Source organism: Rhinopithecus roxellana, chromosome 11 (genome assembly GCF_007565055.1).
Source record: "Rhinopithecus roxellana isolate Shanxi Qingling chromosome 11, ASM756505v1, whole genome shotgun sequence".
Taxonomy (NCBI): domain Eukaryota; kingdom Metazoa; phylum Chordata; class Mammalia; order Primates; family Cercopithecidae; genus Rhinopithecus; species Rhinopithecus roxellana.
The window spans coordinates 140,503,821-140,792,178 of NC_044559.1; the positions used below are offsets into that span (position 1 = coordinate 140,503,821).

The following is a 288,358-nucleotide window of genomic DNA, read 5'->3' on the forward strand; positions in this document are numbered from 1 at the left end:
AATGATAAAACCCAGAGAGATTCCATAACATAATATTCACAATGTCCAGGATAAAATCCAATATTGTTTGACTGCAAAGATTCAGGCATATGTGACCCATTCTCTAGGGAAAGAAAATCAGCAGAGACCATTCCTGGCTGTTGAAATTATCAGGCAAACTGTATAAAGCAGCAACTATAAAAATCCTCAATGCTGTAAAAGAAAATATACTCAGAACTGACAAAGGCAGAGGAAATTTCAGCAGAAGAATAAGAACTCAGAAATATGGAAATTCTAGAACTAAAAAATCAAATAAATTAAAAATTCACTAGATAGTCTTAACAATTGAATGGAGATGACAGGAAATTATAGTTATCTTAATGATTGATTAATGGAAATTATGCAATATGAAGAACAGAGAAAAAAGATGAGGAAAAACTGAACAGAGCCCCAGAGAACTGTGGAGAAATAATGATATCCAACATATGCATAACTGGGGTCCCAGAAGTAGGGGAGAGAAGTAATAGACAGAAAACATTACTTAAAGGCAATGTGCTGGGCGTGTTTGCTCATGCCTGTAATTGCAACAATTTGGGAGGCTGAGATGGGTGGATCACTTGAGCTCAGGAGTTCAATACCAGGCCTGGGCAACATGGCAAGACCCAGTCTCTACCAAAAATAGAAAAAATTAGCTGGGCATGGCAGCGCATGTCTGTAGTCCCAGCTACTTAGGAGGCTGAGGTGGGAGAATCACCTGAGCCTGGGAGGTTGAGACTGTAGTAAGCTGTGATTCCTCTGGGCAACAGAGATTCTGTCTCAAAAAAAAAAAAAAAAAAAAAAAAGTCATAATGCTAGAAAAGTTTCCATATTTGATAAAACATACAAATTTACAGATTCAAGAGTTTCAATAAATCCCAAGTAGGATAAATTGACAGAAAAACATGCCTAAGCATATCACAGTCAAACTGATGAAAACCAAAGATGAAGGGAAAGTCTTGAAAACAGACAAAAATGATATATGGTATATGGGAAGCAATTATTCAAATGACTGATGACTTTATCAAACAATAGAGTCCAGAAGGTGGTGAAATAACATATGTAAGGTGCTGAGAGAAAACAAAAAATCTGTCAATCCAGAATTTTTTATCCAGATACAATAATAGGAGTAATAACAACACAAAAACATTTTCAGATGAAAGAAATGAAGTTTATTGCCAGCAGAACTAGCAATGCTAAATTTCAAGAAATATTTCAGTTATAAAAATGCTAAAGGAAGTTTGTCATGCTTAAAGGAAATGATACCAGATCTTTCTGAAGGAGAGAAGAACATAAGAAATAGTTAAAATAATAGATAAATTTCCAAGTCTATATTTTCCTGCTAATTACTTGAAAGTACATATTCTTATTTAAGACATAAATTATAAGAATGATTTGTGTTGGTTATAAATCCATATATATATATATCAACTATAGGATCAAAGCTGAAGATTGTCAATGTACCTATATTACTGCAAAATGTCTATATTAAAAGAGTTACAATAATAACTCTAGTCTTTTGGATTTCCTCTGAGAAATTATAGCAGCTACAAATAAAGGCAAATTTTGTCTTTTTCTTTATAATTTTCATACTTACTATTTATTTTTCCTGCCCTATTGAATTGAGTAGGGCATTCAATATAATGTTAAATACAAATTTTGGTAACTAGAAAGTTCTTGACATGAATAAAAATTTTCTAAATTTCAAACCTAAGTGCAACATTTGTGTAGACTTGTGGTGAGGTATTTTAGTTTAAGAATTTTCCTATTCCTATCTAGTTTCCAAATATATTTTAATAATAAAAATATGTTGAATTTCAACTAGTTTTTTGTTTGTTTGTTTGTTTTTGTTTGTTTGTTTTTGAGATAGAGTCTGGCTCTGTTTCCCAGGCTGGAATGCACTGGTGCAATCTCGGCTCACTGCAACCTCCCCGTCCCGTGTTCAAGTGATTCTACCTTCTTCAGCCTCCCGAGTAGCTGGGATTACAGGCGCCCACCACTACCCCAGCTAATTTTTGTATTTTTAATAGAGACAGGGTTTCACCATATTGGCGAGGCTGGTCTTGAACTCCTGACCTCAAATGATCCACTACATGGTTTGTATAGTGTATTACTTTTACAAACATATAAATTTGATTTGCTTTTTAAAAATTTTATTTTAAGGATTTTTGCATGTATGTACACACATGAGATTTATCTGTAACTTTCTTCTATGGTATTAATCCTGTCTCTTTTGGGTATCAAGGTTTTAACTAATACCCCAAAATGGTACTTTTTTCTTCTCTTCCAACTCAGAAACAGTTAGTAAAAGAGAAATTATCTATTCCACCAATGTGGTAAAACTCTCCTTTAAAATGCTCTGGGTCTGATGACTCCTAGAGATGAAGATTTGACTACTAATGTACTTTTAAAATGGATTATTGATTTATTCAGTTATAAATTTATTCTATAGTCAATATTGGTGATATGGTTTGGATCCGTGTCCCCACCAAATCTCATGTTGAAATACAATCTCCATTGTTGGAGGTGGGGCCTGGTGGGAGGTGATTGGCTCATGGGGGAAGAGTTCTCATGAATGGTTTAGTTTCAAGTGTTTATAGCAATGCAAGAACAGGCAAATACAATTGCTAATTTTATTTTCTAAAAAGTTATTTGATGAAGTTTAAAAATTTATTTTCATAAAATTGTTTATTGAACTGTTTCAATTAAAATTTTTATGCCTATAATCGTGGCTCCCTTTTATTCTTAATATTATTAATATGTGTTTTCTGATTTTTTCTTAACCAGTCTTTCAAGTGATTTATCATGATCATTTTCAAATAATTTCAAATTAGATTACCTTATGTTACATGTTTGCTATTATTTCTTATCCTTATTATTTCCTTCTCCTTCTTATGTATAGTCTTCCCACCAAGCATCTAAGTTGAATGCTTAATGCTTAACCTATGTATATTTCATCTTACATGTTTTATACATTAATACATTTAACATTATAATTTTATACTTGGCCGGGCGCGGTGGCTAGAGCCTGTAATCCCAGCACTTTGGGAGGCCGAGACGGGCGGATCACGAGGTCAGGAGATCGAGATCATCCTGGCTAACACGGTGAAACCCCGTCTCTACTAAAAAATACAAAAAACTAGCCGGGCGAGGTGGTGGGCCCCTGTAGTCCCAGCTACTCGGGAGGCTGAGGCAGGAGAATGGCGTGAACCCGGGAGGCGGAGCTCGCAGTGAGCTGAGATCCGGCCACTGCACTCCAGCCCGGGCGACAGAGCGAGACTCCGTCTCAAAAAAAAAAAAAAAAAATTTATACTTAAATACTTTTGTGGCTTCATCTCATAAAATTTTATATGTAGTTAATTCATTATTATTGTTTAGTTCTAAACAGTACTCATTTTTATTGTGAATTTCTGTTGTACTTATGAGTTAATTTGGGGCACTTAATGTTTCTAATCACACATTTTTTGGTGCCATCTTTATATATTTTTACAAAATTTGATTACATTTTGATGAGAAAATGTGGTTTATATTATACTAAATCTTTGATCTTCATTGAGATTTCCTTCGTAACCCAAAACATCACTATTAAAAAATATTTGATGTAAAAAGAGTGTATATTGCTAGTTCTTTGAGTGCAGAATTATACACAACCATTTCTTTCTATCCCCCTTCTGTCACTTCTTACTCGTTTTTTCTTAATTCATATTTTGCCTGGCATTAACATTGCTGTAATAGGTTTGTCTTTAACATATATGTTTCCCTGGCATATTATTTCTCCTTTATTTTTAATCCTGTAGGATCTTTTATTTTAGATGTTCTCATACAAGTAGCATATAGCAGGAGTTTTTATTTTATTTTATTTATTTTCAAAAACAGGGTCTTACTATTTGCCCAGGTTGGAGTGCAGTGGTGTGATCATAGCTCACAGTATCCTCTACCTACCCTGAGCTCAAGCTATCCTCCTGCCTCATCCTCCTGAACAGCTAGCACACGGCTGTGCACCACCACACCCAACTAATTTTTAATTTTTGGTAGAGAAGGAGTCTTGCTTTGTCTTCTAGTCTGGGGGATCCTCCTGCCTTGGCCTCTCAAAGTGCTGGGATTGTAAGTGTGAGCCACCACCCCTGGCCTATTTTTAAAATCATTGGATAATCTGTACCTTTGAATATGTGGATAAATCCTTTTACATTTAATGTACTTACTGATACATTCTTTACACCCTATTTTGAATTTCTTTCTTTCTTTTTTATTTATTTATTTATTTTTTTGAGACAGAGTCTTCGTTCTGTAACCCAGGTTGGAGTACACTGATGCAATCTCGACTCATTACAACCTCTGCCTCCTGGGTTCAAGTGATTTTCCTCCTTCAGCCTCCCGAGTAGCTGGAATTACAGGCGCGCACCACCACGCCCAGTTAATTTTTGTGTTTCTTTTGTGGAGAAAAGAAAAGTTTCACCATGTTGGCCAGGTTGGTCTCGAATTCCTGACATTAAGTGATCCCCCTGCCTTGGCCTCCCAAAGTGCTGGGATTACAGGCATAAGCCACCACACCAGCTTGAATTTTCTTTATATCATCTTTATCTGCCTTTTTGTTTTTACTTTTCTGCTCTCTATTGGATGGACAAAGTTTTCTAGAGTCCTCCCTTTTAATCTGTACTGATTTGGAAGCTACACATTGTGTTTCCATTTTTCTTAGCTGTACATTTTTCTGTTTCCATTATTCAGTTATTTTTAATTTTTTTTTTTTTTTTTGAGACGGAGTCTTGCTCTGCCGCCCAGGCTGGAGTGCAGTGGCCGGATCTCAGCTCACTGCAAGCTCCGCTTCCCGGGTTCACGCCATTCTCCTGTCTCAGCCTCCCGAATAGCTGGGACTACAGGCGCCCGCCTCGTCTCCCGGCTAGTTTTTTTTTTTTTTTTTTTTTTAGTAGAGACGGCGTTTCACCGTATTAGCCAGGATGGTCTCGATCTCCTGACCTTGTGATCCGCCCGTCTCGGCCTCCCAAAGTGCTGGGATTACAGGCTTGAGCCACCGCGCCCGGCCTATTTTTAAATTTTTAACCAACACCCTTGGCTGTACATTTTTCTAACATAGTGTTTCCTTCCTGCCCGTGAATGTGACATGGGCACATATCAACCATCCATGGAATATTGTATCCATCTTAGCATTGGTTTAGTTTCTGTTTTAAAAAATATTTTTTCACTTAATGGTTAAATATGTTTACTAAAACATTTTACCTTTTTTCCTAATCATCTTTACTTTTAAAATTCTATATACATATATCTCTGAGTTTACTATTTTTCCCCCTGAAATAATCCTTTAATTATTTTCTTAGTGAGGGTCTATGGGTATTTAACTCTTGCTTTTTCTAAACACAGATTTCCCCCCCATGAGTCTTGAGTTGATAGTTTATCTGTGTATAAAACTTCAGGTTGAGAGTTACAAATTTTTCTTATCAAGTTGAAGATATAATTTCATTGTCTTCCATCATTTATTGTTGCTCATGAGAAGTTCCAATGTTGTTCTAACTGTAATTCTTTTGCAGATAATCTGTCTTTTCTCTCTGGTAGCTGTAAACATTTTCTTTTTATTCCTCATGTTCTGCAGTTTTACTGTGACAATTCTGGGAATGGTTTTACCATTATTTATCCTGATGGGTAGTTGGGTTGTACTGTCCATTTGAGGATTCATGTCCTTCTTCAAATCTGGAAATGTTTAAATTCTGAATAATGCTTTTTCACTATTTTGTCTGTTACCTTGTTGGAGAATTCCTGTTGGACACTTAAATCCTCTCAGTCATTCTCTATGAATGTTAATGCATGTAATCTTTCTGCACGGTGTTCTGGGCAGATTCCTAGCAGTTCTGTGCGTCTCTCTGTGTCAGATCTGGGCATATATCATTCATTGAGGGTTTTTTGTTTCTTTTTTAACTCAATGCCTTAATTTTTGTTTTCATTTACGTCTGCTTTTATATTAATTTCTCACACTTTTAAAATGCAAGTTATTCATTTATCTCATTGGGCGACTGAACATAACTATTTTGAAGCTTTGCCAGCTGGATCCACACACTTAATTTCCTCTGGGGCATATTCATGTTTTGAAGGTTGATTTTGTTGGCTGTCTTTCTCAGCATTAGATTTCTTCCTCTGTTTTGGAATTTTGCTTTGCAGGCTTATTTTGAGTGGGAGGCTTTTGTTTTTGTTTTTCTTCTTTCTGTTTCTTTCTGTGTTCACCCCTGCTGGGCCAGGGGTTTTGTGGTCACCTTTGTGCAGCTATTCAGGCCTCCCTGCCCTAAACCTGGCGGTGCTACAGTGCTCCTGTCCCACAGTGGCTTTGGGGATACACTGTGGCTTCCTTCCTGTCTTGATCGGACACTGTGTTTCTGTCTTATTCTTCCTTCCTAGGTTTGTAGCTTATTCAAAACTCTAGCTCCCAGGGAAGGGTTAGTCACAGCTTTCAGTTTGTTTTATGGGTGGGTATTGGGAGCGGGGGTGGGAGTTGGTGGGTGATGCTAGTCTCAGATTCTTGAGTGGAGTAATTGTATCCTCTTTATCCCACTGGAATCAAACTGCAGACTGTCACAGCCTCCTTCCAGAACAGCTGTCTAGCAGGACCCCGGCTCCAGCAGAGCCCACTGACTTGGTTTCTCCTCTGTTTCTGGTTCATGGGGAGATTTATCTTGTTATTTGAATTTCATTATGCTTTCAGTGTTCTGTGTTTCTATTTAATCTATTTTTTTTTCCTCTGTATTTGGACTGGGGGAGGCATGTCCCATAAATAGGTCTTAATTAGGAAATGTGATAAATAGAATTACGTTTTAGAAAGAGCTCTCTGGGCTGGGTGCCATGGTTCATGCCTGTAATTCCAACACTTGGGAGGCTAGGTGGGAGGATTGATTGAGGTCAGGAGTTTGATTTCAGCCTGGGTAACATAGTGAGACCCTCAACTCTACAAAAATTTTTAAAGAAATAGCTGGGCATGGAGGCATGCACCTGTCCCAGCTACTCGGGAAGCTGAGGTGGGAGGATTGCTTGAGCCCAGGAGTTCGCAGCTGCAGTGAGTGATATTTGTGCTTCTGCACTCCAGCCTGGGCAACAGAGCAAGACCCTGTCTCTAAATTTAAAAAAGAAAAAAAAAAGGTGGCAGAACAGTTTCCCCTCTAATTTACTACAAAATTCCAAATCTTTACCAGCTGAGAAACAATTACTACTCCGCTGGGTAGGAATTTACATTTGCAGAGCCCCTCACATGGGGTTTCCTATGATCCCCAGAGAGACCCAGGAGGGAACAAGGGCACATACTGTCATCTCACTTTCGAAAAATGAGAAAACTTGGTTGGGTAAGACGTTCAGAGCCACAGAGCCAGTGGGTGTGCAGGACAGCAGTAAGCTCCAACCTCTGGAGGGTCTCTCCCCACAAGTCTTGCAGGTCAGTGTCTTGTTTTGGAGCAGATTAAGTGGGTAAAATTTGGGATCACTTGGTAGGATGAGGGGAGACTCAACTCTTTTTCCCATGAAATCTGGTAACTGGTTCAGTAACAGTGAAGGAAGGAGGGAAGGAGGAAGGGAGGGAAGAAGGGAAGGAGGGAAGGAGGAAGGGAAGGAGGGGGGAAGGGAGGGAGGGAGGAAGGAAGGAAGAAAGGAAGGGAGGGAGGGAGGAAGGAAGGGAGGAGGAGGAAGGAAGGGAGGGAGGGAGGAAGGAGGGAGGAAGGAGGGAAGGGAGGGAGGAAGGGAGGAAGGAGGGAAGTGAGGAAGGAGGGAAGGAAGCAAGGAAGGAAGGAAGGGAGGAAGGAGGGAAGGAAGGAAGGGAGGAAGGAGGGGAGGGAGGGAGGAAGGGAGGGAGGAAGGGAGGAAAGAGGGAAGGAAGGAAGGAGGGAAGTGAGGGCGAAGGAAGGAGGGAAGAAGAGGCAGGAAGGGAGGGAGGAAGGGAAGGGAGGAAGGAGGCGGGAAAGGAAGGAGAGGGAAGGAAGGGAGGAAGGAAGGAGGGAAGGAAGGAGGGAAGGAAGGAGGGAAGGAAGGGAGGAAGGAAGGGAGGAAGGAAGGAGGGAAGGAAGGAGGGAAGGAAGGGAGGAAGGAAGGGAGGAAGGAAGGAGGGAAGGAAGGAGGGAAGGAAGGGAGGAAGGAAGGGAGGAAGGAAGGAGGGAAGGAAGGAGGGAAGGAAGGTGGGAAGGAAGGAGGGAAGGAAGGAGGGAAGGAAGGGAGGAAGGAAGGAGGGAAGGAAGGGAGGAAGGAAGGGGGGAAGGAAGGAGGGAAGGAAGGGGAAGGAAGGAGGGAAGGAGGGAAGGAAGGGAGGAAGGAAGGAGGGAAGGGAGGGAGGAAGGAAGGGAGGAAGGAAGGAGGGAAGGAAGGAGGGAAGGAAGGAGGGAAGGAAGGAGGAAGGAGGGAGGAAGGAAGGGGGAAGGAAGGGGGAAGGAAGGGGGGAAGGAAGGGGGGAAGGAAGGGGGGAAGGAAGGGGGGAAGGAAGGAGGGAAGGAGGGAAGGAAGGGGGGAAGGAAGGAGGGAAGGAAGGGGGGAAGGAAGGGGGGAAGGAAGGAAGGAGGGAAGGAGGGAAGGAAGGAGGGAAGGAGGGAAGGAGGGAAGGAAGGGAGGAAGGAAGGAGGGAAGGAAGGGGGGAAGGAAGGGGGGAAGGAAGGAAGGAAGGAGGGAAGGAGGGAAGGAAGGAGGGAGGGAAGCAGGGAAGGAAGGAAGGGAAGAAGGAGGGAAGGAAGGAGGGAAGGAAGGAGGGGAAGAAGGAAGGAAGGAGAAAAGGAAGGAAGGAAGAAAGGGAGGAAGGAGGGAAGGAAGGAAAATTAAATGCAAAAAATCAGAGCACTTTCTGTGTCTGGTTCTCTGTGATCAATTTGTAGTGGAGTCTAGTTGGGCGTGGGTCACACCGTAGCAGGTTAGGAGACCTGTGCCCTGTGGGTGATCACAGATCTGGGAGTGAGGACTGCTCTCTAAACTATTTGTGTTTGTCGGGGCCAGCACAAAGAGGTTCATGAGAAGATCCCATGGTGCTTTCTGCTTTTTCCCCACCATTTTCATCCAGGTAAAATCAGATGCCACATGGGGAATGCAGGAGAAGGAGAATCATAAAAGGCCAAAGTGAGGGCCAGAAGACACAGGGTAAGGGAGTCTACAGACCCACACATTTGCTCATTTATTATAAAGACATCCAGGCCGGGCATGGTGGCCAACACCTGTAGTCCCAGCATTTTGGGAGGCCGAGGCAGGCAGATCACGAGTTTAGGAGACAGAGACCATCCTGGCTAACACAGTGAAACCTCAACTCTACTAAGAATACAAAAAATTAGCCAGGCATGGTGGCTAATTTTAGGGCTAATCAGTCCTAAAATTGGGGAGGCTGAGGCAGGAGAACCGGGGAGGCGGAGATTGCAGTGAGCCGAGATCATGCCACTGTACTCCAGCCTGGGAGACAGAGTGAGACTCCATCTTAAAAAATAAAAGAAAAAGAAAAAGACATCCACGACATTCCTCTGACATGCCAGGCCTTGTGCACGATCCCAGGATGCAGTGTGAGCCATGACAAAGCCCTCTGCTCCCCAGGACAGTCTTAAGTCTCACAGACAGACAAGCAGGTAGACATATCTAAGGTGGAAAATTATGAGTAACATTTCCCTCGGATGGCAAGGAGCTTTGTGGGCTAGTTCAGGGCACGGTTTCCAGGACCAGTTGGCTGGGAAGGCAGATCTCTCCCCAGTTGTCTCCCTCATCAGGGGATTCAGGGAAGGAGGCCAGTTGTGGCTCTGAGCCAAAAATGGAGTACCCGCTTTCTCAGGCAAAACTTCCCCAGTGGTGACCAAAATTACTTCCCTGGAGGCGTGTCCTTTCTGCTTTTCTGTTTCAGGTGAGAAAGGGTCAGAAAAGGGAGAGAAGGCAGAGTCAGTCATGACACACAGCCTCAGCAGAGGCTGGTCTCCAGCATCAGGCACTGATGACATTCACTGAGCCACAGCCCATGCCCAGAAGGTTTCTGATGTTCACATAGACCATAGGCCTTCCCCAGAAGTAAGCACCAACAGGGGCTACAAGATCACTGACAAAGAAATATATCAGTACCATTCTAGCAAAATGGATTCTTAAAAGTACATGCTGTGACTGAGGCAGAGTAATTGCAAGAAGGCCATTGTAGGAATAACTTTTATTGCCTCTGTACTGCTCCCTCCCAAGATCACCCCACATGACTGTGAATGTTTTTGCAACTTCTTGTATAATTCTAGTTATTCTAATATAAGTATTTAATAGACTGCACAGGTCATTGGAAACCTTCAAATCCCAGTTAATTTGGATACTCCACTAAACATGATTACTGCCTGTGTGGCTTAGGCTTCCAGGGAGAAAATTAAATAACAGGAATGTCATTTGATATGGTTTGGCTGTGTCCCCACCCACATCTCATCTTGAATCGTAGCTCCTATAATTCCCACATGTCATGGGAGGACTTGGTGGGAGGAAATTGAATCATGGGGGTGGGTCTTTCCCATGCTGTTCTTGTGATAATAAATACATCTCATGAGATCTGATGGTTTTATAAATGGGAGTTCCCCTGCACAAGCCCTCTTGCCTCCCACCATGTAAAACGTGATTTTGGTCCCTCTTTGCCTTCTGCCATGATTGTGAGGCCTGCCCAGCCATGTGGAGCTATGAGTCCATTAAATCTCTTTCCTTTATAAATTACCTAGTCTCGAGTATGTTTTTATTAGCAGCATGAGAACAGACTAATACATTGTGTATCTGTAAATAATATCAAACCTGTGATAAGAACGCATTTGATTAGATGAAGAGAGAGCTCCTGGTGTTGGCTTAGTAAGCAGTGCTGCTGACGTGCAGCCTTGGGGGGCCCAGGGAGAGAACAGGCCTTTCTGCCTCTGGGTGTCCTACAGACCACAGCACCCACCCCATGCCCAGCTTGGACCCTGTAACTCCGGACCCTGCTTATCAATCCTGAGCACTTGCTAGGTTTTCTCTTCAGTTGCATGCACCACACAGTTAATTACTGAGACGTGGAGAAAATGCCCCCTTCCATGGAAATTATGGAAATGCTAGCAGATGTTAAGGATTAATGAGTATTAGATGCAGGTGTGAGATTAGATGCAGCTGAAAAGAACGTGGCATGGTGGCTGGCTGCTTGTTAACAGTCATTGTTAAAGCTGCCAAAACAAGAAACTCTTTTGCTCAGGTGATTTTTCTTAAAAAACATTTTTTTTCTTCTTTTTCACTAAGCATTCTCGTTTTCTTGCCCTTGTAGCTAATAATCCCGTTGATGAAGGACTTTGCCTCAGAGGATCAGTTTCATCACTGGTAGCTTCGCAGAGAGCTCACACAAGGCCTCATCCTTGTCAATCTAGAGTCCACGCTAATTGGCATCCCTGAGAACAGTCCCCACCAGCTTGAAGTAATTTACAACCTCATGTTTCCAATCAGTCATGTATAAGGGAAAGCTTGCAGGAGTGGTGGACACTTTTCAGGAAAGTCTTGTCCCTTTTTACAAAACACACTAGATATGAGAATCTCAGAACTTTATTGTGCAGGTTTTTTTTTTTTTTTTTTTGGTGTTGTTGATATTCAAATCCCCCCTAGTCAGCCATGGGGTGATGTCCGATTTCAATTACATGCAGGACTCTAAAGCTACAGGGTTGACGATGCCATGAGATTGCCACCCTCCCACCAGGGGTCCATCCACAGACAACAATGATGAAATGTGGAGCGTGGGGAGAGCCTGCTTTTGTACTTGGTGTGTTTGATTAATTAATGTGAGAAAGAAATCCATGTCATGTAGAAAGTGCTAGAACTGACAGAATGCACCTTTTTATAGAGAATTCGTTTTTCCTGGAAGGAGCTTATATTCAGAGTGGGGAAATAAGACTCTGTCAGGTAATGGATCCAAAATGGATTGCATCATCTTACTGTCATAGTAAGGATAGGGGGTCCTGGTGAGATTCAGTGCTCATTGCTGGTATCCCTGAAGGCACATCCAGGGGCTGGCTGTGACCATGAGCAGGTTAAGGGCCTCTCTTGGTATTTGCTCCAGTGGGAGTTGTTGGCTTCTGGGTCTTGGGTTCAATCGACCCAAATTCACAACAAAAGGGGGATTGATGAACTTGATGCTGGACATTTATGCTGAGAAACTTAACTGTGAAGATTGGGATTCTATTTATAACAGCGCTATAGAGACACTCGCCTTATAGTTGGTCCTTTCTGGGGAAAGAATGTGCATCTCTGTGTGGCACTTCTCAAAAGGGAGCACCTCTCTTCAGGGTGCTGAGGCTTCTCCTGGGAGGCTGTGAGCTGAAACTAGCATTCAGTTGCATCATGATGGGAAGGGCGAAGTGAGGAGAGTTTGAAGTGGGGGAGGGCAAATGTTAAATTCTGGAAAATATCCTTGACCATGAAGGCAGTTTTCCACAGCTGCAATTGAGCAAGCTGTTACTTCATCTCAGGAAAGCCAGAAGGAGACGTTCTGGAGGCAGACTCCAAAACCCCCTAACCGCCCACACTTCTCCCAGCCTACTGGGTGAGGTTGGGAGCTTTTCCCAAATCAGACTGAAATTTTAAAATGCAAATCCTGGTTGAGGTGACACACTGAAATTTATGCCCACTAAATAAAATCACACTGCTGGTCAAGTATAAATGACAAATAGCAGACTTACTTTGTAAACTTTCAGATAGGAAAGAGTGGAGGGAGGGAGCCTGGGGTAGCTCTGGGAGTTGGAACTCAGGGAGAGGGAACACCAAGAGGAGAAGCAGAAGAGAAACCTCACATTTGCTGTGATGATGGCCCTGAGGCAGAAATTTAAAAATAAATATGCGTTCATTCACTCCAAGAAAGTAACAGGCAAGACAAGGCTTAAAAAGAAAAGAACAAGTTTTCCTCTGCCTAGCAAGCTCACTTGAAGGACAGTTATAACACTGTTAGAGAAGCCAAGGCCAAAGGAATGGGCTCCAGACATCCCCACCCCGCTTCCAGAGCAAGGTTGAAGGAAAAAGAAGAGAAAGACAAATTAGTTTACTGTTATTCCTTTCCCTGGCTTCTTAGGCATGATTATGTTTTACAAATGTCTGTATTTAGCCAGTTCTTATTTTTCTTTCGATGCAGCTACGAGGCCACCAGCTATGCAAGGTCACAAGTTACGTTATGCTATAGATTATGTGACCTGTCACTGTATGATTAACTGCTTTTGTTTGGCTCCTGTAAGTCCACTTATAAAAACCCGGCTCTGTCTTTGTTCAAGGCTCAGCCTTTTGGATGTGAATCCACTGAGCTGGTGCATACCTAAAATAAACAATCCTCCTGTTCGCCATATTGGTCTCTCCAGTCCTCAGTTTCCTGCAACAGCCCTATGAAGGCTTATTAGTTTACTATGTTTCAGGCACAGGCTGACTACTGAATTCCACTTAGTCCTTTCAACAATGCTATGAAGTTATTTATTCACTCCCATTTTATTGACAAGGAAGCTGAGCCTTCAGGAGGCTACACAGTGAAATTCCTCCAATCCCCAGGAAGCACCTTGCAGCATTTTGTCACATCAGCTACAGGCCTTTGCAGCACAGCTTCAACAGTTTCTACAGTTTTTTTCTAATCATTCATGTGCTTTGATACAGAGAAAGTTTCATCCCACAAGCATTATAATTGGGATTTTCATTTGAACTTAACACAGCTATGGAAGCCACTGCTAAGTGGCCCACAGAGAATTGCTGAGAAATAACACAGAACGCAGTTCAGCCCAAGGAGCTTGGGAGGCTTCCTGGAAGGGGAAAGGTGTGAGCAGGACCTTGGCAGGTGGAGGTAGGATGAGGACGTCTGCATACAGGAATGGGGAAGAGCCGTGGATGACAGAGACTTTAGGAATGAAGACACTAAAGAAATTGGTGGCTACTTTGATAGGATCAGGGATGAAGAAAAGGAAGTGAAAAACGTTCCGGTAATCGTACACTAGGAAATGGTGATACCGTCTCCTTTTCCTGACTGGAATCAGATATAGGCTCTAAATCCATCCTTTAATCATTAACACTCACCTCCCACTCTCCCTTTGTCCATTACTTGCTTTACTTTTCTCCTCAGCGTCATCATGCAATATATTTATTTGTTTTATTGCCTTTACCTCAACTAGATTGTAAGGTCCCAGGGCAGGGCTATTTGTCATTTTGGTTCATTGCTGTATCCTCAGAACCTGGAGCAAAACAGGACTAAGTGTTCTCTGTGTATGCATATATATGTATAGCATATATATGTATATACCATATGTATGTGTGTATATGTAGACAGAGCAGTTAGTCCTGTTTTATATTTCATATACCTTTTACTTTTTTTTTTGAGGCAAAGTTTCGCTGTTGTCACCCAGGCTGGAGTGCAGTGTCAGCTCGCTGCACTCTCTACCTCCCAGGTTCAAGCGATTCTCGAGCTTCAGCCTCCTGAGTAGCTGGGATTACAGGCACCCACCATCACAGCTGGCTACTTTTTGTATTTTTACTAGAGACAGGGTTTCACCATGTTGAAACTGTTGTTGACTGGAAGTCAGCAAAACTCCTGACTTCCAGTGATCTGCCCACCTTGGCCTCCCAAAGTACTGGGATTATAGGCATGAGCCATCGTACCCGGCCTTTTAAATCATTAAATAAGGAAATTTCACATAAATGGTAACTAATTTATTCTGCTAATTGTCAATATAGCAGAAACTGTTCAAGTACCCACAATACCACTTTGTTTTTTACTTTCAATACAATATTCAATAAATTACATGAGATATTCAACACTTCAGTATAAAATAGGCTCTGTGTGAGATGATTTTGCCCAGCTGCAGGCTACTGTAAGTTTTCTGAGCACATTTAAGGTAGGCTAGCGAGGCTAAGCCCTGCTGCTTGGTAGCTTAGGTGTATTAAATGCATTCTGACTTACTATATTTTCAACTTAAAATGAGTTTACTGGGGGGGTTACCCCATTGTAAGCCAAGGAGCATCTGTATTTCCAAATCAACATTTGGAGTAAGTGAGGGGAAATGAAAAGATTTAGAACCTTTAGAAAAAGGAGAATGGAAAGGCCTGAGGAGTCTCTGCAGGTCTTGCTTGTCTGGGGCTGCCTGGGAAGAAGGGAGCCAGGTGATTTCACTCAGGGTCTGACACAGATGCCTGGGGTCAAGGACCCTGCAGAGTCAGCAGTGGAAAGTTGTGGGCTGGCACTGAAATGAGCAGCTGCTGCCATGTCGCTGAGTGGATGTGGGGTGCCAGAGAAATCAGTGTATCACTGAGCCCTGATAGAATGGTGGAAAATATATATTCCCAGCAATATGATTCTGACAGTTCCTAGAAGAATATAAATGGAGATCTTCAATAAGGAGAAAGTAAGGAGGCAGCATGCCTTCTCAAATCCTCCTGCACTGAATTAAAGCTACAGAGAAAAGCTTTCAGTGCAGATAAGCTCTGCATTTAGGCACAGGCTTAGGTGATTTGTTTTTGATCTCACATGTTTTCTGATAAATATATCTGGAATTATAAATTTCCTTCTGAGTACTGCATTTGTTTTATCACATACATATTATTGTGAAGTATTTTTCCCCTTTATTTTTATTTGTCATCTAATTGTACATATTTGTGGGATACAGAATATTTCGATGTATATACATTGTGTAATGATTAAATCAGGATAACTAGCATATCTATCCCTTCAAACATTTATTCTTTCCTTTTGTTGTGAAAGTTCAAACTCCTCTCTTCTAGCCTTTTAAAAATATACCATATTGACTGGGCACAGTGGCTCACGCTTGTAATCCCAGCACTTTGGAAGGCTGAGGCAGGCAGATCACCTAAGGTCAGGAGTTTGAGACCAGCCTGGCCAATGTGGTGAAACCCCATCACTACTGAAAATATAGAAATTAGTCAGGCAAGGTGGTAGGAGCCTGTAATCTCAGCTATTCAGGAGGCTGAGGCAGGAGAATTGCTTGAACCTGGGAGGCAGAGGTTGCAGTGAGCCGAGATTGCACCATTGCACTCCAGCCTGGGTGACAAGAGCAAACTCCGTCTCAAAAAAAAAAAAAAAAAAAAAAGAAAGAAAATGAAAAAGAAAAAATATACCATATTACACTGCTGGTGAGAACATAAGCTAGTACAACCACTATGGAAAACAGTGTGGTGATTCCTTAAAGAACTAAAAGTAGAACTACCATTTGATCCAGTAATCCCACTACTGGGTATCTACCCAAAGGGAAGGAAGTCATAATATGAAAAAGATAAATGCACATGCATGTTTGTAGCAGCACAGTTCACAATTCCAAAAATATGGAACCAGCCCAAATGCCCATCAGTCAACAAGTGGATAAAGAATTTGTGGTATATATATACACCATGGAATACTACTCAGCCATGAAAAGGAATGAAATAATGGCATTCACAGCAACCTGAATGGAACCGGGGACTATTATTCCAAGTGAAGTAACTCAGGAATGAAAAACCAAGCATTGTATGTTCTCACTCATAAGTGGGAGCTAAGCTATGAGGATGCAAAGGCATAAGAATGATACAGTGAACTTTGGGGACTTGAGGGAAAGGGTGCGGGGTGTGAGATAAAAGACTACAAATTGGGTACGGTGTATACTGCTTGGGTGATGGGTGCACCAAAATCTCAGAAATCACCACTAAAGAACTTATTCATATGGCCAATCACTGCCTGTTCCCCAAAAACCTATGGAAGTTAAAAAAAAAAATACCATAAATTACATTTGACCGTATTTACCCTAAAGTTCTGACATGAAGTACTTTTTATTGATGTCCAGTTTTAATATTTTAAAATTATAATTTCTTAATCAGATAAGATGCATTTAGTGGCATGTGTTTTTGTTTCAAGACATATGGACTTTTAATTTTTTATTAGCTAACATTTTTGTTAATTTCTACTTTTATTAATAATTGTTAGTAATTTTCTACTTCTACCTCATTGTGATAAATAACACAGTTTATACAATGCTATTCCTTTTTCTAAAATTTATTGAGAATTACTATGCGATTTGTATCTGGTCAATTTTTACAAATATTATATGTATGCTTAAAAAATTATATTTTTATGATTCTACATTTATCTAATTTTTAAACTGATTAGTCATGCTATTTAGATCTTCTATGTATGCAAACTTATTGCAGCTTGATCTATCCCTTTCTGAGATGAACATGTTAAATCTCATTGGACATAAATAAAGGGTATATTATAAGATACATATATATTCATGATTATTAAAACATTTTGATCTGTTTTTTCCTTTCCTTTCCTTTCAAGCCATATCAATATCTGAAGGTCACAGAACAAGGGAGTGGGAAAGTGAGGTTTGAACCCAAGCCTAGTGATGAAGAGTCCAGCACTTAACTTGTATTCTCTACTGTTTACATTTAAAAAACGTTTTAAACCTCTGGATAAAATAATTGGGAACCAGTTGACAGAGTGACAATAACAGAAGGGAAGATATATGAGACACTTATAATCAGGTACTTAACTGATCAAACAAAGGATACTGGATTTCCTTCTTGCCTGCCTCAGTAAAGAAAGTTTTTTTCTTTAGTTTCTCAGTGTCCACAGGAAAAAGATTAAGAGATATAACAGAAGAGATTTTGGACTGTACATCCACTCACTGTTAATTCTGTTCATTCTGAAGAATCAAATTGGGAGGAAATTCTCAATTCATAACATCCTTTACTCTCTGAAGGGGATTAATATTTGTTTCCACTCTTCACAAGTATGCTAGAAAATACTATGTTTTCATAGTTACTGTAGTAAAAAATGCTATCGATTATTGGCACATATTGTAGGGCACTGAGCTGGCTAGTCCCAGGTGTATGCAGCATTGCAGACATACATCCCACAGGCTGTTTGGATTGGTGCAAGTAAGGTTTTGATATCAATAACACTTTGTTTTGTTGCATTCCGAGCAGACCAATGTGATTTTCTTCTCTTTCTTCTACTCACATCTGGCTAACAAATGCAGAAGAGGTCCCATCATTGCCTAGAAGCCAAGAAACCAGAAACAATTCCAATTCAGAACAAGCAGCAGAAACCATGGAATGCTTAGCAAAGAGAATTATGCAAAACACAGAATCCAAACATTCGACTCACATGACAGCGGTCTCATCCGCAGGTGAGAAAATGCGGAAGTGGGACAGAGAACTGCTCGCAAACCCCAAGTGATGCCGCCAGCTCCCAAATTACCTTTTTGTTTTTTCTCTGGGAGCTCTTGACCTATTCTGAGGATTGGTTAAGGCATATATTGAGTTTCCTTTCTTCACTACCAATTATCCTCTCTACTAATTAATTCTTCCAGGAAATAATATATAAAGGAACACACACACAAAAAGGGTGAAATTTCAGTTAGCCACATGGTTGGCTGATTTTTAGGAGACTGGATGCTGGCTGAAAATACTGGCCAAAAAGAGACTTCTGCATTCAGGCCGGCTCCAGAGGATATTTCAATTATGTGCGTTCCATTGCCCTGCCCTGGCAGAGTTAACTGCAGATGTCAGGAAAAAGAGAATAGCCCCTATCGGCCGCCTAAGAGAACCCCTTTTTCCTATGAAGTTTCCTTTCTTCATACCACACAGCCCCAGCAATGGGAGCCATTCGTGGTGCCAACCGAGGGGGACACAGTCGCTGACTGACCACAGATGTCTGCCTGGGAGTCAGCCCAACCCATAAACATCCTCCATCCTTCTGGCTTCAGTGTTTAGGAACACAGTGCTTTACGGCTCAATCTTTCATTCTCTGTAGTCATACCCATAGGATCTCATCCAATTTGTAGCCTTAAATGTATGCTGATAATGCCCCAAATTATATATGCAGCCTAGATGTCTCTTCTGGACTCCAGATTCTTCTACCCCATTGCCTTCTCAATGAGATACCCTAAAGGAATTTCAAATTTAAGATATTGAAACTCAGCTCAGGACGACCTCCTCTCCTCAATCCCTCTCCTGATCTATTCTTCCTATGACCTTTCCTAGCCTTCCAGTTGCTTAGACCAAAACCTCACAGTTAACCTTAACTCTCTCCCCACTCACCTAAACTGTCACCAATTCCTGTTAGATTTGCCACTGAAGCAGATCCAGTATCCGACCATTACTTGTATCACTGCTATTACCATTTGGATGAAGCCAGCATCTACTCCCACCAAGATTACTACAATAGTCCCCTATCTCTCAGCTTCTCGGCTTCCACCCTTTCCCGTTGCCCTCCAGCCTATTTTCAACACAGCAGCCAAAGAACTCCTCTGAAAAATAGGGGCTGCACACCATGGTTCATGCCTGTAATCCCAGCGCTTCAGGAGGCTGAGGCAGGAGGATCACTCAAGCCCAGGAGTTTGAGACCAGCCTGGGTAACATAGCAAGACCCCATTTCCACGCACAAAAAATGAGAAAATCAGTGGGGCACATTGGCTGATGCCTATAGTCCCAGCTACTTGGGAGGCTGAGGCAGGAGGATCACTTGAGCCTGGGAGATGGAAGCTGTAGTGAGCTGTGATTGCACCACTGCACTCCACCTTGTGTGATCACATAAGACTCTGCGTCTAAATAAGAAAGTCAGATCATGCTATGCCTTTGCTCAAAATCCTTCCATGTCTTCCCATCTGTATCAGTTTCCTTTTGCTGCTCTAACCAATGACCACAAGCGGTGGCTTAAAACAGCAGAAATCTAGTCTCTTAATGTTCTACAGTGCACAAGTCCAAGAATTGGATTTTATGGAACTAAAATCGAGGTGCCAACAGTGCTCCATTCCTTCCGGAGGCTTCAGGGTTGGGGGCAGAAATCCAGCTTCTGGAGGCTGCCTGCCTCGGCTCATGGCCCCTTCCACGAGTGACTCCAGCCTCTTGCTCCTGTCACCACGTCTTCTACTCCTATCTCTGACCCTCCTTCCTCCTTCTTATGAGGACCCTTGTGATTAAATTGGGCTCACCTGGGCAATCCAGGATAATCCCCCCATCTCAAGACTCCAGTGCCCATAATCGAAGTCTGTTTCCCTACATAAGTAACAAATTCTCATATTCTGATGATTAGGATGGCAGCAGCTATTGGGGTGTCCATTTCACAGAGTGAAAGCCTGAGTTCTGACAATGTCCTACTAGTTCCCATGTGAACCAGACCCCACTTCCTGTATAAGCTCATTGGTTACAACTCTCTCCCCTTCACTCACTCAGTTCCCGCTACACTGGCCTTGATCTTCCTCAACACAAGCCCACCTAGGACCTTTGCACTTACTGTTCTCTCTGTCAGGAGACCTCTCTCCTTCCTTTAAGCCTCTGCATAAAGGGCACCACTCTATGAGTGAGGGTTTCTCTGATTACCCCTTCCCCAGCCAGACACTCCCTTCCATGCTCAATTTTTTCCCAGAGCTCTTAATATCATGTGTCTGTCATTCATATTCTCTCTTTCTCTCTCTCTTTCTTTCTTCTGTCCTCTCCCACTAGAACATCATCAATAACGGGTGTTCTGTCTCTTATCATAATCCTTAGCAAATACCAGGGGCTCAACAAACAGTTGTTGAATAAGTGAATCTTACTTTACTGGAAGAGCAATTTCCTTGGACTCAAAGATCTGCCCTAAAGTAGGAACTTAACCTGAATAAATAAATGAATGAATGAGTACATGAGAGACTCAACTTACATCTCATTTTTGATAGGTATACAGACTAATATGAAAGCAAGTGCTTTACTACTTAGAAATCAGACATAACGCTTTAAGTAGCTTATTCAAGGACATACAATAAAGGGAAAGTAATACAATCACATATTGAAACTCCAGTCAAGCCCCTGACTTTATTTTGCTGTGTTCCTGCATGTTCTCAGACCCAACAAATCAGAACTCATCTAGATTCTCTTGCTTGGCTGAAATACCAGTACCGAAAAGATTAGAAGTTAATAAACTCTGGATTTATTACAAAAGGAAATTTCACAGAAATCTCAAAAGCATTTATCTTGTATATTCATATACGTAAAAAATATACAGGGAGAGATCATCATCCATGCTTGAAAACACCCCCAGAAGCAAACCTGCAGCATAAGCTTCATGTGCATCATCAGTGCCTGGCACTGCCCATCAGCCAGCTCAGAGCAGCATCCAGATGGTCACCTCAGGTGTTGGGGACACAAAGAAACAAAAGACGTTCCCAGTGGGGGTCATGTTTGTTGAGGGGAAAGAGACATGGGGACAATGCAACTGACTTGGAATGGGACAGCAATTTGTCTTCCAGAGGCCATCTCAGCTGCATTTTGCAAAGTGTTATGCTAGCCTTGCTCACACACTGGCAAAGTCGATTCCAACTTACCACCCAGCAACTCCGCCTGCTGTTTCAGGAGGGTGTGCCAGGGTTGTGTTTTGTTCAAACTTGAAAACTGCATTTCTAGGAATCCTCTTACCAGCATATGGGTGGGAAAGAGGACCTCACCGTGATCAGGAAGCTGGACCCAGAGGAGGGACTGCCAGGTTCAAATCTCACCTCTGTGACTCACTAGCTGTGTCCCCGACAGACATGTCACCAACCAACCCTCTCTACACCTCAATGTCCTCACCTCTAAAAAGTCTGCTTATAATTCTTATGATAATTGTAGGCGATATTGCAGGAAAAACACTTATCATAGTGCCTTGCAATTCCAGGCCTTCATACATACTACCTATTATTATAACAGCTGTTACTACATTAGTATTATATATGTTAATGTTGACGTTTTAAAAAAATCACCATTCAAAAATAAATAGTACATTGTCTTCATCTTGAGTTTAGCTTGTGACTGACTTCTAAAGGTTTATCATTTACTCACAACTAAGTATTTGCCTATAATTGGGAAAAACTGCTATCAGGTAAATGTTAAGATTAAACTTTTCTACATTTGACTGGCAAAAATCAAGTCATTTAAAGCCTTCCCCCTCAATTCTACACCTGAATAAATATATACATGATTTGTTAATGGAAAGCTTAACAGAAAAGTTGAACAAAGATGATCTCATATAGTATTTAAACAAGATAAGCAAAATGAGTAAGATTTCAAAATATATACGTAGGCATGTGTAGGTTCAACTAGACATTTTTGTGGCAAATTACCGTCTGATTAAATAGTTGTTTAATCTAATATCCTACGTTGCCTCACTGCTTGAAAAATGAAATAAGATCAAATGACACCAAAATATACATTTATTTTTCTGTTTCTACTAACCACGCTAACCAAGGCACATGTCAGAGGCATTAAGTGAGCTTTACACCAAGTTATACAAAAATTCACCTCACACATGGGGATCCTGATTTAGTAGGCTGGGGAGGAAGCAAGTAACATCTGTGGTTATTAACCACTGTGCAAGATCTCTCTCTTTTTTTTTCCCCCTTTCAACAGAGTCTTGTTCTGTCACCCAGGCTGGAGTGCAGTGGCTCAATCATGGCTCTGACCTCCCAGGCTTTGATGATCCTCTCACCTCAGCCTCCTGAGTAGCTGGGACTACAGGCATGCACCACAATGCCCAGCTAATTTTTTTGTACTTTGTAGAGATGGGGTTTTACCACGTTGCCCTGGCTTGTCTCAAACTCCTGGGCTCAAGCTATCCACCCGCTTTGGCCTCCCAAAGTGCTGGAATTACAAGTGTGAGCCACCATGTCCAGTCCAAGATCTCTCCTTTGAAAAGAAGTTTTTTGCCTTGAAATTGTTTGCAAAAAGCATTTCTTGATTCTGCAACCCTGCTCCCTAAACAAAACTTGACTGCTTGCAACTCAATAAAGAGAAATGTTGAGTGGCTCCTCAGCCCTTAAAAATCATTAAATAATCCTCTGGTCTTTTAACACTAACAAGAGAGTTAAGGGAAATGGGAAGAGAGGAGGCAGGACTTTCCAGCTGTTCCAGGAAATCACATGACTGCCTTCCCTTTATACTACTGATAAGGCTGCCAACAGAACTCTCAGTGCTGATGGGCGTGCTTTGTGTCTCAGTCTTCATGTGTAACCATTAGTGCCATCAGCCTGCTCATAACCTTCCTAACCTCCTGCCATCCAAGGTCCTTGCTTCTTTCATTCATTCAGTCAATGTTTGCTGAACACATACTGCACCCCAGGGAACAAATGTGAAAATGTCCCTGCCCTCCTGGTACTTGCATTCTAATTTCTAACAAATGGCCTCTTGAAACCGCCAGACTTGTTTAAAGAACTGCTTCCTCAATGTGTTTCTTAAAAATGATGGTATTTTGGGGCAGAAAGCAAATAATTGCAGTTTGAGAAAACAATGTGGTTCAAAGGATTAAAGAAATTAGAGACTATCGAGGGTCTGCACGAGAAAAGATAAGGGAACTTGTGAACCTTTTGCAGTGGAATGAAGCAGTAACAGAATGACTGGCTTGGAAGTTATTTCTGGCAGGGGACATAAACCCAGTCTGGAAATAGGAACAACCTGGCAGAGGATTAGGATTCAGTGGCCAGAAGTAGGACCTGTTCCCAGCAAGAACAGATTTAACAATTCCTACTAGAAATGGGATCAGGAGAGAGGCAAATTCACAACCAGCAGAGGTATCAACATTTTCAAGTAGCCATAACAACTACTTTAATTCTTTGGTAAAAGTTTTTCCAGTCAATAAAAAATTAAGGGGTTAAAAAGAGTGAAACTTAAATAAAGTTAATAACAACCAAGACCCAGAAAGTTTACCCGGCTAGTCAATGAGGAGCCACGGATAAGGCTCCTCACCTTGGTTAGTAAGGTTAACTTACCTTAGTTAATAAGGCTTAGTTAGTAAGGCTACTAACCCCATGCTTTTTCCACTGCATCACGCAGGGAGCTGAGCAGGGTCATCCTTCATCAGCAGTTTCTAAGACACAGGACACTACGGCTGCAGAACACAGCATCGGGGAAGGTCAAACCTGTAACAGCTGAACTCTGATCAACGACAAATGGTTCTCAAATGATCAGAACTGGGTGTCTAGGTGGGGAGTAGTTGCCAAGAAGAGGAGAGAGGTTGTTAAGAATTGCTACATTAGGATAATGGTTATTCATGAAACCAAGAAATAAGTTAACTCATCAGCAACCTTACCTACTTCTGGGGGCAGAACAGCGAGGCAGTTCCCCTGAATGTGGAGCTCTTTAAGCTGGGTAAGCTCTCTGATTTCCTTAGGCAGTGAGATCAGGTCGTTATCCCTATTGTTGAGCTAAACAGAAGAAAACAAGGAGTTGTCAACACATTTTCACATTAAAAGGTGCTCCACAGAAACTCTCATCCTTCTCCATGTCCTCTCTCTTACTAAAGCTCAGTCCTTCCCATTTGTTTACAAGTGCCGGTGGATAATCAAGAAACACTACCAGGAGTAGTGGTTTATTCCTGCAAAACAAACCTTACTCCTGCTCAAATTGACTTGATTCTACCCCTACAAGACTGCAGCAGTGATTTGATTTTCTTAGAATTTAGATAACCTACTATCTGCAACTTTGTGAACTTCCCGATATCTTGCGGCAGGATTTCAAAATCATTATCACTTAGATAGAGTGCACACAGGGTGGCCGCAAATTAAACAGCAATGTATAAACATGTTGTCATGGAACCCAACCATTTGAGGTCTGATCAATACAAGGGAGTCAGCTTTGATTAATAACGCTGGCTTGGTGAAAAGCCTTTGACATACTTAGGGCTCCCAATGATAGCAAGCAGGTCAAACCAAGATTTAATGGCTTATCATGCATCCGATGTGTCCAGGAAAACATCTATATCCAAGAGGACTGATGCAATTAACAATGTGGGCACCAGCATTTTGGGGCGCAGAGTTTTAACACATTTTGAAAGCAGATTGCTATTTTTCTCATAGATTACTTTTGATTCACATTTATTTCTCCATTTGCATCCAACATAAAACAAAGAAAACTACTGTGCCACTTTTATGGATACCTAGGGCAAAAAGGTTCTTTCAAGTGAATACAACTATGTTAAAATAGACCTTTTCCTATGTAAATAGCACGGTGTTAAAAATTAATGAAAGGCTTTCTGGTGATGGAGGCTATAACCATAGCTCATCAGTTCCATAATCTGACTAATTATTACTGCTTGTTTCTACAGCCTTAAGGACAAAAGTAAATGAAGACAAAGGGGTTAAAATAATGGCATGAAGTTAACAGAGTAAATCCTAACTTAAGCAGAATATCACTAGTCAGAAATTTGTTCACAATTATTACACAATGATAATACGATTCCAAACTACTGAAGGCTAGAATTCTAAAGCATCTGTTTATCCTCAACCAAAAAAGCTGAGTATAATTAGGTGTATGTTTTGTTTATCAGTATTTATTTCTTAGAGATAAGAGTCTTGCTCTGTCATCCAGACTGGAGTGCAGTGGGTCACTGCAGCCTCAAATTCCTGGCCTCAAGCCATCTTCCTACCTTGGCCTCCCAATTAGCTAAGATTACAGGCACATGCTACTAATTTAATTTACATGGTTAATTTTTAAATTTTTATTTCTAGAGACAGGGTCTTTCTATGTTGCCTAGGCTGGTCTTACACTCCCAGCCTCAAGTGATCTTTGGAGCTCAGACTCCAGAACTGTACATTAATATAACATCATAAAAGCAGGTGCTCCACCACCCAAGAAAATATTTTACAGTTGGTTTCATGTGCTTGAGAAAGTCATAGAGGGATAATGTACATAAGGTAAAAAGTGAAATTTTAGAGACCAGCTCAGAAAATTCAGATTTTCTGAATGCCATATAAGTTACTAATTGAAGAAATAGAACACTCATTTAAAAGAAGCAAATCTTGTCTGAAATAGTGCATGAGTTCCCAGAAGAAATCATTTTTTTAATTTTCAAAAGCATCTTCAGCAAGAAATTTGTTGGCATACAAAAGAATAAAGTGTGGCCAGTAATTTCTTAATGCCTGTGTACTGGATAAATAGGTCAATAAGAGTACTTTTTAAAAGGCTGAAGATAAGAATCCTGGCTGGAAATTTTAAAAATTCTGTTGGTTATTTATTAATAAATATTTTTATAAATAATTGATTGGGACATCCTGGGCAAATATCACACAAAGAATTCATACCAACATGGGAGGATACCTTTTTTTGGCATGCTATTTAAAAAGAAAGTCAAGTCTCTTAGCTAAATGTGAGGCTTGATCTCATTTCGGTACATAATCTCTCTCAGAATGTTAATATGACACTACTAAGTCCACTTCAGCCCAATGGTGTCACATAATGACATATCAAATGTACATACTGCTGAGCTACAAAGAAATATTCAAAATGAGTCTCTAAAGTAAAAAATATCTCTGTCCAATAATTTCTCTTGGAGTTTATTTAGGTCCTGGCAAATACATTTCACTCTTAGAATGCAAAGTATAGTGTTCAGGAAATTTATAAAACTGAAAGTTTCTTACTCAGGTAGAAGAAGTTTCCAGGAAGGCAATTTTCGTTCAAGTTGTTGTAAGTCAAGTCCAGAACCTCAAGAGCTGGCAGGGAGCTGAAGCCTCGTGGCAGTGTTCAGCCTGTTCATGCTGTTGCAGGGGGACAAAAATCTGTCAGGACACCAAAGACACATTTATACAGATTATCAAGGGCACCTCTGCTTCACAGGCTGAAAGCATAAGAGAGTGCCATGATCCTAGAGTCACTTTATACTTTATTTTTATTTTTATTTTTTTTGAGATAGGGCCTTGCTCTGTTGCCCAGGCTGGAGTGCAGTGGTGAGATCTCCACTCACTGCAACCTCCGCCTCCCCAGTTCAAGCAATTCTCCCACCTCAGCCTCCTGAGTAGCTGGGACTACAGGCGCGTGCCACCAAGCCCAGCTAATTTTTGCATTTTTAGTAGAGAAAGGTTTCACCATGTTGGCCAGGATGGTCTTGATCTCTTGACCTCGTGATCGACCTGCCTTGGCCTCCCAAAGTACTGGGATTAGAGGAGTGAGCCACTGCATCCGGCCAGACAGTATATTTTGCGTGTATTTTATCATAATTTAAACATTTTTTAAATCATACAATTGACCCTTGAGCAGCATGGGTTTGAACTGAGTGGGTCCAATGACACATGGATATTTTTCTTCTGCCTCTGCTACTCCTGAGACAGCAAGATCAATCCTCCTCTTCCTTTTCAGCCCACTCAGCATGAAGAAGAGGATGAAGACCTTTAAGATGATCCACTTCCACTTAAAGAACAGTAAATGCACTTTGTTTTCCTTATGACTTTCCTAATAACATTTTCTTTTCTCTAGCTTACTTTATTGTAAGAATGCAGAATAGAAGCGGCCGGGCGTGGTGGCTCACACATGTAATCCCAGCACTTTGGGAGGCCAAGGTGGATGGATCCTGAGGTCAGGAGATCGAGACCATCCTGGCTAACACAGTGAAACCCCGTCTCTACTAAAAATACAAAAAATTAGCCGGGTGTGGTGGCGGGTGCCTGTAGTCCCAGCTACTCTGGAGGCTGAGGCAGGAGAATGGCGTGAACCCAGGAGGTGGAGCTTGCAGTGAGCCGAGATCGCACCACTGCAGTCCAGCCTCGGCGACGGAGCGAGACTGCCTCAAAAAAAAAAAAAAAAAAAGAAATGCAGAATAGAATAATAGAATACGTATAACACACAAAATATGTGTTAATCGACATTTATGTTTTGGTAAGGCTTCCGGTCAACTGTAGGTTATTAGTAATTAAGTTTATTCAGGGTCAAAAGTTATGTGTGGATTTTTGACTACATGGGGGTTCAGCGTGTTGCTTCCTCAAGCCATGTGTTGCTCAAGGGTCAATTGTGTGTGGGGGGGTGTGGGGGTGTGTGTGGGTGTGTGTAGTGTGTGTGGGTGTATGTAGTGTTGTGTGTAGTGTTATGTGTGTATGTACGGGGGTGTTACGTGTGGTGTGTGGGAGCTGTGCTATGTGTGTGGTGTGTGGAGGGGATGTGGTGTGTGTGTGGTGTGTGTGGGTGGGTGTGGGGTGTGTGTGTGTTGTGGTGTGTGTGTGTGGTGTGGTGTGTGTGTGGAGGGTGTGGTGGTGTGTGTGGTATGTGTGTGGTGTGTGTGTGGAGGGTGTGGTGGTATGTGTGGTATGTGTGTGGTGTGTGTGTGGGGGGTAAGGATGTGGTATGGTGTGGTATGTGTATGGGGTGTGTGTAGGGGTGTAGTGGTATGTGTGTTTATGCAGTATGTGTGTGTGGTGTGTGTGAGGGTGCGTGTGTGTGTTTGTGTCTGCATGTTTCCAGTGAAGTCTAAGGAAATTTTTTTCTTTTTTTAAATCATACTTTAAGTCCTAGGGTACATGTGCACAACATGCAGGTTTGTTACATAGGTATACATGTGCCATGTTGGTTTGCTGCACCCATCAACTCATCATTTACATTAGATATTTCTCCTAATGCTATCCCTCCCCCAGCCCTCCACCCCCCGACAGGCCCCAGTGTGTGATGTTAAGGGATTTTTTTCTACACTATCTTTTATCCTTTTCTTTAAGCCCCTTATTTTTCTCAATGCAGTTCCCTTTGAGCATACTTAAAAGCCAATTAAAAAAAAACTTTAATAAAAGTTGACAGATATTGAAAGGTGGAAGGGACTGTGACAATAAAAATCATTCCAGTCATCAATGCTTCTCATAACAGATCAAGCTCAGTCCAGTCCTACCAAGCGGGCCTCACCAGAAACAGCAGACAGCAGAGCGGGAAACCAAAATGGAAATGTGGGTTCCCCATCTCAGGCAGAAAACGTCCCAGACAGACTACACCCAACAAAACTACCTTCACGACTATCTACTGCCATGACAGCAACAATGAACATTCTCCATGAAGTCACAATTTGTGAAGCACATTATGGCAAGTACTTCGCTTGTTCACTAAAACTACCTTGTAATACAGGCAAGATGGAGCTTGTAATTAATGCCATCTTGAGATGAAAAAACAGCCTAAGAGAGAGTAAGGAGCAAAGACTTCAGAAGTGGGTGACGTGTGTCTGGAAGCACCCTGTACCTCATGGAGGCCAAAGCCACTCCAGACCCGTGGGCTCCTATGCAAGGATTCTGAGAAGAAGTGCAAGTCAGAGACAGAAAGGAAGGTAGAGAAGCATACTCTAGGTGCTTCTGTCTTTAAACACTGCTTTAAGTTATCCGTTTTTGAAAACTGCTGATTCCTTAACATTTTTCTCTGCAAATAAAGAAATACACTTTTGCAATATTAGGTACAGGAAATCCACAGTTAAACAGGCTTAGAGGGAAGAGGTATCTCACTTGAGAGAGAGCTCCCATTCAATCTCCAGCCCACAGGAAGCCTGGAGCCCCTCCACCTCTTGGTGGCAAGAATCTACTTAACCGAAGGTTCCTTTTTCCTTTGAGTGACAAAACAATACCTACAACGTGTAAGGAACACAGCAGAGTCCCATGTGCAGCTGACAGCAGTATGTAACAGTAGTAGGCACACCACCCTGGGAGGCAGAAAGGAAGCCCTTAAACAAATGCTGAAACTTCAGAAGAACTGCTAGCAACAGTCCCAGCTACAAACGGGGCAAGGAACTGCAGAGACTTCTGGCCACCTCTTCAGAGCCCAGACCATGTGCATGGTGACCTGTTGGCATCTTTCTGCAGAGTGAAGGCTGGAACATGCTGGCTGTCCCCCTTCCCCCCAGAAGGTGCTAACATCCATCTCCATCCATCCATATTTCCACGTGTAGGAATTCCATGTTCAGGGCCCCACTCTGACACTGCTAGCAATCAAGGTTTCCATGAGAGGTTACAGGGGGAGTAGGAACAGAATGGAGCTTTAAGGTAGGAGACAGCTAGGTGAGGAGTCTGGCTCCAGCACTTGCTAACTGTGTGACCTTGACCAAGTTACTCAGCTTCTCTGAGACCGAATTTCCTCAAGTATAAAATAAGGCTGATAACATCTTCAGGGCAGGATCACTGGGAGGATGAGAGAGAAAATATGTGAAGCACCCAACACCCGATCCATGGTTCACATGTGGCTTCTCAGGAAAGGAGAGCCGTTGCTAGAATTATTTTTCAAAAGATTTGAGAGAAAATTTTGAATCAGCCCTAAGTGAGCAAGCTCACCTCATGACAAGCCACTTCGGATGGTCTGAATATCAAGTGTGGTTTTACTATTTGTGCCACGGTTGCTTAATCTCAGGTGACTTCAGGTGTTGAAACATAAAGCTTTGTAGGGCTCAGCTATGCCAATTGGTATCAATTCTTTGTTTGCATGGGAAGATTTTTCAAATGTGTGTTGGAAGTGGGCAAATGTCTGCATATGATGGAGAAATTTATAAAACCAGGGTGTCTAAGGCTATTCAGCATCTGTTTTCCTTTTCTTCTAAAGCCCCAGAAAGGTCTGTACAGGCTCCTTTTCAGAGCAGTTTCTTCTCTGCAGGTTGTCTTGAGCACCTCCAGCTTCAATAAAACCTTCTTGGCTAAAGGCACTAATTTTTCTCAACTCCACAGTGACCTACTCACAGTTATCAAAAATAAATATTAAAAAAATCTAGGCTGAGCCCGGTGGCTCACGTCTGTAATTCCAGCACTTTGGGAGGCCAGCATAGGCAGATTGCTTGAGCTCAGGAGCTCGAGACCAGCCTGGGCAACATGGCAAAACCCCGTCTCTACAAAAAAGACTACAAAAATTAGCCAGGTGTGGTGGCACCTACCTGTGGTCCTAGCTACTCAGGAGGCTGAGGTGGGAGGATCACTTGAGCCCAGGAAGCATAGGTAGCAGTGAGCGGAGATCACGCCACTGCACTCCAGCCTGGGAGACAGAGCGAGACCCTGTCTCAATAAATAAATAAATAAATAAATAAATAAATAATCCAAATCCATAAGTACCCCACACGGTACTTAATAAAAACGTCTATGTGTTCATGAGACAAGCTCTAGCAACAAACGAGGTCAAACGTTATTTCTGAATAGTTGGGCACAGTGGTCCTGCTGTGAAGTTATCCTAGAAATAGGATAATGGGAACATGTGTGGTTTCACATTTTTTGGAAAATAACTCTAGGAAATAAACTGCATTTAAGGAATTAAGAACAGAAATAAACTTTCTTTTATTTATTCAGGTGGCCTAAAATTATCTCATGTCTTACAACCAACAGAATAAACCGCAAATACTATATAAAACTTTGAAAGCAAATTCTTATTGAGGGTGCCTTTTGGATCACGCATGCAAGTGGCTTCCCTGCTCCGTTTTGTGATCTCCTGTGTGTATGCTTTCTTTCACCCTGGCTCCTTAGAATAAGGAGTCCTCGCTATAACTTGCCTTACTGTGTGAACATAATTCTTTATGCCATTTGAGGACAGAGGCATCCTTTAGTGAAACCCATCTTAGCTCCTTTCCCTAAGAACTGGGAGGTTTTCTTCAAACTTTGACAACTCCATCCATGCAGCTACGTAATTAAATACAAAAAGCTTTACACAATCAATAAAGCAACGACAGCCAAAAGTGCAAACAACTCCAAAGAGAACAAGAAGGCAACTAAGATGCATTCATTGAAAAAGAAAAGTTTAGGGCTGGGCACAGTGGCTCATGCCTGTAATCCCAGCACTTTGGGAGGCCAAGGTGAGCGGATCACCTGAGATCAGGATTTCGAGACCAGCCTGACCAACATGATAAAATGGCATCTCTACTAAAAATACAAAAGTAGCTGGGTGTGGTGGTGCGTGCCTGTAATCCCAGCTACTCGGGAGGCTGAGGCAGGAGAATCACTTGAACCCAGGAGGTAGAGGTTGCAGTGAGCTGAGATCGTACCATTGCACTGGAGCCTGGGCAAGAAGAGCAAAACTCTGTCCCAAAATTAAAAAAAAAAAAAAAACACACACACAACAAAACAAAACAAAAAAAATGGAAAAGAAAAGGAAAAGTTTGAAAAGTTTACAGCTCTGCCCTATGGTGCCTCAAACCAAACAGAACAAAACCTGAGCATATTATTTTCTTCACAGACCTGTCTCCATCTGTTCTATTTTTCAGTTAACACAGAAACATAGGTATCATTCCACCCCATCAGTTACTGTCTGTCAATGTTACCACCTGTATAGTTTTCATATAAAATCTCTCCCTGCCTCCACTGTCACTGTCCTAGTTCACATGGGACATGAAGCTCATGTTCTTACTGGTCTCCTAACCTCTAGTTTCCCTACCTCCACCCTCTTCTCCACACTGATCTTTTGTAGGAAAATCTGACCATATCTCATATCCACTACTCGGCTATGCAAATTTCTCAATAGTCAGCATGATAAAATTGGAGCTCATTTATTTATTTATGTGTTTATTTTTGAGATGTAGTATCACTCTGTCACATAAGCTGGAGTGCAGTGGTATGATCTCAGCTCACTGAAACCTCTGCCTCCTGGGTTCAAACAGTTCTCCTGCCTCAACCTCCTGGATAGAATAGCTGGGATCATAGGTGCACACCACCACACTTAGTTAATTTTTGTGTTTTTAGTACAGATGAGGTTTCACCATCTTGACGAGGCTGTTCTTGAATTCCTGGCCTCCGCTGACCTGCCAGCCTCAGCCTCCCAAAGCGCTGGGACTACAGGCGTGAGCCACCACGCCCTGGAGGAACTTGTTTATTTAGCACAGAGGCCTTTCATTACCACTTTTGACTCCCTGTCATTATTATAAACATTTATTTGTTTATAGTTGGTTTCCTCAACTGTAATGGAAGCTCCATCAGGGCTGGATGGCCAGTAGCTAGAACCATGCCTGGTATGCGATTGGGAACTTAGTAAATCCTCATTCACTGAACAGCAGATATCCAGGATTCCCTGTCTAGCCTGACCTCTGACCTTACAGCTGCCTGTCTCACACATTATACTGAACAGTGCCAAAAAACCGACAATTCCTAGGCCCCAGGCAGGCAGTGCTGTGAGTGTTAAAATATGTCATTTGTGACTGGGCGTGGTAGCTCACGTCTGTAATCCCAGCACTTTGGGATGTCATGTGGGTGGATCACGAGGTCAAGAGATCGATCGAGACCATCCTCGCCAACATGGTAAAACCCCACCTATACTAAAAATACAAAAATTAGCTGGGCATGGTGGCGTGCGCCTGTAGTCCCAGCTATGTGAGAGGCTGAGGCAGGACAATCGCTTGAACCTGGGAGGCAGAGGTTGCAGCGAGCCAAGATCACATTACTGCACTCCAGCCTGGCGACAAAGCAAGACTCCATCTCATAAAATACATAAGTAAATTTTAAAAAAGGCAAATATCTGACCAGCATCTATTGCCACTCCACATCAATCACTAACTTAACCAAAGCATTTAGTGGCTAAAATTTAATGAATATACGACTTTGCACAGAGACTGGAGCATGAATGGGCAGTTTCATCTAACAGCTGTGCCAATGAAGATGGGATTCTGATTCTGCAGTTCCGATTTGGGTGTATGGACATGTTGGTCTGTTCTCCCATTGCTATAAAGGAATGCCTGAGGCTGGGTAACTTACAAGAAAAGAGGTTTAACTGACTCATGGTTCTACCAGCTGTGTAAGAAGCATGACAGCCGCTGCTTGTGGGGAAGCCTCAGGGAGCTTTTACTCATGGTGGAAGGCAATGCAGGAGCCTGTGTATTACATGGCAGGAGAAGGATAGCACGAGGGGTCTTGCAACAATTCACTCACTATCATAAGGACACTACCAAGAGGGGATGGTGCTAAACCATTCATGAGAGCTCCGCCCCCATGATCTAATCACCTCCCACCAGGCCCCACCTCCAACACTAGGGATTACAATTCCACATGAGATTTGGTGGGGACACAGATCCAAACCCTGTCAATGGAGTCTGATGGAGCCTTTAGACCCATAACCTATGGGGTTCTCTTCCCAGTTTGGCCACTAACCTCAGGGGTGACCAGAACCCAGTCCCTTAGCCCCTTTGAAAAGGCTTGGCTTCTTCTGTATAAAATGAAAGCACTAAAACCTGCCCTCCCTACCTCACAAATGTTGAGAGGATCAAGTGCTGCAAAACAATACATGAAGACAGGTTATCATTATTATTATTTACTGCTACCTAGTTCTGCAACCTCAGTTGAATCAAAACTCCTCTCTTCACCTTTGCATAAAGAAAGACAGAGAATTGTCACCTCTCAACTACAGAGAAGAATTGCAAAAATGAATGAAGCAACATTAGGGAATATATTCTTCCCTCCATGACATGAAGGTGCTTTGTAAATCATTCCTATTTAACACAGAGAGGAAAAAAATCAACCGTATTACAACTTGTCTGCCAGTTCATGCTATGCAAATAAGTCCCTTCTTGGTCAACAGAACTGAGATAAAATTTTACTGGACACAAAATACAGTAAAAATTTAACTTCCTTATTATGCCAACTATTAGCTTCTCAATTAGCTCTCAAATATTCACTAATGTAGGCCACCGAAAGGATACATTAAAACAATAAAACTTTTTTTAAAGCCCAAAACACAAAAAGAAATTAGAAATCCACTTCTGTGCAATGATATAAATGGAATTCCTCCCTGGGCCCTACCCAGCATGCCCCTTCCACTCTCTTCCTCTCCATCCTTTCCCCTCCACTGATACTCACCCAAGGTTCAGGTGTTTGAGTTTTTGAAGGCTGCTGATCTGTGTGGGCAGCTCCTTGATCTGGTTATTTAAAAAGCTGAGCACTTCCAAATTCTTCAGTTCTGCTATGTTTGGTGGTACTGCCATGGAAGCATAAATGCTGAGTGTGAATCTGGGAATGGAACTCCTAGCAAAGGATGGCAGCAGCACATTTTGTTTTTCTTCAAAGCAAAGAAAGACATAACTCCAAAAGGACCATTGAATTCACCTATCAGTCTTACTTATTTTTTACAGGTTTTTCATAAGCAGTCGCTCACTTCTGAGTGGCCGCTGAAATGCTTCTTCGTATATCATTAGCTAAGTGCTTGGCATAGTTTGTTTCAGATGGACAATGAAGAGGGAAACAGAGCAAAAATGCACAAAAGAGAATTTGTGTACCATAGCAGCCTATAAAATTGAATATTATGAAGCATCCATACTTATAGTTGTCATATAGGATCTTTTAAGTGCAATTGTTTTTTTTCTTTTGGTTTTCTTGCATTGCCACCAGAAGAAAGACAGCAACCTCCAAATCCCTTCCTGGGTGATGTACATTGAAGCTGTTTAAATAACCCAGTATCTGAAGAGCTGTCCTCTTAACATTGCATTGTATTAGCTCAATTTTAAATAATGAAATATTCGACCTCCCTAGTTTCTGATTTTGGCCTCTGGAGTAATGTATCTTGATCAACACCACACACACATATAGACACACACACATACATACACATACACACACACAAAGATTATATCAGATTAGCAACAGATCGATATGCTGTTATTATACAGAAATAAAAAAGTCAACTCAGTAGCATGCTATGAATACTAGTATGCAGATCAAAGGTGAAAATCAACCACTGGGGACCTGAAAGGTTCCTCCTTCCCTAGTGTGTGTATGTATGTGTGTGTCACACACACACACACACATATATATACTTGAAAACACAAATGTAAAAGCCAAAGACATCTTTATCTCAAAAGCACAAACTATAAATTGGCAGCAGAAGGACTTTCCATAGGCTGTAATTCATCTATCTCATTTGCTATTCAATCATTCTACAAACATTTGTATGGGCGATAAGCTTGGCCATGGTTCATGTAAACTCTGATACCAAGACTATCCAGGTAACTAAAAACATGAACAGGGGCCTGGAGCCCAGCCCGAAAAAGTGTGATATCTCATATCAGTCAGGTTTACTTCCCATCCCATCTGCTTCCTCCAGGGGTGCCCCAGGAAGCTGGAAAACCAACCTGCTTGCCTGCAGTCAGACCAAAGTGCCTGCAGGGCTCATTAACTTCTCTTTGGCTGGAAGCACCTCCACTTTGCTGGACAGGCTGGAGAAACCAGAGTCCATCTGGTTTCTGGACTGACACAGCCCCTTCCTGAGCAACAGCTTTACTCCTAAAAGGACATGTATCTACGACCATTGGTTACATCTGCAACAAGCATGAGCCACCTGGCACTGCAGTTGATGCACATTCACAAAAGCAACAATCAATCAGCTCAAGAACAGGCTTCCCTCAACTGGGCAGCAGCCCGCAAACTATCTCCCCTCCACATGAAGAATCAAAATCAACTACTTAAGTTATAACAATTGCATTTCAATTCTGTTGAATTGAGTAAGGAAGATTCTGTCCCATGATCTAAAATTAATAATTCCACAACCAACAGCTTAAGCATTTTAGGAGTTACACAATAATAATTAGCAGGGTGTGTTCTGGGGCTGGGCTATCTGATGGACAGCCACTAGCTATATGCAGCTATTTGAATTTAAACCCAGATTAATTAAAATTAAATAAAATGATGAATGCTATTGTTTGGTCACAGCAGCCACATTTCAAGAGCTCAACAGCCACATGTGGGGTATAGTGGTTCCACTACTGCATGGCAGGGATACCGACCATTTCCATCACCACAGAACGTTCTATTAGACAGCCCTGCTCTACGGCAGTGGGTCTCAAACCACAGAGACATCAGAATCACCAGAGGGCTTGCTAAAACACAGATGGAGGGATATCCCTGAGTTTCTGATTTAGTAAGTTTGGGGTAAAGCCTGAGAATCTGAATTTCCAGCAACTTCTCAGGGGATGCTGATGTTGCTGCTTTGGGAACCATATTTTGGTTCAGAAAACTTAATTCATTGGCAGCATCAGGATTATCAATCCAACACATATGTCCCTTACCCTATGCAATAATGCGATGAGTATAATAATCAATCTTATCCAAATGAAGATGCCTATTGAGCCGGGGTATTGACAAAAATGAAACACATGATACTCTAGATAGCTAACATGTTCAATGTGGGTGCCACAAGCAAACCCTTTCCAGTCAACTTCTGCTTCCCCACACAGGATTTTATGCTAATATCAGTATTGCTTAAGATGGACAACTCCAGATTTCATGCCTGTGCTGTGGATGGAAAGCACCATGTGTTCAGAGCAGCTTCTGGCTTCCTGGCAGCCGGGGGTGTGCGTTAGCATGGTGCAGGGTCTAGTGCTGCCCTTCTGGAGCTGAAGAGAACCCGGTTGTCGCTGGTAACCATATGACTCTAAAGACCAAAGTGTGACCCGCTGACCCTCCCATGGGCTGCACCCAAGCAGAGCTCCCGTCCTTATGTTTTTGTGTGGTGCCTGCTGCTCCCAGAGTCGGTCACTCCTTAGAGCTTTGTGTCTTTGCCTCAAGGGCCACAAGATGCTTTTGCTCAAAAAGCACCCCAATCAGCTGCACCCAAGCCAGTCTGTCTGTGCCATCACTACCACCCAGCATCCTGCCATTAGGGCTCAGTGTTTTGAAGCCGAGCGGTATAGCAGGTGACATTTCTTTGCATGACCACCCTTGGTCATTATGAATTTGCCACTGAGTGACTTAATCCAGTGTGCTAGGGAATTCAAGTCTTTTCTCCTCTGAAAAGCACTTTATATGCAAAAAAAAAAAAGAAAAAAAAAAGTCATTTGTAGTTATAGTGATTAATTACCTTTGTTTTTTGGCCAAAAACACAAGGTGGATAATGAACTTATTACATATTACCATAAGAGTTTGAAGTTCAAAAGTATACTAATGATAACTGGCTTCACAGATTTTATGGGATTTCACCCAAAGCAGCTATTAAAGGAGTGAATTACAGTAGTTCTAGGTTATTTAAACATAAAGTTTATGAAACAGTGAAATTCTCATTTAGAAGGTTCTACATGTTCCTCAAGGTAAACATAAAATATCAAAATATCTAAGCATCTACCCCAAAAAGGCCAACAAATATTAGCTTTATAAATAACACAGTTCTCCAAATATTATTAGCTTTATAAATAACAAAGGTAATGCTACTTTCAGTTAATAAACAACAAGTATTTACTGAGAACCTGTGGCCCGAAAGCACATGCTCACTCTATCCTAGTATGAGCTGCCTCAGGATTCTATAGCCTAAGTCACTTTAGTAAACAAAAAAAACCCTGGCTTAACTCACTGCAACACAATGGTCCTACTCTTTCAGCAGCAATGTGAAAAATCAATTACATGAAAATTAGAGGAAAAAGTATAAGCAAGTAATAAGGTAGATTTTAGAGTATAAAGCCAAACATGCAAAAATGTATGTTCCTGAGCTATAAAAGGTGTGTATGCATAACCAAACAAATCTCCTAAAAAACTGACAAGCATAGATTTCTTCTCCTCCGAGGATATAAAAATTAATTTCTGAATCTTGTGTTAACTTCCAAAGCATCTTCAGGAGGACATATGAACTCTGAATTCTTGCAGGGATACCGCTTCTAAATTGACTCCAGTTCTGATGCGCTACCCCTCCAGCAAAGTCATACATGAAAAAAGAGCTTTAACTGGGGAGCTGGGAGGGAGAAGCAGCACCGAGAGGAAAGGAAATGGCATTCAATGGGATTCAGTGGCCTGGGGAGGAAGTGACACCCAGTGAAGGGCAAGAAAAGGAAGGGTAGGAAAAATGCCCAGGAAATTCCAAAACACTGGGAAGACAGAGAAAGAGAATATGAAAAAAAACTTCAACCCATCAATGGAGACAAACAAGCTCAGTGTTATAAAAGGAGTGATCTAGGCTCTTTTATGTGAGTACATGTCTTTATTATGTATAATATATATGAATGTATATCTACATGTAAGCCTCGATTATTAGTATTACGAGGTAGACAGTAAGCAAGTCACATTCTATCTTGCACTCTTACACACACACATAAAAAGCATGTTTTGTCATTAGTTTCTATCTTCTTTTACAATTAAGAATTAATCTAGCCGGGTGCACTAGCTCATACTTGTAATCCCAGCACTTTGGGAAGAAGCTGAGGTGGGTGGGTTGCTTGAGCCCAGGAGTTTCAGAACAGCCTTGCAAATGGGGCAAAACCCCACCTCTACAAAAAATTAGCTTGGCATGGTGGTGTATGCCTGTAGTCCCAGCTACTCAGGAGTCTAGGGTGGAAAGAGCACTTGAACGTGGAGGTTAAGGCTGCAGTGAGCCGAGATTGCACCACTGCACCAGCCTGGGCAACAAAGAAAGACCCTGTCTCAAAAAAAAAAAAAAAAAAAAAAAGGGAATTAATCCAGCAAGAGGCCAAAACTGGACTGCTTCTCTTCCTACTGGACCTTATCGTTAGGGTCACTGCATGAGGAGGGCAGGAAGGGGAGGGAAAGGACAAGGCCCAGGGCTAGGAAAATCACCAAATCCACATAGGAGCTTTGACCTTTCCCTCTGAACTAACACAAATATGGCTTTGAACCTTAGGAACTGTGCCTGTTCTTCTGTTGGAATGAGTAAGGATCCAGAGCCACAGGGACACTTCGTCCATGGTGCTCCTAGATTGACCTGATGGGGCATCTCAAGTGCACACACACATCACTTGCAGAGACAGCAGGGGACATGGTGGAGCAGCCACTTGGAAGCCGTGCAGAAAGCTCTGTCTTTCCCTCCTTCTGGTCATTTAACCACTTTACACCTGTTTCCCTCCACGTGATACAGAGTGCGGGTTCAACAAATTTGCTCTTTCCCTTTCATCTCCTGCTGAAGTTATTACATAGGTGTTGTTCTTGATGGTCCCGCAGGCTGTGGGGTGCCTTGCATTTCTTTCCACACAGGGCTGGTTCAGTTGGATGAAAAGGAGGGCTTCACAGAGAAAGATGAGCATTCATCTCAACTTTCTGAAGGATGAGCAAAATTCAGAGAGAGGGGTAGGAACTTCAGATTTTAGAAAAAATCAGGAAACTAGAACAAAGACTATTTAGGCAGGGGGAAAAAAAGCTAAAGAAATAGCAGAAAAATTAGACAAAAGAGGGTTCAGACCGAAACAGCAAAATGCAAGGTCAATGAGTTGGTTAACTAGTTATCAATTGTATTCAAGTGGTTTTGGCCTACGAAGCTAAAGAACAAAACGAAAAATGGAAATGGGAAGGGTATTCCCTTTAAAAAAATCTGCATGTGCCCACACCATGTTCCATTCAAGCCTGGGAGCTACAGGTTTACAAATTCTTATTTAACCAAATGTAAATTTAAGCAGATTAATAAGGAGGCACTTAGCAACATTTTAAAAGAAGCCATCAAGAATGAGTTCTGTGATGCATTAAAAATCATCTAAAGTTTCATACAAATTTCCAAGAAGCATCTCCTTTAAGAAATAGCATCACTAGACCAAGGCAGACAGATCGCTTGAGTCCAGGAGTTCAAGACCAGCCTGGCCAACATGGTGAAAGCCATCTCTACCAAAAACAAAAACTAGCTGGGCATGGTGATGCATGCCTGTAGTCCCAGCTACTAGGGAGGCTGAGGCAGAAGAATCGCTTGAACCTGGGAGATGGAGATTGCAGTGAGCCGAAATTGTGCCACTGCATTCCAACCTGGGTGACAGAGTAAGACCCTGTCTCAAAAAAAAAAAAAAAAAAAAAAAAAAAAAAAAAAAAAAAAATTGCATCACTATGTCCACACTGCCTGCAAACATGTTAGTGTTATCTTCACCCAACTCTGGAATTTCTAAATCTGAGCTACATGGACCTCTAAAGAATTCATGGATGAACACAATGGGATCCATAAGCCTGCTGAAATTAGAACCATCACATGCCCTTCTCTATGGATCAGGGTTGTAGTTTTCACTCTATTATTTTAAAAAGTCAGTGACTTAAGAAAAGTTAAGAAGGCCAAGCATAGTGGCTCACAGTGGCCTGTAACTCCAATACTTTGGGAGGCCAAGGAACGAGGATCACTTGAGCCCAGGAGATCGAGTCCAGCCTGGGGAAATTAGCCAGGCATGGTGGTGCACATCCATCTGGCAAGCTTGCTTGAGCCCAGGAGTTTCTGGTTACAGAGAGCTAGGATCATGCCACTGTACTCCAGCCTGGGTGACAAAGACACTATCTCTAAAAAATAAAAAAGCATAAAACAAGAGAAGAGATGCTCTAGAAGAATGTACGTACCTAAGTATCGCACTTCTTAGTGTATCTTCTCTAACATCCTGCACACATACTCACATGTACACACACACCAAGTTATTTAGGAGAGAGTGCATCAACTGAAAATCTATGTATAATATTTTGCTATTACATCAGTTCTGTTTGATAGACATTCTATCATCAATAGCAAAAGAAACCTTTTTCAGGATCAGCCGTGAACATGGGCTAATTAGGAGTTGGAAAGTGACAGACTTACACTCCCCCATCTTATTTTCTCCACAGCCTACCACCATTCTGAAGTTCTCACGCTTGCAGTGGTTCCATTTAAAAATATACTGTGGAAGAATTAGCGTGTTAGCTAGCTTCCACTTAGCACAGAACAGGACCTCAAGAAAAAGGATTCTGGAACAGGTACATTTTGGTTGGTGGGGCTGAGAACAAAGAGAATGGGGGCAGGGGGGTGGCCACAGTCTACAAGCTGAGGATAGATAAGATGCCATTGGGCGGACACTTCTTCGACTTCACCCACTGGTCTTGGGTTGCACTGGTTCTGGGTCCCTGGGTCAACAGATCCTCCCATGGGAAGATCTCAGGAGGTCACTCACTAAAGCCAAAAATAGCAACATATGCCCAATTGCCAGAGATTTCTGCTCCTCTCCCTTCTGCCACCCTCCACCCTATCAAATGAAGAGAACATTCCATGCTCACAGATAGGAAAAATCAATATTGCTAAAATGGCCATACTTCTCCTCCAAATTTACAGATTAAATGCTATTCAATGCATTGACTGTTATAACCCAGATACTAACCCTGTGCAATGTGTAAGTGGCCAGTGTGGAAGAACTCAGATGTGCTCCTTAAAAAATACTGAGGTCGAAATAATACCACACATCTACAGCCATCTGATCTTTGACAAACCTGACAAAAACAAGAAATGGGGAAAGGATTCCCTATTTAATAAATGGTGCTGGGAAAATTGGCTAGCCATAAGTAGAAAGCTGAAACTGGATCCTTTCCTTACTCCTTATACGATTATTAATTCAAGATGGATTAGAGACTTAAATGTTAGACCTAAAACCATAAAAACCCTAGAAGAAAACCTAGGTAATACCATTCAAGACATAAGCATGGGCAAGGACTTCATGTCTAAAACACCAAAAGCAAAGGCACAAAAGCCAAAATTGACAAATGGGATCTAATTAAACTAAAGAGCTTCTGCACAGCAAAAGAAACTACCATCAGAGTGAGCAGGCAACCTACAGAATGGGAGAAAATTTTTGCAATCTACTCATCTGACAAAGGGCTAATATCCAGAATCTACAAAGAACTCAAACAAATTTACCAGAAAAAAACAACCCCATCAAAAAGTGGGCAAAGGATATGAACAGACACTTCTCAAAACAAGATTTATACAGCCAACAGACACATGAAAAAATGCTCATCATCACTCGCCATCAGAGAAATGCAAATCAAAACCACAGTGAGATACCATCTCACACAAGTTAGAATGGCAATCATTAAAAAGTCAGGAAACAGGTGCTGCAGAGGATGTGGAGATATAGGAACACTTTTACACTATTGGTGGGACTGTAAACTAGTTCAATAATTGTGGAAAACAGTGTGGTGATTCCTCAAGGATCTAGAACTAGAAATATCATTTGACCCAGCCATCCCATTACTGGGGATATACCCAAATGATTATAAATCATACTGTTATAAAGACACATGCACACGTATGTTTATTGCGGCACTATTCACAATAGCAAAGACTCGGAACCAACCCAAATGTCCATCAGTGACAGACTAGATTAAGAAAATGTGGCACATATACACCATGGAATACTATGCAGCCATAAAAAGGATGAGTTTTAGTCCTTTGTAGGGACGTGGATGCAGCTGGAAACCATCATTCTCAGCAAACTGTCGCAAGAACAGAAAACCAAACACCACATGTTCTCACTCATAGGTGAGAATTGAACAATGAGATCACTTGGACACAGGAAGGGGAACGTCACACACTGGGGCCTATCGTGGGGAGGGGGTAGGGGGAGGGATAGCATTAGGAGATATACCTAATGTAAATGATGAGTTGATGGGTGCAGCACACCAACATGGCACATGTATACATATGTAACAAACCTGCACATTGTGCTCATGTACCCTAGAACATAAAGTATTAAAAAAAAATACTGAGGTCTCAGGACAGGTATAGTGGCTCATGTCTGGAATCCAAGTGCGTCCGCAGTTGGTGTGTTCTTAGTCTCACTGACTTAAAGAATGAAGCCGAGGACCCTCGCCATGAGCGTTACAGTTCTTAAAAGTAGTGTGTCTGGAGTTTGTTCTTTCAGATGTTCAGACGTGTCCAGAGTTTCTTCCTTCTGGTGGGTTCGTGGTCTCGCTGAGTTCAGGAGTGAAACCGAAGACCTTCACGGTGAGTGTTACAGTTCATAAAGGTTGCGCCTGGGGAGTTGTTTGTTCCTCCCCTCTGGAGTTGTTCCTTCCTGCTAATGGGTTCGTTGTCTTGCCGGCTTCAGGAGTGAACCTGCAGACCTTCACAGTGAGTGTTACAGTTCTCAAAGGGGGCGCGGACTCAGAGTCAGCAACAGCAAGGTTCACTGTGAAGAGCAAAAGAACAAAGCCACCACTGCTTAGAAGAGGACCTCATCAGGTTGCCACAGCTGGCTCAGGTGGCCTTCTTTTAGTCCTTTATCTGGCCCCACCCACATCCTACTGATTGGTCCATTTTGCAGAGAGCTGATTGGTCCGTTTTGACAGAGTGCTGATTGGTGTGTTTACAAACCTTTAGCTAGACACAGAGTGCTGATTGGTGCGTTTACAATCCTTTAGCTAGACACAAAAGTTCTCCAAGTCTCCACCTGTCCGAGAAGCCCAGCTGTCTTCACCTCTCACTGGCACTTGCTTGGGGACCTTGCAGTACCTAGCCCCATCCGCCCAGAGGGAGCTCATCCCAGACAATCAAGAGGAAAACAAGGAAAGCGCGGAAGAGAAGGAGACCTGGTATGTATCGTGGCCAAGGATCCCGCGCAGAGGGAACGGCGGTCCACGCATGGGATTCAGCCTTCGATCAAGTCCAGCAGGTGCTGGCTGGCCGCACTGAGTGTGGGTCTTGCGGAGCCGGCGCCCACCGGGGAACCCGCGCTGGGCTGCGAGAGCCGTGCGCAGCCCGAACTCCCGCCCGCGCCTCTCCCTCCACACGTCCCCGAGAGCAGAGGGAGCCGGCTCTGGCCTCTGCCAGCCCCAGAGAGGGGCCCCCACAGCGCAGCGGCGGGCTGAAGGGCTCCTAGAGCGGGGCCAGAGGGGACGCCGAGACGGAGGAGGCTCCGAGAGTGAGCGAGGGTTGCTAGCACTTTGTCACCTCTCGCTAGCACTTTGGGAGGCCGAGGTGGGTTCTCTGGAGTTCGAGACCAGCCTGGGCAAGCTGGGCAACAGAGGGAGACTCCATCTCAAGAAAAAAAAAAAAAAGAAGAAGAAGAAGAAGAAGAAGAAGGCAGGGTGTAAGAAAAGGGCAGGCAGCACCATTGCAAGCTGGAGCCAGAATGATATCACCCCTGAGAGGTCCTTCTTTTTGAAAATCCCATTGTTTCCTATGAATCCTGATGTTCTGAAAAAAATATGTGAGCTACTTTGGCTAAGTTGCAAATGATGGTAGAGTAGATTCTCAAGACTTATTTTCATGCTTTTTCCTCTCTTTCAATGTAGAAGACAATGACTTGGCCCAGCAGCTAGCAGTTCTCTGGCAGAGAAATCCCTGGGCCCATCCAGTCTACGAGAGAGTACATGTTCATCCGCTTCACCTCAGACTCCAGTGTAACCAGGGCAGGCTTCAGTGAATCCTTTCACAAGAGTAATGAGTTTAAATATTTTTTTAATCCCATGTTATCCCATCTCGTCTGATTTCCTCTCTCTTTCTCTCTTCCTAATATTTTTGGGCACCAGGACGCAATGCAAGTCAGAGGACATGGGTCTCTGCCCAGGCTCTGGATGGCTGCCTCCCCTTCTGTCAATGCTGAGTCCTGAATCAAAGCACTGTAGCCAAGTCGTACAAAAGTGTCCTGCTTCTGGTCTCTGGGTGGGGCATCGTCACTCCAGAGGAGGTATGTCCATGGAATGCATGAGACAGAGCTTTAAAGCATCTTTTCAGCCTAGCTGAGGGCTGGAACTAGAGCACCGCTCATATCCATAACTCATCGAAGGAGCAAAACATCATCATTGATCCTATAAATCACTTGGTTAAAGTCATCCATTTGAGGGTTGGCAGAAAGAGTTTGTTGCTCTTGAAATATGAACTTGATGAGTGAAAAACAGGCACCATATATGGGATGCCATCTTGAGCAGTATGATTGAGACTTTTCAAACTTGACATGTGAAGTCCAGTAATAGCCTTAAATCCAAACTAAATGAAAGATAATAAAGTGGTCCATGGAGGAGTGAAAGACTCCCATGTTTTTAACTGAAAAACATAATTTTAAAGTAGATTCTCAATCTAACATTAAAAATTAATCTAATATTTCCTGCATGCTTATATATACCTTTTATAAAGTAGGGAGCAACTGACGATAAATTGTGTTCCTCACGCTCAAGAGAGGCAGGCTGCATAGTGGCGTAAGAGCATGGGCTTTGCAATTAGACCTAAGATAAATTTTCACCTCTGCAATTTAACTAGCTGTGTGAGCTGTCTACCCTTCCTTGCTGATGAGCTTCTAGTCCCTGACGACTGGAGAATTAATCATGTATATATTAATATGTATGGCAGCTCATTATACATACATACATACATGTATACGTATGTATGTATATAGTGAGGGTAGAACCATTGTAATTGATTTATATGTATACATATATATGTGTGTGTGTATATACGTATATAATATACATAAATATGTATGTGTATCTATGAGTGTGTGTGTGTGTGTATATGTATATGTGTGTGTGTGTGTGTGTGTGTGTATTTGGCAGCTCGTTGTCTAGAATGTATTTCAAATTAAACCTGCGATATAATGGACTTTAGAGACTCATAAGCAGAGAGGATGGGTGGGGTATGAGGGATAAAAAACTACATATTGGGTGTAATGTATACTAGTCAGGTAACAAGTGCACTAAAATCTCAGACTTCACCAGTATGCAATTCATCCATGCAACCAAAAACCACTTGTACCCCAATTAGATAGGTAGATAACTGATAACAAAAAAATTTAACCTTTGAAGACTGAACACTTTATTCCCACCCTTTTCCATGTCACCCCCGCCTCCAATTCTATACTCCTCACAATGTTAGCAAATGGAAAGTGCATTTTTCTTATTATTTAAGTCAAAAATCTTGATGTTATTTTTGACTTTTCTGTTTGTCTCACACTTAACCATCAACAAATCACTCTGGCTGTACCCTCACAATGTATCTAGATTGCAACCACGCCTCTCCATTTCTGTTGCTACCAGCCTAGCCCTTGTGCCTATCATCTCTCCTTGGCCTCAGGCAGTACCCTTTTTATTGGACACTCTGCTGCTGCCCTTCCCTGCCCTCCACTCCTTACAGTCTAAGGACTACACATAGAGTGATATTTTCAAACATAAGTGAGATCATGCCATTCTGATGCCCAAAACCCTTTGTCTTCTTCTTCTTATTCAGAATTCTAAGTCTTTTCAGTTTCCTGCATGACCTAGACATGCTACCTTTGGAATCTCTCATTCTCCCTCGTCCATTCTGACTTCCATGATGTACCTCTACCACATCAAGCCTTTACACTAACTGTTTTCGGAACTGGAATGTTTTCTCCCACATAACCATCTGGATTGATTCTTTATTTCATTAATGTCTCTGCTAAGATGTTACTCCAATGATGTGGCTTTTCTAACTTAGCTTTCTCAATAAAGTACCCTTCTCCCTCCTCCCATCCATTTTTCTTTATAGAATTTATCACCATCTCACATATTATGTATTTGTTTATTGTATGTCTTCCCCATCTATAAAGAAATCTTTATGAAACAGGTAATTTGTCTTTATTACCTACCTCTATATCCCATATCTCAACAACCACCTCAAACTGAGTAGCCAACAGCACGTGCTCAATACATACTTGTTATACTGATCTTTTCCTACGCTCTGGCTATATTTTCAAGCATTTTTATTGCCTACACTTTTAAAACCCCCCAAGAAAACTAAGAAAGCATTAAAATCCAGTTGCCAATCCTATTTAAGTAACCTACCTTTGTTTCTTTGTGGGAAGGCTTGCGGTGAATATTTGCATGCAGACAAGGGATCATCACATCCCCCAAGTATCCGGAGACCTATCCATCCAACCTCAACTGTTCTTGGCACGTCCTGGTCCAAAGTGGCCTGACCATTGCTGTTCATTTTGAACAGCCTTTCCAGATTCCAAATGGAGATTCTTCTGGCCACCAGGGTGATTACTTCGTGGTAGGTCTTGCTTGCTACCTTTTCTAATTACGTTTTCCATAGACTTTACTCAGAAAACAAAGTGATAGTTTTTCTCTCCTGGACATAAATGGATAAGAATTACGTACTCCTTTTTTTGCAATGTAAAGGAGTTGATGTGATTTTAATTTGTCTTTCTTGCTAAGAAATGGTCCTGATATTCTCTACTCTTTGGAGCCTGTGGAGGGATTGGTCATTTTTGTGGCAGCCGTGCTTCACCGACTCTCTTCACCACGGATAATCAAATGTTTGTTCAGTTAATTTCTGATTATAGTAATGAAGGGCAAGGATTTAAGATCAAATATGAGGTAAAGAGTTTAGGTAAGTATTTTCACTGAGAATTATATCTACTTTTCCTGCAATTGCTTGGTCATCTTTGATTAAATAGATTTGAGAAAAAACATATAAAGTTTTCTTTTCTGAACTAACAGTAATAGAATTAATAAGAATGCCTACTCTTAAGTACTTATTATGTTTGATACATTCAATATCTCATTGTGACTTTTCAAGTAAAGTATCATTGTTTCCATTTTAAAGATAAGTAAAATGAGGCTTGGACTTTTTCAAGGCCACATATCTAATTAGTGACCAAAGTGAAATTTTCCATGAGTATAAGATAAACTATTCTTCTTGATCCCTGAAATTCCTTAGACCTTTCCATTATAAGATGTCTAATTGTAAGTTAAATCTAGTTATAGAAACATTATAAGAATTACATTTGCCTTGTTTTGTAATAATGTGTATGTTGTTTTTAAAAGAGCACATAATCGTTTGATTGTTATTACTGATTGAATTATATGTTATCTAAGATCTTTACTTAATTGATTGTACTTAATTACACTTGATTATAATTGCATTTAGTTCTACTGTAATGATTTGACTTTGGTGACATTTACTTTTTGGTAATGTTTAATTGAATAAATAAATAAATAAATAAAATACGATAAATTTTTGCTTTTGTCCCACCAGAAGTTAGATAATACAGATTTCAAAATGATCCTACGACTTGTATCCCAGGTTCCTAAAAAAATATATATATATATCTCAATTAAATCATATGTTTTATTGCACATTGTATGAGATTTAAAGTCAACATTATTTCTTCATTTTGGTAAAATAAACGAGTAAGAGTGTTTACGAACTGACGCACAGAAATAATAAAATAGCTGGAGTAAGGTCCAAAACACCAGGGAAGGGGCTTTGGTCACTTTCCAGTGCACAGAGCTCTGGCACAAGGAGGGAGCTTTAATGCAACTCTCTGGGCACCTGCACTATGGGTTTCTAGGCTGGGACTTTCTCATCCCTCTCTCTCTCCATGCTGAGCTCTGCAGCTGAGTCACAAATGGGAAGGTTTTCACCTGGTACCAAAGCATTTCTAGAGTAGCAGTGTCTTGAGTCTAGTGAGTAGACATCAGACCATCCTACAGAACTCTACTTTTCTATTTTTATTTATGGCAGACTCAGTCTTTTTTTCTTTCTTGAGACAGGTCTTGCTCTGTCACCCAGGCTAGAGTGCAGTGGTGGGATCTCAGCTCACTGCAACCTCCGCCTCCCAGGCTCAAGTGATTCTCCTTACTCAGCCTCCCTAGAAGCTGGGATTACCGGTATGTATCATCACACCCAGCTAATTTTTGTATTTTTGGTAGAGATGGGGTTTCACCATGTTGCCCAGGCTAGTCTTGAACTCCTGAGCTCAGGTGAGCCACATGCCTCTGCCTCCCAAAGTGCTGGGATTACTGGAGTGAGCCACTGTGCCCAGCCAATAGACTCAGTCTTGATTTAAATTTTTAAAGTCAACATTTAATGGTAATTCAGATACACTGAGAGATACACTAAGGGTATATTTGACATTGCACCTCTTCTGTTTCTTTATGGACTCACTGTTCATGCAAGTATGGTTATGGCCATTGCTTTCTCCCTGTCTTTCTTGAAGGTTATTATGACTGTAGTTGACATCAGACTTAAACAAAAGTCTTTTGACTTCACAACCTATTGTTGGCAACCTGAAGCAACAGCATCACTCTTATTTCTCTCTACTTACCAATTCAACTATATTCCATAACTATAGCCAACCTTCTACTTCCCACATCTATCTGGCTCTCTTCCCACCTTATCTACTTCCATGCCACTCCTATTTCTCAGCCTTTAATATAGGTCCTTTTGTGAACGTCTTTCGATATTGAATCACCTAGTTTTGTACCATTTTTCTCCAGAGACACTCTTTTGCTGTGGTTGATTGAGATTTCTAGGATCCTGTGGTAGGTGCCTTTTATTCTCACTTGATTAATCTCATCTATCAATTAATTAATCAAACATTTACAAAGTGTTTCACATCACGAAAACTACCAAGTTCTGGCAAGGAGTTCACAGCGTTGTACAGGAGACAGACAAGCAAGAGTGCCATTAGAACGATGTAGGGCTGGGCACAGTGGTTCATGCCTGTAATCCCAGCACTTTGGGAAGCCAAGGCAGGAGGATCACTTAAGCTTAGGAGTTTGAGACCAACCTGTGCAGCACAGAAAGACCTCGTCTCTACCAAAAAAATTTTAAAGTAGCTGGGCATGGTGGCGCACTTCTGTGGTCCCAGCTACTCAGTAAGCTAAGTTGCGTAGGTTGGGAGGATCACTTGAGCCCAGGCAGTTGAGGCGGCAGTGAGCCATGATCATACCATTGCACTCCACCCTGGGTGACAGAGCAAGACCTTGTCTCAAAAAAAAAAAAAAAAAAAAAAAAAAAAAAAAAAAAAAAAAAGAACATGATATATGGGTATACTCAGTGCTAGAAAGAGAAATGTACAGAACAGAAACACCTACTTCAGCCCAGGACATCAGAGAGGGCTCCAGAGGAAGTAGATGAAGAGATTTGCCAATCAGTGATAAAAAGGTGTGAGTGCATAGAAAGTCTCAGTGCTATAAGTCATATTCAATAATTTGAAAGAATTCACTACTGCTTTAGAATAGAGTCCAAAAGAAGTAAACATAATAGTGATGAAGCAGGCAGGAATCACTGTGCTCAGGGCCATGGATGCCACCATAAGTTAGTTACGTGTTCATCAAAAGGTAGTGGGAGGCATTGGAAGATTTTACACCAAAGCCTGAACAGTGTGATCAGATTAAAAACACTAATGTGGCTGCAACACTGAAAACATTGGAAGCAGGGAAGACTAAAGAGAGAGAGACCAGATGAAAGAATAATTTAGGAAAAAATATTACTCCCTGCACTAAGGCAATGCCAGTAAGAAAGTAGGAGAGAGGGCATATCAAAGATATTATCAGTATGGGATGGAGTGAATTTGGAGGTCAGCTGGATGTGAGGCAGGAGGGAAGGGATGGGAGAAGCCTTAGAAGCAGTTGTTGGGATTTTGGCTGAGTGGATCCATTCATCCCACAGACATTTATTAAGAACTGTATTAGGTCCCAGGGATATAGCAGTAAACAAACAAAATCCATGTCCTCATGGAGCCTAATTCTAGTGTTAAGACTCAGACAATAAATAAGTAAAATATGTAACACGTCATATGGTGAAAGGTATCAAGGAGAAAAATAAGGCAGTAAGGTGGATACGGAGTGTCTATAGAAAGAGGGGCTGACGCTGTCGTCAGCAGACTCGGGTATGGAACTCTGGATGATGAGCAAATGAGAGTGCTCATTTGAGACATGTTCAGTTTGAAACTTCTGAATTACCTCCACTGGAGATGCCCACTAAGTGGTCGGAACAGGAGTCTGTAGGGCAGAACAGAGGTCTAAACTGAATCTGTAAATATGGGAATTGTTAAGAGACTGCTTATAGTTGAAGTCATCAGGATGTATAACAGCAATTGGGGAATTATTTAGAGTGAGATGAAAGGCCTACAGGAAGATTCCTGAGGGCCTTCAGCAATGTCAGGGAAGCCCTGGAGAGAGGCGCCCAAGAACCAGAGGAAGAATGATGCAAGGAGTAAAAGGAGGAGAAGAGCTTGGTGTCACAGAAGTCAATGGACAAAAATGTAAAGAAGGACAATGTGATCAGTGTTAAAAGCTGTGGATATAAAATAAGAATTTAAAAAGTTATTTGGGCATATAACTGTGAGGTGACTTGGGAGAACATGAGTGCTTTCATAGAATTGAAGAAAGAAGGGTGAAAAGAGAGAAAGAGAGAGATGGACAAAGAGAGAGAGAGATTAAATAGGGTAAGATCCCAGAGGAGAAACTAGGATGGGAACTTGATCCAGAGATACAGGAAGATAATATACAGAGGGTAAAATAGAGCGTAAAGATGTGGATGAATTTATTAAGGATAGTAACAAATGAAGGGTAACAAATGGAAGGGATTATCATGTAATTGTTTCACTTTTCTTTGTAAAATGGAACCTAATGTAGTGTGCTGAGAACCAAGAGGACGTGGGGAAAGTCAAGGGTTTAGGGAATAAAGTTCCAAATGGCTGTTGCAGTTTATATGAAAAGAAATGGGTGAATTGCTTGGCGGTGTTGAGATGGAAGAACATATATTTGCAGGGGCATCAGTTTCCATGAATGAATGGCTTGAATCGAACACAACTACGGAGTTGGTATTTTGCAAGGGAAGTCTGAAGGAAAGACATGAAGCAAGGGAGTTGGAGGTCATCAAAGGGATTTGCAATTTAGAGTTTCAGAGATGGGGGAGTTAGAGGTATTGACAAAATTCAGGATGTGACTATAACTGGATGAGTGACAGTGGACATAAATGTTGCTAGAGTTGAGCAGATCAAATATCTGTGTGGCTAAGTGATTGGACAGGTTAATTTCATTGGCATTGTAAGTACATTTACTCCTGTCTGGTTTGTTTGTTGAAAATGCCAAAGAATATTTATTGAAAATAGAAAAGTATTTTTTGATAATACTTTGTTTTTCTAGAAAAGAAGTATTAAAAAGCTCCTTTATCATCTGGCAAAACATGGCTAATAAATTGTCTCATGCCATTGATCTTGTTTCTCAAATGCATCTAAATCCTGAAGAGATGTAATGAATGAATGCCTCCAGAGTTGTGCAAAGATACATCTGCTTAGTCTTTTGAATACACCAGGATCGTAGCTCTGCATCATCCTGCTGCACTGAACACTCAGTGGGAAGCTGTAACTGCTAGCATACTTACATGCTTATTGAAGTGGTGGATATTTATTCACGCTTCTGTGATGTTCTGCCCCATGCACCATGTGCCATAATCATTTGGTTGGCTTTAAGAAAGAATGAAATTTCCAATGAGAACAGATAGATGGTCTGGCAAATTAAAAAATGTCACTCCTGGTAGCTCCCTCGATAGCAAATTGAGAATTCGTTTGCTGGAAAAGAAAATGAGGATCATAACAGATGAAAGGAAATTGAGACAAATTACAGAGAAGTTGACTTTAAAAGATGATTTGTGTCCATTGAGTGCATCTCCTTAACCAGAGCGTAGATTGATTTAACTGTGTTTGCTGACAGCCTGTGGGGCTGTCTACATCCATGAAGCTGATTATGCTAGGTATGTGACCTCTCCCAACCACCCTGATAATTAACTCCTGCACGCTGATTGCATTTGGATCTCAGCGACTCCACTGGAAACATGCATACGGCTGCAATTTGAAGATCAATTTGATATTGAAGTAACACCTAAGTATGTCACTTACATTTTCATTTTTTTTCCTACCCAAAGTCAGTATTTTTTAGCTGTCATGTCTCAGAGCAATTCATTTCTTTCAGTAGCACATACTGCAAGGAAATCTAGGGGAAAAGGGAAATGCTTAATAACTCAGGCCTGAAAACACAGTCTACCAGCCACTCTCCCATCAGCAGAGCGGGTTATGTACATGGATACTGTCCCTTGCTAGAAATAAGTAAGGAGTGCAAATGTTTAAAACCACAGTCATCAACTTTAATTTCTCTTTAAATTTTTATTTTAAAATATAATCTTAGTAAACTTGAATATTTTATATTTTTTCTAACTTATTTGTGAAGAAATATGTGTAGTTGAATCAAACTCCTGTTTCTTCTGCGTACTATGAAATTCAGTAGTTCTCTCTCATCCATGGTTTCATGTTCCATGGTTTCAATGCCCTTGGTAAACAGAGGCCCCCAAAAATAGATGAGTACAGTACACCAAGATATTTTGAGAGACCACATTTTCATAACTTTTCTTACAGTATACTGTTATGATTGTTCTATTTTATTATTAGCTATTGTTGTTAATCTCTTACTATGTTTAATACATAAAGTAAACTTTATCATAGGTACATATATATAGAAAAAAATTGTCTATATGTCTTTATAGGGTTTGGTACTATCCGAGGTTTTAGGCACTCACTGTGGGGACTTGGAATGTATCGGCTAAGGAAAAGGAAGAACTACAGTATGTTTATTACTTTAAGTAATAAAACTGTTTAAGAACCAGATAACTATACTTAGAACATGTCTTTAAATTCCTCATCATATATAAAATAATTAGGCTTTTCTTTTTCTCTGAGTCTCTAGTGCCAAATCAGTCACTGGATATGTCTTTTCAGGATTTTGATTTCCTTATTTAAAAATTGAGCAGTAATTTTGCTTGTTGAAGATGCACTATAGTATGGTCATGATAGCATATAACTTAGTATCTAATAGGTCTAGACACAAACCAAATAAATATTTAATATAGCAAAAGTTCAGAAAGCCTAGTTGTAACAATATTTAACTATACCATAGATCATGTTATATCCCAAGTCAAGCTGCATGTAATTCAATTAGCTATCACATCCAGCTAATAAGACATAATTGAACAGTAATTTTCAAGGCCCTGAGATATCAGTTACTGTAGTGAACAGTTTAGTTGATAGTAAAACTAGAAATGGCAGGCGTCCCCACAGTACCCCTTCCAGCTGAGCTTGGGTTCAGTCTTTAGAATCAACACAGGGTTCTAGGCAGGTCAGATGAGTCTACCAGTTTGTTCTTGAGATAAAACTTGCTTGCGACTAATAACTCTTACACAGTGTACCAAAAGAATTAATGTGACATTACAGAATATGCCATTTAGTGGTCATCTTGTTTCCCATTATTGGATTGGACTTGTGGTATCACTTCTGTTTACATCAACCCTAGAATTCAAATAATGAGGAAAGCACTAACCATTTTCAGAATTTTTAAAACTTCAATTCATAGTCACTTGGCACCTAAAAGTTTTCACATGTGCTGGCGAAATGAAAAAAACAAAATTTGACATAGAATCTTTCAAATCTATCTTTCTTTCCTTCCTTCCTTCCTTCCTTCCTTCCTTCCTTCCTTCCTTCCTTCCTTCCTTCCTTCCCTCCTTCCTTCCTTCCTTCCTCTTTCTTTCTTTCTTTCTTTCTTTCTTTCTTTCTTTCTTTCTTTCTTTCTTTCTTTCTTTCTTTCTTTCTTTCTTTCTTTCTTTCTTTCTTTCTCTCAATGTGGGGGAAGAGTAGCAGGGCAAAATGGTATTGTTGAAAGCATTGGCCATCTAACGCTTCCATATAGAGACAACTTATTCTGTGAGTGGCATCTCCAGGGGCTCTCTGGATACTATCTCACCATCTCTTTTGAAGATTTTAACCTTCAGAATTCCTCTAGCTGTGAAAAAGATTTCATGGAGATCTGGGACTATCGTACTTCCGGTTAGTGAAATGTATCTGCTCTCTTTGGGGTGTTGATTTTCACCTGTACTTATTCAGCCTCTGAAGTTTCTTCACTTCCAAGAAAGGCACAAGCATGTCTATACTCTGCAAAGAAGTGCAGATTAATGAGCTTTGGGCAGTACCAGCTATTCTCTCCTTCAATTCTACCATTAACAATGGATGCCCAGAGCCCAGGTGTCATATAGCCTATCCTGGAGGTCACTTGGGGATAGCAATGGTAGTGTGAAGGCAACCTGTTGCTGCTGAGACATCCCATTGCCACATGCCATTATTTGAGAGGTGTTCTATAGTTTGAGGCAGAGAGAGGGTCATGCATGTCTTCTGGCAGTAGCATAAGGCAGATATTTGTCACTCTGTTATCTCAGAGAACTTTTTCAACCAATTGAGCAAGCCTTCCTCATTGTCCCGAGATATCCTTCCCCTAACTGGTTGCATTTTTTTTCACTTCTTCATATATTTGCATATGTTAATTTTCATTCATGGTTTCCTGTTTTCTTGACAGAGATCAACGTTTCTTCATGGGCAAGGTCTTGTTTTTTATTATTTTCTTTGTACACACAAGACACTTCGAATAGATGTTAAAAGAAATCAATCACCTGGACATATATATTTAATTATTTGTCTCTCACAGAAGACATCTTGGGCAGATGCTGTGCAAACACCATTCCTGACAGCATAGACACTTGTAGCAATACTGCCGTGGTCAGGTTTATCACAGATGACTCTTTGACTGTCTCAGGATTCAGACTGTGATTTGAATCCAGCATGGAAGGTGATTTCATTGATTCATTCAAAACAACATTGAGCACCTGCATTGAACAGACACTGTGCTAGGCACTGGTGTTACAACAGTTTGAAAAACAAAGCAAAACATGATCCCTATCTTCTTGGACCTTAATCAAAAAGTCACAGTGATAAATGAAAAATTACAGCTGTGATCAATGCTATAAGGGAAAATAACTAGTATCATGAGAGATATAAAAAGAGGATGAGAGTTATACTGCAGTGCTTGCCTTAAGAAAGTCCTGTAGTTACTCAGAATTTGCATTACTGCAAATCCAACAAACTCAGATGAAATAAAGATCTTGTTTGGAAAAACTGGATACTTACATTAACCTTCTGATTTTCTTGATTTTTTTTGTAAAGATGGGGTCTTGCCTTGGCCTCCCAAAGTGTTGGGGTTACAGGCATGAGCCACCGCTCCTAGCTTATTTCTCTGATTCTTTTTTATTGAGATGGAGTCTCGCTCTGTCACCCAGGCTGAAGTGCAATGGTGCGAGGTTGGCTCACTGCAACCTCCTCCTCCCGGGTTCAAGCGATTCTCCTGCCTCAGCCTCCTGAGTAGCTGGGATTACAGGTGTCCACCACTACACCCGGCTAATTTTTGTATTTTTAGTGGAGACGGGGTTTAACCATGTTGGTAAGGCTGGTTTCGAACTCCTGACCTCATGATCTGCCCGTTTTGGGCTCCCAAAATGCTGGGATTACAGGCGTGAGCCACTGCACCCGACCTGCTTTTCCTGATTCTTAAGTTCATTGTATTCATTGGTCTCTCATATTTCTTTGGCCGTGATGATAATTAAATTGCTGTCTGTGGACTATCATCCATGGAATCCAGGGTTAAATATTAATAGAGATAGGAAATAAATGTATATGTTCACTAAAATCCTCACCCACATAAATACGGAGAATAATTTTGTCCAGAAGGATAATTTTTAAATACCTGAATTTTGAGAGCTTCCCTGATGGAAGGAGACATTTCGATTTGATTGGAAGTTTTCTTAGCTTTTTTCCCCCACATCAGAGTGTGGTGGGGGTCTTCAGGGCTCTGCTGGAGCATCTACTTCTCCCAACTACCAGAACCCAAATCCTCATGCCTGGATCTACGAGTGGAGAATCACCACCCCAGAGGGAAGGCAGATCACCTTAACGTTTAACAACCTGAGGCTGGCCACGCACCCATCCTGCAACGATGAGCATGTGATAGTAAGTGTTCCCTGCAGCCTGAGATGTTATATTCCATCATTCAAGGAGTTTACTGACCCATAAATCATAGTCAGAAAACTAGGTCAGGAAAATTGCCATCTATGCAACTATAACTCAGACAAATTCTAAGTATTGTTGGGAGACCAAAACACGGGAAACTGTCAAAATAATTGTAAAAGTTGTTTTAAGAGGCTAACAGCTATCACTCCATGCATTGGGGTCATAGAATAAATTTTAAGAGTGAGTGATAATGACAAATGGCAAAACTGTGGAGGCTGTGGAAAGCTAAGCCTACAGCAGCACATAGGTGAATGGGACCAGAGTCACAGCACAAGCCACCACCGAAAGTTCTGAGCAGATGGGTCATCCTGCATAATGGCTGCTCTCTCCGGGGGTGCAGAGGGACTCCTGGTGGGAGAGCACTGCTACCTGACCTCTATGTCGCCAACCTCCAGTGGTTTCAGATGTGCCTTCAGCACTCTCAGCTTCCTGCAGTGAAAGAAAGCAAATGAGATCCCTGAGTGTGAATAACAGATAGATTGTTAACTGTGAAGTGCTATACATACATATATGTCTGTAGATAGGTAGACTGAATTAATATTAGTACATTTCTCCGCCCAACTTGCCCCTTCTGCAGTATATACTATCTCAGGAAATAATTCCAAACTTCTGGTTGCTAAGGTCAAAAATCTTGATGTCTATTTTGGAAAACTTCCTCTCACACCCTATATGGCATCTATAAGCAAGTCCCATTGGGTGTATCTTTAAATATGTCCACAATCAAACTACTTATTATCCCTACTACTACTGCCCCCACTGTTCACTTGGATTATTTTAGCAAGTTCCACCTGGTCCCCCTGCCTCCATTCTCATCTCCCTACATTCTCAACACAGCAGCGTGTGATGGTTTTAAACCTCAATCAGATCATGTTGCTCCCTTTGAAAATCCTCTAATGGCTTCTCATCTCACTCAGAGGAAAATCCCAAATTGCACCTGTGGCCCACCTGCCTGACATTACCTGCTGCCCCTCCATCTTCTACCTGTCTGCCTTATCTCAAACTCCCCTCTTCTCTGCTTGCTGGGGTCCAGCCACCTGGCCTCTGTTCCGTTCCTTGAATGTGCTGAGATTCTCCCTGTCCAGCTGTTGCCTTCATCTGGAATGCCCCTGCTCAGCTGGCGGCCTGCTCCACACCCGCACTTCGTTCAGGTCTCTGCTTGAATGCCTTTTAATCCATATGGTGTAAGTACCTTATATTACAGACCCCACCCTGGCCTGACCCTTCTTTGCCATGTTGTTTTACAGCACTTCACACCTGCTGCCATATATCACTTTGATTTGTTCATCAGTTTATTGTCTGCTTCCCCCACTAGAATGTAAGCTCCTTGAGGTCAAGCTATAGTTTCATTCACTGCTGGGGATTCACTGAATCCCCAGTGCCTGTACATAATAGAGATAAATACTTGTTGAATGAATGGATAGTAGAGGTACTATCATTATCCCTTTAATAAGAAGCCACTTTTGCTTTCAGTTTAATTGTCTCCTGTTGGGTAGTGAATTTCAAAAATATGAAATATATTTGTATCTTAAGACCACTTTGTATTGCCCTAAAATGATCTCATTCAACCTTCAGATTTTATTTCCAAGTTCTAATATCTGAAGGACTGAACTGTTGACTTTCAGATCTTGAAAATAAGAAACCAAGTATGTTTTCTTTTGTTTGAGAGCCAGGAAATTTCGGACTAAGGTTGTTTATTATAAAGAAACTTTGTTTCCTATTATTGATTGAATACATATAAACAAAGATGAAGTAGAAAAAATACTAACCACTCCCACTATACCATATTTTGATGCATTTTCTCACCTCTTCTTGGCAAAGCATATTTTATATACTTGTAATCATGTGATATAAATCCACTTGAATTCTAATTTTAGTCTGTTTTTCTGGTTATAAATATAATGGATGCTTATTGAGTAATATTTGGAGAGTTCAAAAAATAAATAACAGTTGTTTTCTACCTTTGAAATTATTTTCATAGTTTAAATCATACTGAATATAATGGTTATTAGGAATTTTACAGGCAGAGTCCTTTAGGAAAGAGAGTCCTTTAGGAAAGAGAATATGAACAGTCATAGTTTTATGAACATAGTCATAGTTTTATGAGCAGTCATAGTTTTATGAACATAGTTTTATGAAGAGAATATGAACAGGCATAGTTTTAGAACTCAAATAAAGATAACAGTTGTAGCCACAACCACAAATTCCAAAGCGGATCTTACTTGTCATCTCCCTATCCCTTAATTATCAACTTATAACTCTTGCAGCTACTGCTGGTGGATTTTATGTCATTATTTCTAAATAATATTCCTATTCTACTACTCTTTGCTTTTTTTGGACATTATCTATCCACATCCTACTCTGGAAGATGAGCATTAGCCCTCTGCCACCACAAATGCACATGAGGTATGTACAGTTTATATACTCTCCCAAACGTCTCCCAAAATACATATGTCACAGCTTTTGCTTAAATTGTCATTCAGTTGACATTACCATGATCATGTAAATACCATTCATGACTGAGCCAAGGAGTGTACTATGGCAACACTTGCTTTTGTTTTCCCAAGGAATAATAATAATTGTGTCCTCTTTACATTTTCTTGGGTTTTACACATTGATCACTAATTCTTCCACACCCTTTCCACCCTGGGTGTGCATCTTCACCTTCTGTAGTAAAACGTATCAGTTCCATTTCTTTTCCTCAGTAATATCCTTCCTTCAGCCTTTGTCCATCAGCTGCAAACCTGATGCTAGCTGTCATTTCAGAATTTCCCTTTGTCTTCAGATTTGCAAGTTCCTTCATTCTGCTCCTGGGCTGGAAAGCTGGCTTTGTGATGCTATGCAAGTCCCTTTCTTGATTAATTTCCTCTTTTGGTGAGGCATACCCTCCTGTAGCTTCCCAAGGACAAGGGCAAGGGCAATACATTTTTTCAGAAATGATATACCTGAAATTATCTTTATTTTACCGTTGTTCTTTGAAAAATATGTATTTAAATATTTTATATGTTCACTATATTAATATGTACATGAATATATTAATAGTAATTTTGAAGTTTTGTGTTGCTTATGTGGGGTCAGTTTTCTTCATGTTCCTATCTCCTGTTTACTCATATTGGTCTCTACCTTTTACATTAGTCAATTCCCTAAATGTCTGCTGATCCTTGGCTGTTCATTCATATTTAAGAATGAATTACCGAAAGGATGACTGGCATCTCTGTATGCATGAGGGTGCCCTGACTCTTTAAGCAGGGAAACCTACAAATGTCATATCCACAGGTCTTTTCTCTTGGGGAGGTTAAAACTCCAGCAAGGAATCACTTTCAGAATTAATTTTTTTTTCTGAATCTTTAGTATAATGTCCACATTCCTTTTTCTATAATATATTTTATCTGTTCAATGTTTATTTTGGTTCCTCTTTACTCTGCTCCAAACAAGGGCATGTGGGTTGGCCTTTGCCCCCACTCTATTTGATTGAGAACTTGCCAAAAAGAGGGAGAAGAAAGATGAAAGGGGGAGAAGAAGGAGAAGGAGGACGAGAAGGAGGAGGAGAAGGGGGAGAAGAACAAGAAGGAGAAGGAGAGGGAGAAGGAGACAGAGGGAGAAGGGGAATGAGAAAAAAAGAAGAAGGAGAAGGAGAAAAGGAAGAAAAGGAGAAGAAGGAGAAAGAGAAGGAGGAGGAGATTGAGAAGGAGAGGGAGAAAGAGAAAAGAAGAAGGAGAAGAAAAAAAAAAGAGAAAAGAGTGAAGAAGAAAGAAGATCTGCCGGTGCAGAGGAGGCAGTTTTAACTTTTATTGCACTGCTTCCTGGCTAATGACTTATCCAGCTGGTCTGAGACTAAAATTTCTCCAAACTAACCTGCCTATCTGACTCTGTTACAGACAGAGAAAATGAAAAGCTTTGCCACCTGGTGCGTCCTACAACATGACCTATATCTGATTTTGTCCCTGCTTATAGCAAATTTTATAGCCTGTCCTAAATCTCACATGCCTACTTCCTATTCATTTGTATTCTGAGAATTGTAGTTTCTCAGTACAAAAGGGATTAGAGGAGAATGATGAGAATTGCATTCTGGTTGCTTCTAACAGCAGAACTCTGTGATAAATGGATGACTATAACATGTTCAGTCATTGTGATTCTATGCCAAAGGCAGACTCAGAGGCAGGATAACAGCCATTGATCATGGTTTCCAACATGTCCCGTTAACCTTATAGTTGGTTCTAATCCCTTTTGATTTTAGCAATGTGATGCCCATTCCTGTATTCAGCATTATAGAAATATTTGTCCTCATCTGTTTCTTTATACACAACTTCATGGTTTGGAATCAGAGGGATGGTTTGAATCCCAGTTCTATTATTGCTAGTTATTTGAACTTCAGCAAATTACATCATCTTTCTGAATTCTGGTATCTTAATCTGGAAAACAGGGATACTATTATCTGCCCGGGAGGGTGTTGTGCTGATTGGATAAGACAGGCTGAGTAGATGATGAGCAAAGACTGGCATTTTTGTCTGCTCAGTAAATGATAGCGAACTCTTCTTCTGGTCCAGTGAGCCGGAAGACACTTTAGACCAGAAGCCCCAGAGAGCGAAATTTAATTAATTATAGTAAATTTGAAAAGCTGACATCTTTTGTTGTGGAGTGCATTCTCCTACTGCATAACTTTTAGTGCCATAGTCTGAGTCATTATTTCTAATCTCGAGTCATTCAAATCCTTTTAAACACTGGAATATTAATCACTTAATGAATTATTGTTTAGTTATTTCATCTGAAATTTTTTTATTTTGTACAGCATTGGAACAATAGTTTGCCAATTATTGTAACTATGTGAATGACTACAGTTATTATTTAATATTTTGGAGTCAATAATAATTCATTCTTAAAAATTCAAATAAGAAAATTGAAGCTTTGAATCTATAACTAACGAGGAAAGAACTATTAGGTTTAATTGCATATGGAGATGGATTTTTCAAATTACTTTTCAAGGTATTAAAAAAAATCTGCTTGCCGGGCATGGTGGCTCACACCTGTAATCCAAGCAGTTTGGGAGGCCGAGGCAGGTGGATCACCTGAGGTCAGGAGTTCGAGACCAGCCTGACCAACATGGTGAAACCCCATCTCTACTAAAAATACAAAATTAGCTGGGCACAGTAGTGCATGTCTGTAATCCCAGCTACTTGGGAGGGTGAGGCAGGAGAATTGCTTGAACCTGGGAGGCAGAGGTTGCAGTGAGCTGAGCCTAGATCATGCCATTGCACTCCAGCCTGGGCAACAAGAGCAAAACTGCATCTCAAAAAATAAACAAATAAAAATTAAAATATATAAAAATATCTGCTTCATTATATACATCAAATCATCAGAAACTAGCATTTAAGCTTCCTTTCCAAATAACAAAAGTCCTGATGCATTGTTAAGAAAAACCGCCCATCAGTGAGCTCTGCACACCACATTGTAAGCATGATGGCTTATCTCCTTTACATTGGGAGCTCAGCTTCTAGTTCCAAAGTGTATAGCAGCTTTTAATCTATCACCCCATGGCAGGAAGGCATTACTGCAATACTTTCACTCTAGTGAAATGATCCTGAGGTCACAAAATGTGTTCAGGGTAACATAGTGGCTTGTGGCACTGGGATAGAAACCTGCATTGTTAGATCATTCATTTTAGGGCAGGGTTCCCATAGAAGGAAGTGGGTCTGGGCTGGGAATATCACCTCCTAGGAAATATGCAGTAAGATGGATTGTGTGTCTAAAGGTTAAACTCTTTCCAAAAGGTATTCAATGGCATTAGAAGTAATTCACCCCAGCTAGAGAAACTGTGTAGTAGTGTGAATGTAAGCAGTGAGATTAAAGCTTCAGGAAACACAATGAAAGTCATTTTTTTTCACATGGATGGATCCAGGCCATATGGAGGCTTCACTGCTTCTTATACCTCCAGTGAAGATGCAGATAATGTGGGATGTTGTAAATGTACCCCATTTTGATCAGGTGCATTGCAGATGCCCCCCAGCTACTTCCAATGGCAGCAGAGCCATCCATTTTCCCTTTAGTGATCAAAGTTCACTTGAAATATTTGACATAAGACAAACACATATAAGCAGATCAAAAACTTACTGCAGACAGAAAAAAGCTTTCTGATTTCAGGAAGAAACTGCTGTGGTGAATTTAAAACTTTTAATGCCATTAGATGAACTTCTAGCACAGTTTCAGTCTTGTTACCATGAGGATTGGTGACCTGTCCCGTAGTCCTTGGTCAATTATTTGGTGCAGGAAAGAGAGCATCTACCTCCTAGAAGGTAGCTTAGTCTCGGAGAGAAATTAATTTTGCTGGGGATAGAACAGGCTTTATTGTTTCTGGTCATCTATTCACACATGTATTTCCAGTGAAAATAAATGGGAGGTTTGATTTGATATAGAATATTTCAAAATTAAGCAAGATATGGTCTCTAATTATAAATATCCTCCTATTTCCTGGATTGGTGCTATTACCTAAGGGTTTTAAAATTTAGAAGTGGAAGTGAATATTAAAAAAAAACCCACTAAGTTATTTCATTGGTACAAGAAGCATCTGTTCCTTTATTAAAAGGGGGCAAATTCATTGGTAGGTCAATGTCCTATTATCTGTTTGATTTAAATTAAATTATTAGATCAAGTGGAGAATTGCTAATCAAGCCATTAGGACCTGCCATCATTATATTTGGGTATTCCTCTAAATTAAATATTAATGAACAGTAGGCCTCAATATTTTAACATATTGATACAGAGCCAAACCCCAGCCACCTAATCTACACCAACAGGAAGATAGAGAACTGATTTTTGCACCTTTTTCCTTTATAAACTTGCAGAAACTTCCATAATTTGCATGCCTTTTACCCATAATCCTGACTGCATCTAGAAAAACAAATCAAAGCAGTAATGTTGATGTTTTAGTTACTATTCCTGTATTGTTTATCTCTTCTGTTGTGGCCTGAATCTTACTACTACTTTCTTTGTTGCCTTCTGTTTTATTAGTGTATGGTGGGTCTCTTCCAAACACTCTTGAAGGAAACTTTACTTCTCCTGGCCATGATGGAGTCAGGAATTACTCGACAAACCTGAACTGCGAATGGACTCTCGGCAATCCAAATCAGGAAAATTCATCTATTTATAATCATTTTGAAGATTTTTACCTAGAAAGTCACCAAGACTGTCAATTTGATGTCCTCGAGTTTCGAGTGGGTGAGTTCTAAGAACACATTCTCCCATTTATCTACAATATTCTTTTTACGTTTTTGTTGTTGTGGCTGTTGTTGTTGTTGTTGTTGTTTTGAGATAGGAGCTCACTGTCTTGCCCAGACTGGAGTGCAGTGGTGTGATCATAGCTCACTGCAGCCTCAACCTCCCAGGCTCAGGCGATCCTCCTGCCCCGGTCTCCCAAGTAGCTCGGACTACATGCATGCACCACCATGTACAACTAGTTTTTAAAAATTTTTGTAGAGATGAGGTCTCCCTATGTTGTCCAGGCTGGTCTCAAACTCGTGGCCTCAAGTGATCCTTCCTCCTTGGCCTCCCAAAGAGCTGGGGTTGCAGGCGTGAGCCACCATGCCTGACCTACAATATTCTTCTTATGCTTGGAGACCACCAACAATGAAGGGAGTCAAATGGCTCTAACATAGGTACATATGATACAAAAGAACTCTGTTCAAAGAAAGCCATAATTCTGTGTTTGCCCAGCTGAGGAAAATGAACCCCAGGGACAGTGAGCGAGGCAGATCACCGTACAACTAGACCCTGTGTTACAGTCGCTTGGTTTCCTGCCATGTGAGACTTCCTCAAGGGAGAGTCCACTACTATCAAGACTCCTTTCCAAGGAGACTGGGACTTAGCATGGTCAGCATGTGTTGGCAGTTTCCTGAACTTCCAGAATTTACAAAGGGGCTGTGAAATTCTCCTGAGGGCTTAGGAGTTAAAAGAAGTTTTGCAATGTACCAGATGGAGAAACAAATGGAAGCTATTTGGGGGAAATAACCCCAAAGCAGTCATTTGTCTTTGTTTTTGTAACAGAAAAGTATTGTGATGTACTCAATAAGCCATAGTTCTCTTAAGAATTTTTAAAACTCTGTATTCAAGAAGGATGAATCAATTTTCATTCTTTCTTATAATCAAGGTGTAGTTTATTCATTAGGTTGCTTCTGTGATTACGCTGACATTTTTTTCTCAGTAAATAAACAAGTAGATAGAGAAGACAATAAGTTTTGCTGAGTTCTGTGTTATCCCAAAATTTAAAGAAAAGGAGGCTGGGCTTGGCGTGGTGGCTCATGCCTGTAATCCCAGCACTTTGCGAGGCCGAGGCGGGTGGATCACGAGGTCAGGAGATTGAGACCATCCTGGCTAACACAGTGAAACCCGTCTCTACTAAAAATACAAAAAATTAGCCGGGTGTGGTGGCAGGCCCCTGTAGTCCCAGCTACTCAGGAGGCTGAGGCAGGAGAATGGCATGAACCTGGGAGGTGGAGCTTGCAGTGAGCCTAGATCACGCCACTGCACTCCAGTCTGGGTGACAGAACAAGACTCTGTCTCAAAAAAAAAAAAAAAAAAAAAAAGGAAGTGTGCTCTTAAGATAGATAACTTGATTTTCTCTAACCTCTATAGTCTGGAATATTGTCTCTTTGGCCTTTCTGTAAATGCTATATAGACCAATAATATTCTTAACTTTAATTTTGAATTTCTTCACTCATGAGTTCTAATTCCATATACCCAACCTAGCTAGTCCTCTCGCCTGATACCCCAGATGATAAATTTAATTAATTAATTAATTAATTAATGAGATGGGAGTCTCCCTCTGTCTCCCAGGCTGGAGTGCAGTGGCTCATTCTCTGCTTACTGCAACCTCCACCTACCGGGTTCAAGTGATTCTCCTGCCTCAGCCTCCTGAGTAGCTGGGAATACAGGCACGCGCCACCACTCCTGGCTAATTTTTTTTTGGTTTTTAGTAGAGATGGGGTTTCAGCATGTTGGTAAGGCTGGTCTTGAACTCCTGACCTCATTATCTGCCTGCCTTGGCTTCCCAAAGTGCTGGGATTACAGGCGTGAGCCACTGCACCTGGCCTCCCAGATGATAAATCTTATTGCTTGGTGTATAAAGAAAATGTGGCACATATACACCATGGACTACTATGCAGCCATAAAAAAGAATGAGTTCATGTCCTTTGCAGGGACATGGATGAAGCTGGAAATCATCCAGATCCTGCTGCTCCTGCCATGCTGCATCACTGCCACTCACTGCTACAGCCTCCAGCATGCAGCAGGTGGCTCGCTCTTTCCCCCTTCCTTTTTTTTTCTTCTCCAAGATGGATTCTTGCTCTGTTACCTGGGCTACAGTGCAGTGGCGCGATCTTGGCTCACTGCAACCTCCGCCTCCTGGGTTTAAGTGATTCTCCTGCTTCAGCCTCCCAAGTAGCTGGGACTACAGGAGCACCACTCCCGGCTAATTTTTGTATGTTTAGCAGAGACGGGGTTTCACCATCTTGGCCAGGCTGGTCTCAAACTTGACCTCGTGATCCACCGACCTTGGCCTTCCAAAGTGCTGGGATTACAGGCATGAGTCACCATGCCCAGCCCCTTCCCCACTTGTAAGACGGGCACACACCTGCAGAACAGACAGAAACAAAAGAGCCTGGAACTGCCCGACTCCCGCTTAGCATGCTTTATATACCAAGGTTCCTGGACTACATGTTCTGATTGGATGAGAGCAAGCCCTAGGCTAACCAATCAGAACATGATAGTAAAGTCCAATCAGAATAAGCCTAGAGGTTTTCTTTCATCCAATCAGAACACCGGCGGCGACAACAGAGACTTAAGTGCGGCCGGAGCGGTAAGATGGCGGACGAGCAGCTGGCTCCGTGCTGTGCTACAGCGGGAGGAGAAGGTGGTTTCCTCTGACACAAGCTGGAGGCCGGAGCCTGTGGCACAGCGGCTCGCCTCGCTGCGGCTGGTGGCTGCAACAGAGACAGCACAGCTGCCAGAGTGGTAGAAAGGCGGCCACGGTAGGTGAGTATCCTCAACTGCACTGCCCACGGCCTGGCGGCGCTATTCCGGGCATCACTGCCTGCAGCTGGGAGCGAGTTGGGGTGCTATCCAGGGCTGCGGTGCCCGGGGACGGAGGGCAGGTTGGGGTGCTGTTCCAGGCGTCATTTCTTCCGGTGGGGGGGCGGGTTGGGGTCGCTATTGGGTGCTCGAGGACGGGTTGGGGGCGTTATCGGTGGTTACACTTCCTGGGAGTGTGGGGGTGTTTGGGACACTATCGAGGGCTACACTGCCAGCGGCGGGTTAGGGGGCGTGATCAGGGGCTGCACTGCTGGTGGTGGCAAAGGTGGCCGCCACAGCTGTGGCCTCCAAGGAAGGAGCCAGGCTCTAGAATCTGGAGGGAGACCTCCTACTGCTCGTGATTTAGCCCGGTGGGAGCACAGCGTTTCCATGGGAATCATGAGCATGGCGGGGCCTCGACAACCGTCATGGTTCCCGGGTCTGCGTCCTATTGCTCTGTGTTGAGACAACCTGGGATCCCTGGGCACGGAATAGCAGGCGTCATGGGGGGACAGGGCCCTCTGGGTGGAGGCGTTAGGAACGGAAACTGGCACTCGGATTGGGGGTGGGGCGCGGGGAGGGGGGACAGGGCAGGCGGGGTGGTGGTCGCTGGGTCTGAGTTCTGCTGTTCTTGCTCGCCCAGGAGCCGCAGCGCCGGTTGGCCCAACGGCTCCCGTGGATGGGGAGCAGGCCACTGTGGAGTCTCCAGTTAACTGAAACTTGTAACTGCCACCCAGTGGCCGCTATGACGAGGTTAGATTCTAACGTTACCACTCGCTGCATCATGTTCTAGGCTTTTCTGACTTTGTTGGCTCAGCTGCTCCGTGCCAGAAGGAGGAACAACTTGCCACAAGCTGGAAAGTGGAGGCTGGAGCCTGGAGCCTGGGATGTGGCGGCTGGCTTCGCTGCGGTGGGTGGTGCTTTGGAGCAGTAGGTAGGAGGGCCGCCGTCTGTGGCCAGGTTGGGGGGCAGGCCTGTGGCTGTGGCTGTAGCCAGGTGGTAGGAGCCTTGTAGGGAGCGCCGGTGCGTCGAGGGTGACAGCAGCGGTGGTTGTATTGGCATTGGCCCTAGTGGTGGCAGCAGCCGCAAGTCTGGGTCCTGGGAAGTGGGAGTAGGAGCGCTGCGGGGCCACCTGGCCTGGCATGGGTAGGAAGCTGTGGATGCTGTGCCGTGGGCCTCGGTGGCAGCAGTGGAGGTGCCGTCAGGGCGAGGAGGAGTCCTCCTCCTTCTTCTGTAGAATCTGGAGGGTCCCTTCCTTCTGCTGGCACCTGAGCCAGGCGTGAATGGAGCATTATCTCAGTCTTAACAAAATTTAGGGGGTGATTGTGTATCTTTTTGCTTGATTTTTTTTGTTGTTGTAAAAAAGTCTTGAACTTTTTCAGTTTTCATGAATCAAGGAAGGGAAAAAAGGTATCATAAAAGGCCTTCTGGTTCCCTCACCTGTTCTTTTTCCTTTCTTCCAGTCTGTTTTATTCTCATCATCATCATCATCTCGTTCCTCTTTACTTGCTTATGCTGCTGCTTCTATTTCTTGTTCCTATTGTTGTTTCTCCTTCACCTGCTCCTGCTTTTTCTTTGCTTTTTCCCAAGCAATGGCATTAACAACAAACCAAAACTGAGTTAAAAACAAACTACTTGTCAGTGTGTTGTACTTAAATTGGTCCATTACTGTGTCTTAGAGATTTGCATAATTATTTAGTTACTTGAATAGCTATGCTTTCCTGTTCCTGTTAACGCATTGTAGGTATTCAAGGAATAAAAAAAAAATTAAGCGTCAAATAAAATACTGGTAGCAAACAGCCATTTCATATCTCTTATATATTAGTCTGGAGATATGCAAGAGGCATGGGGTGATAAGTTCCAATTTAGGAGGTCATTAAGTAAACTATATTCCCTTCATGTTATTTCTCTGCCACTATTTTCAAGATTATTATCTGCATGAGCAAACCTGGTTTGTCACCACATCTTTACAATAGGAAAAGGAAGGGGAGATCATGTGAATAATGTTTTAAGGCCAGGATTCACAACCAAAAGCAAGGCTTTATTAACTTTTGCCTTTAAGAACCTGCAGTATTGAGCCCTCTTTCCTAGTATTACAACCTTTAGTATGAACTCTTTTTTCAGTGATTGCTCTAGAAGTTTATGCATTTTTATTGAATACTTTAAAGAAACAAATATATATTGTATCATTTTTCACGCCCACAGAAATGGATTAAGGCTTATAATTTTAACACTTTTAGAATTATTTTTAAGGTTATGGCATGTAAAATACTGTTGATATATGTAAGAATATGCATAAGTACCACCAGATAGCTTATTTTGAAGAGACAGTGTCTAAATTTTTGTCCAGAGTAGATTGGTTGCAGTTTCTTAGGTGTGTTTCTCAGTACATTGCCTCAGTGTTTTAAAGCATGTAGAAATTTGTGTTGTTTACTCTCATATGGTCGTTTGTTTATAGGTTGTTTAATATTTCTAGGGACTAAAGACATCACAGCCTCCTTTAAGATTCAGTACTATTAATAAGATTTGTTATATATAGGGTTAGAATCCAACAAACTCAAGAGGAAAATTGTTAAATTATATAGCTGTAGAGCAGGACATGAAACCTAGGTTCTAAGCTCTAAGGGAGCTACCAAACAAGTGCATCAGTGACTGGGCATAGCATAGAGTGGGCAGAATTACAGGATGATTAAGAAAGTGAGCTGTGCAGCTTAACTCTATGTGAACATGACTTTAAAAAAAAAAAAAAAAAAAAACAGATTCTCACTCTGTCGCCCAAGCTGGAGTGCAGTGGTGCAATCTGGGCTTACTGCAACCTCCGCCTTTCAGGTTGAAGGGATTCTCTTGCCTCAGCCTCCCGAGTAGCTGAGACTACATAAGTGCATGCCGCTACATCTAGCTAGTTTTTGTATTTTTTGGTAGAGATGGGGTATCACTCTGTTGGCCAGGTCTGTGTCGAACTCCAGACCTCAAGTGATCTGCCTGTCTTGGCCTCCCAAAGTGCTGGAATTTCAGGCATAAGTCACTGCCTGTGTTTTAGTATTTATAACTATAGTATTGTGTATTACTTTTCTACATTGAAAAGGAAAAATTGTATTGACCTTTTCTTAACATGTAAATGAACTTGACAAGCAAAAATTTTTCAAATCAGTTTTCCCTTTCGCCAATCTTGAAGTGGGTACATGACACACTTTCCCATTTAAGATAAAGGTACACATTTATACCTTATCTCAGAATAGTCAGAAGTCAGGTTCTTATTGTGTGGTTGGTAATGCAAATATTAGTAAGTTTATGTACTTAGTATTTAGAAGAATTCTGAAATAGCACTTGTTAATCTGTAACTTTTATGCATTTATTACTTTTTTGTAATTTTTTATAGTGTTCCCAAACTTGACACTCGTAGGCTATTAGTAGTAGGTTTTACTTCTATCTCTTCTGGCCTCGAGTACATAAGATGTATTTTCCTTATGTTTAGCATATAATATAAATTTAATTGTTCAGATTTTAAACAAAAAGGACCTATAGAATTATTGCTTACATTGACACCGGCCCAGTTGTCCCATGGATAGGGTTTTGTTTGGATCAACATAAGAGTTGACCCTGCTGTTAAACCTTGAAACTTGTATCTGTTTTATTTGAGTTCTCTCCTCAAAAAAAGACCTTCAGTAAGTATCAAATAACTGAAAAATACCAGATCTCAGCACCAGATGCCTCCTGCCCCTCTCTAATTTCTGTTCTCTTACACATTATTACATTTCTTTCCTGACCCTAGTTTTAGTCAGTCAGGGAGATAAATTTGAGACTGAGCCCCCATCTCCTGGGCTGCAGCACCAGGTTAAAGCTTTCTTGCTAGGTAATACTTGTCACCTCAATGACTAGTTACTGTCTGGTGAGCAGCAGGACCTGGACCAAACCCTTGGTGTTCAGGTAGTAACATGAACAACGATCTTAACTGTCATTCTTTACTGAAATTTTACTTTTTAATTACTGACCTCTTCTTTATTATCTATCATTCCTTTGACCTCACATCTCTTTTTTTTTTTTTTGTGCTGACCTCACAGTACCAGCAGCAATTGAAGGACCAGCAGAAGGTTAAAAGAAAAAGAGATTTTATGTGTTACTGTATTTGTTGTATTTTTATTTTTTATTTTTTTCCTTGAAATGGAGTCTTGCTCTGTCACCAGGCTGGAGTGCAGTGGCATGATCTCAGCTCACTGCAACCTCCGACTCCCTGGTTCAAGGGATTCTTCTGCCTAAGCCTCCTGAGTAGCTGGGATTACAGGCACGCACCACCACACCCAGATAATTTTTGTGTTTTTAGTAGAGACAGGGTTTCACCATGTTGGCCAGGATGGTCTCGATCTCCTGACCTTGTGATTTCGCCCGCCTTGGCCTCACAAAGTGCTGGGATTACAGGTGTGAGCCACCATGCCTGGCCTGTTGTATGTCTATTCTGTTTTATAGGTTATATTATTCTTAAAACACCTCTCTTGGAAATAAAAGATGATTCTTTTTGGTATGCTTTCCTAGGCAACAAGTTGTTTTAAGAGTTAATATACCTCTTTACCATATTGATCAATAAAGCCCATGAGGATGAAAACTAAGTGGTAACTGAAGGTCTTCATAATGCAAAATACTATTTTTCTGATCATGGTTTTTATTGTAAATTGTAAGTTCATAAGTATGTATGCTTTATTACTTGTTGATGTCTAAATCTGGCCTAGTAGTCAGTGCACATAGTAACAGATGGTAATGCTAGGTGACAACCTTTAATAATAGAAAAATAGAACATTCTCTTTAATGAAGATTTATTGACATTTTTAGGTATAACAGTTTCCTGCTGACAGCTTTTCAAGTGCTTTTCCGTCTTCTCTGTAATACTGGGTCTTTAGTTAAGGGATACTCGAGTGTTGTCAGTAAATTAGTTTATGTACATAGATATATTTTTACAGTTCCTCTTCCTGCATTCAGTGTTTAGTTTTTTCAGTTATGCTTCCAATTAAGTTTACTTAATTATTTAATCTCTGAAAGTATAATTAATTCAACTAAATTAAAGGGGCAAATTTTTAATAAGCATTTAATTCATATGCTGTTTACAGAAAAACTATCTGGGTTTTAAAAAGTTGCTTTAGATTTTGCCATCTTAGTACGTCCTTATGTGGTGTACTGTTTTGGTGTTTTATTTTTATTTTTTTGGTAAAATATACATAATACAAAATAACACTTTTAACCATTTTTAAGGGCACACAGGTCCCTGGTGTTTTAAGCACATCCGCATTGTTAGCCATCACCACTCTCCATCTCCAGAGCTTTGTCATCATTCTAAACTGCAGCTCTGTACCCCATAAGCAATAGCTCCCCATTGAACCCTCCTCCTGGCCCCTGGCAATTACTATTCTATTTTCTGTTTATGAATTTGTTTATTCTAGATACCTTATATAAGTGGACTTGTACAATATTTATCCTTTTGTGTCTGGCTTATTTCACTTAGCATAATGCTGTCAAGGCTCATAACACTATCAGAATTTCCTTTTTTTTAAAAAAATTTTACTTGTACAAGTGAGGTGTTGCCGTGTTGCCCAGGCTGGTCTCAAAATTCTGTGCTTAAGCGACCAGCCCGCCTTGACCTCCCAAAGTGCTGGGATTACAGGTGTAAGCTGTTGAACCTGGCGAGTTTTTTTTTTTTTTTTTTTTAATGCCTGAATAATATTCTGTGTATGTGTATATTACATTATCTATTCACCTACCGATGGGCATAGCGCTGGTTCTACCTTTTGGTCACTGTGAATAATGCTGCTATTAAACGAGTGTACAAATACCTGTTTGAGTCCCTGCTCTTAGTTCTTTTGGGTATAGAGCTTAAAGGGTGTTGTTGGCTCATATAATTCTATGCTTAATATGTTGAAGAACTACCAAACCATTTTCCACAGTGGGCTGTAACAGTTTACATTCCAAAAAGCAATCCATAAAGGTTCCAATTTATCTATATTATTGTTGACAGTTAATATTTTCTGTTTATGTATTGTATTTTTATAGTGTTTGAAATTCATCTGAGGGTTTTCCTGATACCAAAATATTAGAAAATGTTTTTTAAAAAAATGCCTTGTTATAAAGACTTTTACATGTTACTTGATGCCCTGTGATCTGTTTTCTCAGTAAGAGGAACTTCTCTTCACTCAGCCTCATTCCACTGCACCCACTCTTTTCTGTGTTGGATTATGCCGGGGAGAAAGGGAGCTTTGTACCACTGTCCCGTGTTGTTGTGGTAGCCCATTACTGAGTTGTAAAGCACCTTGCCTCCTCTTTTACTTGGGAGAAATGCGTCGATGCTAGGTGCCATATGCATTTATTTTTGGAGTGATATTTTTCTAACTTTATGGAATTAATACCAGATAGAAAGTTGGCAGATGGATTCTGTATCTGGTGAGAGTTTTGGGTAAATTGAATACCTAGTTTCTGAGCCTTATTTTTCCTCTGATGCAAGACAACTGTAAATTAGCCAGCTGGTGAAAAACTCTCACCGCTCTGGATATGGGTTTAGGATGCTGGATTTCTACTACTCACTTTTTTACTACTTTTCTTGTGCAGGGATCATGGCCCAAGTTGCAGTGTCCCCAGTGCCTGTTGAAGATGAGTTCTCAGAGAGCAGGATGGTTGTGAACATTCCTGATGTCAGCTCTCGAGTCCATGGTGAGACCTTTTGTTCTAACATTCCATATTTGAGTAGGACTGGGCTGTAGATAAGGTTGATTTGTTTTTTTTAGGACATAGAATTTTATGTTTTTTTTTTTTTTTTTTTTTTTTTTTTTTTTTTTAAATAATGAGTAGTTCTTTCTCTTGAATAGTAGCTGTGGTCAAACACTTCCAACCAAATGTGCATGTGGAGATTCTACACCAGTTTTCGGACAATCTGGATACCAACTGGGTATCCTCCAGTTGCATTCTGACACTACCTGGAGTTAGTGCCGACCCTTCAGGATAGAGGCTCAGTCCCACAAGACTACCTTCACTTCACATGCCAATTGCAAGTCCTAGGTTGTTAAATGTACTTTTGACCAATCAGTTAGAAACCAGGGTCTCATGACCCCCTTCTTCGGTTGAATCATTTGCTAGAACAGCTTGCAGAACTCAGAAAAACAGGTTATTTTCCTTTTTTTCTGAGATACAGAGTCTCACTCTGTTGCCAGGCTGCAATTTAGCCATGTGATCAAAGCTCACTGTAGCCTTGAACTCCTGGACTCGTGATCCTCCTGCCCCAGCCTCCCAATGAGAGTACAGGCCTGCAGCACCGTATGTGGCTATGTTCTTTTATGTTTTGTAGAGATGGCATCTTGTTATGTTGCCCAGGCTGGTCCCAAATTTCTGGGCTCACATGATCCTTCCATCTCAACCTCCCAAAGTGCTGGGATTATGGGCGTGAGCCACTGGATCTCACCAATTTACTTTCTATTACTGGTTCATTGTAAAGGATGTATTTCAGAAACAGCCAATGAAAGAGATGTACACATGCTGGGCTCATGCCTGTATTCTCAGCACTTTGGGAGACTGAAGCAGGAGCATCGCTTAAGCTCAAGAGTTTAAGACCAGGCTGGGCAACACCGTGAAACCCCATCTCTACAATTTTTTTTTTCCTAAAATTAGCCTGGTGCGGTGACATGTGCCTACACTTCTAGTTACTCGGGAGGTTGAGGTGAAAGGATGGCTTGAACTAGGGAGACATACTGGTTGCAGTGATCCACGATTGTGCCACTCTAACCTGGGAGACAGAGCCAGACCCTGTCTCAAAAAAAAAAAAAAAGAAAAAGAAAGAAAGAAAAAAGGGAAATAGATGAATAGATGCACAGGGCAGGGTATGTGGGAAGGGGCACAGAGCTTTCATGCCCTCTATTGGGCATGTTACCTCTTAGTATCCCCTTTGTGTCCAGCAACCCAGACACTCTCCAAACCCTGTTGTTTAGGGTGTTTATGAAGGCTTCATTATGCAGGCATGATTGATGAAATCAGTTGACCGTTGGTGATTAAGTCAATCTTCAGCCACTGCTTCTTCCTGGAGCTCAGTAGGTGAGGCTGACAGTTCCAAGCCTCTAATCACATGGTTTGCTCTTATGGCAACCAGCCCTCTTCCTGAAGCTGTCTAGGAGCTTTCAGTCACCCAGTCATCTCAGTAACATCAAATGCGTTCTTACTATGGTGGAGATCCCAAAGGTCTTAGAGGCTCTTGTGTTAGAAACCTGGAACTAAGACCAAATATTGGTTTAAGATGCTCCTATCACCTTTATCACCGAGAACTTTATGAGAACTTTAGAAGCTCTGTGCCAGGATCAGGGAAGAAACCAAATGTGTATTTCTTTTCTTTTTCTTTTGGACAGAATCTCTCTCTTTCACCCATACTGGAGTGTAAGGATGCAGTCATATCTATCTGCAGCCTCAACTACCTGGGCTCAAACAATTCTCCCGCCTCAGCCTTTGAAGTAGCCGGGACTACAGGTGCACACCATCCTTGCTCAGCTAATTTTTGTATTTTTTTGTAGAGATGGGATCTTGTTACATTGCCAAGGCTGGTCTTGAACTCCTGGGCTAAAGCGACCCTTTCACCTCAGCCTCTCAAGTAGCTGAAAATACAGATGCTTACCACCATGCCCAGCTAATTTTTTCTTTTCTTATTTCTTTTTGTTTTTGTTGTTTAGTTGGGGATCTCACTATGTTTCCCAGGTTGGTCTCGAACTCCTGGCCTCAAGCCTTTCCCAGCTTTGACCTCCTAAATGGTTGGAATTATGGGTGTGAGCCATGGCTCCTGTGTCTAGCAGTCACAAGGGTTTTTATAAGAGAAAGAGGGAGAGAAGAGAGTCAGAATTGGAGGAAATGTGATGATGGAAGCAGAGGTCAGAGAAGGAGATTTGAATATGCTTCACTTCTGGGTTTGAAGATGCAGTTAGGGGCCATGAGCCAATTGAATGGGGGGGTGGCTTTAGAAGCTGGGAAAGGCAAGGGAACACATCCTCTCTGGAGCCTCCAGAAGGAATGCAGTCCTGCTGACACCTTGACTTTAGCCTTAATTGACCTATTTTAGACTTCTGGCTCCCAGAACTGTTAGGTGGTAGATTTGTGGTGTATTAAGGCACTCAATGTAGGGCAGTTTGTAACAGCTGCAAGAAGAAATGAACATGAACCCAGGGGTGGTGGCCCACACCTATAATTCCAGGTATTTAGGAGGCTGAGGCAGGAGGATTGCTTTGGCCCAGGAGTTCAAGACAAGCCTGGGTAGCATAGTGATGCCCTATATATTTTTTTTAAAAATTAGCAGGTGTGGTGGCATGCACCTGTAGTCTTAGCTATTAGAGAGGCTGAGGCAGGACGATTGCTTCACCTATGAGTTCGAGGTCTCAGTTGTGATCGTGCCATGGCACCCTAGCCTGAGTGACACAGCGAGATTTTGTGAAAAAAAAAAAAAAGAAATTAGTGCACATGGCAGGAATGGGTACAGATGGCAATATTAAATAGAGTGGCCAGGGTTGCCCTAAGTGAAAATTGAGCACAGACTTGAAGTGGGGGAAGCAGCTGGCCAGGGTTCTGAGGTGAGAGCATTGTAGGCAGAAACAACAGGATAACGATGATAGGCGGGAACTCTGTGATGTGTCTGAAGCTCAGGAAAGAGACCAGTGGGGCGGCGGGGGGAGGGGGGAGGCGGGGAGGGGAAGAGAAGTAGGGGAGGAGGCCAGGGAGTTGTTGGGCTGAGATCAGTAAAGATTGTGTAAGCCCTGGGAGGCTATTGCTGGGGCTTTGACTTTTACTCTGACTGGGATGGGAACTGCGGGAGGTTCTGAGCGGAGAGGCAATGTGATCTCCTGATTTAAAAACATCCCTTGGCTGCTGAGTTGAGAAAGATTGTGGGGAGATTTGGGTAGAAACAGGAGTCCTGAATGTGGCAACATCCAGGCAGGAGATAACGTGTTTCTGACCAGGGTCATGGCAATGGTGAGAGACGGTTGATTCTTTTTTTTTTTTTTTTTGAGACGGAGTCTCTTTCTGTTGCCCAGGCTGGAGTGCAGTGGCAAGATCTCAGCTTACTGCAACCTATGCCTCCCAGGTTCAAGCGATTCTCCCGCCTCAGCCTCCCAAGTAGCCGGGAGTACAGGCGCCTGCTAGCCCACCTGGCTAATTTTTGCATTTTTAGTAGAGACGGGGTTTCACCATATTGATCAGGCTGGTCTTGAATTCCTGACCTTGTGATCCGCCCACCTCAGCCTCCCAAAGTGCTGGGATTACAGGTGTGAGCCACCACGCCCGGTCCTGAGAGATGGTTGATTCTTGTTGGAATACTAAGTAATAATAATAATAAACAGTACTGGCTTTCCCAATTATATGAAGTATGGGATGCTAGATTAAAGAAACCTCAAGTCAGGCCGGTGCAGTGGCTTATGCCTGTAGTGCCAGCACTTTGGGAGGCAGAGATGGGAGAATTGTTTAAAGTCCAGGAGTTTGAGACCACCCTTGGCAACATAGCAAGATTTCTCTACACAAATAAAAATTAATAACATGTAATTATCCAGGCATGGTGGTATGTGTCTGTAGAATCAGTTACTCCAGTTGTCGAGGTGGGCAGGTCTCTTGAGGGTGGGAGTTTTGAAACCAGCTTGGGCAACATAGCAAGGCCTCTCTCTCCACCAAAAAAAAAAAAAAATAGCTGGGAGTTGTGGTGCTCACTTGTAGTCCTAGCTATGGTGAGGTTGAGGCAGGAGGATCCCCTGAGACTAGATCAAGGCTACAGTTAGCTATGAGTGCACGACTGCATTCCAGCCAGAGTGACAGAGTGAAACCCTGTCTCAAAATGTAAAGTAAAAAATCTCAAGTCAGACCAGTTCCTTTTTGACTATGCAGCCTTTTCAACCCCATAGCTGCGTGACTGGGTTTGTGTTGCTGGAGATGAGGAGACCTGTGCCCAGTTGTTGCCCGTCTAATCAGTTTATTTTTAAATATATTAGTGAAATTAATTTCATACTTTATGTCCTCATTGTGTGGTTTTTTGAATTCTCCTTTGAATAGCTTGTAACTAACTATGCAAACATCTTATTGGTTCCATAATTTTCTAATTAGCTTCTTAAAAATCAGAATTGATATTAGACTACCTACTCAGTTTTTATTAATGAGGAGATGAAGTGGAGTTGTTTGCACGTTTTACCTAAGATTAGTGTCATATTGGCTAAATCAAATCAATACTTGAGCAAATGCAAAATTAGAGCTTCTTCAGCATGGAACTCTCTCGTGATTCTTGAAGATGCCATTTCCTTTTTAGTCTTTAGTAAAGAGCTGCTATCATTTCAGACCCCTTACTATTTAGGCACTTAGGAATTTTTCACTGGAATTCATGTAAAGAAAGACCATGGGCGTTTCTAATGAATTTAACATTTATCATTTAACTTCATGACTCATCCCTAGGGCTATAATTTTACTAATGAATTTTTCAGATACTACTCAGCTAGCAACTGAGCCTAACCAGGAACACACCCTCAACTATTTAGTGGTCTTTTTTTTTTCTTTCTTTATTCCTCCTGAAAGTCGATTACTCTCAGAAGGTGATGAAAACTTGCATTTCTTCTGTTTTTCTTCCTAGAGACAAGCTCTTGCTCTCTCACCCAGGCTGCAGTGCAGTGGCTTGATCATGCCTCACTGTAGCTTGAAACCCCTGGGCTCAAACAATCCCCCAACCTCAGCCTCCCAAATAGCTGGGACTACAGACGTTTGCCCCTATGCCCAGCTAATTTCTTTGTTTTTTATTGTTGAGATGGTATCTTGCTGTGCTGCCGAGGATGGTATCAAACTCCTGGCCTCAAGTGATCTCTCTGCCTCAGCTTCCCAAAGTGCTGGAATTGTACACAGGCCTGAGCCACCTGTGTTCAACTCCCATTTTCTTTTTTGTTTTTTTTTTGAGACTGAGTCTAGCTCAGTTGCCCAGGCTGGAGTGCAGTGGTGCCATCTTGGCTCACTGCAACCTCCACCTTCCTGTTTTAAGGAATTCCCCTGCCTGTTAATATGAAGGCCGCCCATGGCTGATGCCAGCCAGTTCTGTCCCTCTATATCCAAGCACCAGACTTCCTTACTGACCCTTTGCAATTTCAGACCCTCCATCAGCCTCCTGTATCCTGCTGGAGATTTTGGAGTGTCTCGGCATCTCTGGGACAGCTCGCATGCATCAGGGAGGGGCAGGCAACAAAGCCCACATAGACCCTTGCAAGCATCTCAGGATCTCCCAGTGGGATCCTCTTTTCCCCAGCTCATTCCTTAAAATTCCGCTGACTCCCCTACTTCTTCTTCCAGCTCAGCACTTAGCTAGAGTTGCCCCAAAAGTGACCACAGGGGAATTTTCACAAGGGACTTCCCCAAACTGTTCTGAGATGAAGGGGGTTAGGATTACAAAGAAGTAAACTAAACCCTGGTATCATGATCCCAAAGCATTTCTTAAGGGATGTACCCACAGTGGGTGTTGCAGCTCATCTTATTGGGAGAAAAGGAGACCAAGGATGCTTTTTCTAGGTGTGTCTGCAGTGAGGGGTCTGGTTATGCAGTTTATAGTAGAGTTTAATCCTTAAATGGATTAAGGCTTATAATTTTGACACTTTTGAAATTATTAAGGTTATGGCATGTAAAATCTTGGGCAGACACTGTGCAAACACCATTCCTGACAGGATAGACACTTCTAGCAGTACTGCCGTGGTCAGGTTTGTCACAAACGGCTCTCTGACTGCCTCAGGATTCAGACTGTGATTTGAATCCAGCATGGAAGGTGATGTCTTTGATTCATTCAAAATAACATTGAGCACCTGCATTGGACAGACACTGTGCTAGGCACTGGTGTTACAATAGTTTGAAAAACAAAACAAAACATGACCCCTGTCTTCTTGGACCTTAATCAAAAAGTCACAGTGATAAACGAAAAATTACAGCTGTGATCAATGCTATAAGGGAAAATAACTAATTTCACGAGAGATATAATACGAGGATGAGAGTCACACTGCAATGCCCGCCTTAAGAAAGTCCTGTAGTTACTCAGAATTTGCCTTACTGCAAATCCGACAAACTCAGATGTAATAAAGATCTTGTTTGGAAAACTGGATACTTATATTAACCTTCTGATTTTCCTGATTTTTTTTGTAAAGATGGGGTCTTGCCTTGGCCTCCCAAAGTGTTGGGGTTACAGGCATGAACCACTACTCCTGGTTGCTTTTCCTGATTCCCTTTTTTTTTGAGATGGAGTCTCGCTCTGTCACCCAGGCTGAAGTGCAATGGTGCGATGTTGGCTCACTGCAACCTCCCTGTCCCAGGTTCAAGCGATTCTCCTGCCTCAGCCTCCTGAGTAGCTGGGATTACCGGTGCCTGCCACCACACCAGCTAATTTTTGTATTTTTAGTAGAGACGGGGTTTTACCATGTTGGTCAGGCTGGTCTCAAACTCCTGACCTCGTAATCTGCCTGCCTTGGGCTCTCAAAGTGCTGGGATTACAGGCGTGAGCCGCCACACCCGACCTGATTTTCCTGATTCTTAACTTCATTGTATTCATTGGTTTCTCATATTTCTTGGGCCGTGATGATAATTAAATTGCTGTCTGTGGACTAACATCCATGGAAGCCAGGGTTAAATATTAATAGAGATAGGAAATGCATGTATATATTCACTAAAATCCTCACCCACATAAATATGGAGAATAATTTTGTCCAGAAGGATAATTTTTAAATACCTGAATTTTGAGAGCTTCCCTGATGGAAGGAGACATTTCGATTTGATTGGAAGTTTTCTTAGCTTTTTCCCCCCACATTGGAGTGTGGTGGGGGTCTTCAGGGCTCTGCTGGAACATCTACTTCTCCCAGCTACCAGAACCCAAATCCTCATGCCTGGATCTACGAGTGGAGAATCACCACCCCAGAGGGAAGGCGGATCACCCTAACGTTTAACAACCTGAGATTGGCCATGCACCCATCCTGCAACAATGAGCATGTGATAGTAAGTGTTCCCTGCAGCCTGAGATGTTATATTCCATCATTCAAGGAGTTTACTGACCCATAAATCATAGTCAGAAAACTAGGTCAGGAAAATTGCCGTCTATGCAACTATAACTCAGACAAATTCTAAGTATTGTTGGGAGACCAAAACACGGGAAACTGTCAAAATAATTGTAAAAGTTGTTTTAAGAGGCTAACAGCTATCACTCCATACATCGGGGTCATAGAATAAATTTTAAGAGTGAGTGATAATGACAAATGGCAAAACTGGGGAGGCTGTGGGAAGCTAAGCCTACAGCAGCACATAGGTGAATGGGACCAGAGTCACAGCACAAGCCACCACCGAAAGTTCTGAGCAGATGGGTCGTCCTGCATAATGGCTGCTCTCTCCGGGGGTGCAGAGGGACTCCTGGTGGGAGAGCACTGCTACCTGACCTCTATGTCGCCAACCTCCAGTGGTTTCACGTAAAGGGGAGGGTCCACCACAAAAGTTTGAGAACCAGTAGTTTAGAAATATTCAGAGTCAACCACCTACAATTTGCTACTCAATCAATTTTCTTTTTTCTTTCTTTTTTTTTTTTGTTGTTGTTTCAGGAGATGGGTCTCATTCTGTCACCCAGGCTGGAGTGCAGTAGTGCTAACACAGCTCACTGCAGCCTTGAACTCTTGTGCTCAGGATCCTCTCCCATCAGCCTCCTGAGTAGCTGGGCCTGCAGCTATACACCACTGTGCCTGGTTAATTTTTTTTTTTGGTAGACATGAATGAGGTCTCACTTTGGTGCCTAGCCTGGTCTCAAACTTCAGACTTCAAGCGATCCTTCCACCTCTGCCTCCCAAAATTCAAGGATTACAGGTACGTATGAACCACCATGCCTAACACTTGCTCAATTTTCTGAAATAAGACTGTGGGATGATAGCAGGAAGGTAAAGGTAGAAAAACAGGAGTGAGTTCTAGTATGACTATGCATGCCTACTGATTCTTTTATAGCAAGAACTTTCAGTGGATACATTCCTTACAAACAAAGGCAACTGAACAATATTGTACAGGAACTGCATGAACATGGCCAGTGTCATCCTTTCAAACACGTAGAATGCTTCCCTAATTTCTTCTTTACTCTCTTTCTCTGTGTCTTGCATTTTTTTGCCATCATTGTCATAAACCACAGAAGGGTAATTGTTCTATTTTATCACCATTTGCTTCATTAATCTGTACTTTGCTTGTATGGAATTTTGCCCAACACACCTCATTACAATTACAGTTTCTAACCTTTTTTTTTCTTTTTTTTTTTTTGAGATGGAGTTTCACTCTTGTTGCCCAGGCTGGAGTGCGATGGTGCAATCTTGGCTCACTGCAACCTCCGCCTCCCAGGTTCAAGCGATTCTCCTGCCTCAGCTTCCTGAGTAGCTGGGATTACAGGCATGCGCCACCATGCTTGGCTAATTTTGTATTTTTAGTAGAGACAGGGGTTTCTCCATATTGGCGCGGCTGGTCTCAAACTCCTGACCACAGATTATCCGCCAGTCTTGGCCTCCCAAAGTGCTGGGATTACAGGCATGAGCCACTGTGCCCGGCCAAAACTTTTTTGTTTATGAGACAAGGTCTCACTGTGTTTTCCAGGCTGGAGTGCAGTGGTGCTATCACAGCTCACTGCAGCCACGAACTCCCAGGCTCAAGCAATTCCTTCACCTCAGTCCCCCAAGTAGCTGGAAGTACAGGTGCTTGCCACTATGCCCAACTAATTTTTTTTTTTTACTTTCCTACATGTGAGTTCCAGAGGGCTTACTGGAAAATGTGAGTATATGTAGATTTTTGTATACACAGAGATGGTAAGGAGTGGGGGCTGGAAACAGTCTTCTTTGTATACTGAGGGACAACTGTATATGTTTATATTAATACAGTTATATGGTAGGACACATACTCTTCTATAGACTTGACTGATATTATTAATGATAAATAATTTTAAATTGAGTGGAATGATTATAATAACAGTATTAATAATAATGTAGCAGCTGGCTGGGTGTAGTGGCTCAAAACATAATCCCAGAACTTTGAGAGGCCAAGGCAGGAGGATTGCTTGAGGACAAGAGTTGGAGAGCAGCCTGGGCAACACAGTGAGACCCTGTTTCTACAAAAAAAAAAAAAATACAAGAACTCGCCTAGAGTAGTTGCATCTGCCTGTAGTTTCAGCTACTTGGGAGGTTGAGGGGAGAGGATCACCTGAGCCCAGGAAGGCAAAGACTGCAGTGACTCATAATCAGGCCACTGCACTCCAGCCTGGGCAACAGAGTGAGACCTTGTCTCAAAAAAAAAAAATAAAATAAAAATTTAACTTACTTCTTACCAGGAGCCTGTAAATACTAGGGATTATTTAGTTCCCCATAACTCTTCCTTATTTCACTTAACCACTCTATCTTAAATTGCTCCCAGATTTCACTGTGCTTATGCATATGACTTTTTGTTGAGGTTGAATTTTCTCCAAAGATATCTCCAGAAATGAGATGACTGTGAGTCAGCAGGGTATGAACATTCTTACTACTTTGATGTAAATTGCCAAGCTTTTGGGCATCTCACAGTTATAATCCCAGCACTTTGGGAGGCCAAGATGGGAGGACTGCTTGAGACTGGGAGTTGGAGAAGGCAGTATGGTGAGATAGTTCTCTGTTATTTAAAAAAAAGAAAATTGCCAAGCTTTAGCCTAGAAGGCTTATATAAAATTCAAATGCCAGTAATAGTATAATAAAGTGCCCATTTCATTGCACCTTTTCCAACACAGGGTATTAAATTTAACCAGCTAGTTTTTGTTTATTTTTAGTAGATAAAAGACCTCACATTACTTTATTTTTATTTATCTGTCACATTTCAGCAACTTTTCTTATGTTAGCTTATTAGCTCTATTTTTTGTCTGTTTATGGTTTTTGTTTTGTTTTTTGAGTCAGGGTCTCACCCTGTCACTTGGGCTGGAGTATCGTGGCACGATTATGACCCACTGCAGCCTTGACCTCCCAGGCTTAAGTAACCCTCCCACTTAAGCTTCTCAAGTAGCTGAGACCACAGACGTTTGCCACCATGCCCAGCTATTTTTTGTTGTTGTTGTGGAGATGTTTATGTTATATTGTCATATTTCCCAGAATGGTGTCAAACTCCTGGCCTCAAGTGATCTTTCTGCCTCAGTTTCCCAATGTGCTGGGATTATAGGCAGCCATGAGCAACCTGTGCCCAGTCCCTATTTTCATTTTTTAGTAACAATTTTATTGCAGTATAATTCACATACCATACAATTTATCTATCAAAATAGACAATTCAGGCAGGACACAGTGGCTACCGCCTGTAATGCTAGTACTTTGGGAGGCTGATTGCTTGAGCTCAGGAGTTGGAGACTAGTCTGGGCAAAATGGCAAAACCCCATCTTTAGAAACATACAAAAATTAGCCAGGTATGGGGGCTCATGTCTGTAGTCCCAGCTATTTGGGGTCCTGAAGCCAGAGGATTGCCTGAGCCTAGGATGCATAGATTGCAGTGAGCTGAGATGGCGCCACTGCACTTCAACCTAGGTAACAGAAGAAGACCTTGTCTCAAAAGACAGAGAGAGAGAGAGAGAGAAATCCAGTGGTTTTTGGAATACTTACAGAGCTACGCATCCATCACTACAATCACATTTAGAACGTTTCATTACGCTGTAGAGAAATCCTCAGCTCTTAGCCACTACCTTCTACTTTCCCCACGTCCCTGTGTCTTCATAGGCAATTACTGATTTATTTTCTGTCACTGTAGATTTGCCTAATCTAGATCTTTTAAAAATGTGATGCTTTGTGACTGGCTTTTTTTTTTTTTTTTTTCCTCCTAGGGTAATATTTTCAAAGTTTCTTCTTGTCAGCCTGTATCAGTATGTGTTTCCTTTTATAGCTGAATAATAGTCTATGTTTATCCGTTCATCAGTTCAGAGGCATTTGAATTGTTTCTACTTATTGGTCATCATGAATAATGCTGCTATCAAAATTCATGCACAAGTTTTTGTGTGAACATATATTTTTGTTTCTCTTAGATTTATATCCAGGAGTGAAATTGTTGCATTATGTGATTACTGTACATTTGTTTTTCCAAACTGGTTACACCAGTCAGGTGTGGTGGCTCATGCCTGTAATCTCAGTTATTCAGGACTCTGAGGTGGGAGGATTATTTTAGTCCAGGAGTTCAGGACCAGCCTGGGCAACAGAGAGAGAGACTATCTTGATTTTTTTATAACTCAAATGACAAGAAAAGAAACACCCAAAATGATTACACCATTTTATGTTCCCACCAGTAATTTATGGGGGTTCCAATTCTTCCACATTTCACCAACTTTTTTTTTTGAGACAGAATCTTGCTGTCATCCAGGCTGAAGTGCGTCAGCATGAACATGTGTCAGTACAGCCCTGACATCCCAGGCACAAGTGACCCTCTCACCTCAGCCTCCCGAGTAGCTGGGAGTTATAGGAGCACGCCATCATGCCTGGCTAATTTTTGCATTTTTTTTTTGGTAGAGATGAGGTTTTGCCATGTAGGCCAGGATGGTGTCAAACTCCTGAACTCAAGTGACCTGCTTTGGCCTTTCAAAGGTCTGGGATTACAGGTGTGGGCCAACCATGCCTGACTGGTATAACTGCTTTGGAAAACAGCCGCCATGCCTGGCCTTCACCAACATTTGTTATATCTTTTTTTTTTTTTTTTTTTTTTTTTTTTTACTTTCTATTGTTTCATTAAAAAGTTATTTTATCTGTCTCTTTGATTATAATAAACAACAAATAAATTTGCAGTAGAGTTGTGTTCCCCTGAAAGTATTTGTTGTTTAACTGAAATACAGGTTTTTTAACCTAGATATTTTGGTTTTATTTTCATTTTATTTTTAATTCTTTTAAAAATTATTTGTTCATTTATTTTTATTTTAATAGGTTTTTGGGAAACATGTAGTGTTTGATTCCATCAATCAGTTATTTAGTGTTGATTTCTAAGATTTCCTAGCGCCCATCAACCACGCAGTGTACATTGTACCCAGTGTGTAGTCTTTCATTCTTCACCCCCTCCCACCCTTTTCCCAGAGTTCCCAGAGTCCACTGGGTTATTCTTATGCCTCTGCATCTTCATAGCTTAGCGTCTACTTATGAGTGTGAACATACAGTGTTTGATTTTCCATTCTTGAGTTAATTCACTTGTTACTTCACTTAGAATAATAGTCTTCAGTTTCATCCAGGTTGCTGAAAATGCCATTATTTCATTCCTTTTTATGGCTCAGTAGTATTCCATCACATATATGTGAGATATATATATATATATGTATGTATGTATGTGTGTATATATATGTATATAATTACAGTTTCTTGTTGATTGATGGGCGTTTGGCCTGGTTCCATGTTTTTGCAATTGCAAATGGTGCTGCTATAAATATACGTGTGCAAGTATCTTTTTTTTTTTTTTTTTTTTTAATAATAATTTACTTTCCTCTGGGTAGATACCCACTAGTGAGATTGCTGGATCAAATGGTAGTTCTACTTTTAGTTCTTTAAGGAATCTCCACACTGTTTTCCATAGTGGTTTTAATAGTTTACATCCTCACCAGCAGTGTAAAACTGTTGTTTTTTCATCATATCAATGCCAAATCTTGATTTTTTGATTATGGTCATTCTTGCAGGAGTAGGTGGTATTGCATTGTGGTTTTGATTTTCATTTTCCTTGATCATTAGTGATGTTGAGCATTTTTTTCATATGTTTGTTGACCATTTGTATATCTTCTTTTGAGAATTGTCTGTTCATCTCTTTAATCCACTTTTTGATGGGTTGGTTTGTTTGTTTTCTTGATGATTTGTTTGACTTCCTTGTAGATTCCAGATATTAGTCCTGTGTCAGATACATAGATTGTGAAGGCTTTCTCCCAGTCTGGGTTGTCTGTTTACTCTGCTGATTATTTATTTTGCTGTGCAGAAGCTTTTTAGTGTAATTATTTCAATTTTTGTCTACATTATTATATAATCACGATTATTTTGCTTATTCAGCTGGTGATAAATATTTGGGTGGTTTACATTTCTTGGCAATCATAAAGAAAGCTGCTATGAATATTTGGGGGCAAGTCTTTATCAGGACATATGTTTTCTTTTCTTCTGGGTAATGCCTCTAATTGGTAGGGCTGGATCCTCTAGTAGTTTTAGGTTTAACTTTTTGAGAAACCAACAAACCAGTTTTCAAAGCAATCCTTCCGTTTTACATTACTGCCAGCAGGGGGTGAAAGTTCTAGTTATTCTACATCTTCATCAACATTTGGTAGAGAGGGTGGTCTGTCTTTCAGTGTTTTATAGTTTCTTTCTTTATTTCTTTCTTTCTTTCTTTCTTTCTTTCTTTCTTTCTTTCTTTCTTTCTTTCTTTCTTTCTTTCTTTGAGTTTTAAAATTGGGGTAGAATTCACATAACATGAAATTTACCATTTTATTTATTTATTTATTTTTTAAATTTTTTAATTTTTTTTTTTATTATTATACTTTAAGTTCTAGGGTACATGTGCATAACGTGCAGGTTCGTTACATATGTATATTTGTGCCATGTTGGTGTGCTGCACCCATCAACTCGTCAGCACCCATCAATTCATCATTTATATCATGTATAACTCCCCAATGCAATCCCTCCCCCCTCCCCCTCCCCATGATAGGCCCCAGTGTGTGATGTTCCCCTTCCCGGAGTCCAAGTTTCCTCATTGTTCAGTTTCCCACCTATGAGTGAGAACATGCAGTGTTTGGTTTTCTCTTCTTTGTGATAGTTTGCTAAGAATGATGGTTTCAGCTGCTCCTTTGTCCCTACAAAGGATGCAACTCATCCTTTTTTATGGCTTGCATACGTATTACATGGTGTATATGTGCACCCATCAATTCATCATTTATATCATGTATAACTCCCCAATGCAATCCCTCCCCCCTCCCCCCTCCCCATGATAGGCCCCAGTGTGTGATGTTCCCCTTCCCGAGTCCAAGTGATCTCATTGTTCAGTTCCCACCTATGAGTGAGAACATGCGGTGTTTGGTTTTCTTCTTGTGATAGTTTGCTAAGAATGATGGTTTCCAGCTGCATCCATGTCCCTACAAAGGACGCAAACTCATCCTTTTTTATGGCTGCATAGTATTCCATGGTGTATATGTGCCACATTTTCTTAATCCAGTCTGTCACAGATGGACATTTGGGTTGATTCCAAGTCTTTGCTATTGTGAATAGTGCCGCAATAAACATACGTGTGCATGTGTCTTTGTAGTAGAATAATTTATAATCCTTTGGGTATATACCCAGTAGTGGGATGGCTGGGTCATATGGTACATCTAGTTCTAGATCCTTGAGGAATTGCCATACTGTTTTCCATAATGGTTGAACTAGTTTACAATCCCACCAACAGTGTAAAAGTGTTCCTATTTCTCCACATCCTCTCCAACACCTGTTGTTTCCTGACTTCTTAATGATTGCCATTCTAACTGGTGTGAGATGGTATCTCATTGTGGTTTTGATTTGCATTTCTCTGATGGCGAGTGACGATGAGCATTTTTTCATGTGTCTGTTGGCTGTATGAATATCTTCTTTTGAGAAATGTCTGTTCATATCCTTTCCCCACTTTTTGATGGGGTTGTTTGTTTTTTTCTCGTATATTTGTTTGAGTTCTTTGTAGATTCTGGATATTAGCCCTTTGTCAGATGAGTAGGTTGCAAAAATTTTCTCCCATTCTGTAGGTTGCCTATTCACTCTGATGGTAGTTTCTTTTGCTGTGCAAAAGCTCTTTAGTTTAATTAGATCCCATTTGTCAATTTTTGCTTTTGCTGCCGTTGCTTTTGGTGTTTTAGACATGAAGTCCTTGCCCATGCCTATGTCCTGAATGGTACTACCTAGATTTTCTTCTAGGGTTTTTATGGTATTAGGTCTAACATTTAAGTCTCTAATCCATCTTGAATTAATCTTCGTATAAGGGGTAAGGAAAGGATCCAGTTTCAGCTTTCTACTTATGGCTAGCCAATTTTCCCAGCACCATTTATTAAATAGGGAATCCTTTCCCCATTTCTTGTTTCTCTCAGGTTTGTCAAAGATCAGATGGCTGTAGATGTGCGGTATTATTTCTGAGGACTCTGTTCTGTTCCATTGGTCTATAGCTCTGTTTTGGTACCAGTACCATGCTGTTTTGGTTACTGTAGCCTTGTAGTATAGTTTGAAGTCAGGTAGCGTGACGCCTCCAGCTTTGTCCTTTTGACTTAGGATTGTCTTGGCAATGCGGGCTCTTTTTTGGTTCCATATGAACTTTAAAGCAGTTTTTTCCAATTCTGTGAAGAAACTCATTGGTAGCTTGATGGGGATGGCATTGAATCTATAAATAACCTTGGGCAGTATGGCCATTTTCACGATATTGATTCTTCCCATCCATGAGCATGGTATGTTCTTCCATTTGTTTGTGTCCTCTTTTATTTCACTGAGCAGTGGTTTGTAGTTCTCCTTGAAAAGGTCCTTTACATCCCTTGTAAGCTGGATTCCTAGGTATTTTATTCTCTTTGAAGCAATTGTGAATGGAAGTTCATTCCTGATTTGGCTCTCTGCTTGTCTGTTACTGGTGTATAAGAATGCTTGTGATTTTTGCACATTAATTTTGTATCCTGAGACTTTGCTGAAGTTGCTTATCAGCTTAAGGAGATTTTGGGCTGAGACGATGGGGTTTTCTAAATATACAATCATGTCATCTGCAAACAGGGACAATTTGACTTCTTCTTTTCCTAACTGGATACCCTTGATTTCTTTCTCTTGCCTGATTGCCCTAGCCAGAACTTCCAACACTATGTTGAATAGGAGTGGTGAGAGAGGGCATCCCTGTCTTGTGCCAGTTTTCAAAGGGAATTTTTCCAGTTTTTGCCCATTCAGTATGATATTAGCTGTGGGTTTGTCATAAATGGCTCTTATTATTTTGAGATACGTTCCATCAATACCGAATTTATTGAGCGTTTTTAGCATGAAGGGCTGTTGAATTTTGTCAAAAGCCTTTTCTGCATCTATTGAGACAATCGTGGTTCTTGTCTTTGGTTCTGTTTATATGCTGGATTACGTTTATTGATTTGCGAATGTTGAACCAGCCTTGCATCCCAGGGATGAAGCCCACTTGATCATGGTGGATAAGCTTTTTGATGTGCTGCTGAATCCGGTTTGCCAGTATTTTATTGAGAATTTTTGCATCAATGTTCATCAGGGATATTGGTCTAAAATTCTCTTTTTTTGTTGTGTCTCTGCCAGGCTTTGGTATCAGGATGATGTTGGCCTCATAAAATGAGTTAGGGAGGATTCCCTCTTTTTCTATTGATTGGAATAGTTTCAGAAGGAATGGTACCAGCTCCTCCTTGTACCTCTGGTAGAATTCAGCTGTGAATCCATCTGGTCCTGGACTTTTTTTGGTGGGTAGGCTATTAATTGTTGCCTCAATTTCAGAGCCTGCTATTGGTCTATTCAGGGATTCAACTTCTTCCTGGTTTAGCCTTGGGAGAGTGTAAGTGTCCAGGAAATTATCCATTTCTTCTAGATTTTCTAGTTGATTTGCGTAGAGGCGTTTATAGTATTCTCTGATGGTAGTTTGTATTTCTGTGGGGTCAGTGGTGATATCCCCTTTATCATTTTTTATTGCATCTATTTGATTCCTCTCTCTTTTCTTCTTTATTAGCCTTGCTAGCGGTCTGTCAATTTTGTTGATCTTTTCAAAAAACCAACTCCTGGATTCATTGATTTTTTGGAGGGTTTTTTGTGTCTCTATCTCCTTCAGTTCGGCTCTGATCTTAGTCATTTCTTGCCTTCTGCTAGCTTTTGAATGTGTTTGCTCTTGCCTCTCTAGTTCTTTTAATTGTGATGTTAGAGTGTCAGTTTTAGATCTTTCCTGCTTTCTCTTGTGGGCATTTAGTGCTATAAATTTCCCTCTACACACTGCTTTAAATGTGTCCCAGAGATTCTGGTATGTTGTATCTTTGTTCTCATTGGTTTCAAAGAACATCTTTATTTCCGCTTTCATTTCGTCATGTACCCAGTAGTCATTCAGGAGCAGGTTGTTCAGTTTCCATGTAGTTGAGCGGTTTTGATTGATTTTCTTAGTCCTGAGTTCTAGTTTGATTGCACTGTGGTCTGAGAGACAGTTTGTTATAATTTCTGTTCTTTTACATTTGCTGATGAGTGCTTTACTTCCAATTATGTGGTCAATTTTGGAATAAGTGCGATGTGGTGCTGAGAAGAATGTATATTCTGTTGATTTGGGGTGGAGAGTTCTATAGATGTCTATTAGGTCCGCTTGGTGCAGAGATGAGTTCAATTCCTGGATATCCTTGTTAACTTTCTGTCTCGTTGATCTGTCTAATGTTGACAGCGGAGTGTTGAAGTCTCCCATTATTATTGTATGGGAGTCTAAGTCTCTTTGTAAGTCCCTAAGGACTTGCTTTATGAATCTGGGTGCTCCTGTATTGGGTGCATATATATTTAGGAGAGTTAGCTCTTCCTGTTGAATTGATCCCTTTACCATTATGTAATGGCCTTCTTTGTCTCTTTTGATCTTTGATGGTTTAAAGTCTGTTTTATCAGAGACAAGGATTGCAACCCCTGCTTTTTTTTGTTCTCCATTTGCTTGGTAGATCTTCCTCCATCCCTTTATTTTGAGCCTATGTATGTCTCTGCATGTGAGATGGGTCTCCTGAATACAGCAGACTGATGGGTCTTGACTCTTTATCCAGTTTGCCAGTCTGTGTCTTTTAATTGGAGCATTTAGTCCATTAACATTTAAGGTTAATATTGTTATGTGTGAACTTGATCCTGCCATTATGATATTAACTGGTTATTTTGCTCATTAGTTGATGCAGTTTCTTCCTAGCCTCGATGGTCTTTACATTTTGGCATGTTTTTGCAATGGCTGGTACCGGTTGTTCCTTTCCATGTTTAGTGCTTCCTTCAGGGTCTCTTGTAAGGCAGGCCTGGTGGTGACAAAATCTCTAAGCATTTGCTTATCTGTAAAGGATTTTATTTCTCCTTCACTGATGAAACTTAGTTTGGCTGGATATGAAATTCTGGGTTTAAAATTCTTTTCTTTAAGAACGTTGAATATTGGCCCCCACTCTCTTCTGGCTTGTAGAGTTTCTGCCGAGAGATCTGCTGTTAGTCTGATGGGCTTCCCTTTGTGGGTAACCCGACCTTTCTCTCTGGCTGCCCTTAAGATTTTTTCCTTCATTTCAACTTTGGTGAATCTGGCAATTATGTGTCTTGGAGTTGCTCTTCTGGAGGAGTATCTTTGGTGCCACATTTTCTTAATCCAGTCTGTCACAGATGGACATTTGGGTTGATTCCAAGTCTTTGCTATTGTGAATAGTGCTGCAATAAACATATGTGTGCATGTGTCTTTGTAGCAGAATAATTTATAATCCTTTGGGTATATACCCAGTAGTGGGATGGCTGGGTCATATGGTACATCTATTTCTAGATCCTTGAGGAATTGCCATACTGTTTTCCATAATGGTTGAACTAGTTTACAATCCCACCAACAGTGTAAAAGTGTTCCTATTTCTCCACATCCTCTCCAACAACTGTTGTTTCCTGATTTTTTTTTTTTTTTTTTTTTTTTTTGAGGCGGAGTCTCGCTGAGTCGCCCGGACTGGAGTGCAGTGGCCGGATCTCAGCTCACTGCAAGCTCCGCCTCCCGGGTTTGCGCCATTCTCCCGCCTCAGCCTCCCGAGTAGCTGGGACTACAGGCGCCCGCCACCTTGCCGGGCTAGTTTTTGTATTTTTAGTAGAGACGGGGTTTCACTGTGTTAGCCAGGATGGTCTCGATCTCCTGACCTCGTGATCCGCCCGTCTCGGCCTCCCAAAGTGCTGGGATTACAGGCTTGAGCCACCGTGCCCAGCCTGTTTCCTGATTTTTTAATGATTGCCATTCTAACTGGTGTGAGATGGTATCTCATTGTGGTTTTGATTTGCATTTCTCTGATGGCCAGTGATGATGAGCATTTTTTCATGTGTCTGTTGGCTGTATGAATGTCTTCTTTTGAGAAATGTCTGTTCATATCCTTTGCCTCACTTTTTGATGGGGTTGTTTGTTTTTTTCTTGTATATTTGTTTGAGTTCTTTGTAGATTCTGGATATTAGCCCTTTGTCAGATGAGTAGATTGCAAAAATTTTCTCCCATTCTGTAGGTTGCCTGTTCACTGTGATGGTAGTTTCTTTTGGAAATTTACCATTTTAAAGTGTACAGATCACTTAGTGTTTAGTATATTTGCAAGCTGTGCAACTGTCACCACTAATTCCAGAACATATTTCTCACCACATAAACCTTGTTTCTGTTAGCAGCCACTCCTTTCAGTTTTTCTAAGCCGGACAAATTCTTTGTAGCACTCCAGGGTTGGGCACAATGGCTCATGGCTGTAATCCTAGCATTTTGGGAGGCCAAAGTGGGAGTCTTCCTTGAAGCTAGGAGTTCAAGAGCAGCCTCGGCAACATGGAAAGATCCCATCTCTACAAAAAAATAGAAAAGAAATTAGCTGAGTGTGGTGACGTGCACATGTAGTCCCAGCCAGCGGGGAGGCTGAGGTGGGAGGATAGCTTCATCTTGGGAGAAGTTGAGGCTGCAGTAAGCTGTGATCATGTCCCGGCACACTAGTCTTGGCAACAGAGTGAAAGACCCTGTCTCAAAAAAAAAACAAAAAACTATATTGTCATTTATACATCAGCAGAGTATTATCTGTGTATTGTATATTAACTGGAGAAATGGTATGCTTCTGTATTTCTCTCACTGACAAAAATAAGAGCTTTTTCATTAAAGGAAGGTACAGGTGGGAGACAGGATGAAAAGCTGTGAGATTATTATCACTCATATTTCTCTTTCTTACAGGAGAAAACAAAGTACACTCTGATAACTAACACAGTGCCTATTCTCATATGACTCAGAGCTGCAAAACCTTGTTCAATCCCCAGTTATCCTATATGTAAAGACTTTGGAAATATTAGTTATATTTGAAAGGTTGAAAAAATTTATTCCATTTTTTGTACATAAGTGGTCGTGTAATGGTAACAGATGCTGGCATGTCAATAATATCTTTAGGTGGAAGGTAAAAATCTAATTTCATCACTACTGTTTAACTTCCTTGCTTCAAAATGTTTTGGTTTTTAGAGTATTGAGAGTTAAGAATGTTTAAAAGGGCTTATGTCACACATTTCAAAGTTTAATAGGCAAGAAAATCATTTGGAGATGTTACGAACATGCCCTCTTTGACTTGGTATTTCTGAATAAGAGTGTTCTTAGGTAAACCCCGGGGGATTGGTGACACTGTGAATTGGAAAGCCTTAGAGCGGGTTTGTAAGTTAATATACAACTCTAGTATTTTGTTGTACTTTTGTCCACAAAAGATAGATTGGAATTAAAGTACCAAATCCAGCTGACACGTGTTATTCCTGTAAGAAATAAACATTTCAGTTTTCAGTTGAGTCAGTTTTGCAATCACCTTGGTCAAGTGAGTGATGTTACACTTTGAGGTCCAGAGTATTCGAATGCTGTGGGAGTGGCTGTCACCAGCTCAGGGCTTGTTCAGGGCTTACGTCTAATTGTAATTGTGTCCCCAGCAGAGTAAAATCTGAACCCACAAAAGATCCTGGTACGTACTAGTGCTTTTAGAACTGATTGTGAATTTAAGGAAAACTTTTTCTTAGAGTGTTATATTTTGACTCAATTATTGTTTTAATGAAAAACATGCAGTCGCTATAAATGTATTGCAACTGTGACACTGTTTTCAGGATTTTCTTGGAATCTGTCCTGAAAAATGATTTCTTTGTTTCATACTGAATAGGAGCCGGGAAAGGCAGCTCCAGTGAGAGGTTTGGTAATGGATTTTAGTTCGTGAGGAAATGAAATGTTTGGTTTTGGAGAGAGAGAATGAAGTGAGTGCTGTCTATGAGTACCCGCTGTGGGGTGGGGGAATTGACAGAAAGAAGGGGAAGACAGGTAGGGGTGTCCAGAGAGTCTCTTTAGGGAAAGCCTATTTTGGTAGATGGGGGGCTTCACTGGCATCAAGGAGTAAGGGAGGAAGGAGATGTAATTATAGCGGTAATAGACGGGGTTCCAGAGAAACAGATAGGCTTGGTCAGATGTTGGATGAGACAATCTCATGATGGATTTGAACAAACATTCAAATATTGAGAAAGCTGAAAATCGAGGACATGTTAGCAGTGGGGTTTTGAGAGGGCCCTGAGAAAGGTACTTTAAGAAGGGTTTGTAAAAGAGCAGTTGAGGCAAAGAAAGGCAAGAGTGGCCAAATTGGTTTGAGTAGACATAGGACCCCAAATAGAGAGCCTGACAGATTTTGCCTGACAGATTTTGCTTGGTCCTGGAGTAGTTGGAGTCCGGAAGCTATAAGTCTGAGATAAGCTATGACCCTTTGTGGGACAGTATGGGCAGATCTAATGGATTGAGGAGGAAAGGATCACTGGAAGCAGATCTCCTGAGTACATAAGGTGTAAATTCTTACTGGAACTGGTCCAAGTGGTTAGAAGAGTTGGAACAGCAGTGGAACCTTGGGTTTGGGCCAACATACGAATCCAGCAATTGGAGCACAAGGAGAATTTTGTTTGCCTTAATAGTTGGTGAGTGACACTGACAAGAAGCACCCACCTATCAGGTTGAAGAGGTTCCTGCAAAAAGAATAAACAAAAGGAGAAGAAAGATTTGGGTTGGGGTGAAATCCTGAAATGTGCTTTGGAGCCAAAGTTCTTGTATTAGGTTGAGAAGTAAGCTGGGGTGTTCATAGGGGCTGGAGGTGGGTACCAGTTCAGGTCCTGGACAAGATGGGAAAGAAAGGATTAGAAGTTAAAATATGACAATGTCATATGCAGGCAGTTTTCAGAGGAGATTCTGGGACTCTGGTTAGGCAGAGTGATGTTGTGCCTGTGAGGGATGAAAGATACTTAGGTAGAAATGTGGGGGATGTGGAAAGATGGGGATGAGATTGCCTTTTAAGATTAGGAGTGCCATATCTCATGTGTTAGTCTCTTAACTTTGGCTGCTATGGGTGTGGTTAGTATCATCTGATAAGGCCCCTTCCATTTAGGGTAATGGGGTGGAGATTCATCCACTCATACCCAGTCTCTGAGTTGGAGGGTAAGGAAGGTTGTGAGCTGGGTGTCAGGGTTTGGTTGGGGTAGAAATGCATCAGCGTATTCTCTGAGGAGAATGCCCCTGAGATGTAGGGTGGGCCAGACTTCATCAGTGAGGGAAGTTGTGGTTTGTGGGAAACTATGTAGGGTGAAAGGTCGCCCATACATGAGTTCGAAGGGGCTTAGGTTTATTGACTGACAGGGAAGGGCTTTCAGTCTTATGAGCTCACTGGGTAGGAGCATGGGCCAGGGATCTTAACCTTCAGGGCAAGTTTAGTTAGTTGTTTTAGAAGACCGTTGGCCCCCTGTACCTTGTCCAAAGATTGGGAGCAATAAGGGAGTGGAGGATCCATTTGATATTTAAGGCCTTGGAGACCTGTCCAGTGACCTTTGAGATAAAGGCAGGGCCATGATCAGACTGTATGGTTGTGGGCAGTTCAAACGTTGGGATAATTTGTTGTAGGAAGATTGAGGTAACCACTTTTGCCCTCTTGGTGGTGGTGGAAGAGACCTCAATCTGCCTGTTGAATGTGGTCAACAGGGGTGAGGATATAGTCATGTTTCTTGCAATAGGGCATATGAATGAAATCAATTTTCCAGGTTTGTAGTGGCCTCCGAACACTGGAGGGTGCCCTTTAGCTTGATTTCTGGGCTAAGTGGGTGGTCTGAGAGCTCCCTGGAAAGAACTTGGTTGTAGATGGTATGGACCTGAGTGAGTTAAGGGTGGTGGTCATGGCAGGAGACTGCAGGTGAAGTTATAAAAGCTGAAGGAAAGGATGATAGCTGGTGTGAAAGAGGCTGTGAATGTGAGTGAGTATGGAGTTTTTCTGGGACATGGGCAAGAGAAGCTTATTGTCTAAAAAGAACTAGCCCTCCTTGTTTGTGGCCCCAACCACAGAAAGATTGAGGCTTTCTTCTTGTGAGTGTGAGGGCTTTTGAGCTGCAGAACAGGTAGAAGGGGTTGGGGCTTAAGGGCTGCTTGTTTAGCTGCAGAACCAGCTATTGCGTTTCCTTCTGATAATAGGTATGTTGACAGCCTGGAAAGAGGTGCAAGATTGACAAACGGAAGGTCAGGAGTGGAGGTAAATGAAAGCTTGAATATAAGAAACCTCAGACCTTTTGCCATTGAAGTGGATAAAATGTTCAAGATTTTGTTCAATTTGAAAGTCAAAGATTCCATTTTAAGGCCATTGAGTACCATTGTGCAGTCGCTATTGGGCCCAGGCCATGTTACAAAAGAAAATTTAATGTTTGGGCTTAATGCGAGGGCTAGTAATACTAGCTTCCTATTGCTGCTGCCAGAATTTATTTATTTATTTATTTATTTATTTATTTATTTATTTATTTATTTATTTTTGAGATGGAGTCTCGCTCTGTCACCCAGGCTGGAGTGCAGTGGTGCGATGTCAGCTCACTGCCAGCTCCACCTCATGGGATCACGCCATTCTCCTGCCTCAGCCTCCAGAGTAGTTGGGACTCCAGGCACCCGCCACCACACCTGGCTAATGATTTGTATTTTTAGTAGAGTCGGGGTTTTATCATGTTAGCCAGGATGGTCTCAATCTCCTGACCTAGTAATCCGCCCGTCTTGGCCTCCCAAAGTGCTGGGATTACAGGTGTGAGCCACATATTTAGTGTCTTTAAACAACATATATGTATTCTCTCACAGTTCTGGAGGCCAGAATTCTAAATTCCCTCCCACTGAGTTGAGGTGGGAGCAGGGCAAGTGCCTTTGGAGACTCTGGGAGAATCCATTTCCTGGCTCTGGAAGCAGCCTCCACTCCTTGACTTTTGATGCCCTCCTTGAATGACTCCCAATTTCTTGCTTCCATTACTACACCTCCCACTACTCTCCCATCACCTGCTCTGCTCTTACAAGGATCCGAGTGAGGACATCAACTTGCCACCTAAACAAGCTGGGATAATCTTTCCTGCCAAAGGTCCTTAACTTCATTACATCTGCAAAGCTTCTTTTACCATATAAGGTAATGTTTACAGGTTCCTGGATCAGAATATGGACATCTCGAGGGGCTACTTACAAGCCTAGTACCGCTAGGCTGCAAAATACTACAAGTAGACTGAAAAACCATTACACCCTTCTGGCGTTTTAATGATTGGGAGAAAAGCAGTTGGGACGTTTTGCTTTGGGGTCCTTCTCAACTTTGCATTTTTAAGATCTAGGGTCCCCCTTAAACTTGTATTTTTAAGGTCTAACCCTCATCAGTCCTCTCCTCCAACCAGAGACACCCACTGCAGTGTTTCCTTGAAAGTCTGGTGACATATCTATAGCTAAGTTCTGATGAGAGGCACAGGGCCAGCCAGCAGCCCCCATGGCAGCCCCCTTGGCCAGAGGGTGCCCACCTAGGCCACACCTGGTGACTGAAACATGTTTTCTTCATCATGAGTAATACAACCTACTCCTCAATGAAAATCTAGAGTTAGAGTAAATTTGCTAATGAATTCAGTAACTTTTCCATAATATTTTTAGTTATTTCGTTAAGGTTCTCTTGGTGTTTCTTTCACTTTTTAATAACTTACGCCTTTTTTGCCTGTGTTTTTTACAGGTTTATTTAAAGCAAAAACCTCCTAACATGTGCTACCTGGAAGCACTGTAACCTAGTGGTAAGATCATAGGCTCTGGGGACACACTGCCTGGCCACGTCTCTTCTCCTGTCTGAACCTTAGTATCCTCTTCTGTGGTCATGAGAACTGAAGATCTATCCTGAAGACTGGATAAGATAGTAAAGTGCTTCACATTAATTCCTGGCATATAAATACATAATAAATGCTTCCACTTTATCTTGACTCACTGCAACCTCCTCCTCCCGGGTTCAAGCAGTTCTCCTGCCTCAGCCTCCTGTGAGATCAGAGGCACCATTAGATTTTGATAAGAATGTGAACCCTATTGTGAACTACTCATACCAGGAAACTAGGTTGTGTTGTCCTTATGAGAATCTATTGTCTGATAATCTGTCACTGTCTCCCATCATCCTCAGTTGAGGCTGTATAGTTGCAGGAAAACAAGCTCGGGCTTCCCACTGATTTTTCATTATGGAAAGTTGTATAATTATTTCATTATATATTAGAAAGTAATAATAATAGAAATAAAGTGCACAATAAATATAATGCACTTGAAACATACTGAATTTATCCTCCCCATCCATAGTCTGTGGAAAAATTGTCTTCCATGACTTCATCCTCTTCTTCTTTTTGGTAGAGACAGGGTCTTACTATGCTGCCCAGACTGATCTCCAACTCCCAGCCTTGAGTAATCCACCCTTCAAAGCCTCCCCAAATGCTGGGATTAGAGGTACAAGTCACCACTGCCAGATCAAGACCACGTTTGTTAAACAAAATAAAAACTTGGTGGGAAGATTGCTTGAGCTCAGAAGGTTGAGGCTGCAGTGAGTACTTATCACACTACTGCACTCCAGCATAGGTGACAGAGAAAGATGCTATCTCAAGAAATAAAATAAAATTATCCCACTTGCCCACATCTTAAAAAAAGATATTGTCCATATCTTCATGACTCTCATTCCTGGCCCTTAAAATTCTCTTCACACTGGACCTTTGTATTCATCCACTTGTTTGACCCCTTCTGGGGCCTGACCTGTCCTAGGAAGAGTCCCCATTTTCCTCCAGTGCACTTGTCTTCGAGTCTACCTGGCCAGACACCCAGGAGTTACCTTGAGATGTTACTTTCCTCCCTTCCCACATCCAGCCTAGCAAGGCCTGCTGATTCCGCCCTGAATACAAATCCCCCATCTTCCTTCACTGCCTTCCAGCCCTCAGTCAAAGCCATGCCACAGAGCAGCCAGGTCAGTTTCATTGGAAGTAGGAGGTCTGTCATTCTCTGGTCTGTCATCTGTAGTGGCTTCCCACTGTACCTGGAATAACCTCACAGCCCCGATCGGGCCTGCAGGGGCGTGGGTGAGCTGCGCCCTGCTGTTCCTCTGCCATACCATCATCCCCTCTGATTGCTTGCTCTGTGCCAGCCAATGTGGTGGTCTGCATACCTTTCTTCCTCTCAAGTTGCAGCCTCCTGGCACTGTCATGCTGAGAGGTGGTGTTTATGGAATGCTCTTTCTTTAGAGTTTTCTGTGCCTCTCCTTTCTATTTGTGTCACAGTTTAAACATGACCATATTGGAGAGGTCTCACTGAGCACCATCACACCTCAGCCTTGAGGCTCGCTGACTCATCATCCTTTTATTTTCCACGAAGCAGTGCTGACTGACGTTTTTCCTCCTGCTGCAGCACAGTAGCTCTGACAGCCTGGATGGTGCCTGTCTTGTTTACTTCTCAAGCAGGTGCTCAACAAACATTCATAGAATGAATCTGTAGCATTAAAGCATTCTCTAAGCCAGCAGAAATGCCTGAGGCTGTTGGTCACGTAGCATGCATTGTGACACTTCGGGGCACAGGAAGGACTGCAGGCACCACATCTGGAAGTGCCACAAGTTGCAGTGGGGATCCACGTTCCCATGACCCTGGGGCTTTCATCTTCTCCTGAAACAGACCCTTTGAGTTTCAGTGCACAGAAGTCAAGTCTCCTGGGTGAGGAGCCCTGCCCTCCCTATGGATTTGAAGTGGGGTGCATAGGACTCACTGAGTCTTCAAAGACCAGCTTTTAGGTGCAACTCAGTTGGCAAAGACAAATGTAGGTCACTGTTTGTATGTTATTTGCAGGATTCATGTACTTACTTTTTAACTATTTCTACTACTTTAAGTCTAAAAATTCGTATATTGAAAAAATTGAAAATTTTAAGTTTCTCCTCCTCATGAATACTTTTTGTGATATTTGATCTCCCCTAATACATGACTATAAATCAGCCAGTAACCAGTAAAGAATCTCTCCCACTTTTCAAGTCATTATATTTTTAAGTCATGCAATAAAATAGGTCAGGTGGTAAACATTGTCTATCATTGGAGATACCACTGTGATGTCACTAGGATTCATGAGGAGATGACATCTGAGAAGAAGGATCTGCATGAGAGGCCTTACCTCTGCCCTCCTGGTTTGTTTTTTTTTTTTTTTTAAATTGAGCATGGTAAAAAATAATCTGCTAAACTTGGCTGGACATAGTGACTCAAGCCTGGAATCCTAGCACTTTGAGAGGCTGAGGAAAGAGGATGGCTTTAGGCCAGGAGTTTGAGACCAGCCTAGGCAACAGAGACCCCATCTCTGCAAAAGCAGTAACAATTAGCCAAGTGTTGTGGCATATACTTGTGGTCCCAGCTGCTCTGAAGGCTGAGATGGGAGGATTGCCTGAGCCCAGGAGTTTGAGGCCACTGCACTCCAGCCTGGGCAACTGAGAAAGACCCTGTCTCTAACAAAAAAAGATAAAGAATCAGCTAAACCTAATAGAATCATTGGCCCTTGCCACCAAGCAAGCTTACTTCTTTCTCATAGGAGGAGGACACTGTCAAGGAGTTATTTTGCCATTGGAAAATATTTTGGCTTTCTATTATAGCTAAAACAATAGTTTATTAATAAACAACAGTTTATTAATCATTTACTTGTAAACAATAAAAGCTTGGTTCTCTTTGTACTGCTCATGGCTTTAGGTGGATCTTGGAATATAACCACTTGTGAGAAGCCAGCAGTATTTGCTGCTTCCTTTAAGGTTCCTGAAAGGGAGAGAGGCAGTCTTAGATTTTTCGTTGTTATGAGCCACTGCAAGTATTGAGGAAATACTCACTACTTCCAGCGTCATAATCCTGCAGCCATTTGGCACCTGTGAGTCAGGTGCCAGGAACTGGGCAGTGCAGAAGGCACTGCGCTGCCCCATGTATTCTGGAGCATTCAATCTTGTAGGAAAACATGCATAGTAAGTAGGAGATACGTAATATATAACAAGTGTGTTAGTGGTCTGGAAAACAATTAAGTAGAATAAGAGGGATGGGGAGACGGGGTTGATTGGGATATCTTTAGTGATATGTGATGAGCATGTTCCACAGTTGGCCTCACTTTTTTCTAGAACTTTTGCTTTTCATTCTCAACTCCCAAGAGTTTTTTTTTTTTTAATGTAAAATTTGTTAGAAGTAGGTTTATATATTTTCTTTCAGAATTAACAGGGGAATTATAATTAATACCACTTCCTGGTGTGACTGAAAGCCTCTATTCCTTTACTGTTATTTATTTATGAGCACATTTCTTTTAACAGCTGTGATAATTACTATATTTTGTGTGGTTTCTCAAAAATACATTTGTTTCTTGTCTCAAAGAGTTTTTGTAATGGAGCCCTTCAGATTTGATGCTAATAACATGAAGAATTTAAGAAAGATCTTTTATTTATATTTATATTTATATTTTTTGAGATGGAGTCTTGCTCTTGTCACCCTGGCTGGAGTGCAGTGGTGCCATCTCGGCTCACTGCAGACTTCTCCTCCCAGGCTCAAGCAATTCTCCTGCAGGGTTTCACCATGTTGACCAGGCTGGTCTTGAACTCCTGACCTAAGGTGATCCACCTGCCTCCGCCTTCCAGAGTGCTGGGATTATAGGCGTGAGCCATCGTGCCTGGCCAGTTGCAAAATATTTAAATGTTACATACAGAGGTGCGAGGGAGATCCATATAGTACCACGTAAATTGCTTGAATCTTTTCAGAGTACTGTTCGTATTTGGTTTCAAAGCAGGGATTAGTATAACTTTTTTTATCTTTTAATTACAATTTGTATACCTATTCAAAAGTAGAGAAAATAGTAAAAGCAACACTAAAATACCCATTATTCAATTTCTGTAATCAAGATTGTCTCACATTTTGTCCATCTATCCATTTATCTTTACAGGAATATTATAAAGCAAATCACAAGCATCACACCATTTTTTTCTGTTCAGTGTGCATCCCTGGACAGCACTAAAGGTTCTTTATTTTTTCTTCAGCTTTTAAGTTCTGGGGTCCATGTACAGGATGTGCAGGTTTATTACATAGGTAATTGTGTGCCATAGTGGTTTGCTGCACAGAGCAACCCATCACTCAGATATTAAGCCCAGTATCAATTAGCTGTTCTTCCTGATGCTCTCCTCCTGCCCCCACAACAAGTCCCATTGTATGTTGTTACCCCTCATAGATCTGTATGTTCTTATCATTTAGCTCCTACGTGTAAGTGAGAATACGTGTTGTTTGATTTTCTGTTCCGGCATTAGTTTTCTGAGGATAATGGCTTCCAGCTCCATCCATGTCTCGGCAGAGGACATGATCTTGTTTCTTTTTAGGCCTGCATGATAGTTCATGGTGGATATGTACATTTTCTTTATCCAGTCTAACATTGATGGGCATTTTGGTAGATTTCATGTCTTTACTGTTGTAAATAGTGCTGCAGTGAACATACATGTGCATGTCTCTTTATAATACAATGATTTATATTCTTTTGGGTATATACCTAGCAACGGGATTGCTGGGTCAATGGTATTTTTGCTTCTAGATCTTTGAGGAGTCAACACACTGCCTTCCTCAACGGTTGAACTAATTCTTGCCAAGCCTCCCAGCAAGCCTCTGTGTCGACCTCCTAGCCAGCCAGCCTGAAGACCAGCCTCCCATGCAGCCAGCATTTGGATCAGCATTCCCGCAAGCCTCTTCCCCTGCCAAAAGGCTCGTGATTTGATCAGCCTACCATGCAGCCAGGCTCTAGGCCGGCCTCCAAAAAACCAGCCTGCCACCAGGCCTTCAAGTCACATTCATCTTGCTGGACTCTTCAGCAAGCGATTTAGGAATCATTTAAGGCATCCTCTCCCACAGGCTCTCAGCCAGGCTCCCAGACAACCAGTCTCTGATCCAAACTTTCAGAAAGCCTCTAAGCCAATCTCCCAGACAGTCAGCTTCCAGACCAACCTCCTCTGCAGCCAGTGTTTTTAACAGCCATCCAGCAAGCCTCTTGCACAGCCAATCTGCCACTCTGCCGTTTCCTCGCCAGCCTCTTGGTTAGCCTCTGGTGCAGCCAGTCTCTAGGCTGGCCTCCTCACAAGCCAGCCTTGCATTCAGACTCTTAGTCAGATTCAGCCTGCCAGGATCTCAGCAGGCCTTTTAGCAAGCGTTTATGGCAGCTTCTCAGACAGAAAGCCTCTCCCACAGGCTCTCCGCCAGTCTGCCAGCCAGCCAGCCTCTCAGCAAGCCTCTAGACCATTTTCCAAGAGTCCTTCACTAGACCAGCCTCCCATGCAACCCGCTCCTTGAGCAGTCTTCCAGCCAGCCTCTTAGTCTGTTAGCCAACTAGCTTCAGAACCAGCCTCTTACACCACCAATGTTGTGACCAGCCTGCCAGTAAGCCTCTCAGAGAGCCTCTTAGGCGGCCTCCTGACTAGCCAGCCTCAAATCCAGCCTCCCTTGCAGCCAGCGTTTCCAGCCACCTCAGTTGGGAGTGAAGGAGAAAGCAGCCAAAATTTAGGGTTGATTTTAAGGTGGCCCAGTCCCTCCGCCCTGCAGGGCGCCCCCATCCCAGGCCTGGAGGGCTTGCCCAGGAAGAAGTCCCAGACGCCGGGGCCCAAGATTTCCGCTTGGCCGCTGACCCACTCTTCCACCTGCTCCCTTTGTCCCCGGGCTCCCCCGACACCCCACGCTGAAGGGGCGATCCTCCCACAGCTGTCACCTCCTCCTGCAGCCCCAGCTCAGGCAGGGCATGGCACCTCTTCTTCGCATCTCTTATGTTCAGGTCGATGGTTGTCGTCTTCATTATCATCCCCTACAAGCTTCCAGGTGTGGCCCTGGGAGGCAGCTCTGTGCATCTTTCTGATGTCTCCATAGTGGATGACTTAGGAGCCTTTGCTCTAGACGAGCTGAGTGGGCGCTCCAGGCTCCTCACGCCCTTGACAGCAGTGGCAGAGAGCCTCTGCATGGCTGCAGCCACCTTTTAAGAGAGAGGCCGCACCTCCCACTCGCCCTTCCCAAGCCCCAGCCCCTGCCGCTTGCCCTCGCCCTTAATCACCACCACATCCGGCCCAACACCAGTAAAAAGTGCGGTCTGGAGAAGCCCTTGGACACTCCGGCCTCTTTCTGGAGAAATTTTTTGTTGAGTAGAGTCGTGAAGGTTTCACAGGATCTTGTAGCCAGTCTCCTAACAAGACAACCAGGCTCTTAGCCGGACTCAGTCTACCAGGCCCTCAGCAAGCAAAATTAGCAAGAATTTGAGGCAGCCTCTCAGATAGCCTCTCACACGGACTCTCCGCCAGCCTCCTAGTTGGCCGCCTCTCACCTGGGTTCTTGGCAAGTTTCCCAGCAAGCCTCTGTGTTGGCCTCCTAGCCAGCCAGCCTGAAGACCAGCTTCCCATGCAGCCAGCATTTGGATCAGCATTCCCGCAAGCCTCTTCCCCTGCCAAAAGGCTCGTGATTTGATCAGCCTACCATGCAGCCAGGCTCTAGGCCGGCCTCCAGAAAACCAGCCTGCCACCAGGCCTTCAAGTCACATTCATCTTGCTGGACTCTTCAGCAAGCGATTTAGGAATCATTTAAGGCATCCTCTCCCACAGCCTCTCCCACAGGCTCTCAGCCAGGCTCCCAGACAACCAGTCTCTGATCCAAACTTTCAGAAAGCCTCTAAGCCAATCTCCCAGACAGTCAGCTTCCAGACCAACCTCCTCTGCAGCCAGTGTTTTTAACAGCCATCCAGCAAGCCTCTTGCACAGCCAATCTGCCACTCTGCCAGTTTCCTCGCCAGCCTCTTGGTTAGCCTCTGGTGCAGCCAGTCTCTAGGCTGGCCTCCTCACAAGCCAGCCTTGCATTCAGACTCTTAGATTCAGCCTGCCAGGATCTCAGCAGGCTTTTTAGCAAGCGAACTTTAAGCTGCCCACTATATGAGATTGCCTTTTTGTGAATGTTTCCTCTTTCAGTTTTAGGGTCATTTGAAGTTCAGCATTCTTTTCTCTTAAAATCTTAATGCCTGCTGATACAGGCATTCCCATTTATCTGCTTCATCGTGGTCATAAAATGTGGCCACAAAGAATGTTAATCTATTAAAAACCTTTGACTTAAATTCTTAAAATTTCATGAGTGATACAATGTCTTTACTTAAAGTAAAATATCTCTCAGCTTTAACTTGCATTTGGTGGAAATAAGCCATGTTTCTAAGCTGACAGCAAATACATTTATCATCTATATTCAACTAGATTCAGCATTTATCTAAGGCCAAATATGACTTCACATTTTCTTTCAGGAGGGTTGAAAAATATTTATTTTTTTTTTAGTACTTCTCTTTCAGCTTTCTGTTTTTCATATTGGTATATACATTCTTTTAAATGGTTACAGTCATTAAATGTCTCCTCATTTTTCTCTTTTAGGAGGTGATACTTGCTTTTTCCTTTCAAAACAATGAATATTGTTATCTTGCTTTGGCTGTCAGCTTTCTTATGCACCTGAACGAATTGCTGTGGAAGCCACATATATTTGCTTTGTAGTTGAAATACTTTATGCTCCAGAGACTTCTGCTGTTCAGTGTGTTTCTTCACATTATCTTGTTTTGATACATGTGTTCAGCTTTCTTCATTTGACACTGTGTTTCACGTCAGTCTCCTTGTGCATGTTCTAAAACCTATGTATTTTCTCTTAGAGCATCTCCTGCATAATTGAGATTAATTTTTAGGCTTTTGGATTCCCTTTGAGCTTCAGAAAGTAGTTAATGAAGCTTCTCATTATTATATATTATATTATTCACGTCAGCATTCATTTTTCCTTGCAAATGAGCACTGTGGAAAGTAAGTTCTCGGTTTTTTCTGGATGTCACACTTTGCTCTTGACCTTGTATAGCAGAAGCCAGTCTAGAATGGTATGATTCAGTTTCTCTCTCCAGTATTTCTTTGTCTTGTTTTTCCTTCAATCTAGAAGTGAGCATTGTGTTCTCAGTCATGAGAACTTTAAGCTGCCCACTATATGAGATTCCCTTTTTGTGAATGTTGCCTCTTTCAGTTTTAGGGTCATTTGAAGTTCAGCATTCTTTTCTCTTAAAATCTTAATGTCCTCAAAGTAGTTATTTTCCTTCTCCTGGTGCTGATGTTTTAGTATGTCCATTTGCAGTTTTAGCATGGCAGTTTCCTTTTTCAACATACCATTTTCATGTAAGAGATCATTTTCATAAGCATGAGAAACCTAAATAAAACAAAATAAATTTTTAGCTAGCACTCAATAAAATGGCATAATCATGGTTCCTCTTAAAGAATAATTTGTACATTTATACACTGAAAGGGTTTCTGTAAGTAGGTATCAGTTGAAGAACCATTGAATCAAAACTTCAAATGCTATAGAGCATAAATTCCCCAAAGTTCAAACATTTATTTGAAGACAATGAATTCATGAAAGTAAGAAAGAAATGACTAGAGAATTTTTAAGAGTTTCAGAATTGAAACAAACTTTCCTTGGATTACAAGACACTCAAAAGCATAAAATAAAAGAGTAATCACTTTGACTACGTACAAAAATTTGATTTACACCCTGATGTCTAACCTGTACAAGAGGCTCCCATACTAGGAGCCTTAGTGTGTAGGGAGACCCCCTGAAACTATTGCTGTGGAACAAAAGATGAAATACTCCTGGTTATTGTAAATACAAAATTGCATGTCGAATTGTGTAAAGACAATGCCAGGCTGGGCTGCCAGAATAAGCCAACAGCGCGTGATGTGATCCCCCCTTCAAAAAGTGTATGAATGGATGCACAGGCAGGGAGGTTTCACATCCCTAAGATTCCTATCCCAGAAAAGCAGATGTTCATTGCTCTGGGAATCGAATGTGACTCTTGTGGAGAGCCTCTAAATGGATGCATGAGGGGCAACTGTTCATATGGATAAGTTAGGGCTATAAATGCCCTTATCTTGCCATGGCTCTTCTAGGCCTGTTTAGGGTTAAGGCATACTCCTTTCTGAGAATTTGTGGTCTAACCAGTTGTCTGGCTTCACGTCCTACTTCTATGGATTGTTTGCAACCAGCTTTTGCTGCAACTGTTACTGCTGATCTTGCTAATCCTAGGTTATGGAAAGACTGTGTTTCTGTTTTAAGGCTCTGTTAGAAATTGCTGATGCACACACTATATTGTAAATTCTTATCTCTGTATACTGTACTTCTGCATACTGATGTTATGTTAAAGAATTACTTCATCCCCATGTGACCATCTCACCTCATAATCAAATGACCCTAAATCCCTCACTAACCTACCCCTGCCCTTACTAAACTTAATAATAAATGCTGGTTTATCCAGTGCATTGGTGGCACCATGGGACCAGAAAGTGGTGAACCCCCTGGACCCAGCTTTTACCATCTTGTGTGTGTCTTTTATTTCTCGGCCTGCCGATCTGCTTAGGAACAAAGAAAGAGCCCCATTGCATTGCGGGCTGCTGGCCAGTTCCCGCAATATTAGTGCTGCATATATTTAGACAGATACAATTTCCCAAAGCCCTTTTATTTCCCTTTTCCTGAGAATATTCTATAGATATTCTATTTTAAAAAATATGGTTAATTTTAAGAATTATATTTATAAATGTTTGATAAGTTGAGACATTGTAACAAGCACTTTTAGTTATCGCAATTCTGAAAGGAAAAGATTAAAAATATAAACAAGTATTTTCTTTGTATTCCATGCACATTAAGGTTAAAAGTGTATAATTAAAGGAAATTGATTCTTGAGGAGAGAGGAATGGCCGTTTTACACTCTTTGTTGAACTGTAAATGAATATAAATTTTCTTGAGAACAATTTAGAAGTAATGAACAAAGAACTCTTTAAAACTTCCTATAATTTAACCAAATATTTTTATATTGAAGAATTTATTCCAAGTCAATAATTAGAAAGGTAGAAAAATATTTACCTGCAGTTATGCCTTGCAGCACTTATAATACAAAAAATTAAAAATCAAAAAAATTAATTTGTTAAGTAAATAATGGGATTTCCAAATAATAGCCTTCTATAAAGCCAGTAAAATTGTGATTTAAATAAATATGCATTTAATTATCAGTAGAAGTATTCAATGCTAAGAACTTGTATTATTTAAAAGAATTTGACACTCTACAAGACAGAGATTTTTTTCTGCAGTTAAACCTCAGAAGGTAAGTCAGCTATTACAAAAAGTATCCTACATAATTTTAGTATAAATAGTTGAAATATTTATTTTAAACTAGGGTATCATACCTCACATTGCAGAGCTCTTGTTCCCATTTAACCTTTTGGTTCACTTACTGCAATTTTATTTATTTTGCTTCTGATAGTTCCTTTTGTAGTACACAAAATTTATTTTTATTTGTTTCATTTTTGCTGTGAGTTGTTCACAGTGATATTTTTTAAGTTCCCTTGCTCTTTCATGAGAAGGAACTGCACCCAAGAATTTTGATAGGCTAGTTGAATCTGTCTTGTGGAGGAGATAGAAATAAAATATATTAGTACTTTTGGGACATAAAGGACAGCATATTTTAACAATCACTAATTCACACGCTGAACAAATATATATTGATTGCCTACCACACCTGGCTAAATTTTTTGTATTTTTAATAGAGACAAGGTTTTACCATGTTGGCCAGGTGGGTCTCAAACTCCTGACCTCAACTGATCCGCCCACCTTTCCCTCCCAAAATACTGGGATTACAAGCATGAGCCACCACGGCCTGCCTCAATAAATAATTTCAATTTAAAAACAATGACAAGCATCAATATTTTTATTTCAAATCTTTTTTAAAGCACATTTTCTTACTTTAAAGGCAATTAGATTTCAGGCTGTTCACATATTGAAAACCAAAACATTTCAAGAGAAAACCTCGCATACGCTCTGTAGATCACACTTATCTTCATGTGGCTATTGACTGAGTTGCTGAGCATGGAAAATCAATCATATTCACAAAAAATTCACTTGTGTGCATACTGTAGTCCTCACCAAAAATAATGGGGCATTTCAAACAAAATACAATATGATTAAACATTTGACATATGCATAATTACAGAATTTTTGTTAAAAACTGCATAGCATTAAGAGAATTTTCAGAGTATGTCATGCAGAGTAGGAATAGAACTCCATAAAAGCTGTTTCATTTAGGAAAACAAGGGCTTAATAAGAATAATTTTGATACATTTTTTGCTGATAAAGAACTGCTTGAATAAAATGAAAGATTCATAAAGAAAATATATATTTATGTTATTTTTAAATGAAAGCAATCATTAAAGTATGCAATTCATTCTTAAGACGTAACTTCAGAAAAGTAGAGCAAGCCTTCATAAAAAGAGAAAAATAAAAACATGTATTCGTGAAACATCTAATATGTGCCAGACACATGTTTGCAGATTTTTATTCACCTTAGAATAATGATGATAATGATGTTGGTGGTTACCCCACTTTCTGCTTCCTAGTCATTCTAGGTTGTTAAGAACAAAATGATGAACAAATATGGTCCACTGTTGTCTCTGTTCAGAATGTCTTCCTCCTAGACTTTCGTATGGCATACTCCTCATCTTTGAGATGACAAACTGAATGTCAGTCTCAGAAAGATGTACTCTGACCATAGAATTCCACTTCCATTCCCATACCCATGCTAATTATAAAGTTCTTCAATTTTCTCTAACCGAATATTCTCTGTTTTGTTTTTAAGAAAAAGTTAGAGTGATTTATAAGTGTTTTTCATTTGTTACTGTCTTCCTACTACTACAGCATAATCCCTCATCTTGGATATTCAGAGACTCACTGTCTAGCACACAGTTGGTACTCAGAAAGAAATTACTCCAGGTCAAAACATTGAAAATCTCGACAGGAAAGTCTAATTTTCCAAACTGCTATATTTCTACGGAAAATCTGCAGTAGTAGCCTGCTGAAAGTTACCAACCCCTTACCCAAAATTAGAAATCCACATGCCTGCTCTTACTCCCCATTCTTGTGCTAACAATACTGCTTTCACATAAATGCCACTTTGATCATTTTGTCTTACATTTGGATACAGACTTTCCAGTTTACAAAATGTTTTCACATTTGTTACAACATTATTTCATCACATGCACCTAAGAGGTAGATATGAGCACTGTTTTTATAAACAAGGTTACTGGTACTTGATTAGGTTAAAGGATTTTTTGCAAGTTCCCATAGATAGTAAGTGACAGAATCAAAACACAGACTTATCTTTTGACATCCACTCATTGCTGTTACCACTATGCAGCTGCTGCTTCTATCTTAAGTGGCGAGGTTTCCTATCTCTTCCACATCCACAGTTGTGACCTTGGGATACATCATTGTCATTGGATACTTATGTGGCTGCAAACATGGCTGCCACAAAGGGACTCAAAGAGTTCTATTTGTGAAAAGAATGTCTACTTATTAAAATACTACTCAACCAAATTGTTGTTGTTACAGTTTTACAGGTGTCCTATTTCTCATGTTTATCCAACTCCTGAAATGTTCCTTCAGATCTATGCTGGATAATCAAAATACACCAACACTTTCAAGTCCCAGGCATTATCTTTTCAAGCTCCAAGTTGAGCAAGACTAAGACTACAGTTTAAACTCTTTCTCCCTGAATCCAGGTAAAGCTTTCATACATCTAGATATACACAGAATCATTTATTTGCCCATAAATGAATGCAGAGAAATTATTTTGTTTTTAGACAAACTTAACTTCAGAACTCAAATAGATTCCTAGTGCCTTCCATGCCTTATTTTCTTTTGCTCTATTCTACACTGGCTTCGTAAATTAATCCTGCAAATTAGTAGGCTTGCACTATGCAGCTGTTATCTAGTTGGCACATGATTATAAAGTATGTTCTGATAAATGTCAGAAAATAATTTCTTATGGACACATGCAGAGGTGAGAGAATAAAGTCACCTTTTTATGTTTTAAGATTACTCATTACTTAAGTTTTAAAATAACAACAACAATACACAGTACCTCAGAAACTGAAGGTGATGTTGTATCTTCTTTTTGTGCTGACTCTGATGTGGGCATCTTATCTACAAAATGTTATTCACAGACACATATATGAGAACATTTATTACTGTAAATTGTAAAAATATATACAAATCTATTTCCATTTATGTATATTTCAAAAATAAAAGTAATAGCAAATACAGAATTTTAGAATCAAAGCAGGTTCAGAAAATGGATAGTATGAAGAAAGATAGCAGAAAGTAACTTTTAAGGTAGACATTGTATTTCGGTCTATAAAATTGTTTTCTAAATAATAGCATTTAAGCATAGAAAAATTTTCAGAGATACTAACTTACCACTTCTATTATTTTGGCATAAAAAATAAAATTGTCATTACTTGTCAGATCTTGTGGAGCTCGTACAATAATGCCAATATCATTTTCTTGTTGTCCAGTTGCTTCCTTCTATTACAAACAAAAACCAAAAAGCACCAAAAAAGAACTTCAGAAAAAATTGTGTTTATTCACTGATTCACTCAATTTGTCAGTAAGACAAAACACAAACAAACAAACAAAAAACCCCATACATTGTATCTATCAAATCACACTATCCTGGGAGAAGCAGGAAATATACACAGAAGATAGATTCTGGCCTATGTTCAAGAAATGGTAAAGAGATGTGAAAACAAATAACAGAAAAGTATAATTCACCAGGTCTACAATTTAAGTCAATATACTACATAAGGGCACAAAGGAGAGAACAATCAGTTTTACCTGAAAAGCATAGAAAAAGGTGCCATAATGGGGCCATATTTGGCAGGACAAAGTGCAGAGTCGGGATACAAAGACTCTAGATGCAATAGCATGTGCAGAATAATAAGGCATGAAACAACATGGCAACTGAGGGATGCCAAAGTGATGTGGTAAAACTGGAACACAGTCAGAGGAAATGAGTTGAAGAGATAAAATGGGGCCAAACCATTTAAGATATATGTCACGCTAGAATGTGAACTTACCCCTTTGTGTAATGGGTATTCACTCAATATGCAGATGAGTTACATCATTACAAATGTGTTTTAGAAAGGTGACCCTTCCAGCGGTGTAAAGATAGATGAACGTGGGGAGATGGGGCAAAACTAGAAAGGAGTACTTGAAAATTATAGGTAGAGGGTTAATTATGGTAATAAGATATGGAAAATTATAAGAAGGTAGAAAATACAAAATTAGGTGACATGGAGGAGGGTTGAAGTTTAGGATGTGCAGGTTGAAGTGCTTGAGCGTTTCACGGCTACTTCCTAGGTGTTATTTCCTAGGATGGGGAAGCCAGATGACAGAGTAGATTACAAAGAGTCAGAAAACAGTCAGGAATAGAATAAAAATGATGCTTTCAGTTTGAGACCTGTAAGATTTGGGGCACCCAAGGGGCTTGGAATATCTAGACAAATACATTTGGAGTATGAGTAGATGACCTACATGAGGAAAATTACATAGTGATAAAGAAGATAAATATTTACAAGACAGGCTAAATGGGTAGAATTAACTAACACAAACCTATGCAGACTGTTGAATTTTGAATTTTTGAAAATGAAATCAGGCTGGGCGCGGTTACTCACGCCTGTAATTCCAGCACTTTGGAAGGCCGAGGCGGGTGGATCACAAAGTCAGGAGTTCCAGCCCAGCCTGGGCAACATGGTGAAACTCCATCTCTACTAAAAATACAAAAATTAGCTGGGTGTGGAGGCTCATGCCTATAATCCCAGATACTCAGGAGGCTGAGGCAGGACAATCGCTTGAACCTGGGAGGCAGAGGTTGCAGTGAGCTGAGATCAAGCCATTGCACTCCAGCCTGGGTGACAGGGCGAGACTCCATCTCGAAAAAAAAAAGAAAATCAAAGGAGAGACAAAAACATGGGATTAAGTTTCTCAGTTATATATTTCCAAATGTGTTTCAAGAAAATAAATTTTATTTATATAGGTAAATATTTGTGAAATATTATTGCAATATGCATCTTTGAATTGAATGAAAAGAGTTAATTCTAAAACACCAAGATTCTGCAAAAGGACCTCTGTAAAAATTAACTTTGAAATTTTTAATTATACAAGAGAATTGCTTACCTAATTATAGAATTATGAGGCATTTTTAAGTACTACTATAAAGTGAGCTAGAAATGTGAAACCCTGTTTTATAATTCACATGCTTTTCTTATGTTCCTGTAAACAATATAATATTAGCTCAAATTGCCTATTTACACCATATAGGATGGTAGTTTAAAATTGGAGAAAAGATCTCCAATTTTAAAAGAAAATTAACCAATAATTGTTCAAGTTGACGACTTAATAGTTTTTACATCTATGATTGTCAAGCAGGATCCAGTATTCACAGGAGAAGTGAAGAAAGAAACTATAAAATTCAAGTCGACAGGATTCCTGAGTTTTAGAAATAAACAAGTATGTGTGCAAGGTTTAATAATTATGAAGACTAAAGTTAAGGCTTCCTGGAAATAATATAAAACATCCTGATTGCAAGAGATATATTTAAGAGTAAAAAAATATTCTTCCAATGGTAAGTTTGTTTACTCTGTTAACAATCTTCCCTTACATATGATGCTATAATAATATACTTTACTTTAAAAAAATCACAAAGATTAATTACACTCATTTGATGTGTCATATAACACCATTACATACAGATATTATGAACAAAATATGTCAGAATATTTCTAAAGATTAATAATTTCTACATTTATTTCTTTGAGAATGTTGTAGCTTAAAAGTGATTTTTCTCTTTTAAGAGATACAGGTTAAGAACCTTGCTCATATGATCAGAAAATTTAATTTTAATAACAACATTAAATAAAATGCTTATTTATTTATTTATACTCTATTAACAAAAATATTCAAAACAGCTACCAAGATTATACCAAGATAAATTAAATAACCTAAGAATATGTCAAACATTGAGTTAGAAATCTTAAACCAGAAACCAAAGAGTCAAAAATTAATAATTCACAATAAACTTGACAAGGCCTAAAACCAATTTCACGTTGCATTCTACATTAATATAAGTATGACTAGATTAAATATAAAACATAAAGTTACTAAAAGAAGTGAGAATTAAATTTTCTTTCCTTGTTTATAATTTTTTTGTTCACGCAATATAAATGTGCATGTTTTGGGGGTATATATTATAACTTAATACATTCACATAATGAAATCAGAATAATTGAGATATTAATCACCTTAAGTATTTATCTTTCCTTTGTGCTAGAAATATTCAAATTATTCTCTACTAGGTATTTTAAATAGTACAACAAATTGCTGTTACCTATACTCGTCCTTATATTTTCTTTCAGCTTTTTGTTAAAATCAGCTATAAGCCACTTGAAAACACCTGAGCAGTATTTTATTACCTGGCTATGTTTTCTTAATTTTTATTTTCAATAATTTTTATTATATCTTTTATTCTAGAGAGTTTCTGCTCTCATTTAAACCACTATTTTTGCTGTGTTTTTATAATAGTCTGTCTCATTTTGACTTTCTCATGTAGTCTCTATGTTTATCTTACCCTTCTTCAATGAATAATTTCCTTTCATCTCCTTCATCGAATTTATTATTATACAAATATGGTGGTATCCATTAGATTTTTTTTTTAACCAAAATAACCTAGGACAAAAATTTACCATTACATAGATTATAGAATTGTAGAAATTATTAAAATTTAAAAAGTTAAATTACATGTTATATTTTGAAATATCGCTTCACAATTTACAGTTGTATTAATTACCTTCTTTGTTTTTCAGCATAAAAACCACTTAAGAAGAGGTAATTACAAGAGATAATTACAAGAGGTAATTAATACAAAGTATTTACCAAAATGTGAGAGTTTAGTTTTTAATAGTATCTTATCTAACTGGTTTTGCATTGAAATAGTATAGGTTGTTTCTATTCTGTGTGGCAAAGCGAAGTATAAATTATTGTATAAATTCTGCTTCTTCCAAGAAATAGAGAAAAAAAGAATAAATCATGGGGGCCGGCAATGATTGATTAACGAAAATAATACATAGCAACTAAACAGAAACCTGTAAATAAATATGCTAACAATTGAGACATGAACATGACACTGAAGAAATGTATTGTGTGAGAAAAAAGTCTGGGGTAAATCATTTTTAAAAAGGTGAAGGAGGAGGGAGAAACAAACAAGAGACATAACCAGTCAATCAAGTATGAGCTTCAGTCATGAAAGAAAAGAAAAACAACTACTATATAAGACGTGATGAAATACACAAAATACAGACTTCTGTTCATAATATATTCCTATAATCCTGGTCAGTATTTACATTACAATTAGTTATTTTAATACCTGTGTAATAAAGATTTTAATTTCATTATTATAAATTAAGACACTCAATTAATTAAACATGGTCTTCAGTCAATACCTAAAAGCTAGAACATTTTTACTACAGAGAAAAAATTTAAAAAGGAATGTTTCATAAACTTTTCACCTGAAGAAAGTATTGGTAATAGGAATTCTAAAGAGTAATGTATTCCTTGAAATGATATGCTTAATAGAACTTGAGTTTCAGCCAGGTGCGGTGGCTCATGCCTGTAATCCCAGCACTTTGGGAGGCCGAGGCTGGCAGATCATGAGGTCAAGAAATTGAGACCATCCTAGCCAACATAGTGAAACCCTGTTTACACTAAAAATACAAAAATTAGCTGGGTGTGATGGCACGCGCCTGTAGTCCCAGCTACGCAGGAGGATGAGGCAGGAGAATTGCTTGAACCCAGAAGGCGGAGGTTGCAGTGAGCCGAGATCATGCCACTGCACCCCAGCCTGGGCAACAGAGTGAGACTCTGTCTCAAAAAAAGAAAAAGAAAAAAGAAAAAAAAGAACATGAATTGAGACTACAATATATTAACATTTTTTAAATCTAAACTCCACTTGGAGGATACTAGAAAATACAGTGTAACCTTCTTTCCTATTTACTACCTATCTCTGATTTATTGCCTTCTTATTTAAGACATTTTCTTAAGATAACTCACATGAATTTATGCATTCTAAATATTAAAAGAAAATACAAATTTAAGCCATATTTTGAAAATGCATTAGATTTGATTATACAATATGCATATTATCTTACTTGTAGTATTTCATTACATACAAATTAATTTATCTGCTTATTTATTCACATTGAAAACCTCTTAAAATGCTTTTTATAGGCAAGACTGTATTCTGGGTACACTAGGATGCAGACAAGTGTTTTCTAACCTGCAGTATCTCGTAGTGATGCAAGAGCTTCAAAACGATTATTTAAACAACTCAATACAAAATCTTCTGAAATTTAAAATTTTCAAATGTGATAGAAAATCTTTGAACAATATGTTTAAAAATTCCAATTTAAAAATTCTGAAATTAAAATCCTACCATATGCTTAGTAAGAATCTCTGGTTCCATAACTGGTTGTTTATTGGGGTAAAACCTGCATTCTTCATTTAGATGAAGAGTTTAAAATATACTTTTGATGAAATAATTTGGAAAACACACTGGCATGCCTTGATAATACAGACTCTTGGAAAGAGAATTTACATTTCTAAATTTCTACCATTATTTTTAAAAATTAGAGATAGACCGGGCGCAGCGGCTCGCGCCTGTAATCCCAGCACTTTGGGAGGCCAAGGTGGGCGGATCACGAGGTCAGGAGATTGAGACCATCCTGGCTAACACGGTGAAACCCCGTCTCTACTAAAAATACAAAATAAATAAATAAATAAATAAATAAATAAATAAGTAAGTAAGTAAGTAAGTAAGTAAGTAAGTAAAATTAGCCTGGCATGGTGGCGGGCGCCTGTAGTCCCAGATACTCGGGAGGCTGAGGCAGGAGAATGGCATGAACCGGGGAGGCGGAGGTTGCAGTGAGCCGTGACCGCGACACTGCACTCCAGCCTGGGCGACAGAGCAAGACTCCATCTCAAAAATAAATAATAAAATTAGAGATAAGGTCTCGCTATGTTGCCCACACTGATCTCAAACTCTTTGCTTCAAGCAATCCTCCTGCATCAGCCTCTTTGGTAGCTGGAACTACAGGTATGCACCACCATGACCAAATAAATTTTCACAATTTCTAAAATTATTTTGGTGTAATTAAAGAAGCAAGAAGAGAAACTGAGAAAAAGCTCTCTCCTAAAAACTACATTATATCAAAATAATACATGCGGAAAAAAAAAAAAACCTAGATGCTATGTGGCACAGTTTTGGAACTGAACAGTATCACAGAGATTCCTTGATTAGTAAGTAACTGGATCCATTAAAGACAAATTTAAGCGTGAGTTTTTTTAAGTGACAATGGAATAATTTTAAAAGTCACAGTAAGTACACTTACCCAAATAAGCCTTTACCAGATTTTATATATTCTCTATTGTGGAAAAGTTTTTTCTAATATAATGTTCCTCTCACTATGTATTCTCCAGCCCATTCCTTTTATTGGCACTCACACCCTCAAAGTATTTACCAATCATTTGTTATTTACTAAAGTAAAAAAGTAACTGTTTAAATCAACTACTCATATTTCTATAAAATGTTTTTATCTGGCCAACTTTGTGTTACCAACATGAAATAATGGTACTTACACCACTGCTAAAGATGAAAAGTAAATACTATACAGAACTAGATTCCAACAGAGAAAATCAACTTCACAAGAGACCGTTTTACATTGGTAGCAAGATTAAAGTCTTCCTTAACTTTTGTAGACTGTGAATTTTCAATAGTTTGCTGAAAAGACTTTAGAGAAACAAGATACAACAAAATAAGCAAATTCATATATTTAAAAAGAAAATCTGCTAGTTCATATCTTGGTGTTCACTCCAAAAAAAATGAGAACAAAAAACAAAATCTGGGGAAAAATCAGTCTTCTGTATATTAAATCATGTTTCTTGGTATAATTAAAATACGCCTCTGTTTTTAAAAAAGATTTTAGTTACCTATTTTTGACTCTACCTCCTCTTATAACATCCAATGAAGATTCACTCTTAGTTCCATAACAAGTAGTGACAGCCTAAGTAACTGGCATACCCTGAGTATAATTCATCCTCACAAACTGTCCTCAATGATGAACTGAAAATCTACTTAATGGCTGACATAACTTTTGATATCTAAACTGGAACAAATTTGATAACCTAAAATAAGGGAGAAAGATACATTTACCTTGCTTCTTATCGATTATCTTTCACTGATTCAAAGATTAATCTGTGTCATTGGAAAATGACACTCTTTGTTTTTCAGCATAAAAACCACTTAAGAAGGCCCTATTGCTTCCCTTCACCCTAAAACACTACAGAGAGTCCCCTGAAATATTTGAAATGTTGAAAAACTGAACCTACAAATGTCAAAACACAAATGTATATTTGTTATTGGGAATATTTTTCTCAACAAAAATTGAAACATTAAAAATAATAAAATCTAATTACTTATTTTGTACTTGTCTTTCCTTGTTCAGGTCTACATAAACTAGCAAAGCCTTAAGAATCTCGTAGGTACTTATATCCAAGGAGAGAGACTGCTAGAAAAACTGAGTCCTGATAGTTGGATTTCTCTAAGTACTATATATACAAAGAAAGATCTAGAAGTGGGAGCCACTATATATAGTGAAAGTTTCTCCCACTTCCAGATCTTTCTTCTGTAGAGCTTCATGGCAGTCTCCAAACTTTAAATATTCTCCCCATCAAAGCACAGACTACTGAAAAGATAAACTCCATGACCAACCTAGAAGCTCTGTATTTACCTGTTCCTGGAAAACAACTAAATGGAGTCTCAGTCAGTCATTCATCTCCAGCATAAGCATGTTATCAAAAACCCAACTGAACCATGACTTATTTGACAGCCAATCTTACCCCTGCTTTACATGTACATTGGTAGGACATCAGAGGCTTGGAAAAAGAGGCAAAGGGGAGGGGACACCTGCCCTGGGCCACAAGATCTATGTAATTCAGCAACCTTCAATCCCCTGGCACTCAAGGGGCTCTAAGCCACTCCTGTGAGATTTGGGGTGAAAGAACACAGTAGGACATTTTTATCTGATTGTAGAGACTTTTCGAAGGGGCTTATTATTTTTTTTTAATCTTTCAATAGAAAGCACGAAGTGTGTTCATTTCTCCAATTAAACAAGCAAAAAAGCTCCGATAGCAGTGAAACTTGCTGTCTGGCGAAGCTCTTGGACACTCGTCTTCTCCTGGGAGAAATTGAGCAGCGCCGTTAGGCAGCAGCGAATGCGCCGCTCAGCAGTCTGAGAAGACCCGAGCCCTGGCAGCACTCCCCCGGGCCCCGCGTGTAGGTGGCACCTGCCGCTGAGGCACTGCCGGGCTGGCGGGCCTCCCTGGAGCAGAACGTGGGAGACGCCCTGCCACACGACCCGCTTGACATAGCCGCCCCTGGCCCCTTCTCGGCCCGCGATCCAGGATCTGGGCCCTGGTCCTGGGCACCGTGCAGCCTCCTGGATGGCGCTGAGCGTGGGTTCCCGCCCTCCTGCAGCTGGGGACCCACCCCTGTCTTAGGCTCCCTGGACGTTTCTTATCCCAGAATCCGCGCTGCTGGTGGCGCTGACAGAGTCCGGGTTGGAGCCCCTGCTGCCGCGTGCCTTGTTCAGATGGGAGCTGCAACTGAGTCCACGGTGGAGGCTGCAGGGCTGGGCCCAGACCGCTGAGGGTCGTCAAGTGAACCCGCCCTTCCACCAGGGACTCTACTCTTCCTTGGCCGGCGCTGGTAGCTCAGGCTCGCGACCTCTAAGCCCCGTACAGCTGCTGGGATGAGGCATTGAGGCAGATTACCGCCCTCCTGCGGGTGAGGTCCCACCGCCTGACAGGCCCAGTGGCGGCGTCCGACCCTGGGGTGTGCCGCCGCTGGTGGCGAGGTCAGATTCTGGGGTTGTCACCACTGCTGCCACGTTCAAATGCCAGCTGCAGCTGAGCCCATGGCGGAGGCTGCAGGGCTGGGCCCAGAGGGTCTGAGTGTCGCCATGCGGCACACGCCCTCCCTCTCTAGGCGGTGCACTTCTTGACTCGCGCCCGGAGCGCTGGGTTGCGGGCTTTGGGCATTGTGCAGCCTCCAGGATGGGGCTGAGCGGCGGGTTCCTGCCCTGGTGCAGATATGGGGCGGACCGACTGACGCCAACGCTGTAGCAGCATCTGGTCCGCGCTGACTGGGCCCAAGGGGAAGAAGGGAGTTTAGGGTTGCTCGGCCATGTTTGCCTGTTTGCCAAGTGCAGGTAGAGGCTAAAACTCAGACAGGGGCACGGATAGCTGGTCCCGTTTGATGGCTTCAGGTTGCTGAGTGTGCCCGGTGCTCAGCCCCAGGGTCCCTTCCTCGTTCACCCGCATCTGGAGTATGGCGGTGACACTGGGTAATCTGCAGTCATCCTGGATGGGGCTGAGCTGTGGTTCTCTCCCTTGGCCTGAAAGGGAGACTCAGCTGAGTAGAGCGGATGGAGAAACAGTTAAATTGAACTCATCCTGTTTAAAGACTTCCAGGCTGGGTGCAATGCCTCATGTCTGTATTTCCTGCACTTTGGGAGACCGAGATAGGAGGATCACTTGATCCCAGGAGTTTCAGACCAGCTTAGACAACACAGGAAGACTTCGTCTCTACAAAAATAAAACAAATCAGCCAGGCATGGTGGTGCATGCTAGCTATTTGGGAGATTGATTTTGGGAGGATCACTTGGTTCCGGGGGTTTGTGGGTACAGTGACCTGTGATTGTCACAAACAAGGAATGAGAGGCCTTGTTGCTCTACATCCTAGAAAGCATTTGACATTGCGGTCTTCTGGATTTCCGTTATTATTTGGTTATTTCTGCCCCTGTATTTTAAGCCTGGGCAACACAGACTCTCTAAATAAATAAATAAATAAATTCTAGTCAGTATATCATATCTATGTTGAATTCTTTACACACCAAGCTTGCAGAGTTGAAACTCCCAGCACCCTCTAATTATGTGATAGGGACCATGTGATTAAAGTGGGTGACCATGTTCTTGCTTTTGATCATTCCAATAGATGTGCAGTGATAGCTCATTACTGCATTTCCATAAGGAAATATTATATGGACCATCATTACATATGATTATTTGTATTTGCATATTTTATTTGGTGAGATGCCTGTTACAGTCTTTAGTTCACTTTTTAATTGGGTTGTTTGTTTCTTATTATTCAATTTTAAGAATATTGGTATATTGTGGAGAAAATTCATTATTCAGATATGTTTTGCAAATATTTTCTTCCAGTCTGTGGCTTGTCTTCTCTTTCAGTGGCTTTAACAGAAAAAAAAATGTGACATTTTAATCAAGTCCAGCTTATATTATTTCTTTTAGGTGCTGTAACTTTGGCATTTTTTCTAGAGATCATCAAACCGGAGAGAGTCTAGATTTTCTCCTGGTTTTTTTCCCAGAAGTTTTATAGTTTTGTGTTTGACATTTATGTCTGTGATTCATTTTGAGTTAATTTTGGTGAAGGGGTAAGATCTGATTCATTTTTTTTTCACTTGTGGATATTCAGTTGTTTCAGCACCAGTTTCAGAGGAAACCAATCTTTGTTTCATCATATTGCCTTTACTTTTTCATCAAATATTAAATATATTGATTTTTCTCTATTTCTAAACTGTCTTATTTCATTAATCTGTCTATTCTTTCATCAACATGATACAGCCTTGGTTACTGTAGCTTTACAGTAAGTCTTGAAGTTGGGTAGTGCCTGTCTTTCCTCCGACTTTCTTCTCTCCTTCAATATTGTGTTAGCTATTCAAGGTCTTTTTCTTCTCCATATAAGCTTTAGAATTAGCTTTTCTATATCCATAAAATAATTTGCTTCCATGTTGATTAGAAGTGCATTGAATCTGTACATTGGGAAGAGCTGACATCCTGACAATATTGAGTTTTTTCTATTCATTAACATAATGTATCTTCTCTATCTGTTCAGTTCTTTTTTGATTTCTGTCATCAGATATGGACATTTTATGAAATTACATAACTCCCTCTAACTTGACCACAGGACAGTGATGAATTCCTTATTCTGCAGCCAACAAGTCACCTGTGAGGGCCATGTGTCTAAACATACACAGAAGGGTAAGAAAATGATAAAGATATCCTGGAAAATATAGGAAATTCATGAATCAGCAACTCTGTCTAAGTAACTCCTTTCCATTTCCCCAGGGCACCTGTGGCTTCAGCCAATACCTGCTGGCTTGTGCCAAGGATGCTGGTGCTCCTGGCTTTCCCAGCCCAGCCCTCAAGGCTGCCTTCCGGTGTGTGCCTCTTGATCTTAGTGAGAATGTACTTCTTCATCCCTACCATGGGTGAAATTTTTTTACAAGTAAACACTTTTGAAAATAATATCAAATTTATATGAAACACAGGTGCTGCATGTGCAGGTTTGAATGTGTCTTTTTGGTAGAGTGTTGTATTTTCTTTGGGTATGCACCCAGTAATGAGATTGCTGGTTCAATTAGTAGCTCTATATTACATTTTTTGAGAAATCTCCAAACTGCTTTCCATAGTGGCTGACCTAATTTACATTCCTAGTGACAGTGAATAGGAGTTTTCTATTATCTGCAGCCTCGCCAGCATTTGTTAACAAATAACCACTTTTATTCCAGGCATAGATCATCTGTTAGTTTTTATTTCAGCACGTCCTCTGAAGAAGATAGTCTTTTTAACAACCAAAGATGATTAAATGTTTCAAACATTTTTTTTATTTTTCTGTTTCTGACGCCATGTGGAGCTTTCTGTTTGCCTCAGTTTAAAGTATAGGTTAAGAGCATTGTACCTTGAAGTGACCCAGCTCAGTGGCCCCATGCAGTGTTCTGTCCTAGAACTCTTCATAAGCTTTTGCCCTGTGTGATCAGTGTAGAGAGGAGCGCCCCCCCCCAATAGTGTTTCACCAGGCAAGTGACCAACTAAAGAATTACCACAATCATGTGTGACTGTTCTCAAGGTTCCCAAACATACAAAGGGGGACAGTTACAGGTAATAAAACTTTATTAAAGGCAGTAACATCTCAATCCAGCAGAAAACATACTGTGGGCTATGAGAATAGGTTACAATAAATATTGAGGAAGAAAAATTCACCTTATTCAGATATTCACCCCAAAATCCTCTTGCTCAAATATTAAATGTCCTTCCTGCACATGTGGCAATCCCAGACTTGCAGAAAGCACACGTGGTGAGAGACAAAGCCTGCTGCCTGTTAGCTTCAGTGTCCAATGAGACGCAGCAAGCTGTCATCTCTTCTTTCTACACTCCTGCTTTTATTGCACAGTACATTTTCATATATGTTTTATTCTGTTTTTGAATGTTGTATTCCATTGGTCTCTCAGACTCATGATGAAACAATACAACACAATTTTAATTTCCAAGTCTCTACAATATTTTACAGGGGAAGTCACTCTGTTTCAATTTTCAGATCATGGATATTTTAATTTGTTTGCTCTTCTATGCAATAAAATTTCTATATTCAGGACACAGATGGTATCTACATTGGAGTTAAACTCATCTTATTTTCGTTCTTTATTTAAATTTTATTTTAACCTTAGGGGTACATGTGCAGGATGTGCAGGTTTGTTACACAGGTTTCCGCCCTCCCGCAGCTGGGGACCCATCCCGTGACTTGGGCGCCCTGGAAGCTTCTGGCCAAGGATGCGCGCTGCCGGTGATATTGGCAGGGTCAGGGATGCAGCCCCTGCTGCCGCGTGCCATGTTCAGGCGGCAGCTGCGGATGAGTTCACGCTGGAGGCTGCAGGGTTGGGCCCAGACAGCTAAGGGTCGTCGAGTCCACCAGCCTTTCACCCTGGTCTCTGCTCTACCTTTGCCAACGCTGGCAGCTCAGGCTCGCTACCTCTGGGTCCTGTACAGCTGCGGGGATGAGGCTTTGCTGCAGGTTCCCGCCCTCCTGCAGCCCAGGGCCCAACGCCTGACTTAGGCGCAGTGGTGGCGTTCGACCCTAGGGTTCGTCGCAGCTGGTGGCGCGAACAGAATCTAGGGTTGGCAACGCTGCTGCCACCTTCAAATTCCGGCTGCAGTTGAGCCCACGGTGGAGGCTGCAGGGCTGGGCCCAGAAGGCCAGAGGGTCGCCATGTGGAATACGCCCTCCCTCTCTAGGCCTTGCTACGCCTTGGCTTGCGCTCACGGCGCTGGGTTGAGGAGTCTGGGCACTGTGCAGCCGCCAGGATGGGGCCGAGCAGCCGGTTCCTGCCCTGGTGCAGATATGGGGCGGATCGATAGATTTCAGTGCAGCAGCGGCATCTGTCCCTAGTCCGCGCTGCCTGGGCCCAGAGGGGAAGAGGGGAGTTTGAGGTTGCTTGGCCATTTTGCCTGTGCGCCAAATGCAGGTAGCCCCTACAACTCAGACAGGCACGGACGGCAGGTCCCGTTTGGACGGCTTCAAGGTTTCTGACTGCACCCGCTGCCAGGCCTCAGGGTCCCTTCCTCGTTGACCTGCATCTGGAGCATGACGGTGGCGCTGGGTAATCTGTTCCCATCCTGGATGGGTCTGAGCTGCGGTTCTCTCCCTTGGGCTGAGAGGGAGACTTAGCTGAGTAGAGCAGAGGGAGAAAAAGTTAGACTGAACTCATCCTGTTTAAAGACTTCCAGGCTGGGTGCAGGACCTCATGCCTGTACTTCCAGCGCTTTGGGAGACCGAGATTAGAGGATCACTTGATCCCAGGAGTTTCAGACCAGATTAGACAACACAGGGAGACTTCATCTCTACAAAAATAAAACAAATCAGCCAGGCATGGTGGTGCATGCCTGTGGCCCCAGCTACTTGGGAGATTGATTGTGGGAGGATCACTTGGGCCTGGGAGTTCGTGGGTACAGTAAACTGTGCCACAAACAGGGAATGAGAGGAACTGTTGCTCCACATCCTTGACAGCATTTGACGTTTTCAGTCTTCCGGATTTTGCTTATTGTTTGGTTACTTGTGCCCCTGCGCTCCAAGCCTGGGCAACAGAGAATCTCTTTCAAAACACATACATACATACATACATACATACATACATACATACAAGATTTCTAGTCACTATATCATATCTAAGTCGAATTCTTTACACATCAACTTGCAGAGTTAAAGCCCCCAGCGCCCCCTAATTGTGTGATAGGGACCGCATGATTAAAGTGGGCGATCATGTTCTTGCCTTCGGTCATTCCCATAGATGTTCAGTAGTAGCTCATGACTGTATTTCTCTAAGAAAATATTATGTGGAACGTCATTACATATGCTTATATTTTATTTGTACATTTTATTTGGTGAGATGCCTGTTACAGTGTTTAGTTCATTTTTTAATTGGGTTATTTGTTTCTTATTATTTAGTTTTAATAATATTGGTATAATTCGGATAAAATTCATTAATCAAATATATTTTTCAAATATTTTCTTCCAGTCTGTGGCTTGTCTTCTCTTTCAATGGCTTTAACAGAACAAAAATGTGACACTTAAATCAAGTCTAGCTTATCATATTATTTCTTTTATGTACTGTAACTTTGGCGTTTTCTCTAGAGATCATCAAACCCAAGAGAGTCTAGATTTGCTCCTGTTACTTTCCAGAAGTTTTACAGTTTTATGTTTGACATTTATGTCTGCGATTCAATTTGCGTTAATTTTGGTGAGGGGGTAAGATCTGATTCATCTTTTTTTCACATGTGGATATTCAGTTGTTCCAGCACCAATTTCAGAAGAAAGCAATCTTTGTTTCATCATGTTGCCTTTACTTTTTCATCAAAGATTAAATATATTGATATGTCTCTATTTCTACACTCTGTCTTGTTTTATTAATCTGTCTATTCTTTCATCAACATGATACTACCTTGATTACCGTAGCTTTACAGTAATTCTTGAAGTTGAGTAGTGCCCGTCTTTCCTCCAACTTTGTACTCCTTCAATATTGTGTTAGCTATTCAAGGTCTTTTTCTTCTCCATATAAGCTTTAGAATTAACTTTTCTATATTTGTAAAACAATTTGCTTCCATTTTTATTAGAAGTGCATTGAATCTGTACATTGGGGAGAACTGGCATCCTGATAATACTGAGTTTTTCTATTCATGTATATAATGTATCTCCTCCATCTGTTCAGTTCTGTTTTGATTTCTGTCATCAGATATGGACAGTTTGTGAAATACATAACTCCCTCTTCCTTGACCAAAAACAGAGATGAATTCCTCATTTTGCAGACAACAAGTCACCTCTGAGGGCCATGTGACTAAATATAGACAGGACGGTAAGAAAATAATAAAGACATCCTAGGAAAAATAGGAAATTCAAGAAATAACAACTGTGTCTAAGTAACCCCTTCGCATTTTGCCAGGGCACCTGTTGCTTCAGCCAACACCTGCTGGCTTGTGCCGAGGATGCTGGTGCTCCTGGCTTTCCCAGCCCTGCCGCCAAGGCTGCCTTCCGGTGTGTGCCTCTTGACCTTAGCGAGAATGTACTTCTTCATCCCTACCATGGGTGAAAATTTTTCTCAAATGAACACTTTTGAAAATAATGTTAAATTTATATGAGACAGAGGTGCTGTGTGTGCAGGTTTGCATGTGTCTTTTTGGTAGAGTGTTGTATTTTCTTTGGGTATATACCCAGCAATGAGATTTCTGGTTCAATTAATAGCTCTCTTTTACATTTTTTTGTGAAATCTCCAAACTGCTTTCCATAGAGGCTGACCTCATTTACATTGCCAGTGACAGTGAATAGGAGTTTCCTATTGTCTGCAGCCTCGCCAGCATCTGTTAACAAATATTTATATTTCAGGCATAGATTGTCTGTTAATTTTGATTTGAGCACATCCTGTGAAGAAGATATGTTTTCCACAACCAAAGATGATTCCACTTTTCAAACATATTTTGTTTCTGTTTTTGTTTTTCTGATGCCGTGTGGAACTTTCTGTCTTTCTCAGTTTAAGGTATAGGTTAAGAGCATTGTACCTTGAAGTGACCCATCTCAGTGGCCCCATGTAGTGTTCTGTCCCAGAACTCTTCACAAGCTCTCTTCCCCTGTGGTCCCAGTGTGGAGAGGAGCCCCCTGATAGTGTTACACTATTAGTGACCAACTAAAGTATTACCACAATCATGTGTGGCTGTTCTCAAGGTTCCCAAACATACAAACGGGGACAGTTGCAGGTAACAAAGCTTTATTAAAGGCAGTAACATCTCATTCATGAGAACTCTGCCCCCATGATCCAATCACCTCCCACTAAGCCACACCTCCAACACTGGGGATTACAATTCCACATGAGATTTGATGGGGACACACATCCAAATCATATCAGCATCTTTGGCAGGGATATCGCAGAAACACTATGTTCTTGTCATGGCACCCTACCTAGGACACACGACTTCCATTTATCCCATTGATAAGGATCTTCACTTTGATCGCTGAAGTCTGCCTGACTTCTCCATTGCCAATGTATTGTTTCCCCCTCTTGTCATTAGTAAATTTGGGAAAAGGAGGAAGGTACTTTGATACAATGCCAATATCCTTGTTCCCCACCTAAACTTATTATCCTTGTTCCCCACCTAAACTCTAAACTTATTCTTGTCTTTTGGTCCCCAATCAAGGCAATTTTGTGCACTGCCCCCCACCCCACCCCACAAAGGGATATCTGGCAATGTCTGGAGACATTTTGGATTGTAACACCTCTGGCCACTAGAAAATCTAAAATGTAATTGGTGACTGGCATCCTGTCTGCTGGATGACACTAGTCTAAAGCACTGGTACAGCAGGTGTAAGCCAGGGATTATGACACACATCCTACATCACACAAGGCAGCCCAACCTGTGACAAAGAATTGTCTAATCCAAAAGGTCAACAGCATTGGCATTGGGAGATCACGGTTTATTTAGTTATACTTGTGTGGCTTGCGGCTTCCTATTTTAGCTGATGGGTCATAATCTATCATCATTATTTACAGTGATACTCAAATTGTCCCTGATTTGGCCAGTATGAGTCCATCCAAGCTGGCTTCTTAGACCTTTCCACATGCCCCCTCATTCTTGCAGCACTTTCTTGCTTTCTGGCACAAGATATTCAAGTTCATTTTGTATTTTTCTGCCACAGCCCTGGAATCAGGCATTTCTTCCATGATCTCTGGTTCCTTTTTGTGGGAAATATTTATAAGCCAAAATCCAGGCACTAGATGTACTCATTGTTATGGGGGGGTTAGGTACTCTTGGCCCCTCTGAGTGGTCAGAGCTAAGGAATACACACACTCCTAACACCTATATTGATTTCACCGTCTATTTCTCTTTTTAAACACCCTATCTTCACTCCAATCTACCCAATTCCAATACATCTCAGGGCTCATTCTAGTTTTCTCCCTTCCCATATTTGTAATTCTCTCCTCTAACAGTGAGAACTCTGCTTCCATGATCTTTAAACTGTTTACTCATTTAATAAATATCCCTCTAAATAGCTGCGTAAAACAGTTATCTTACAGTGAAACCGGGACAGCTCTACGCTCATTTGCAAGGAAACCTTGGTGCCCACTCTTACTCAAGATAAGGAGAAGCGGGCCAGTTTAAAGTTAAAAACGCCCCTGGTGGTCCCCAGGGCCAGCTTGATTACACCATTCAGGGAGGTGCGGATTGATGCCTTACACCTGGTCACAGGGCCTGGGTTAACTTTGTGACCAAACACAGAAGATAGCACTCGATGTTTTTGCCCAGTCTTTCCTGACACCAAGATTCCTTGGACACGTCTTGATAGTTCATAATCTAGAGACAAAATGTGTCCTGTGCAGCTAACGAGTGGCCCTGGGTTGCCACACCAGTGTGTCTCTTCAGTCACCGATGCTGGCTTGTGCTTTCTTCCTCCAGCTGAATCACCTCCTGTGCTTTTATTAAGTTCTCATTTGAGTAGTCACTGTGGAATCTTGTGAGCCCTTTCAATTATCTAACACGTGCTCCACTGCAGCAACCAATCTCCCCACCACCCCTTCCTCCTCACTCTGCCCCGAACTCCATGCCACTAAACTCCATGCCAGGCCACCTCCACCAGGACACCCTCCTCGCTCTGCCCAGGCCCTGACTTGCCCAACTGGCATGGCTGTTCTTCTCACCCACTAAGGTGCCAATGTTCCCCCACAAGCCACCCTCTGAATGCCTTTTTTCCTGTCCCATTGATATGGTTAGGCTGTGTCCCCACCTAAATCTCACCTTGAATTGTAATCCCCACGTGTCAAAGGTGGGGCCAAATGGAGATAATTGAATCATGGGAGCGGTTCCCCCACACTGTTCACGTGACAGCAAATAAGTCTCACGAGATCTGATAATTATATAAATGGGAGTTCCCCTGCACATGCTCTCTTACCTGCTGCCATGTAAGATGTCCCTTTGCTCTTCCTTCATCTCCCGCCATTGATCTACCAACACCATCAAGCATCTCAACATGAAGAAATTTCAGTTTCCTACTGAGTTTGCCTAGTTTTATCAATCATTACAGCACTTTTCCTAGCTATACACTATACCTCAGACAGAATAACTGCATTTTCCTCTATCACACACATCTGCTGAGATGTAAGCTATGGCTGAATCATTTAATATCTGCATGCTAGTGGATATCTATATTCTTTTCCTGTTTATTCATGTAGGCTGAGGTCTATACCTTTCTAGAAACCTGAAACATGGGAATTATTCTTTTATTCACAGTAATAGCTATAGCATTCATAGGTTATGTCTTACCATGAAGAGAAACAACAATCACAAATTTACTATCAGCTATTCCATACATTGGCACCAACCTGTTAGAATGAATCAGAGGTGGATTTTCTCTTGACAAAGGCACCTTCACACAATTCTTCACCTTTCATTTTATTCTGCCATTCATTGTTTCAGCTCTAGTTATTGTGTACCTTCTATTTCCACATGAAACAGGATCAAATAACCCAAGGAATCTCAACCAACACAAATAAAATCCCATTCCATCACTACCACACAATTAAAGGCATTTTAGGATTTGTTTTTCTACTATCACTTCTACTCAAACTTGTTTTATTCTCCCATGACTTTTTAGGAAACCTAGATTATATTCCAGTAAATCCCCCCAATATACCACCTCATATCAAACCAGAGTGATATCTTCTATTTGTCAGTGAAATTTAGGATCTATCCCCAATAAACTAGGAGGTGTTGTAGCCCTTGTGCTTTTAATCTTAATTCTAGCAATCATCCCAATCCTTCAGTTATCTAAACAACAAAGCATGATATTCCAGCTACTAAGCCAATGCCTATTCTGGGTTCTAGTATATAATAACCTCATATTCACACAAATTAAAGGTCAATCAGAACACCCTTTCATTATTATTGAACAAGTATATCCATTGTATATTTTCCCCTTGTTCTTATATTAATGCCACTTGCTAGCCTAATCAAGAATAAACTTCAATGAAGAGTTCTTGTAGTTTATTAAATTTGGTTTTGTAAACCAAAAATGGAGAGCACCTCTCCCCAGTGCAGTCAAAGGAAAAGCTTTTCACTCCACTATCAGCACGCAAAGTTGAAATTCTATTCCCTGATTCTTATACTGAATGCAAAGAAACTGCTCTTGAGTTCTATGTCAGTATGGAAAAAATAAGCATAAAATCTAATCACCCTGTGTACACCATGCATTATGTAATTTACCCCATTAATTATGTACTAGTACTATATACACTTCATCATACATTATACATTTATATCTTATAGTGCTTTAAAATCCATTCCCCATGCATGCAAACATGCACATCAAACTAATCACAGCGCATAGTACATTAAAAGTCCACATAAATGTATTTAAAAATGTGTGTTGTTCCGTACAATAAGTTCTTCATTTTACATAGGACATAATATTATTGACCATACATAGCACAGGAAGTCAAATCCTTTTTTGACAACATGCATATCACCTCTAACAGGATTTCTTATCTACCAAGTTTTGATAAATTAGCAGTCTACTCAGGAAGTGTCCATCTTCTCACTCTGGACTCAGAAAAATTGGGGGTTTCTAGACTGAAACTATACCAGACATGTGGTTCTTACTTAAGGGCCATGAGCTTATAACCATCAACTCATTCCTCTTAAATAAGACATCTCAATGGACTAAGGACTAATCAGCCCATGATCACTCATCACTGTGGTGTCATGCATTTGGTATTTTTTAATTTGGGGGGATGATGTGATCTGACATGGCTGTCAAGGCCTTGACACAAATTGATTGTAGCTGAACTTAAATTGAATGTTATTTTCCCACATAAAAACCATAAGGTGTTAATTAATCCATGCTCAATGGACATAATAAAAACAAGATACAGTCACAGATGCATAATTATTCCCACTATATATGATTAACTCTGCAAATTCCCTCTAATCCCTTACTTTGAGCTGTTATAGTATTTATGTAAATATAAATCTTTTATTCTTGCTAAACTCCCCAAACAAAAAATCTTTTATCTGCTGATTATTACCTAAGGCTCTAATATGTACCCACATATTATTAAATTCAATTATAAACTTATCTAGAACATTATTTCAGCCTAACTCCTAATTAAAGCATTTTCTAAAACAAAAAAATCCATTAAAATTTTGATTTTCTAGGCTAAAACTTTTGTTTCTTAATAAGATTATCAAAAATCTCTCAATACTAGAATAACACTTAAATTTAGCAATTTCCCCTTGAGAGAGTATTTTCTAGATACAAGTTGTTGTATCTTAATTCACTAAAGCAAGCCACTGAAAATGCCTGGATGAATTCATGTAACTTTATCAACATACAGGTTTGGTCCTGGCCTTTTTATTAATTCTTAGTGAGATTACATATGCAAGTGTCTGAATTCCATTGAGAATGCCCTCCAGATCAGCAAAAGATCAAAAGGAGCAGATACCAAGCACATTAATTAGTATCTCATAATGCCTTGCTCAACCATACACCCATGAGAAACAGCAGTGATAGAAATTAAGCAATAAACGAAAGTTTGAGCAAGCTACAGTAATTCCCCCCAGGGTTGGTAAATTTCGTGTCAGCCACTGAGGTCATATGATTAACTCAAATCAATAAAACCCAGCACGTTTGTGATTATGTCTAACTAAAGCTGTAAGCCATAAAAGGCAATAGCTAAAATGAAAATAAGCTATGAAAGTGACTTTATTATGTTCTGAATTCATAATAGCTAAGGCCCAAACTGGGATTAGATACCCCACTATGCTTAGCCATAAACTTAAATAACTGAATAAACAAAGTTATTTGCCAGAGTACTACTACCAGCAACAGCTTAAATCTCAGAGGATTTGGCAGTGCTTTATATTCCTGTAGAGGAGGCTGTCCTATAATTGATAAACTCTGACAAACCTCACCATCTCTTGCCAATTCAGCCTGTATACTGCTATCTTCAGCTAACTCTAAAATGTCTCAAAAGTAATCACAAATATTTACATAAAAGCATTAGGTCAAGGTGTAATCTATGAGATGGGAAGAAACGGGCTACAGCTTCTAATTAAAGAACACTCCACCTATAATAACCCCTATGAAACTAAAGGTCAAAGGAGGATTTAGTAGTAAATTAGGAATAGGGAGCTTAGTTGAATGAACATGAACACACCACCTATCAGCCTCCTGAAATACTTTAACAAACCCACATTTTACAATTAACACAAATTTATGTGTAAGAGAAGGTAAGTCACAACAAAATAATCATACTGGAAAGTGTGCTTAGGTAAACCAAAATGTATCTGAATTGAAAACACCTGGCTTACGCGCAGAATATTTCATATTAAACTGACCACTTTGAACCAAAACTAACAAAACTCAATAATTACATATATTTAAATGAAAACATTCATTCATAACAAGCATAGAAGAAATTTATTGAGGTGCTATAGAAATAGTACTGTAAGGGAACAATGCCAAGAATAATTTTAAACTCCAGAAAAGCAAAGCCACGAGGTAGTGATGCCTTGCAGTTTTCATTTACATTTCCCTAATGATTAATGATGTTTGAATATCTTTTCATGTGCTTGACAGTTGTTTATCTTCTATAGATGATTGTCTATTCAACTCTTTTGCCTATTTATTTATTGGAGTGTTTGTTATTTAATTTTGTGGTATTTTTCTCTATTTTGGATACAAGTACTTTATCAGATACAATTTTCAAACATCTTCTTCCAATCAGGGGCTAGTCTTTTCGTTCTCTTAATAGTGTCTTTGTAAGACCCAGAGTTTTGAGCTTTGATGCATTCCTAATCATTGATTTATTCATCTAAGAAATCTTTACCTAACTTAAGGTCACAATTTTGCTCTCCCGTGTTTTCTTCTACAAGTTTTACAGCTTTAGGTTTTATATTTACATCTATGATCCATTTTGAATTGCCTTTTTTGTCTTTTGTACATGGTACAATATATAGATCACAGTTTACAATTGTATACATGAATATCCACTTGTTTCAGCACAATATATTGATAATACCATCCTTTAGACATTGAATTGCTTCTGCACCTTTGTCAAAAGTCCGTTGTCTAATATATGTAGGTTAATTTTTAGGTGGTTTATTTTGTTCTTTTGATCTACTTTTCTGCCTTGATGCCAGTAGCACACTGTCTTGATTACTATGGGTTTGTAAGAAGTCTTAAAATCAGGTAGTGTTTGTTATGCATTTTGTTCTTTCTCAAAGTTGTTTTCATAGTCTAGAGCCTTTGTATTTTTACATGTATTTTAGAAACAGCATAGTTTCTTTTAAAACTATATCAGGATTTTTACTGGGATTGTTGTGAATTAATAGATCAGTTTAAACAGAACAGGCATCTTAACAATACCGAGTCTTGCAACTCATGAAGACAGTATATTTCTCTATTTATTTAGGTCTTAATTTCTCTTAGCAACGTTATGTGGTGTTCACTATACAGACTTGTCACATGTTTGGATAGATTATTCCTAATTATTTCATATTTATTGGTGCTCTTACAAATACCACTATTTTGAATTACATTTCTGCATATTCTATTTCTGCATTTCTATTTTCACTGAGCTGTCAGTGGCCAAATGTTTAACTGTAGCTGTTAGCTAACTTTCTAGGTTGAGATCTCAGACTATAAAATGGAGAAGGTACCTGATACTTAACAAGCATTTGCCTGTGTTTCCATGTCAGCTTTCAGAAGTTATTGAAAATGTACTGTAACTACAGGAAAAAATGTCCCAGAGACAAATCAACAGGTCATCTCCAGAAAAATCCATCGTAAAGTAGTTGAGTAGATTTCAACTTTATATGTGGTCAGAATTTATCTATTGAATTGTGGCGTTTGTAACCTACTCCCCACCACCAGCAATCCACCTCAATGAATTCCTGGGATCTTGGGTGGCGAGAGAGAGAGAGAACATGTATGTAAGTATGTGGGTATGTATGTGTGCATGAATGTGTATATTGCTGAAGCTGTCAGGAAGATTTATTGTGAGGAATACTTCAGGTTAATTACTGCAGTCATATCAGACCAGTTCAGTTCCTAGGATATACTACAAAACAAATCTAAGTGATGCTTATTTTTCTTTTCTGAGCTATCTTGGCCCACATTGTTACCATGGTGACTCAGTGACTGCCGTGAGATTTGGTGAAGAATGAACATTCATTTATGTTTTTTGCCTGAATCATGTATTATTATGATAGTTGTTAAGTGGCTATTTTCCAATTTTGATATTCCTTCTGGAATTTTTAGTTTGCATTTGAGAAAAAGAGCTTTTTCTTCTCCCTTATTTATCAATGTATTTATTAATATTTATTTATATCAATATGACTCAGAGATTCCCATGTTCCTCAAAGGGTTGCCCTCTGTAATTATTAGTGTATAGTTTTTGTATTAGGCCATTCTTGCATTGTTATACAAAAATACTTGAGATGGTATGAAGAAAAAGGTTTAATTGGCCCACGATTCTACAGGCTGGATAGGAAGCATGGCCCCAGGATCTGCTCAGCTTCTAGGGAAGCCTGAGAGAGCTTTGAATTGTGACAGAAGGCAAAGCAGTAGCAGGCATGTCACATGGCAAGAGTGGAAACAAGAGAGACAGACAAGGGGAAGGTTTCAGACTTTTAAAAAACCAGATCTTGCATGAACTAACTGAGGGAGAACCCTCTTATCACCAATGGGATGGCACTAAACCATTCATGAGAAATCCACCCCCATGATCCAGTCACACCCCATCAGGCTTCACCTTCAACAATGGGAATTACAATTCTACATGAGATTCAGAGGGGACAATATCCAAACCGTATCAATTCTGGTGCTGAAGTGTTCTCAAAATTGGCCAGTGGGAGCCCCTTGAAGTAGGTCTCATGTCCATTTGAAGCTTCCATAAAATTCTTTGAATATGTACTTGATCCTCTAAGCCTCTTATCCATCATCTGTAGAAAGGAAGCTCTGATGTCAGCCTCAGAACATCACTTTGAGGGCTTGAAGAGAAAAAGCCTGAAAATAACCTACAGTGTGTGGTACCTAGTAGACCATCAGCAAATGGTAATTCCCCATTCCAACTTGCCTCCTCCATTCTGTCAATGGAATGCCTCTGGCATTAACATAATGGCCTAACTACTACAGCGAATACTTGGAAATGTAACATCAAGCAGGAATAAGCCCACATTTCCATTATGTGTGAGCTTCAGTGTCACTGCTGTGTGTGGGAGGGGTTCTGGGATGGAAGAGGAAGAGGAAAAGCATCATTGCATAGCTTCCAGTTAACTGAGTGGGGATAGGCCAGACATCATCACCCCATCCCCTGCATTTCATGTGTTTTCTCATCCTTTTACTTTCTTCTCTATTCCATGTGCTTTCTTATCCCCTTACTCTCTCTTCTAGTTTAGCATCAGAGACTCTGAAAGCCTCTTAGGTTACTGGAGCAAGAGGAAAGAGACCCAAGTCACATTATGGGGAAACTTTAGGCAAGTCATACCTTTCTGCCAACTTTGTCTATCCAACAGGATGATAATCCTCACACCTCTAGACCACCCAGGAATACCCTGAAATTTAAGTGTGATCCCATGTGGCAATCTGCTTTCTTATGTGGTGGGGAAGAACCAGTGCACTTTCAGCTAATATACTAACAGAGCAACTGCAGATATCCCAGAACTTTGTATGGTGGGCATAAACTTATGGTACCCAATTCCAAGCTGTTTAGGTCAGGAGTTTTACAAGTGTGATCTATGGACCATTTCATCAGATTTGTCCACGGTTGCTTGCTAAACTTGCAGATACTTGGGCCCATCCTAGATCTGCAGAATCAAAACCAGGGAGGTGAGGTGAGAGGTGTCTACATTTTGAGTAATTTCTTTTGTTGTTTCTGTTACTCATCCATGCTTGAAAAGCACTGCTGTGGATGGCAACAAGGTCTATGAAAAGTTTGAATCCTTTGATGTTTAATTTCATTGTTAGTTGCTCCTGCCACTCAGCTTTAAATTTCTGTGTCTTCTCTTCCGTGTCCAGTAGGTAACATTTTTTTCAATTCAGTAATTTTTATTCAGTGATTATGTGTGAGACACTGAAGAAACATTACAGAGAATAAAACAAGAAGAATCCCTGGAGCTATCATTCTAGTTTGGGGAAACTGGCAATAAGCAGGTACACAAATCAATGAGTGGGGCAATTTCATATGGGGATTTGTGTTTTGAAAAAAATTAACAGGTAGAGTAGAAAATGACTGAGACAGGGATTATTATACATGGGTTGTCAGTGAAGTTCTTTCCCAGGAAGTGACACTTGAGATGAGTCCTGAACAACAGGAAGAAGCCAGGCATGGAGAGGCCATTTTGTCAGTGTCCCTGTGCTGTGTGTGGGCATCACTGATCTAGGAGCAGAGGACAAGTTGGACTGGCTGAAGCTTGGTACATAAGTGCAGACAGGTGGGAGCTGAGGTTGAAAGGGCAGACAAGAGCCACATGGTTTGGATCCTGTAAGGAGTTTGGGTTTTATTCTGAGTAAGGAAGTTTAGAGTATGGGAGTGACATGATCTGATTCTTGTCAGAAAGTGACTCTGGCCACTGTCTGGAGAATGGACTGGAGAGGGACAAAATAAGGAGTGGGGATAACCATTAGAAGAATATTGCCGAAATTCAGGGAAGAGGCACAGGTGAATGACGCCAGGACTGCAGCTGTGTGCAGAGGAAGGGTTAGACCTGGACAAGTCATGTTTGGAGGTAGGGCAGGGGGGACCTGCAGTGACTATGTGTGTCGGGTGTGTGGGGATAAGGCATAGTCAAGGAGGACCCCTCGGCTGTTTGGCCTTGCAGAGAAATGGTGGGCTGTTTTCTGAGATCGGTCCTTCCAAGTGCTTTTGAGGCATTCTTAAGGTAATTAGTCAAGCAACGGTGGTTGTAGTGAAAAAAAGTGATTCTAAAAATGCATCAGTTGATGACTAATATTCATCACTGAGGGTAGAGGGAGAGAGGAGAGTAAGGATTGAAAACTACCTATTGAGTACTATGCGTATTTCCTGAGTGGCAAAATAATCTGCACACCAAACCCCTGTGACACGCAATTTGCCTGTATAACAAACCTTCACATGTACTCCTGAACCTGAAATCAGTTAAACAAAAACAAAAATTTTTAAAAATAAGTAAAATCAAAAGCCATATAAGGCAAAGATAGGTAAATTTGACAGCAAAATTAAAAACTATTATTTAACAAAAGATACCTCAAACAAAGGTGGACTCCAACAGATTGGAGGAAAATATGCCATTTTTATAATAAAGTATGAGTATCTGGATCATAAATAAATAAATAAGAAAAAGGAAAAAGAAGACTCATTTGTAAGACTATTAAGCTTTATTGAATTTATTGAATTGGCTTGATTTAATCTTTCCACAATGTAAACATCTATCAAAACATTACAGTGTACCCCATAGTATATGCAATTATTTGTCAGTTAAAGTTAAAATTTTAAAAATACCCGAGTTGATAAATAGGATTCAGTTGGAAGACTATTAAGCTTTCTTTCCCCAATATCTCTGCCTTAGAATTTTCAAATTAATGTGATCCCTGGCCATTTATATTTTTAAAAACCAGAACACAGAGACTTTTTTAAAATTTAAGTTCCGTGGTACATATAAAACATGTTTTGTCCTCTATTGTAAGTACTATATAATCCTGATTTTACTGATAAGCCTTTGAGTGATTTTATGGTGAAATAAATGTATTCAAAGTCACAAGGTTTTTACATGGCAGAACTAGGGTTTGTCTCTAGTCTGTATCCAGAGCCCACACTCCTAACCAGTACATTTGGGAAGAAGAAACAGACATTTGTTGAACTATGTCAGCCCATGGTGGCTGTTGTAACACTGAGACCATAGCTCTTTTATCTATGTTTCTGTAGTCATTCTACATTGTACCAGATGGTATTTACTTAAGAAAAAGTAATACTTTTAAAAATAAAAACATTAATAAACATCATAGTTAATTGTACTAGACAACTTGGCTGTTGATGTAGATAATTCCTTGGACTCCCCCATAATGAATGAATTATTTTCTCTTTTAGGAACTCAGAGTGTTTTCCAGATGGGAATCACATTGTTCTCTGTCCCTGAGATCTTGCAGGAGGCAGGGATACTCAATCCCTCTTTGCCAGGTGAGCATAGATGCAGTGTGGTGACTTACTTAAGGGCACCTAGTGTTAGTGGGATAGGTCTGGCACTGTGGCCGAGTATGTCTCCTGTCTCATATCCAGCCGCATGTCCATTATACATAGGTGTATTCGTTTGTTTTAACGCTCCTGATAAAGACATACCCAAAACTAGGAACAAAAAAAAAAAAAGGTTTAACTGGACTTACAGTTCCACATGGATGGGGAGGCCTCAGAATCATGGTGGGAAGTGAAAGGCTCTTCTTACATGGCAGTGGCAAGAGAAAATGTGGAAGAAGCCAAAGCGGAAACCCCTGATAATCTCATCAGATCTCATGAGTCTCATTAACTGTCACGAGAATAGCGTGAGAAAGACTGGCCCCCATGTTTCAGTGACCTCCCTCTGGGTCCCTCCCACAACCTGTGGGAATTCCAGGAGATACAATTCAAGTTGAGATTTTGATGGGAACAATGGGGACACAGCCAAACCTTATCATTCCACCCCTGGCCCCTCCAAATCTCATGTCCTCACATTTCCAAACTAATCATGCCTTCCCAACAGTCCCCCAAAGTCTTAACTCATTTCAGCATTAACCCAAAAGTCCACAGTCCAAAGTCTCATCTGAGACAAGGCAAGTCCCTTCCACCTATGAGCCTGTAAAATCAAAAGTAAGTTAGTTACTTCCTAGATAGAATGGGGATAGAGGTATTGGGTAAATATAGCCTTTCCAAATGGGAGAAACTAGCCAAAACAAAGGGGTTATAGGGCCCGTGGAAGTCCAAAATCCAGTGGGGCAGTCAAATTTTAAGGCTCCAAAATGATCTCCTTTGGCTCCAGGTCTCGCATCCAGGTCACACTGATGCAAGAGCTGGGTTCCCATGGTCCACCCCTGTGGCTTTGCAGGGTATAGCCTCCTTCCTGGCTGTTTTCATGGGCTGGTGTTGAGTGTCTGTGACTTTTCCAGGCATATGGTGCAAACTGTCAGTGGATCCACCATTCTGGGGTCTGGAGGATGGTGGTTCTCTTCTCACAGCTCCACTAGGCAGTGCCCCAGTGGAGGCTCCAACCCCACGTTTTCCTTCCACACTGCCCTAGCAGAGGTTCTCCATGAGCACCCCGCCCCTGTAGCAAACTTTTGCCTGGGCATCCAGGAGTTTCTGTACATCTTCTCAAATTTAGATGGAGGTTCCCAAATCTCAATTCTTGACTGCTGTGCACCTGCAAGCTCAACACCACATGGACGCTGCCGAGGCTTGGGGCTTCCACCCTCTGAAGCCATAGCCTGAGCTGTATTTTGGCTCCTTTCAGCCACAGCTGGGACACAGGGCACCAAGTCCCTAGGCTGTACAAAGCATGGGGACTCTAGGCCCAGTCCATGAAACCCCTTTTTCCTCCTGGGCCTCCAGGCCTGTGATGGGAGGGGCTCCTGTGAAGGTCTCTGACATGGCCTGAAGACATTTTCCCCACGGTCTTGGGGATTAACGTTAGGCTCCTTGCTACTTATGCAAATATCTGCAGCCAGCTTGAATTTCTCCCCAGAAAATGGGTTTTTCTTCTCTATCACATAATCAGGCTGCAAATTTTCCAAACTTTTATGCTGTGCTTCCCTTATAAAATGGAATGTCTTTAATAGAACCCAAGTCACTTCTTGAATGTTTTGCTGCTTAAAAATTTCTTCTGGCAGATACCCCAAATCATCTTTCTCAAGTTCCAAGTTCCACAAATCTCTAGGGCAGGTGCAAAATGCTGCCAGTCTCTTTGCTAAAACATAACAAGAGTCACCTTTACTCCAGCTCATAAGAAGTTCCTCAACTCCATCTGAGACCACCTCAGCCTGGATCTTATTGTCCATATCACTATCAGCATTTTGGGCAAAGCCATTCAACAAGTCTCTAGGAGGTTCCAAACTTTCCTACAGTTTCCTGTTTTATTCTGAGCCTTCCAAACTGTTCCAACCTCTGGCTGTTACCCAGTTCCAAAGTTGCTTCCACATTTTCAGATATCTTTTCAGCAACGCCCCACTCTACTGGTACCAATTTACTATATTAGTTTGTTTTCACATTACCGATAAAGATATACCTGAAACTGGGAACAAAAAAGGGTTTAATTGGGCTTAAGTTCCACATGGCTAGGGAGGCCTCAGAATCACGGTGGGAGGCAAAAGGCCCTTCTTACCTGGCGGTGGCAAGGAAGAAGCAAAAGCAGAAACCCATGATAAACCCATCAGATATCATGAGACTCATTAACTAGCACAAGAATAGCATGGGAAGTCTGGCCCCCATGATTCAATTACCTCCCCCTGGGTCCCTCCCACAACACGTGGGAATTCCAGGAGATACAATTCAAGTTGAGATTTAGATGGGGACACAGTCAAACCATATCAACAGCATTAGCTGTATTCCTATCTGTAGTGCTTCACTTTTCAAGGGCTCAGAGCATATGTGATTCTCTGAGGTTAACCCATGGATAATAAAAGATAACACTAACTACCTTCAAATAAGAAAAAATGGGGTGTTGAATTTTTTATGTACCCCAAATTGTAATGGGAAATTAGAAGAAAAATTCCTAGAATCACACATCGTATTCTCTTTTCTAATTTTTTCATTCAGTTAACATACTCTATGTGAGATTTTCATTTATTGTTGTCTAGAGTAGATCATTAATCATCATTGCTGGATATTGTTACATTGAGTGGATATTTCACAATAAGCATATCTGCTATGTGGATTTTTTTCTAGTTTTTGCCATTATGAATAATAGCATTATGAATGTCTTGTACATATCTTTGGATAAATATTTATTTTTCTTTCTTTTGGGTGCATACCTTTCACAGACCTAAGAATGAAATTTCTGAGTTGTAGGGTGTATGTATGATCAGCTCAGCCAATACTGCCAAGCACTTTTTCAAAGTGGTTGTCGAATTTATATTTTCACCAGTGCTGTGAGAATTACACAGCTTCCATATCCTCACCAACACTTGGTGTTTCCCATTTTTTTCTTTTTCTGGTGTCCATATGGTGATATCTCATTATGGTTTTAATTTTACTTTTTTAAAATTTCTCATTAATTTAAATCTCTGGAGTTTTAAATCTCTTTTAATCTAAAGACAGTCCTTTCTCACTTTGCTTTTGTTTTTCAATTTACATACTGAGTATCCCTAATCTACAAATCCAAAAGCCTCCAAAATCTGAACATTTTTTATCATTGGCATGATGCTCAAAGGAAATGCTCATTGGAGCATTTCAGATTTTGGATTTTCAGTTAGGGATACTAAATCTGTATTTGCTTATTACACTAGATCTTTGGTTTGTGGAGTTTACATTCTCGATTTTGCTGATGTGTCCCCATTGTGCTGGTACTTACATTGCTCTGGCCCCTCCTATTTTCTGTAAATTAGTAGAGTTAGAGGCTTCATCCAGTTCAAGAGTTTTTGGCAAGAGTACCTCAGATGTGTTACATACTTCCTACATCCTTACACCAAGTCTTAGTTCAGGCTGCTTTACCAAATTACCATAGACTAGGTGGCTTAAATAACAAACATTCATTTCTCATGAGTCTAGAAGCTAGAAGTCTAATCAGGGTGGCAGTATGGTTGGGTTCCTGGTAAGGATCCTCTTCCTGGTTATGTCCTCACATGGCCTTTCCTTGGTGTGTGCATGCAGAGAGTAAGCAAGCTCTCCTGTCTCTTCTTATAAGGACACTAATCTCATAATGAGGGCTCCACTTTGATGACCTAATTATTTCCCAAAGGTCCTATTTGCAAATACTGTCACACTGGAGAACAGGGTTTCCACATATGAGTTTTGGGAGAACACAAGCATTCAATTCATAGGCATACCAGGAGCTTCATTGTGTCTGCTTGTCACTCCTACCTTGACATTAAGATTGAGCATTAGGCTCAGGTGTCATTAGACTGATTCATCCATTATGAAATTTCCCATCTGCTTTTTACCTCATGATTTTTTACGATCTCTTAAGATCTTTACCAAGATCTGCATTTCATTAAAAATTATAAAATGATGATGTTTAGATTCTACAATTTCTTCTGCATTTATTAGCTGGACATTTTCTGTAAGAGAAGCTCCCCCCACCACCCCCGCCAACTATTAGGCTTAACTGAGGTATGGCACACACAGGGACAGTAGGACAAATATTGATTCATTTTGAATTATTTCCAGTTTCAAAAATAAGTACTGTTTCTGTAGGATCCTCCACAGATGAGCAGTGAGTTGGTTTTGTGTTTTTTCGTTTAGAGTGTCATCATGACTCAGAGATGTTTCTGTATGTGATGTGTTTTAACTCACTGCAGGCACTAATGTTTTTGATGTTCAAATTGTTCTTTTTTGGTCTGTGGAAGTCCTATCAGATTGGCTTCTGAGTCTTTTTGACATGTTTGCTGGTACAATCATTCAGTCCAGACTCATCTGGTACACCTCGACCATGGACTTGGATTCAGCCATTTTTCCTTGCGCCATTTAGTGGGTAATATTTTTAGAGGACTCAATCTGGGTACTAGAGTTGCTCATTGCCACTGGGTTGGCCACTGTTTCTTTTTAGTGCATCAGACCAGTAAATACATTTTTAAGAGAATATACATGATCAGCTTCCATCCTGGGTTGCTACTCTGTTCCCTTATAAGTAATTATTTTTATCAGTTTTTGTCTTAACCTACAAGTTTAAAGAATAGATTATATGGATATTAGTTTTCTCTTCTCCTCAGAGGTAAAAAGAGGCATATTCAACCTCAGTCAAATTTCTAGAAGCTCAGAGGTGTGGCACATGTTGAGATATCCCTTCTGAGGTGAATGATAAATAGTTGCACCTGGCCTCTCCTACAACCGAAAAAGAAGTACACCATCTGGTGGGCTTCTTTGAATTTTGGAGGCAACATACTCCTCATATGGGTGTGTAACTCTGATCCATTTACTGAGTGACCTGAAAAGCTTCTAGTGTTGAGTAGGGCCTAGAACAAGAGAAGGCCCTGAAACAGGTCCAGGCTGCTATGCAAGCTGCTATGCCACTTGGGCCATATGATCAAGCAGATCCAATGGTGCTTGAGGTGTCAGTGACAGATAGGGATGCCACTGGGAACCCTTGGCAGGCCCCCACAGGTGAATGGCAACACAAGCCCTGCCATCTTTCCCAGATAACTACTCTTTTGAGAAACAGCTCTTGGCCTGCTATTGGGCCTTAGTAGAGACTGGAAACCAAGTTTTCATGTGACCTGAGCTACCCACCATGACCTGTGTGTTATCCAACCCACATAGCCCTAAAGTGGGGTATGTACAGCAGCACTCCATCATCAAAGGTAAGTAGTATATATGAAATCGAACTCAAGCAGTCACTGAAAGCATAAGTTACAAGAGGAAGCAGCTCAAATGCCCATGGTCCTCATTTTTGCCACACTCCTTTCTTTCTCTGAGCCTGCACCTATAATCGAAGTTCCCTATGATCAGTTGACAGAGAAAGAGTAGTTTGGTTGACAGATAATTCTGCATGATATGCAGGCACTACTCAAAAGTGGACAACTGTAGCACCCTGAAGGACAATGGTGAATGGAAACTCTCCCAGTGGGCAGAATTTTGAACAGTGTACCTGGTTGATCACTTTACTTGGACAAATGGCTGGACCTGCCATTTCTATATATACTGATTTACAGACTGTGGACAATAGTTTGGCTGCATGATCAGGAACTTGGAAAGAACATGATGGGAAACTGGTGACAAAGAAATTTTGGGAAGAAGTACTCAGACCAACACTTACACATTGGGAATCAAGTTTTCAATACATAAACTTTAGGGGACACATTCATACTGCAGCATTCTGCCCCCAGCTCATAAAATTCATGTCCTTCTCACATGCAAAATATTCTGACTCCACCCCAGTAGCCCCAATGTCTTTACTTGTTCAGGCGCCAGTTCAAAAGTCCAAAGTCTCATCCAAATCAAATATGGATGAGACTCAAGGCATGATTTATTCTGAGGCAAATTACCTCAAGCTGTGAGCCTATAAAATCAAAATAAGTCATCTACTTCCAAAATGCAACAGTGAGACAGGCATAAGATATTCTAATTCCAAAAGGGAAAAATAGGCAAGCAAAGAGGAGTAACTGGTCCCAAGTAAGTGCAAAACTGAACAGGGCAAAGAACATTAAATCTCAAAGCTGGAGAATAATCTTTCTTGACTCCATGTCCCACCTTCTGAGCACACTGGGGTATGGGTTAAACCCCCAGGGACTCAGAAAGCCCCACCCCTATTGCTTTGCTGGGCTTGGCCCTTGCAGCAGCTCTCATGTGTTGGAGTCTCCTGCCTGCAGCTCTTCCAGGCGGGGGCTGCACACTGATGGGTTTACAGGTTCGTGGTCTCAGTGGCAACCCTATGCCTGTGGTTCAACTAGGCATTACCCTAGTGAGAACTCTGTAGTGTCTCTGCCCCTGCAGCAGGTTTCTGCCTGGGTCACAAGGATGTCTGATACACCCTTTAAAATCTAGGTGGATGAAGCAGTGCCCCCACAGCTCTTGCATTCTGCTCACCTGCAGAATTAGCACCATGTGGGAACCACCAAAGCTTACATTTTGCCCCCTTCACAGGAGCAGCTCGAGCACACGTAGGTCCACTTGAGCTACAGCTGGGACTGCCAAGCTGCACTGTACTAGAATGCAGGAATCAGAGTCCCAAGACGGCTCTGAGCAGTGAACCCATGAGGGACACCCCAGACCTGTCCATTGAAACCACTCTGCCCTCCTAGATCTCTGGACTTGTAGGAAAGGGGCAACTTTGAATATCTCTGAAATGCCTTCAGAGTCTTTCTCCAACGCATTGTCCTGATGAACAGCACCTGGCTTCCTTCTATCCATGCTAATCCCAATATCAAAGAGTCACTTGGCTGCACCCTTGCATGCTTTTTCATTATTTATATGACGTGAATGTGAATTTTCCAAATATTTATGTTCTGATTCCTTTTTTTTTTTTTTTTTTTTTTGAGACAGTTTCATTCTTGTTGCCCAGGTTGGAGCACAATGGCGTGATCTTGGCTCACGGCAACCTCTACATCCTGGGTTCAAGTGACTCTCCTGCCTCAGCCTCCCAAGTAGCTGGGATTACAGGCACCCACAACCATGCCTGGCTAATTTGTGTATATTTAGTAGAGATGGGGTTTCACCATGTTGACCAGGCTGGTCTTGAACTTCTGACCTCAGGTGATCTGCCCTCCTTGGCCTCCCAAAGTGCTGGGATTACAGGTATGAGCCACCATGCCTGACCTTCTGATTCCCTTTTTAATTATAAATTATGAATTCTGTCTAAATCATTTCTCTTTTCTTATATCTTACTGTATGCAGTTATAAGATGCCACATAGTTCCTCTAATACTTTGCTTAGAAATTTCTTCTGCCAGATACTTTAGTTCATCACTCTTAAACTCTGCCTTCCATAAAGCCCTTGGGCATCAAAACAATTCATTCAAGTTCTTTGCCAATTTGTAACAAGAATTGCCTCTATGCCAGTTTCCAATAATATATTCCTAATTTTTATCCAAGACTTCATGAGAATGGTCTTTACTGTCCATATTTCTACCAACATTCTGATCACAATCACTGAGGTAATCTCTAAGAAAATTCAGAATTTTCTCACAGCCATACTCTTCTTCTGAGCCCTCACCAGAATTGCTCTTAATGCTGTATTCATGGCAATGGAGGTTTTTGCTAGCTGGCTCCTCCAAACTCTTCAAAGCCTCTAATACCCAGTTCCAAAGCCACTTTCACATTTTCAGTTATTTGTTTTTTCAAAACCCCACTTCTTTGGTACACATTTTCCTAATCCATTTTTTGTGCTGCTAGAACAATGTCACAGACTGTGTAATTTGTAATGAACAGAAATTTATTGGCTCACAGTTCTGGAGGTTGGGAAGTCCAAGATCAAAGGGCTGGCATCTGGTGAGGGCTTCTTATTGTATCATCCCACGGCAGAAGGGCAAAGAGAGGAGGAGAGACAGCAAGAGGGGGAACAAACTTGTCCTTTTATGAAGAACCTACTCCCACAATAACAGCATTAATCTGTTTCTGGGTGCAGAATCACCATGACCCTAGACATCTTTCAGGTCCTAACTTCCAATACCTTTATATTGGGAATCAGGCTTCCAACGAATGAACTTTGGAGGATACATTCAAACTATACCATCGTGGATACCAATTAGAAACAAGTCACTACCTCCAGCTCACACACAATGAGACAGATTATACAAAGGAGTAAATAACAAGAAACAATAATAATTGGGGGCATACTTAGATTCTACTTATCACAACATCATTAGGCCATTTCTCTTTACTGATTACTGGGAATGCTTCATATGTCATGATAATTAGACTCTTATAATTTAATATTATAAATTAAAATTACATTTAAATACTATAAATATTTAATAATTTGATATTATGTATTATAAAATTTAGTATTATAGTTTTAAAGTATTATAGTTCATTATATAAATAAATTAAGTAATACCCTGGGCAGTATTGCATGTGAGCACAGAGAAATTAGAGCATTCAGATTCCTGGTGGCTTCAGGACACAATGCCTTAATGAAATTCCATTTACTACTGAGCAGGCATTACGAAGCAATTTGTCTGATTTACTTAACAGTTCCTAAATTCCCATAATTTAATCTAAATTATACATTAAATAATGAGCTACTTGAATAAATGTTAAGATGAAAATAGATGCAAATTAGAGCATTTCTTGCTCATACTAGTTTTGTCAACATTAATTTTCTACCCTCCATGTCATCTGTTCCAGAGGAAACATTTGTTGTTCTGTCTGAGGCCCTGCCTGTCATCTTAAAAGCCAGTCAATTCATATGGTCTCCATATCAAGGTCTTGTGTGCCCAGAGAGAGGATTTCATTTCAACCATCACCATCACCACCATCATCATCATCACCAAGAGGGGTTGCTGAGTGAGCATCCGGGGAGGAGGGTAAAATGATCAGTTCCAAAGTCCTAGTGGCCCATCATCTACATAAGAGGTCACTGGGCAGAGGCAGTGTTTCTCTCACCTTCTTTCATTCTTGTCCCTGTTTTGGAAGACTTTTAGACATGTTCTTCCTCACACATCCTTTCTGCCAAGAATGTAAAAATTTAATACCACGGGTAAAGTGGTAACTGTTTATGTATTGTGGTACTTTGCAGGACCACACACTATCGTAATGTCTACCATACTCCTTACCATCAAAAGCCAATTTTCAGCCCCTTGGGCATAATGTCACCTCTGTTGACAATGCATGAAATACTGTGATGACAGCAAAGGTTGGACCACATTCCTGCCCCTTACTTGATGTGTGACGCTGAAATCCTTTCTTAGCCTCTGTCAGCTTGCCCTTAGTCATCTGTAAAAGGAGACTCACTATGCCTTCCTTACATAACTAGTCTGTGGTGTAAATAAGAAATCCTGTACACCATAGATGTCACCTAGTAGGACATCAACAAACGTTCATACTGAGCCACTTTTCTCCTCCCTCCTAAAGAAGTGATGACTGTTACCTAAGCCAAACAGCACAACTGCCATAGAGTCCACCTGGAAACACAGCAAGCAGTAAGAAGTTAAACCTACTCACACTTGCATTATGAATGAAGCTTTGGGAACTATTCCTGTGTTGCAGGAGGACTTTGCTGAGGGACTGGGGGAAAGGGAAGGAGATAATTAAAACATTTCCTTTAATCCCCTGTCATTTTCTGCCCCCTTGTTTGATCTTCTAGATTGATATTGGAAAAGTAGTTTCTATCGAGCACCCAAATGAAGAGAGAGCGCAGAACAAGAGGCAGGACTCACAAGTCCTTGACCTTCTCATTAGACTCATTAGCACCTACAGGACCCTGCATCAGGATTTCATCTGCATTATCAGCTTCTTCAAAGAGAGAGAGGTTGTTGAGTGAGTACCCACAAGGGCACAGTACTAAAAACATGTAAAATTACAAGTGTGTACGTCCTAAAAGGTTATGATCTATAAAAAAAGATAGCTAGGTGTCCTTGGGGAGGCTAAGAGTTAGAATGCCATTCCTGCTCTTTACTAGATGAGTCTGCAAAATCGATTTTACATCAGCAAGTTTAATATAGTAAACTTCAAAATGGGAATGATTTATCCACAGTTATGAGAGAATAATGCAAAATATATGACTACTTATTTTAGCTATAAATATACAAACGACATAATAGAGTAAGTAGCTCTTTTGAAAATTTTTATGCTCTGAAAATACTATTACTTTGATATATCTAATAAAGTGATTTGATACTCCTTTAGATATGACTAGCCATGCTATCTTGACCATCTTACATATATGCTATACAGACGTAAGAGTACAGTGGGTGACAGGTGCCTTGCTTTCTTCTCTCATAGATGTTGCCAAATGTCTCTGTAGAGAGTTTGTACCAATTTGTCCTCCCTAGGCCATGTGTGGAGTTTTCATGGCCCCACATTTTCCATTTAAAGAGGATGCAGCATAAACACCAACTCACTGGCTGAGTTTTCTCTTCAAACACTATAATTATTCCAGGGAATATTTGGGGCATAAAGTGGGATCATTATCTTTGCATTTCATAATTTAAATGTGAAATATTTATAGGAAAATAGGAAAATGAAAAATAATCTAACATTCCAACAAAAGCATATCACATTTGCAAATACTAATAATATAGTGAAATCCATTATTTGTACAGATCTTGAAAATGAGTGTTCATATCTTGTATTTCACTGTGATAAATTAGTAAAGAGATTTTAAGGTGAATTAGACAAATGTTTAATATTCATGCTCTTTGAGGAAGCAGTGCCATTTGTGGGAACTTATACTCTATAGTTAACAGCCTGAGTGGCCCCTGCCATCATCAATCATGTGTCCCTCCGGCTCAGTGCTGATCTGACCATTTGCCTAATTGGCCTAGTGCCTTAAGGACTCCCTGACCCTGTTCCATCCATCCTTTTATCCAAAAAGAAAAATAGGTTTTATGGCTGGATGCCCAATTTCAATGGACCATATACTGATCAAACCCAAGGGTTGACATGGAGCAGTGCTCAGATCCTTACTTCTGGAAGGACAAGTAGATCTCTGGCCTCATCCCTATCTGGGATAAATCTCTCTTTCTCTCCTTTCTCTGTGTCCTCAGAGGCCCTCCCTTTCCTACCAGATAACAAGCAGCCCAATCTTTCCCTTAAGTTTTCCTAAAGAATGGAAGAAACTGGAGTCAGACATCTTTGGCTCCCAACCCTGCCATAAACCTCCTCTAAGGCAAGGGGAAGGAACATCAAGCCTGGTTCCTTGCTGGAAATGCAAGGAGGGTCAACACAAGGAGGACAGACATTAAATTCCTCAACAGTATGTGTTCAGATACATTTGCTAAAGATCTGCCACCAGCACTTAAGGTGCCCAGGCTGCCAGTTACTATCCCTGGCTCTGTCAGTTTCTGTGGTGATCAAATCCTTTGCCATTCTAATTTGCCCTTGCTCATCTGTAGAAGGGGTTTCACAACGCCTTTCCTTAGACAAGCTTTCTGTGGAGTAAATGAGAAATCCCATACAAAGTAGATGGCACCTAGTAGAACTTCAATGAATGGTCATCCAGGCCCACCTTTTTCCTCCCTCCCAGAGAAGAGATGACTGTTATCGAAACCAAGCAGCATAACTGCCACAGAGACCACCACCTGGAGGGGGAGCAGGAAGATGGAGCATGTGCTCACACTTACATTATCCATGAACCTTTGGGGCCATTTCTGTCTTGCAGGATGGTTTGCTGAGATATTGGGGTGAGGTGAGAAGATTGCCAAACCAATCCCCTGTCATTTTCTGACCCTTCATTTGATCTTCTACATTGATTTGGAAAAGCAATTTCTATTAAGCCTCAAATGAAGAGAGGGTGCAGATGAAGAGGAGGCAGGAGTCACAAGCCCTTGACCCTCATACCAGACCCATTACCACCTATAGGACCTTGCAGTGGGATTTCATCTGCACCATCAGTTCTTTCAAAGACAGAGAGGTTGTTGAGTGAGTACACATAAGGGCACAATCTTGGCAACATAAAAAACTATAAGTGTTTAAGTCCTAGATGGTCATCCTCTATAAAAGGAGACAATGTGTTGTCCTTTGAGGAGAGTAAGAGTTACATTCCCACTCCTGATCATTACTAGATGCCTCCACAAAATTGATTTTCCATCAGTGAGTCTTAGTTGGTCATCTGTAAACTAGAAATAATGGTGCCTTCCTCAGAGACTTGTGAGAGAATTATGCAAAATATATAACTGTACATTTTTGGCTACAAATATTTGTGCTATCATAGAGTAAGAGCCCCTTTGTACCTTTTTCCCCTCTGAAAACAGGTTTCTGAGATTCCTCTAATAATGTGATTTGGGGGCTGTTTAAATATTATGAACCCTGACCATTTTTGTACCATTGCCCAGGCTGCTTGATTCTATCCCAGGCTCCATCAGTTTCTGTGGTGAGCAAACTCTTTGCCATCCAGCTCTGTGCTTAGGAGCAAGTGTGTTGTAGTCATATACGTCCATGAAGAGAGCATAATCGTACCTCACTAGTAGGGTTGTCATGAGAATTAAATTAAGTCATTAAAGTGAAGAACATGGAGCTGGACCTTCTAAACAATGTGCTCCATCAGTATTAGTTGCCTTTCCTCTCTAGATCAGAAAACTAATGTGGCTCCTAACCTGACCCCTCAAGTAGTAGGACTCCTTCACTTGCATGTACATCAGAATTAGCTTAGAGATCCTTTTTTAAACCTTCAGCAGAAACTCACTTGTTGTTGGAAGTAGGACTTCTGTATCAAAGTCCATTCAAGTGATTAAGCCATAGTAATAGGGACCTCAGAAAGCAGATATTTCATTTGACAACTGAGGTGTTATATGAAATCTCATTTCCCCTTCATTCCACCAGTACCAAATATGACCAGCTTTTGCCTTTACCACCACTCTGATCGCTCATTTCCTTAGACCCGCCCATTGAAAGAGCTCTCTCAGATAATTGTTAGAGATTCACAACTCTTGTTCCTCTGTGATATCTCCTGTTTCAAGAACTCAACAGGAAAATATGGCATGCTTCTATAACGTTAACCTGCTGATAAAATGAGAGGACACAAAATAGATTATTATCTGGAAATAGGATGCTGATTTTTAACTCTGACCCTGAACGTCATGAATGAGATGATGAGATGGCAAGTGACTAATGATGCTCTGTTCTTCACAAGATGCCATCAGTTGGAGATGGAAGCCCCAGTGTGGGCTCCTGGGACTGCCTGTACTTCCCTCACTCCCTGAATTATTTTCTGTAGACTAAGATTTGTGCTCTGTTTGTGGCTCTGATGGTGTTGGTGTATGCTTTCTGGGAAGTAGGAACGGGGAGGAACGCTAGGGAGGTGTCAGCTGTTAGGGAAGCCCTGAGAGGAGGGGATCCTGATGTAAGAAAGGAGTGAAAACCATGGCCTTAAGTCAGTAGTCCGGCATGCACGTGATGTCTAATAATAAGGTTGGCACACTTCCCCTCCTAAGAGGCACCTGAATTTCCTGTCGGAGGATGTCCCTGCCATGTTTGCATGCCTTGGATTTCTGACACTGTAAGGACAGCATTAGTGTTGTCCTCAGAAGGCTGGGTGGTGGGGTGAGGGTGGGGGAAGATTGAATCCTCAGAGCAACTTTAAAGACCCTACTGACAGAGACAGAACAGCCTGCTCCAGATGAGAGGAGGGCAAGAGAGACAACTAGGTGGGCAACAGGTGTCTCTTAAAGCAGGAACCTTACAGTGGTACATGAGGACCTGGACCATCAACTCTAAGTGAGATGTGAGATGCTGGCCTGAGATGTTAGAGCACTTTCACACGCTTTCATGAGCTGGAGGTAGAACACAGGTGCTGATTGTCAGCTCTGTGCTCTCATGAATAACTGCAAGCTGCCTTTTCAAAGGAAAGGCGGACTTGGTTCTCACTATCTTGGGGACACAGTTTCCTCATCTCAAAAAAGGGAACTGACACCACTCCTTTTATAGGGCAGTCCTGAAGATGGACTGCTATTCTGTGTGTGCAGAAAACAAATTCCAAATATAACCCTATTGACATTAATGAGACAGACCCTGGGGTCATTGGAAAATGGAAGGCTCAGCCAATGGTGCCGTTTGCTCAGAGCACCGAGTGCTTGGCACACAGGGCTAGAAAGTGTAGGCTGGGTCCATGGTAGGAGGTGCCTCTGGCAGGGAGAGAAGGTGGGTTGCTTTTCAGGATATTTCGAAGGTATGATTATCTTTATCCACTTTCTTAATAGTGCCAGCATTATCTGGGAGTGCTCTTCCTTCCAGAGACTGTATTTGTCTCTGAGCCTCTGTTGCTATATAACAGCCACCTCTGAGCTCAGAGCATGATTCAGCAATACTGGTCTGGGCTGCTGTATCCAGAGTCCTGGGGATGAGATGACAGAGAGGGAGTGGGAGAAGGTCTGGGAAGTCTGTACAGGAGTGGAGTCTTGGGGTCTGGAATGGCCTGCTGTCTGGGAGGGGCCATCTCTAGAGTGAAGACATGTCAACCAACACTGATGAGAGACAGAGCGAGTAAAGGAGACGGATCAATGAACAAAATATATGGAGTAGACACAAAATGAAGCTTATGCTTAGCTTTTAATATACATAGGAATTTTCCAAAAAGAATTGGCAACACATTCGCCAAACCATTTCAGGAATGACTCTAAAGAATAACATCTCTTTGGTCATCTAAAAAATTAGGAGCTTAAATTTTTAAGAAAGGAAAACCAAAATGGTGACAGATGCCCTTTGCCCATAATTGCAGCTCTAGAATTCTCAGATGGGGACTCAGCAAGAGTGGTAGGAGGGAGTAGGGACCTACACTTGATGGTTATCAGCCAGAGCTTCTGGAATTTTCCACACATTATCAGTAATCTTCTGTATTCATCACTATCTGGGATCTCTAAGCCACAAGACAGATAGGAAGCCCAGTCCCTCTCTGAGATGGAGAGAAAGCTGTATCTGGGAGTGTGTATTTGGCATGATAGAGTTTGAGCCCTGAATACACAAACACACACAATGTTGTTGTGTTTCAGCAATAGACACACACACACATACAAGTACACACACACCTACTATGTCTAGGCAATTATTTCAAACTGCTGCTTCTCCCACGAGCAATATGTTTTGTACATATTCCAAAAATGGTAGGTGTATGAGTTTTTGTCACCATGTACAATTTAATCTTAAAATTATTACCTCAGTGGTTTTCTTGATTATAACATTTCAAAAAGTAAAAATACATATTTATAAAATGAAATTTACGTATATGGAGAGAGGGGAAAGAGAAAGTGATAGAAATTATTACTACAGTGAAGCACAGTAACATATCCATCTTTTCTGTATCTATTCACATAGCTATAATTTTTTTGTGAATGCACTTGAAACCTACTCTTTTACCAAATTTACAATGTACATTATATAACTATAGTCATCATGCTGTACATTAGCTCTCTAGGCTTATTTATCCTTCATAGCTTCCATTTTATACCTTTGAACAACAGCTCCCTTCTTCCCCAACTCCCCACTCTGGTAATGACAGCTCTATGCTTCTATGAGCTTGGCTATTTTAGATTCTACATGTAAGTGAAATCATGCATAATTCTTCTATGTCTAGCTTATTTTACTTGGCATAATGTCCCCCAGGTTCATTCATGCTATCACAAATAGTAGGGTCTCCTTTTTAAAGGGCAAAATAATATTCCATCATGTTTGTGTGTGTGTGTGTGTGTGTGTATATACACATACATACATATACATATATATTTACAATACAATATTCCATTTTATATATAAAGTCCTTGATATAAAACAGGGTGGTATTTCCATATAACCTATGCATATCCTCCCATATACTTTAAGTCATCTCTAGATTACTTATGATACCTAATACAATGTAAGTGCTACGTAAATAGTTGTTATACTAAATTGGTTTCAAAATTTGTATTTTATAGTTGTATTGTTTATATTTTCTTTTCAGAATATTTTCAGACCTAGGTTGGTTGCATTCATGTTTGCAGAATCCACAGATACAAAAGGCTAACTGTACTTATTTCTCACCACAACCTATGAAAAGGATCTATTGTTGCCTGACTTTAGACATAAGGAAACTGAGGTACAGTGAAGACAGAGTTAGCAAGTGGCAAGGCTTAGATTTGAAAACAGGTTGTGTGGCTCCCGAGTAAATTTATCTATCCAGCATGTGCTGCTGCCTCTCAAATGATAAGGAAAATCTTTTTCAGGGCGGGCGCAGTGGCTCCCGCCTGTAATCCCAGCTACTGGGATCACCTGGTGATCTCAGTGTTCGATAACACCAGTTAAGCAAAGTGTGGAGTTTGCCTAATGGCTGCTCCTGGACTGTTTGCAGTGTTACTGTATTATAGGAAAGCAGGGCGCGGTGGCTCACCTTGGGAGGCTGAATCAGGTGGTCAGGAATTCGAGATCAGTCTGGTGAACATGGCAAAACCCCGTCTCTACTAAAAATACAAAAGTAGCCATGCATGATGACGCATGTCTGTAATCTTAGCTGCTACTCAGGATGCTGAGGCAGTAGAATTGCTTGAACCGGGGAGGCAGACGTTGTAGTGAGCCAAGATTGTGCCACTGCACTCCAGCCTGGGCAACAGAGCGAGACTCCATCTCAAAAAAATAAAAAATATCTTACTTTTTCATCAGGGCACAGCACAAGAAAACAGTGGGTTAGATTGTGTCCCATCTGATTGGAAATGTGTATATTAAAGCACTTTCTTTTGCTCTTGACCCCAAATCTACCTCGCATTTATAGATTTATCTCTTACCTCATCAGTGTAGGTTAGGTTGGGGTGTTCACAGGGTAGAGGAGTCCCTTCCAGAGAACAGGATGTCTATCCTTCATTACCCCAACCTGTACAGGCTTTCCAGACCTTTGCCCACCCTTCTTAGTCTCCAGGACACTGTGAACATAGTAGCCCAGACCCCACCCCACTGCCCCTCTCCTCTGTCAGTCACCTCCTGCTGGCCCTGCCCCACCTTATGCCTTCCAGCCAGCAACTATCAAGGGGCAGTAGAGCTACCTGGTGCTCCATCATATGGATGCCCCGGAGTATTTTTTTTTAGTCTTCTTTTGCACCTTTATGTTTTTTCAGGCAGAATTTGAATCATTCGAATGATTCCATACAGGTTCATAAGCTGGGTTTTTAGGGAGGTATTGTATTTTTTGGTTTTTGCATACAATTCTTTGCAAAGAAGTTTGATAATGGAGGTACACTGATGCCACCTTGTAACAGAAGCCTGAACTGCAGCCTGAACTAGTGTAAGCTGGAAGGTGAAATAGAGGGACTGTGGCCCAAACTTACAAGATAAAACTTTCTGGAAGTCTGGATGTAAAAGGTGGCATACACAGGCAAAAAAGATATTGGGGGTCTCTAAGTGGGAAGTGGAGATTTTTAGTATGTTAAAGATAAAGATGTTTGTGAGAGGAAATAAAAGATCATTTTAATGTTTATGCTTTGAGACTTGTGGTTAAATAGCTAGAAGCCTATATAAGCAAAAATGGGATCAGACCATTTATGATTTTTGTAACCCACTTTTACTGTTATTGTGATCACCTTTCTGTGTAAATATATTGTAAGGATAACATTTGAAATAACTACAACAAACTTTAGTTTCATTTTGTTAATGGCCTGGCTATCATCTCATCACGTGGATGCCCTAAAATTTATTTAATTGGTATCCTAATTATAAAAATTTAGTTCCCTATTTTTTTATATTACAAACAATAGTATACTTAACACTATGCTCATATGGATGCAAATATCTTTGTGAGCATTTAAAGTTCCTGAAAATGTCATTTCAAACCCTTTGAACTATATTCTTCAAAATACTATTACTAATCTATATTCTTTATATCACAGTATGAAAATACCTGTTTTTCCACACATGTGAATCATTAATCTCATATGCAAGAAATCATTTTTTCATCACTATTTTTATTATAATTTGTTTTTGCTACCTTCTAGGATTCCATCCTATGGCTGTGATATCATCAGTTTTACAACTTTACGTTATTCAGAGTGTTCTGATAGTACCTATTGCTGATATTCTGTGGATATAATATGTTCAGAGTCTGTGCACTACAGAAGAGCACAGTTCTGGGCACAGTTCCTGTAGCTGTTTGTACCGGTGAGCAGAATGTGTCCTCCTAGAATTCTGGTATTGTGATAACAGAACATGATTGTTGTATGAAAGAGTCTGTGTGTGCTGACAACTATGTTTCCCTCTTCCTTCTGCCCCTTTATGGCCTTACGTCCCATTTGGTCTCTAAATTCAGGCTCTGCAGTGAAGGAAGGGAATTATCAGGATGAGAGGCCTTATCACTAGATCCTCATCAATATCTTCCACTATGTCCTGAAGATAAACTTCTAAAAGAGAATTGTTGGTGCAAAGGGTGTACATCTATGTAACCCTTTGCTAGGTATTGCCATACTGACACCCATAATGGTAGTTCCATTTAGGCTCCCCAAGTGGAGTCATGTGGCCACAGAAGAATGAAGAAACTAGTAATATTGACACCTAGTCACACAGGGCAGGCTCTGGACTTTGTCACGGATCAACTCTCAAGGCACTGACATAATTGGAGGATGCGGAAGTGATCAGAAGTTATCAAATTTTGCACACAAACAAAACCCAAGGTAGCACGAGGGGAAAGGGTACACTCATTGCTTGGAGGAACACAGGAAAGAGTTAGCAGATTGGGATATAGCAACAGTTGTGTACATTCATGTTTATATGAAGCAAGTACATCATATCAATATCAGAAGGCCAGATCAATATATTTTTAACAGCTTTCTTGCAGCTAAACTTACAGACAATACAATTTATGCATTTAAAGGGTATAATTTGATGAATTTCATTAAATGTATAGAGTTGCTCAACCATACCATAATTTTTAGACATTTCCGTCACTCCAAAAAGTCTCATCATGCTTGAATGCAATTAATCCTTGCTCCCACCCCGAGCCTCAAACCACAGATACGCTTGGTGTCTCTGTGGATTTCTTTACTGCAGAAATTTCACGTAAATGCAATTATATAATATTTGGTCTTTTGCATATATCTTCTTTCACTTCACATATGTTTTGATGGTTCATCTATATTATGGCATATCCATACTTCATTCCTTTTATTGGCAAAGAATAATCATAATATATCATATTTTAAACACATTCATCAGTTAGTGGACAGCTGGGTTGTTTCCAGTGTTGGGCTATTGCAAATAAGGTTGCTACATACATTTGTATACAAGCTTTTATGAAGATATATGTGTTGATCTTGGGTGTGTACCTAGGAATGGAATTGCTGGGTCATATAACTCTATCCGTGTGAGGAACTGCCAGACAATTTTCATAACTGATAGTCTTGAGGATTACAGACTTAGTTTCTCTTGTGATTAGACCAGTGTTACGGGTTTTGAGAAGGAATACCACAGAGTTGAAGTGCTCTTCTTGTCACAACATATATCGGTTTACATAATGCCCACATGAAGTCACTGGGATAACATTTCATCACTTGGTTAAAGTGGCATCTGCCACGTTTCTAATAACTGTTTTTCATTCCCTACTCTGTTCTTTAGAAGAAAGTCACTAAATCAGTCCGTGCCCTCAGCAAGTGGGGGTACAGAACTAAGCTTGACCTCAGGGAGAGCAGATAGTTACATATTTCACTTAGAATTATTTGAAAAAGACAGTTTTCCTCCTCTCACCCATTTCTTTATTAACTCACACTTTTATTTATATTGGGATGGATTCATGCATACCTATGTTAAATGCTGGGATATTTTATTGAACAAATGCATTGCAATAGAAACTCTAACATTTTGGTATCTGTGGTGCAGATTGGAACATGAGTGCTAGGGAGATTAGAGCACTCAGATTCCTGGCAGCCTCAGGGCACAAAGCTTTAATGAAATTCCGGGTTCTATTACTGAGCAGGCATTAATAACATAGTTCCCCTGATTTACTTAACCTCTCCCAACTTCCTATAACCTGACCTAAACTATGAATTTCACAACAAGTTACTTGGATGAAGGTTAAGGTTAAAGGATATACAACTTAAGAGTATGATATGATCACATTAGTTTTAAAAACATTAATATTGTCTCTCCCAGAAGAAATACCTGTGGTCTGACTGAGACCCTGTCTGCCATCTTAGAAGACAGTTCACACGGTTCCCATACACAGGTTTCTTGGCCCTAGGGGCAGGATTTCACTTCCATCATCATTATCCTCATCATCACCAAGAGGGGTTGTTTAGTGAGCATCCATGAGGGAGTGTAAAATGACTAGTCCCTAAGTCTTGGTGGCTCATCATCCACAGAAGTCTCCGAGTAAATGCAATGTTTCTTAATTTTCTTTCATTATTATGATCCAAAGGAGGCTTTTTAGACATTCATTTTTCCCTCATTAGCTCCTTCCTGTCTGGAACATGAAATTTTAATAGCACAGATACAGTGTTAACTGTTTATGTGCTGTGTGGTTCACTGTAGTGCCACAAACCATTGTAACATCTACCATTCCCCTACCCTCCAGAATCAATTTTCAGTTCCTTGGGGACAGTATCTCCTCTGTTGAGAATTCATGGATATTGTGATGAGGGCAAAAGCTGTAACTTCATTCCTGTCCCTTACTTGATGTATGACACCGGAATCCTTTCTTAGCCCCTGTCAGCCTGTTCTTGCTCATCTGTAAAACAAACTCACAGTGCCTTCCTCACAGAACTGTTCTGTGGGGTAAGTTGGAAATCCTGTACAGAGTACATGGCACCTAGTAGGATTTCAACAAATGTTTTTCCTGGCCCACCTTTTCCTTCCCTCTCAGAGAAATGATCATTGTCACCTAATCCAAACAGCATAACTGCCACAAAGGGTACCGAGAAATGGAGCAGGAAGAAGTAGAACATTATGAATGAAGCATTGGTGCCATTTCTCGGTTGCAGGAGAACTTTGCTGAAGGATGGAGGGAGGCTGAATAAGCTCAATGAACCATTTTCTTTAATTCCTTGTCATTTTCTGCTCCCTTGTTTGATCTTCTAGATTGATATTGGAAAAGCAGTTTCCCATTGAGTCTCAAATTAAGAGAGAGTGCAAATGAAGAGGAGGTAGGTGTCACAAGCCCTTGACCCTCATACTAGACCCATTACCATCTATAGAACCTTGCAGTGGGATTTCATCAGTACCATCAGCTTCTTCGAAGAGAGAGAGATTGCTGAGTGAGTACACATAAGGGCACAATCCTAGCAACATAAAAAACTATAAGTGTTTAAGTCCTAGACAGTCATCATCTATAAAAGGAGACCATGTGCTGTCCTTAGAGGAGAGTAAGAGTTACATCCCCACTCCTGACCATTACTAGATGCCTCTGCAAAACTGATTTTCCATCAGTCTGAGTTGGTCATCTGTAAACTGGAAATGATACCTTCCTCACAAACTTGTTGTGAGAGAATTACACAAGGCATACAATTGTTTCCATACTTTTAGCTAAGTTAGTGCTATTATCCAGCTTTTCATTCTCTGAAGATAGTGTTTCTGAGATTTCTCTAATAAGATGATTTTGGGATTGTTTTGATGTGACTAGCCCTGTTGTCGTGACCATGCTTGTATACCTTTTCTGGTGCAACACGCGTGATTCTCTCTATAGTCCATAATTAAGAGAGTAGCAGCTGGTGGGGGCCTCATTTTGTTTTCTCATAGATGGTGCCAAATGTCTCTGCAAAGAGGTTGTACCAATTTGTTCTTCCCCATTAGTGTATGAAGTTCTTTTCACCTGTGTTTTCCATTTACATGAGATGTGGTATAAACACACACTATCAGTCATCAGGGTTTATTTCTAAACACAAAAATTATTCTATGATATATCTGAGGCATAAATGTAAACTATGTCATTTATTTGAAAACATGATAGAAAAAATGAAAAGGAATCTAACATTATAACACCAGGATTATCAGATCAGCAAATACTTAAAACGTCTTGTGAAACTTACTTGTTCAGATCTGTAAAAGCAGGTGCTCTCTTCTCATAATTAGTTGGGATACATATTAATAAAAAGATTTTACAGTTCAATTAGACTACACATTAGCCTCCTGATATAGCAGGAAGAGCCCTGGCAGTCATCACTCATCTGTCCACATGACTCAAGGGAGAGCTGCCCATTTTCCTAGCTGACTCAGAGACTTCAAGTCCCCTCTTTCTGAAGCCTTGTTTTACAATGTAGGTTTTATTATTATTTAGGATAGTGAGGCCAAGGGATCAGGAGACAACTGCCATTAAGGAGATAGTTTATTACTCAAAGTTCCCAAGAGGAGGCACTCTCCATTCCACATAAGTCCACTCAGTCCACCGATTTAGGCAGGAGGCAGAGGGAGCAGGAGGTAAACAGGGAAACTCTAAGACAAAAGGGGAGGAAAAAACAAGGAAGACACAAGAGAAAATTTTACCCTCTGACACCCACAGCTACAAAAATGTGAGAACTCACACTAAAAGCCTATTTACCTCAGTTCCTTTTACCCAATACATCATGCCCATCTTAGAACAAAATTACAAGGTACTCTGAAAACAAAAAAATACTGGCTGAGGAAAGAAAGCAAAAGAAGCACACTCAGATATAGCAGATATTTTAAAGTTATCTGACTAGGTCTTTAAAATTACTATGATTGATATGCTAAGAGCTCTAATAGAAAAAGTAGACAACATGCAAGAAAAGATGGGTAATGTCAGCAGAGACAAAAGCCCTAAGAGCGAATTGAAAGGAAATACTAGAGATCACAAACACTGTAACAGAAATAAAGAGAGCCTCTGACTGGCTCATTAGTAGAATGGATACAGCCAAGAAAAGAAGCAGTGACCTTGAAGACATGTCAACAGAAACTTCCTGAACTGAAAAGCAAAGAGAAAGAAGAGGGGAAAAGTTAAACAGAATATCAAAGAAAATGTGAAAATTACAAAAGGCATAACATGCACCTAAAGAGAATATGAGAAGAGAGAAAGGAACAGAAAAAAATGTTTGAATAACTCAGAATTTTCCAAAATTAATGGCAGAGACCCAACCACATATCCAAGAAGCTCAGGGAACACAAAAAAAGGATAATTACCAAAAAATCTACACCTACATGTATCACATTCAAACTATAGAAAGTCAAAGACAAAGACAAAATATTGAAGGAAGTCAGAGGAAAAAAAAAAAACACTTTACTTATAAAGAAACCAGAATAAAAATCACATTGAACTTCTCTTAAGAAACCATGCAAGCAAGAAGAGAGTGTGGTAAAATATAAAGTGCTGAAGGGAAAAACACCCTCCAATCTAGGATCCCGTATTCAATGAGAATATCTATCAAATATAAAGAAGAAATACTTTCTTACCAAAATAAGAATTGAAGAGACATAAAATGTGTTAAAAACAAGCTTGTCACAGAGAATAAAAATGATACAGCAGAAAATAGCATCTACATAAAGGAAGAGTGTTAAAGAATGAATAAAGTAATATAAAATTGTTTATTTTTCTTATTCTTAATCTAACAGATCACGGATTGTTCAAAATAGTAACAGCAGCAATGTGTTGATTATAGTTTATGGATAAATGAAATGAGTGATAGCAATTCTATAAAGGACAGCAGGAAGGAACAGGAAATGTTTGATTTGAAGGCATCTGCACTGGCTCTGAAGTGGCACAGTGTTATTTAAAAGTGAGTCAACATTAATTGTAAATATATATTGCAAACTCGAGGGCTATCATTAAGAATTTTTTATTCCTTGCCTTATCCTCCTTCTAAAAAAAAGAAATGTTTACATGTAAGTTTGCTGAGAGGAGAGAAAATGGAATATGTTGTGAGGCGAGAAAATGAAATCATAAACATGCTCAAAACCATGGAAAGCAGAAAAAGAGTGGAAGACAAAAAAAAAAAAAAAAAAAAAAAACAAGAATAGAAAATACTTATTATGTAGGTATTAATCTAAGTAATATCAATGATCACATTAAATGTTGATAACCCAACATACAAATTAAAAGACCATTAGGGTGGATTTTCCTTAAAAAAAAAAAAAAAACCGGATCTAACGATGTATTATCTATGAGATATCCACTTTAAATAGAAAATATATAGAGAAATAAATTAAAAGTAAAGGAATGGAGAAAGATAAATGACAATAAACACTAAGCAAAAGAAAGCTGGAGTAGTCATGTTAATTTCAGACAAAGCTGACTTCAAAGCAAGGAAGATTATCAGAAATAAAAGGCGGTATTATATAATGATTAAAAAGTAAATTTTCCAAGAAGACACAGTAATCCTTAATGTGTATGCATCTAACAACAGTGTCAAAATAACAAGACAAAAACTTACAGAAATACAAAGAGAAAGAAACAAACCCGCTATTATACTTGGAGACTTCAACACTCCATTCTATTAGTAATTGACAGATCCAGCAAGCAGAAAATCAGTAAGGACAGCGTTAAAAACACACCACCACCATCAATCAACTGGATATAATTGGCATCTATAGACTACTCCATCCAACAGAAAAATATACATTCTTCTGAAGCTTGCACAGAACATTCATCAACATAGACCACATTCTGGGCCATACAATGCCCCTTAAAGAGAATAGAAATTATATAATATATGCTCTCAGTCCACACTGAAATTAAACTAGAAATCAAACAGAAAGATAGCTGAAAAATTCCAAAACATCTGGACATTAACAATATATTTCTAAATAACACATGTCAAAGAAATCTCAAAAAATTTTTAAAAATATTTTAATTAAATGAATATACTACTTATCAGAATTTGTGAAGTGCAGGGGCTGGGCATGGTGGCTCATGCCCGTAATCCCAGCACTTTGGGAGACCGAGTAGGACAGATCATGAGGTCGAGAGATCAAGACCATCCTGGCTAACATGGTGAAACCCCGTCTCTACTAAAAATACAAAAAATTAGCCAGGCGTGGTGGTGGGTGCCTGTAGTCCCAGCTACTTGGGAGGCTGAGGCAGGAGAATGGTGTAAACCCAGGAGGCAGAGCTTGCAGTGAGCAGAGATCACGCCACTGCACTCCAGCCTAGGTGACAGAGCGAGACTCCGACTCAAAAAAAAAAAAAAAAAAAAAAAAGTGAAGTGCAGCAAAATCAATGCTAAAGGAAATTTATAGCATTAAATTAATGTATTACAAAACAAGAAAGTTCTGTTAGGTTGGTGCAAAAGTAATGGCTAAACGGCAATTACTTTTGCATCAACCTTATAAAATCAATAATCCAAACTTCTATCCTAGGAAACAAGAAAAATGAGAATGAATTGAACTACAAGTAAACAGAAAAAAAAAAAGTAATAAATATTAGGGCAGAAATCAGTGATACTTAAAAGGGGAAATCAATAGAGAAAATCTCTGAGTCTAAAAGCTGATTTTTGGAAAAGATCAATAAAACTGGTAATCCTCTAGGGAGACTAGCTAAAAAAAAAAAAAAAAAAAAAAAAAGAATTACTAACAACAGAAACGAAAGAAGGGCCATTACTACTGATTTCATGGATATTAAACAGATAATAAAGTAACATTATGAACAACTCTATGTCCAAAAATGTTATAACTTAGATAAAATGGACCAACTGTTGGAAAGGCATAATCTACCAAAATTCACACAGGGAGAAATAGATCATTTTAGTAGGCCTATGTCTATTAAAGAAATTGAATCAAAAATGTTAATAATCTTCTAAAATAGAAAGCACCATACCCAGATAGGTTTACTCAGGAATTCTATCAAACATTTAAGGAAAAATTATACCAATTCTCTACAATGCCTTTCAGAAAACAGAAGCAGACAGAGCAATTCCTAACTCATTCTATGAGGTCAGCATTAAGCCAAAGACATTACAAAAAGGAGATACTACAGAGGAACATCTCTCATGAACATAGATACAAAAATCCTCAACAAAGCACTTGAAATTCAAAAATGTGTCCCGACCTGCAGGACAGTCGAACGGGCCCTGGAAGGGGGAGTGGGAATGGAGGAGACAAGAAAACACAAGAAATGGAGACAAGACAAACAGCCTGATCAAGTCTCGTTTATTGAGTGTAGGGTCATGCCTTATATAGGCTGGCAGGGGAAGAGGTTGGGCCAGGGCGGTGATAGGGGGCCGGGTCTTCTCAAATTACAATCGCGCATGCGCCGTGGGTTTGTACTTTTCCCAGGCGCGGGATGCGCCTGCGCCCTGGGCTGCATATCTTCCTGGGCAGGAAAATGTTTGCGCCCACGCAGGAAAGGTTGGCGCGCGTGGGAAAGGTTGGCGTGCGCGGGAACAGTTTTGGCGCACGCGGGAGAAACTTAGGCGCGCGCGGGAAAAGCTTTGGGCGTGCGCGGGAAGGGTTTGTAAATAAAGAACCCAGGAATGTGCCCTCTTGTCTCCGCTTTGCGGAGATCAAGCAATAGAGGTCGGCTAATTCCGGGCCTCATGGCTCCGGACAGGTCCCCCTTTTTTATATATAATTATGGCTAGAAGATTGTCCCTCGGGAACTGCGCCTGTCTTAGGTTGGAGTAATGCATCTCATCACTGGTACCCGTCATGGGATTAGGCAGTAGCTTATGACGGCCCTCCTGTCTTAGGTTAGTGAGAGATGATACTCTCTTACCCGTCATTGGCTGTCCAGTTCAGCGCATAGGGAAGGTGGTCATAAAGGGTGTGAGTATGAACCACCGCGATCTTCTTGTTCTAGGCGATGATAATGGACCTGTATAGGCTTCGCTTGGATAGCCTCGACCTGTTGCTTAATGAATGTCATGAGCTTATTGAAGACCAAAGGTCCTATAGAGAGTAAGAGCAATAGGCAAAGCAGGGGGCCCAGGAATGGCATAAGATAGGGAAGGAGTCCATGGAACCCAGTCCAAAACGGGTTATCGGTTATTTCTTTTCGTCGTTTTTCTAGGTCTTCTTGTAGATGCCTGATTTTGTCCCTGACGATCCCGGATTTGTTGGCATAGAAACAGCACTTCTCCTGTAAAGCCAAACAGATGCCTCCCTGTTCTGCAGTTAGTAAATCTAGGCCTCTTCTATTTTGGAGCACTACTTCTGCCAGAGAATCCACCTGATCTTGTAAATCTTGTATAGTACTCGAAATGGCCTGCATATCTGAGATCAGTTGGCGAGACAATTTGGTGTATTGAGTAACAGAAACCCCTAGGCCTGTAGCCCCAGTTGCTACGGCAGTAGTTATGCCTAATCCTGCAAGTGAGGGGATACATTGTATTGCCCTTTTGTTTCTTCCTAAAAAGTGATCTATAGCTGGGATAGGCACAGGTTCATCTCCAGGGATAATGTCTATGTCTGGCAAAAGTGTGGCTAAGACACAGCGTCCTGTCCAGTTAGTAGGTAAATAGGTATAAGCCCTATTATTGCCACATATAAAAACCGAGCTGTTTGGGGCACACAGCGATTGGAAAATATTTACTATGGTGGAACAATTATTGAATTGATTGAATCCTACATCGAGGTCGTAAGTGTTATTAAGGGGAGGGGAGTAGATGCAAGAGGAACTAGGAAATTCTAAAGGCTGTACTTTAAGGGGAGGAATTATGGTGCAAGGGGTATTGGATGTATAATTTAAGTTATTACTGGGTATGGCAAGAGGAACGGGATCTCCTGACTGCAGACACAGCCAGCAGTCATCAGCCAGACTAGAGTTGGAATTGTTAAGCAGGTTATGAGTAGCCGTGAGGAGGGCAAAGGTCTGGGCATCAATTTTCTCTTTCCCTCGGGCTTTGGGCAAGGCCAAGGGGTGGTAGTGAATTTCCGGGTACAGGGACCTTTGCAACTCTTCAAGTTTTTTGTATACCCTAATTTCTCGGACCTTGTCTTGTGGTCCTCCTCCATCAGAGGTATGAAGAGGGGGCTGAATATTCCAGCAGACAGGCTGTCCTACAATTCCAGTACAGCCAGCTGATATAAGGTTATTGGTACTTCCTACAACTGTAGGGACACTATTGGCCCCTATAGTAGGGGTTCTAGATCTTGTTAGGATAGCAGTATAGTATGTTTTACCGCCAGAGGTACATTCTAAATAAGTAGTGTAGTAGGAACTATGCATAGCAGTCTCAAATGTGTCACAAGGGCAGGTTGTGGTATCCCCTCTGCTAAATATCCTTGGGGTTGACACACACCTCCACTTAAGAGAGTCACTAGACAGGTATGCTGTGTAAGCGGAGCAGGACACAGCTGAGATGTATGTATTTGGAAGGGAGGTCACATATCTCCCCAAACAATCACAGGGCTTACCGTATCGTTGTCGTATATATTTACGGGCCTCATGGGGATTACCAAAGCCGGCTTATACCTGGAGTGCTTGGCAAATCAGCACCATGGTCCAGAGGGGCTTGTAGTTGAAGCTCATCTCTGCAATAGAGGAAAAGAGTACTCTCAGGGAGAAAATTACTCCCTGGATTGGTTATTGTTAGGTACCTGTCTTACCAGTCGCTCTGGTAGCCATCTGGCTGCATCATGAGTTTGAGAAAAAACACAAACTGAGCCTCTTCCCCAGATTAACACTGGGTCTGGACCATGCCATGTGTTGTCTAAGGGGTCTTTCCATTTAACCGTGGCAAATTGTTTTTTGGACTCGGAATGCCAAAATCGATCGGCTGCTGATCTGTTCAGGTTGTCCAAATTTAAAAAATTTAAAATAAAAAGTGTGTGATTAAGGATATTTCTAGGGGTGCCCTTAGTAGGGTACCATTCTCCCTTTTTTATTTTGTCAATGGTGGTTTTTAAGGATAGGTGTGCTCTTTCAACTATTCCTTGTCCTTGAGGGTTATAGGGAATTCCAGTAATGTGTTTTATTTGTAATTTAAGACAAAAGTCTTGAAAGACTTTGGATGTATAGCCAGGACCATTGTCTGTTTTTAGTTGTTTAGGCTTTCCAACTATGGAAAAACAGTGTAGTAAATGAGCTATGACATGTTTGGTAGCTTCGCCTGTTTGCAAAGTGGCTAGTATAAATCCACTAAATGTATCTATACATACATGGATGTATTTTAAGTTACCGAATTCTGAATAATGAGTGACATCCATTTGCCAAATCATGTTGGGAACTAGTCCTCTTGGGTTAATTCCTAAGTGAGGGACTGGCAGGTATGTTATACAGGTCTGACATTGTTTAACTATTTGTCTTGCTTGTTCTCTAGTTATTTTAAACATCAGTCTCAAAGTTTGAGCATTAAGATGGTGTAAGACATGAATAACCTGTGCTTGGGCTAGGTTTGTATTTGTAGCTATGGCTACCGTCTTGGTTGCCATATCAGCCAGTTGGTTGCCCTGGGATAGAGGTCCTGGTAATCCTGAATGAGCTCTAATATGTCCAAGAAAGAAAGGTGTTGATCTGTCATGTATTAATTGTTGGCATTGTAAAAATAACTTGGCTGTGTCTGACACATGTTTGATTTGCGCTACGGTCTCAAGTAAAGGTATTGAGTGAGCTAAATATGCACTGTCAGTATAAATATTAAGGGCCTGATTAGGGAAGGCTGACAGCACTGCGATTAGGGCCTGCAATTCTACTATCTGAGCTGAAGTATGGCTGGTTTTGAATTTAACAGTGGTGTCTGCAAAGGTATATGCAGCAGTTCCTGTGGATGACCCATCAGTGAATACTAATAAGGCATTGTCTAAAGGTGTTTTACTGATGACATGAGGGAAGTCAAAAGCATGTAGCTTACAAAATTGAATAAGCCTGTTTGGTGGGTAATGGTTATCTAAGTTGCCGGCATAAGAGGCACAAGCAATCGGCCACGTTTCAGTATTTTGCATCAACCAATGGATTTGTGGCTTAGAATAAGGTTGTATGATCATAGAGGGTTCAATTCCAAAATATTTTTTGCTATTGTCTCTCCCTAGAATAATTAAATCTGCTATGGCATCATAATAGGGGAGTAATACCTTTTTGGGAGATGAAGGCAAGTGGACCCACATAATAGGGTTATTTTGCCAGAATAAACCAGTAGGTGTTAGTGTTGTGTTAAATATTAAAAGGGTTAATGGCTGTGAATAGTCTATGTTAGTAACAAATTGCTCAGCAATGGCCGCCTCTACTTTATTAAGTGATAAAAGAGCTTCTTTTGATAACGACCTAAGGGACTTAGGGTTGGGGTCACCTCTCAGTTTGTCGAATAAAGGTTTTAAGTCTCCTGTGGTGAGTTTTAAGTAGGGCCGAAGCCAATTTATGTCTCCAAGGAGCTTTTGGAAATCATTGAGGGTTTGTAACTTATCTTTACGGATAACGGCCTTTTGATTTGTATTTTAGGTCCATTTATTTGAAAACCTAAATATGTATAAGGGTCTTGTAGTTGTATTTTTTCTGGAGCTATTTGTAAACCCGCTGTGGTTAGTTCTTGCTTGAGTTGAGCAAAACACTGTAAAACTTGTTCTCCCATTTTTCCTGCTATAAGAATGTCATCCATATAGTGTATAATATACATTTGTTTCCATGTCTCTCTAACTGAGTGTATGGCTGTGGCCACATATTTTTGACACAAGGTGGGACTGTTGGCCATACCTTGAGGTAACACTTTCCATTGGTATCGTTTCATTGGTTCTTTGAAATTTACAGATGGTAAGCTAAAGGTGAATCGTTTTTGGTCAGTAGGATGAAGGGGAATTGTAAAAAAGCAATCTTTAAGGTCTATGATAATTTTAAAATATCCTTGAGGGATTGCTACTGGAGAGGGTAGCCCTGGCTGTAAGGCACCCATAAGGACCATAGTAGCATTTACTGCTCTTAGATCTTGTAAGAGTCTCCAGTTTCCAGATTTCTTTTTTATGACGAATATGGGGGTGTTCCAAGGAGAGTTGCTTTCTGTAATGTGTCCTGCCTCTAATTGTTCCTGCACTAACTGTTGGGCAGCGGCAAGCTTCTCATTGTTTAGTGGCCATTGATCAACCCAAACGGGTTCATCTGATTTCCAGGTGATTGGATCAGCAAATTTTTGGGGTGCAGGCATGTCAATGGCCACGGTTAAAAATTTCCAAGCCCCATTTTATCCAATTTTCCTATGGCTGGGATTGGCTGTAAAATGCCATCTTCTCTTTTTCCTAACCCTTTTCCAGGGTGGTAGCCCTGAGCCAACATTTGTGCAGTGACTATATCATTTGGGCTACCCATCATGACCCTCATTTGGGAGAGAAGATCTCTACCCCAAAGGTTAACAGGCAAATCAGGGATAACAAATGGCTTAATGAGACCGGAATTACTTTCTTGATCTCTCCAGGTGAGATATTTGGAACTTTGTCTAGGGTTATTACTTTGCCCGATTCCTCGTAAATTTGTTAAGGTCTCTGAAGTGGGCCAACTGGAGGGCCAATCTTGCTGTTTAATAATTGTTACATCGGCCCCTGTGTCTATCAGTCCTGTAAATAACTTTCCGTCTAGCCACAAGGTGAGAGAGGGTTTTTGATTAGTAATGGGCTGTACCCAGTAGATGTCTGAGGATCCGAATCCTCCCTTTCCCTTTAGGGGCGGTTGGACTTTATTAGCTGTTTTTAGCAATGGTAACAGGAGTAACTGCGCTATTCTATCCCCTTGAGGAATGATAATGATGTTGTCAATAGCCTTGGCCATGATTTTGATTTCTCCTATATAATCACTATCCACTATTCCTGGAAAGACCTGTAGGCCTTTCATGGTGACGCTGCTTTTCCCCAGGATTAATCCAAACATGTGTGAGGGTAGGGGCCCATATATACCCGTACTTAGGGCCTGAGGTCCCATTTCAGGGGTTAATACTGTGTGGGAGGTGGAACAGAGGTCCAATCCTGCGCTTCCTGGGGTTGCTCTACTAAGCTGTGAAATGGATTGTTGTTGGTTGGTACAAAACTGACCGCCCCATAAGCTTGTTTCGGGGCCTGGGGCCAGCCCCTCAATCCGTTTCCCTGTTGAGGTGTTAGGGGATTTCCTTGATTGTCAATTTTAGATTTACATTTGTTGGACCAATGTTTTCCTCTTTTACACCTAGGGCAGAGGCCTGGAGCTTTTGCCTCTAAGGTCTTAGCTAGCTCTCCCTTACAATCCCTAGCGAAGTGTCCCATTTTTCCGCACTTGAAGCACCCCTTGCTATTTTTATTCTTACTAGCGAGGAAGTCTTTTACGGTTTGTCCACTAAAGGCAGCAGCCATAGCCAAACCCTGTTGATATGAGGGCCCTATGTCTGAACAGAGGCGGATGTAACCTGTTAAGTCTGTTTTCTTTCTATAAGGTCTGATTGCTGCCTGACAAGCCGGGTTAGCGTTTTCGTAAGCTAGCTGTTTTACATAATCCACCCCTGCCTCGGCATTTCCAAACATTCTGCTGGCTGTGGTTAAAAGTCTATGTACAAAGTCTGCAAAAGGCTCATCAGGTCCTTGTTTGACCCCCGTGAGTGAGGCTCCTGGATCCCCCTTAACAGGAAGTTTTCTCCAGGCTTTGGTAGCCGCTGCTTGGATTTGAGAAAACAGTCCAGGATCATACTGCATCTGAGCATCGGTTTCTGTGTAATTACCCAAGCCAGTTAGCATATCAAAATCCCAACCATTTCTGGCTTGTTGGTTTCTCTTGGCTGTATCTCTACAATTTTCATAAAATTCTGACTTCCAAATCAGATGGTCGCCTCCGGAAAGAACTGCTCTAACTAAGGTATTCCAATCTATGGGAGTGAGCCAATTTTCGGCCACAGATTCGACTATGGCCAGGGTGTACGGGGCAGTAGCTCCGTATTGCGAGACAGCAGTTTTTAGTTCTTTTATTACAGTAAATTCAAACCCATTGTGGTGTCTCCAGGCTCGACCCTGTGCATCTGTAGTTTCCATTACTGGAAAAACATCTCGAAGAGAGGAATCCTCCCTATCCCTACTACCAAGCGCCCTTCCTTTTGGGACATGCTGTCCGGGTCTCTGAGGGTGAGAGGGTTTCTCTATTCCTTTAGGGTATTGAATGCTCTCACTTCCTGTCCTTAATTTCTGCAATCTAGTGATTAAAGACTGATGTAGTTCTTCGAGCTTTATTTGTTCTTCAAGCTGTGCAATTTTTTCTCTAAGCTCCTCTTTTGGGTCTATTACTGCCATAACTGCGGGGGCAGAAGCCTTATTATAGGGAGGGGGATAAGTAAGAGTTTGTGGCCAGTCAGAATTATAATATTTTGCTGCCCCTTCCTCCAAATTATCCCAGTTTACTTCTGAAGGGTTAAGGTTATTTTTACTTTTGCTTTCATTAGTTGTAGGTAAAACTGGGTATTTTTTGAACTTTTCCTTATTTGATGTTTCTATATTTGTCATTGAGGGGACCCCAGCCTCTTCCTCATCGTTTTGTAGCGATATAAGGTCTATTTCTTTATTAGGTATGGATTTTTCGAGGTCGGTCTGGGAGCTGCCTCTTAATATTTCCTCAGTCTGAGTAACCACCGCCATTACCTCAGGATCTTTTTCTTTTTCCTTTTTATCTATTATATCTCTGATTAGATTCCAATAAGAAAAAGCTGTCACCGGAACCTTTTCTGGTCCAAAAGTACTACAGTAATCTTGAAAACAGTCTCCCACTCTACGCCACCTCTTTATGTCAATGGTCCCCTCTTGTGGAAACCAAGGGCAGGTTTCTTTTACAAAATCAAAAAACTTAAACAAATCATTACTTTTAACCTTTACTCCTCGTGTTTTTAAAGCCTCTTTTAATTGCCCTACATAAATTTGATGCTGGCTTAATTCTTGTCCCATAATCAGACACTATTACTCACCTCTGGTTCCAACGCAGCAGGCTCCCACGACGTCCGGAGGAATTTCTTTCCACTTTCACTTTCGGCCGACTTTAGTGCCTTCTTCCTCACTTTTTCCCCCGTGTCCAGGTCCCTGTTCGGGCGCCAGGTGTCCCGACCTGCAGGACAGTCGAACGGGCCCTGGAAGGGGGAGTGGGAATGGAGGAGACAAGAAAACACAAGAAATGGAGACAAGACAAACAGCCTGATCAAGTCTCGTTTATTGAGTGTAGGGTCATGCCTTATATAGGCTGGCAGGGGAAGAGGTTGGGCCAGGGCGGTGATAGGGGGCCGGGTCTTCTCAAATTACAATTGCGCATGCGCCGTGGGTTTGTACTTTTCCCGGGCGCGGGATCGCGCCTGCGCCCTGGGCTGCATATCTTCCTGGGCGGGAAAATGTTTGCGCGCGCGCGGGAAAGGTTGGCGTGGGCGGGAACAGTTTTGGCGCGCGCGGGAGAAACTTAGGCACGTGCGGGAAAAGCTTTGGGCGTGGGCTGGAAGGGTTTGTAAATAAAGAACCCAGGAATGTGCTCTCTTGTCTCCGCTTTGCAGAGATCAAGCAACAGAGGTCGGCTAATTCCGGGCCTCATGGCTCCGGACAAAAATGTATTAAGAGTATATGCAATGACCAAATGGAACTTACTCCAGGTATGCAAAGGTGGTTCAAATTCACAAATAAAAGCAATCCATCACTTCAAACAGGCGAAAGAAGAAAATCCATATGATTATATCCATAGATGCAGAAAAAGCACTGGACAACATCCAACACCCATAAAAACTCTTAGCCAACTAGGAATAGAGGAAAATTTTCTCAACTTAATAAAAAATATCTACGAAAAACTTACAATTAACATGATACTTAATGGTAAGGAACTAGTTGCTTTCCTACTATGGTTGGGAACAAGGCAAGGATGTCCCCTCTCAGCACTTCTAGCCAAAATCATATGGGAAGTCCTAGTGAATTCAGTAAGAAAAAGCAGAAAAATGTATGCAGATTGGGAAGGATTAATTAAAACTGTCTTTATCCACAAATAATATGATGTCTATGGAGAAAATCCCAAATCATCAACAAAAAAGAACTGAAACTAATAAACAACTACAGCAAGGTTGCAGGATACAAGGTTATATACAAAGGCAATTGCTTTTCTATATAAATAATTAGAATTTTAAATTAAAAACACATCATTTACATTAACACCAAACAAATAAAATAGTTAGATATAAAGCTAACAAAATATGTACAAGATCTATATGAGAAAAGCTTCAAAACTAGTATGAAACAAATCAAAGACCTAAATAAACAGTGAGCTATCCCATGCTCATGAATAGGAAGACCCAACATTGTTACGATGTCAGTTCTTTCCAAGTTGATCTACATATCAATTCCAGTCAAGATACCAGAAAGTTTATGGATATCAATAAACTGATCCTAAAATTTACACGGAAAGGCAGAACAGCCAATACAATATTGAAGAAAATACCATTGGAGCATTGACACTGCCCAACTTCAAAACTTAGAGTGTGGTATTGGTGAAACAGCAGACAAATAGATTACTGGAATAAAATAGAAATCCCAGAAATAGACCACACAAATATAATCAACTAATCTTTGGCAGAAGTGCAAAGGCAATTCGGTGGGCAAAGGAGAGTCTTTTCAACAAATGGTAATGAAACAGATGGACATCAACACACACAAAAATCAATCAAGACAAAGACCTAACACCTTTCACAAAAATAAACTCGAATCACAGACCTAATATAAAACACAAAGCTATCAAAATTTCTAGATATAACAAAGAAGAAAATCTAGTTGACGTGAGATTTGGCAATCACTTCTTAGATACAATACCAAAGGCACAACTTACGAAGGAAAAACTTGATAAGTGAGACTTCATTATATTTAAAAATTTCTGCTCTGTGAAAGACATCATTAGGGAAATGAAAGACCAATTCAAACAAGGAGAAAACATTTGCAACACACATATCTGATAAAGAACTGGTATCCAAAACATATAAAGATGACTTAAAACTCAACAACAAAGAACCCAAATAAAAAGTACATAAAAGATCTGAATGGACATCTCCCCAAAGAAGATATACATATGGCAAATAACATATGAAAAGATGCTCAGCATCATATAGTCATTAGGGAACTACAAATGGAAACAATGAGATACCACTGCATACCCACTAGAATGGCTAAAATCCAAAACACCAACACCACCAAATGCCGGTAAGGATGTGGAACAGAAAATCTCATTCTTTATTGGTAGAATGCAAAATGGTACAGCCACTTGAGAAGACAGTTTGATAGTTTCTTACAAAGCTAAACATAGTCTTATCACATGATCCAGTAATCACATTCCTAGGTATTCACCCAAATGTGTTGAAATCTTCTGTCTACCCCAAAATCTGCACAAGAATGTTTACACCAGCTTTATTCATAATTGTCCAAATTTAAAAGCTGCCAAAATGTCATCCAACAGGTGAATGGATAAGCAAACTGTGGTATATCCAGACAATGGAGTATTATTTACTGCTAAAAAGAAATAAGCTATCAAACCACAAAAAGACATGGAGGAATCTTAAATGCATATGGCTACGCAAAAGTAGCCAAGCTGTAAAGACTATATACTGTATGATTCCAACTATATGACATTCTGGAAAGGGTAAAATTATAGAGACAAAGGCAAACTGTAACATTTCAGTGGTTGTCTGAGATTCAGGAGGTAGATAATGAGGGAGAGGGGATTGAAGAGGTAGAGCGCAGAGGATTTTTAGGGCAGTGAAACTATTCCATATGATACTGTAATGGTGAATACATGATGTTAATTTGTCATAACCCATAAAACTATACTATACAGAGTGAATCTTGATGTTAGCTATAAAATTTAGTTAATAATAATGCATCAACAGCCTGGCCAACATGGTGAAACCCCATCTCTACCAAAAATTAAAAAAAATTGGCTGGGCATGATGGCACATGTGTGCAATGCAGCATTAAAACAAGTCATTTCTAGTGTTTTATCTGTAACAATGGATCTCCTGTATCTAGATTATGTTTTCTTTCAACCAGGTTCATGTGAATTTATGAACAAATAATAGAGCGTATGGTTTTCAATTATTATCCATACCAATTGTAGCACTGGTTATAATGGCAAAGCAGTGGGTGTTATGGTTTCTTAGGGTGAAAATATAACTACTTCACATCTAATAAACACCTTATAGTCATCGTAACATAGCAAATAATACTTTGTCACTAGATAATTTTAAAATTCAATATAAGGCTGGGTGCAATGGCTCATGCCTGTAATCCCAGCACTTCAGGAGGTCGAGGCGGACAGATGACTTGAGGTCAGGAGTTCGAGACCAGCCTGGTCAACATGGGAAAACCTCGTCTCTACTAAAAATACAAAAATTAGCTGGGCATAGTGGCGGCGTCTGTAATCCCAACTACTTGGGAGGCCGAGGCAGGAGAATCACTTGAACCAGGGAGGCAGAGGTTGTAGTGAGCCAAGATCGCACCACTATACTCCAGCCTGGGCGACAGAGACTGTATCATTAAAAAAAAAAGAAGAAAAAGAAAAAAATAGAAATAATAAAATTCAATATAAACTCCCAAACGGACTCTACTTACAATAATGCCTATCATAAAAAATACATTCAATAACTTGTTATTGCAATACATAAAATACACAGAGTATTTTAATTATTAGTTGAAAAATCACCAGTTTCTAAAGCATGTCTTTCATTCTCAACAGAAACTTGGCCACAAGCACATCCCAACAAAAGTCCTGCTGCTGTTGCCCCAGCCACCCCCTGGGCTATCCACAGCTCTGAACTTGCCAGTGTGTGGCCATAACTGTTCTTTTTGATCCCAGCACACTGGGCCCAGCCACACTTCTGGGAATTCTGAATCAGATGAGGAATGAGGCAGTGGGTGTGCTGGTATGATGAGACCATGAGACAGGTGGGCAAAGACCACTGAGAAGTACCATCACCAAGATTTCCAAGAAATAAAGAGATACTGTTTGGCATTAGTTATACCATCACAGATAAAACGGTTTTTAAAATAGTCATGCACTGCTTAATCATGTTTCACTCAACAATGGACCATCTGGGAGGCCAGGGCAGGCAGATCGCTTGAGTCCAGGAGTTCAAGACCAGCTTGGGAGACATAGCGAAATCCAGTCTCCACAAAAATTATCCGGGAGTGGTGGCATGTGCCTGTAGTCTAAGTTACTTGGGAGGTTGAGGTGGGAGGATCAGTTGAGCCTAGGAAGCTGAGGCTATGGTGAGGCGAGATCACGCCACTGTAGTCCAGCCTGGGCAATAGAGTGAGACCTTGTCTCAAAAAAATAAACAAACAAACAAATGGTAGACCACAAATATGACAGTGTCCAATGAGAGTACAATAATGTACTGTATTTTTGCTGTATCTTTTCTATAAAGACACAAATACCACTATGTTACAATTCCTTATGGTATTCAGTACACTCACATGCTGTGCAGATTTGTAGCCTAAAAGCAAAAGCCTTAGTCACAAGCATACCATCTATACCAGGTGTGTAGTTGGCTATACCATCTAGGTGTGTGTAGGGACACTCTATGATGATCGCACAATGACAAAATCACATTAAGCATTTCTCATAACATATCCCCATCATTAAGTGATGTGTGACTGTACTAATAATAGCGAGTATTATTAAGACCAATAGGTACCAGGTGGTACACTAGGCCCTTATAGATATTAACTCACAACGACCCTATGAGGTGCTCTTATTATTCTCAAGTTATAGATGAGGCATCTGAGGCACAGAGAAGTTAAGCAACTTGCCCAAGGTTACACAGCTAGTAACAAACAAAAAAGATGCTTACAAAAAAGCCACTGTGGCTACTGGGGCCGGAATGTCAGAGGGCTGAAAAACAGTCAAACGTCATTACTGGCTCAGTTATACCAAAGAGGCTACAATTTTTGTTTCAATGAAACATTTCCCGTTTAACCCTATCCTACAATCAAAAATAGAAGTTATCAGTTCCATCTTGTTCCTGATAGCTGGAAACTACTTCACTCTGGAAACTGGGGAGAAACCTGCAGGAAGGAGACAGAGTACATGCTCTTTCTCAAGAGCTATGCTTCCTCCCTTAACTAACCTGCATCTCTTAACTAAAAGCAGTAACATTCTTACTTCAATAAATTTTTCCCAAGCATTACGCCAAGTAGAGAGACATTTCAGCTAGGTTAGATGGGATGGTGGGTCAGAACTGAGTATACTCGAGGAGCTTCCTGGAGGAGGTGACATGAAATGGAGTCATGTGAATAAATAAGTCCTTTCTTCTTTCAAAAAGCACTGACAAGGGGGCAAGGGCTAGCTGGAGACAGAAAAGGGAAAAGAGCTTCTCAGGCCAAGATGTGACATGTTTAAAAACACAAAGGTGGGCACATACACACAACTTAGAGGAGTGAAAACAAATGATTTTAAAGCCAGGCACAGTGGCTCATGCCTGTAATCCCAGCACTTTGGGAGGGCGAGATGGGTGGATCACTTGAGGTCAGGAGTTCAAGACCGAGGCAGGTGGATCACCTGAGGTCAGGAGTTTGAGACCAGCCTAGCCAATATGGTGAAACCCCGTCTCTACTAAAAATACAAAAAAATTAGCTGGCCATGGTAGCACACACCTGTAATCCCAGCTACTCGGGAATCTGAGTCAGGAGAATTGCTTGAACCCACGAGGTGGATGGAGGCTGCAGTGAGCCAAGATCATGCCATTGCACTCCAGCCTGGGCAACAGAGTGAGACTCTGTCTCAAAAAACTAAATAAAAAATAAATGATTTTAATAAAGATTACAGCTAAAATTACAGGTTCTCCCCACCTCTTTTATCTTTCCCCCAAAGAAGGTCTACATGGATGGCATGTGTTACAGGCTTAACAAGACTTTTGAGACAGCTCTTCCAGATAACCCATGATCATATTTGTTTGTTATTTTGCCTGGTTCTTTAGAAAGACCACTCACTCCCTTGAAAGCAGGTTGGTTTTCAAGATTTATGTGAAAAATATGTCAGTCTAACCCGGAAAAAAAATAATAAAGGCTTGACGACCCAAAGAGGGCAATAAACTTGAAGAGATTAAAAAGTCAGGAAACAAGAGACATGAAAGAAAGTTCCTCTGGCTGCAGCTGGGATTCTGTCTCTATGGAAATGGAAGCTGATTACAGAGCCCTTCAAAAAACCAACTTCATTTAACAGTTGAAGATAGTTGCTGCTTGGGAAAGAGTTTCTGCAGTGAAATCTTTTCATAAATAAAATCAGCAGCATTACAATTATGCTTGGACTTTTTTTTTTTTTTTTTAAAGAGACAAGGTCTTGTCGCCTAGTAACACGATCATAGCTCACTACAAACTCAAACTCTTAGGCTCAAGCAATCCTCCCACCACAGCCTTCTGACAGCTGGGACTGCAGACTGGCACACCACCCTCAGCTCGTTTTTTAGTTTTTTGTAGAGATGGGGTCTCACTCTATTGCCCACACTGGTCTTCTTGGAAGCTTTAAGGAGAATGTATGTGCAAATTACATGTCACGTTAAAACAAAATGAGTTCTCTCGCCAGGCGTCCTCGTGTGACATCGTCTTTAAACCCTGCGTGGCAATCCCTGACGCACCGCCGTGATGCCCAGGGAAGACAGGGCGACCTGGAAGTCCAACTACTTCCTTAAGATCATCCAACTATTGGATGATTATCCAAAATGTTTCATCGTGGGAGCAGACAATGTGGGCTCCAAGCAGATGCAGCAGATCCGCATGTCCCTTCGAGGGAAGGCCGTGGTGCTGATGGGCAAGAACACCATGATGCGCAAGGCCATCCGAGGGCACCTGGAAAACAACCCAGCTCTGGAGAAACTGCTGCCTCATATCCGGGGGAATGTGGGCTTTGTGTTCACTAAGGAGGACCTCACTGAGATCAGGGACATGCTGCTGGCCAATAAGGTGCCAGCTGCTGCCCGTGCTGGTGCCATTGCTCCATGTGAAGTCACTGTGCCAGCCCAGAACACTGGACTCGGGCCCGAAAAGACCTCCTTTTTCCAGGCTTTAGGTATCACCACTAAAATCTCCAGGGGCACCATTGAAATCCTGAGTGATGTGCAGCTGATCAAGACTGGAGACAAAGTGGGAGCCAGCGAAGCCACGCTGCTGAACATGCTCAACATCTCCCCCTTCTCCTTTGGGCTGGTCATCCAGCAGGTGTTCGACAATGGCAGCATCTACAATCCTGAAGTGCTTGACATCACAGAGGAAACTCTGCATTCTCGCTTCCTGGAGGGTGTCCGCAATGTTGCCAGTGTCTGTCTGCAGATTGGCTACCCAACTGTTGCATCAGTACCCCATTCTATTATCAACGGGTACAAACGAGTCCTGGCCTTGTCTGTGGAGACGGATTACACCTTCCCACTTGCTGAAAAGGTCAAGGCCTTCTTGGCTGATCCATCTGCCTTTGTGGCTGCTGCCCCTGTGGCCGCTGCCACCACAGCTGCTCCTGCTGCTGCTGCTGCAGCCCCAGCTAAGGTTGAAGCCAAGGAAGAGTCGGAGGAGTCGGACGAGGATATGGGATTTGGTCTCTTTGACTAATCACCAAAAAGCAACCAACTTAGCCAGCTTTATTTGCAAAACAAGGAAATAAAGGCTTACTTCTTTAAAAAAAAAAAAAAAAAAAAAAAAAAAAAAATGAAGGAAAAGAAATAAATTAGGACAAATTTTAAATAAATAGCTATCTAAATCAGTTAGAACCCTAGGCAAAAGTACCAAACACGACAGGTTCTAATAAGCCACAAAAAATTCCAACACTGTTACAAATGCCTTACCCAGTCTAATTAATGAAGCAAAATTTTTGGTTCAGGCCATTGACTATGTTGGAACTGGGTATGTCTGAGGCATTTGGGCCTATAGCTGGATATTCACATTAATAGTTAACATTTTATGTACATTATTGCATCTAACACTAACTAGTTAATAACTAACCTTTAATGTGCATTATTGCAGTTAACGTGCACCATTTAACCAGTCTTATGAAATGGTTACTTAGGTTACCATTTGTTAAGGAACTTGAGGATCAGGGAGGTTAAGTAGCTTCTCTAAGGTTACACAGTACAAAGTAGCAGAATTTGAACCCACATCTATCCAAATCCAAGTTCCCCTCATATACTCTCTGTACTCCTCTGCCTGTTAATGGTAGGAACTGAGCATTTCTAGAATCTGGCTGTACTACAAGAAAACTGTAGAACCTGTCTGATATCTGCCTCCAGCCTAAGAAGCTTTACCCAGCAGAAAGCTCTTGGTACCTAAACTCCTCAAAACATCTTTCAAAGGTAATTTGCTGTCTCCAAGGAAGTGCTGCGTTAGAAGATACAACTCTCCCAAGAAGAAAGATGGGCATCTCATACGCTTAGCAATACAAAACCTTACTGTTATCTTCAAAGCTTAATTCTTACCTTTTGAGAAATTAAACAAAGTAAAATAATGAAGAGAAAGCTTGAGATGCAAGAACTATTCTCTGTACATGCAAGTTAACTGTTCCCTGTCTTTAATCTGGATACTAATATATAAAACTTCCTGGTTACAGCTAAAATTTTATCGGTAAAGAATTATGGAGGAAGGGTGTGGTGGCTCAAGTCTGTAATGCCAGCACTTTGGAAGGCCAAGATGGGAGGACTCCTTGAGCTCAGGAGTTTGAGGCCAGCCTAGGCAGCATAGCAAGACCCCATCTCTACAAAAAAATAAAACCATTAGCCAGGCGTGCTGGTGTGTACCTACAGTCCCAGCTACTTGGGAGGCTGAGGTGGGAGGATCACTTGAGCCTGGGAGGTTGAGGCCACAGTGAGCTGTGATTACACCACTGCATTCCAGCCTGGGTGACAGAGCGAGACCCTGTTTTCAGGGGGAAAAAAAAAAAAATTCTTACACTTATAATTAATGTAGCCAAGTGAAATATTTTAATACTTCTATATATGAAGCACTGTGTCACTGTGTGTGCACTGCTGAGGACTGAGCCCTAGTGGAGGCTCCAAAGAGCATCCTGGAAACCCCTAGGCTCTGAGGAGTTCCAAGGTCAGGGAGTTTGCAGAGAGCAGCCTTGGGTCAATGCTACAGAAGCCAGAGGAGGTGGACTCTTGAAATCCCCAAATTCACTTTCACCCATCTTCCCAAAAAGCACTATTATTCTTCGTTAGTTACTTCTTTAGGAAAATTTAAGAATGATCTTGCTTTTCAGTACCCAATGTTATACCGGAAATATATTTCAGGAAGCAAGTGGCTATCTTTTCTGCTTAATAAAAACAAAGGCTTCAAAGAGATAACAGAGTTGACCGAAATAGCTAAGCCATTCTCCCCTTTTATAAATATTACATAAAGTCTCCTCTTCAAAAGCTGAAGTGTATAAAGCTCCTCTGCTGAAAGCAGCCTCTCTCTTCTACTCAGTGAGAATGAGTGCTGGAGGGAGGAAAGCTGTGGGGCCAAGGGTCCCACTATGCCAGGCATCATCTTCCCGATCCCCTTCTCCTTTTCCTCTGCCCCCAATAATGACCATGATCATGGCAGAGCCAGACAGGAGCAGCAAGGGGCACACACAGATCTTCAGTTCCAGAGGCATCTGCTCTGTTGCTGACAGCAAGGACCCTTATGGAATGCAAGAGACCAACACACACCAAGGCTGAGAGGCTAACTAGTACACAACCTAAGTTTAATGGCACACATTTTCATAAAGGCTATGAAACACAGATCAACTACGTTTCCTCCCTTTTCCTTCTGCCAAGACATATCAACAGCATCAACTCCAACTTCTGTCCCAGGCAGGTTTTCAAACCGGGAAAAGCATGGCTTCACAGTAAACCTGACTCTGCCGTTCTTTCCATGCCTAAATGGCTTCCCATCACCTTTCAGGCTCCCTTCTTCTCTCGTCAGATCCTGGACCTGATCTCACACACTTATGGGCCTAATCCTTCATTCTTTCATTTTTTTTTTTTTTCATTCCTCGACTATTTCTGAGCATCTACTGTGCTCCAGGCACTATTATAAAAAAAAAAAAAAATGCAAGCATGAACATTGCACAGCTTCTGTCTTCCCAATGTCCCACAAGAGAAGGGAGACTTCTAGATTAAAAAAAATCATTACAATCCTATGTGACAGGAGTCACAAAGCAAGGCACATGTCCAACTTCACAGGGGAGAGAGTAGCTATGTTAGCTTGGTGCAGACAGAGAAAGTTTTACACAGGTGGTGATGTCTAAGCTGACTCTTAGAAGTAAAAGGGTTTCAGGTGAAAAAGACTGAGGAGGAGGGAAAACAGAATTCGTAAAGGCACCAAGATCTGAACAAGTAGGCACTGGTCCAGAAAGGACAATAGGTTGAGAATGGCTGAAATGCCAACTGCATGTAAGGGTAAGGTTGTGTTCAGATTCGGAAAGGCCTTGTGCATCACGCCAAGAAACCTGGAGCATTACAGTCGGTAATGGACAACCTGGAGAAGTGTGGAGAGGGTTTAAACCAAAACCACATCAGCCTGAGGAAGTGCTTTATTTCACTTATCATGGGTTTTTCAAATATTGGAATTAGTGGCCAACATCTAAAAATTAGCAAATTTCATATAAAATATAGAATCTTGGCTCCTTTAATTATCTGGTACACTGGGCCAACATTCCTACGGTGACATGTGTCTGAGTAGCAGGTGCAGCAGCTGGCCCCTTCAGGTGGAATACATATCACCTAGTTCATGACTGCCCTCACTTGGAGGCACGTGAATTTGCAATCCCTGATTTTAAGGGAGAGGGCAACACCATAGACCGGGGTTACAGGAAAATAACACTGAAAGTGATCCACTGATTAAACGGGGCAGTGAAACTGAAGGCAAGAGGGCAAGTTAGGAGGATTTCACCACAGCATGAGGAGGTAACAAAAGCCTGAACCAAGTTAGGAGAATAAATACTCAGAAGAAAGTAAAGATTAAAGAAATGCTTTAAATGTTCCAGGCACAAGGATACCTATTAATCCTGAAACTTTTGTGTGTCATTTGTTCATGGACAAAGACTGTATTAGGAGATAGTAAAGACTCAAAATTAATTCTCTATTAAAAAATAAAGTCGCTATTAAGTAAACTATGTGGAAAATCCACCCCAATGCCATACAGCAGAGACAACCGATGAGGCACAGCTGTCTGTGTGATTCTCATCGTGGACTCTCAGGATCGTTTTCCAGGTGGAACAGAACAAATCCTACTGCAAACACTTGGCGCGAAGCCCCTGACAAGTGATGTTTATAAGCAGGGATTGGGGTCTAAACCATTACAATCCCTCACAGCAGGACTAGCAGTGACTTGGCAAACTTAGAAACCCTTCCAGCTATCCACGGGAGGGTCCTGCCCGAGAACTCACACAGAACTCACACAGCATTGACTTGTAGCATATTGGCGATGCCCCAGTCACTCATGTCCACTTCGGGCTGGTTCTCCTACCGGCTTTCCTCCACCAACTTCTCCAGAGACTTGGACATGGTCTGCACCAAACAACATCAAAGCACGTGGGCGATGGCACCAAGAGAAGGGGCGGAAAGGAAAGAGGCCTTCGCTGCCACCCTGGGGCTTCCCCAGGGTTGGAGACGGTGGGCGTCTGAGGGCGTCCCCGGGGCTGGTCCGGGTGCGGGGAGGGGATGGGGCAGGGCAGGGGAGTGGGAAGGGTCCAGCCCCGCTCCGGCCACGCAGAGAAAATCAACCCCAAGTGCAACGCCGCACACACCTACCGCAGAGCAGAGCCCCTAAGAGGGTGGGCGTGCAACCACAGGCTTCGGCAAGACGCACTCCGGCGGCGAGAGATGCTCTGGTTCCCTGCTACACCTGCACCAAACAACTGACACGCTCTATCTCGGCGCCCAGCGCGGGCTCACACCTCGCCGCTGCCAGCTCTACGCCCGAACCTACCCATGTTCACAGAACAGCTCACTAGACGTGGCTCCAGGGCCAGGCTCCACCCTTAAAAGTCTGTGGAAGAGGCTGGCTAATCACGTTCGTTATTCGGCTTCGAGACCCCGCCCCACGCTGCGGTTAATTTATCCCCGTGGCGTCCACCCCCGCGGTTTGGGACTCTTATTGGGCCGAACTTGGGGCGTGTGCGCTAGGTTTGGGGCGTGTGCGCTAGGTTTGGCGCGTGTTCAGTTGATGGGTCGAAGCCCAGAGGGCTGTGGGGGAAAGTGGGGAGGTTTATGGCGCGACTGCGTAAGGGAGGGTAGTGGCTGAGGGTGGATGTTGCGAAAGCTGGAAGTAAATTGCCTCCTAATGTTCCGCTTCTGTAATTGCGGCTCCACTTGCCAGAAGTTGCTACCCTGAGTCCTGTCTCCACAATGTGCTTCTGAAGGACCTTGTGTGGCACGCAGCCTCCTGCCCTATTAAGAGCTCCCCTGGGCAGGGATTCCAGCGCGCTCTGCGTTTCCCCAGCGCCCCGCTGGAAATCTTTTTTGACAGGTTTCTAAGGCTGGCTTTTACCCCTGACCCTTTTGCTCTTGAGCAACAAGAACTACCCTCAGGGCTGGAAGCTACAAGTAAAACCCTACCATTTTAAAAGTCATTGGAAAACACCACTAAAGCGATGTGTCTTTCCCGACTATGACTTTTACATCTGTGAAACATGACGTTCTGGTTTCCAGGAACTTCCTGCTTTCTCTTTCAAAAGCAACCAAATTTTAAATTCTAGCAAAACTGCTGCCCTCTGCCTCCCTGTTTCCTGACCCAGTCTCAGTTACCGAGCAATATCATGTGCTTCTGTCACCAGAAGCCCTGTCTTGAGAGACAATTTCATACTATGGAATAAAGATTGGCACCAGACACTTTTCTCCTATTGTCACCTAAATTGATGATAGATGGATACCACACATATGCATTTATATACTGTAGATTGTAGCGGGGATCAAAGTCTTAAGGAGATGTGGGAAAATAATGTAATTCTAGCCCTGAACCAGTTGGATTAAAAAAGGATCTGCACTCTTAAATTCGAAAGCAGAAATTTCCTGCTTAAAAAACATTCCACATGAAAGTGTTATTCCTGCATTAGTCTTCTTTGATCTGGAACCGTTCCTTGGCTTTTATATTTATTGAAATAAATGCTATTTAAGAGTACAGACCAGATATTGTGTGGAATATCCTTTAAAGTGAGTTTGTCTTATGTTCCCTTTCAGGTTATGAATTTTTGGAGAAACTCCGCTAAAGTGGTGTGTCTTTTCCAGTGCATGATATCAAGGTAGAGATGACATCGGTTTCTCCCAGTATTGCTAATGTTCACTTGGATAAGGTGGTGTCTGCAAGGTTTCTTCAACATAAAGTTACTATTTTTTCTTTATGATTAAAAATAATGCTGGGGGAGGTACTACTTGATTACGTCCCATTCCTCATCTAATTTTTACCCACTCGTTTTAGCATCCACTGATGATTTTCTAACTTCATAATTTCATCTGTATGTATTAGTTGATAACCTCCTAATACATTTATTTATTGAATCATTAACTCTTTTAAAGCAAAAACTTTCTTGAAAAAATCAGAATTGTTCTTGTTCCATCAATTTCTAATAGTGAATCTTGACTATGTAGGCTGAAGACATTAGTACCTGTGTTAGTCAGCTAGTCCTGTCATAATAATATACCACAGACTGGATGGCTTAAACGACAGAAATTTCTCACAGTTCTGGAAGTTCAAGATCAAGGTGCCAGCAGATTTGATTTATCCTGTGGACTCTCCCATTGGCTTGTGGCTGACTGTCTTCTCTTGGTGTCCTTCCAGTGTATTTTTCTCTGTGCAATCACACCCTTAGTGTCTCTTCCTCTTCTTAAAAGGACACCAGTCCTATTGGACAGCCCCCACTCTTGTTTCTCTATAACAATATCCTGTATTTGTTTCATAAATGTACTCTCTTCTCAAGTATCACTGAGGATGTTTTTAAACCTCTCTTCTGTTCACTAAATTATCGTTCTTCAAGACTCCATTCTTATGTGTGTTTATCTAGTCTTTCCCCTAGAAAAGAAAGATTCTTTCCTTCTCTGGTGTTTATTCTTTGTTGTCCTTTTGAGTTCAAGTGTGAAGATCTGAGATGGTTTTTCTAGATAACTGGAGCAGTTTGTTTTCTCTCTTGTTTGTGTGTATTGTTTTCCTCCTAGATCCCTGGGCTGATGGTTGAATTTCTTTGAGGCAAGAACCCAATGTTATGCCTGCAGGTCATCACCAGGCTACCTTTGCTGGTGGAGGGAAATGATGGATTGTGAGTGCCAGTTAAGGCAACTCCATGACTTTGGTTTTAGCTCCTCACACTGCACCTGCCAGCCCCACATCCAGATAGCACCTGGAACAGAGAGTCCCAAACCTCCTGCATTTCTCTCTCGAAGTTATTTTGGGCTGCAAGGCTCCATTCACTCCTGTTTCACAGGAATTTGTTTTCACTCCTTTTTGAGATAGTAAAAACCAAACTGTTTTTGCTACTCTTACATGCTCAACACTTCTGACACCAGAGATTCCCCCACACATGAAACAGTCCTCCAGCAGACACCAGCTGGGTGTCCTACAGTTTAACTTAATTCTGATACTACCTCAACTTACAGGCAAATCCCATAAGTTAAGGGTGCATTTCCACAAGACTGTCCCCTACTTTAGGGTGACTGTCACTTATACTTCTGATCAGCTATAAATCAGTGTTCCCACACCCCCTTCTCAGGTTTGATTCATTTGCTAGGATGATGGTTAGCCTGTCCAGGGTCCTGATTGCTAGCAGTGAAACTTCATGGTGACACAATTTGGAATCCGGAAACTTATCCCTTGGCCACTAGATCTGGGAAGCTGGCTCAATGTATGTTTCACCAGATAAGAATATTAAGGTTTTTGCCTCGGGACTGGCTCAGGAAATCAAGCAAGACGGAGCTGGGAAGTGTGCTTTGTGAAGTCGGGAGACATCGGTCTTGTGTGGCTGGCTGTTCTCTGCTTTATCCTCAGTGCTCTTGGTATATGTCACATAGCTGATGCTCAATAAATATTTGGAAATGAGTGAATTAAATGTAAAGCAGAGCCAGAGGATATACGATGGGTCTTACTAATGAGAGTAGAGTCAAGACTCTTTTTTCCTTCTTCAAGCTGAATTACTCAAAAACTGAATTACTCAATAGCTACTTCCCTTTGCTATACATGAAAATGTCATTCTCCCAAGCCTGACAATCTCCTAACCCACTAAAAAAATCACTGCTTATTTCCTAGATGGTTAGCCTGGAAGATTTTGTAAAGCTTCATTTTGTCTCTTTTTTCTGTATTTTTAATTTTAAAATTACATAATAATATTGACTATGCTTTTCTCAATTTCATGTACACACCTCCCGGATATTCCAATATGCCTCCTAGAAAAGCATGCCCTTCTGAGTGCAAAGGATAGCATTACTTACTCTAATGATGCAATCCATGATCCAAGCATCATTTTTTTTGACAGCAACATCATATTAATCTTGCTTTCAGAAAAGTACTATGTCATTTCATGTTATCATTAAACTTTCCCTGTATTCTGTACCTTTGCATTTCATTTTTTAGATAACAGAGGAAGATCTTATATTTGTCACATTTCATCTGTTACAACTGGCCCATTTTTCTAGCTTATCAAGACCCTTTGGACTTGATGGTGTTATTCATTGTATTCACCATCCTTTCCAATAGAAATGTCACCCATAAAGTTGATATATCTATCCATAATACAAAAAGGGAGCAGGAATTTTTTGTTGTTGTTTGTTTTTACGAGATGGAGTCTCACTCTGTCGCTCAGGCTGGAGTGCAGTGGCGCGATGTTGGCTCACTGAAACCTCCGCCTCCCTGAGTTCAAGCGATTCTCTTGCCTCAGCCTCCCAAGTAGCTGAAGTTTTAAGGTGAGAGTATTTTCTTTATGTGGCTCCATACTCTGTCCAGGAATAATTTCTCTGACATTTGAGTATTAGAGTAAGATGAAGTAATATATTCCACAGCTCGTTTCATTCACTTGGTCTCATGTTCTTAATAACCCTTGATTTTGCATAATTAACATAAAGCAAATTTCCTCTACTAGGGCAGTGTAGCAGGGAAATGTGGGGTTGGAGGCCCCACACATAGTTCCCACTGGGGCACTGCCTAGTGGAGCTGTATGAAGAGGACCACTATTTTATAAGAGAGTGGAGAATACTCAGAGAGATTAAATAACCAGGAGAGCACAGGGTCCTGGGGATAAATGGAGAAAAGGTTCAGCATGGCCAGGAGAAACAGAAGTTTGAGACAAATGGGAGGGAAATAGAGAATCAGAGGTTACAACAAATTTCTCTGTAGTCACGGCAAGGTCTTTGGAGAAGCTCAGATTGACTTAGGGGCATGGCAAAAGGTAAACATAAGTGAGACTTGGGCCTAGCTTTGGAGGAGTATGGGAAAAGCAGATGCATCGGTATGTTAGGGAGGTGAGTCATACTACTACTAATTGACATAGAAGCTAGCATTTACTGATTGATTACTTAATATTTTCCAGGTATTGTTCTGAGTCTTTACACATATATACATAATTATTGCAACCCTGTGGGACAGGTACAATAATCCCCTCATACAAACGAAGAAGCTGAGCACAGAGAGATTAAGTAAGCACTTAACTAGTAAAATTAAAATTCAAACTCAGACAGCTTGGCTCCAGAATTGATTCTCTGGAAGATTCATATGTATATTAAATTCTTTTCCAAAATGTAAAAATTAAACTTGAAATTTTATATATGCCCCATAGTGAAAGATAGAGTTTTAAGTCAAAAATTAATGCAGCATAATTGTGTACAATTCAGTAATATTTATTATCCCTAATTGAACATTCACGTGAAATGTATACTTCTATATTATCATTAACTTTTGTTCTTGTTGTTGTTGTTGTTTTTGAGACAGGGTCTCAGTCTGTCGCCCGGGCTGGAATACAGTGGTTCACAGGGTTTCACTGCAGCCTTAACCTACTGGGCTCCAGTGATCCTCCTGCTTCAGCCTCCTGTGGAGCTGGAACCACAGGTCCATGACATCATACCTGGCTAATTTTTGTATTTTTTGTAGAAATGAGGTCTCACTTTGGGTTGCCCAGGCTGGTCTTAAACTCCTAGGTTCAAGGATTCCTCTCATCATGGCTTCCCAAAGTGCTGGGATTACGGGTATGAGCCACTGCCCCTGGCTATTATCATTAACTTTGAAAAATGTACATCACATATGCCATAATCATTTCCAAGTCTTTCCAAGATTTTTTTTTTAAATTTCAGCTCAAAATATTAGAATGAAATGCACACTCAAGACTAAAGAAGGTATATTCTATGCTCAAGATAATGTACTAATATTGATTCTTTTTTCTTTTTGAGATGGAGTCTTGCTCTGTCGCCCAGGCTGGAGTACAGTGGTGTGATCTTGGCTCACTGCAACCTCCACCTCCCAGGTTCAAGTTCTCCTGGTTCATCCTCTCAAGTAGCTGGGATTACAGGCCCCCACCACCACACCCGGCTAATTTTTGTATTTTTAGTAGAGACGGGGTTTTGCCATGTTGGCCAGGATGGTCTCAAACTCCTGACTTCAGATGATCCATCCACCTCAGCCTCTCAGAGTGCTGAGATTACAGGCATGAGCCACGGTGCCTGGCCTACAATATTGATTCTATCCATGGTTTGGTGAAAACCATAAAAGTTCAGCTTATTCTCCATGGCATTGGCAGGGGTCGTGTATAAAAATGACGAAGTCCTGTCCAGCATGCTGCAGAAGGAAAGTGCTGAGTGAACGTGCTGAGTTACCCACTTAGCTGTCCCAAGTTAATTGGAATGTGGATGGATGCCGTGCACAATCAGCATGACATTTTACGAAGACCTGATTTGAAGAAGCCACAAAGGGAGCTATGCTGGTGTCCTAAAATTGAAAAAAAAAAAAAGTACCAAATTATATACTTCACATATTTGGACCTTTTTCTAGAAATGTTAGCCTAGTAACAAAGTACCACATAAAGAAATTTTATAGAATTTACAGTGAACCTGCATATATTTCTTGAAGTAACCTTGCAAAGAATGAATGCCAATGCTTTACAAAGAAGTATTTCTGGGCATGAGAAGTTGAGGGGAAAGGGGGAAGGACTGCTAATTGGTACAGGGTTTCTTTTGGGGGTAATGAAAGTGTCCCAAAATTGGCTGTGCTGATAATAGCCACACAACTCTGTGAATCTACTAAAAACCATTGAATTGTATACTTTAAGGAGGTGAATTGTATGGTATGTAAATTGTATGTATATAAATGTATAGTATGTAAATTATATCTCAATAAAACTGTTATCGAAGAATTTGAACTTCTTTTCAAGTTCTTACTGCAAATTTAATTTTTCTTAAAGAAACATATGTAAGTGAAATGATCACACTAAGTAAAGTATACTATTTTCATCCTCAATGTTTACAGTTTCCTCTTGGGATTTATTTTCATATACTTCTGTGGAACAGTGTGTATTTGTGTATGTGTTGGGGGGAATAGATAGGTCTCCGTTTTCTCTCACTTTCTGTTCATTCATTTGGCAAATATTGATCAAGGCACTGCCTTGCAGGTATTGTTTTTAGTACTAGGGATATTAAAAAATGAGCAAAACAAGCAAAAAGTCCTGCTCTCATGATGCTTACATTACTGGGTTTTCCTGCCTCAGCTCCACCCCAAGTCATCAAAACACAGACTTATTTCCAAGATACTCACTTTTTCAAATGAGTGTAGATTTTTCTCTGTAAGAGATATATCAAGGTATATACAATATTTTTATTCCTATGTGCATCTACATTTTGCTTCCATTGTAATCTGCTTCCAAATTTCAACAACTTCTTTTCTATTGACAAACTAGTATAGACAGTTAACAGAAGTTTTAGAATGTCCTTTGATTCTCCATGTTGTTCCCATTATTCTTTCATTTGTTTGATGTTCATATTCTGTAGTTGCAAGGGATAGAGGATTTCCCTGTGAACAATGGTATTTACCATAACATAAAATATCTCCCAAACCAGGGGATGGTTTGTATTTATATTAGCAAAATAAGGAGCTACCGCTGTATGTAAATTGTATGTATATAAATGTGTGTTTACATTTTACATAAATATTTACATACATATTTACATACATACAACAGTTGAATTGTACACTTAAGGAGTATACATTAAAAAAGTATACGACTTTTGTATGTGAATATGCATGTAAATATGTATATAAATATGTATGCATATAAATATGTATGTATGTAAAATGTAAAAGTTTTATGTATGTAAATATTAGCAAAATATTACAACTTACAAAAAGTTTTATACTTATAAAAAGTTTTAAGTATGTAAATATTAGCAAAATAAGAGCTACCTCTATGTAAATTGACTTTATGTTTTATACTTATGTTTTACATTTTTTAATTTATGTTTAACATTTAGAAAGTGTTAAAGAAATCAGTGTACCTTTAAGGAAAAAAACAATTAGACATGAAATTATATCCACGTTTATAAAAGAAAATGTAAAACTGGGAAAATACTGTGATACTTTTAAAATACCAACGGTTTAAAAAATTGATGTATCTCGCTATGTATTACAACTTAATGTGGCCTTGGATTAAATGGCAATCACTTCTCTCAGTGACTCAGTTTTCTTTTATCTGCAAAGTCCAGGATATACTTGTTCTTTCCACCTTATGGGATTGTCATTGTGGGGATCAAATGGGGTTGTATGTTTGCAAGCCACTGAAAACCATACCCACAATAAAAAAAGAAAACCTATCGATATAAAGTCATGATATTGTTAAAATCATCTCTTTTCCTCCCTTTTGAAATGTTCGGAAATTTCAATTCAATGTCTAAGAGCTGGTTAATTTCTAAATCTGACATGCGGCACATTTACTGGGGTCTCTGTGGGTCTTCTATGCATCCCGGTGATACAGTATCTGCTGGTCCTGCGATCACCATTTCTCACCAAGTAATGTAACTCTGTGTATAAAGATATCACTACCAAAAAGTTTATTAAGTGTCGTCTGTAGTTGCGAAAAGTTAGAGAGACCTAAATGTCCACTTAGAGGGGCTTCGTTAAATAAATTAGACTGTACTTATGCAATGAAATACTCTCCAAAAATTAAATATGATGCACCAATGTTTTTATTAATATAAGATATTAATGATATGTTGGTAAGTGGAAAAAACACACCATCAAAGAGTAAAAAATATGCATGTAAAATATATGCAAATATATTCAAAGAAAGGTGTTAAGAATATATGAGAATGCTGGGGTGTTAGAAAAATTAATCTATTTTCTGATACTTCTGAAAATAGCATTTATCAATTTTATAAATAGTATATTTTAAAAAACCATCTAGATTTTCAGCTGATATAATTCTCTGCCTAGTTTGATTACAAAGCCTAAGTGATTAAAGAGCAGAAAAATTAGAAACAGATACCCACTTGCCAACAGCCACTTTTCCCTTACTTACTCTCTTACTCCCTTGTTTTTTGAGACAGAGTCTGGCTCTGTCACCCAGGCTGGAGTGCAGGGTCGCAATCTCGGGTCACTGCAACCTCCACCTTCCAGGCTCAAGCGATTCTCCTGCCTCAACCTCTCAAGTGGCTGGGATTATAGGCGTGTGCCACTATGCTGGCTAATTTTTGTACTTTTGGTAGAGACGGGGTTTCCCTGTGTTGGCCAGGCTTATCTCGAATTCCTGACCTCAAGTGATCCAACTACCTGGGCCTCCCCAAGTGCTGGGATTACAGGTGGGATTACATAAAATGAGAGGACCATAAGCACAGATGCCTGCAATATTGAATCAACATCAGATTCTGAGTTGTTGAGCGAAGATATCAGAACTTTACAAAAACAAACTATCAGTCATCATTTCTTCAAAGAATTCCTGCAATTTTCAGCAAGAAGTAGATAAAATAGAGTCACTTGTCCAAATTTTCTATGCTTTTATTTATGCAGAAATAAACATGGGTATTCAACCCGAGGCAGTGCACTGATGTCACAGAGGGAGCTTTTAAAATACAGCATCCTGTGGCTCCTCCCTGGGAAATCTTGATTCAATAGGTTTCCGTGGGAACTGGAAGTCTAATGGCAGTAACTCCACAGGTGATTCTGATGCAGAGCTGATTTTGGTAACTATTAATAGTAATTTAATGCAATGCCCACCAGATGGCACTCATGCGCCAAGAATAGAAAGGCAAGTCGGAAAACTGCTCAATCTGTTAAAGGCTGTGATTTGTACTCTGCATGTGTCTGCCTTTAAAAGCCTACACTAGGTCGGACGCGGTGGTTCACGCCTGTAATCCCAACACTTTGGGAAGCTGAGGTGGGAGGATCACCTGAGGTCAGGAGTTCAAGGCCAGCCTGGCCAACATAGCGAAACCCCGTCTCTACCAAAAGTACAAAAATTAGCCGGGCATGGTGGCAGGCGCCTATAATCCCAGCTACTCACGAGGCTGAGGCAGGATAATTGCTTGAACCTGGGAGGCGGAGGTTGCAGTGAGCTGAGATTGCACCCCTGCACTCCAGCCTGAGTGACAAGAGCGAGACTCTGTCTCAAAAAAAAAAAAAAAGGTCTACATTAAGTGACTCTCATTGTCTAAAAATAACAAATGGGAATATAAAATGTTTGTTCTACCCACGCCTCTGCAGTATGGTCCATAGGATGGAGAGCTGACTTTGGGCCCATGGTAGCGTGAGATAGTTCTGGACATGGTCTCCTGGATCGTCAGTGTTAATGAAATAAAAGTTGAGGGTGAGAAGCCTTCCAGCAGGAGCTAACAGGGCTCACTCGCAGTGCTTGTTTGGATACGTGCTGGATAGCCGGGGCTCGTGAATGAGCCTCTGTCTCCATAAAGAGACACATTTCCTTGCACATCCTGCAAGGAAAACAGGACAGGAAGTTTGATTCAACAATGTATAAGCCCCCATTCAGTCTGGCTTGTTAGATAATAAGACTATTTTCTTAAGGTGCTGAGACTCTTTGCAAGAATAATGAAGGCAGAAACCCCTTTTCCTGTTCCTCTTCATTGGGCTACACCCTTTCTCCTCCCTTCCCCTCTCTTCCCATCGCCCTCCACCTCTTCCATCCTCAACACACATGCCTTTGACTGCATATCATGACCCAAGGACAAGTTCCTCCAGGACTGTACTTTGAAAATTGGGGGTTGAGAGCAGAATGGGAAAAAAAAAAAAAAAAAAAAAAAAAACTTGATAAAGTAACTGTGGGAGAAAATCAAGTTGTTGTCTCTGTGCTTTTGATGGTGCAGAGATGTTTGCATGGCCTGAGTTGACGCTAATAATGTGAGTGAAGTAAAATTAGAGGTAAAATTCAGCGCTAAACCAAGAGGGAGTGTGTTACTGTAGGTGGTGGCAGGAATGACTTCATTATAAAAGTGACTTTACCAGCCTAATAACTGACATACTTAAGGTCGACTACTTCCAGTTTTGGTGTTAATTTGTTCAATTTGTTAATCTGTATATGAAGGCTGTCATGATTTAGACTACATATAGATTACATATCTGTGGAGATCCAGATCGCCTCCAGGACAGGAAGAAGCTGGCATAGTTACAGAGCACCTGGCTGGGCCTCTGACCACCGAGGTCTAGTCCCACCTCCACCTCTGTCTAGCGGAGCATTCTGGGCAACTCATTAATCTTGGTGGGTTTTTTTTTTTTTTTTTAGATGGAGTCTTGCTCTGTTGCCCAGGCTGGAGTGCAGTGGTGTGCAGGCTTATTATAGCCTCTGTCTCCCAGGTTCAAGTGATTCTCCAGTCTCAGCCTCCCGAGTAGCTGGGATTACAGGCATGCGCCACCATGCCTAGTTAATTTTTGTATTTTTAGTGGAGACAGGATTTCACCCTGTGGGCCAAGCTGGTCTGGAACTCCTGACCTCAGGTGATCCACCCACCTTGGCCTCCCAGGGATTACAAGTGTGCAACACTACGCCCAGCCTAATGTTGGTGTTTTATTTCCTGAGCTGATAAAATTTCAGCATTGGAAGTCATCTTTATCTTCCTTTGGTTGCCAAGATTCCATTACTCATGATTATCTTAATAGAACCATTTTCTTAAGATATTTAAAGTGATTTCTGTTTATCTTTTTTATTTTGAAGGTATTTTGGTATTTCAGGACATTTCATAAAGGTGTTCCTCCTCTCTTGCATTAAATGTATTGACATGACTTAAATTTTCTTTAGCTGTTTGATAAGTGGCCAACCAAAAATGTGAGAAGATACTTACTACCCTAAAAAAGCAATTTCTCTCCAGGACTGCCAACAAATGTCAGGGCCTGTGAGAAGCACAACCATTCATATATATGCCAGAATGTCTTCATAAGTTGGATTTTTGGTAAATATTGTTCCTTAAATTCTCAAAGAACTTCCTTGATGGTGAAACCAAAAGCCAAAAAGTCTAACAAAATTGAATTTACAAAAGAATTTTTAAATCTTCATACCTTATATATGCTTCATATATGAATATATATTCTTTTATAAACAGAAATAATGAATAAATGTAGAATTTAATTAATCTGGCCAGGTGCGGTGGCTCATGCCTGTAATCCCAGCACTTTGGGAGGCCAACATGGGTGGATCACCTGAGGTCAGGAGCTCAAGACCAGCCTGGTGAACATGGCAGAACCCCATCTCTACTAAAAATACGAAAATCAGCTGGGCATGGTGGCGTGCGCCTGTAATCTCAGCTACTCGGGAGGCTGAGGTGGGAGAATCACTTGAACCCAGGAGGTGGAGTTTGCAGTGAGCTAAGATCATGCCACTGCACTCCAGCCTGGGCAACAGAGCCAAACTCCATCTCAACAAAACAACAACAACAACAAAGTAACGTGTACCTTCATTGTTAAAAATCTCTATTCTTAACATGAATTAATCAAGTACACAGGTAGCTAAAAATATAAGGTTACTTTGCCTTTTTCTATTAGACACCTTATGTTTTTCTCACCTACATTGCTTTCCCATACAAAATGCAAATGTCTTACCAGTGGGTGATGAGGTCCAGATGATTTCATATCCACGATTGAAAATTACACTATCACTCTTAAATTGTAGGTATAGTTCATTATTTTGAGAGAAGACGGGGTTTGGCAGCAGAGTTCCACAGCACTTGCCCAGTAATGGTGAATTGCTGTTACTTCCATTTCTCACCCTTAGGAAGGAGTCATTCATTATTAAACTTACACTTTCTTCTCTAATGTATATACATTACAATGTGAGACAGTTTGAATGATGACACTTTCAGAAAAGCTTTGTCTTCTTATATACCTAAGAATGAAGGGTTTTCTGAAAATACATGCAGAAGTCACCTTCACTTGCAAAGGGGAAAAATGTTCCATGTGTAGATCAAAAAACATTTGTATTTGGATTCAGAAATATCTGTTAACCTACAGCAATTAAAACATCAGACTGCTTTTTTATACAATAGTTTGTGCTATGATCCTGCAACCCTTGCTTTTGGGGAAACATTTGGAAGAATGTAGGTAAAGTGAATTTTTAAAGGGTGGGGATGGGTGGAGGCAATGTTGCCTGCCCTGTTTCCAGTCAACTGTTATACATTTTTCATAGTGTGTGTGTGTGTGTGTGTGTGTGTGTGTGTGCACGCGCGCACGCACACGCAGGTTTCCCATTGATAATTACTTGGCTGTAAAGGGGCTATGAAAAAAATACAATGCAAAGTATAATAAAGTTCAGAACAAAAGGAATTTCTGCACGGGTGAAGGACAGAATTATAAATCTGCACAACTTTTGACTGTTGTTAAATGTGTTTTAAAAACACATTCCCAGGCCCTGTTGCTTTTTTGTTTCAACTCCTCATTTTTGAGCAGACACATATAAAAACAGGAAATGAGTTGGTGTTTTGGGAGGAGAGAGAACCACACTGTGAATTCAACCACTTTCTGTCTCCCAGCCTGGCTTCTACCCTGCATTCACAACCAGCCCTGCTTCCAGGAGGGCTCTCAACGCTTCTTAAGGAAACGTTACACAGGCAATGTATGTTGGAACCAGCCTGACACGTAGAAATGCTGATTTTACTGATCTATGTATTCTTTTTTTGGAAGTTCCCATCTTCCATTTGTAATTCCATGGTTTAAAATTTGGTTAATTGCTGGTATCTTAAGTCACAGAATTAAGACGGTCTAATCTTGCTGGGCTGTGTTGATCAGGGCAGATTCCTTTTAGGTCTATGTAGTAGCCCATGGGAGAGAATAATGTCTTTCTAGTGCTTCAGGGATTATTCTGCTAGTGTTTAAACAAAGTAGAGTTGCCATGACAGAGTAGCCAGTTATCCACTAGTAGATGGAAGGGCTGCCATATTTAAGACCTGCCAGCACTATACTCTTGAGTTTGGGTGTTTTCACCTAGGGGTCCTCTTTTAAAATGGCGTTGCTCTGAGAGGAGCAGCGAGATACTAATTTCCACTGACACTGCCGATAACTTGTCTTATTCACTTTCCTCTCCTAGAAGGAATGGGGCCACCGAGAGCGGCAGGCATCCCTGGGACACCAGAGGATCCTGAAAGGGGCGGTGAAGGCATAAAAACAATCGCAGATTCCAGGCATGGTCTAGAGCTCGGCCCTCACTCGGTAGTAACACAGAATCCTCAGTCAGACATTTCCGTTCCCACTGCAGTTCACAAGAATGGAATGCTGAGGCTTCCTGGTCCAACTGCCAAGAAACTATGCCCACAGTCTTCCCACTGAGAGCCAGACAGAGCTACATTTTACAGGCCTAAGCTGTGGTTTCCTTTCTTTGCTTATGGGACAGGAAGTTTCAGATCCATTCTACGGAGTAATGAAGGACAGCGAGGAGGAAGAGTTCTCACTCTCCATCGCTGGAAAGCAAAGCTTTACTTCCCAGCGTCTATCAAGCAAACGGCAAATGTTGACTCTGATCAATAATGGTCCATTCAAGCTGCAGTGAGTTAAGAGTTCGTTGCACTGTGACTCCAACCTAACGGGATTATTCCATCTTTCCTCCAGATCCCACTCCCCTCATTCTTTCTGCTTTATGCTTCATATAAATATATGAGTCTCCATAGTGACAAAGGTACATAGGTCCAAGTTGAATAACTTGACTGGCACAAAGAATACTGTGTTTGTCTTTTCATTTCCTCCCTGCTACATACATCTTTTGGTTTCCTATCATGCAAATATTCTTTTAGAAAAGGCATGAGCTTACTCTGAGTATTATTTATGGTGCTACATGTTAAGGCTATTGATTAATAAAGGATTTAGATTAATTCCAAAGGGGAGAGCTTTCCAGGATGATAAAACTCTGCATCAGGAATCATGCTGAAGCTAAACCCATAGGCAAAGACCATGTGCTGGAACACCCTTCCTCACCAGGCTGGACAGAAGGTGACAGCAGCTCTAGAAGTCAAATCAGGTGAGGTGGGTTGAAGGCGAAAAAAGATGTTTTGCTGGGAACAAAAGCTGCAGCTACCAAGAAACTAGCAGCTGAACAGAAGCCCACTGGAAAGAATCCTCCCACAGAAGGAAAGGCGCCTGCTGCATACACTGGTACAATTACATATGCTACGAAGATCAAATCATCTTGGGCAGCTTATTTTGAATGAAGACCTGATCAAAGAGGCAGTGAGAAAAATAAAAAATAAAAAATACAACTCCAGATCAGGTATAGTGGAACAAGCAAACTTTTTGGAAACCTTACTGAAGTCTCTTGTATGGTGAAACAAAGCCAATTTAGAGAGCATCAGGATGAGGTTTAGATTTAAATTCCGCTCTCAGAGAAACTCAGCATCCTTATCCTTTTGGGTCTTAGGTTCTACCTGAGTTTATTTCCTAAGGATGAATGCATTTTCAACAGGGCTTGCAAAGGTCACAACCCCATGGGCTCTGGGGTTTTTCTGGCAAAACGCAGGTGCTGAGTTCCACACACTGGGTCTGCATCAGGTGAGGCTTATTCAGACCATCTCCTGCCTATGAGCGATGATATTCACGTTCCATCTCACATTCCCAATGCAGGTGATGGGGCAGAAAGAGCACAGAGGGAGCTCATCGGGGGCTCTGGAGGACTCCAAAGGTTCAGGCGCACAAGGGGCATGGCTCTGCCTGATCCAGGCTCAAGGGGGGCTTGTCTCTCACTGTGTCCTGGGGTGGGAGTGAAGGGTGGATGGGTGGAGGGTGGGCAAACAGCAAAGTCACTTCTGTGTCCAAATTAGAGCTCTGGAGTTGTAGTGGAGAAAGGACAGACCACACCTCCTGCAACCAGGGAGCACTTATTCAAGGAAACACTTGTCTTTAGAGGATGTTGATGATGCCCCAAACTTACTGTAGGTGTCAGGGAAATTAGGTGAGCTATTTAGTATCATTCAGTTTCATTTTACAGAATCAGCATATTGTTCTTAGACTTTCTTCTGATCCTTTTAGGTCTCAACTTACATATTGCCCTCTTAAAGAAGCCTTCTAGTTCCCAGACTGAGTTAGGAACCCCTACCCCTGCTGGACTCAGTTAGTCCTTTCCACATTGTGCTGTAAGTGGCTATACCCCATCTGTCCTTCCCACCAGATCAGGATTCTTCCGAGGGCTCTGAGGTTCCCAATTTCCAGTGTTTGGACTGGTGCTCTGTAAATGTTTAGGGAATTAAAAGGTAATGAACAAATTAATGAAACAAATAAGAATCATAGAGTATTAGCAGCACTAGAGAAAAGGTGTAAAATCTTAAGTGATCCATCATCTTTTAAATAATTCATTTAAATGATATTCAAATGTATATTACCTCCAAGAAATCGTTTCTGCATTCAATTGAGTTCTTAATGCCAAACAAATGAAAAAAGAGGGAACTGGTGTGGTTCTGGGGGGGGGGGGCTGTGAGAGTAATGGTGCAATCCATGTCATTGTCATAGTTATCTGGTCATCTAGGACTCCTCAGGTTGCCAAAAGCCTTGTGATAGTCTCTGTTGCAATCTTAGAGGAAAAATATGCATAATTAATGTATGCATTCCCATATTCAGTGCTCTTTCAGCTTCACAGGAATAATTCAAAAAGATCATTGCATATGAACAAACTTTAGAAAAAAGTAATCCAGCTTCTTTGTTTACCTTTGAGAGGATTGAGATCCTGAGCAGTGAAGTGAATTTCAAGCAGCACACACAGATGCAGTGCAGCGGCTGTTCACACAAACACCCCTATGGGAAGCATGACACAGGAGCCTTCTCCTTTAAAGAGGAATACTCGAGGATCCTTTGAGCTCTTCTGATCACATTGAGGTGGAAGTGGCTAGCATTCAGACTCTCTTTTAGGACAAGAACGCTACCTCCAAGACAGAATTTTGCACAAGGATTTTAAATCCATTGGTGAGTTATTTGTGGGAAATCGTTCTTTACCTTTTTTTTTTTTTGGTAAAAAAAATATCAAAAGTACTTTTGTTTGTTTAACCAAAGGCAGCTTTCATTTGAATTAATTCAAAATAAATATTAAATAAAGTGTTCTGTGAAAATAAACTTCTCAGTGATAATAATCAGGTAACTCTTTCAAGGCTTTTTGATTTTTTTTTAAATTAAAAAGTAAACTTTAATGTCAAAAATGCAAACTTGGGGAAGACAGAAAAGATCACACATAAGGCTGTCACTTCACACTTGGAAGGTTGCACAGCGGCCGGGCAGAGGCGCTCCTCGCTTCCCAGATAGGGAGGCGACTGGGCAAGGCTTTTTGATTTTTACAAAAATAATTTTCTAAGATTTTCAATTTTGTGAAAATATTAAAAGCCTCTGAAACATAAACTTCAAATGGGTAAATTGTATGATATGAGAATTATATTTTGATAAAGCTCTTGTAAATATACATATATTTCTTGTAAATAAGTATGTATATTCAGTGTGGTTAAGTGGATAAATTAACAAAATAACTGGTATATTTTTAAAATCAACTACATAGACATTGAAGAAAATGCTAGCATTCTAAGCATCTTGGTTAGTGTTGTATTCTCTTTACCTCTTTAAAAACCAACTTTAGTAATTTGCTAAATTGGGCCTGGGTTCTAGTTAAGAGATGGGTGTCGTTTTTGTTAACGAATCCTAATTTACTCATAGGAGTCAATTCTAGAAATAATTGCAATTATTCTAGGAATAATTGTAATGATGGCAGCTTTTCTGAATAAAAGATGAAGTTCCAGGACTCACCTGCTATCTGATAGGTGAAACTCATTCTAGAATTTCTGTTTAAAACTCCAGATTTAAAATGACAATTTCAGTACTCATAGAAGAATAGAACACTGGCACAGCTGAAGCATTTCTGCCACACAACTGAATTCTTGAATTTCCATGACCCTGAAATGAAATGGAAGCCAAATCATGTTAGATTTATTTTAGAAGAGAACAGCATAACAGAAATTAAACTGCATATAAAAGTATGGCTTAAATATTTAACCATGGAAATCAGCTCTGTTGTTGGAAGTGGTCTGCAAGAAGACTCACGTTGGCCTTGGAACTGACACAAGCGCACCTTCCCAGAGGAGAGTGTGGAGGGGAGGCAAAGTTTCTGCTGAAAGCACAGACACTTCCCTGCTGAAAACAAGACCCCTCCCCTCTCATGCGACTTCCTAGCTGAGGCCTGTGCCATTGCTCCGAGCACCACCAGGCTGTTTGACAGCTCACTGGATTTCTCCTCCTGGGGCTTTTGCCATTCCTAAGCTCCATGAGACTAACAACCATCATTGCCCTGATCCAGCCCTTGCTACCCCTTAGCAAATCTAATCAGAGCCTTTGGTTCCACTGTTACATCCCCAAGCCAGCCAGGGCCTGTAATGAGGTCCCAGTTCCCCTTTGTAACACTTGGGCAGCCCTCATGACCTCTCAAAAGCCTGGAGTAAATGCAGTTGAATGCCCATCAGTTCTTGCATAAAAACAAGTTGTACCAAAGTCAGGGTATTTGCAGCTTCCCTGTCTCAAGCATGTCTCTAATATCTGCAGTCCTTCAGAACCTACTGAAAGACCCCACCCACCTCTGCTTGCAAACTCCTCTTAGTGCTTGGGACTTCCACTCCTCCTCCCCACCGTCTCCTGCTCTTGGTCCTTGTCTAACTTTACTGTATCCTGTGAACTTCAACTGCACTGTCAATCATTCTCTGTATACATCCCTCACCTTTCCACTTTGTAGCCTTAGCAAAACCTGGTTCTCCACTAGCCTCCTGGTAGAGGCCATTCTTTTCTCATGCTCCACAGTTCATTGAGTAGGAAGGGTAGGGGGCCAGCCTAGGGGGAAGGGAGGGATGCTCCACGTTCCTCACTGCAGCTTCCATCCTCGCCTCAAAGCTGGTTCGCCTTTGAGGGTCTCTACGTCTGGCCAAATATATTCTCGCCATTGTCATCACTCTCACTTACTTTTCTCCCGGTTACTTCCCTGCATTTATGAAAGACTTGAGGTGCCTCAGCTCATAGTAATCTCCTGCCCCTGATTTCCTTTCTGGACCCTTAGACGTTTCAGTGTTTTTACAGACAAGCTATTAAACACCCTCACTTTGTATTTCTTAACACCAGTGACTTCCATCTCTGCATCTCTGTTCATCTCCAATGCCAGTTAGCTACTGTACATCCTCTATAACAGCCCTACACATCATTCTTTCATGATCTTCCAATTAAACCTGCTCTGTCTATTCTTGGATACTCTGAGAATGCCAGTTTCTCCTAGCTCATCCGTCAATGTTTGTCTTTCCTCCCTACCTACCCAGTCTGAAATCCTTGATTGTTTCCTGTATTCATTCAGTTGAAAACATTATTCAGTCATGACAAACACTGGGTCTTACTCGAGGCCACTCCAGCTGCTGTTAAGTTCCAGCTGGTGCCCAGTGCTCTGTAAGTGGCACTCAGTGCCCTGTGGAGTGATCCACCGTGATCCCCATTGTCTTAGCTTCATGAAGCAGTGGCAAACTGAAAGAGCTTTCACCCAAAGGGCCTTGTTCCACTTGGCTCTAAGTCCTTCCAGTAAGGGTACCACTGGGTAATAGGGATTTTGTCCTGAAAACCATTACCAACAGAATGATGATAATCTAGCATCTTGTCCACCTTGAGAGCTTGGGAGCTCATCTCAGTGTCTATGCTTTGCACAAAAATGAGCAAGTCCAGGGCCTATTCAGCTGCCAGCACATCTCATACCTCTCCACATTGGAGTCAGACAAACGGGACTTTTCTCTCCCCAGCAAGACCACATGAGAAGCAGGGGACCCTAGATTTATAATGAAGACGACCCTGAAAACTCAGAAGACAACAAATGGGACTCCACTATTCCACAACATGGGGCTTGAACATGACATTCTTGGAATGAACTGGTGAGAGTTGCTTCCCCAACTACAGAAAGACAATCCAGGTATTCTCAGATGTTCTCCCTGGTATCCATCCACAGCTCATGGCCTCTCTCTTTACATATTTTCCCTGGATAATCTCATTCTTCTCATTATTTCAATTACCTATATCATGATAATGATGATGCACAAAAATCTTTGGGCCTTTGGTCAACATCCCACTTTGTGTCCAACTATCTCCTCAACGTCTTATTCCAGAGGAAATTCAGACTCAGCATTTTTTAAAGCTCAAAATGACTTTCTTCCTTCTTCTTTGTTGGGATCTGTCTTAGGCGGGTCTTTCTATGATGTTCTTTCTTTTTGTTCTGTCTGGTTGTGGCTTTCTTCTTACTTTATTTCTCTTGTCTCTCTCTTTCTTCTTTCGTGGCTTTTGGAAGGGCATCTGCCTTCCGTTAGTGTACTCCTCGTTAATTCAGGAGTGCATTCGTCCTTCATTCTTCCTTCTTTTCTTCTCTCTCTCTCCCTCCCTCCCGCCCTTCCTTCCTTCCTTCCTTCCTTCCTTCCTTCCTTCCTTCCTTCCTTCCTTCCTTCCTTCCTTCTTTCCTTCCTTCCTTCCTTCCTTTCGTTCATTCTTCTTTTCTTTCTTGTTGCTGTCATTGTTGAGACAAAGTCTTGGTCTGTCGCCCAGGCTGGAGTGCAGTGGCACAATCTCGGCTCACTGCAACCTCTGCATCCCGGGTTCAAGCAATTCTCCTGCCTCAGCCTCCCGAGGAGCGGGGCTTATAGGCACACACCACTGAACCCGGCTAATTTTTTGTATTTTTAGTAGAGACAGGATTTCATCACATTGGCCAGGCTGGTCTTGAACTCCTGACCTCAGGTAATCCACCCGCCTCGGCCTCCCAAAGTGCTAGGATTACAGGCATGAGCCATCGTGCCCGGCCCTTTTCTTTTTATCTCTCTTATATTACCATGAATATAGACCTCTGAAACCGGTGCCAAATGGCCTCTTCACTGATTCTCTTGTGTTCTGTATTGACGCTTTCAACTCAGCCTATAAATAAATCCTACTAACTATATGTATTTCTGCAAGCATGGTCCATGGAGCTCTGGTATTGGCACCAAAACACCAGAGATGTTTGTCAAAAATTCAGATAAATGGGTGTTATAACTCAGTCTCTGAGGGTGGGCCAGGGAGGACGCACTTTTAAGATGCATCTTAATGCATTCTTAGGCACATGAAGCTTCGAGAGCTCTGGACCTACAGGACCAAGTTCAAGTTTCTTGACACACCTGATTGGAGGGCTTTGTGTACAGATGAAAAGCACATTAAGCTGGAAGTAACTAAGAAAATTATTTAATCATGGCCTCATTATTTCAAGTGTTTTGCAAATGCTGGTGAAAAGGTCACTAGATGCAACTGTCATTCATCCTATAATTGTTACCTGTGGCGAGTCCTGAAGCTCTAAGTAATTCTGCATGAAGTGTTACAAACTCAGCTGTAACACCCACACAGTTAGCTTGACCTGCTGATGTGGAGGAGTGTGAAAGACCCAAGTACAGATGGAAAATGGGACCTCTGGGTCTGATGAATTGAGTGATGAAATATTTTATGGGGTCCAAGTTGCACTGTTCCACCACAAGGCACTGGGAAGAAAAAGCAACACAGGAGACATTTTATTCATGTCTCATCTCAGGCAATCTTTAAAATTCTGTCTTCTCTGTCTCCCACCCCAGGGGAGCTATATTTTCATCATTCCATTAAGAATTGGGGGTTTATATCATTGACTAAAAATTGTATCAGATTTGTACTACAGATTAAACATAGAGTAATTAATATGGTGTTTAGTAATTAACATTGAGTTAGATAGTAATTGACATTGAGTTTAGTAATTAACATTGAAATTTCAATATAATAAGCAGGGCATTCTTTTCAGTGCATAAATACATGTGTTATTTCATAACATATAAAAATGCTTCTATTTACTCACTGTCCATGATGGTGTATGTAGCATTAAATCCTTCCCTTTCTAATGTTAAGTCACTGACGAATTGAACCATAAGGAAGTTACCAGAAGAGATAAAAAGAGCAGGTACGGTGGAACCACAAAACGTTCCAGCCAAGTTGGCATTTTCATTAACCCCATAATATAACTGAAAAGAAAAACAATTCATTACTTCTCCATTATTTACAAAAAAGTTGCCTCTTTCACACTAAATTGGATGCGAAGTTGCAATAGGTCACTATTAAACATTTTTACATTGATGTTCTTCGAGGTGGTCTTAGTTTAGGAAGAGAATTATAATTGGATTGATTATATTAAGACTTTCAGTGAAGATCTGGTATGATGCCTAACATTTTTTTTCCTGTTTGGGAAAGTAACCTATGGTTTTAAAAAGAATGTGTCATGAGAGTCCGTTCACCCACTGCTACCTTAACCACTGTACCTACTAACACTCTGGCCCCAGCTGCTCTGATCTCTTGCCTAGACGATCCCTGAGCCTCCCACGAAGTCCCTGATTCTGCTCTTGTTCCTCTTTAGTCTATTCTCAAAATGTCTTTAAGAGGATACTATTAAAATATAAGTCAGACCAGGTCCACTGCTCTACTGAAACCCTCCTAACTGCCTCCCATCCACTCAATAGAACAGCCAAAGCCATCACAATGGCCGTCTCTCCTCCTCTGCCACCCCTGTCCTTTCTGATCTAATTTCTTATTGTCTCCCTTTGTTCATTTTGCTTCTTGAGTCAAACCAGGCATGCTTCTGCTTCTTGGGTATGGCATTTGCTGTTCCCTTTGCCTGGAATGCTCTTCCCTGTGTATCCACATCTTTTGTCTTCCTACATTCCTTCAGGTCTCAGATATCCCCAACTTGGCCAGCGTGGTGGTACACACCTGTAATCCCAGCTACTCAGGAGACTGAGGCAGGATAATCGCTTAAATCTAGGAGGTAGAGGTTACAGTGAGCTGAGTCTGTGCCACTGCACTCCAGCCTGAGTGACGAAGCAAGACTCTCTCCAAAAAAAAAAAAAGATAGCCCCAACTCAATAAGGCCTTCCTTGTGTAAACTCTCCCAACATTCCCATTCCCATCTCCTTTCCTGCTTGACTTTTCTCCACAGCAAGTATTACCTTCTACTATATACTACATATTTAACTTTTTTTTTTTTTTTTTTTGAGACAAGGTCTCACTCTGTTGTCCAGGCTGGAGTGCAGTGCTGCACTCATAGCTCACTGCAGCCTTGAACTTCTGGGCTCAAGTGATCCTCCCACCTCAGCCTCCTAAGTACCTGGGACTACAGGTGCATGCCACTATGCATAGCTAATAAAAGAAAAATTTTAGAGATGTGGTCTTGTCATGTTGCCCAGGCTTACTTGTTTATTTCATTATCTTTCCCGCTGAAGAGAATACAAGTTCCATGAATGCACAGATTTCTGTTCTGCTCACTGCCATGTTCCCAGTTTTTAGGTGTCTGCACATGAGAAGCACTCAATCAATATCTAATAAATAAATAAACAAGTGCTTTGATTCCTCTCTTCCACAAGCCCTCCCAAAACTGTTCTCTCTGAGGCTTCTTTAGCTCAATGTTTCAAGCCTACAACTTCAGTCATCTCTGATTCGTCTCTCTCTCTTCACTCCACATCTACTCCATTCTACCTTCAAAATATATCTCAGAGGGCTCCATCTCCAGGTGACCACCATTGTCCTTCACCTGTTCCCACTGAAACATCTTCTTAATAGACCTAATTCCGGAGCAGCCATAGTGTTCTCCACTGAACTGCCTGCCTGTCTGCAAATTCCAATGAGATGATGCTCCTGCTCTGACTAAAATGCTCCAGCAGGTCCCCGTTGCACCTAAAGTAAAATTCCAGCTCCTTCCCACAGTCTCCAAGCCCCAGCTGCTCTGACCTGTGCCTCCTTCCCAGGTCGCCCGCACCTCACTGCTGGTTACACTTCCTTCATCCCAGGAGGACTCCTGCCCACGGCCCTGCTCTTGCAGCTCTTCCTGCCGGGAGACGTCTTTCCTCAGCTGAAGCTGAACCCGCACAGCTAAGGACTCCCTGTCATGGGCCCTCACCTCACATGTCACCTTCTCAGAGAAGCCCGTGCTAGCGAATGTTGCCCTCTCCCAACATCATCCTGTTTTATTTTCCTATTATAATCAAAACTGATCTTATTTATTGTTTATTTGCTTTGTCCGGTCTCTTTCACAACAAGCATGTAAGTCCCACGGGTGGGGAGAGGGAGACTCTGTCTAACTTCTTCACTGTGGTGTCGCCAGCACCCAGAACAATTCCCAGCCATGGCAGCCTTCTAGAAACATCCTTTGAAATAGTGGGTGCTTGGATTTCTCTCAAACACATAACTAGAAAACATTCGTCTTCTTCTGAGTAATCTTCATTGTATTTCTAAATGAGTATCTGTGTGTATCTAACTCCAAATATTAAATTCATAACAGAACTATGATGTGCTCAAGGCTGCAGAACAGCCATGACCATGACCACTGACATTATTCTAAAGTGCGAGGATTATGTAAGACAGGAATGGCTAAAACCAGTCATTTTGAAAGAAAAAGAAATGCACCACTAGATGGCACTGTCTTTCCAACTTAAACATGATTTTAGTTAATTCAGAATCCGAAGAAACTCGAGTTTTCTAATCTTCACCCCCTTGTTTCACGGAAGAGCACATTTGCCAAGTTTTAGATCATGCACTTTTTCTGGTAAGCAAGTTAAAATTTCATGATAATCATTGCTGTCTTTATGATCACGTTTATATTAGCAAGTTTTTTTTTTTTTTTTTTTTTTTTTTTTGACACAGAGTCTTGCCCTGTTGCCCAGGCTGGAGTACAATGGTGTGATCTTGGCTCACTGCAACCTCCGCCTCCTGGGTTCAAATGATTCTCCAGCCCCAGCCTCCCAAGTAGCTGGGATTACAGGCGCCCACCACCACACCCAGGTAAGTTTTGTATTTTTAGTAGAGATGGGGTTTCACCATGTTGGCCAGGCTGGTCTCCAACTCCTCACCTCGTGATGCACTCACCTCGGCCTCCCAAAGTGCTGGGATTACAGGCATGAGCCACCGCTCCCGGCCACAAGCATTTTTATTCTGGGACCTGTGTGCCAGGCCTCCGTGCTGGGTCCTGTGCATACAAGGATGTATAAAGCCCTATCTAGACCTTCAAGACATAGACCTCCTCATGAACAAAAGGGAGTAAAGGTCTATAAATTAAATATACATACACTTGTGTGTATATGCACATACACTGTATATGTATACATATAAATATATGTGTGTATATAAATTATATACAAAATAGAGAAAAATAAGTGCTACAATAAAAAGAATGGAAGTGTATCATGAGAACCCACATGATGGAGACAGACATTTGGATTGGCCCTTAAATGTAAGTAGAGACCTTCCAGACCTACAAAAGAGGAAGGGTATCCCAGCCAGCCAGACATGAGTGCCAGGCCATGGAAGTGTAAAACACATGGCATGTGTCAACAACTTCTGACCCCCTTCATTGGGCCTGGAGGCTAGGGTGAGAGAACACGAGAAATGACAAAGTCCAACAAACAAAGCTGTGAAGTTCCATACATTTCACGCTAAGGAGTTTGGATCTGATCCTACATGAGGTAAGCTCGGATTTGGGCTTTAAATGGATAACTGGTAAATGTGAAAGAAGGTATGAGGAAGAAGCCAGGGCTAGATGGAAAGAAATGACATATGTGCCTGGCCCCAAGCTGGTGTTGGATTAGTTCATTCACTACCACAGTAAGATTTCTCCTAAGTGAGCTGAAATAGCTTGTAGCCTCGGGAGGCATGACATAGGAGGCTCTAGACTCCTGTGCGTCAAACCCAAGATCTCTATCTGCTCTCTTGTTCTCTGATAACACTAAGTCTCCACCACAGACTTTTGCCAGGTTGCCCTACAATGCATTGCAGGGGGTGCCCTATACAATGATGAGGAGAGGGAATCATACATAAACCGGGATATAAATGGTGTCTTTAGATCTACACCATCATACGCAGCTACGGGCTGCATTCTGGGAGCATACATATCCTAGCACAACCGCATTGGACCTGGAGCTTGAATTATGTTCCAAGTCTTGTGGATGTGGGTAAGTGCTGAGAAGAATGTTATATTTTCTCAACTTTTAGAACTCTGATAGTTTTAGAATCTGCTAAAGGTCCTGAAGGCATTGTACAAATAATTTAGTGGCAGGCAGGCGCTGCCACAACCACGGCAAGATCCCATACTTCACCCAGCTATTGACTTGAGCAGTCAGAGAAACTGGGAAAGAAAAGTTTTGGATTTTAATTCCTATGAACTTTTAATGCACAAGGGCAATAGGCTTTGATATTGGACTGTAATTCTTTTCAAATTTAATAATTTTATACATTAATATCCTTAGGACTTTATCTTTTAATATTTCCCTGGGAATCTGGTCACAGGAGGATTTTGATATTCTTACTTGGAGCATCTTAGAGTATCTTCATGAATTCTTTGATCTTACTGCAGAACGTCTGATGGGGTCTGCCGGGCAACATGCCAGGGCATAATTTAGTATGGGAAGAAGAATAGAGAGTGACTTTTCAGGTTTGGGGCTAAACTCTGACTCATTTCAGAATCTTCTGGGGAAAAAAAGTTATATTAGTCCCAATTGCCTCAGAAAAAAACCACAAAGAAGCAATGATTAGAATCAGCTCTACAAGTGCAGGAGTTTTCTTAGTATTGTTTTCTAAAATCTCAATGTTCTTTTCTAGTTGTTGGAGCAATGTCTAGAATATAGTAGGTATGCTAATTAACATTGATTGAATGAAAGAATAAATGAATAGTAGGTGCGACCTCATATGGATAGGAACATGATGCCTTCCATAGACTGCTGATCTCTCCCCAGAGATGGACAGCCCCTCCTCAGCTCCAGTGTCTGACACAGACTGAATGGCTAAGCCCGGTGCGTTAAGTCAGACCTTCTCAATGAGGTCAATACCACCCCGTAGGGAGTGTTTTGCACAAGTGTGGTGGTTTTTGGGTCATCACTATAATTTGGGGCTATAACTGGCATTTAGTAATTCACAATACAGTTTTGCAAAGTGAAAACTTATGTCCCACATAACTTTTGGATGTCCTGTCTGACATTTGTGTAAAGAAACCTTTTTGTAATTATTTGATCCCAGAACCTAAATCCATTTTATATATAAACACAAAAATATTTTTGCACAGTTTCATTTTGCACCAAATTTCCAGAAATGTAATTATTGTGTAAGCTGAGGGAAGACTGCACTTTTTTGGTTTAGAAATGTTTGTTTTGAGTCTTTCCACCAGTTTGGAAATTCATGCTGCAGATGGCGATGCTGCTACTGGCATTTGGGTTGCAAAAGCAACCCACTCATATTTGTTTAAATTTATACTTGTTATTCAGCACCATTCCACATATAAAAAGTATCTATTTTATTACATGACTTTGTGTAGCAGTGTTACAGTATTTACATATGCGAACATACACTATTTTATGTACTTTCCTTTTCCTTTTCATTGCCTTCAGGATATCATAGTGATTTTTTGAAATCACATTATGGGTATGTTATAGCATAGATGATGTTCACTTCAGGTGGGAAAGGACGCATTACAAAATATTGGCTATGAAAAGGGGCACAGACATCTGTAATCCTCTTACTTTGGGAGTCTGAGGTAGGTGGATCAGGAGTTTGAGACCAGGAGGTCAGGAGTTTGAGACCAGCCTGGCAAACATGGTGAAACCCCATCTCTACTAAAAATACAAAAATTACACTTTATTGACAGCTCCTCAAGGAGCTGGAACTCCTCAAGATATGTCTTTAGCTCTCTACACCTCCAGTGATGCGGGTACAGGGCCTGGCACATACCCTTGCCAACTAACTCCTTTTGTAATGGATGTGACGTGGATTTCAATAGAGACCACTCAGTGAAATGCACAATTCACTAGGTGATTCAGTTACTGTAATTACTCTCCAAGTCAACCCTTTCACAATCATGAATTAGTATGATTTTACTTGTGTATGATTTTACTTGTGTATCTACCACAGCACAGAGTTCAGTTAAATTAGCTTTTCTAAAAAGTGATTTATAATCTCTAAAAAGAATCTAAAAGGAATCAAACGTCCCATTTATCACAGAAAAATCTCTTTAACAAAGAAACTTCCAAGTTCCACATTCCAAGGGCTGTTCTTTGATCTGCCAGTTTACTGGTAGTTGGAAACGTTGCCAATAGAAGGAAATTGCTTTTCCAAGGGGGAAAACAAGAATAGTTCTGAACAGAATTTATTTGAAAAAAAAGGTATTTATTTTGAAGCAAGAAAATAACTCCTTGTTTTTGATATTGCAGTTTCTGGCCTGAACGAATTGCAAAAATTCAGACAATGACAAGCTGTTTTAATGACATTATCAAATCACACTCCATAAAAATGGATCTTGAGAGTAAATCCAATCAACTCTCCTAGCAAAGCCATCCTCAAAACATTCTTGAAATTGTAATTTTATATGTAAATCCATTGTTTTTAATTTTTAAGGAAAAGGAATTCTGTAGTGCCCATGCCTATTTGGAATTACTCCAAGGGGGGAAGAAAAAGGGAGGTAAATTTGTTTACAATTTATGTTAGGCACAGTGCTAAACACTCTAGTACACATAATTTTAATCCTCAAAGCTGCCTTTCATGGGAGGTACTATTATGTGATTTAAAGAAAAATAGATGAAGTGATGAGGAATTGGGGAGATCAGGAAACTAGTCTGACAGCAAAATTGGGTTTGAGTCCCCATACTGTCTGTATCTAAACCTCATTACCTTTCTGTTAGACAAGGGGAGCTCTTGAACAGCTCTGAATTCAGCTTTAGGCCTGCTCTAGTCATTTCAGTCTCTCCCCACCATTTATTTTTTTTTAAAAGTGTCTCACTCTGTTGCCCAGGCTGGAGTGTAATGGCACAATTACAGCTCACTGCAGCCTCTACCTCCTGGGTTCAGGGGATCCTCCCACCTCAGTCTCTTGAGAAACTGGGACCATAGGTGCTAACCACCACACCCAGATACTTTTTTTGTATTTTTCACAGAGACGGAGTCTCACTATGTTGCCAGGGCTGGTCTCAAACTTCTGAGCTCAAGCAATCTGCCTACCTCTGCCTCCCAAAGTGCTGGGATTACAGGTGGTAGTCACAGCACCCAGCAGGCCAGATCTCATTTTAAGAAAGGAGAATTTAGCCTGAATTGATATTCCTTGTTATCTTTAGTGGTTCATGAACTCCTCTGATCCAGCTTCTGTGCCAATACTTTCTTAAAATGGTTGTCATCCAAAGGAATGAGGCTGTTCTTCATCTTTACCTTTCTTGGCCTCTACTTTACAATTTAATAGCATTGACCACCCTTGCTTTGTAAAAGAATCCCCCTGCCTCTTGACTTCAGGGATACTACGCTATTCCTGGTCTTCACATTTGTTTTTTCATGATGCATCTGTTTCTTTTTCTGCCCCTTTTGCCCTCTCCAACTGCCTCCCTGGGTACCTTTCCTGGAGCTGAGAGCCTGACTCTCCGGAATCCATGCTGACTTCCTCTAAGAAAGCATCCTTTCTCCTGCTGGAAGGAAGGCTCTTTACTGCGTCCTCTCTATTCATGGAGCTGTCTTCCCACTGGAGCTCCATTCTATTCTCTGCCCACTGCAGTCTCATTTGTCTGTCTTGCTCTCACCAAAACCACACTGCTATTTTTCTGGTCTCCCAGCCTTAGCCCTTTTCATAGTAAAAGCATAAGCATATCATTAAGTACTCAAATGGGTATTCCCTCCACAAATTTTCCTTCCTTTTCTTTTAAAACAAGTTTCTCTAAAGTTTATGACAGTCCTAGAACTTAAGTTTCTCTTGCACCTCTCTTGCCATCTCCACCATGGCTGCACCCCTGATTGGGGTCTAAGAGTGGCCTCCTCACCTAGGAGTGACCTCTCCCTGGAGCCCTCCCAGCCTCCTCTCCTTCTAGTTCCCACACTGCTGATTTCAGATTAGTCTTCCCTAGCTACTGCTCTCATCACATCACTCATTGGAAAACCTTCAACCACTCCTTATTTTCAGCCGCACAGAGTCTACAGTCGTTAGTTTGACTTTTAGGATCCTTTGTAATCTCAGTATTTCTCTACTTATGCCACCTTATTTCTTGCTACTCTTTAGCACTATTCTGCTTCAATTCAGCCAGCCTCTTTACTCTTTCGAGAACATGCACATATCAAGTTCAGTGCCTTTTTGAAAATGTTCACCTTGTCTGAATTCTCTCCTGACTTGAGTAAGCTTTCCCTCACTCTATCATGTCTTTCTTGATCATGCCAGAGTTTCATGAACTTTCTTTCCTTTTAAGCTTGCACATTGCTTCAAGCCTACATCAAATGCATTCCTTAGCGATTAAGCGCTTACTATCCTGAACTGCACATTCTTAATTTGCATGTGTCATCCCATAATTTTCCAGTCAGACTTAAGCTCCTATAAATGGAAATCTTGTCAGACTTTTTCCCCTGAGAGTGCAGTAGTAAATGTTGATTGATGCTACTTAACTTATAATCTGAACCCATATAACCTGAAGGTATAATAATTTAATATTAAAGAGTCTTAACAATTGAACAGAAGTTTCTTGATTTACTTTTTTAATTTTATTTTTATTTTTTGAGACAGAGTCTTGCTCTGTCACCCAGGCTGGAGTGCAGTGGCGAGCTATCAGCTCACTGCAACCTCAGCCTCCTGAGCTCAAGGGATTCTCCTGGCTTAGCCTCCCTAGTAGCTAGGATTACAGGCGCCCACCACCAGGCCCAGCTAATTTTTTTGTATTTTTAGTAGAGACGGGGTTTCACCATATTGGCCAGGCTGGTCTTGAACTCCTGGCCTCAAGTGACTCGCCCACCTCAGCCTCCCAAAATGTGGGGATTACAGGCACGAGCCATCGTGCCCAGTCTTAATTTACTTTTAATGTGATTTCAGAACCATTTTACTATCTAAACATAATATGATAAGCAAATCTATAAGCCTAAGAAATAGACAAATTAAGAGGTGATTATTTGTGTCACTGACATTGTTTATTTTAGGATTTGCCAAAGCTCCTTTGAGTATCTCTCTCCAGAAAATCGACCTTCCCATAGATCGTCTCTTGCAAGACATTGATGAATAGGAGATTTTAATGCTAATGTTAGAAACCAGTCGCACAAAATATTTGAGTCACCCATATTAAAGATTAATTTGATATGAAGGTAGAGCATCTATAATATTAAATGTTGCATCATTGAAGAATAGGTCATTTAAAAAAGCGGTAGTACCTGTACTCACAATTTTCAGAACTTCCTGTAATGATATAAACTGGAATACACTGTATTAGAGTCTTGGATGAGTAGACTCTGTTAAAAAATAAAACAGCCTTACCTTTACATGATCATAAAGGCATCTTTGCCGAGTACTTGCTGCCTCCAGAGCAAACGTATTGAAGGTGAGGTGAATTAGTTTGTTTACAGGTGAAATTATGATCCATACACAGTTTAAATTCTTGTCATATATTCCATTCGAATCAGAGTCAGGAAAGGCAAAGATATTATTCGAACCTGTCAGATAACCACCACATCCTTGCTGAGGCCCTGAGTTAAAACAAAGACACGTCACTATACAGACCAAACAGAACAGACCTTACATTGTACATGGAGGGTTTTTAAAAGAACATAGTTTCCATTTTCTGTCACACTCTGAGAACATGATCAGATCATTCTCTCCTGGGCTGCCTCCTTTCCTCCCTCTCTCTCTCCCTTCTTTTTGTCCTTCCTTCCCCCAACCCCACCATCTGTCCCTCCCTCCCTCTATCCCTCCCTCCCTCGATCTTTGCTTTAATAGCAGAGCCTTCAGTTCTCCTTCTTACTCATAGAGTTGCTGAGTGAGAAAACACACGGGGTTCTATATATGTTTTTGGAACTGCTGATGTGATTTATTGAAGATTTTCCTAGCCTTGAAAAATCCAATTTTATACAAAATCAAGTATTTTGCATAATAAAACTGGTGGAAAATGTTCATATGTTTTACTTTTATATTCCGCTTTTATGAACACTGTCAGGCTGAAAACTGAATTTATGAAGAATTTACCCAACACACCAAGAAAATTGCTGCCAACAAATCTTTTATTTACATAGTGTGATTGAAAGAGGCTGAGTGGCATTTAACACTGCAGTCCTATTTATATTCAGTTGCATTCTACATTTAACTTTTTCTTTTCCAAAACATGAGAAGTTAAAAAATAAAATCTTTATGGAAGAAAAGGCCTTCTTTGAGATCAAAATTTTATAATTCCAGGATAAAAATACAAAGGAGAGATAAATAATTATCTCAAGATAATTAAATGGTCTACCATAAAAACATACAAAAAACAATTCTCAGAATATAGGATTTAGTTTTGTCTACTCCATGACCTAAGCAGATAGCTCAGAAATGATTTGAGAAGAGCTTAAAGGGATGAACAATTTATTGACAATTTTATAAGAAATGGTGAGGATAAAATAAGCTCAAAATAGCCCTAGTAGGAATAAGAATTAAATAGATACTGAAAGTAATGTCTGTAAAGCTTGCATTCTACACAAATACAGGTCATTGCTAGTTCCAAAGTTAAACTTCACTGGGATTGGCCTTCAGTCTATTTTTCTTGTTCCAGTTTTTGCTCACAGTGAAAGGACTGCTTTCAACATCAGGGAGTACTAAGGTTTTGTACCTGGACCTTGGCAGGAAACATAAACAATGGTGGCTCTCCCCAACTCTGACTGTAAATCCAATGGATAGCAAATGGCCAGGGTGATTGTTGTTACAGGTACATTATTTAGTAGGTCAGGCTTGCCCTGTCCATAGCTTCTAAGTCAGGCGAAACCATAGAGTATTTGCACAGTCAGACATTTCCCAAAGTTGAAATGCTTCCAAAGGCCCAGTCCGTGATAGATTTATTCACAGATGGCATCTAGGACAAAATTATTCTGAAATGTAAGCAATACACAGTGATGAACCATATGTTGCTAATGATTCTGCTCATCTGAAATAGGCCTGCAAACTAAAGAGAGAGTTGGAGTTTGTGAAGTTTGAATAGCTTTGATTTCAGTGTGAACTGATTGTTACTTAAGGAAACCACTTAAACTTATTGGCATTCATAGTACAGAAGAACAATGACTGAGGGTATGAATGGATTGGTAAATTTATTTATTACATATTGTTTTAATATTCAAGGAAGTATATTTAGTATTTAAGTAGAAAAAGATCAATGATAGTCCATCAGTAGTGACAAGGCATAGATAAACAATGATGACACAATTTAGAAAATGATAGGTTCAGGAAAAGAGGCAGAAAAGTCTTACAGCTTTAGAAAAAGATGAAGATTACTTTGGGCTACGAGGATCTCGACTGTTCCAAGGAGGAGGTGACTTGGATCTGGGTCTTGAAGCATAAATAGAATAAAAGCATGTAAAAATGGAACTGGTATTGGCAATTCCAGCCTGAAGGAATCTCATGATCCAAGTTTAAATGGGCAAGAATTTACATTGTATGCATGGGCAAGCGTAACTCTGAAAAACAATAGGGCACATGAAGGAGGATAATGAGAACTAAGTTTGGGAAAACAGGATGAGGTCTTCTATAGAGGGCCTCAAATGCCAGATTATATCGAGTTTGGCTGTTAGACTATATTGTGTGGCTAATGGGATCCATTTGAAAGATTTTTAATCAGAGAAGTGGTAGAATCAGGATGTACTTGCTAATCAAGTCTGATCTAAAAATTTATCCAGAACCGGCATTTTACATGTAAGGGAATGGGACTGAAGGAGATGAGAACAGGTAAAAGGACATTGCTGTGGCGAGGGCTGCAAGTAGGAGCACTGAAGAGTTGGAGGTAGGTAGACAGGAAAATGGTGTTACTGCGCATTATTCTAATAATACATCAGCTTCAAAAACTAAATGTTATTTTATCACTACTGAAAGAGATCAAATGAAAAAAACTAAAAGGCAGAAATGAAGTCCACAGGCAAGCAGCCCGGGCGGCGCCCTGACAGCCCGGGCGGCACCCTGAGCCTAGTTAAAGATCGACCCCGGACCTAACCAATTAGGTTAATTAGGTTATCTATATACTCCGGACATTGTAAGGACAAACATTGTGAAAGTCTCTGTCCTGCTCTAATTACTGGTATCTGCCACATATCTTAGTCCTGGGCCCAGTACAAACACAATCCTCTATTTTGTCCCAACTTCCTGAGCCCAACACAAACACATCCCCCCCCCACACATCTCAGAAACACCACCTAGAGAGCCCCTGATAAGATCACAACCGTTTGTAGTTTTACTAAAAGCGCGGGAACAAATGGAAAACTGTTAATTGTATTAACCAATTACCAGTTGTAATGCTGCAACCAAAAGGATTCCTTTGTACCTCTGTAACCTTACATATCCTGTATGCATCGGGCTATAAAAAGTGGCCACATGCATCATTCAGGGCCCTCTTGTATGTTGTAGAACGGAGGGACCAAGTTCGAACTTGCATTAAAGATCCTTGCCACTTGGCTTTGACTCTGGATTCTGGTGGTCTTCTTCGGGGAACATACGGTCTGGGCATAACATTTGGGGGCTCTCCCGGGATTCCCCCAAGCCCACCAGACCCCCGGTCAACGGATCTACTAGGATCGATCTGCTAATAGGTGAGCCGGCTAGTCTTTGTTTGTCTGTCTGTGTCCGTTCTGAACCTGCGGCTCTCTAAGTCCGCCTGAGGCTGTTAGCCTGTCTGAATTCGCGGCTAAGTCCACTCTGAATCTGTGACTCGCGAGGTCTGAAGCTGAAAGCTGGCATAAGTCCTGGCTGACGCGCTATAGGACAGCCAGCGGAGACTGGTGGGAGACGTCCCCCGGCTCTCATCTGATTCTTGTTTGCACTTATTCTGACCCAGATTTCTGGAGCGCGCTTGCGACTGACGTAAACTTGTTGTTGATATTCCACAACTCACTTTTCCCTTGCAGGACCTGTTCCGCAACTCACTTTTCCCTTGCAGGACCTGTTCCAGCAACTCACTTTTCCCTTGCAGGACCTGTTCCAGGCGCCACTCCGGGCGCTACTGTTCAAGATGGGTAATACCGAGAGCACTCCCCTATCTTTCCTTACAAGTAATTTCAAGGATGTTAGGGCAAGGGGCCATGATCTTGGTATGGACATCAGGAAGGGAAAGCTAATTACTCTGTGCCGCTCCGAGTGGCCCGCCCTTAACGTAGGGTGGCCACCCGAAGGGACATTCTGTATTCCTGTCATCACTAGAGTAAAGTCCAAGGTTTTCCAGCCTGGGCATGCTAGTCACCCGGATCATATCCCATATATCCTCGTATGGCAGGATCTAGCTGGGAACCCGCCCCCTTGGCTGTCCCCTTTCCAATTAGCCTCTGAACCCTGTAAGGCACTGGTTGCTCGGCCGCTAAAATCCAAGCAACCGACTGCCCTCCCCCATCCTGTTCTACCTGATAGCGAGGACCCACTGTCCACAGAACCCCCTCCGTACCTCTCCGGGCCGCAGGTCTCAGCACCCCCCCCAGGCTGCGCCGCGGGAGGGAGCAGGCGGACGGGAGGCAGCCAGCACACCCGGACCCACTGAAAGGGAAAGTAACTCTGAAGGGCCGGCGTGGGTCCTCTGTAAGCTGAGCGCTGGTGACTTTGTCTCTGGGTCTTACTTCTTTTCTAAAGTTTCTCGTTCCACCTAACGAGAAACACCCACAGGTGTGGAAGGGCAGACCACCCCTTCATCTGGCGTCCAACGTGGAAGCTTTTCTCTAAGGTAAAGGTACGCCGGACAAGTCGACAAGAGACTCCTGAGTACGTCTACAGTCAGCCTTGTGGTAAGCTTGTGCGCTCGGAAGAACCTAGGGTAACAATGGGGCAAACTAAGAGTAAATATGCCTCTTATCGCAGCTTTATAAAAATTCTCTTAAAAAGAGGGAGAGCCTCCCGTAGCTGAAGCCAGATATCAGTCCTTTTCTATAAAAATGCTAAAAGAAATGAAAGAAGGAGTAAAACAGTATGGACCCAACTCTCCTTACATGAGAACATTATTAGATTCCATTGCTCATGGACATAGACTCATTCCTTATGATTGGGAGATTCTGGCAAAATCATCACTCTCACCCTCTCAATTTTTACAATTTAAGACTTGGTGGATTGATGGGGCACAAGTACAGGTCCGAAAAAATAGGACTGCCAATCCTCCAATTAACATAGACGCAGATCAACTATTAGGAATAGGTCAAAATTGGAGCACTGTTGACCAACAAGCAATAATGCCAAATGAGGCCATTGAGCAAATCAGGGCTATCTGCCTTAGGGCCTGGGAGAAAAATCCAAGACCCAGGAACCGCCTGCCCCTCCTTTCACTGTCAGGAAACGAGAGGAGGGGCCAGCCTCAGGCCCCGCAACAAATTGGGGCATTCCAAATTCAACCCTTTGTTCCTCAGGATTTTCAGGAATAACAACCCCCACTGTCGCAAATGTCTCAGGGAATAAGCCAGTTATCACAATACAGCAATTATCCCCTGCCACAAGTGGCAGTGCAGCAGTAGATTTGTGTACTTTACAAGCAGTCTCTTTGCTTCCAGGGGAAGCTCCACACAAAAAAAAAAAAAAAAAAAAAAAAAATCCCCACAGGGGTATACGGCCCATTGCCTGAGGGGACTGTAGGACTAATCTTAAGAAGATCAAGTTTAAATCTAAAAGGAGTTCAAATTCATACGGGTGTGTTTGATTCAGACTATGAAGGCGACATTCAATTGGTTATTAGTTCCTCAATTCCTTGGAGTGCCAGTCCAGGAGACAGGATTGCTCAATTATTACTCCTACCTTATATTAAAGTTGGGAACAGTAAAATAAAAAGAACAGGAGGGTTCGGAAGCACTGATCTGGCAGAAAAAGCTGCATATTGGGCAAGTCTGGTCTCTGAGAGCAGACTTGTGTGTAAGGCCATTATTCAAGGAAAACAGTTTGAAGGGTTGGTAGACACAGGAGCAGATATCTCTGTCATTGCTTTAAATCAGTGGCAAAAAAAATTGGCCTAAACAAAAGGCTGTTACAAGACTTGTCGGCGTAGGCACAGCTTCAGAAGGATATGAAAGTACAATGATTTTACATTGTTTAGGGCCGGATAATCAAGAAAGAGAGATCAGCCTGTTACTGTGTCTATACAGAAGGAAGTAGACATAAGAGACTCCATTTGGTTCTGTATTTGAGATGCTGTTAATCTGTGACCCTACCCCCAACCTTGTCCTTGCCAGAGACATGTGCTGTGGTGACTCAAGGCTTAATGGATATTGGGCTGTGCAGGATGTGTCTTTGTTAAACAAGTGCTTGAAGGCAAGTACTTGCTGGTTAAAAATCCTGCCCATCCCTGGGCAATGAACCATCTCGGTGTAAAACCCATTGTGTGATTTGTTTACTGAGCAAGGAAAAAACCGCCTTTAGGAATAAGGTGGGACTTGCCGGAGCAATGCTGCTACAAGGTTTATGGAGATGTTTGCATATGCATCTCAAGGCGCAGCATTTTCCTTTAAACTTATTCATGTTACAGGGATTTTTGTTTATACGTCTTACTGCTGATTTCCTCCCTACAATGATCCTATTGTCCAGCCACTCCCTTATGTTTAAGGGGGTGCAGAAGTCATTATGCCCGCTCTATTATACAGCCCCATGAGTCAAAAAAATCATGACTAAGATGGGATATATACCAGGAAAGGGATTAGGAAAAAATGAACATGGCATTAAAGTCCCAATTGAGACTGAGAAAAAAATCAAGAAAGGAAAGGAATAGGATATCCTTTTTAGGGGCGGCCACTGTAGAGCCTCCTAAACCCATTCCATTAACTTGGAAAACAGAAAAACTGGTATGGGTAAATCAGTGGCCGCTACCAAACCAAAAACTGGAGGCTTTACACTTATTAGCAAAGGAACAATTAGCAAAGGGACACATTGAGCCTTCATTCTCACCCTGGAATTCTCCCGTATTTGTAATTCAAAAAAAAAAATCAGGCAAATGGCGTATGTTAATGGACTTAAGAGCTGTAAACGCTGTAATTCAACCCATGGGGCCTCTCCAACCTGGATTGCCCTCTCCAGCCATGATCCCAAAAGACTGGCCTTTAATTATAATTGATCTTAAGGATTGCTTTTTTACCATTCCTCTGGCAGAGCAAGATTGTGAAAAATTTGCCTTTACTTTTCCAGCCATAAATAATAAAGAACCAGCCACCAGGTTTCAGTGGAAAGTATTACCTCAGGGAACGAACAAGTTAAACGAGCCTTTATCAATTCTGGTGCATGGCAAATTGGCCTTGCTGATTTTGTAAGAATTATTGATAATCATTACCCAAAAACAAAAATCTACCAGTTTCTAAAATTGACTACTTGGATTTTACCTAAAATTACCAGACATAAACCTTTAGAAAATGCTCTGACAGTATTCACTGATGGTTCCAGCAATGAAAAAGCAGCTTACACAGGGCCAAAGGAGCTGAGTAGTCAAAACTCAATATCAATCAGCTCAAAGGGCAGAGTTGGTTGCAGTCATTACAGTGTTAAAAGATTTTAATCAACCTGCTGATATTATATCAGATTCTGTATATGTAGTACAGGCTACAAAGGATGTTAAGACAGCTCTGATTAAATATAGCATAGATAATCAGTTAAACCAGCTGTTCACTTTCTTACAGCAAAAATAGGACATGAGAAATAGAGGAAGGTAATAACCTGGGGAAGAAGTTTTTGCTTGTGTTTCACTGGGAGAAAATCAGCTTCCTATTTGGATACCCACTGAACATTTGAAGTTCTACAATGAACCCATCAGAGATAATCTCACTTTAGACATTTCTAAATTAGAACAACAAATTTTGAAGCCTCTCAAAGTCATTTAAATATTGTGCCTGGAACTGAGGCATTAGATCAAGTGAAAAAAAAAAAAAAATTCTTTATGGATTAAACCCCATGACTTGGATTAGGTCTATTGAGAACTCTACTGCAGTAAATTTTGGAATTATGTGTCTCTGTTTAATCGGTTCGTTTTTAGTGTGCTGGACCAGTCAAAAAAAAAATCCTATGCCACAATCGAGAGAACGAACTAGCCTTCATCGCCATGGCACATTTGTATAGAGAAAAAGGGAGAAAGAATGTTGCGGGAAGTCAGAGACCTTGAATGGAGGGACTGGCTGAAGCCACGGCAGAAAAACATAAAATATGAAGATTTCATGGACATTTTATTAGTTCTCCGAAATTAATACTTTTGTAATTTCTTATGTCTGTCTTTACTTTAATACTTTTGTAATTTCCTGTGTCTTTAATCTCTTAGTCCCATCATCTTCTTTGTAAACTGAGGAGGATATATGTCACCTCAGGACCCTGTGATGATTGAGTTAACTGCACAAATGGTTTGTAGAGCATGTGTGTTTAAACAATATGAAATCTGGGCATCTTGAAAAAAGAACAGGATAACAGTGATGTTCAGGGAACAAGGGAGGTGACCTTGAACTGGCCGCCGGTGAGCCAGACGGAACAGAGCCATATTTCTTCTCTTTTTGAATGCAAATAGGAGAAATATCGCTGAATTCTTTTTCTCAGCAAGGAATATCCCTGAGAAAGAGAATGCGCTCTAAGGGTAGGCCTATAAACGACCCCCTTGGAGACGTGCCGCCTTTTACAGTTGAAGCCGAAGGGATGAAATAAGCCCCGGCCTCCTGTAGTGCTCTCAGGCTTATTAGGATGAGGAAATTCCCACCTAATAAATTTTGGTCAGTCAGGTTGTCTGCTCTCAAACCCTATTTCCTGATAAAATGTTATCAATGACTATGCGTGCCCAAAATTTCATTAGCAATTTTAATGTTAACACCATCCTGTGCTCTCATCCTGCCTCCACTTACTTTGTAATATTGTATTACTTTGTAAAGTTTGTAATCTCAGTGTCATGATGACAATGATAAAATTCCTCTATGTTTCCCCTGTTAGCCCCCTTCCTTGGACCCCTGCTAAGTCTACTATTTCTGCTTACCATAGGACCTTGTGTTATTAACAGAATTTTGCGGTTTGTCAGGGAAAGGTTTGACACCATACAGCTCATGGTCCTCAGAGCCCAATACCAACCTGTAAGCGCTGAAACAGAATCAGACTTACAAGACCCAAGATTGGCTCCAGATGTACCTGAGAAAGGGGGGAATGAAAGAGATCAAATGAAAAAAACTAAAAGGCAGAAATGAAGTCCACAGGCAAGCAGCCCAGGCGGCGCCCTGACAGCCCGGGCGGCACCCTGAGCCTAGTTAAAGATCGACCCCGGACCTAACCAATTAGGTTAATTAGGTTATCTATATACTCCGGACATTGTAAGGACAAACATTGTGAAAGTCTCTGTCCTGCTCTAATTACTGGTATCTGCCACATATCTTAGTCCTGGGCTCAGTACAAACACAATCCTCTATTTTGTCCCAACTTCCTGAGCCCAACACAAACACATCCCCCCACCACACATCTCAGAAACACCACCTAGAGAGCCCCTGATAAGATCACAACCGTTTGTAGTTTTACTAAAAGCACGGGAACAAATGGAAAACTGTTAATTGTATTAACCAATTACCAGTTGTAATGCTGCAACCAAAAGAATTCCTTTGTACCTCTGTAACCTCGCATATCCTGTATGCATCGGGCTATAAAAAGCGGCCACATGCACCATTCAGGGCCCTCTTGTATGTTGTAAAACAGAGGGACCAAGTTCGAACTTGCATTAAAGATCCTTGCCGCTTGGCTTTGACTCTGGATTCTGGTGGACTTTTTCGGGGAATAAAGGGTCTGGACATAACAATACCAAGATGACTTATTTTAAATTCAATGAAATTAATACATCTTTTATTATTTTTAAATGTCAATTTCTATATGTCATATATATGCCATATACAGTTGTTGACATATAAACAATTTGAAAATACGTCAATAGCTGAGACAATGGCAATATGATAGAAATGAATTACCAATATAAAAATTGCCAAAATATGGGTTAGCTAATTTAGTACTTACAAATGGAATATATGACCTCAATATAGGTTTGCAAAGATCTAGTGTTCAAGTGATTGCATATATTTTTGAAGTGCAAAAAATTAAAATAAGCAACTTAATCATGAAAAAAGTATATATAGATATAGGTGTACATATATGCACATATGTACATATGTATATGGATATTATATACATAACATTGCTGGTTAAAAAGAGCCAGCTCATTAAAAAAGTGAATAGGATGTTTAAATTAAGAAGGCAGAATACACAGACACCCTTTCCTTTGGATGAGTATATACATATTATATATAATATATTTAATATTTGGTTTTTGACTAGTGAACTTGACTAATTTAAGACTAATAAGTATTGATTTATTTTTTTAATTTTGCCTAGCTATCATAAAGAAAGTGCTGACAAATTTGCCTTAGTGCCATAAACAATTAGCAAACTGGACAAGATATATGAAGAAAAACTTACTAGAAATCAGGTGGAGCTGAACACTGATTCCTGAGATAATAGAAAGAAATACAATTAGCTCAGTGGTTTGTTGGTGAAACAACTGGTTTACATACACACACACAAACACACTCTAAAACAAAAACCAAACAAACACCAAAGATGCCCTGGTCTTTAGCATTTGCATTTTTTTTTTGTGTTACAAATACTCACATCATGATTGAATATGTTTCCAATTCATGTTTCTGAAAAGAATGTAGTGCATACAATCAAATCTTGAGAAAGTTATGAGTAGTCTCCAGTGCATAACTGAGTGAGCTCTATAGTTATTCCAGTTTTTGACCTGGAGACATTTTTTCAGACCACAATGTAGGGTTGCCCAAAGCATAGGACAAAATCCTGACAGAGCCAAGAAAAAAAATAATGTATTTTGTGGAGGCCAAGTTGGCTGAATTTTGCAGGACAGAGTCCCAGAAAGAAGTAAGTTGTCTAGAGAAATAGCTCTAGAAGTTTGTATAAGGGTCTCCTCAAGTCTTTAACTGAGTAACTGAGCTATATACCTTAGGGTAAAACACCGTAAAGTGACCATTGGGATCTATAAGCTGAAAAATTGCCAGACAGGTCTAGGAGCCGTTCGGATTTTGATGAGAATAAACAGCTCATGTCAAACATAATAGTAACCCTAGGAAAATTATTTCTTGAGACTAGAGACAACATAAATGTAGAGTAAAGGATAGTCTAGACTATTCCTTGGAAGGGTTATCAGCAAGTTTCAGGAGGATCAAATTGGTACATATATAGCTTAGAACCTGCCAAAACAAAATCTCCCATCCTCTGCAGGAATATAACACAGCCTAGATATTCAATAATCTAATGTTTGTAATATGACATCGATATAAAATTGCTAGATAAGTGGAAAACCACAACTATGTTACCTCCTATCAGAAAATAAAATCAAGTAGGCCACACAAACAGACCAAAAAATGTATATAATTATGAACAAGGATTTAAACCACCATTATATATATAATTAGGCATGTAAAGCAGATGTTGCCTATAATGGGAAGATAAATGTCAATTATTTTAACAAAAGAAATTTCTACAGTATCTGTAAGTACAAAATACTAATGTAATATTTGAAATTTAAAAATAATTACATGAGCTTAATGGTAGTATATTACTGACAAATGGTCTGTAAATCTGGAGACATAGTAAAAAAAAAAAAAAAATCTAAAGCCCACTGAGGGAAAATAAAAACACGGAAAAAAATCAACAGTCCCAGTGACTGGTAGGACAATATCAAGCAGAGTTTCATAGTATAATTAAGATTCTTTTTTTTTTTTTTTTTTTTTTTTGAGACGGAGTCTCACTCTGTCGCCGGGGCTGGAGCGCAGTGGCCGGATCTCAGCTCACTGCAAGCTCCGCCTCCCGGGTTCACGCCATTCTCCTGCCTCAGCCTCCCGAGTAGCTGGGACTACAGGCGCCCGCCACCTCGCCCGGCTAGTTTTTTTGGATTTTTAGTAGAGACGGGGTTTCACCGTGTTAGCCAGGATGGTCTCGATCTCCTGACCTCGTGATCCGCCCGTCTCGGCCTCCCAAAGTGCTGGGATTACAGGCTTGAGCCACCGCGCCCGGCCTCATAGTATAATTAAAGGTCCAAAGAGTATAAGAAGTATTTAAAAAATATTTTCTAACTTACTTGGAATAGGTTAAAATGCAGTATTTTCATAGAAATGTTTCATCACTATTGTCACACTTGCTTGAGAAACTAAACATTTATTATTTATGGACATAAAGATGAGAGTAATAGACACTGGAAACTACTAGTGGAGGTGGGTGCAAGGGTTGAAAAAATGACCTATTGGGTACTGTGCTCACTATTTGGGTGACAAGGTTATTCATTAACCTGAACCTCAGCATCACCCAATATACTCGTGTTACAAACCTGAACATATAACTCCTATATCTAAAATAAAAATTAAAATTATCATAAAATTAAAAGTACAAGAATTAGGGTTTCTTAATTTTATGCCTGCTTATTTTTCTTTTTAACTAACACATATTTTATACATTAGAAATTATATTTGGTTATTTTTTCAGGAAGTGTATTTTTTACATTATTTATTCCTCAGTTAATTAATTTTCACATTTGGCTCTTTCCTGACACATACAAGAAGAAATATATATATATTCCTCATAGTAAATCTTAGGCCTTATATTTCTAAAGTCTTACTGTGAATTTTACTTTGAATAATTACTGAAATTTCTTCATGGCTTAATTTTTGTGTATTTCTGTGAATAACAGCCTTGGTTTTGGATGCCATGAAAGGTTCATTATATTGCACCTACTTTAGATTTTTAATCATTTACATCAATTTGGAATCTGTGTTTGTTAGTTGTGGAAATGAGTTTTCAAAAAGTTTATGGAAATATGCATTATGAAAAAAACTGTGCATAAATTTCAACTTTTTGCACAAAAATAAATGTGTACTAACTTGTTATGACATGTCTAAACAGGATCTAGTTGAAGGCACTGAGAAGAATGAGACATCAGTTTGAAAAGGACCTCTATTAGAGCAACCTGAATTATGCTAAAATTGAAGTAAGAACAAACATCAAATTTATCGTGAAGCTTGGGTAGAAGAACGGTATAATTGCTGATGCGCTACAAAAAGTTTATGGGGATAATGTCACAAATAAATTAGCAGTTTACAAATGATTAACGCATTTTAAGGGATCAGACAACACTGAAGATGAACCTTGCAGTGGCAGACCAGCTACATCGATTTTCAAGGAAAAAAATAATCATCTTTGGCCCTACTTGAAAAGCACATTATGATGATTAAGAGCAGGACCAACAGCCAACATCATAGTCATCTCAATTGGTTCGGCTTACATCTTTCTGACTAAAAAATTAAAGTTGAGCAAATGTTTCACTTGATAAGTTCCAAAATTGTTGCATCCAGATCAGCTAAAAATAAGAGCAGAGTTTTCCATTTCTTTGAAGAATTTTAGCAGAAGATGAAACATGGCTTTACCAATATGATCCTATAGACAAAGCACCAACAAAAAGATGGCTGTAAAGAGGTAAAAGTGGTCCAATCATAAGCAAAAGTAGACTGGTCATGAGCAAAGGCCATGACAACAGTTTCTGGGATGCTCAAGGAATTTTGCTTGTTGACTTTCTAGAGGGCCAAAGAACAGTAACATCTGCTCAGAAGAGGAGTATTTTGAGAATGCTAAAGTTTTAGCAGAAAAACACCTGCAAATGCTTCACTAGAGAGTCCTTCTCCATCACAACAATCCTGCTGCTCATTCCTCTTATCAAACAAAAATAGTTTTGAGAAAGTTTCAATGGTAAATCAATAGGCATCCACCTTACAGCTTGATTTGGCTTCTTATGGCTTCTTCTTGCTTTTTAATGATAGAAACCCTAAAGGGCACTCGTATTTGTTTAGTTAATGATGTAGAAAAGACTACATTAACATGGTTAGATCCCCCAGTAGTATGAGTTCTTTAAAGATGGACTGAATGGCTGGTATCATTGCTTACAAAAGTGCCTTGAACTTGATGGAACTTATATTAAGAAATAAAGTTTTTATTTGAATTTTTTATCTTTGAATTCAAATTTCCCAAACAATCTTTGAGTCCCCTCAAAGAGTAAGCATGTTTACTTTTAAATAGTTGCATTAAAATTTTTAAATAGCTATCACTTACCCTTTTAAAAATCGAAATCACATTTCTTTGGATGAAGAAAAACTGTTAAGAACTGGTTTACCTTTTCTACAAGAAAAAAAATCATAGTGATTTTAATTTTAATTTTTTATTTTAATCCAGAAATATGGCTATGAAGTGTGACCTGTGTTGTTTCTTAATATGTAACAGAAAGTGCTAATAACAGAAAGTGCTAATAAAGTGGAAAGAACTGAAGTCCCTTGGGCACTATAGAATTCCCTTTTCTTAAAAAAAATGCAGGAATGCCAGTTGACTATTGGTAAGTCAACTCCTAGCTATTTAGCTTGAAGTCATTCTGTGTTTTTCCTATCATCATGGTCTTTTCAAAACTACCTGAGTTAGCTAGAAATTATTTGTTTGCTTGATTGGTTTTTGAAAGATTTTAGGACCTCCTTGTTGTTTTGTGTGTTGTGAAATTTCACCATAGCACAAACTAATGTAAGTTAATACTGAAGTGAACTTTTTAATAGGAAGATTCATACTATTCTACATTTCTGAACAATTTTATTCTATCTACCTATCCGTCTAATCTCTTATCTCTTTCTACCTTACATTTTCCCCACTTCAATCATTGTCTCTCTTATTATTTAATTTCTGTCACACACATATTAGAAGTACAAGATCAACTTCATGTCTCAACATTTTCTCATTCTTTAAAACTCCTTAAAACTTAGATCTGTATTTTGGAAATATTTATTCATCCACATACTCTAACTTGCTTTTATAGTTTGTTTGTTTTTTTTCATTAATCCCACTTACTGTGTTTTAATTTTTATGTTTCAGTCTTAAATTTTTAGGTATCATAGATGTATTTTATGTAATATCTTTCAGTTTTGAACATCATTATTAACATAATATTAGTAATTTTCTACTTGCTTTGTTAGCATTTAACCTAAGGGGTTAGTTCTTATTTTGAGTTTGTTATCTTTCATTATTGATCTCAGTTTTCCTAAGGAGTTTGGCGATTTATGGTTAGTTTAACTATTAGTTCTTTCAACTAATAGTGAGGAGAAGATCAAACATGATGCCAGGTGTGATGGCTCACACCTGTAATCCCAGCACTTTGGGAGTCCGAGGCGGGTGGATCATGACCAGCCTGACCAAAATGGAGAAACCCCATCTCTATTAAAAGTACAAAAATTAACCAGGCGTGGTGGCAAATGCCTGTAATCCCAGCTACTCAGGAGGCTGAGGAAGGAGAATCGCTTGAACCTGGGAGGCGGAGGTTGCAGTGAGCCAAGATCGCGCCACTGTGCTCCAGCCTGGGCAACAAGATTGAAACTGTCTCAAAAAAAAAAAAAAAGTTTGTTAGGGTGAAAAAAAAAATAATAATAATAATGGGCCTAAAGAGTAGACTAGGAAGAACAAGCAGAATGTGAGAGAAAATATATAGAGAAAGGATGTGTTAGAGAATCCAACTGAATTGACAGAGTTTTTTAATTGGAGCAATTAATAGTGTCAAGTGTTGCTAAAGCATCAAATATGATAAGTTAAAAATAGATTTAGAAAAATAACATTATTTCCTTCAAAAAATGTTAAATGATAAGACCATTGTCCAGGATTAAATGGGTTGAGACATACGGGAAAACAAAAATGTTTGAAGTAGAGTGTGGTGGAAAGGAGAGAGTTTGAGACTTTATATAGAGTTATTTGAAGAGTTGAGTGAGACAGATTCTGGCCTTTGTTTTAATGGAATTTTTTTTTTAACTTATCAATACATATTTACCTGAGAAGGAGTGTCTGAATATCCAAATGAAGAAAGGAAATGGTGTAAATTGTAGTTAGTTATTTTTTTTTTTTTTTTTTTTTTTTTTTGAGGCAGAGTCTCACTCTGTCGCCGGGGCTGGAGTGCAGTGGCAGGCTCTCAGCTCACTGCAAGCTCCGCCTCCCGGGTTTACGCCATTCTCCTGCCTCAGCCTCCCGAGTAGCTGGGACTACAGGCGCCCGCCACTTCGCCCTGCTAGTTTTTGTATTTTTAGTAGAGACGGGGTTTCACCGTGTTAGCCAGGATGGTCTCGATCTCCCGACCTCGTGATCCGCCCGTCTCGGCCTCCCAAAGTGCTGGGATTACAGGCTTGAGCCACCGCGCCCGGCCTGTAGTTAGTTCTTAATAAGACAGGAAGAAAAAACATAAAACACTGGTGGAAAAATTGAGATTATTTAAGAGTGAAAGAGCTTCTATGTTGTAATGGGAAGACAAGGTTGTAGGTTGATTTAATATGTGGATGAGTGATCAGAAGATGAAGCATTTTTAAGTGAAGTTTATGTTTTCTAAATGAAAGTAGTAGGACTGGCCAGAAAATGAGATCAAAGAATTTGGGGTTTGGAGACATGGTGCCTAATTATGCATCCAACTGAGCTGAAACAAGAGTGTATATATCAGAAAAGCACATTTCTGTTTAGGTGTTTCTACTAGAAGTATCACACCACAAGATGTATGTGTGCTAAACCACAGCTATTGTTGATTAGGGATTATTTTGGTCATTCGGAGAATTCTCACAGATATTTCACGCTGTTACTGATTCTGAGTGTTTGTTTTATTCCCACTTCCTTTGAGAAGCAAGGAGAGGCTCCTGAGATGCCATGTATCTAAGATGATTTGAAGAACACCCTAGTTCTATCAGCTCTACCATTTTTGCTTTAGAGAAAACTGTAACCCTGAGAATCTTTTGCTTAAAATTTCCTGAGTTTACAGCAAAAGAAAGAATGAGGAAAATAAGGACTACATTATGTTTCCTATTTTAACCATAGTTTTCTTATTTATGAGCCCCAATTTGAAAGCTTGAAAATTTAAATGTGCACCAAAAAGCCAATTCTACATATACTGGGAAACTTACAAGCTATAATTCTTCATGCAGCAATTCAAACGATGCCAGAAGCCATTCTAGAAAGGAAACCACATTTTAAATTCTTTTATTTGAATTTTCTCTGTTTGTATATAGATGCAGCCCTGATTGAACAAGACTTATTTTTGAATGAGAGTATACTCTAAGTTACTATTTTTCCCTTTGTTCTGTTCCAATGATATGGAGGCACTGACTAATTTGGCAATTGCTGGTACAGAAAAATCTACTCCAAAATTCTATCATTTAAAGTAAAAAAAAAAATGTACCCTTGCTCTTATTATTCTGTTTCAAGACTGCTATTTTAGAAAAACAGTAATTTCCTGTTTTGTCCCCATTTATAAATTGTGTGAATGGATATGAAATCACACGCTCCTTTTGATTAGTTTCAATTTTTGACTCTGAATAATCTATTACTTTTTTGATATAAATTATTATGAATGTACAAATAAAGTTATCTTATTTTTCTGTAAATTATTGAGTTGAAAATAACGTACACATATATAGTTTTAGGTAAATTTCTAGTAGTGACCATTTAGGTTTATTCAAAATGTAAGAATATTTAATAATAACTTATCTACAATTATCCCAGTAGGCTGAATTACAGAATATATCTTTCTTTGAGATTTCATTAGGGCATTTGCAATATTTCTGTTCCCAAGCTATCTGCTATAGTGACATGAGAAACATTTGGTCACATGAGATTTGCCGAGGGGGTCATTGCCAAAAACCAGTCATGACTGTCCATGTTAAATGAATGTATTCCCCAATAGTGTAGTTTTGTACCATGGTAATATTAGTTTATTTTTGAAAGGTTGATATAACTTCCTTTCTATATTAATAATTATTTATATTATTCTATATTAATAATTTTTATTTAAAATTAAATAAAAATAATTTTATTACAATTTATTTACGATTTTTATTTAAAATTAAATAAAATTATTTACCACAAATTCATCCATTTTAAGTGTATAATTTATCTTTATAAATTCATAAAATATATATATTATTTTGTAAATTTATTGAATTCTCCAGTCATCCCCACAATCCAGTTTTAGAACATTTCCATAAGCACAAAAGGTTCCATCATCGCTGTTTGCAGTTACTCCCTGCTCTAAGGCAACTATTAATCTACTTTCTTTCTGTAAAAATTTGCTTTTTCTGAACATTTCATATAAGTAATTTATATAACATGTGGTCTTTTGTGTCTGTTTTCGTCCATTGTGCATAACATTTTTGAAGTTCTTCCATATTATGGCATGCACTTTGTTCATTTTTAATTTTGACTGATACAGTATTCTGTTATAGGAATATGAGAATATTTTGTTTATGAAATTACAAGCTGTTGGATGCAAGGATTATTTCCAGTTTGGGGCTATTATAAATAATACTGTTATAAACATTTGCATACATATCTTTTGGTGAATGCATGTTTTTGTTTCTCATCTGTAGAATTCTAGAAGTAGAATTATTGGTATAGAAGTAGAATTATTGGTTTATGTTTAATTTTTAAAGACATAGTAATTTCCCAGATTCGTTGTATCATTTTTCATACCCATCAGTGATATTTGGTGAAAATATAAAGAAACTGAAATACTCAAATACTACTCATGAATATTAAAAAAATGACTTTATTTTGGCTGGGCGTGGTGGCTCACGCCTGTAATCCCAGCACTTTGGGAGGTCAAGGTGGGTGAATCAAGAGGTCAGGACATTGAGACCATCCTGGCTAACACGGTGAAACCCCGTCTCTACTAAAAATATAAAAAATTAGCCGGGCGTGGTGGCGGGCGCCTGCAGTCCCAGCTACTCGGGAGGCTGAGGCAGGAGAATGACGTGAACCTGGTAGGCTGAGCTTGCAGTGAGCAGAGATGGCGCCACTACATTCCGGCCTGGGAGACAGAGCGAGACTGCGTCTTAAAAAAAAAAGAAAGAAAGAAAAAGAAAAAAGTTTATTTCACCTTCCTTTTTGAAGAAAAAATTATCTCAGTATTTATTATTGATTAACAGATTATTTTGAGTATGTTATTTATGCCACTACACTGCCTCCGGTCATGCTGTTTCACATAAAAAGTCAGCTGTTCAACATGGTGCTCCCTTCCCCCAGCCTCCTCCCCCAGCATGTAATGAGCTGTTATTCTCTTTCTGATTTCAATGCTTTCGCTTTGACTTTGAGTCTCAATAACTTGACTATAATGGGTTTAGTTATGAATCTCTTTCTATTTTTCCTCCTTGAGGTTTCAGTTGTTTTTTTTTTTTTTTTTTTTTTTTTTTAAATGTGTAGATCAGTAGTTTTCATCAAATTTGGCAAAGCTTTGATGGTTACTTATTCCAGTAACTTTTCTTACCTTTCTCTCTCTCCTTTCTCTTGGGATCGTTAAACATACGTAGGTATGCTCGAAATGGTCTCACAGATCTGTGAGACTCAGTTAATTTTTCACTAAGTTTTTTGTCTTTGTTCTTCAGATTGAATAACTTGTTTCCATCTGTCTGTAAATTGGACAATTCTTCAGTCTGGTACCTTAAATCTCCTAATGTGCCTGTATAGCAAACTTTCAATTTTAATTTTTTTTCCAACTCTGGAATTTATATTTAGTTCTTTTCATAGCTTTTCTCTCCCTATTGAGAATTCCTCTGTGTAAATTTATTGTTGTCAAACTTTAATTATTTAAGCATGGCTTCTCTGGCTTTTTAATATATTTATAATTGTGTCCACACAGTCTTTATCTGCTAAATCCAACACTTGTAGAAACTCAGAGACAATCTTATTTAATGTGATATTTTCCTGAATAGGTTCATACTTTATTTTTCCTTGTACATTTCAAAATCTGTAGTTGAACACTGGACATTTCTAATATTTTGTTGTAGAAGTTCTGGATTCTGATATTTTTTTTCTCCCTGAAAATTGTTGTTTTTCTCTTTGTTTAATAACTTGCCTTGGCTAAATCTGTGAAACCTATTTCCCTTGTAGTATGTGGTCAGTGCTACATACTGGCTGAGTTATTTGGTTATATTTGCCTTTATTTTCTTATACATGACTGTTGGGCTTACTCTTATATCTTTGTAGTGTATCTTATATCACTCAGCCAGTGAGGGAATACAGTGGACCCAAATGTTTTCAAATTTTTAGAAGTTTAATATATTAGTACTCACCTAATTGTTGTTTAGATTAATACAGGAAATTCCTAATAAAATTGTTCTTATTGTTGTTATAGCATGCATTTACAGTAACATAAAATGAAAAGTAAACATTTTCTCCATACACCCTGTAGGTTAAACAATGGGTTTTTTTTTAGGTTTCCATTTTCTGAATGACTGCAAAATATTTCCATGTCTTCTAGTCATTTTTATCACTTTATATCAAACTCCATGAACTTGAATATGTAGATGAATAGAAAAGATCAAATTTATGTCAAATACAAATAGTACATGCCAATAACTTCCCAGTAAGTGCATTTCTGTAGTAGTAATTTTCAAATATCTGTAACTAAAAATTAAAATCTTTAAGAAAGGGGAAATATCACTAATTGTTAATGATATATTTCAGAGTAGTTTCTCACAAAGGGAAAATGATTAGAGACCTCATATAGAGAGAAAGAGAGAGGGAGGGACAACTGGCAGTTAGAACCAACATTCTTGACATGTGATTGATATTTTAGACTGGCTAGTCTCAGAAGAGTCCCAGTCAAATAAATACAGGGCCATGAATGAGCCCAGGCCGGTCCAGCTTTAGAACAACCACACTAAACAGCTTAAATTGCAAGCTGAGAGAGCCAAATCCATTTTTATGAATAACAAATATATCAATTACAACTACAGTTGATTGAGTTGTCTCCATTCAACCTTTAAAGAAGAATTACATAATACATATACTCATGACTATCTTGAAGTATTTGGAAATTCATAGGAGAGCAGACACTGAATATTTCATAAAAATCCTGCTAGTATAATTAAAGTTACTTAATTGTAGTATATGGCCATGAAAGTCATCTGTTTACTTCCATGTACAAGAACATGTATGAAAGTGAAGGAGATCTTATCAGTCAGAGTTCCAGCAGAAGTATGAACACTCAAGATGGGTAATTTGTGGTGAGTTAATAAATTGGCTGTGTACAGGTGCATGGGTAGGCTTTTAGAAAATTGAGAAGTGATGACGTAGTACCCTTACTTCAGCAAGAATGGGAAGCCTTAGCTACTTCTAGATAACATGAGGAAGTTGTATTCAAAAAACTGTTTAAGTGACCTGGCAGGAAGTGATACAGGTTATTTAATTCCCTTGAATTATTCCTCCATTCTCTTATCTTTTGTCAATGCTGCCTGATGTGATTTGGCTGTGTTCCTACCCAAAATCCCATCTTGAATTGCAATCCTTGCAATCCCCATAATCCGCATGTGTCAAGGGAGAGATCAGGTGGTGGTAATTGAATCAGGGGGGCGGTTCCCTCATATTGTTCTCATGATAGTGAGTGAGTTCTCACAAGATCTGATGGTTTTATAAAGGGCTCTTTATAAAGGGCTCTTCTCCCTTTGTTCAGCACTTCTTCCTGCTGTCTTGCAAAGAAAGTGTCTTGCTTCACCTTCACCTTCCACCACGATTTTAAGTTTCCTGAGGCCTCCCAAGCCATGCTGAACTGTGAGTCAATTACATTTCAAGGAAATAATTTTTTTTAAATAAATTACACAGTCTTGAGCATTTCTTTACAGCAGTACGTAAACGAACTAATACAATACAGCCTAGTGGAGCTGTGAGAAGAGGGCCACCGTCCTTCAGACCCCAGAATGGTAAATCTATCAACAGCTTATACCGTGTGCCTGGAAAAACCAGAGACACTCAATGCCAGCCTGTAAAAGCAACCAGGGGTGGGCCTGTACCCTGCAAAGCCATAGGGGTGGAGCTGCCCAAGACCATGAAAACCCACCTCTTGCATCAGTGTGATCGGATTGAGACATGGAGTCAAAGGAGATCATTTCAGAGTTTTAAGATTTGACTGCCTTGCTGGGTTTTGGACTTGCATGGGGCCTGTAGTACCTTCATTTTGGCCAATTTCTCTCATTTGGAATGGATATATTTACCTAATGCCTGTACCCCCATGGAATCTAGGAAGTAACTAACTTGCTTTTGATTTTACAGGCTCATAAGCAGAAGGGACTTGCCGTGTCACAGATGAGACTTTAAACTTTTACTTTTGGGTTAATGCTGAAATGAATTAAGACTTTGGGGCACTGTTGAGAAGGCATGATTGGTTTTGAAATATGAAAGGGACATGAGAATTGGGAGGGGCCCAGGATAGAATGATATGGTTTGACTATGTCCCCACCCAAATTTTATCTTGAATTGTACTTCCCATAATCCCCAGTGTCAAGGGAGAGACCAGGTGAAGGTAATTGAATCATGGGGATGGTTTCCCCCATGCTGTTCTCATGATAATGAGTGAGCTCTCATGAGATCCGATGGTTTTATAAGGGACTCTTCCCCCTTTCCTCAGCACTTCTTCCTGCTGCCTTGTGAAGAAGGTGTCTTGCTTCCCCTTGGCCTGTTGCCATGATTATATGTTCCCTGAGTCCTCCCTAGCCTTCCTGAACTGTGAGTCAATTAAACCTCTTTCCTTTATGAATTAGGTTCTTATACTCAAATACCTGTTTAGATGTTTTGCTTTCATAATGTGTCCAAGAATTGTTACATGTGAAATATAGTTGACTAACATTTCAAACTTCATCTCTCTTTGTATGCTTTTATTCAATATTTCATTTGCTCATTTATTCATTTACTCATGAATATTTTTCTACAAATATTTATCAAGTGCCTTCTGTGTGTCAAGGAATTTTCAGGTGCTTATAAAATCAAAGCCTCTACCTTCAGGGAATTAATTTCTTTTCAAGTTTTTCAAAGGCAACTGAGTTTCTGACTATCAATTTTGGAAAGCTTTCTGTCATATTGTTATACATTTTATTGTATCAATGATAGCACATGTTAAACTTTCATCGTGTTTTTGTATTTCTTTGTTTGGTTCTAACATGTGGGTTGCAGGGCTCCAGAAAATGGTTCATTGGGGATTTCTTCTAAAATGTTACAGTTGTCAAGAGACTGTTTATTGTGTGTGTGTGTGTGTGTGTCAGAGACAGAGAAAGAGAGAGAGAGAAAAAAACAGAGTAGACAGATATGTTAGGGTGGTGTATCTGATTATTTTCATAAAGGTTTCTGGCAATTTTATCAATATATAGTTTGAAATATTGATTTGTAAGTACTTAAATTATGTTATCTTTATTGACTGTAGAGCCCTTTCCTTTCTTGTCATCTGTGTAGCCCTAGAAACATCTTTTAAAATTAATTTATATTCACTTAACAGATTACTTTTAGGGATTTCTGATAAAAATGACTGAAGTTTTCAGTATGAAATGTTGTATCCAAAGATCTGTCATAAAAAATTAGAAAATCATTCTCTAAAAGTGATTTAATTTATAATTTATCAAAGATGGCAAACTCCTTAGTTGTTTCTAACAAAATTTGATCACTACTTCTTTTAGCGTACCAATACTCTTCCAATATTTGTAAACATGTGGTTAACTTATACATAAATGAGTGATTTAAAATAAAATATTAAGGTAATTTCATTATAAACTATAAAGTCATGACTTATAAAATTAAAACATGCTTTTAGAACCTTCTAATCATTTAAAGCCGTAGAAATTTGATGCTGATTCTAGGTAGCACACTCCTTACTGATGCATTTCCTCAGCTCTCTGATGGAACATCTCTACCTGTGATGTTGCATCTGTTCACAAAGTAAAGTTGGAAGAGTGTGAGGATTAGGTGACATTAGAAAATGACCAGAAGGAAAAAGAACAAACGAGTCTTAGAAAGTTTGTCTAAAATCAATGCTTATGCTAACTTTCTCCATAAATTTCTCTTTGATTCTTGTTAACAGTATTTTGTCAACTCAATAGCCCATTCCAATTTAAAATAAAAAGCAATATAACTTTGGAGTACATTTCTACCTCAGTACACTGCAGAAGATGATAGTAAAATTTAATACAACAGTAAAATTCACATGTAATAATTCTTGCACACATTATGAAAGCAAAACATTGAAACAGGTATTTGGGTATAAGAACCTAAGATACGTGTAATATTTTCCAATAATTACTTTATTGTATTAAATTTTACTATGTTATGCAAAGAAGATATCCTAAGCAGATATATTCTTTCTCTCTGTGCTTTGAGAATGAGATTTGAAATTTGAAATAGCGGCTATTTTTTTCTAACCACACAAGTCTACAGGCAAGATATAAATAATTGTATAAAAATTATATTCCCAAAAGGGATCATCATGCATAGAGTATGGATTATCTATCATAGAGGAACATATCTTGAAACCAATATATTATATAAATATGTATGGAGGCTTTAAATAAGTTTCAGTTTGTGTTTGCTTTATTTTGATTTTGTTCGTGTCTTCCAGGACTCCAGTACCATTTTCCCCTTCCAATTCCTTCCTCATGTAGTCCATCACTGAAGAAAAGAAGTACTGGATATCAAACTAACTTGGCACCAATTATTAGGAAGAATATGCCATCTTTATTGTGTTTCAGTATATGACTTTACAGCATTGTTTTCTTTGTGTACTCTATTCTGTGCCATTGGTGAATATATAATTGCACCATCATACTGTAATAGTAATCTAGCTTTACAATAGGTGAATTAGTATTATAAGTCCTCCAGATTTATGTTTGAATCATCTTGAGTATATTTGGGTCTTTGCACTTATAATAATTACAGAATAAAATTGTTAACTCTCAATGAAATTTTGCTTGATATATCAAGTTTATAGATGAACTCATTTAAAATTGAAATGTTTGCAATAGTCCATTCATGAATAAGGTATATTCCTCCATCTATTTTAGTCTTTATCTTCTTCATCAACATAATTTCATTTTATTTTATTTTTTCATTTTAAAGGTAGAGTTCTAATTATTCTTGTATGAAGTGTCTTCTTAATGCTATTGTAAATACATGCTTTTACATTTCATTTCTATTTGTTTTCTGCTGGCAGATAATAATAAAACTGATTTTATCTATTTACCTTGAATACAGAGACCTTGCTAAAACAGATTAATCCAGATGGAATGGTAGGTACATTATTTTTTTATTTGCAGATGATCCTTATACCTTTTTAGTTTCACACTTGCCTTGTGTCCAATTATAGACTGAAACTGCCAATAGTTCAGCTTAGAGAATGACGTTTGTGATAGTTGCATTTATTTATTTATTTCCTTCTTTACTCATTCATTCATTCATTCATTTAATGTGTGTAGGAGATGTATTTTGCTAAATATATTTTTTTAATTTTACGTTGTTTTTTTTTTTTTTTTTTTTTTCAATGCTCTGGGGCAGGGCACGGTGGCTCACGCCTGTAATCCCAGAATTTTGGGAGGCTGAGGTGGGCGGATCATGAGGTCAGGAGATCAAGACCATCCAGGTTAACATGGTGAAACCCCACCTCTACTAAAAATTAAAAAATTAGCTGGTGTGGTGGTGGGCGCCTGTAGTCCCAGCTGCTCTGGAGGCTGAGATAGGAGAATGGCATGAACCTAGGAGGTGGAGCTTGCAGTAAGCAGAGATCACACCATCTCTTCAGCCTGTACGACAGAGCAAGACTCTTGTCTAAAAAAAAAAAAAAAAAAAAAAGTTCAATGCTGTTTTCCAACACATATTAAAGTGATCATATAAGTTTGTTCTGTACATATTTAGATTAAGATGCATTCAGGATAAAAATCCTTTGTATAATATTTGTATTTTGAATATCTACTCCCATCATATGACCTGCTTAAATTTATGGTGACCTCACTATTACTAAATGTAGTAATTGTTTTAATTGCTTTTTAAACACTAATGGAATAAAACTTTAAAAAATAACGACATAAATACCACTTGGCTATGATATATAGGCCTTTTCATATATATCAAAGTCCCATTTATTTAGATTTTGCATACGTTTTAATCTTGCTTCTTGAGAAAGATTGGTCTAAAATTTTGCTCTCTTGAAAGTGCTTATAAGGTTTTTGAATTAAGGCTATTATGGCTTCAAAAAGAAGTTAATGGCATTTTTTTTTTCTTTACTGAACATGTCATCTGTGCCTTGATTATTTTTTCTAGAAGTTTTCTAGTATTGAATTTAGTAGGTACTAGATAGATACTATTCTTCTATCAACTGGATACATTATAATTTTTTGAGACATGTGCTTCTTTTGTTATTTTAGTAGCACATTTTATTGTTTCCCTTTCCTCAGCCTTGGAGAGCTGTGCCAGGGTTCCTCTCCAAAGGCTTTTCTTAGCATTGCCTCACTGCCCTCAGCCCTCTTCATGCCTGTGTACCTGTGCCGCAGTGTGGCTCTCCTTCAGATCCACTTCTGCTCCAGCCTTTGGTACTCTCTCCAGGTTTCTCCTGGTTTTGCAGTCCTGACTTAGTCCTCAGCAGGATATGCGGGCCCACACTTCAGCAGCTTTTTATCAGTTTGTGGTCTCAGTTTGGCCACAAACTTCCATTAGACTAGGCAGTGAAGGCCAAGAGTTGGCAAGTTCTGCACATTTTATTTGTGTCTATGTATCCTTGGGATTCTACAGCTTCATGTCAGAACACAGTTGGTCGTTAAAAATGCGTAGAGAGTTCAGCTGGTTCCTTAACTCCTTTGACTTCTGCGTTCTCCATGAGCTGCTCAACCAAGGATGAAAGCAAAGATATGCCTTTTCTTTTCGTTTCTTTCCTTACTCTTAAATTTTACATTATTTAGTATTCTATGCATCCTCAGGCCCATTATGGGGTTTTAAATGGTATGTTTTATAGGTTATTCTCATTATTCAGAGCCAAAGTTTCTTATTTCTTCCTACATCCTAAGTTGAAACAAAAGTTCTCAGCCTACTTCTAAGCTTTTCTTTCTCCCTTTTTCCTTTGGTAGTCAGCAGGTTTGCTTGATTTGGTTTGGTTTCCTGTGCACAGGTATGGCTCTATTTGTTTGTCTTGGCTGGTGTTTCTCTGCTGTATTTGCATACTAAATATCTTGCATTTGTGGATTGTTGTCTTTCCTTAGTTATGTGGAATTCTCAGCCATTATTCTTTTAAATTTTATTTTTTACACCATACAATCTCTTATTTCTGGAATTGCATGTATATGTATGCTAGAACTTCCTAACTCATTTTGCATACTTCTTACTCTATTCTTTTCCTTCTTCTCTTTTCTTTTTCTTTGTGCTTCCCTTTGGGTATTTTCTATTACCCTATCTTTAAGTTCCAATGTTCTGTGTTCTGAAGCATCTGAAATGTTGTTGAACTCACCCATCTTTTTCATAATTTCAAATATCTTATATTTCAGTTCTGGATTCATTTTTCGAGATTGCAATTCTCTGTTGAAACTCTTAGTCATTTTTTTCTGTAAAGTCCATTTTTAATATTTTCTGGAGCACAATAAACAATTTTTATTTAATTTCTTGGCTAATAATTCTAATATCTGTATTTTCTATTAACTATTATCTAGCTTTTCTCTTCATGTTGGTCATATATTTTTTCCTCTTTGTACATATAATGTTTTAATGTATGCCAGATACTATGTCTAAAAGAATAACAAATGCCTCCTGATGATGTTATATTCTACCAGAAGTGTTTCTCATTGTTTCGTCAAGTAAATAGAAGGAAGGACTGATTATTTCTTTCGAACCAGACATTGATCTTTAATAGTTGTCCTGAACGTGTTCTAAAGTGTATTTCTTATGTTCTAGTGAAGAGCCGTTGCTTCTCTATCATTTTAGTCCTTTAAACACTGCCAATTTAACTGGCACATTAAAGTTTCCAGCCAAACATTTTTGGCCCAATTTTTCAGATGGCTTCCAAATTTTGTAGCCATGTCACCGAGGAGAATGGAAGCATGCTTATAGTAGTAGTTGTTTACTAAGCACTCTGAGACTGTAAGGGATTTTGCCTAATTTTAGACCAAGCTTTCACTCTAGTTCCCCAGGCTCATGTGCAGTACTAGAATGAAACAAATATTCTATCCATAAGACCAGCAGTGCGTTGAGTTCCGTTTACATTTAAGTTTTGCCATGTCAAATTTTGAGAACGTTGACAACTTTGTCTAGTCATGATGTTACCGGAAAGACACCCAATCCAGACCCCAAGCAAGGGTTCTTGCATCTTGTGCAAGAAAAAATTCAGGACAAGTCTGTAGAGTAAGTGAAAGCAAGTTTATTAGGAAAGTAAAGGAATAAAGAATGGCTAATCCACAGGCAGAGCAGCCCTGAGGGCTGCTGGTTGCCCACTTTTATGGTTATTTCTTGATTATATGCTAATCAAGGGGTAGATCATTCATGTTTCCCCTTTTTAGATTGTATATGGTAACTTCCAGATGTTGCCAATGGCATTTGTAAACTGTCATGGTACTGGTGGGAGTGGAGCAATGAGGTTGACCAGAGGTCACTCTTGTCACTATCTTGGTTTTGGTGGGTTTTAGCCTGCTTCTTTACTGCAACCTGTTTTATTGGCAAGGTCTTTATGACCTGTATCTTGTGCCAACCTTCTGTTTCATCCTGTGACTTAGAATGCCTTAACCCTCGGGAATTGCAGCCCAGTAGATCTCAGTCTCATTTTAGCCAGCCTCTATTCAAGATGGGGTTACTTTGGTTCACATCCCTCTGACAATGACAGGTTATCAGCCATGCCTAGAAGAAGCAGCAGAACACAGAGAGGTGGAACAAATTTTATTTTGAAATTATTTAATATTTTTTGGAATTTTAGTGTAAGATAATTACATACATATCTTTCAGGTGGGAATTTTTCCATAAATAGTATCAACTATTGATTTATAGTACATTTAAAATTTCAAATTTATATCATACATTAAGTAGTTAAATGTCCTGACAATTTTCTAATATCCTAGAGAGTTATAAACATTAAGTAGTTAAATGTCCTAACAATTTTGCAGTATCCTGGAAAGTTATAAACATAGCAAACATTTAAAAGGTTATATTTCGGAAAAACAAAATTATCATTTTGTGTTTTATGAAAAAACAATGTCTGCCCATAGGGGAAAACCTTAAGTTAATGATAAAGATGAGAGAAAGATCCAGCATAAAACAAAGAAACAAACATCCTCAAGTTTTAGCCATGCTGTAGGCAAATCACAATGTCCGTATTTTATAGATCTCTTGTTTTTAATAAGAGAAAAATTTGAGAACAGAGAGAAGCCCTGCTGGGAAATAATAGCTTTCAATTCAGAATGTATAAAAACAATTAATTCCTGGGACTCGAGGATCAAAGGTTACTCTTTGTAGTGAAACAAGAAGTGAAATAAAGTTATTCAGTCTCATGTCTACTGGTTTCCAAAATGTTTTCTCCAATTGAATTTATTTCTTTTTATTTTTTTTCCAAGCGAATTCCCTAGAGCATATCCAGTTGATGTTTCCCTGATGTCGTTTTTAAATTTATTTTCTCAAAGAATAAATTTCTTTCAGTTTATTACCTTTTCTTTTTTAGAGATACTGAAATTTTTACACTTACTGAGATCTTTCTCTCCTCAGTTATTCTTATTTGCAAGGACATTTGTCTTTCTCTAATTTCTCTTGGGAGCTCTCTTTACCAGTAGGAATAGAAAATTTTTTGAAGGAATAGAATTCTCTGGTTGTTCAATATCGCAAAGTTGAAAGGGATATTCCAAATGTACTTATGAAGTCCTCAAATTTTAGATGAAACAGAGAATCAAATCCAAGGTAGTCTTATCTCTTGGCTCTCTCAGGTAGGACATTTATTGTTCTATTATTCAGTGAAAATCGAAATGCAGTTATGAGTGTCAGGTTCAGATATGTGGCTAAATATTCTATTTTTTGCTTTTATTCAAATATAATTAATATTTCCTGTGAAAATAACCATTAAGAAGTGAATCCTGTATTTTTTCACTAATTTTTTCTGTACCTGTTAAACAATACAAGTAGAGTTAGTAAACAAATGTTTTGCACATACAGTAAATGAATTATGAAAATATTGTTTGAATAGATCAGTCTTTCATATTTCATACTCAGATTTGGAGTACAATTGTATTAAGCTGCCTGAACATTTACAATAGAGACACATTTAATAAAAAGTTATGACACCATAAATCAGTAATGGTTCTTGTAAACTGTTATATTTCTTGCACATCATAATGCTATTGGTTTTAAATACATAGACACATGTACCATTATAACAGGTAAGATCCTCTCATCCACTTACATATTAGTTTGCCAACAATTATGTTTTGCTCATTGTGTTAGTCTTGGCTGTCATTTTATATTTCCTTTTCTTTGTGAGCTCTGAAGTTTTTTTTTTTTTTAATTTAAAATATTTATTTATCTATTTTTCTTGTGATCCACTAGCAATATGTGAGCTGTAAAGTTTGTTAATAAAAAAGTTGAAAGTTCAAACAACATAAGTATAAACATGTATCCTTTCCACAACTTTTAATCGTTTATATTCTAAAGGCATTCTGTAATATTATTTTTTTCTAGAGAGCATCTCAACAAATCAAATATTTCAACTGAGTGCAGAAAGAAATATTAGAGTACACCAGGATCTCATTTTTCTTAAGATAGAGTTTCACTCTGTCCCCAGGTTGGAGTGCAATGGCCTGATGTCCTCTCACTGCAACCTCCACCTTCCGGGTTCAAGTGATTCTCCTTCCTCAGCCTCCCGAGTAGCTGGGACTACAGGTGCCCACCACCACGCCTGGCTAATTTTTTGCAGTTTTTACTAGAGACGGGGTTTCACCATGTTGGCCAGGATGGTCTCAATCTCCTGACCTCGTGATCCACCCGCCTCTCTGCCTCCCAAAGTGCTGGGATTACAGGCGTGAGCCACTGCGCCCGGCCCAGGATCTCATTTTTATCATCAAGAATCTCCTACTTACGGCCAGGCGCAGTGACTCATGCCTGTAATCCCAGCACTTTGGGAGGCTGAGGCAGGCGGATCACGAGGTTAGGAGATCGAGACCATCCTGGCTAACACGGTGAAACCCCGTCTCTACTAACAATACAAAAAATTAGCCAGGCGTGGTGGCAGGCGCCTGTAGTCACAGCTACTCGGGAGGCTGAGGCAGGAGAATGGCGTGAACCCGGTAGGCGGAGCTTGCAGTGAGCCGAGATCACGCCACTGCACTCCAGCCTGGGCGACAGAGCAAGACTTCAACTCAAAAAGAAAAACAAAGTCTACTATTTGTGACCAATATATATTTGTAAAAATATATCTCATAGGCTAATATAAATGACGAGCTAATGGGTGCAGCAAAGCAACATGGTACATGTATATATATGTAACAAACCTGAACGTTGTGCACATGTACCCTAGAAATTAAAGTATAATTTAAAATATATTATATATTTCATAATATTTTTAAGAACTGAAAGAAGAGGCATCTAAATTCAAAAAGGGTGATGAGCTAGAAAAATCTTGCCTTTTTTCCTCAATATGAGAAGATGCAAATCTTCAGTTTTGCTTCCAGTAAACTTGTTATTGCTTCCAAACAAAATGTTTCTCAAATAAGATTTAAACCTTGATAGGGCAAAATAAAAATTAAATGACGTGAAACAAATACTTTGATTTTATATATATTTATGTAATACATATAATATTGTAAAAGTGATGATAATGACAGTGCCTGTGAAATGCAGACAGAACATGTACTCTTTCTTATTTCTGACCCATATTTTCTATGAAAAGCTTAAATGTAATTTTAAGTATGCTTATTTATTTTCAAATTATGACAAATTAATCACAGTCTTCTGAACTATTCACCTATAAAATCAAAAATATTTATACAGTATGATATCTCATTTTGATACTTGATATATATTTTCTCATACCTTTCTATAGATATTAAGTCTCTGAAGATATGAGCTGTATATTAATACTCATTTATATTTGTTGTTCACCATTATTATTTCAGAACAAGACATTACCCAGGGTAGGTAGTTAGTAAAAAGTATTGGCATTTATAAATCTTATGTAAAGTATATTATAACCGATCAAACTCTTCCATGATTATTTTAATTACTCTAAATACATTTTCCAAATAAGAGTCATTTATGTTTTTATAGCTGATTTAGTAAATAAAAATAATTTAATGGCTAAATGAGGATCAGAAAAAACATCACAATACATTTCTGAAAAGGTTTCATAATCTACATTCCATTTTAATGTTTTGATCTTTAGATTATTTTGTTTAACACAAGATAGGAGAATATAGAAAACACCTTGATCCCTCCTAGATTGCTTTTGATAGCCTCCTGTATGAAATCTTAAGATCTTTAGATGGCAGCTAGATGCTACCTATTGATTATAAATGCAAGTACCTTTCTAAAGCATGCTACTACCTTTACCATTTCCTATTATGTTTTTACTATTTAATATATAATTGAACTACATAGAAATTTTAGTTTGTTGCTGCCCCTTAAGTTTGAATTGCCTCACTAAGCAATTTCTTTATTCTAGTACATTATTCTATATTATGATGCCATAAAATCACAACAATCATATTTTCAACCCTAGAGATACAGTTTAACTGACATATTTTGTTGTTACTAGGAAAAGTCAAAACACTGAAATGAAAGTGAGAAAACCTTAGTTTGAATTTCTATATGACCAACATCTAATCATGGAAACGTAGGCAACAGCTGACCTTTATTTACTATATTCATCACTTGATGATAGTAACGCCTAAGACAAATAATATCATGTATAGGAATGCTATGTTAAGTATAAACTGTTTATTATATGCAGTTAATTTTAAATTTCTCTTTATAACCACAGGTTCTTTTCTTTTTTTTTTTTTTAAACTTCCCCTCATCTCATTCAGATTTTGTTTCAAAATCCTTAAGCAACCCTTCAGAAACAAGGTCTGGCAATGAGGACTGCCCAAGTTATATTTGTAAATATATTGAATCATCTCAGTATTCTCAAAATGGAATCCATTTAAAAAATAAGCAAAGAAATCAGTGGATACTCATTGTGCAGCATGTTGGGATCATATTGTGTTTATGTATTGGTCTTCCACAGTTCATTCACTTGGCCTACCATGAAGCACCTGTGAGAACACTGTGACTGAGCAGAAAAATTTGAAAGTCACAATTAGAACACACTTGGATTCATTAGATAAGTGCTGGGCACATGACAATATGCCAATGAGGTAGCAATTTTATTTGAAAGAGTATCTGGTGATTTGATAACCAGAATGATACAACCTCATTATAAGTACATGAAAACCCAAAGGAAAAAAATCTAAGTATGTAGTGTTGAGTGTGCAAATTACAGTGCAGAAAAGCATCGTTATGATTTGACACAAAATAATATATACTATAGGATTCCATTTGTATAAAACTCAACAACTAGCAAGACAAACTTATGGTATCAGATAAATGATAGTTATTACTCTGATGATGGGAGAATGGAAGGGCCTCTTCACTGCTGTTATTCTTACATTTATTCAAGTTCTTGTTACATGGAGGTGTACAGTTGGTGAAAAATATTTATCTTTATTCTAGTTTTTAAGCTTTTTTATTATTATACTTTAAGTTCTGGGCTACATGTGCAGAACGTGCAGGTTTGTTACGTGCCATGGTGGATTGCTGCACCCATCAACCTGTCATCTACATTAGGTATTTCTCCTAATGCTGTCCCTCCTATGTCCCCATCCCCCAACAGGCCCCGGTGTGTGATGTTCCCCTCCCTGTGTTCATGTGTTCTCATTGTTCAACTCCCACTTATGAGTGAAAACATGTGGTGTTGGTTTTCTCTTCCTGTGTTAGTTCGCTGAGATTGATGGTTTCCAGCTTCATCCATGTCCCTGCAAAGGAGATGAACCCATCCTTTTTTATGGCTGCATAATATTCCATGGTGTATATGTGCCACATTTTCTTTACCCAGTCTATCATTGATGGGCATTTGTGTTGGTTCCAAGTCTTTTCTATTGTGAACAGTGCTGCAATAAACATATGTGTGCATGTGTTTTTATAATAGAATGATTTATAATCCTTTGGGTATATACCGAGTAATGGGATTGCTGGGTCAAATAGTATTTCTAGCTCTAGATCCTTGAGGAATCGCCACACTATCTTCTACAATGGTTGAACTAATTTACACTCCCACTAACAGCGTAAAAACGTTCCTATTTCTCTATATCCTCTCTAGCATCTGTTGTGTCCTGACTTTTTAATGATTGGCGTTCTATCTGGCATGAGATGGCATCTCATGGTAGTTTTGATTTGCATTACTCTAATGACTAGTGATGATGAACTTTTTTTCATATGTTTGTTGGCCGCATAAATGTCTTGTTTTCAGAAATGTCTGTTCATATCCTTTGCCTACTTTTTGATGTGGTCGTTTAATATTTTCCTTGTAAATTTGTTTATGCCCCTTGTAGATTCTACATATTAGCCCTTTGTCAGATGGACAGATTGCAAAAAATTTCTCCCATTCTGTAGGTTGCCTATTCACTCTGATGATAGCTTCTTTTGCTGTGCAGAAGCTCTTTAGTTTAATCGGATCCCATTTTCAATTTTGGTTTTTGTTGCCACTGTTTTTTGTGTTTTAGTCATGAAGTATTTGCCTGTGCCTATGTCTGGAATGGTATTGCCTAGGTTTTCTTCTAGGGTTTTTATGGTTTTAGGTCTTATGTTTAAGTCTTTAATCCATCTTGAGTTAATTTATATGTGAGGTGTAAGTGAGGGGTCCAGTTTCACTTTTCTGCATATGGCTAGCCAGTTTTCCCAACACAATTTATTAAATAGGGAATCCTTTCCCCATTGTTGGTTTTTGTCAGGTTTGTCAAAGATCAGATGGTTGTAGATGTGTGGCATTATTTCTGAGGCCTCTGTTCTTTAACCATATATTATGATTTATGAAAATTAATTTAAACATTAAGCAAACCATTTTATTTATAGAGTAGAGAACACTTTCTTAATGAGACAAAAATAAGATGAAAGTGGAGGAAAGAATTGGTTACTAATTATATCGAAATTCAACATTCCAGTATAAAAATATACAGTAAAGAAGGAAAATTAAAAAAAAAAAAAACCCTACAAGCTTATATTACTATCTGGAAAATATACTTTCAGAATATATAAAATAGAATCAATGGCTATAATATAAACATATTATAAAACCAATAAAGTAAAAGAAATGTTTACAGGTAAATATGCAACTTCTATGAACAGGCAATTTACAGACGTGAACACGTGAATGCAAAAGAAGTATTTAAAAAATAGAAAAATCTAAGTAATAGCCAAAAAACAAATCTCCAAAATGGTAAGTTATGGAATTCCTTTTGGTGATGACATGGGTATAACTAAAATAACTATATATTTTTTCTTTTTTACATTTGATATATTTTACAACAAATTATTAAAATAGATGTGGCTCAAATAATTTCATATGCATTTGAGTATATCCTAGATGAAAGTGATGATGCAAAAGGAATTTCATTTCTCTCATGATTTTCTTTTAAATTTGAATCTTTCTGACACTTCAAAGTCCTTTTTAGCCAAGAGAAGATTTGACCCTTTCAATAGTTTTTCTGATTAGATCAGTCCCATCAAGGATTATCTGTGTATCTTTTGATCAACTGATTTGGAACCTTGATTGTATATTCAAAAGCTTCTTCATAGCTATACCTGGATTAATTTTTGAAAGCATAAGTATGTATGTATAAATCAGGGACAGGAAACTTGATCATCTTAAAATTCTATATACCACAAAGTTCCTTTAAGCTAACTCCAATAACTGAAGCATCCACAGATCTTTCTATAATCTAGATTTTTATGCCCCTTTTCTTCATCTTTGTGCATATTGTACATTTTCAGACCTGTGTAGTAGTCTTTGATTGAATACTGGTCAATGTAGACATCTATTTGAAAAAATAATAGTATAGGGGCAACAGATCATGATGTTATATCACACAGTGCTAATATTTTCTCTGTTGATCATTTTGCGTAATCAGCTATATGGATTGAATTGTGTTCCCATCTCCCTTATGTATATGGTTAAGTCCTAACCCCACAATGCCATGGTACTTGGAGATGGGGAATTTAAGAGAAAACTAGGTTTCGATAAGGTTATGATGGTGGAGTCCTCAGTATGTGGTTTTAAGAATAGACATAAGAGAGCTTTTTCTATCTCTCTTCCTAAACTAGGTAAGGACATAGAGAAGGCTGTCATCCTCAAGCAGGGAAAAAATATCTCAACAGAAACCAGCTATGCTGGTGTGGTGATCTTGGATGTCCAGCTCCAGAAATGTGTCCCGGTATATGGTATTTAGTTATGGCAGCCAGACTCAAGAGCTAAGAGCTACAGTAGCTCGTATGTAGTTAACTTTAGATATAATCACATTACCCAGGTTCTCAAGACACACTCAGAGATTCAATGGAGGTGAAACATGAACATTACTTTGTTTTCATAATGGGTCTGCTAATCTTTTAGATCAGTTAGTAATGCAACAAATATATGTGATTATAAAGTTTTGTACAAAAAGCTTGGTTTTACATTCACTTTTAGGTTTCATATAGGCCCTGTTGTTGCAATGAGCATAGATTTATCATTGTCTTTTGATTTTATCATATAATTCATTGATCTGTGTCCTTTTATTCAACTGTGGAGGTCCTGGCTTTTACCTTAGGTGATTCTTCTTGAGTATGAGACAATACTGAACTTTCAGGCCCTAGCTTAATTTGACCACATTTTAAGAATCTAAATGATTCTATTCTACTTTTGCATTGTTACTAGATTTTTTACTGATGCATTTTGAATATCAAAGATATAGATTTTCATGGCCTAATAGAATCTACATAGTAGAAGTAGATTCTCCGTAATTTCTGCCTGAAGTAAAATTGGCTATATAGCTCATATCTTGTCATTAATTGAGGATATCAGTCCCTAATAGTACTTTTTAGATAATTTTTAAATATTTCAGCTCAATAATTTTTTTTTTTTTTTTTTTTTTTTTTTTTTTTTGATATGGAGTCTCGCTCTGTTGCCCGTCTGGAGTGCAGTGGTGTAATATCGGCTCACTGTAACCTCTGCCTCCCAGGTTCAAGAGATTCTTCTGCCTCAACCTCCCAAGTAGCTGGGACGACAGGCGCACGAGACCACACTCAGCTAATTTTTATATTTTTAGTAGAGACGGGGTTTCACAGTGTTGGCCAGGATGGTCTCGATCTCTTGACCTCATGAACCGCCAGCCTTGGCCTCCCAAAGTGCTGGGATTACAGGCGTGAGCCACCACACCCGGCCTCAGCTCAGTAATATTTAAGACAATATTATTTGGGTATATAATTAAAAGAAACCTGTTCGCAATCAGTGTGAATTAAACATAAAATTATTCAATAGAAAAGCAGAGGAAACTATTCATTGAGATTCCAATAACAATATAAGTGTAATGGACACTAATGCTTGGTGTAAATTTTTTTTACCAAAAGTAGTTTTAAGAAATGAATAAGAAATATTACTACAGAAAAAGGAAAAATGTGCTTGCAACAAAGAAATGAATACATATTTTAAAAATGAATTACCAGAGTTTTCTTAGTGCAAATTTCTTTTTTTTAATATTAGATTTCCATCTTTTCTTCATTGGTAAAAAATAAAAGTTAACTTGTGTGCCACATCGTGTGAAATTGCATGAATATGTTGTGAGTCAACAAAACTGATGCTGAGGCATTCATATTAACAGAAAGATACAGTGAATACCAGATTTTCAATGACAAATAATTTTAATACTTTGTGTTTCCTCACTGTGGTCTTAACAACTTTATTGAAAAATTGAGGCCGGGCGCGGTGGCTCAAGCCTGTAATCCCAGCACTTTGGGAGGCCGAGACGGGCGGATCACGAGGTCAGGAGATCGAAACCATCCTAGGCTAACACAGTGAAACCCCGTCTCTACTAAAAATACAAAAAACTAGCCGGGCGAGGTGGCGGCGCCTGTAGTCCCAGCTACTCGGGAGGCTGAGGCAGGGCAATGGCGTGAACCTGGGAGGCGGAGCTTGCAGTGAACTGAGATCTGGCCACTGCACTGCAGCCTGGGTGACAGAGCGAGACTCCGTCTCAAAAAAAAAAAAAAAAAAAAAAAAAGAAAAATTGATATTGTTCTTTACATAACATTTTTTCTTTAAAAAAGATCTTTGTTTTTTGCATTGGTAAATCAATTTTTTAATTATTTAATGAAAGCAGTGAATTGACACATTTATCCTGTACTATGTGATTTATGGAAGAATTAACTTTGCAACCAAATAAATTAGGTAAGAATCTGATTTTATCTTTACAATAAGATACTTTGAACAGAGAAGACCCTAATGCTTACCTTATACTACACCTTATAGGCTCAAGTATAGTAGAAAACGAATGAAAAGAGCAGTATAACTTGACTATTGACATTCATTAGTATGGAGGTAATTAGAAAGTCTCACAAAGTTGTGAGACAATAAGAAAATTTTTTAAAATTTTTCTTAAACGGATTGCATGGATGTCTTTTATGTTTATATCATTTCTTTTATAAATGTTCCAAAGATGAAAACAAATATTTTTAAAATGCATATCTTTACACAATGCATAGCTTGTTAGATTTCACAGATTGTGCTTCAGTTCTTCATTTCATGTAGTAAAAATCAAATGATTTGTCATTTATAAATATGTTCTATTCTTTGATTGCCTTAGGATATCCTAACATGTCTAGAATCCTAGGCCATGGGGTTGAAGGAAGTTGCTAAAAGAAAGGGTGAGAGGGGGGAAAAGTCACTTAAGGGATTTCATGTGGTTAATAACCATCCAAATCTGCTTAAAGTCATTTCATTTCAGCTGCTACAGCCCACTAGGATTACTATTACATAGCGGCTTTGTTCTGCTCCTATAACATTGCAATTTAGATACTTTATACAGGTGATTTGTTAGTATTAATCTTGAGGTAATCATTTACAAAATTGAAATAATTTCAGGTCTGTCTATCTCCTACCAGACATCCAGACATTTGGTGTATTTTTAAATGATTTATAAAACTATGTTAAAAATAGATGAAATATACAATAGTGTATTATTTGGCAATTGTACTCAATGTTTACTATAGTCTTCATAGGTTTCATGTTCCACACTACAAGAATTTATTTTTCTCACTCTACAAAATTCTAGGAAAACATTTATGACCATTAAAACATCTGAAAATAATGGTCATTTGGTGTTATCTTTGTCTGGAATGATTAAATCCTCGAAAGTAGCCGTAAGAGGGACTACTTGTTCTTCAAAGGTATATTATTCTATGCCTCCTTTCTATACAATCCTATTCCTTCTTCATGGAATACATTCTTTAATCTCCATCTCTAGGTAATTCATTTCAAATAATTCTCAAATATTGCTAAAATATTGCCTCCTTTATGAAGACTTCAAATTGTCATTTCATTATATTATTTTACAATTATATTTGCCAGCTTATTGTTGTGATTTTTTAAAATAGCAATATATTTAACCACAGCCTAGAACAATGTTTAACCCCTTTTGGATATTTAGGAAAGTTGTTGAACTAACCTGAACTCAAGTAAACTATAGCACTTCTTCGTTAACATAGTGTAGTAGTCTGCTCTCCTGCTGCTGATAAAGACATACCCAAGACTGGGTGATTAATAAAGAAAAAGAGATTTAATGGATTCATAGTTCCACATGGCTGGGGAGGCCTCACAATCATAGTGGAAAGCAAAAGACATGTTTTACATTGTGGCAGACAAGAGAGAATGACAACAAATCAGAAGGAGTTTCCACTTATAAAATCATCAGGTCTTGTAAGACTTATTCATTACCAGGAGAACAATATGGGGGAACTTGCCCCCATGATACAATTATCTGCCACCAGGTCCCTCCCACAACACGTGGAAATTATGGGTGCTACAATTCAAGATGAGATTTGGGTGGGGACACAGCCAAATCATATCATGTAGCCAAAGTACAGCATTTCAAGGTCAATAGGATACAGGATATATGACATCTTAACAATGCTGACTTTTTTTATTCAACATTCCTACCTTGAATGGTGTGTGTGTATGTGTAAGTGTGTGTGTGTGTGTGTAGACTTGAGTAGAAAGAAGTATTTCTGAGGTATTTTGAAGACATACTTAAAGTTTGAATTAGAGGTTTTATTACTGAAATTTTTACCACCTTCTCATTCTCATTTTCCAGCAGTTGAGTTTTGTGTAAATAGGTCACTTAGGGTTTAGAATCTCATTAAAAATCTTCCACACTGGGAGAAAAAGGATCATTGATGTGCTTTATGTTTTTAAATATAACTTTTAAATTTCAAAGGATTTTTTAAAACTTTGTCTACAGAGAAAGGTATAGCTCTGATAATTAACTTATCTGTTTTTTTCACAGATTATCAGAAGAATGTAAAATGTATTTACTGACATTTAAAAAGTTACTCTTTCGGCATAATTATTTGCTAATGAGCTTGTTTTGGAATGTTTGTACACTTATGTGACAGAATGGCATTTTATTATATGAATAACATCAGCTGTGTTACTCAGTCTATGAGAGAAAAAAGTCATCTTGAAAGGCGAAACTATTAACTACATTTGACCTAAGATCTGCTTTATAATCAAGAAATGGCATCGTACATTTATGTAGCTCCTGTAACCTATGAGGTGGAGTTTTAGCAATTATCAGGCAACGTCAGGAGGTAGGTTGTGGATGGGGATCACACATCACCCATGTTAAAGGTTGTGTTCAAGCTAATTTTTGAATGGCACCATGGCTACAATTTTAGAGGCAAACAGACCTAAGAGAGGGAATGCAAAGACCACTCTGTTTCCCCTGTGGTTTTCATGTCTTCATCATCTGTCATCATTAAAGATTTCTGGACTGCTATGAGCAAGGGCTCTATGGAATAATCACATACTATTTTTAGGCACTTCAGATCCCCAATTGGGACTGGAATTTTGGTCATTAAGGAAAAAGGAGGTTTGGAAATGTTTGAATAAATCTCTGAAATGGCAAAATTTGTCTTTGACTAATCTTAGTCTTTTGACTATAGAATAAATTGGAATGGAATAAGTGTGTTTAAAAAGAAGCATCTGTCAGTGAAAAGAAAATTTTAAAGTCCTTGTATGTAAACATATTCCTTTCTGCCAAATGCATTTGTTTTATTACAATAATTGACAAGTTTATTTAATTGATTATTAAGATACCATATAAGTGATATCATAATTACCATAACAATTGTTTGTATGAGAAGAAAGAAAGAATGTAGCATTTTTTCACTGATGAATCCTAGGAAAGGATTATGATGTTAGCATAAGACAACATTATCTTGTAAGAGATGAGCAATATTTTTGGAAGTAGAGATGTGGAATGTTATAATTCATCTCCCAGTAATTAGAAGAGCCTAACTGCATTCATCCATTTCTCCCTTGCATGCTTTAAAAAGACAAAGATGATACATCGTCTATATAGAAGATAGACACAAGGATATTTAGCCTCTATAAATGTTTTAGTCAATTTGTGTTGCTATAACAACATAGCACAGACTGGGTAATTTATAAAGAACAAGAATTTATTTCTCACAGTTCTGGAGACCCAGCAGTGTAGGATCAATGTGCCAGCAGGTTTGTTGTCTGCTTACAGAATGGTGCCTTGAACACTAAATCCTATAGAGGGGAAGAGCATTGTGTCCTCATATGCCTGAATGTGGAAAGGCAAAAAGGGAGGAATTTCCTTTGCCAAGCCCTTTTATGAGGGCGCTCAATCACCTTCATGAGGTACAAAAGGGTCTATTTGGTAGGTAAAGAATTGTAACACATTAATATGTTCAAGTAGAGGTTAAAGGGAAGGAGACTGGAAGAAAGTGACGGTGTTTAAATAGCTTGGAAAACAGATTACTGATGTCTCAAGTGAAGATTAGAATGCTTGCTTCCTGCAGGTGACTCAAGCCAGCCCAACAATGACCAAGGGGACTCAATGGAGGAGAAAAGATTAGGGACCCGTGGCAGCATCAAAGGGAAGTGGCCATATGGTGATGTAAAAATCAGAGCGAATTGAAAGAGCCTTCAAGTCCTTCATCAGTATTCTAGGAAAATGTCCTTCTTTCTGGAAAATACGACCTAATGTTGCATAATTTTTTTCTGACACATGAATAGGGAAGAGTAAATGAAGAGAATGAATTTGCTATCTTCATTTTGGTAATATTTTAATATTCATATTTATTCTAATTAACATATGTGTTGTAAAGACATATAGTTTGGGAAGTATAGGATGTGTTTCAGTACAAACATCCAATTTTAATCCTAGCCTCGCATTTTAAATGTGTGTGTGTTGGAGGTAGAGATTACAACACACTGTTACAAACGTAATATTAATAAAAGCCGACAAGTTTGAAATAGGATATTTAGTGCGAAAAAATACAAGTAAATAAAACACAAAGAAAAAATGCAAAACACGCTGATGCCCATGTCTCTGCTTTCTCAGACGTGGATGAAATCCAAAACACATACCTGGTTAAACATGAAATAATTCTGCTGGGGATGAGGATCATTATTTAAGTGATTTTTAATACTGTAGCTCAAGTTAAATCTTTAAGAGTTTGTAGAATTAGAGCTAGTTTACATGTTCAGAGCATGTAAGGTAACTGAAAATAGTGTTATAAAATAGTATCTTCTATTTGATTTCAGTTTCTGTTGCTAATTTTAATCTAGTAAGAATAATATGATTGCACCTACATATTTAGACAGCACCTACTAAAGTTAAAAACCATTTTAGTATTTTACCTTTATATTAAATTTTATTTTAAATCTCACAATAGCCTTGATATTATAGTGCTATTGATTTTCTTTTTATAATTTACAAATGGTTATACCGAGACTCAGAGATATTAAGAACTACCTTAGGTGACACAGTAGATGATGGATCTATGTTAACATCCAAACCAACTTCAGAGATGATTGAAACTACCATTATCCGTAGTGTGTTTATGGTGTGCTTACTTCTTTCGAGTATTTCACCATGATAGCATATAAATTATGGATAAAACTGATCCTCAAGCTTCAAAGAGAGACTATACTATAATTAACAGAATGCAGTAAAGACAGCAACATCAGAAATAAGAATGCTTTGTAGATTCAGAAAGTGTCTTTTTTTCTCATCTCTTTTTAAAAGTGTAACTAACTGAATAGCTGGCCATAATTTAAAATGATACAATGACGTCGCTGTATAAAATTTATTTATACCCACCCTAAATCCAATACAAGTACAGGAAGTTAGGTCAGGCACTTAATAGTTATAAATAGCATCAAGAAAGACAAAACAGGGAGAGAGAGGACAAAAAGTAAGACAGAATTTTAAGGAAGTAACTCATAAATTACATAATTTTAAAATATTAGTTAAGTTATACAATAGCGCATAGCTTTTTTAGCTATGAAAGTGGGTTTGATTTGGTAGCTATAACATTGATTATTATTTCACATATCAAAATTGCTGTAAGCCGATTAGAAATCTTGAGACATGAGCTTGTAGTAATCTTGGTTTGGAGTGAATACTAAATCGTTTAAACTCAATACTTTTCTTTTAAGTGAAAATATTTTGGGCAGTTTAAGGATCATCATAAAATCGAGTATATCTTGTTTTGTTTTGTATTACTATTAATATCACCCCTTGGCTTGTATGTTGCATTGGATTCATTAAAATGTCTTCTATTGCATACAAAGCAAGAGGTGTTCAAACTGTTAATAGTGTTTGAGCTAAAGGTACATAATATTTTAAAATGTTTTCCCTATATTCCAACAAAATAAAGTAAAATTTTTAATTAAACAGTAATTTTAAAAAATATATATTTCTCTTAAACTTTTAATATTTGAAGGGAAATTTGAAACATTTTATGTTTGCAAAATGAAAAGTTTATATTAAATTAAATTGGCTATTAACACCTTGACTGAATCCTAGGCTTTAAACATTTGCAAGAAATGTCAGTTAGGATTTTTTGTAATTACCTGTTCTATTTTAATGTCATAAATGAAGTGGATCTTAAAAAACTTCTTAAAGCGATGGCACATAACAATGAATGTTTTAAAAATAATATTTTTGCCAAGACAAATTTGGAATGTCTACTTTCTCTCCTTGTTAAGGAGAATGTTAAAAACAATGTTATACTTTAAATGTAGGTGCTAATTTGATGCCTTATTTAGAAGCATGTTTACTCATCATGTGCTCATGGGCATGATAATAAGAATTGTATACACATACTAAATAAATACATATTTTCCACTGTAAACTCAAAAGTGTTCTCAGTGAAAAACTGCCTATGTATATCTGATCCTGTCATTTTAGTTGTTTTAGCCATAGTTTTACTTTTTAACATCAGCCTGCTGAACTAGTTAATATCTATGATCTTTCTTTTTCTTTTTCTTTTTTTTTGGGACCCTGCTCACTGCAGTCTCCGCATCCCAGGTTCAAGCAATTCTCCTGTCTCAGCCTCTTGAGTATCTGGGACTACAGGCACACGCCATCACCCTGGGTTCATTTCTGTATTTTTTAGCAGAGATGGGGTTTTGCCATGTTGGCCAGGCTGGTGAACTCCTGGCCTCAAGTGATCCACCGTCAGGACCTCCCAAAGTGCTGGGATTACAGGCGTGAGCCACTGTGCCTGGCCTGTACTATCTTTCAAATCTACAAAAATATGCTGAAGACAAGATGGTAGTTGCTCATTGTCATGTGTGAAGTTTACATTGTTTGGTGATAAACCTTTTGTCTTAGTGGAGAGCCACAGATCCTCAAGGTAGAGAAACAACAGATGAATATAAAATAAACAAATCACAGTTAAGAAAAGGATTATCTTTGAGGCTAACAAGAATCTACTTTATTCTTTGACTTATCCATTTTTCTGTCTACATAGCTTAGCATGATACAACAGGAGTATGGTACTTGTTATTGAATAAAGAAATTTACATTCCTTAGAATATTGGCTAATGGCCTTTCTAAAATCCTTTTAATTTCTAATATTTATCCTGAACACAGTATCATTTCTTAATTTTTAATCAAACTGATAAATGCACATGATATTAAACCATAAATAGCATTCAAAGGCTATGAAAGTAGCCATGTCATAACTGACCATGTTCCACTTTCCAGCTTTGCTTCTTTGGTAATCACTCTCACCTTCTTTTATTTTCTTTTGGTGTTCACCTCAGTTTTCTTAATGCTTCCTTTATTATTATTTCTTTTTTTTTTTTTTAAGATAGAGTAGCACAGGCTGGAGTGCAGTGGCACGATCTCGGGATCTCGGCTCACTGCAATCTCTGCTTCCTGGGTTCAAGTGATTCTCCTGCCTCAGTCTCCCAAGTAGCTGGGATTAAAGGTGCCTGCCACCAGGCCTGGCTAATTTTTTGTATTTTCAGTAGAGGCAGGGTTTCACCATGTTGGCCAGGCTGGTTTCCAACTCCTGACCTCAAATGATCTACTTGCCTCAGCCTTCCAAAGTGCTAGGATTACAGGCGTGAGCCACTGTCCCCGGTCATTATTTCATTATAATAACAATTAGCATTATCTATTACTAACTATAATATTCATAGTAAATGAAGAGTTAATTATTTAATATTCTCCCTCTGCTTTCTCTCCTTATTCTACTAATATTATTCTATTAGTATTTTTTATTAAACCAATAATCAATACTGCATATTATGTATATGTATATATTTTGAACAGCTGGTCCAGGAAATTTCCTTTCTTATTCAACTTAAATATTTTTTCCTGGAGTTTATAATATCCTCCTTTTGCAGTTATTTCATTATATTCCCGTTTTTAAATTCCTTTAAATACTGCAACAAATATGTAAAAGACTTACTTAGATGTTTTCTAAGGGCTTAAAAGATATTTATTTTCATAAAGATTTAACTCCTGGACTAGTCTGTCCACAAGCTTGTTGTAAAATGGTCTTATGATGGCTCTCATTACTTCTATTTTCAAAGGTTTTTGTTTTTTGTTTTCTTTTTCCCTGAATCCCATATCTTTGTTGTTTCTTCCTTCCAAGAGGTATTTTTAGAATGGGGTAGTAAGATTTTGAAAATCAGTATTTCACAAAGTAGTTTTTTTCCAAACTCATATTGGATGGATAGTTTCGATATAGAATTCTAAATCATAAATCTCTTTTTATGAGACGTTTGAAGGCATTTTTTTCTACTTTGCTGTTTATATTCTGATTCTTGATTTGTTATATAAGATCCTTTACTTTTGCCCCCCACATAAGAAGATCGTAAGACATGTATTTTTATTGTTTAGAAATATTAATAATGCTTTGAACTAACTGATCTTTCATTTTTGTATATGGTAAGTAGTGTGAACTTTTAATCTAAAATATTGCGTTTCAATATTGAATTTGTTCTTATATTTTTTCTTTGAAAATATTCTCTGCATTGTATTCTCTGGTTTTCAACTGTGCCACTTCCATTATTTGGATATTGAACATTCTGGAATATACCCCATTAAAATATTTTTCTAATGTTTTCTATTTTTACTATACTTCCTGAAAACTTTTCTCAGTTTCATCTTTCATATTATAAGAACATTTAAATACATATTTTTACAATATCTTTCTTATTTTCCTTTATTTTTTAGTTGTTTGGTAATATTTATCATAACTTGCTAAGAATATTACTTGTTTTATCTTTAAATTTTTTCTTTAATTCCTAAATTGTCTGTTACCTCCAATCTGCCAGACTCTCCTAGGCCTTTTCATTTGTTTTGGTCTCTCTAATATTAAAGTCTTTCTTCAAATACCTGACATCTCTGACTTTAACTCCTAAATTCAAGCAATACAAAGTCAACTGACAATATTGTATGTGTGTTTGTGTGTGTGTGTGTGTGTGTGTGTGTAGATTTCTGAATGCTGGACTTCACTGAATGGTGACCAGGTGGGTGAAATGCCAGGATTTTTTTTCAAGAAATTTAATTGTAAGTAGTTGGAATGTATTTTTCTGGGACATCTCAAATCCCATACAAAAACTTTTATAGCCAACTGCTTCATAAGGGTGGGTGGGTATGTAGAAGCAGTGAGAGCTAGCAAACTTAATTTTTAGTATACTGACCCCTAAACACAAAGATTGAGTTTGGAGAGTAAACTAATTCCTGTGCAAACTTTGCTTCAGATGTGAGTCTCATTCTCGTGTTCCATTCTATCTGGGGTTTTTGAGTATTTAATCCACATAATTATAATTCTTCAGGTTTACTTTTGTCTCATGTACTATTAGAACTTTTAAAAAGGTTCTGGTTAACAAATAAGATTGTATTTTAAGTTTATCACTAGGTTCTCTCTCTTTCTAGAAAATAGAACCCTTTCTTATTTCTGTGAGACTTTCTAGGAGTTCAATGTTCTGTTTCAGTTAGAATTTCTCTATAAAACAAATAGCACACTTAAAATGGGTAACAGGAGGAGAGTTGGAAAGAGGATCTCTCCACAATGGTGTGGAAAGGCACAATGTAGAGAAACCACAAGGGATCATGCAGTATTCCAATGGCTTGTGTATTAGGTCATTCTTGCAGTGCTATCAAAAAATACCTGAGACTGGGTAATTTATAAAGAAGAGATTTAATTGACCCACGTGAGAAACAGACTCACTTGTTCAAACCGAAAGAATGGACTTAGCGACCCAGAAAATAGCAAAAGTGAGACTTTTAAATGATGGCCTTGCAAGGTTGGGTGTCTGATGAGCAGGCACACCCAGCACAGTTTTAACAAGCAATTTATCCCCTAGTGTGCAAGTCTCTCTCCAGGCTCCTCATAGCCTGAGTACTATAGGGTCACAATCTTCCTGGACGTCACCTATTGGTTGTTGGGTAGGGGCTTTAGTTATTCTTTTTATGGTTGCCTTGCTGGATTTTATTGCAGCCCACAATGCATTGCAATCCTAGTTAGCTCAGGGGCTTTTTAAGTATTTGACTTATGACCTAAGTAGTTGGGCAAGCCGATAAGAACAGACAAAACAAGCTATTTTGCAGGCTACTAAACTTTTATCTAAGACAACTTTTTTGGTTCAGGTGAGGGTAACTAAAGGTGGGGGGCAATAAGGAGCGGAAGGCTGACAAGCAGGCATTGGCTACCCAAGTAAGGGCCTAGTATATTCTGTTTCTTTTGCAGTTTGCTGACCTAAGCCGATTAAAGGCCTTTGTCTTGGAAATGGAGGATTGTATATATTATTTCCTTCAGCCATGGTTCTGGAAGCTGTACAAGAAGCATAGCGGCATCTGCTTCTGGGGAGGCCTCTGGAAGCTTACAGTCATGGTGGGAGGCCAAGCGGGAGCTTTCATATCACATAGTGAAAGCAGTAGCAAGAGAGCAAGGGAGGAGGTGCCACATACTTTTAAACAACCAGATCTCTCAAGGACTCACAATCACGACAGCCCCAAAGGGATGGTGCTAAACCATTCATGAGAAGCCACCCCCATGATCCAATCACCTCACACCAGACCCCAGCTCCAACACTGGGGATTACATTTCAACATGAGATTTTAACAGGGACACACATGCAAACTATGTCAGTTGATAATACAGAAAAATATGTATAAGCATGGAACTGTTAATATTATTAAGAATGACACTGATGGCCAGGCACAGTGGCTCATGCCTGTAATCCCAGCACTTTGGGAGGCTGAGGTGGGCGACTCACCTCAGGAGTTTAAGACCAGCCTGACCAACATGGAGAAAGCCCATCTCTACTAAAAATACAAAATTAGCGGGGCATGGTGGCACATGCCTGTAATCCCAGCTACTCGGGAGGGTGAGGCAGGAGAATCTCTTGAACCTGGGAGGCGGAGGTTGTGGTGAGCCAACATTGTGCCATTGCACTCCAGCCTGGGCAACAAGAGAAAAATTCCATCTCAAAGAAAAAAAAATGACATTGAAAAGTCATTATATTTTCTAAGTATATTTATAACTAAAACAGTGTTTTTCCAGATTGTTAACTCCATGAATGTGGGGACCAAGTCTCCATTTCATTTAAATATGGTCCATTCTAAAGAATAAACACCCAGTAAATCCTGGAGCATTTCAAAGTATCATATGGTTTTAATGGGAAATAAATATTTGGAGCCTGATCTTCATGTTTCCGTGTTAGAACTAAATGTATTTAAACGCACAATCTAAGGAACTACTTAGGTGATTTTCCAAGGCCAAATACTAGTGTCAGAGTAACTATTTGAGCTATGATTTTTCAATGACTGTTGGGATAGGCAAATTTTAAACTGGTGCTGTGAAATTTTTATTCCTGGTGTGTATTCTCTGTATAATATCCTCCCTTAGAGTACAGAAAGAACCTGTGAATATAATGTAATATCACTCCTCTGCTCAAATTACTAAACAGTTGACTTTAATTTTATCAAAATGGACATTATCCAGTTGAGTCTGACCTAATTAGGTAAGTCTTTAACGGGTATGGGAACCTACCTGAAGTCAGTTTGCAGCTAATTATGAAGACACAGCCTCTAGGGATTCCACAGCTGCATGCGAGGCAGTAAATATGTCAAGAGCCACAGGAGCTTGGAAAAGAACCCTGGGCCCAAAGTGAAATTACACCCCAGTCTGACACATCAATTTCAGCCTGTTGAGGCCTCGAGGGAAGGACTAAGCTAACCTGTATCTGGGCTCTTTAATGTTGGAAACTGTGATAATAAACTTGTATTTTTTTCTAACATTTAAGTTTGTAGCAATTTGTTGAATAGCCAAAGAAAACTGATGCACTAAGCACAAAGAACAAAGCTGGAGGCATCATCACATTACCTGACTTCAAACTATACTACAAGACTATAGTAAAACTCTGGAAGATAACCTAGGAAATACCATTCTGGCCATAGGACCTGGCAAATATTTCATGATGAAGATGCCAAAAACCATTACAACAAAAACAGAAATTGAAAAATGGGACTCAATTAAACTTAAGAGCTCCCATACAGCAAAAGAAACTGTTGACTGAATAACAGACAACCTACAGAATGTGAAAAATATTTACAAACTATGCATCTGACAAAGGTACAATATCTAGTATCTATAAATAACTTAAACAAATTTACAAGAAAATACCAAACAACCACATTAAAAAGTGTGCAAATGACATGAACTGACACTTTTCAAAAGAAAACATACATGTGGCTAACAAGCCTATGAAAAAATGCTCAACATACTAATCATTAGAGAAATGCAATCAAAACCACAATGAGATGCCATCTTACACCATTCAGAATGGCTAATATTAGAATGTCAGAAAATAACAGTTTGTCAAGGTTGTGGAGAAAAAAGAATGCTTATACACTGCTGATGGTAATGCAAATTAGTTCAACCACTGTAGAAAGCAGTTTGGTGATTTCTCAAAGAACGCAAAGTAGAATTACCATTTATCCCAACAATCCCATTATTAGGTATATACATCCAAAGGAAAATAAATTGTTCTACTCTAAAGACACATACATGTGTATGTTCACCACAGCACTAATCATAATAGTAAAGACGTGGAATCAACCTTGATGCCCATCAGCAGTAGACTGAATAAAAAATCTGGTACATATACATAATAGACTACTATGCAGCTATTTTTATATGAGATCATGTTCTTTGTGGCAATATGGATAGAGGCCATCATCTTAAGCAAACTAAAACAGAAACAGAAAACCAAATACTGCATATTCTCACTTATGAGTGGGAGCTGAACTTTGAATACACATGGACACAAAGAAGGGAACAATAGTCACTAGGGCCTACTTAAGGGTGGAGACTGGGAGAACGGTGAAGATTGAGAAACTACCTATCAGGTGTAATGCTTATTACCTGGGTGACAAAATGATGTGTACACCAATCCCCCACGACACTCAAATTACATATATAAAAAAACCTGGCTGGGCGTGGTGGCTCACTCCTGTAATCCCAGCACTTTTGGAGGCTGAGGTGTGTGGATCACGAGGTCAGGAGATCGAGACCAGCCTGGCTAACATGGTGAAACCCTGTCTCTACTAAAAATACAAAAATTAGCTGGGTGTGGTAGCATGTGCCTGTAATTTTAGCTACTCGGGAGGCTGAGGCAGGAGAGTCGCTTGAACCAGGGAGTTGGAGGTTGCTGTGAGCTGAGATCATGCCACTGCAGCACTCCAGCCTGGTGACAGAGCGAGACTCCATTGGAAAAAAAAAAAACCAAAAACCAAACAAACAAGCAAACAAAACCTGCACATATACCCCTGAACCTAAATAAAAGTTTAAAAAAGAAAATAATAGACAAATCTAGAAAGCTCTCATTCTGTGATAATTTAGTGCTTCCTAAATGTCATTTTCTGTAAATATTTAATTCCTCTGACACAAATCCAGATAGAATGAAAAATAATTTTCTATGGCTAATCAGCTTCTAATTACCCAGATTGCAAGTAACACCTTTGAACATAAAATGTCAGATAACTCATTAATTTTTAAAAATTTTATCTTATTTTTAATTGATACATAATATCTGTGCATAGTTAAGGGGTAGAATGTGCTGTTTTGATACATGTATACATTGTATAATCATCAAATCAGGGTGATTAGCAAATCTATCAGCTCAAACATTTAACATTTCTTTGTGGTGAGAACATTCAAAGTTCTTTTTTCTAGCTATTTTGAAATATTCAAGACACTATTATTAACTAAGAAGTCACCCTACTGTGCAATAGGACACTAGAGCTTGTTCCTCCTATCTAACTGTAACTTTGTAACCATTGACCAACCTCTTCCTGTCCTCCTTTCCCCTTCTCTTTCCAGTCTCTGCTAAGCACCATTCAACTCTAAACTTCTATGAAATCAGCTTTTAAGATTTTACATATGAGGGAGCTCATGAGATATTTGTTTGTGTCTGGCTTATTTCACTTAATGTTCTCTAGATTCATCCATTGTTTCACAAATGACAGGGTTTCATTCTTTTTTATGGATAAATAGCATTCAATTGTGTACCACATTTTCTTTATGTATTTGTTGCTGGATACTTAGGTTGATGTCGTATCTTGGTTCGGGGGAATAATGCTGTAATAAACATGGAAGTGTAGATATCTCTTCAGCACACTGATTTTATTTTCTTCAAATATATACCCAGTAGTAGGATTACTGGATTATATAGTAGTTCTATTTTTAACTTTTTGAGGAACCTCCACACTGTTTTTCATAATAGCTGTACTACTTGACATTCCACTACCAATGTGTAAGGGCTCTCGACATCACTGCAACGCTTGTTATCTTTTGTCTTTTTGATAACCATTCTAACTGGAATAGAATGACATCTTATTGTAGTTTTGATTTCCTTTTGCCTGATGATTAGTGATGTTCAGCATCTATTCATAAACCTATTGACCAATAGCAACAAGACTTTCCCCTATGTTTTCTCCTAGTAATTTCATAGGCTCCTGTCTGCCTTACATTTAAGTCTTTACTCCATTTTTCGTCAAGTTTTGCATAACTCGCTAATTTTAGAAGTGCACTGTATGGCATTATTGCCTAAGATTTGGAAGTCCAAACAGTCAGCTGGCTTCCTACCGGTAACATTAGAGCATTCGCTTTCCATCTAAAAGTGCAGGATGACAAATACAGATCTAGAAAAACAACTTGTATTTTATTCTCATTAAAGGTGTACTCTATGGAATGCATTTATCAACCATGTTGAGATTATTTTTACTATGATATATAAATATGCACTTCCCCTAGCATAATAGTCTCTTCTGTAAGTACACATTAGTATGCATTCTCTGAATATAGTAATGTATAAAATACGCTTAGGTAATCACAATTTTTTTGAGGCTTTTTTCTCTAGCCTGACTTCTAACTAAACACCACCCACCAAGAACATTATTAAAGTGTGATGGAAAGCTAATGTTCAATTGAAGTAAAGATAATTAAAAGTATACCATTTTTTTTGGCCTCATTGATGTCAATGAAAGACTGAAAATGTTTTCTGCTAGTGTGTATTTTAAAACACATTTACATGTACCTATAATTTTTCTGAAAAAAGGAAAAAACTGAATTTGAATTTACATGAATATAACAGAATTTATAGGGGGAAAAACTATTTCAGCAAAGTGAAAAAAGTACTTAAGACCAATAATGAAGAAGGAAAAATCAAGGGTAAGCAAAATGTTAGGATAATTGTAAACATGGATCTATACAAATTGTTTTATAAAATATCACGACAACTGAAAAGGAAGACATTCAATGATCGTGGTTTTGTTGTTGTTATTATTCTGTATTGACTGCATCCTGACACTACTTGTGCTTTTCAAGTTAACCTGAGCAAAGTGTCTGAAGCACATTTACTGTTATATGTAACGAAGTGCTTTTCATAGGTTTGTTTTTAATTTCGATTTGTAAAAAAGTGTAAAGACACAGAAAATTTGTAAGAATTATACAATATTATACAATATATTCTGGTGCACACACACACACACACACACACACACTCTCTCTCTCTCTCGCTCTCTTTCTTTGCGTGTTTTAAAATTAAGTTGCAGTCATCAAGACTCCTTGTCTTCAATACTTCAGCATGCATCTCCTAAGAACAGTGGCAATATACCATTACTATACCCCAAATATTTATCACTGATATGGTATTAAAATATTACCTAATGTATAGTATGTAATCAAATTTTCTTAATTGTACCCAAAATGTCATTCATAAATTTTTTTCAAATCTAGAGACCAGTTAAAAATCATATATGGTACTGAGGTTTTATGTTTCTTTAGTCTCCTTAATCAGAGCATTTTCCTGTCTGTGTTTATGTTTTAGATTATTGACATATTTGATTAATCTGGGTTAATCGTTTACTAGTATCTTCCACTATTAGTATTGTCTAATAATTGCTTTGATTCAACTCAATATTTTTTTTTTGCAAGAATGCTGTAGAAATTGTGTTTTTAGTATCTATTGCATAGATAAATAGGTAAATATTGTCATTTTCCCAAAATGAATTACTTGATTCAGGTGGTTTCTGTGAAAACACTCCATTACCAAGGTACCCCTTTCCCTTGATGAATAAGAAGTATTAGTTACTACTTGGGTGATGCAAGCCTCAACAGCATGTAATTTATCCATGTAACAAACCTGGCACATGTACACCCTGAAACCAAAATAAAGGTGGAAAAAGCAAATAAAATAAATAAATGATCTCCAGCTGTTCTGGGGGAATTAAAGAGCACTGTCTAAAATGAAAAAAAAAAAAAAAAAGGCTGTGGGGGACATGTAATAGTTGGTATGAATCTCTGGACCTCCTTACCCCACAAACTTTCTCCACAATTATTTTAGCATGGACTGAGTATCCTTGTCAAAGTTAATTATTTCATTGAGAATTTAATATGGCTATTTTCTATGTTATAATTTCTTTCACATTTATCGGGAAGTAGTATTCTGTTAAAAGATCCTTACATTAAAAATTCTTTCATTAAAAATTCCATTAATGTAATTCACCGTATTAATTAATATAAAGAGATAAATAATTTGATCATCCCTATAGCTGCTAAAAGACCTTTCTTTACAAAATTTAATAACCATTACCTAATAAGATAAATATTAGTGAATGCTTTCTTAATATGATAACATATATTAAACTAGAAAGAGCTTAGAATATACACTTAGAATATCTGGTTTCAGTGTCAGAAGGCTCTGAATCTGCTCCAGACCCAAAATTTACTTTCTCTGTGACTTTGGGAAATAAAATAAACTTTACACCTCAATTATTTCATCCATGAATTGAGTTAATAGAGTTTTTCCCACTGCATGGTGCATGGATAATATTCCATGAATACTAAACAATATAATTTCTGTAGGTATAATTACTATTTTTATTTTTTCTTCAGTAATTACTTAAAAGAAGGCATAATAATAGAGTGTTCAATCAAATTAATAATCTTTATTTTTACATAAAAATATTGGAGACAAAGATAATTATACTTTTTTTGAAATATAATAGTAAACAATGCATTGAGAGATTTTAAACTCCCATTTCAAACCCTCCTTGGGCAGTGAAGAGCTGGCTTTCCTTTGAAAAACAAGAATTGGGAAAGGAATAGGAATAGGAATTGGCTCAAATCTGAGCCCTGGACACAGACTGGAGTTGCTGCAACTGGATTTCCATTCACACCTCAGGGTATGGCTTAAGACTTGACTATATACCTCCTGCTCCACGAAGATAATAAATAGGGAAAAGCAGTGAAAAGATGGTAATGGAGTAAAAATGGACATTCTGGTGCCCTGTGGAATTCACACATAATGATAAAGGGAAACGTTCGAGGAGCCGAAAGAGTCTTCTGTTTTATGGCCAGGAATGACTTCTGAGAAGATTGCTGTTGGGACTGGGGACATTTCTATCTTTTTCTTTCTGGTCATTTATACAGAAAGGGGTTTCTGTTCTGTCATAGATGCTTTATGCTACAATATGAAAATAGCACAAGAAAACTTTATTTTAAAGTGAAAATTTAAATTAAATAGTTAATAGTAAAAGAAAAATATAAAGAAATGTTGTATAAATAGTATAATAAACTATAGTTACTGCTTACATTAAAGTAATGCTATCACTTAGCAGTTTTTATAAGTAGAATTAAAATTAACATGCTACATTTAGTTGTTTTATCAATCTTTCCAAATTGTACTTATTTGCATATAACATGAAAATAATAAAATGTAGATTTAAGTGTCTAGTTTGATGTGTTTTGGCAAATGCACCTCCTCGTGTAACCTAAGCCCTAAAAATAAAGGACGTTTTAATTACCCTAGTCAACTCCTTGGTTTCCACAGTTAAGTTTGAACTTTATTAAACTTTATACAGAGAACCCATCACATTCATTTATTTATTAAATAACCAGTTAGATTTTTTCATTTTTTTCTTAACACAATAATTTCATATGCAACTAGAAGACAGGTTAATTTTTCTTTGAAAACTTTAATCTATTTTTTCTATCATACCAGCTAGCAACTTGTGTAATATTAGTACAAGTTGACATAGCAGATGTGCTTATCTTTATAATGATATCACAGAAAAAGCATTCAATATTTCACTATTGAATGAGATAGTAGGTGTTTAATTTTGGTAGATATTCTTATAAAGACAATAGCTTTTACTTATGTTTTGCTGACATTCATTATCCATAGCTAGTTATTGTATTTGATAAAATATTCAATTATTTTATCAAAATCTAAAAATTCATCTCACAAGATGATGATGGTCATTTTTTCCCATTTTCTTGTTAATGTGACTAGTTTATTGATATTCAAGAGAAGAATTTGCTTTATAAAATAAATCACATTTATTATTTGATTTATATGTAACAAGCTCTTGTTTGCTGTTTTGTGTAGAATGTTTATGTCTATTTTCCTGAGAGTCATTGGCCTGTACTTGTCCTTCTTGTACTATCCTTTGTAGATGTTGGTATCAAGTTTATCTTTACCTCATACAATGAATAAAAAGTGTACCCTCTTTCTCTACATTCTGAAAGAATCTGTAAGACTCATAATTTCTTTCCTAAAGATTTTGAAAATTTGCCAGTTAGCCCATTTCTTCCTGGAATTTTCTTTGTGGGATGATCCGAATTAAAAAAATATTTTATTAGCAGATAAAAATTATTCAGATAGTCCTTCGTCAGGATTGATAAATTGTGTTTCAACAAGTGTTTCCATTCATGTAGGTTTTAAAAATAATTGAAATAAAGTTGTACATAAATATTATTACTATTATATTAATTCTATTATTATTTGCAGAATTTATGGTAAAGCCCCCTTTTAAATTCATATTATCTCTTATTTTGTCAACTGGTCAGCAAAATTCTAAAAAGTTAAAAGGGGAATGATGGCATAGAGATACTAAGTCAGGCCAGAAATCCTGCCAGTGAACTTTATTTCATGGTAGGGCCAAGAGAACATTCTGTTTACCAAAAGATGTGCGATGAGCTGCTGAGAAGGGTAGCAGCATCTTTAATTCTCTAATCCCAGGGTTATGGTAGATAATCACATCAGTATTAAAGATCTAAAAGGTGCAATAGTGGTTCATGATCCCACTTAATTTACTAGTCAAATTTCTAAAAAACAGCATGATTAACAGTAGACTATTTAAAAATTACTAATAAGTGGCCCCACTGTAGTTATGGTGCAGGTATTTTTGCTCTACCAGGTTAATATAATCTTTGTTCATAAAGCCCTAACAGTTCAGAAGCATAAACATATTTATGGAGCATTGTCTCTCAATAGTAGTATTTCAGTACAAGGCAGGGACTCAAAATCTAAGTAGTTAAGGGTTTTATATAGACATTCACTAAATTATTAATTAAAATGTTATATATATATATATGTTTTCCATACTCTTGAATATTTGCAAAACTTTACTATTAAAGTTAAAATATTTTAAAAAATAAATAAAATATTGAGTCCAATGACTAACAGTTGGTAGGCAATAAATAAGTTTCTTTAGTCTTTACTATTCTTTTCATCTTCTCTTTAAAATATGTATTATATAGAAAGATACAGTAAATGCATATATATGTTTTATATATATGTGTGTGTGTGCAACTGACTAAACTGTCATTAGAATGAAAATTTTAAAAATAACTCATTTGAGCTTTTTGGAGAATGATTATTTGTGTAGTCAATGCTATCTAGCTCTAAACAGAAAAATAATTACTATGATGCATAGAATCTAAATTTTCTTAGAGATCATATTTTATATATGTAAGCCCCCTTTAATCCTTTCATAAAACATACCATGGGTTATCATAATAATTAAACAGGATACAAAGATTATAATTAACTTTGTGTTGCCCTTGTGCAATATGGAGAAAATGAGGTAATTATTAAATAGATGAGTTATAAATGGATAGGGATTTGTGAAATGTTTATTACTGAAAATACATCATTTTCATTCACAAATAATGTTTCTTTGGAATGTTATACAAGAATGGAAAAGAGCCTTGTTATGAAGTGTCACATACCCCAGTGGCCTTCTTAAGAATAGGATTCTGTCTGTAATTTAATGAAAGGTCACTTATAACCTGGATGTACAATCTCAGCTCTTCACATTATGAACCTCATTCTGAAGCTATGTCTGTTCAGTTGATGGTAGAATTATTCTTATGGAAGTCCTTAAATAACACTCAGCTGAATGCACATGGTCTGGATGAACTATATGGGGTATAACTGGCAGAGACTCTGAAGAATCAATTACTCTGATTTAACCACTCAGTAAATGGACTGAAGCTGGTGGTCTAAATTGAAAGTAATAGTTGGTGTGTTCTATGATGGCTCTGCTCCAGAGCATGTAAGACAACTTCACTGAACACTTTGAGCACCAGATGATTACATCTCAAAATTTAGTTAATATCTTCCTGAGCAATCTGTGTAATTTATGTATCACATTTCCCCACATAAAGGCATTTTCACACTTTGTATAGCTTATTGAAGCATTGTTACTGGTGCTTTGTCAAAATCATCACCATGATGTGAAAATAAAATGCTTCTAGCAAAAGCAATTACTATGCTAATTATAGACTAGCATAATAATGGCGTCTTCTGTTTGACATCTCCATGTTTAGACTCCAGATTGTCATATATGTTTATCATTCTAGTATTAGCTGACCTATACCAACAGATGAGAAAGTAGCGAGGACACTTTCTTGTATACTTTCATTTTTATGCATACTTAGTGATATATTTAATGTAAATATGAATTTTTAGTTGGGTAATTTGATACATAGAAGTTAAATGACATGGGATTTATCTTTATTAACCATTTCTCTTTCAATTTACATGTAAATTAATCTTATGACCTTATTCACATAGTTATTTTTCTTACATCAATCATGTTGAGATTATTTTTACTATGATATATATAAATATACACTTCCCGAAATATAAAAGAAAATTATATTTTTTCATTTTAGTTTTTGGAAAAAAAGATGCATTTTGGACCGGGTGCGGTGGCTCACACCTGTAATCCCAGCACTCTGGGAGGCCGAGGTGGGTGGATCACGAGGTCAGGAGATCGAGACCATCCTGGCTAACACGGTGAAACCCCATCTCTACTAAAAATACAAAAAATTAGCCGGGCGTGGTGGCGGGCGCCTGTAGGGGGCAGCTGAGGCAGGAGAATGGCCTGAACCCGAGAGGCAGAGCTTGCAGTGAGCTGAGATCGCGCCACTGCACTCCAGCCTGGGTGACACAGCAAGACTCCGTCTCAAAAAAAAAAAAAAAAAAAAAAAAAAAAGTGTATTTTGAAAACAATTTACAGACATACCTCAAAGATATTGCAAGTTTGGTTCCAGAAAACCACAATAAGCAAATATTGCAATAAAGCAAGTAACATGAATTTTTTCATTTTCCAGTTTATATAAAAGCTGTGTTTACACTATACTAGAGTCTATATAGTGTTGTCAGAAAACAGAAAATCTGAAGGAAAAGTGTTTAAGGTGACCTGAGATGGTTGCAGTTTGGACATATGTGTAATAGAAATGAGGCCTATGAACTAAAGCTGAACTCTCACCAATATGACTGGAATCTGTCAAATATTTCACTGACATGTACTGATTACAACCTTGCCTATCAGACAAAGTACAGTCAGGATAGAATCAGTCATCCTTCTCCAGACCCTAAAACACCCTCATGCTTATTTACCCTATATACATTCACCATATATCTGTTTATCTTATGTACTCCCATCACTGAGCACCAATCAAAACTGTAAGAATGTCATCTTTGTTTCACTACCCCCTTCTTCCATCTTCTATATAACACAGCATATAAATACTGTGTCTTATGTAGCCCACTGTGGACACTCTCTTGGTTTGCACTGGGTTTATGTTTCCAAGACTGTTAGTCCTCAAACTTCACTCAGAATAAAATTAACCTTAAATTCTCTTTAAGTTATAATGCCATTTAGTTAACCTTACCATCAGCAGTATGCAATAACTTTATGTCTAAAAAAAGCAATGTACATCTCTTAATTAAAAATAACTATCACCTGAGCCTTCAGAGAGTCATACATTGTTTGCTGGTGGAGGCTCTTGACTTCATGTTGATGTCTGCCGACTGATGAGGGCAGTGGTTGTTGAAGATTGAGATGGCAGTGGCAATTTCTTAAAACAAGATGATGAGGTTTGCCTCTTTGACTCTTCCTTTTAAGAAAAATTTCTATTGCATTCAATGCTGTTTGATAGTACTTTACCCATAGTAGAACTTCTTTCAAAATTATAGTCAATCCTCTCAAACCCTGCTGCTGCTTAATCAACCAATATATAGTATTCTAAGTCCTTTGTTGTCGTTTCAACAACATTCACAGTATCTTCTCCAGGAGTAAGTTCCAGCTCAATACACTGCTTAAGACATTGCTCTTCTTTTTTGGTTCATGTGTAAGACAACTTTTCATCTATTAAAGTTTTATCGTAAGGTTGCAACAATTTAGTTCCACCTTCAAGCTTCCCTTCTAATTCTACTTCTCTTGCTATTTCTATCATATCTGCTGTTAGTTCCTCTACTGAAGTTTTGAACTCCTCAAAATCATCTATGGGGTTTGAAATCAACTTCTTATAAACTCCTATTAATGTTGATATTTTAACCTCCTCCCATGAATCACAAATATTTTGAATGGTAGCTAGAATGGTGACTCTATTACAGATATTTTTCTATTTACTTTGCCCAAATACACCAGAAGACTCACTGTCCATGGAAGATATAGCCTTACAAAATATATTTCTGAAAATCATAAGACTTGAAAGTCAAAATTAATCCTTGATCCAGGGGCTGCAGAATGGATATTGTTTTAGCAGGCATGAAAACATTAATCTTGTACATTTCCACCAGAGCTCTTGGATGACAGGTGCATTGTTAATGAGCATTAATATTTTGGAAAGAATATCTTTTTCTGAGCAGTATGTCTCAATAGTGGGCTTAAAATATTCACTAACTCATGCTATAAACAAATACGTCATATATCTACACAGAATGGTGAATGAGATACCTGTATCCAACAGAACTATAAAATTTTGAGCTCCCCTCTCCAAATCTCTAATCTTATGTAGTTTAATATTTAAAGCTGCTCAAGCTGAGTATAGATGAAGGAAAAAATTTAGTAGTGCAGAGCAAGTGGGCACTTTCATGTGGGTAAAGAAGAGACTGACAAAACTCGTTTAATGTAGGTTTTAGCAATCTTTTGGCTGCTCCCAGCTCAACAACATGAACTTCTAGTGTTTTGGACTCATCCAAGCCTCAACATTAGCTTTAAGGATTTCTTGATACTTTCAGGAGGAGAAAAATAATGATATGATGTCATATCATATCTGTTTACAAGAGCACAGGCAAAGTAGATTTAGCAAAATCCTTAAGGGCTCTAGGATTCTTGGAATGGTAAATAAGCATTGGCTTCAACTTAAAGTCACCAACCAGCTGCATTAGTCTTTAAAAATAGAGTCAGACTGTCTTTGAAGCTTTAAAGCCAAGCATGACTTTTCCTCTCTAGGTATGTGATATGGTCTGGCTCTGTGTCCCCACCGAAATCTCATCTTGAATTTTAATCTAAATTGTAATACCCACATGTTGGGGGAAGGACCTTGTGGGAGGTGATTAGATCACGTGCATGGTTCCCCATGCTGTTCTCATGATAGTGAGTGAGTTCTCACAAGAGCTGATGGTTTGCTTTTTGTTTGTTTTTTTAGATGGAGTTTTGCTCTTGTTGCCCAGGCTGGAGTGCAATGGGATGATCACGGCTCACTGCAATCTCTGTTTCCTGGGTTCAAGCGATTCTCCTACCTGAGACTCCCAAGCAGTTAGGATTACAGGCATGCACCTAACTACGCCCGGCTAATTATTGTATTTTTAGTAGAGACAGGGTTTCACCATCTTGGTCACGCTTGTCTCGAACTTGTGACCTCATGATCCACACGCCTTGGCCCCCCAGAGTGCTGGGATTACAGATGTGAGCCACCATGCCAGGCCGAGAGCTGATGGTTTTATAAGGGAGGCTTACTTCCCCTTTGTCTTCTCCCATGATTGCAAGTTTCCTAAGGCTTCCCCAACAATGCACAACTGTAAGTTTAAGGAAAGAGATTTAATTATCTAGTCTTGGGTATTTCTTCATAGCAGCATAGAATAGAGGAATACAGTATGAATATTCAAGATGGTATTTTCTTCCAATAGAAAGCTGTTTCATCATGAAAATCCAGTGTTTAGTGTAGCTGCCTTCATAAAATATCTTAGCTGGAATTTCTAGATAACTTCTAGCTGCTTTATGTTTCATTTTTATGTCATTAAGATGGCTTCTTTCCTTAAACCTCGTGAACCAACCTCTGCTAGCTTCAAACTTTTCTTCTGCAGCTTCCTCATCTTCAAAGAATTGAGAAAATTTAGGACTTTGTTCTATATTAGGCTTTTGCTTCAGGAATTGTTGTGGCTGGTTTGATATTCTGTCCAGAACACAAAAAATTTCTCTATATCAGCAATAAGACTTACTTAATTTATTATCATTTGTATTTTCACTGGAGTACCAATTTTAATTTCCTCCAAGAACTTTTCCTTTGTATTTCCCACTTGGTTCACTCATGCGAAAAGCCTAGCTTTCAGGCTCTCTTGGCTTTCAATATACCTTCATCTTCAATCATTTCTAGCTTTTGATTTAAAGTGAGAGATGTGTGACTCTTCTTTTTACTTGAACACTTAAAGGATTATTATTTGTTATTGTTGTATCTCAGGGAATAGGGAGGCCTAAGGAGAGGGAGAGAGCCAGAAGAATGGCCAATTGGTAGAGCAGTCAGAACACACACACCATTTATCAATTAAGTTTGTCGTTTTATATGGCTGTGGTTTGTGGTACCCCCAAAACAAACAAAAGCAATTGCAATAGTAACATCAAAGATCACTAATCCAAATAAATGTAGCATATATAATAATAATTAAAATGTTGGAAGTGTTGTGAGAATGAGCAAAATATGCCACAAACACAAAAAGTGAGTTCATGCTGTTGGATAAATGGTGTTGATACCTGGCTGGAACCAGTCTTGCCACAAACCTTCAAGATATAAAAAATGTACTATCTACAAAGTGCACTAAAGCAAAGCACAATGAAATGAGATATGCCTGTACATATAAGTGATTGTTTATTAAGTTTATTAAGTGCATCAAATTTCATAACAGTGCTTTAAAATAAAGAGAACATGATATGCTTAACTGACTGCAAAAAATTTGCATGTGACAGGCATCATATTTTTTCTGGGTCTTTGCTGTACACCTGTTCAATATGTAGCAGACACCCAATAGGCCTTTGTTAAATGCTGACTAGACCAAGAATGAAGGTGAAAATAATACCTGTGATATTTCAGATACAGTACATGTAATAGTTGGAAGTTCCAGAGTGTGGAACTAGCCTTATTTATTTATTCAGTGGGGTCTTTGATTATCTAATAGGTAGCTGAGTTTGCTTAGAAGTGAGACTGCAAAGGTGAATATATCAAGTCCATGAATTAAGGTATCTTCAATTAAATGGTCAAGACAAGTGTCCATAAAGAATGATTATGGTGTAACACATTAATTTATGAAAAGGTAAAGATAAAAATAAAGCAAATAATAGGTTGTGGAAGAGAGTTTAGAGACTGTTGGCTGGAATACTAAGAGAGCGTACATCTTTCAGACCAGGGATGTGACATATGTAAAATTACTGAAAAGTGAAAAAGCATAGCCAAAATGAATCACAAAAATTATCTTGGAATGTCTAAAACACAGATGGGATTGACTAAACAAAAGGGATACGAGGGAAATTATAAAACACATATGTGCAAACAAGGGACATAAAATATATTCTCACTCCTTTTTGGTATCTCATTTGGTTAATTTAGATATGTAGCCAATGACTAGCTGGTAAATTTTAGGACAATAAAATAGTGCTAGGAAATGAACCTGACCAAAGATAGAATGGAAGATTACCAAGGGAAGTTAAACCTTTCCATCAACTTACAATATTTCATCTATGGTTAACAAACACTCCTACAAGTACAGCATGTTTGAATAAGATAATACCAAAATTCTCTTTCACCTTAATATCTTAAATATTTATCATACCTTCAAGTTTCTAAGATGTATTTTGAAAATGTTTGCAACAAAGTCTTATGCTAAATTTTCTAGTGAAAATTCATAACCATATGAGAAGTCACCACTACATAAAATAAAGAAAATTACAATATTTATGAACTCTCTAAGGTGTGCAATGTTATAAAAGACTTCCTTTGATTTTTTAGTTCAAATATTACCTTACAGCATTTTACATTTTACAAAATGTGCTGAAATAATATGAAAAGCACATAAGGTTACAAGCATGGATCTGTCTTCTTCTTGACTGAAATGAACCCTTAATTATTTTATAAAGACTGTTTTCCCTTTAAGAAGTTTGCTTTTGGCTATGATTAAAGGTGGATTGAGAACTATGAGAGATATTTTTCTTTTCTTCAAATCTCTAAAGGTAGTAGTTCTGTGGAGAACTGTGTAGATTTATCAAACTTATTCAATAGCTTGGCTGAGTTACGCCTTTGTTTTTATGAACATACGCGAGAAGATTTTAGTTTGTTTTAAAGTTTGCTGAAATACATATAAAATTAGCCATTTTTTTTTCTGTTTGAGCCTTTTATTTATTTATTTCTATTATACTTTAAGTTCTAGGGTATATGTGCAACATGTGCAGGTTTGTTATATATGTATACATGTGCCATTAGGTATACAGTCAAGCAGTATTAAATACATTCACATTGTTGTACAACAATCAACACCATCTTCCTAACTCTTTTCCTCTTGAAATATTGAAGCTCTATACTCATTAGGTAAGAACTCCCCAATCTTCCCTTCCCTTAGCACCTGGTCACCATTTTACTTTATGTATCTACGAATTGGACAACTCTAGGTGCCCCTTATCAGTAAAGTTATACAATACGTGTCTTTTTGTGACTGTCTCACTTTACTTAACATAATCCACATAAACCTCATCTATGTCGTAGCATGTATCAGAATTTCCTCCCTTTTTAGGTCTGAAAAAGATTCTGTTGTATATTTATAACACATTTTGTTTTCCATTTGCCCATGGATGGACACATGCCTACTGCCACCATCTTGCATTATGAAAAATGCTGCTATGGGCCGGGCGCAGAGGCTCACGCCTGTAATCCTAACACTTTTGGAGGCCAAGGTGGGTGGATCACGAGGTCAGCAGATCGAGACCATCCTGACTAACATGGTGAAACCCCGTCTCTACTAAAAACACAAAAAATTAGCTAGGCATGGTGGCACGCGCCTGTAATCCCAGCTGCTCGGGAGGCTGAGGCAGGAGAATTCGCGTGATCCCGGGAGGCGGAGGTTGCAGGGAGCTGAGATCTAGCCACTGTACTCCAGCCTGGGTGACAGAGTGAGACTCCGACTTAAAAAAAAAAAAAAAGAAAAGAAAAATGCAAAAATGCTGCTATTAACATGGTTGTATAATGTTGTACTCTCAAACATGTAAGTTACTAGATGAGTAATTTTTGTATCATTTTTAAAGCTTTTTAGAATGGCATTTGCTTGTCATTGTCTTGTTTTGTCCCATTTTTACCTAAAATAAGAACTTCGGGCCGGGCGCGGTGGCTCAAGCCTGTAATCCCAGCACTTTGGGAGGCCGAGACGGGTGGATCACGAGGTCAGGAGATCGAGACCATCCTGGTCTACACGGTGAAACCCCGTCTCTACTAAAAAATACAAAAAACTAGCCGGGCGAGATGGCGGGCGCCTGTAGTCCCAGCTACTCGGGAGGCTGAGGCAGGAGAATGGCGTGAACCCGGGAGGCAGAGCTTGCAGTGAGCGGAGATCGTGCCACTGCACTCCAGCCTGGGCTACAGAGCGAGACTCCGTCTCAAAAAAAAAAAAAAAAAGAACTTTGGGGGAGAGTCACTAAGTTTTCAGGTCTAAAGAAAATAAATATGACCTAATACTGTATTTACCTCTCACATATGTTTGCTTATAAGACTAATAATTTTGTAATTCCATCCTTCCTGTAAAATGCTTACTATTGGTGTGATTAAAGTATTACAAAACTGAATACTTAAGGAAAGCAAAATATTACCATCTTTTCATAAGGATTCTTGATGAAATTTTAAGGATACAGCAATGACCTCTATTGGAGATGCACCAATTATCTTCAGTTAAACACAAGCAAAGAGAAAATTGCTCAAATTCAGTGATGTCAATGTGAGCAAAATATATTTTCTATCACTTTAAATACTTAGCATAAAAGACATACTGGAGCATTTTAGACAGAAATTATCCTATATGGTCAGCTAATTCTGTATTAATAAAATTATGCAACCACAACATAACATATTTCACTGTCTTGAAATTGAAATAGTTTCCAAATACTTATTTCAGAATTAATACAATATGATTTATTTATAATAACTTTAAGAAAAAGACAAAAAATAATGTTTTAAACATTTCAAGATCAATAGAATTAGGTTCATACTTATAAAGTAAACAAACTATTAAATCACATTATTTATTAATTGTGAATTGATATAATTTACATGGCTTATTAAAATTAGTAACGTGGCCTATGGATGAAAACCTCAATTGAGATATTATTTAAAATATATAATAACTATCATATAAATACATTACTAAAACAAATATTATGAAACATAACAAATTAAAACTTTTAAGGAGAAACACATATGAGTATATAATATTATAAACATTTCAGAATGTTATTAATTTTAGAAATAAATACATAGAATGCTACAGCAGCAGTTATGTAACTGCTAATACAGATTTCAAATAGCATTCATTGCAAAGCATCGGGGTTGTTTAAACTGAACAAATTTCACTTGTCAAAGATCTCCAGACAAAGGCCACCAAGAACACACTTATAGTTGAACAAGTTGAACTTATGACTCTTTGCATGAAAGGCAAACACACAGCAAAGAAAGCCATAGTGCCTCTCTCAGTAAGAGAAAGACCTATTAGGATTTGAGCTTTGGTCAGGTAATTCAGGGGAGGGTCCAAGGAAGTTAGGTTTTAATCATGATTGGATGCTCTCAGGAAGCCAGACAAGTTTATAATTGAGAACCTCAAACAATCTTATCTCAAGAAGGGCAGACTACATAAAGAAGCAGTCATAATTCATTTTAGTAGAGAGAGGGAGATGTTTGGGTACTTCATGGGGTGCATGGTGACTTTGTTTTGTCTCACTTTATCATCACCTTAAAGTGATCTGATGTTGTTATGCTCTGTGAGATTGTTTATGTTCACTGGGAGAACAGTCTCTAGTTGTGAGCATCAAGCCAGCTTGTAATAATACATAACGCTACCTGTGAGCTTTAGATCCGTCCAGGATGTTAGGTATTGTTTTCTTTCTCACTGTTTAGTGAGGCAGCTAGCTCTATATATTCAAAACATAGAGGTTCATAAAATAGTGACAATTCTGAAAATGATGTAAACTCTACTTGATAATGCATTCATAGTTGTATGACTACATTCAGTCTTAAAAGAGTGTAAGTGAATTGCTAACAGATCGTCACTGATTTTTGACACAATCAGGAAGCAAATTCATTTCTTTGGATCTGAGTGCTGGACATTGTCTTCTATACCAGGTTCTTCTCCCAAATGACATGGCATGTGCGTTTTGATAATACAGTCACTATGCTCTAGAATAGTAAGTCATGAAGTGGTTCATAAATCTTGTTTCTTTTACAGTGGTGGCTAATGAGGGGTAAACAGATATAATTGCAAGTTGAGTATCTAGGATACCATGATCTCCACAATTAATTCAGGCAGATAAGCTCTGCTTATATCAATTTCATATATTGCATCTTATGTATTTATATGTGATGCAATATATTAAATTATAATCATACATATAAAATTCTACCCAATGTTTAATTTAAAATGTTTATTTAATTGTTAAAAATGATTATAAACACTGATATATGCAATAGATGTACAAGTTGGTGGTACTAAATCATTATTACGTGATAAGAAAGAAAATTTGATTCACAGAAATAAATGTTCAGAGCCATATAATATTCTTTTAAAATTTATTTTCTTGTTTTTTTTTTAAATTTTATTTTAAATTCAGGGATACAAGTGCAGATTTTTTACATAGGTAAGCTTGTGTCACAGAGTTTTATTGTACAGATTATTTCATCACCCAGGTATTAAGCCTAGTACCCATTAGTTATTTTTTCCTGATCCTCTCTCTCCTCCCACCCTCCCAAATCTCTGTGTGTGTTGTTTCCCTCTATGTGTCTACATGTTCTCATCATTTAGCATCCACTTATAAGTGAGAACATGTGGTATTTGGTTTTCTGTTCTCGTGTTAGTTTGTTAAGGATAATGGTCTTTTCAGAAATCTATAAGGATACTTATTAAAATGCAAGTGATATATAAGTGAACTCGGTAGGAAGCTAATTGGCACATTTTACCATTTCATCTCACCAACTTGTTATGCTAAAGACCTTTGAAAAGTATAACATAAAATTTCAGCATTTTTAAAAAGTTAAATTGTAGATTTAAATTGAAAATTATTAACTTCATTATAAAACTTGTTTCGCTTATCTATCACAAAGGAGATAAAAGTATATTGCTAATATTGCTATACTCATAATAGGTTATGACAGCTTGTTTTTTAAAAGAAAATGCATTCATCAAGCAACTGGAGATTTAATGCGTGCAATCAGCATTCAGCAGAGGAAAGAGACATTTTGGATTTTTAAAAAACTATTTGTATACTAAGTACAGAAAGTCCTTGCTTGACGTTGTTGATAAATTCTTGGCAACTGTGACTTTAAGCAACATTGCATATGAAAAGCCTTTGAGTAACATCATTTTGTTCAAAATTGTTTGGTTATGACATTGATAAGAAAAAAATGGGTTTTGTTATGTGCCATTTTGAATAGATATTTAGAATTTCAGTGTATTTTCCTACATAAAACTATTATATTTGGTAAATTAATTAGACCATCCTCTTTGCAGAATAAAATATTTACCAATTGTAAAGGGAAGAAAAGATAGTGATTTATGGAGAGGAAAGGAAGGTTGAAACACGCCGAATAAAAGAAATGTTTAACTACATGGCACTGGAAACAAGCAATTTGAGTTTGAAGGACATATTTTCTCTCAAGGATTACATAATATGAAAAATTAATCAGAAATTGAAGCAATGAATTCAACCAATTACAAAAATTAGTAGAATGGTATGAAGTATAAATGAAGAAAACTAATTTTAAAGTATAGAAAATTTGGAACCATGGTATATGTCCCACTTAACAACCAACATAATAAAAATTTGTGCAAAAGATGGTAACTAAATTTACTAACATAATTTGATGAGGGTGGATATTGAATGCTGGGAGATGGGTAACAGAAAGTTTCAATAAGGCATTTTCCAATAATTTTATAAACTTCTTAACTTTCTTTTTTTTTTTTTTTTTTTTTTTTTCTAACCCATACTTTATTTTTGCCTTCTCTGATTCTAAAACATTTTACTTTTGTGTAAGTTAATGATCTTCTCTCCAAACCAACTCAACAAATAGTTACTGAGCATTTATAATGGACACACAAAAAAAAAATAGTAATAAGCGAGCAGCATGGGGTCAAATGAATGAATATAGAGAAGTAAATAAGAATGAAGTAAACGCCTTCCTGCAAATAGCAGTGCATGATAAGATCTACTCAATTACTTTCATGCTCTTTTACTTTTTAGATTTTATATTAACTTTTTTTTTTTTAATTTTTTTTTTTTTAATTATACTTTAAGTTCTAGGGTACATGTGCATAACGTGCAGGTTTGTTACATATGTATACTTATGCCATGTTGGTGTGCTGCACCCATCAACTCGTCAGCACCCATCAATTCATCATTTATATCATGTATAACTCCCCAATGCAATCCCTCCCTCCTCCCCCCTCCCCCCTCCCCATGATAGGCCCCAGTGCGTGATGTTGCCCTTCCCGAGTCCAAGTGATCTCATTGTTCAGTTCCCACCTATGAGTGATAACATGCGGTGTTTGGTTTTCTGTTCTTGTGATAGTTTGCTAAGAATGATGGTTTCCAGCTGCATCCATGTCCCTACAAAGGACGCAAACTCATCCTTTTTTATGGCTGCATAGTATTCCATGGTGTATATGTGCCACATTTTCTTAATCCAGTCTGTCACAGATGGACATTTGGGTTGATTCCAAGTCTTTGCTATTGTGAATAGTGCCGCAATAAACATACGTGTGCATGTGTCTTTGTAGTAGAATAATTTATAATCCTTTGGGTATATACCCAGTAGTGGGATGGCTGGGTCATATGGTACATCTAGTTCTAGATCCTTGAGGAATTGCCATACTGTTTTCCATAATGGTTGAACTAGTTTACAATCCCACCAACAGTGTAAAAGTGTTCCTATTTCTCCACATCCTCTCCAACACCTGTTGTTTCCTGACTTCTTAATGATTGCCATTCTAACTGGTGTGAGATGGTATCTCATTGTGGTTTTGATTTGCATTTCTCTGATGGCGAGTGACGATGAGCATTTTTTCATGTGTCTGTTGGCTGTATGAATATCTTCTTTTGAGAAATGTCTGTTCATATCCTTTCCCCACTTTTTGATGGGGTTGTTTGTTTTTTTCTCGTATATTTGTTTGAGTTCTTTGTAGATTCTGGATATTAGCCCTTTGTCAGATGAGTAGGTTGCAAAAATTTTCTCCCATTCTGTAGGTTGCCTGTTCACTCTGATGGTAGTTTCTTTTGCTGTGCAAAAGCTCTTTAGTTTAATTAGATCTCATTTGTCAATTTTTGCTTTTGCTGCTGTTGCTTTTGGTGTTTTAGACATGAAGTCCTTACCCATGCCTATGTCCTGAATGGTACTACCTAGATTTTCTTCTAGGGTTTTTATGGTATTAGGTCTAACATTTAAGTCTCTAATCCATCTTGAATTAATCTTCGTATAAGGGGTAAGGAAAGGATCCAGTTTCAGCTTTCTACTTATGGCTAGCCAATTTTCCCAGCACCATTTATTAAATAGGGAATCCTTTCCCCATTTCTTGTTTCTCTCAGGTTTGTCAAAGATCAGATGGCTGTAGATGTGTGGTATTATTTCTGAGGACTCTGTTCTGTTCCATTGATCTATATCTCTGTTTTGGTACCAGTACCATGCTGTTTTGGTGACTGTAGCCTTGTAGTATAGTTTGAAGTCAGGTAGCGTGACGCCTCCAGCTTTGTCCTTTTGACTTAGGATTGTCTTGGCAATGCGGGCTCTTTTTTGGTTCCATATGAACTTTAAAGCAGTTTTTTCCAATTCTGTGAAGAAACTCATTGGTAGCTTGATGGGGATGGCATTGAATCTATAAATAACCTTGGGGAGTATGGCCATTTTCACGATATTGATTCTTCCTATCCATGAGCATGGTATGTTCTTCCATTTGTTTGTGTCCTCTTTTATTTCACTGAGCAGTGGTTTGTAGTTCTCCTTGAAGAGGTCCTTTACATCCCTTGTAAGCTGGATTCCTAGGTATTTGATTCTCTTTGAAGCAATTGTGAATGGAAGTTCATTCCTGATTTGGCTCTCTGCTTGTCTGTTACTGGTGTATAAGAATGCTTGTGATTTTTGCACATTAATTTTGTATCCTGAGACTTTGCTGAAGTTGCTTATCAGCTTAAGGAGATTTTGGGCTGAGACGATGGGGTTTTCTAAATATACAATCATGTCATCTGCAAACAGGGACAATTTGACTTCTTCTTTTCCTAACTGGATACCCTTGATTTCTTTCTCTTGCCTGATTGCCCTAGCCAGAACTTCCAACACTATGTTGAATAGGAGTGGTGAAAGAGGGCATCCCTGTCTTGTGCCAGTTTTCAAAGGGAATTTTTCCAGTTTTTGCCCATTCAGTATGATATTAGCTGTGGGTTTGTCATAAATGGCTCTTATTATTTTGAGATACGTTCCATCAATACCGAATTTATTGAGCGTTTTTAGCATGAAGGGCTGTTGAATTTTGTCAAAAGCCTTTTCTGCATCTATTGAGACAATCATGTGGTTCTTGTCTTTGGTTCTGTTTATAGGCTGGATTACGTTTATTGATTTGCGAATGTTGAACCAGCCTTGCATCCCAGGGATGAAGCCCACTTGATCATGGTGGATAAGCTTTTTGATGTGCTGCTGAATCCGGTTTGCCAGTATTTTATTGAGAATTTTTGCATCGATGTTCATCAGGGATATTGGTCTAAAATTCTCTTTTTTTGTTGTGTCTCTGCCAGGCTTTGGTATCAGGATGATGTTGGCCTCATAAAATGAGTTAGGGAGGATTCCCTCTTTTTCTATTGATTGGAATAGTTTCAGAAGGAATGGTACCAGCTCCTCCTTGTACCTCTGGTAGAATTCAGCTGTGAATCCATCTGGTCCTGGACTTTTTTTGGTGGGTAGGCTATTAATTGTTGCCTCAATTTCAGAGCCTGCTATTGGT

At 39.6% G+C, this 288,358-nt stretch overlaps 1 protein-coding gene and 2 pseudogenes across 1 annotated transcript; 1 reads left to right on the top strand and 2 right to left on the bottom strand.

Moving 5' to 3' along the window:
• Nucleotides 1-23,795: 23,795 nt before the first annotated feature.
• LOC104664333 lies at nucleotides 23,796-184,978 on the bottom strand (annotated as a pseudogene).
• On the top strand, nucleotides 180,044-181,164 carry LOC104654804 (60S acidic ribosomal protein P0). Its single transcript, XM_030941107.1, has one exon. It carries the CDS (start codon nucleotides 180,111-180,113, stop codon nucleotides 181,065-181,067), a length of 957 nt encoding a protein of 318 aa, XP_030796967.1. The 5' UTR covers nucleotides 180,044-180,110; the 3' UTR covers nucleotides 181,068-181,164.
• A 6,286-nt stretch (nucleotides 184,979-191,264) lies between the features above and the next one.
• Nucleotides 191,265-218,698, bottom strand: LOC104664334 (annotated as a pseudogene).
• Nucleotides 218,699-288,358: the final 69,660 nt, after the last annotated feature.

What these genes read in the sequence shown, in the direction of transcription:
- LOC104654804 (XM_030941107.1), top strand. Translation starts at nt 180,111, where the DNA reads ATGCCCAGGGAAGACAGGGCGACCTGGAAGTCCAACTACTTCCTTAAG.